Below are 257,109 nucleotides of genomic sequence, written 5' to 3'. Positions count from 1 at the left end.
GATGGCAAGTTACTATTTTCACTAGGTGGCCTATTTGGGCTGCCTGACAGAGTCTGGAGGAGATAGGGGTTAAATCCCTCCCAAGCCATCCTTTGGTGCTGCTAATATGGATCATATTACTATGTATTTAGTAATATGAACCAAATTTTTAGAGCCAAATTTTTTCTTTGGTTCCCTGAAAAAGGGGTATCTGTCCTATTTCACACCTCAACTGTAAAATGTTATACATACAAGTATTATGGATCACATTACTAAGCCATAATTACTTTTGCCCTATTTTTTTTGTTGTTGTTGTTGTTTTTGCTCTGATTCACTGAAAAACATACAAGCTACTGCTTGTGCACAATGCCTAAATAATTGGTTATACGTGCGGGAAAACATTCACATCCACTAGCCACAAAACATCACATGTAGAGACCCACTTTAATTATCTATCTTATTCCACATGGTCACACAGAATTTAGAAAACACAGTTGTTCTGAAGTTGATATTGCACAAAACCGAAAACCTGCTGGAGACTAAGGATATTATTCTGTATATAGGCAAATTTTTGACATACAAAAAGCTATTTTTGGCACTTTACTCCTTCCCCAAGCACTTAACCCGAATCTCGGTTTTACTCTACACTGGGTTCGTTAGTATTATCTCCTATAGGTGTTACCTGAGAAGAGCTGTCATTAACTTAGCAGCAGCCTCATGTCCTCAGGTCTCAGTGGGCTTTGAAACTGCACAGAACTGGAGAACGGTATCTGTACCCTAGATAGGCTGGGAGAATTAAACACAATTCTTTCCCTAGACTAAGGAGCACAGTCCCAGACGTACAACAGGAACTAGATAAATGGTAGCTATTTGGTGCTCTAAGAGTATATGGCGCTGATTGGATAAGGTGTCTAATTCTGCAGAGGGCAGAAGTTTGAGGGAGGCATTTGTGTATTTAGTCTTCCTTTTTTTCCTCCGTGAGTGATAAAGATGTGCTGTATGATTTGTAGTGTGAAAAATGTTAAGTGCCATTCATCTGTGGCGTGAATATATACCCTTGCAGACCCGAAGGCTAAAAAGCCCCAACTCGTTCACACGGTGCCACTAACACGACGTTTAAAAGTGTGAAAATCCAGCTTACGAAAATGTTTACAACGTGAAGACGACAGACTTGCGGTGACTATGTATTGTGGAAAAAGGAAATTACCTAACCAGACCTGGGGTGGAGTCACAGCTCACTTAATTGTGCCATAAGGAAAAAAATCCATTTATTCAACACACACTTGTTGAGCGCCCGCTGCCTGCCAAGCACAAACAAACCCATTCGCAACTACCAACTGGGCTTTCTCGGAGCAGGCAGCCCTCGCCACTAAAAACAGCACTGCCTCGGCTAACACCTTACTCAACATTTTCAGGAATCACGTCATGGAACAAAAGGACGGAGCAAGTTTGGCCCGCCCCCTTCCACAGGCCTCGCGCGCTCACGTAATGGCAAATCGAAAACTCCAACACCAAGCTACGGTGGCTCACGAGGAAACGAAAACGAAGCAGCAACTTCTTCCGCCCACGCAAAAGATGGCGCTTGACGCGTCAACCATCCCTGCTGCCCGGTTGCTTCCTTTCGGGGGCGGGGTCCAGAGAGAGCAGGAGGCGTGTGCTTAGGAGGTGTGCGCTTTTGTTTTCCTCACCGTTTCTCCCCTCCCTTGCTGTCGTAGTATTCATTGAAGGTGATGGGCGAACGACTGGGTAAAATTTACCCAGAAGAAGAGTACCAAGCGTGAAACAACCGAGGCGTGAAGCGGGTTCGGGGTCGGGACGCGCGCTAGGGGCGGGGACCGGGGGCGGGGCGAGTGGGGGCGGGGCGAGGGGTGGGGCGGGGCGGTGGCCGGGCTGCGGTTGCGGTCCCTGCGCCCGCGGCGCCTGAGTGGCAGGCGTTGGCGACTGGGTGAGTGAGAAGCCGGCGGGCAGGCGACTGCTTGGGGTCGGGGTCCAGGGACCGTGCGAGGGCCGCGGCGGTGGCAGCAGCTCTCCCCAGGGCTCGGCTTGTGCTCCCAGACCGAAATCCGGCATCGGGTTTTCCAGCTGGTGACTAGTAGTTGTCTCCATCCGGGCCCCCGGCTTCCCGGCGGCGGCGGCGGCGGCACGGAGCCCGGGGGCTGGGGACTGGGCCTCTGGCCCTCATTCCCGCCGGCGGTCCGCGAGCCGGCCGCTTCCCGGGGACTCGGTGTGAGACCCAGACCGACCCGTCGGACCACCTGCGCCGCGGGTTCGAGGGAAAGCGCCTCGAGCACTGAGAAGCCTGTCTCTGGGGAAGGCCAGAGGGCGGGTGGGGCGCGGTGAACCCCAAGCCCGGGTCTGAGCGGAGATAAAGCCGGGTGGAATGGCACGGGGAGGTGTGGGGGGAGATCCCACATGGCTACACAATTTGAAAGCAGGTTTCTAAAGATTGCCCATTCTCTGTGAATTTGAGGAGCAATTCGAGACGGGTTGTGTTCCCACTGTGCGGGTCCTGACTTGATTGCTTCAGGGCAGTGAGGTTACACATAAAGGAAGTGACCATGATGACTTGAGCATCACCGGACTGATAGGATCTGCTGCAGAAAGAAGTGCACTGATTACACGTCTGACGTGCCCACACGGCATGTGAATCACCCCCTGCCCCGCCAGGCTCCCGTGTTCAGGAGACAGACGGAGGTCGTGCTCTTGCCCGAGAGAGAGGACCCTTTCAGAAACAATGGAGATTGCTAGGCCTTAGAGAAGTAACGGTGCCTGTGGCCAGTGGAGAAGTTCCGATAGACTGTTCCATCCCTCACCTGTATTGAAAAGCAAGGGGACCCAACACGTCTGGCTGTACATTTAATTTGTACTTTTAATTTGAAAAAGACTGTTTGATAACCATCTTTCACAGACTTTAGAAAACTTTTAACATATTGGGAACCTTACAGAAGCGAGAATATATGGAAGATTAATAATACGGAGTCAGAATACTTGAAATATGATGGGGTTATGTGACACAGATACCTTTGGCCAGCACCTCAGCCAAACCCTGCCACTCTGGGAAAGCCCTGAATTAGTTGGAAATCGCCTCCTGATTGACTACTCTTTATACATCTAAAACAAAAATGAGAGAAGTTCTAAACCACATTGCTTATTGTGCCCAAAGCCAGCACTAACCTGCTCCAGGAAAGTTACACCTAGGTGTTAAAAAAAATTTTTTTTCTCTCTTTATGAAGTTGATAAAATAGTCTCTTTATTTGGCTCTGTTAGGAGTCCAAAATTTGCTTTCGGAGAAAAAGCAAAAACAAAAAACAATGAGGACTCCTAGCTTTCAAGCTTGCCCTTGGGCTCTATGTTAATTAAGTAGTTCTAAGGAGTAGTGTATGTTAGCCTGCCTATTATGTGAGAAACTTGGATCAGTGAGAGACTAACACTGATAAAAATTTCATCTGCGAATTTTGATAAAAACTTAGAAAATGTTGCAGTCTGGTGTTAACAGTTCACTGTCATTAAAGTTGGCCTGGGCAGCGTCTGTTTTTGGAAAGTGGGCTGGCTTAGGACCCTGCTGCTTTTAGGGCTTTTAGAAAATAAACAGAAAGCATGGTTACAAGAATTGTGAGCCTTATGATGTCTGAATTCGGATTTACAACAGCAGTGGACCAATCAACTTTCTAAATACCAGTGGGAGAAGAGATGCTAGCTTTAAGCAAAGGTTTAAGAAAAAGCAAAGCTTTGAACCTTATACTCTGCTAACAGTTTTAACAGATAGTAATTAATATAATCTTTAATGTCTGCATATGTTGGATTATTTTCAGAAAGTATATTGGGTACATCCTCATGAACCCTATTCTTTGTTTACAGGAGTAGAAAGCCACCGTGTCACCCAATTTGGATCCTGGCTTCCCTCAAAAGACTCTTATGGCTAATGTTTGATAACCTGGAGTAGCCAACTACTGTAGATATATAGATAAGACTATTGGTTTTGACCTGAATTTTTTCAGTCATATTTATGTATATGGATTTTCCTCACCAAAGATGATGAGTTTAAGTGTTAGTAAAATTATTTTTACAGCTCTCCTTATTATACTTCTCTGTAACATTTCATTTCTCAAAATTATTAATTTTGGAAGAATTTTAACCTAAGCAATTCAACATGATGCTTGTCTTTTGTTTTCTTTCTAATGATAATAGCAATGAATATAAATGTAATTAATGGTCTGTAATAGTTCAATTTTCACAGTTTAAAATTTTCGCATAATCCAACCAGATTTTGCGCTGGGACTCAGTTTGATTTTAGGAAAGGTTTTTATTTCCAACATAATGATGAAATGTTTGAGTTAAAATATTGTTCTTATGATTATTCACCTTTTTTATCCAAAAAGAAAGAACAAAAGGAAAATGTTACAGTATAATTTTGTGGCTGTGTGTTAACTCATCTCCTTGCCCCCAGTTTATTATTAATGATGACAATGGCATCATTACAGTTTGAATTCAAATTACATTCCCGTTTGCTATCTTGTAAACTGTTTACATTTTATTCAAAACAGTGGATAATTAAATAAGCTAGAGAGTTTATGTCCAGGATAGTACTTTTAAGACTATTATGTTGATATAACACATTAAAAAGTAAATATTCCCTAAATGAATTTTTGAACTAAAAGATACATCATTAATTGCCTTTACGTTGTCATTTCAACACATGCATATTATAAAGTGTTTTGCCAAGTTCTGTATACCTATTCTTGACATGCATGATAAAAATGCTCATCTGATACTCTAAAAATAGAAGCCACTGCTTTTGAGCAGTCTCTGAACTCTCTTGACAAGATGTAGATAAAATTCGTTAAGTAAATTAATTGTCGTTATAGAGCAAATGCTGCCTCCCAAAGCAGTCCCATAGGCAAAGTTAGGTATATCATAATTCACCTATAAATTGCTACCCTTTATCATTACAATGAATAGATTCCCCAATTTTAGACTTGCTTTAATGTAATTGTTATGGTTCTTTTCACTTTAGGCCTTTCAATACACGTATTCAATTTTTTAAAACATTTTATTTTTAAGTAATCTCTATACCCAGTGGGGGGCTCAAACCCACAACCCCAGGATCCAGTAACATGCTTCACTGACTGAGTCAGCCAGGCGCCCCTCAATTTTAATATTGGGCCAGAATGATACATTTTACACTAAAATCACAGAGAGTATATAGCTTTCGAGTGTTAAGATTTCAGTGGGTTAAAATTTATAGGAGACCTTGATTCTTACTTGACTCTGTGACCTTGGGCAGTTAGTTTTTCTCTCCGTGTCTATTTTCTTAGCAGAGTGAAAGGCTTTTACTAATATCCATTCAGTCACTTTGTTCTTTACATGTTCTAAATAACTGAAGCTTTTTAGTTTAGCCATTTAGTATAGAACTCTTTGTAATGAACTTAGTACTGCTGCACTGCTTTCTTAAATTTAAGAAGCATATTAAACATATTTATCTTCATCTTGATGTTTCAGTGTTATTTCAGACACCAGTCTTGGGCTTTAGTATCCTGAAACTCAGAGAGCTTGTTGAGAATAACAGTACTGTTACCTCATTTTTTTTTTATTATGGCTCTAGCTTATTGTGTCTTTGAAATTTTTTGTCTTTTTTTCTTCCTTTCTTTCTCTCTTCTTTTTCTTTTTTCTTTTCCTTTACTTTTTCTCTCTCCCACCCCCACCACCTTTTAACAGCTTTAAGGTGTTCCTACTGTCAGGTGTCTTTACTAGTTTCCTAGGACTGCCATAACAAAGGACCACAAACTGAGTGATGTAAAACAACAAAAATTTGTTCTCTCACAGTTTTGAAAACTAGAAGTCCAAAATAAGGTATCTGTAGGGACATGCTTCTCTGAAAGATGTAAGGAAGACTCTTCCTTATCTCTTAACTCACAGTACTTCTCAGCAGTGTTTGGCTTTCCTTGGCTTGTAGTCCTATCACTCTAATTCCTATCTCTGTCTTTACATAGCCCTGTTTCCTCTTCGTCCATGTGTCTCTAAATCTTTCATAAGGACACCAGTCCTTGAACTAGGATCCACCCTTATCCAGTATGACCCCATCTTAATTTGAATATACCTATTTTCAAATAAGGTCACATTGATAAATACAAAGGGTTAGAACTTGAGCATATATTTAGTGGGGGGAGGGGACATAGTTCAACCCACAACAGGTATGGTGGCCTCTAGCTGAGTTCTCCCTTTCCCAATTTGCTCTCTTGGTTGCTGTGGTTTAGGAACCAAATATCCAATCATTATATTGCACATAGACTGGATATTTGGGGGCAGTGAGGGTCTATTCTACGAGCTTTAGTATATGACATTTCGTATTAATGTTCAAAGACCCTTTTTTGGATCATTAATACTTTGGATTTTCAAGTATATTCCCTGAATATAGGTGACAAGTTACTATGTATTATAAGATTATCATTGTATTAACAAGTATTTAGTGTGCACCTGCCATGGTAGTCAAATGTCTATTCTAGTAGGGGATGTGTTTCCAAATCTTTTTTTTTTTTTAAGTTTTTTTTATTTATCTGACACAGAGATCACAAGTAAGCACAGTGCAGGCAGAGAAAATGGGAGGAAGCTGGCTCCCTGCTGAGCAGAGAGCCTGATGGGGGGCTCAATCCCACGACCCTGAGATCATGACCTGGGCCCAAGGCAGAGGCCTAACTCACTGAGCCACCCAGGCATCTCTCCAAATCCTTTTTGACTGAAGAAAAGAACCACATAGGCCCAAGTCTTTTGAATTTCTGATGTATGACTTTACAATTGCTGAACCTAATCATTGGTTTTGTATGTTATTATTTAGATATCCCTGGAGCATTTGGATAATACGGTAAATGGGATGCAGTGATGTCGAATCTCTGTCCACCACCATCTCCAGCTGTTGCCAAGACAGAGATTGCTCTGAGTGGTGAATCACCTTTATTAGCAGCTACTTTTGCTTACTGGGACAATATTCTTGGTCCTAGAGTTAGACATATTTGGGCTCCAAAGACAGAACAGCTACTTCTCAGCGATGGAGAAATAACTTTTCTTGCCAACCACACCTTAAATGGAGAAATCCTCCGAAATGCAGAGAGTGGGGCTATAGATGTGAAGTTTTTTGTCTTGTCTGAAAAAGGAGTAATTATTGTTTCATTAATCTTTGATGGAAACTGGAATGGAGATAGGAGCACATACGGTCTATCAATTATACTTCCACAGACAGAACTCAGCTTCTACCTCCCACTTCACAGAGTGTGTGTTGATAGATTAACACACATTATCAGGAAAGGAAGGATATGGATGCACAAGGTGAGTGGTTTTTGAGCGTATTAATCATGCTAACCTGGCCATTGAAAATATATCTTCTGATGCATTTATATCTAATTTTTAGAAATTACATGCGCTTAACTTCATACAGTAGCTCTTACTTGGATCTGCCCTATTAGATAGTTCTAGTAATCTGATGTCAGTGGTCTTTATAATAACCCTTGAAGGTAGGAGATGATAGTTCTATGGTACAAGTAAAAGCTAAAGCTTAGAGAACTTGAGAATATCGTAGTAAACTTTAGAGTCTAGGTTTGTCTTGGAAACGTTTAACTATAAAACCTTTTCTCTTTTTGCATTGCATGACCCTGTTTTTCACTTGATACTGTGTGTAGGTACAGGCAGTTCAAAACAAGTGTTTCATAAGCAGTTGGCCATGTAGCCTTTGGTCTCTTTAACTTCTTTGCCAAGTTCTGAAAATTGTAAAATGAGGAGGTTACACGAAGTAGTTTCTAGGAGATGTTCCTTTTAATTTTGTAGGTCAAGGGGCGCCTGGGTGGCTCAGTGGTTTAAGCCGCTGCCTTCGGCTCAGGTCATGATCTCAGGGTCCTGGGATCGGGTCCCGCATCGAGCTCTCTGCTCGGCAGAGAGCCTGCTTCCCTCTCTCTCTCTCTGCCTGCCTCTCCATCTACTTGTGATTTCTCTCTGTCAAATAAATAAATAAAATCTTTAAAAAAAAAAAAATCTGTAGGTCAAGCCAGAGGAAATTACTCTCCTCCCCTAAATGCTATAGTTTAATATTTAGTGATATTTATATTTTCATGTACTTTTAGCAGACATGAAGAACAAATTTAACTCTCCTTTCTGCTTTACAGTTTTAGTACCAGTATCACACTAGTACAGTTTTGATACTAGTTAAATAGCTATTAGTTTTGTAAGGCTTTTACTCCTAGTAAGGCGGAGTAGTATCTTTGAGAAGAAGAGTGTTTTACTATGTTTGCATACTGTGTTTTCTTTCTTTCTTTTTTTTTTTAATATTTATTTATTTGACAGACAGAGATCACAAGTAGGCAGAGAGGCAGGTAGGGAGATGGGGCAGAGAGTCCAATGCCCTATGCAGGGCTTGATCCCAGGACCCTGAGATCATGACCTGAGCCAAAGGCAGAGGCTTAACCCACTTAGCCACCCAGGCACCCTGTTTTTTTATTTTAAATGTTTATGAAAATCATTTTAAATCAGGAAATCCCAGATACATATAACTTGATCTTTCTTAATTTGAAAAGTACAAACCATTAGTTTCCTTTGTGAAACCATGCACACATGTTACATTGACTATTTTATAAGTTATCTTTTTTTACCTGCAGAGAAAATGGTGTTTTTATTTTATTTTGTATTGTTTATAAGAAAATGGATTTGTTGGATTAATTTCCTGCTCCCTCCCTTTTTTTTTCTGCCCTAATGTGGAAAATATTTTTCTCATGAACTGAATTACACAATAACATGTCTGCCACTTAACTACATTTTGAAAAATAAACAAATATCACAGTGTTTTGTTAATTTTAATGAATTTTCTCTTGCTCAGGAAAGGCAAGAAAATGTGCAGAAGATAGTCTTAGAAGGCACGGAAAGAATGGAAGATCAGGTAAGGTACAGACTGCGTACTGTCAAACACCACCAAACTCATGTCATGCATCTATAGAAGAGTGAGGGCTAATTTTCTTACTGCCTTGAAGCTGTACCAATCCTATTTTGACAGAGTCAGTATGAAAATGAACAGAACCTTTATGGAAATAAATGGAATAAACTGGATGAAAATTTTCATATCTTAGACTTAGTTAAATAAGTTAATAACAGCAATTTTGCTACCTTTTTTTTTTCTGTTTGCCCAGAGTATGTTTTAAATAACTGGTTCATAGTAAAAATTTTAAGTTTTATATGAGATTTTTTTTTTAAGGCATTGCTTCTTAAACATTTCCGTAGACGTAGTTATAACAGGAGGGAAGTGAGTATACTCCTCTAAGATAGCTGGGGAAACAGACAGTTCTAAGCATGATATTTACTTGAAGTCTCATGCTGGATTTCTAAAACTCATGATTTATATTTTAGTTATTTTTTATCTATTTAATGTTGCAGTTTACCAGTGATATTCCTCACCTTTCTGATCAGCCTTCTGGTTATGTGAAGTCTCTTGGGAAACTTGCTGTGTTTTCCCATGGCTTTGTATCTCCTTAGGGTACAGGCACCAGGGTCTGAGATGCATGATTGCATCAATGTGGTTTCCCTTGTGGAAATTAAATACGAACCATTTCACTGCAGGGCAGAGATGTCCTGAAGGGGAATCTCCAGTGGAGAAAGAGTTCTTTGCCTTAACTCCCATTGCCTCCGGCCACCCTCAGTATTTCTTGTGTTGAACTCTAGTCTAAGGATGACGGGGTTGTCTTTACTCTGGTTCTCCTACAGCATGCCTAAGACAAAATAGTACTTTAAACAGTAACTGTTCTAAAAATTTGTGAATATACAGAACTTAAACCAGGAAAATACAAAACCCTATAAAATGACTTCCTTTACAAAATTGTTATTATATCTGTATTTTTGTAAATAACCTTCCAGGTCAGAGGAGGTAATCCTGGGGAAAGGTCTAACACTTACCAGAAAAGGTTTCCCTTTACCCAGAGATGCCTGGCCTTGTTGGTTGATGAACACTGAGTGCCAAGCATTGGGGGCACTTTTACCAACTATTTATGGAGTAGTTAGTAGAATTACCTAACAATAAAGAAATTTAAGACCCAATAAAATTCTGTTTTTCCTGGGACTTTTTTTTTTTTTTCAAACCAGACCTGTACTTAAAAAATTTACCACTCTTAAGTTTTATTTTAAGGGCTCTTCTAAAATGTTATCCTCTTCTTCTGTATATTTAGACAAACTGGAGGTTTTTAAAGAGGAAACATTGTCCTGCTAAGAAGTTCAAGTTAGAGAAGTCACAGGAGGAAGAGAACCCTGTATTTTCTTTTGAGTTTCTTCTGTGTTCAGGCTTGTAGTCGTTCTTTTGTTAAGCTTTGATGAGGATATGCATTCAGTTACAGTAAATATCTGAGATATAGTTTATGGCACTACATATATGCCTAAACATAGGGGAAGATATTTTCCTACAGTTATCCTTTCTGCAAAGAAGCTGCCTGATAAATTGAATCCTTGCAAATCTTGTATCATGTGCATGATTTTATTTTGGATAATTTAATCCTTACAAATCTCATATCATGTGCATGATTTTATTTTGAATAAGTAAATACTATTTGGGGATGACACATTAGTCTGGAATCAGTCACTGACTTCATTCAGTGCAAGTTTTGGAAGCTTGTAGCTATCATCTGATAAAATCACTTTATAAGGAAATCACTTTATAGCTAGTCATTATTGTTGAATTGCATGTGTTGATTGTAATTGTGAGCAGGCATTTAAAAAATTCTTTTAAAGAGCAGAAACAGTGAGTGGTTGTGTTTGGAGGTTACTACAGGATGAATTTTTTAAAATAATGAAACCTTCTATAGGATGCAAGGAGGCTTATGACTTGGCATAAAATTTCCACAGACAGCATCACATTTAAATTCCCAAGTTTCTGAAAAACTGGGTATAATCACTCAAAAAATGACTCTAGGAATGACTGAGATTTAAAGACACATGTGAAAAGTTTGAACAAAATAGTTTCCTGAGAGATGAGTGAGAAAAAACTATTATTGATTATTCTTAATATGTGATTTTAAAAACATGTTTAGCTAAAAATTAAGATATGTTACAAGAAGTTTGTCATCTCTCTCTCTAAAAGTTTACATATTCAGGATGGTTCAAGAATTGGGGGCGGGGTGATGGTAATGACCAAATAAATGACAGATCACCCATCTTTGAGACACTCTATATCTGTGATGTTCCATATTGAGGTTTCAGTTTCATTCTAGACACTACAAATTTCAAAATTGTATTTTTGATGTATGTTTTATTGATGCTTATGATATATGTGATTTTGATTTGCATCTGGGTACTAACACTTATTGTGAATATATTGACTCAAGCTTTACTAGGGAGTTATTTGCTGAATACTTCTAAGATTTTTTATGGTTGGTTTTCCTTATTTTTAAATATAAAATGCATCAATAAGAATTTTTTATATCTCAAATAATTATCAAAGCAAATCCTTTCTAAATTTGGCATGGTAATTTAATTATTGCTGGATTGCTAAGTGATAAGCCAATGATTCCACTCTAACTAAAGAAAATCATTCCTGGAAGAGTGAAAATTAGTTTTAAATAGTTTGTACATCCTTTAGAAATGTTTTGAAGTAGTAGACTTATTTGGGGCTGTGTTTTAACAAGTTATCGGGTATTTCTATCAAAGGATGTTCTTTGTTTTCAGCTCTTACTCTTTTATTGCCCCATTTATCCTAGACAGGTTTTCCCCCACTATCCAAAAATAGAGAGTTCCTGTAAAAACGTGTTATACACTGAAATGACCATAAAGAAGTGGTTACCATTAATTTATATGGAAAAGTTTTTGAGTGTTCCCAGATCCAAAAAATAACCCCCTTAAGCATCTCTGATACCTTAGAACACATCCTACTAATGGATGCACAAAAAAATCAAGCTAATGCACAGATGCTCACAGACACGGTCCAAAGTCAAGGCAGCTTGATGCTGAGATGCTGAGTAGAGTTCCCAGGGCAGGAGCTCAGCCAGGCCGCCCTTGGACTCAGGCTATGCGCCACCTTCTGTAATGGGTCCTTCAAAACAAATGCTCGACACTGTTTTAGCTTTTCACCTTTTTTTTGGTAAAAGCAGAAATCCTCTTCAGATTTCTCTTGGTTATCGAAAACAGGTACTAATGTAGGTCTTTCATAAAAGCAAAGTGGTGTAACTCAAGCTTTCAGAAAGCCAGGAATACCTTCATTGTGTAGTTTTCTTCACTTCATTTTGCTTTTTTGTACAGGGTCAGAGTATTATTCCAATGCTTACTGGTGAAGTAATTCCTGTAATGGAACTGCTTTCATCTATGAAATCACACAGTGTTCCTGAAGAAATAGATGTAAGTTCTTTCTTATATTATTAAATAGGAATAATGGTACCTCTTATCACTTCTCTTGAGTTATATTACTGTTAGGTATATTAGTAGTATTCTAATTTTAGTAGTATGCATTTTTTGTCATATATACTGTTCATATGAAGTATCAGCCTCTTTAGCAAACACATATAAAACCCTGAGTTTTATAGCCAAACAGAGGCTTTTTTTTGGTCAGTGATAGTTGTGGCAGAATTACATTTATTTAGTTTTATTTCACTACTTTTGTATTTCTTAGAAGTAGGAGAATTCCAGACCTTATAGAAGCAATCAGTATTTAGTGCGATACTTTTTGTAACAAAGCAGTATTCCATTCAGTGGTGGTTAGCACAAGTTTATTGACATTCACTAATCTAGTTTTCTTAATCATTTGTTGGCATTTTGAATCACACACTCTGTGTGTGTAGAGAAATATTTAGGAAAATTATTCTTGTTTCTTTCTGACTTTGTCATTAAGTTTAGTCTCCTGATTCTGACAGCCCACAAGAGGAAGTTATTCTTGTCAAAATTATTGCTTAACCTGCCTGACCAGTTTTCACATTTGTTCTTCTAGTTTATAGAGTGCACAGAGGTTGTTTTATTGGGATTCTTGATGCTTTAGAAATGAGGGCAATGTGTCATATTGAACCCAGACTTCAGAAAACTTGTGTATTTAAGAGTGTTATTTCAATGCTGTAGTATAGCCAGAATAACTTTGTTGTTGTTTTTGTGTGTTTTAGATAGCTGACACAGTGCTCAATGATGATGATATTGGTGACAGCTGTCATGAAGGCTTTCTTCTCAAGTAAGGATTTTGTTTCTTTTTGTAAGAGATGGATAAAGCAGGTAGAAATCTTAGGCTCACCTATGACACAATTTGGAAGGATGAAAACAATGAGACTAGCTACCCAAATTATTCTAGGAACAGTGTTGCATACTTAAACTATTACTTAGCTTTGTGTTATTTTTTCATTTATGACATGTCTGTGATACATTTGATGTTACTCTTTTAATATTTAAGGAAGCTGAGTTTCCACAGTGTCCCAGCAAGAAATCTTGGTCTCTTGTTTGGTTCTGGTTTCTTACTTTACTTCTCATTAAAGCTGAAACTAAAACTGAAGAGAGTTCTTTGACCCACTTTCAGCATCGAGGGGGTTCCCTACAAACAATGTTATAGATACAAAGTCAGTGTCCTGCAATTTAATTCAGTTCTGACACTCTCTGCCTGGAGAGAGTGTCAGATTCCATAGGTTAAGAGTTCAGTCCCACAAGACTGTGTCTCCTCTACCCCCCTGACACCAATCTGATTGACTGGCAACAGATTGAACGTCCCACCCATCCCCTCCTTGGACTTCAGACACCAGGAACAATTCCAGGTTATTACCTGGACTTCTTACCAATTGGCCATAAATCAGGTTCCTACAGCCCCCTCCTTGGGTTCCATTCATTTGCTAGAGCAGCTCACAGGACTCAAACATTTCATTTACTTAATTATTATAAACGATAGAATCTAAGATGCAGATGAGCATCCAGATGGAAGAGATGCCTAGGACAAGGTCTGGGAAAAGAGTGAAGTGCTTCCGTACTCTCTCCAGGCATACCACTCTCCCGAGATCCCCGTGTTCACTAACCCAGAAGCTCTCCAAACTCCTTCCTTTTAGGTTTTCATGGAGGCTTCATTTCATAGGCCTGATTGATTAAATTATTGGCCGTTGGAGATAACCTCCAGCCCCTTTTCCCTCCCCAGAAGTTAAGGGGAGGGACTGAAAGTTTTAACCCTTGTCACATGGTTGGCTCCACCTGCAAATCAGTCCCCATCCTAAGTGCTTTCCCAAAGTTGCCTCATTAACATAACAAAGGTATATCTATCATTTCCTACACTTGGGAAATTCCAAGGGTTTGGGGTACTGTGGGTGAAGGCCATATATAAAATCACAATATCACAGAACCCTTACAAATTAAATTTCGTTTGTATGGAATTAAGTTATTTAGGACTAGAAAAGAAAATTAATTGTATTTTTTCTGATCCTTCTCTCTTTCAGCAGATTTTAGTACTTTAGAGTGTGGGCCCTGAAACCAGACTCCCTGGGTTATTGCTCTGTGAACCTGGGCAAGCTACCTGAAGTCTCTGTGCCCCCATTTCCTCATGTGTAAAATAGGAATAATAATAGTATCTACTTCATATGATTTGTTGTAAGAATTGAATGAGATAAATCATTTTAAGCATAAAAACAGCGCCTGTAACATATAAGTACATAATAGCTGACATTTTGTATTTCTCTTTCTTTGAAGGAAAATGTAGTAACAATAATAACAGCCAAAATTTATCAGGTGCCTGTGAGTCAGTCTCTATACTAAATGCTCTCTCTGCATGTATAATCTCATTTTCTACCTTAGTGTTTCTTTACAATTAAAGAATATTGTGAAATTTTATTTTTTTCAATGAGAAATGAAAGGATAAAGCATTTGCTTCTTATGTCCATAGAGTTTTCCTCAGAGAATCTCAGAGACGTGAGTGTTTTTAATCTAGAAGCTTTACATAGCTTGACTCAGAAGCACTTCAGTGCTGATTCTGCTGCCTGTCAGCCATTCATATAATTACTTTTAATCCCATTTGATTTTAAATAAATCACTTAACCTCTCTACACCTCAGTTTCTTTCACTATAAAATGGTAATATTTTACTAACTGGGTTTTAAGTTCAAATGGGAGAATCTCTGTGAAAGGCCTGAGGAAAATGTAAAGTACTATAGGAAATAAGAGATGGCATTTTTCTTGTAGCTTGGCATTCATCAAGCTAGTCTCAGTTGTTTGAAGTTCACTTGCCCTTTTTTGTTTGTTTGTTTTAGTTTGTGACATTTTTACTGGCAGTGTTTTTTCATCTTTTTCCTTCTCCTTGCAGTGCCATTAGCTCACACTTGCAAACCTGTGGCTGTTCTGTCGTCGTAGGTAGCAGTGCAGAAAAAGTAAATAAGGTAATTTATTTTATAATCTGGCCAATAATCTGACTTCTTTATGCTGCTAACATATCATGGATTATAATTTAAAAGTTAGCTTGCAGTCAAGACAATCTAATAGTATAAGGAGGTAATACAGTTTGGCTAAATTACTGTGTGACACCCTGTGACAAAAATAAGTTCAACTGCTTAAATAGGAAATCATTTATCCATTTCATTTTGATAATTCATAAATATTATACAGTTCTCAGTATTGTATAGTTTTAAGAATTTCTTACAATAAGGTATTTTTAAAAAATATTTGTCTTCTGTTTTCTGACATCTCTTCTAATAAATAGGATAATAACCATGTACCTTTTTTTTTTAAGATCTATTTATTCATTTGGGGGCACCTGAGTAGTTCAGTTGGTTGAACAACTGCCTTGGGCTCAGGTCATGATCCTGGGGTCTCAGGATTGAGTCCTGCTCAGAGGAGAGTCTGCTTCCTCTCGGACCCTCCCCTTCTCATACTCCCTCTCTTATTCTTACTCTCTCAGATAAATAAATAAATAAATTTATTTTTAAAAAGGGGATTTTATTTATTCATTTGAGAGAGAGAGCCATCACAAGCAGGAGGAGGGCCAGAGGGAGAGGGAAACAGAATCTTTCCAAGCATTAGGCAAAAACTAAGGGATTTTGTACTTTTCTTCACTGACTGTTAATTAGAAAGAGGTAAGTTGCACTTATCTATCAATTTAAGCAAACCTGATTTTTCTTTTTTATGTTTTACACAGGAATTATCTTAGGAATAATTATGTCCTTGACAAATTCATTTGTATTTTTTTCTTTTAATAAGCTACCCTGTATGCTTGCCTGATCCTTAATTTACCAAAATTACATTTTTCATACATCCATTTATGAGAGGTTAGTATACCTCTTTATTGGTCTAGCAATTTATTATTATATTTGTTACCCCAAGAAGGTAGGTTTCTATCTGTGTCACCTACAGCCTTTGGATTTCACAGAAGGACTTCCCAGTAGCTTTTTGAAAGAAGGCGGCTCTGTGGTTGGGGCTCTCTGTTTTTATTTTATTTTATTTTATTTTTAACTTTTTTAAGATTTTTTATTTTTTTGAGACTATCTGAGAGAGAGACTGAGCACACAAGGAAGGGCAGAGGGAGAAGCAGACTCCCTGCTGGGCAGGGAGCCCGATGTGGGGCTCTATCGGAGGACCCTGGGATCATGACCTGAGCCGGCGGACACTTAAAAAGGCAGACGTTTAAGAAGGCAGACGCTTAAGAAGGCAGACGCTTAACTGACTGAGCCGCTCAGGCTCCCTGAGGGGCTTTTTGTTTTTAAAACACTTTTTTCATCCCACATCCTCTTCTGGCATAATTGCTTGTTTTTTATTTTTTTAATATGAAACGGTTGCCATCACTCTATAATGAAAAACTATCTGAACATAGTCTGAATTCCAACATACTTAAATGGCTTTTTACTTTTCCTAATAGAGCTATAGATCAAATCCTGTTAGAATTATAGATTTCCAAGCCCCAACCAATGGCTTGCTTACTTTAAATTGAATTTGATAGAATTAATTCTCATTCTATTGGAGGATTTGAAGACTCCTAATATTCATTATAGTGGGATTTCACCATTCAACAGGAGCCATAATTCTGCCTAATTTAACTGCATTTAGTTTTCTTGTCCAGAATTGTTTGTTTGAAAAGTAGTTACTACTCTATGGAGATAAAATCAATAATTAAGTCATTAGTTCTTAGTGAGATAAGGGTTCCGTGGTCAAATATGTTGACTATAGTATGCATATTATATTTGTCATCTGGAAGGTCACAATACATAAACACTAAAGGTTTTGAAATATCATACAGTGCATTTACCAGCATTTCCCGAACTTACTTGACCACAGAATTCCTATTTTAAGCAACAACTGTGATGTCCTATGGACTCCTGAAGGTGACTAAGGAATACTTTCTTCTCAGGATGTATTTTGACAGTAATAGTTGAAGTTTCTATTCACATTTCTTTCATAAGCAAACCAGTGGCCTTTAACTCCCTATTTTAATTCTAAAATATTTTCTTTTACAGATAGTCAGAACATTATGCCTTTTTCTGACTCCAGCAGAGAGAAAATGTTCCAGATTATGTGAAGCAGAATCATCATTTAAGTACGAGTCAGGGCTCTTTGTACAAGGTCTGCTAAAGGTATAACTTCCATTTGTCAAACTGAAAGCAACTTTTTAAAATCATTTTTGACACTCTTTATAAATTTATTTTGAGTGTTAGCATGTAGTACATCTCATGTTTATATGCCAAGGAACTGAGCATTGAGTATATGTCTTACAGATTTATAATTAGTATGAGTAAAACATCTTAGAGTATCTTTTTGTGTGTTTCTCTTTGGTTTCCTATAGCTGCCTGTCGGATCTCAGGATTATTTGTTTTTAATATGTGCTTGAATCAAGTGTACATCAAAAATGGGTACTTTTTTTCTTTTAACTGAAAAGAGTTTGAATTTTCATTAGCATTTTTTGTTTATGTACTGTATCATTTATTGAAAGAAAATTTTAAACTGCTTCCTGTCTTCAAGAACTGTGTATAGAATTTGAACAAATCACAGATATATATTCACATGTGTGTATTTTTTAATTATTTAAAAAAAATTTTTATTTACTTGAGTCTGCTTTTCATTTTCTTTTTTTTTTTTAATGCCAGTATAGGTAACATACAGCATTATATTAATTTCAGGTATACAATATAGTGATCCTACAATTCTATACGTTACTCAGTGCTCATCGTGATTAGTGTACTCTTTAATCACTCGCTGTCTTACACCTCCACACACCTCCCCTCTAGTAACTATCGTTTTATTCTCTGTAGTTAAGAGTCTGTTTTTAGGGGCACCTGGGTGGCTCAGTGGGTTAAGCCTCTGCCTTTGGCTCAGGTCATGATCTCAGGGTTCTGGGATTGAGCCCCGTGTCAGGCTCTCTGCTCAGTGGGGAGCCTGCTTCCCCTTCTCTCTCTGCCTGCCTCTCTGCCTACCTGTGATCTCTGTCTCTCTGTCAAATAATATCTTTAAAAAAAAAAGATTTAAAAGAAGAGTCTGCTTTTAGGTTTGTCTGGATTTGGGAGGGTGTTTATTTTTCTTAAATTCCACATATGGGTGAAATCATATGGTACTTGTCTTTCTCTAACTAATTGAGTCCACTTTTCAGGGAGCAAAGCAGATATGTGTAAGTTAGCAATTATTTTCAGTAATTACAGGGAAGACTCTTTACTGAATCTATCATTGATATTTCAATTATAGTCAAAAGATGTGAGAAAGTAGATTTCCTAATGCTTATGTGATTCATCGTGAATGCTTTCTTGAGAATCTAGGCATAGCAAAGGGAAAAAAATATATTTAAAAAGTGTTGCAAATAAAAATTATAATCAGCTTTTGCATTTTCAGTAGTGTGCATGCTCTGAGCTTAGAATAATGTTTAAATATTTAAATACAGAAACTACTTAAGGAAAACTCATTTCCAATTTGAATTGCACAAATATGAAAATTAGAATTTCTTTTTATCAGACATAATAGGGTACTTAGTACTTTTATTTCCTCAGCACCCTCTTATTTAATTATGTAATTTTATCCGTGAAAATGACCTCTACGAGATGCGTAGAGGAAGACTTGAAGCTATAATTTAATGAAAAAATATTTAGCAGTTTTCTGTACATGTATAAATTGTTAAGCCTTTCAGAAAATACTTTACCATTATATGTCAGGAGCCTTAAAAATGTTCAGACATTTAACCTACTATCTCTACTTCTGGAATTCCATCCTAGGGAAACAATTGTATAAGGGGAAAGACTGACTTATAAAGATGTGTACTACAGCATTAGAAGAGTAAAAAATTTAAACTAGCCTCTCTTGTATTCGTAACCAATACCACCATGCTTCATACACAGTAGATACTTCTTACATGGTATTTAACTGCCTACATGACAATACCTGGAAAGAAGTCCATTTTTTACTTATAAAAATACATATTCATTGAGATTTAAAAAAACATGTGAATAATCAAGAAGAAAATAAAGTTCCCCATAATCTCATAGTCCAATGAATAACCACTATTGGCATGGATTTGGCATATATCTTTCTCATCTTTCTATTCTGTATGTATCTTTGACACAACTCCCTGCCACCTCCACATATATTAACCTCCATTTTCCACAATATGTTATGAAAATCTTTCTATATCAATACATAAACTTCAAATTAATTTTTAGCAAGTAAACAAAAAACATTTTCATTTATTTAAGCACTTTTTTTTTTTTTTTTTTTGCTGCTTAGCTTATTTTCTAGTATTTTACTGTTTATGAGACTGACGCGCTACCTACTGCGCTAACGAGGCACCTAGTATTTTACTGTTTAAACCAATGCTGTAGTGCACATATCACTAAAACTTTTGCACACGATCGTGACTAATTTCCTGAGGTAAACTTCCAGAGATGGACTTGGGAAAGCCAGTTTTTCTAATTAAAAAATAATTCTTCATATCTTTTGGCATAAAAGAGAGTAAATTTTCTTTTCATTATGACAGGATTCAACTGGAAGCTTTGTGCTCCCCTTCCGGCAAGTCATGTATGCTCCCTATCCCACCACACACATAGATGTGGACGTCAATACTGTCAAGCAGATGCCACCATGTCATGAACATATTTATAATCAGCGTAGATACATGAGGTCTGAGCTGACAGCGTTCTGGAGAGCCACTTCAGAAGAAGACATGGCTCAGGATACTATCATCTGTACAGACGAAAGCTTCACTCCAGATCTGTATGTAATGATACTGTTGTTAAACAGTGTTATGAAATTGTACCTTTTATGAGTAAAAACAAAAGCCTGTGTTTGAAAGGAAGGAAATACTACTAAGAGAATTATGCTCGAAGAAATAATTTGGTTAAGCTTGCCTTTTTTTCCTTAGATGTCTATTTTTCTTAATATAATTATGTTTTGCAGAGATAGGTTAGATTAGTCCCTAAAAGTAAATATTCAAGGAGTTACATAACAAATATACATTGAGGCCCTAGGCATGGTAATAGGTGCTGGTAAGGTTGGACTGTCTAATATAGAGACCCAACACTTACATTGCCTACAGTCTAATATGTAAGAGCCATTAAAAGGCTTGTTATCTAAACCAAAGAAATAATTCTGAGTCTTTTTTATCTTGATATGTGAATATAACAGAACTGTGAAAATATGTTTATAGAGCATTCTTTTATTTGCATTTTATGTTGTGTTTTTCATTTTTTTATTCATAAAGTCTGATCAGTAAATTAAATAAAGAACAAGTAATGATAAAATGTTGAAAGAGGGCCCAATTAGAGAGAGGGAAAATGATAAAAAGAATTATAAAACCCAAACCAAATACTTAGGTTCTAAATCAGGAGAAGAAATGCAGTATATCCTGATGGTTCTCTTTAATCAATTTAGAGTGCCCAGCACATATAATGTGCTCAATGAATGTTAACTGTGCTAATTCTTGTTTGAGTGTATAAAGCAGCAATAAAATTGGAGCCAGCAACCCTGTCCTGTATTTGTAAGAAACATTGGAAGCTGAGCCACGGGACATGCAGAGCACCAATAGTCACACAGAAGATGTTGACCGAAAGCATAGAAAAGGAACACCCCATCCGCGGGATCCCCAGCCTCACATGTCTCTAAGTCAAGAAAGAACGCATCGTTAGGACCATCTCTTTCCAGCTCTCCACTGTTTTTGTGGGTTCCGTGGAAAGTGTGAAGGAAATTAGTTTAGGAAATGAATTAGTCAAAACCGGAATTCTGTTTTGTATCTGGGTGACAAGTTTTTCAAGTATTGGTAATTGTGGTACATGTGTAGGAATTCTCAAAACTAATCCATGCTTTCAAGCATTTTCTTCTTTCATGAAGTGTTCAGTATTTTCTCCCCTTTTTGTGGTTACTTCAGAGCTCATTCTTAGGGAATTTAGTTAACTCTAGAATGAATTTACCATCTAGTAATTTTATTTTTATTTTTTTAGAAGAAGTATGTGTATGCTTTTAGCATTTCTTACTCATTTTAACCAGTTGTGTTTGATTGCTTCACTGATTTGACAGACTTCGATTTGCCAGCTAGTCTTCTTTTACTGATGATAAAAAAAAATAAGTCATTAATTTTTAAAACTTATTTACAACTCCAAAGTAAATTTTCTGAACATGAAATTGTCCAAAAATAATATTCTACCATTAGATTGTATATTAAATTTACCTATTACATATCTATTTTACTTTTTAGTTTTCTTTAAGCAATATTAAATATTTTTAAGATCGTTTTAACTTTAACTTCTAAAAATAATCTCACTCACTGCCACTACATGAAAAGTGAGTCACTGGAAATAAACTTTTTTAACGCGTCACTTCATCTGATTCACTGATGACAGAGACAGTGAAAAGGAGTGCTGCCAGCTAGTAATCATGCATTGCTGCATTTTTTTTTCATCAGTTTCCTTCTTCTGTAATTTGGTACACCCATTTCCTAGAGTAGGAAATTTTAGGTACTTTCCTATTTCTCTATGCACATACCCCTCTTTGTTTGCCTTTCTTGTCAGTTCAGTGATAATCCCTACCATTTTCAGTGAAAAATTGCTTACCTTATGGTGTGTTAGAGATACATTATCTCTGGGATGTATTATGTCTTAATTTCTTATTCTGATCATCGTCAAGGTAGATAACACTTTCCTGAGTAGTTATTTCATGTAACTCCCCTGGTGATAGGTTTGTTGATATAACTCAGTGGTCACGATGTTCCTTAATCCCACTTGAATATCTCTTAGCATTTAGCCTTTTATTTTTTTCTTCCTGAACAGTGTATTACAAGTTACTATAACATAAGTTAACCTTTTGTTTTGGGTTTTGCTGGTGATGGTGTTTATTTTTCTTGTTGTTTTATTTTTTTTGAGATGGCAGGAATTAGTAATCATATTTATTCTCTAAGGCTCTCAACATTTTTTTATAAGGCGACGGTTCAAAGATAGATTGATAGCGACTTACTGTGCTGTTCTTGGGACTGTTTATATCTTTTTTTTTTTTTTAAAGATTTTATTTATTTATTTGACAGACAGAGACCATGGGTAGGCAGAGAGACAGGCAGAGAGAGGAGGAGGCAGGCTCCCCGCCAAGCAGAGAGCCGGATGCGGGGCTCAATCCCAGGACCTGGGATTACGACCCTAGCCGAAGGCAGAGGCTTTAACCCACAGAGCCACCCAGGCACCCCATGGGACTGTTTATATCTTTAAGAGAAAAATAATGACATAGTGGCTTGACAAACTCCAGTAAAACACAAGTGTATCCTTGAGTTAAAATTAGTATATATTTATTATTTCCAAATATATTTATATTTATATACATATGTATATACACACACATACAATTTTCATAAATATGTTTATATGTAATATTTCATTTCTAAGAATTTAATTTATTGGCTGGAGTGAGGGATTTTGGAAAGTAGCCATTTCAACATTTGGGCTGTTTTCTTCATAGGAATATTTTTCAAGATGTCTTACACAGAGACACCTTAGTAAAAGCCTTCCTGGATCAGGTAAATGTTAAACCTGAGATTGTCAAAATGAATGATATGATATGTTTTCTAATGTATACTACATTGCATTTCTACATTTCTAATGTATACGACATTTCTAATGTATACCACATTATATATGTAACATAATAGAATTAAGTCATTATTTTTTTAAGCCATTATCTTTTTGTAATGTTTCAGGTCTTTCTAAAGTGTCTACATGCTGCTGCTTTTGAATTGCTAATGGGTGTAGCCTATATATTAACAATGAAATTTGCAATATATCCTAGTCAAATAATGTTTTAATTCCAACCACTAACTTATCACTCTTTTGGGGAAGGGAGAATATTTTTTATATACCTTAATTGAGCCAAAATGTCTTTAAAACAGTATACTCATACTGAAATAATAACATCGCTATTGTCTCATTCTTTTGAAAAATATCTATTTAACACTTGAAGGAAATTATACATTATATGGGCCTTATTTCTTAATATAACAGCTTTGTCATAATATTCTGGGGACCAGGCCAGGAAGCAGTATAATCGAGGTAGCTTTGAAATGATGAGGTCCTTAGATTAACTCATAACTTTAGATCCAGGTCTATGTGGTCTGTGACATATTGCATAATTCAGGGATTATTCATAGTCATGCAATTAATGTCATGCTTCTCAAGCTGAATAAAAGCATTCTACCACTACACATGTACCCTTACCCCCAGTAGTAGAGAGAGAAGAATATCTCAAATCCTTGGTCTATAAGCATGGTTCAACTTTTGGGAGCTTCAGTTTTATTTGGAGATGTGGGCAGAAAAAGTTAAATATGTAATGAAACAAATGAAAGTAAATAACAACATGATTTTTTTTTAAAGATTTCAATTATTTATTTGACAGAGAGACACCACGAGAGAGGGAACACAAGCAGAGATGGGTATGTAGGAGTGGGAGAAGCAGGCTTCCAGCTGAGCAGGGAGCCCGATGCAGGGCTTGATCCCAGGACCCCAGGATCATGACCTAAGCCGAAGGCAGATGCTTTAAGACTGAGCCACCTGGGCGCCCCTACATCATGATTTTTTAAAAATATTTTGTTTATTTATTTGAGAGATACAGAGATCGCACAAGCCAAGGGAGGGGCAGAGGGAGAAGCAGGGGACGCGACATGGGGCTCAATCCCGGGACCCTGGGATCATGACTTGAGTGGAAGGCAGCTTCTTAACCAACTGAGCCACCCAGGTACCCTATGTCATGATTCTTTTTTTTTTTTTTTTTTTAAGATTTTTAAAATTTATTTATTTGATAGAGATCACAAATAGGCAGAGAGGCAGACAGAGAGAGAGAGAGGGAAGCAGGCTTCCCGCCGAGCAGAGAGCCTGATGCGGGGCTCCATCCCAGGACCCTGGGACCATGACCTGGGCCGAAGGCAGAGGCTTTAACTCATTGAGCCACCCAGGCGCCCCCCCATGTCATGATTCTTAATAATAAAGTAAATAGGGATGTGTTCTGAGGTAGGATGCAAAATTTGAGTTCATTTTCAAAGATAAAATAGATGACTTCAGAAAAACGTGATTGCTCTAGATAGAATCTACTTCCTGTTGGGGCATCAGGGCAAATGGTTGTGGAGAACTACTCTAATGTGTGTTATCTGCCAGACGTTGTCAACACTGTGATGAAAACATGCTGTATAAGAAGAATTGGAGCAAATAATTTATTAAAGTGCTTCATTTTCCTGTAGGTTTTTCATTTGAAACCTGGTTTGTCACTCAGGAGTACTTTCCTTGCACAGTTTCTACTCGTCCTTCACAGAAAAGCCTTGACACTAATAAAATATATAGAAGATGATACGTAAGTGAAACCACATGGAATGAAAACCTTTGTGCATTGTGTTTTGTTTTGTTCCTTTGGGACATTTTCTATATTTTTAAATATAAATTTTTTTTCTTCATTATTTATAGGCAGAAGGGGAAAAAGCCCTTTAAATCTCTACGGAATCTGAAGATAGACCTTGATTTAACAGCAGAGGGCGACCTTAACATAATAATGGCTCTAGCTGAGAAAATTAAACCAGGCTTACACTCGTTTATCTTTGGAAGACCTTTCTATACTAGTGTACAAGAACGAGATGTTCTAATGACTTTTTAAATGTGTAACTTGTTAAGTATATTTCGTCACAGTCATGACTGCTGCTGAAGTAACTTGGTGGTGTGGGAAACATCATTCCCTCGGGTCATGTCCTAGAGCCCTGCTCGGCAATGCAGTTAAAGTTAGTTACACTACAGTTGTCACAAGCTTGTAAGAGGATGTCAGGTGTGTTGTTATAATGGATGCATCTTTCCCTAGATGTGCTATCCTGGGATACAGACTTAGGTTTACAGTCATAGTAAATGTTATTGCTATCTTTTAAAGATACGTAATGGAGTATAAACTTGACCACAACTACTGTTGTTTGAAACTTACAATTCATGGTTTACATGTACCACAGTGAAATCTGAGTTAGTTTTCACAGATAAAATACTAGTTGTCTTTTCATCTCTTGGTGTTCCTTGAACATAGGTTAAGTTTTAGGAAGAATATATTGAGCAGGCAGATGTTTAATTCAAATCAATTATTAGATCCTACTTTATAGACTTTAGTAGACCTTAGGGTTCAGTCTGTGTAAAAACGTCATGCTATACATGGATTGTGGTGAACTATAGCCAGCGTGTGTGTTTGTTTGTGTACTTGTTTGTTGAGCTCTGTCAAAGAAAAGAGAGGAAATTGGATTTTATGTTTTAATAGTTATTGCCAACTATTTAAATTTTTATTATTTTTGAGCCAAATTGAAATGTGTACCTCCTGTGCCTTTTTTTTTTCTTGAAAAATATAATGACTTAGAAGAAGTACAGATTACACTAGTCAGTCATTTTTATCTTATTTTCCTCTTGTAGATTCTCACCCTGATTTGGCAGTTGTGACTCCCAAGATTATAGAATGCAATAGAGAATGTACTAACTAGTAAGATCTTTTTTTCAGGAGCAGAGAATAATATCTTGTCCTTTTTCTTCTTCTATTTCTGCCCATATTTTTTAAGTTGGCAGGTTTCTTTGCCTGCATCACGTGAGGAAAGCAGGAAGAACTTTACTGATGTGCTATTTTACTAGGTGCTACTTGGGCAAAAACTAAGTGATCAATTTCTTGTGTTTCCTTAATGTGTTTGGACCATTTTGCTAGCTATAAAATAACTGATTAATATAATTCTGCACTAGAATAGTTTTGACAGAATAGTATATACAAGCATCAAAAATATTTTTATTTAAAACTGTGGAAGCTACACAAAAGGGAAAAATATTTATAAGAAAGGGATAGAAGTGACAAAGCCCCTCTGCTGTTGCTCACCAAATTAAACCAAAACCAACATGTTCTTTTCTGAAAGGTCCTAATTAGCCTTTCACATCACTGATCGGAAAAGTATAGACATCTTGATTTATAGACACAAATGGTACTGGATGACTGGCCCTCTGTGGCTTAGTCATGAAAGAATTTACAGATAACACCTTGTTGTACCCCTTACTCAGTGCTTTCTAGGTGAGATGATACTAAGGAGTACTGATTATTTTCTTTGCTGGTTTATTGTACTGTGATACAGGATGTAAGTTGTACAGTGAAATAAGTTATTAAAGCATGTGTAAACATTGATATATGTCTTTTCTCCTAGATGGAGAGTTTTGAATAAAATATCTTCAAAATTTTGTCTCTAAGCAATTATTTGTTCAGAAAAGCCGTATTAGGATAATGAAAGACTGACAGTCTGTGTTGTAGCTAAACTTTTTTACTTTTCTTTTTTAAAGATGTATTTGAAGGTTCCTTATAATGCCTGGAATCTTTATAATGATCATTGTTTTTATTATATTTTTAACTTAATTAATGCTTAACTCACAGGATTGCAATTTGATTTTTAAATTAAATATTAACATTTCAAATGTAAGCTAATGCTTGGGTAATTTTTTTAAATTTCTGTTATAAAATATTACCATAACCTAAGCTGAAGTTATTTCCTTCAGGTATCCAATACAGGTGTCCAAAATGAAAGTGCAAGGACTCTAAACCTTATAATCTGGTAAACAAATAAGATTGCCATTTTTAATCCAGGAAAAAAAATGTAATTCATCAATATAATAGTTGAGTTGAAAGGTTTCTTTAAGACTGATTCATCACATGCTAAGATTCTTTTTTTTTTTTCCTCTGAAGATTTTATTTATTTATTTGACAGAGATTACAACTAGGCAGAGCAGCAGGTGGGGGTGGGGGGAGGTGGGTGGGGAGCAGGCTCCTGAGCAGAGAGCCTAAGATCATGGCCTGAGCTGAGGACAGAGGTTTAACCCACTGAGCCACCCAGTTGCCCCACATGCTAAGATTCTTTAAAAAAAAAAACTAAAACTAAAACTAAAACTAAAACTTCCTATAATGCTGTAAAGTAAAAGTGAGACAGTAATTCCTGTGGTCTGTTTCCGTAATGTTGCAGGTTAAACAGGAGGAGAATGATTGTTACTCTCATGTAACACTGTTTTGGTTTTGAAGTAGAATTGCACAATTGACATTTCTCCTATGATCTGCAGGGTATAGCCTAAAGTCCCCCAATTACTTCATAGCCCACTGGACTTTCTCAATCCAACACCACAACACTATGAGGCCAGTATTATCATTTCCAATGTTACAAATGCAAAAACTAAAGCTTAAAGAAATATAATGTGCAGCCCATGGTCACTCAGCTAGTTAGGCTGAATTTCATCCCAGAAAGTATAATAGTTGCCATGTAGCACAGCACCTAGTACAGTTGCCCCATGTAGTAGGTACTCCCATTATTGAAATGAAGGGGAAGAGAAGGGAGGAATCCGCCCACTAGTCCTCTGCAGTGCCCAAGTGTGATTTCCCACTGGGTTGCTTGGAGAAGTTGCTTAACCTGAGGCTCATTTTTTAAATACTTGAAATGAGGATATGATGGTACCTCATGATTGTTAAAAGAGGATTTAATGAGACTATCTAAGGGGCTTACATCACTATGTGACCAGAGCTTCATACCTGCTTTTTTATCCAATCTGAAAATAACCACCTTCTAATCAGGGTATTGTAGAACACCTATATTTAATGTGATTATTGATCTGGTTTGGGTTAAATTTATCATCTTGCAAGTTGTTTTCCCTTTATTCTATTTTTTCTTTAGGGTTTGTGTGTGTGTGTGTGTGTGTGTTTCTTTTGTGTTGAGTATTTTTTATGATTCCATTTTATCTCTTGTTGGCTTATTATAACTTATTCAGTCATTGCTTATTCAGTCAGTTTGGTAGATTCTATATATGTACACACCAGATGTATATAAAGATCTATATGATACTATATATACATCTTTACCTTCTCAGTCTACATTCAAGTGATCTACTACTTGACATATAGTTGAAGAACTTTATAATAGTATACTTCCATTTCTCCCTTCTTACCTTTGTGCTACTGTGGCCTCACATTTTACTTCTACATATGCTACAAGCTCCATACTTTGTTGTTATGATTTTTACTTAATTATCTTTTTAAGGGATTTAAGTATAAATATTCCAAATCATAAGGTAGAAAGTGTTCTATTGAATAAAAAAACAAGACCTAACTATGTGGTACCAACAAGACACACCTTAAAAATAAAGGACAGGGCGCCTGGGTGGCTCAGTGGATTAAAACCTCTGCCTTCCGCTCAGGTCATGATCCCAGAGTCCTGGGATCGAGGCCCACATCCGGTTCTCTGCTTCGTGGGGAGCCTGCTTCCTCCTCTCTCTCTCTGCCTGCCTCTCTGCCTACTTGTGATCTCTATCTGTCAAATAAATAAATAAAATCTTTTTTAAAAAAATAAACAACAAACAAATGAAAAGGATGGAAAAATACACACCATACCAACACTAATCAAAGAAGAGCAGGAATGACTATGTTAATAGAAAAACAGATTTCAGCGCAAAAAATACTACCAGGGATAAAGATCATTCTATAATGCAAAGGGGTCAGTTCAGCATGAGGACATAACAACCCTAAGTGCTTGTTTACCTAGTAACAGTTTCAAAATACGCAAAACAGGAACTGTAAGGAGAAGTAGACAAATGTACAATTAGAGTTGGAGATCTGAAGATCCTTCTGTCAGTGCTTCATGGAACAAGAAGACAAATATTAGAGCTACATTGTACAGAGGCTAAATTCTAATGAAGGACTTTAGAAGAAAAAAATCTATCCAGATCAGTAAGGACATAAAAGACTTGAACAAGACTATCAACCTGTTTGGTGTGACATTTATAGAACACAGCAATAGTCCACAATAGATTACACATTCTTTTCAAGAGCACATGGAACACATAAAAAGATAGACCATGTTCTGGGCTATTAACAAGTGTCAATAAATTAAAAGGATTCAAGTCATACAAAATAAGTTCTCTGATCATAATGGAATTACTCCTTGGGAACTAGCACTTATAAAGGATTAGGGGACAAGGGGAAGTGGAATGGAAAGCAGAAAGGGAGGTATCAGTGTTTGTGGAATCATTTTTGTGAATAGTGGAACACAGGAGCTATGTTGGAGAAGATACATACAATACATAGATCTGACATAGATCTTGTATCCTGAATATAAAGAGAATTCCCACTTATTAATAAGACAACCCAATTTTTTTAAATGGGCAAAGATTTTAACATACTTCACACAAATGCATAAATGATCAATAATCACATAAAATCATGCCCAGTGTTATAATCATCAGGGGATGACTATCAGAACTGCACTGGGTATTACTGCACAGCTAAGAATAGGCAGTTAAAGTAAAGGTTGATAAGTATTGGTGAAACTGTGGAGCAACTGGAATTCTCATACATTGCTGATAAGAGTGTAAAGTAGTACAACCACTAAAAATAATTGGGCAGTCTTGTCAATTTCAGTACTGTACTTGCCATATGATGCAGCACTTCCACTCCTAAATACTTCCCCAAGAGAAAGGACAACATGTCAACACACAACTGTTCATAGAAGCTTTATTCCTAAAAGTGCCAAAATGGAAACAGTCCAAATGTCCCATCAATGAAAGAATGGATAAATTATAATATATAAAAATAATTACCCAGGAGTAAAAAGGAATGACCTATTGAGATCCTTGAGTCAGTCAGGTCATGATCCCGGGGTCCTGGGATCAAGCCCTGCATTGGGCTCCCTGGTCAGTGGGAAGCCAGCTTTTCCCTCTTGCCTGACACTTAAACCCTACTTGTGCACTCACTCTCTCACTCTCTCTCAAAAATAAAATCTAAAAAAAACAAAAAACAAAACCCTACTGAAATACATAACAAAATCTCAAAAACAGTACACTGAGCAAAAGAAACATACAAAAGAACATGGTCCAGGGTACATTGTAGGGTCAACACCAGCATGAAACTGAGAGTGAATGTCTGCTCCATTTTGCAACTTAGGGCCTTCCTAGTCCCAGTCTGAAAGTACTTACTGTACCATTCCATTCAAGTGAAACTACAACAGGAAAAACTAATCTATCATGACAGCTTATCAGGGGCTGCCTTGGACCAAGAGTGGATGGTGTTTTAAAGACACTAAAACTCATGGAGCTCACAGCAATGATAAAAATATTAAGTATCTTGAGTGAGGTGATGGTTAGGTAGGTGGAAACATTTATCAAAATTCAATAAACTAAAAAAAAAAAAAAAGTGGAACTCAACCCACCTTGGATGTCTCTTCACATTGATAACAATCCATTACTATAATCATTCTCCACGTTGATAATAGCATGACCCTTGTACAATCTCATGATCACTGTTAACTCTGCATCATTTACAAAATTAAACCCGAAATCTTTGCAACACAGTTCCTGTTCAACTCTAACCTCACTTCTCACTTGCTAGTGCATTCTTCTTTTGTCGGATCTATTACACTATTCCTTTGCTTGTCTGTCTTCATGGCTAGGCTACAGAACGAGATCTTTATCTTTTTGTTTTTGTGTCTTAATGCATAGCATGGTATCAGGCACAGGGCATGCTTCCCAAAAAATGTTAGTTAAATAAATGTAATGAGTGTATGAAATACGATTTTCTTTGTCCTCTCCAAAGGAAATCAGTTCCCGTAAATGGAGGAAATTGCTTTCATTATAAAATCAGAAACATTTTTATCCCAGAAAGTCCTTCATTAAAATTGAGCCTATGCACAATGTAGCTCTAAAACTTCAAAGACCTAAGGCAGTGATTTTCAATCTTTTCAAAGTTGTAATACCCTATCATTTGCTGTTCCTGCATTTCTGCCTCACTATCTTATCTCTTGCTGAAATGTTCTTTTTGAATTAATAGCTTGATAAATGGCTAAGTAGTTTTCATCAGACCAATTAGGACGAGACTGGGTATCCATTTGTGGAGTGTGGACATTCAAGAAATCTGATCCATTATTTAGAAAACCATTCCTGAGCTCAGAGTTGGCTCAAATTGGCACCTTCTGGCATTTGCTTGTGGGTGGGGAATGTGGAATGCTTTGAAAGCTGAATGGATTTGTCAAGTTTTAAAACTCCCTTATGGTTAGAGGAAAACAACATTCATTGTTTAAAAACACCATTGTTTGTTTTTTCTTCTTTTCTGTTCTTTGGAGCCTGAATCTGCAAAAACATTCACGCCCAGCATTTTGCTTCATGTAAGGCCCCTAATGTTTCTGGAGTCATGAGTGATGTGAAAAACTTTTTATTGTGATTGTTTAGAATGTTCAGGACCAATCAAAAAAGTCTATTTTAATGCTCTTACTGTATTTTATGGAGAAAGACCAGATTTCTGTCATTGTAGGAGGAGGGTGGAGTTCATAGGTGTATGGGTCCTGGAGCCAAGACTTCCAAGGTTTCAAATCCCTGTTTTTCCACTTCATGGCTGTGTGACCTTGGACAAGGTATTTAACCCTCTGTCCTGCTTCAGTATCCTCATTTATTCAATAGGCATGGGAATAGATTAGGTTCAGGGTATCCACTGTCACAATAAATTAGTTTTGCTAGAGTTTCACGTGAATGGAATTATATAGGAAGCTATATATAGGACAAGGGAGGTCCTAAGAAGCAAAATGAAACAGATGTTCATTCTCAGATGTTTGAAGAATGAGTGGGTTAATACATGCACAATGCTTGAAAGGGCTTCAGGCACAGAGTAAGTGGTCAATAAAATTGAGTTGTGGGTGTTATCATTGTTACCACCATTATCCTCATCATTAAGCAACTGAATGTAGAGTTCCCATATTTTTAAACCACACCTCACAGCCAAGAGTCCAGGAGATACCACTTTAGTAGCAAGATTGTTTTATTAGCAAGAACCTAGCACTACCTCCTTGCACAGAACACAGAGCATTGCCTGAGGAGATCATTCTAGGGCATGAAAGAGTGCACGTGAGGTACTAGCCAGAAGCCTCATGGTGTTCTTCCACTCTGTCCATTCCATCACCGCTGTCACTACCAGGACCTCTCCTGTCTCATTCACATTAACTCATCATCTTCCTCCCTTCTGGTCTTTTCACGGAGACCCCTCCCTCCCCCTCACCACCCCAGATCAATCCATTTCTCCACAGAAGGCAGAGTGATCTTTCTGATAGAATCTCTTCCTTGATCTTACTTGCTTTTAAAAACCCTCAGTGATGGGGTGCCTGGGTGGCTAGTGGGTTAAAGCCTCTGCCTTCTGCTCAGGTCATGATCCCAGGATCCTAGGATTGAACCCCACATCAGCAGGGAGCCTGCTTCCTCCTCTCTCTCTCTCTCTCTCTCTCTCTGTCTGCCTCTCTGTCTACTTGGGATCTCTGTCAAATAAATAAATCCTTAAAAAATAAATAAATAAATAAATAAATATTAAAAAAATAAAAACCCTCAGTGATAACCTTGGACAGAACATAAGGGCCGTACCCCATGAAGCGCAGGGCCTTTGGGATCCGACCCAGTGGACCTCTCCACTCTTTGCCCTCACTACTGATCCTCTCTTTGTCTTCATCCTCGGCTGGTGCACGTGTTGCTCCCACTGCCTGGCAATGCACCCCTTCCCCTGGATGAACTTTACTTGCCAATCTGGATTCACCTACAGTTGAGGAAGAGACCATGTCTGGGCACTAGCTCATTCCCTCATCCTCATTGCCTGGCACACACTATGTTTATTAAATATTCTGTTGAATTAATTACCTTCTGTTCAGGACTCTTGGAGGTTTCTCTACTTGGGATTCTAGCACGGCACTTAGCTCATTATTATGCATCATTATTATGGATCTGTTTGTCTCCCATTGGGCTGAGCTTCACAAGGCTGGTCCTTGTCTTACACATCTTGCATCCCCAGCTTCCAGAACAGAGCCTGCTGTGAAACAGGAACTTAGTAAGTTCTAAAACAACGAACACAATCCACATACCATTAATCTCAGGTTTAAAGTACACCCAAATTCTGAAGCAAGGGGATATATGGATCCCCTCAGCCGTTCTTGGATGTTATCCCAATGAAACTACCAACATTTTAAGCAAGTTTGCATGCATGTGCATTTTTCTGGGTAGTGGGTCCATAGCCTTCCTTCTTCAGATTAGCAAAGGGGTTTCTAATTCCCTGAAAGGTAGGAATGTATGTCCTTAAGAGTTGTTTATAAGGGTGCCTGGGTGGCTTGGTCAGTTAAGTGTCGGACTTTTGATTTCAGCTCAGGTCGTGATCTCTGGGTGGTGGTGTCGAGCCCCACATCAGGTTTGTTTTTCTTTTAATTTGTTTTAGTTTTGTTTAGTTTTAAGATTTTATTTATTCAACAGAGGGAGACACAGCGAGAGAGGGAACACAAGCAGGGGAAGTGGGAGAGGGAGAAGCAGGCTTCCTGCCAAGCAGGGAGCCCGATGGGGGGGCTCGACCCCAGGACCTTGGGATCATGACATGAGCTGAAGGCAGATGTTTAAGGACTGAGCCACCCTACCCCCCCCCGTCAGGTTTTGCAATCATCATGGAGTCTGCTTGAGAGTCTCTGTCCCTCTCTCTCTACCCCTCTCTCACTCTCTTACTCTCAAATAAGTAAATGTATAACATCTTTATTTTTTAAAAAGGAAGTGTTTTTTTAAAACCAACTGTGAAATAAAAAGTTTGCAAGGTGGTTTGATGAGTCAGTCCATTTGACTTAGATGAGGTCAAGGGTTTGTGCCTCTACAGAATGTCTCCAGCAGTCTTTCTGCTACTGAGTTCCATGGTATTTCCAACAGATTGCAGTGGGTGTTCTCCTGGATGAATATCCATTTGTGGTCTCCCCTCCCACACACACCTGTAGCAGCAGTTTGAGACTCATTTGCATGGCCTAGTTGATTCCAGAAGTATCAAGCATTTCAATCCCTGGGACCAACCCCACAGAGTATTTTAACTCCGCTTTCAGGCTGTAGAAGCTGTTCCGTTCAAGAACCTTCCTCGATCCATTTCGACTAGACATTTAATCAGGTTTCTATCAATAGATAGGCTTTTTTTCTGACCCAGACCCACACAACCAAGAGACTAAAGCTTCTCTAAGAAGCTAAGCAAAAGCACATTTTAAAAATAACTTGAGCAGGCACCTGGGTGGCTCAGTGGATTAAAGCCTCTGCCTTCGGCTCAGGTCATGATCTCAGGGTCCTGGGATCAAGCCCCGCTTCAGGCTCTCTGCTCAGCGGGGAGCCTGCTTCCTCCTGCCTCTCTGCCTACTTGTAATCTCTGTCTGTCAAATAAATAAATAAAAATCTTAAAAAAAAAAAATAACTTGAGCAAATGAATGCATTCTGGCAAAAGCAAACCAGCTCTGTAAAATAAACTTTAAAGAGTTTCTCAAAAGCAGGTCCTGAAAACGTAAACAACCCCAGGGTGCACATGAGCTGAGCCACTAACTGAACAGAAAGCTTGTCGCCCAAATTCTGTCAAAATAAAGAACACCTTATAAAACTAGAAATCCATGACCATCAGGTAAGGACAAGATCCGGGGGGTGGCATGGGGTGACACAGCCCAAGGACAATGAGAAAGTCTCATGACTAGATCCTCAAAATGCTGGCTTTCCAGCCCAAAGCCAAGATGTTGAGGAATAGGGGCTTCAGCTTATGCCGCAGGCCCTTGCTCAGACCCTACCTACCAAGCCCCTGCCTTCCCCAGGGAGAACTAGAGTGTACTCACTCTCATGAAATCAGAGGCAGCCAGTGCGAGTTTCACCAGTGTTCTGTTGAAAAGATAAAGGACCCACTGAAACCGAATAACATGTTTGGCCAAAGGAGCCCAGACCATAAAGTTAGGATAACTTCATGCCCAGTCATTGTCTTTCAAGTATGATAATAATATGTTCCTTCTGATGAGACCCATACTATTCCAATGAGTTTATGCTAAGTTTATCTGTGCAAGAATTATAACTTGCTATAAATAAATACACTGATTCTCATTTTCTATTTGTGTAACTTCCTCAAAACAAAGTATTTGCTCTTTGTGTGGTAGATGAGTGTCCTTTCTATGTGGGGAGCATTGTGCCAGAATCCATATCTTAGAATGGACAGAACTTAGAGAAATTCAGTGAAAAGACACAGGGGTGATTTTTTTTTAAAACAAGAGAATGCAATCTACAGAAAAGCATTAAGAAAAACTTGCTATTATTTAATCATCGAGATGTGATTAAATATCAGGATAAACCTGAACATCATATTTCAGGTGTCCCAAGAATCACGTCCCACTTAGCAATGTGTATTTAGTCATGGCTACGTGCCAGCTGCTTTATGAGCAATTTCGCATTTAATCCTCATAATGACCCCATGAAATGAACATCCCCTCATACGTGTGGAGAACACTGAAGCGTAGGTTAAGTGATCGTCCAAATGTTGATAGACATTTTTCACAAATAGTCTGCTTTTCTCTCTCTCTCTCTTTTCTCACCTGGAAGTTAAGTTGTACCTCCTCTTTCCGTGGAACCCATGCACGAGACCATACTACTCTTTTTAGCCAATGAAGTTTGAACAGGCAACATGTGCTATTTCCAGGCGGAAGGCTGGAGAACCTCTGGAGCTTTGCCTTCTTCTCCTGTGCCACAGAGACTACCAACATTCTGGAAAGTGGCTGCTCCACAGCCTTGGTCCTTCAGTGGGGGATACAAAAGCAGAGCCCCCTCTCCCACCCCCATCAACCCAAGAAGAGTGGTCTGTACGAGTAAGACATTAACCTTTGCAGTTTTGAGCCGCTGAACTTGAGGATTGTGTCTCTAGCAAAACCTGAGTGATAACACTAAGCCAGCTGGTTGGAACTTGACCCGCCTCTGTCACCCACAGCTTGTTTTGGGCTAACATGCTGGTCTGCCTTCCAGGTAGAGAATGATGACTAAGTGTATTATTCTATCCAGTTTGAGGAGCAGGAAAAAAATGGTCATTACCTCCGGTGACAGGAATTGAGATTCCCCAGGGGGCAGTCAGGACATAAATACGAGAACTGAGGTGGATCAGGGGAACTTCCATGGAAGATTTATTCAGAAGAGAAAAAACAGTTTATGTCTTGGTGCATTTCCTTCCAGGCATGTTTAATGGACACTTAACATATATTTCCTCAAACAGTCCTACTTAAAGGAAAATTTTTTAGAGTTCCGGGCTTGGAATAGTGTTCTCTACTCCAGGGTCTCTCTCTGATTTAGTCTGACTTACTTTCCTATAGGACTCATGACAAGAACCTTCCCCTTTATTGGTCAGTACACAAGGTGGACTTCATTTCCAGTCTACCAGGAACCCAAATATGGTTTTGGATTCCCTCCAAATCAGAGCCTGAGATGTGGACTTGAATGCAGTTAGTTTACTTGGGAGGTGAGTCTGGGAAGCAGGAGTCTGGAACAAGAAGGAGGAAAAGCCAATATAAGGATGAATGATCAAGGGCCACTTCAGGCTGGGATCTCTAAGTCACGTAAAGAGTGCCTCCCATCATTGTCCATCTCAAGGATAAGAGGCTGGAACATTTATTCACTGCCTCTCCTTCCCTGTTGGTTGAGCTTAGGGGCTCGACCTAGCCTCCCTACAGCTTAGCCACTGTGCTCATTCCAGGGCTGGGCAAGCTCCCACAGCTGTGCAGAGTCTTGAGGCAGACAGTGGGATAATGCCTGATGTGTGCTTGAGATCTGGGAAACCAGCCACCGTAAGGGCACTGGAACCAGGGATATTTTCTATACCAAACCCCATCCCCAAACACTAATCTTAGTTCTTGCAGAGCTGACGGATACAAGGTGATACCAAGAGAACACCACAGGCAGCCCGTGTGAACCCTGGGACAAGCTGCCTAATGTCTAAAATGGGGGTATTCCAACTACTATCCACGGTCATTGTTAATATTTGGTGAGCAAAGATGTGAAAATGCACAGCACGGGTCCTAGCACATTACATCTTCTCTTGCTTGACAAATATGAGTCTGCTGCCCTCCCTCTCCAGTAAATGCCATAGGACTGTCCTAGCTGCTGAGGCAAAGGTCCTGAGGGTTCTTCCAACCCTTCACTTGTGCCTTCCTTCTGGTTTTTGACGCTGACTACAATTTGAGCAGCAACTTCAAATGGAAACCCAAGTTTAGCCTCTGCTGAGATAAACAGAAAAGAACAAAGGAAAGCAAATAGGCAAGGAAAAGGAGTGAAAGTGTAATGCAATTTCATTGTTCTTCTAGGACACTGGGTAGAAATCTTGATGAGGTACCGACCTGTCCTAAATCCTCTTTGGTACAAAGTTCACGAAAGGGAAGAGAAAGAAAGGAGGAAGGGAAGAGGGAGTGTAAGAAGAAAGAATAAATAAAAGGAAGGAGGGAAGTTATCCACCAGAGACTTTGCTGAGCATTAGGCAATAGGACTTGGGAAAAATTGTAACTGAAACTTTTCTAAAAACCTTTCAGAGAGGTGTTTTTCTTCAGAAAAGCATCATCAGGGCTATTCGATATCCAGGGCAAGTCTTTCATATTACTAGACATGAAACACGATCATATCTGAAACTGGCCAGAGGCCATTTAGAAATTCAATAATTATTCAACCCAAGGGGCTCTCCAAATGGTGAAGCAGCATCTTAGGAGGAAATTAATATTGAACAGTGTATCGAATCTAATTGGAATCTTGAGGAAATGGGGTCCTGAGTAGGTAAAACAACTGAAAGCTAAAGTGGGTCAGGACAAGTGATCCCCTCATTTTTGTGTCTTGTCTTAATTATGACGTGAAAAGAAGGATCTTGTGTATTTTTTATGCCAGGAGGGCAGGGGATGGTTTGGAGATGCTCCTTGTTCATTAACAGCCAGTCAGACAATAGAACAGCTTACTCCTTTGTTTCCACAGATATTCAAGGGGAGCTGAGAAGGCTCGGGAGACTTTTTTTGTTTTGCAAACATGGCAACTGGGAGTTAAGGACTGATGTACTGGCCCTGGTAGTGGACACAGATCACAAAGACAGTAAAGCTATGGGTTTTTTTCCCTCTTCTAGAGAAAGTCCGTGTGAGAGCTTCCTTATTTTCTTATTTGGAGGGGGAGGAGGTGCAGTCAAGTTGCAACCATCCATGACACACCAGCCTCTTCTCTGGTTTCCTGTCCCCTCCTGTATAAATCGCTTTGAGAACAAGACTTCATGACCCCACTGAGCGCACAATGGTCTGATTTCCCATCTTAGACTCACTCTTAAGTTGATTTGGGGGATCTATGCTGTCTTTACATGAGACTACTTTAGAGTCCAATTCTCCTGGCAACTAACTCTCCTTAGATCCTATCTACCGACCTACTTTAGGAGAATTCCTAGAGGACAATTCTCCGTTATTCAGAGTCTGAGGCAGACCACAAGTTGTACTACCCCTGGTGTGTGTCAGGCCAGCACAAAAACACTGGGCTTCTCTCAGGAGAAAAGTCACTTATTAAAGACTCAAATGATTTAAAAAAATAAACAAAACTGGAAAAAAACACAGTCTAGTAGGGAGATCTGAAGGATATTGGGTCACTAGGAAAAATACAAATAGATCCAGAGAGCATGAGGGAAGATCACAATCTCATTGAAATAAAATGAATTTTTAAAAAAATAAGTAAGGAAAGCTCACTTTACTCCTATAGAATGGGAGGCAGGCAATTTTCTAGAATGGTTCCAAAGACCCCATCTTGTTTAGCTGCTCTGGTACAATTTTGAACTGTGTCACAGGTTTTCTTTTTCCCCAGCCGTCAAACCCCATGACCTTTCTGTGCCTCATTTCCACTTCCACGAGATGGGATTGATATAATGTGGATTTCAGAGGACATAATTATAGACATCTAGTGTCATTATAAATGGTAAGAATTATGCCAGCAGGAAATGGGCTTTAACATGTGGATTATTTTCATGGTTTGAAATTGCTTAAAAAGTTTTACATATATACGTACTAGATATGAATAAAAGATTTATATGAATATCTTTGTATATACCATATATATTTACATATTATGCATATCTTTTGTACATGTACACACACACCTCTCTCTTGTTTAAATTGCCATGACTTCAATGCTTATGAGAAGGTATGCCCATTCACTTCCGGGACCCAGAGATGCCCCATACAACAATGAGACAATCTCTCCAGGATTATGAGCAATCAGGGTTTTGAAAGCAAAATCAAAGTAGGTAAGGAGGAAGTGTGCCTTACTGTTCAAGATTTGTTAAGTAGACGGTTGGGTTAACCCTCGTCGCTTGGTATGAGAAAAGGACTCTGAGAATGTCTGTTCTTTGTTAGTAAGCTCCTGTAATCAATATGGTTAGCACACAATGCCAAAGGGTAATTAGACTACCAAAATTAATAGGAATGCCCTCTCACAAATCCAATTTGAGTGAGCTCTGCTCTCCTGAGCAACATGATTTTGAGTCTGTTTGTCAAGGACGACGCAAACATGTTTTCTCCACTTGACTCTATTGCAATGTGTTATGATGTTACTATGGTGACGCTCTTACGCTCTCCCTTTGCTCTTTTGGTGCCCTCTCAGTGGAAGCTGTAATGAGGTGGTTTGGCAACAGAATCTTTCTGGGATTTTTCTCATTCACCACTGAAGACCAGCATGGCTTTCCTCTTACAGGAAATACATAAAGCATGAACTGAAAATGACAGAACGTAATTTGCACTGACTTGGGCAAAAAATGTGAATGTTATTAATTCTGTACCTAACTACCCAGAAATATTCTCTTTTTGTTTCCAATTCTAGGACATGACATCCCAAGAGGCGGTAAGTCTTCTAGATTGAGTGTGGAATGTCACACGGCTCTGGGGGCTAGGGTGTCTTGCCCTCCCGAGGGAGGAGCTATGGGAGGGTGATGTAGAACTATGTGCTGGAAAGAAAAAGAGATGCAGTTTCTGGAGCACATACCATGTGGCAAGCTCTGTGCTAAGCGCATTACATGCATCCCTTGACAGAATCCATATAACCACTTATGTTATTTACCCCATTTTATAAAATGAGGCAATAGACTCTGATGCCCATTCTATTAATTACTATGCCACTTTGTCTCCCTAAAATGCATCTTTCAAATGACCTGTCTGCTCTCATTTCCCTGCAAAAGCGTGGAAGTAAGAACCATGAGTGCCTCCATCCATACTTCTTAGACTTATCCCATCGCTACCTGGAGAGATTTATCTGAGACAGCTTGAAATCTGACAATTTTATCTTGGACAAGCACACTTTTGGGGCCTTCTCCACTGCTGTATCAGGACACACAGCAGTAATGGTCATGAGACCTACAACCAACATCCCAGTCATATTAGTTGTGTAATCTGGGGCGAGTCAATTCTTCCAGACTGTTATTTCACCTATAAAATGGAAATGGTGAAAATTATACTTGTCCAAAGGTCAGGAATAACCCAGTTGCTTTCATTATCTGTTTTTGCTCACTTGAGAACCTTTTGGTTCTAGGATATGGGAGGCTGTGCTCTGGGCCTAGAATGACAGATCCATGATTGCCCTTTTATAATGTGGCAAACAGAGAAGCCTCTCAAAACATTTTATCAGCAAGAAGTTCATTTTTGTATTCTACTAACTGCCTTTTGAGTTATAACTTCAGACATTGCTTTGGCAGCTCTTTCATTAACTTTCTCCATCAATAACTTAGATGAAAATCATTACATTTCCTTTGATCTCTAGCCTAGCATGGGGGTCCCAGCCTTTATCATCTGACTGCACACATAGTCCCCATACCAACTAGATTAATCTTGGTTTCTAGGACACATTTAGCATTTTCCTACCTTCCTGTATCATTACAGGTTTTCTGTACCTGAAACAACTTTTCTAACTCCAACAATGTCCACCTTATTTATTTATTTATAGATTTGATTTGTTTATTTGAGAGAAACACAAAGAGAGTGAGAGAGAGAGAGAAGAGAGAGAACATGAGCAGGGTGAGGGGAAAAGGGAGAAGCAGACGCCCTGCTGAGCAGGGAGCCTGATGCAGGGCTTCATCCCAGGACTCTGGGATCATGACTTGAGCTGACGGCAGATGCTGAGCCACCGATTGAGCCACCCAGGTACCCCAGTGTCCACCATCTTTAGGTCCAGCTCAAATGCCACATCCTCCCTGAAACTCCCCCTAGTCAACTTCATCCAGAATTAATCTTGTGTCTGTGCTCCACAGAAATGTATCGGCCTCTTCTATACGCCCCTTCCCCTCCCCACTTCTTGCTAGTCATATTTCTCTAACTAGGTTGTAAGCATCTTGAGGGCAGGATCTCAGGCAGTCTATTGCTGCATGATAATGGCAGAGGAGTGTGAGGGTTCCACTATGGTTTTAAGTCATGCTGCCAAGTCTAAAACCTACCTACATGATGTACTAGGTGCATGACCTTGGGCAAGTTCCCTCAGATGGGGGAAATTTCTGGTCTCTAATTTCTTCACCTGTATTTACTGCATAGGAACTTTGTGAGAATTAAATGAGACATTCCACGTAAAGTACTTAGCGAGCACCTGACATATGATGGGTGCTTAATAGAAATTAAGTATTGGCAACACCCATAATGAGTTCTCTTCATTTATTAATTCAACACATATTTGAGTGCCATATTAGCATGTTCAGGTGGTATAACAAAATACCATAGACCAGATGGCTTAAATATTAGACATTTATTTCTCTCAGTTTTGGGCACTGGGAAGTCCAAGATCATGATGCTGGCCAGTTTGGTTCCTGCTAAGAGTCTTGTTGGCTTATGGATGACTTCCTTCTCACTGTGTCCTCATGTGGCACAGAGACAACAGTCTCTCTTTTCCTGTTTCTCTTTATAAAGCCACTAATCACCACTAATCTCACCATGAGCGGACTACCCTTATCACTTCATCTAACTGTAATTACCTCTTGATCTTGGGCAAAAGGCCAAGAAGCGGATAACTGCAATACACTCTTAAAGGCTCCAACTCCAAATACCATCACATGGAGGGTTAGGGCTTCAACATATGGATTTGGGGGCGGAGGGAGGTGGGATATAATTCAGTCCTTAGCAAGCACCTATACATTTATTGAGCTAGTCCAAAGATAGAGTAATAAACAAAATAGATAAAAATCCATGTCATGTGGAATTTACATTCTAGTAGAAAGAGTAAGACCGTGTGGTAGACAGAATAATGGACCCCCAAATGTCCACATCTTTATCTCCATAACCTGGGATCGTGTTACATTACACAGCAAGGAGGCACTGGGGTTGCAGACAGAATTAAGGTCACTAATCAGCTGACTTTGACATAGGGAGATAACACTAGATTATTTGGATGGGCTCAGTGTCACCCAAAGGGCCTTTATAAGTGGAAGAGGGAAGCAGAAAGGTCAGGGTGAAGAAAATGAAATCTTGACTGCTGTGGCTGGTTTTGGAGATGGAGAAAGGAAACCCTGGCTGAGGTATGTCAGCAGCCTCTAGAAACCAGTAAAAACAGGGAAAGTGACTGCCTTTCCTCCAGAGACTTCAAAGAGGAATGCAGCCCTGCTGACATCAATGAGACCTGGGCTGAAAGTCTAACCTACAGAATATAATAAATTTGTATTGTTGTATGTTGTTAAGTTTGTGGTTCTTTGTTCCAGCAGCCATAGAAAACTAACACAGACAGAAAATGAATACAGGAATATATATATATATATATATATATATATATATATATATATATTTAGATGGCAATAAATTCTGAGAAATTGGAGCAGGGAATATGGATAAGGGAGTGTTAGAAGGGGAAGGTGATAATAATTTTAAGTAGATTTGGAAGAGGAGCCCAAGGAGGATTTGGAGTAGCAAGTTGACAAAATAGGACACACTTTTACTGGAATCACATTGGCTGGTTTATTGAGAATAGCACATATGGGGGGACAAGGTGGAAAGGGGGACAGAAGGTTATTGTAGTAATACTAGCTACAGGTATTTGTGGCTTGGTCTGAGGTGGTGGAAAGAGGTCTGTCAATAAAGCCAATGAGATGTGTTGATAGATTAGGAGTGGAACAGAAAAGGAGAAAAGTCAAAGATGATCCTCTGGTTTGGGGCTTTAAGCCAATGAAAGGTTGGAGAGGCATTCACTGAGATGGGGAAGACAGCAGGGGAGCACGTTTGAGGGAGAGGATGGTGTAGGTTGGGTGGACTCCTGGTACCTGAATCCTTTCCTTCCCCTAGTCTTTCCCTTCAGATTGCTTTTCCCTACAAGCAAAGAACCATAGACATAAGGAATAATAGCCAGTGGGAAACAGCATCTTGTTCAATTTGTGCCGGAGCCAGTTTGTTATGTAACACCTACGCAGGGTTCTGATAAAAGCCTGACTGGAGAAGGAGGTGTAGCCCGGGACGCTACAGATGGAATGTGTATGCCCTCCCCAAATTCATCTGTTGAATCCTATGGCCCAGTGTGATGGTATTGGGAGATGGAACTTCTGTGTGGTGATCAGTCATGAGGGAGGATGCCTTATGAATGGGATTAGTGTCTTTATAAAAGAGGCCTGAGAAAGCTTCCTGCCCCCTTTTGCGTTGTGAGGACACAGTGAAAAATTGTCTAAGAGGAAAGCAAGCCCTCACCAAACACTGAATCTGATGGCAACTTATCTTAGACTTCTCAGCCTCCAGAATTGTGAGAAACCCCTTTCTGCTCTTGGGAAGCCCCCAGGCTTTGTTGTAGTAGCCTGACCACACAAAGATGCAGGAGGACCAAGGAGGGCTTGAATCTAAATGCTGGCCCTTCCGAGCACACTGTGAAGGTGGACCCCATCCTTCTCCAGCACACCAGGTCATAGGCAGAGAAGCTAGGAGAGAATGGGCAAGAACTGGGGTATTATTCACTACAATGACCCCTCTCACTGATGAAAATTATCCAGGAAATATGGGTGGCTCCCTCCCAGTCACAAGATTTACCATTCCTCCCTGGGGAAATCGCCACTAAGGGGATAAAAGTGGGATGAAAGTTCTCTCCTCCCACAGGCAAAGCTGAAACGCAAGGAGAGAGGCAGAGATGGTTCCATTAATATTTATTGATTAGAACTGAATGCCCTCTTCACCGCGTGCATGTCTTGCTCATCAGTACTCTGGACCGTGAGTCAGCTCTCCAAGGGCAGAGTCGGATCTCAGTGTTTGGCTTTAGTTTCTAAGGCAAAAAACCCCTTATTTTTCCTTTTTGAATGGACAGAAAAGATCATGCCAAGGGTATTGCAAGGCAGGCAAGAGACTTCCCATTTAGGGACTAGTGAGTGAAAGGGAAGGACAATTAAAGGTAAACTGGGGTAATTAAGAGATACTTCCATCCTGATTGTTCTGCACCATGAGAGTGTTCTGATTGCCATGAGGCCAAAAGGACAAAAGCTTTAAAAGCAGTGACTAGGGTTTGAGGCAGTTTGGAAATGAAACTGCATTACTCAATAAGAATCATTGCCTAATTAATGGCCGTATATTTGCATCTGACTATTTTTCACCCTCATATTTGAGTTTCTTATTCACAATCTCCAATATCTTTGCATTGCCCAAGAATTAAGTGGAATCATTTAATCCACTGTTAACATCATTAGACTATAACTATTTGTCATTCAAATATTTCTTATGATATCAGAAATTACTTAATATTGCAGAAAATGTGTGGTTTTAGAGGTTCTCATTTAGTAGTGGTGGAAATTGCTTTTGGGGGAATGATGTTGACCTTGCATGCATCCTCATTTCTACTTACTATTTTTCCATACTTCCCGATATTTGGGTGGCTCATTCCGTTGAGCCTCCAGATCAAGCCCTGATTGGGCTCCCTGCTCAGTGGGGAGTCAGCTTCTCCCTCTCCCTCTGCCCTTCACCTCTGCCCTTGCTTGTGCACGTGCACTCTCAAATAAATAAATAATATATATATATATATATATATATATATAATATATAACATATATTATATATGTATATTTCCATACCTCTTTAAAGTGTGTAGTCAGAATTGTAAAATCCAGTACCTACTCATTTGGTACTCCCCAATCGGCATGTACTAAGGAGCTATAGGGAAATAAAAAGATGTGGAAGGCATTATTTTCCTTAGGAAGGTTTTTTTTAAGTTTTTATTTATTTATTTGACAGAGATCACAAGTAGGCAGAGAGGCAGGCAGAGAGAGAGGAGGAAGCAGGCTCCCCGATGAGCAGAGAGCCTGATGCGGGGCTCCATCCCAGGACCCTGAGATCATGACCTGAGCCGAAGGCAGGGGCTTAACCCACTGAGCCACCCAGGCGCTCCTCCTCAGGAAGTTTTTATCTAGTGATTCCGACTATTAAGAATGCTTTCTGGGGCGCCTGGGTGGCTCAGTGGGTTAAACCCTCTGCCTTCGGCTCAGGTCATGATCTCGGGGTCCTGGGATTCGAGCTCCACATTGGGCTCTCTGCTTAACGGAGACCCTGCCTCCCCCCCCCCCTCTGCCTACTTGTGATCTCTGTCAAGTGAATAAATAAAATCTTTTTTTTTTAAAAATGCTTTCTATGTTAAAAAAAAAAGAAAAAGAAGAAGAAAAAAATAATGCTTTCTATGTTTAGTTTACCCTTAAAACCACCCAGCAAGGTAGATACTGCTCTTCCAATTTACAGAGGAAAATACTGGTTTAGAAGTCACAGACCGAAAATCACACAGTAGAAAGTCGCAGGGTGTGCCCGGCTTCCAAGGCTATTCTCAGTCCACTACTCCCAGGTTGTTCTAGTAAAGCCGCCAGAATCTCAGTATTCTCCAATGATTAAAGCCCCCCCCCGTCAGTATTTTCCAACAGTCTTTTTCAACAAGTGACAAAATCTTGGAGAAGGTGATTTCCCCCTTTCTAGGTGCCTTGGCTGTGTTGGACCCAGAACGCGAACTTTCTGATGCTCTCTCGCTCTCCGCCCTCGTGAGAGGGTCCCGGTCTTTTTGGCAAGCCCTGGAGCCCGCATACACCGCCCATTCCTCACCTCTGCGGGCGGCAAGATGAGCCTCCAGGCGACCTGACTTCACAGAGCTGCCATTCCGCGGGCGGCCGCCAGGGGTCCCCGGTCGGCGCCCCCGCGCGACAGCCGCGCGCTGGGCGCCTGTGGGGGCTACTTCAGAACGGCGGCGGCTGGAGCTCCAACTCCGCGCTCGCTCGCCCGCGCGCTCGTGGAGACCGCGCGCGCTGGCCCCTCGCCGCTCGCTCCGCGCCCGCCGCGTGGATCCGCGAGCGTCGCCCGTCCGGCCCCCGGCTCGTCCTCCTCCTCCGGCGCCGGCTGCGGCTGATCCGGCGCAGGAGCCGACAGGGCCGCGGGCTGAAGGTAAAAGCCCACGGTGAGTGAGAGCCCGCGCGCGGCGAGGCGAGGTGGCGCCGCCAGGCAGCTGCTCGCCCTCCGGGGTGCCGGGGCGGGCCGCGGTGTGGGGCGCCCCTGGGGGAGGACGCGTCGGGGGTGGGGGGGGGCGGGGGTGAGCGGCGGCTCCGGGGCTGCGATCCGCGTCAGACCCCTGCCCGCGCCTCGGCTCAGGCCGGCTCCTCGCGTGCCCTTCTCGGGCGGGAACGAGAGTCCCGTCCCCAGCCCGGGCTCCCGGGCCTTGACTGTGAAAGGTCTAGCAGTAAAATGCATGGCCCGCGGGGTACAAGTGCGTCCCGAAGCGTCCCGAATCGCGGGAGACTGCCGCGTGCGGGTCGGGCTGCGGGCGGCGGGAAGACAAACTTTTTTTTTGCGAAAGTGCGCCTGGGCGGGAGCACGGCGCTCCGGGCGCGTGCGGAGGCTGGGCGCGGGCTGCGCCGGGGAAGCCCGCTCCGCCGGCCCGCTCGCCCCGGGCACTGGGGCTTCGGGGAGGGAGCGCGTGGCTGAAGGACGGGGAAGCTCTGCTGCCCCCTTGGGCCAACAACTGTCAAACATCTGGAATCCAGCCCCTCCCTTCCCCTGCGCCGAGGAAGGTGAAAACCCCTTAACTTTCCTTTGATTGTCCTCCCTGCCTTGGGATCCCTCTCCGAATGGAAAAGGGCCGCCCTCCGGTGCCAGGCAAGTGAGCACCGTTGACTGCAGGCCCCTCAGGCTCCCCCCTTCACCCACCTTCCTGACCGCCTCCCAGACGTCCTCCCCGCAGGGACCACGCCACAGCGCCCGTGGAGATCGTGACGAATGGCCTTTTGTTTCTCCGCGTCTCCCCTATTGTTTGCCTTTGCAACATCTGACGGGGCTCGCGGAGAGCAGGACTCCCCCCGGGTCTTCCCCGCACTCCCCTACCTCCCGCCAGCCACACGGCCCGCTGCCGTCCGGCATCCCGACGGGGAAGGGCGAGGAGCCCGGCCCCCGCGAGGCCGCCGCACCAAGGCCCTGCGGTTAGAGGGCGGAGGGAAAGTTGCTGCTTCCCCGCCTCCTCGGCTGCCTGTGGCCCGGGGCGCGTTTCTCGGATCCGATCCCAGACGCGCCGCGAAGGGCGCAGCCGGAGAGGGGTGCCGCTTTCCCGAGAGTGGGAGAGACCTTCCGCCCGCCGCCAGGGTGTCCTTGGGTGGTTCCAGCGGATTTAAATATCCGCCCGAAGGCGTGTGGCTGGGCCACTTCCAGGGCAGGGGGGACGGGATAAGGGCACTTTGGGTAGGCGGAAAGCCGAGGTCCTGGGGTCTGCGAGTTTTCAGGGACTGGAGAACAGGCGAGAATGGAGAAGGAAGCAACCCAAGAAGCCTCAAGACTTTGCCTAGAAACAGTGGTTAGATGGCTCCCTCCAGACTGAACGTGGAATTTTGACCTAGGGGTAGGGCTCCAAGTTGAAATCCCAGTCCCCCTGTAAGCATTTGGGAAAAAGCAAATCCGGAGGATACCGCGCAGAGGGACGCCGCCAGGGCAGTGTTCACGCCAACAAGTTCTTGCGAACCAGTGGCTTGGAACTGCCTTCGAGTTCCCCAGGGGGTGCGCCTGTTAGGTTATAGGTGGCCCTGCTTCTTTGCCTTCCCTCTCAAGTCAGATGCTTACACATCGTGCCTCTTCTTAGTGTGGATTATTAAAGAGGTAGGGCAACAGCAAAGTAGGCACTCCGAGAAGGCAGAGTTCCCTTACGGTGCCCAGACTGTCGTTTTTGCCGGTGAGGGGAGGCCAAGCCTGTGCACCTGTTAGAAGCTGTGCACGCTCAGCTTTACTGTATCGGTGTTTCCAGCATTTTCTCATGGAGGCCCAGTCGTTCCAATTCCAGGGAAGCTCAGTTACACTCTTTCTACTCTCTACCTTTTGATCCCTTCCCGGAGCCTGGGGAGGGAGGAAGCAAGCTTCCATCAGAACACCTGTGACCTAGGTACCCACTCAAGCGTTTTATGTGGGACCTCTGCACAGTTCTGGGAGTTTTCCCTTTATCTGACTTACCAGAAATTTGACTTTCATTCAATAAACAGAAAAACAAAGGAGACTGCTAACTCAGGAAGCACTTTCTCCAGTGATTTCTGGATATTACCAGTGGCACCAACAAAAGAAAAAAAGTGAAATTTCTGAAGCAATGGAAAGCACTTTACAAAGGTCTCGTTGCCTAAGGAAGGATACCTTTGAAATTTAGCAGCTACTTAGTAGCAGCAGGAGTAGAACAGGGCAGACCTGGGTTGCTTAAGAAGTGCCCAGAGGCATCATTAATCACGTGAAAGGGCAGTGTTTGTCCCAGTCTACCCCCGTAGGGAAAATAGGGTAATTGCAGTGAAAGATGAGCTTGAACAGTTTCTTTAACTTTAGAATTAGCCTCCCCTTCCCCAAATCATTGTAGAAAACATAGACAATAGTGAGAGGTAAAAATGAAGAAAAAAGGAAAGGGGATATTATAAATAAGACTCTAGTAAACAGTGTTACCCAATCATTTCAATCCATTAATTTCTGGAGCTTAGTATAGCTAGGTTGAAAGAGTTAGTGTACTTTTTAGGATACTTGAGATTGCCGTATTGTCTTGTAGGAAAGTTGTGCCACTTTACCTGCTGTCTAACAATATACAAGAGGATTTTTTTTTCCTGTATCCCACACCCCGCTCATACTTTATATTAACACTTTTTCATTTCTGCCAGATGGATGGGAGGTATCCTCTTGTCGTCTTTTGTATTTCTTTAACCACAAATGAGATTAAACATTTTTCCTGTTGTCTGTTAGTATCTCTTCCTTTATGATGATGCCAGTTTATGTCCTTAACCAATTTTTTTCAGTGGGGGATGTTCTCCCTTTTCTGACTAGAGGTGCTCTTAGTGAAAGCATAGTGTTCTGACTTCTGACCCTGCCCTTGTAATCGGACAATCTTTATTGACTTGAAGTGCCAATTCTCTTCCCTCTAGCATAGCAAACATTTGGCAAGACTGCAACCATAAATTACTGAAATGACTGACATGATCTCTGGTAGAGTTATTAGGGAGACTGTGCAAAAAAAAGCATTAGTAGAGAAATTCTTGGAAAATACCAGATACTTTCTGCTTAGTAGCTTGCAACCCCCATCATCTTTACAGTTTATGGTGACTTTTTTTTTCTTCATTTAGAACAACTCTTAATGAGTTGTTTTTACTAATGGATTTAACTAACTCATTTTATTTACATTCCTTCCACTGATAGCCAGGATACCATAATCCACAACTTTTAATTTTTGCCTGAGATTTGCCTCTGTTTTATAAGATTCTCTGTTTGGCTTTACCATTTGAGCCCTGTACTGGAATGAACTTTGAATCTAAATAGGTCGGGTGCTTGCTTTTGAAACAGTATATAGCAGGGGAGGTTTCCCAAGGGTGGAAGCAGGTACATTTGTGCTTTTGCCATTTGTGTAGCCACAGGTCTTTTTGTTAATTCTCGCTTGACGGTGTACAGGATTCTGAAATGGGGAGGAGAGAGAGGAAGAAAAAAATTAATTTCAGCTGGATGATGGATTAACACAGATGAAGGATCACACAAGAAAATTTAAGTAAACAATCTAGGTAACCTGGATACAAAATAATTTCTAAAAAGATAAATGAGATTAAAGTGTCATGTATTATTATAACTAGTCTACTTAACAGTCAGAAAGTGGTCTTCCTATTGGGAAAATCCAGTGTACAACTCAGTGTGAAATATGCAGGTACTTCATCTCAGGCATTTAAAAAAAACACAGAAAAACAGATCATATATATATATATATATATATATATATATATATATATATATATATATATATATATATAATTTGCAGCATTTTCCATGCCCTTGGATGTAGAAATCAAATAGTATGCAGTAGGAATGAGCTGTGTTTTCTACATTACAATCATTGGCTCTCAAAGGATGAGTGAGAACTTAATGGCCATCTAATTCAACTATCTGATATCACTGAGGATCTTCATTCTCTTTTAAAAAAATAAAATGAGGGGCATCTGGGTGGCTCAGTGGGTTAAAGCCTCTGCTTTCGGCTCAGGTCATAATCTCAGGGTCCTGGGATCGAGCCCCGCATCGGGCTCTCTGCTCAGCCAGGAGCCTGCTTCCTCTCCTCTCTCTCTCTCTCTCTCTCTCTCTGCCTGCCTCTCTGCTTACTTGTGATCTCTGTCTGTCAAAAAAAAAAAAAATGAATAAAATCTTTTAAAAAATAAAATAAAATGAAAATGCCATCCTACAAACTATATAATTTCAAACAAACCAAACTGAGAAGCAAATAGGACAGAAATTTCACCTTTTTTTTTTTGAGGGCAGGGGGTAGAAAAGAAGGGTTTTAACTCAATGAAAGCTTGTATAAGCTCCTTTATACATGCTCAGCTATCACAGAATACACAGCCTTGGCAGCATGACAGTTAAATCACTGAGGTGTTACATTTTGCAACATTCTCTCATTCATATCCTCTAACATTGGCATGGTGAAGTTCAAAGGCCATAGAGCAATGCAAGTAAAAAATAGCAAAAGAAAGAGAAAGAAAAGAGTAGAACATGGAAAGGATCTTATTCCTTTATTTAAAACTATCTTCAGGGGAACTTGGGTGGCTCAGTGGGTTAAAGCCTCTGCCTTCGGCTAAGGTCATGACCTCAGGGTCCTGGGATTGAGCCCGGCATCAGGCTCTCTTCTCAGCTGGGAGCCTGCTTCCCCCACTCTCTCTGCCTGCCTCCCCCACTCTCTCTGCCTATTTGCGATCTCTGTCTGTCAAATAAATAAATAAAATCTTAAAAAAAAAAAAAACTATCTTCAGAACTTTTTAAGAAGACTGTTGGTGCCCAGCGGTGGTTGGCACTTCTTAGAAAGGTGGATGTAGCTGATGTCTCAAAGCCAACTTTAGAGACAGCAAACATGACCTAAATCACCGTTACCAGTGGTGGGCTGGCTTATAGGATAGCCCAAAAATTCTTAAAAAGAAGACAAAGGAGAGGGAGATGTTGGAGAGAAAGGGAATTTTAATTCTAAAAAATATACCTTATTTCTTCCTGAGTCGGGCTGCAAATTTCTGAAAGTAGTAGAAACATCTTCTGATTTCCGCTCGGATGATTTCCCAGGCACAGTGACTGTATCTCTTTTCTTTCAGGAAGTTGTCTATCCTATTGAAATACCGCCTCAGTTCTAGGCTGCTCAGCTGGGGGACCAGAGCTCCTGACCAGTTCATCCCATCTTCTGTCACCTCTTTCCAGTCTTCCTTTTCCTGCTCCTCTTCCTCCAGGCATTGTTCCAAGTACTGCAGCTGCTGATCAAGTCCGATTTGGATCTGTTTCAGATAGTCGCTTTCCCAAGTGGATTTGAGGGTGTACTGACTGAAGATATTGAAGGCCTGTATAGACATTTCATAGAAGGCCTCCTTGATGTACCTTTTCACAGGCTGGGTGTGTGACAGGATCTCTTGGGGCAACTCAAACGCTTTGGTTTCGCTCAGGCACTCTGCAGGAAAAGAGCTGCTCGTACTGCTTAGGAGTCTCAGGTTTTGCCAGGTGACTTTTCTCAGGTGGAAGTGCAGCAAGTTACAGTCTAGAGAGAGGATGCCAGTGATGAGGAGACCCACAAGGCATGCAGGCCACAGACACTTTCGAATCACGTCAGGCTTTGTGCTCATTTTTTTTTCCCCTCAAGCTAAAAAAATCCACCAGACTCAGGGTTGACAGTGATGTTTTAGGTCTTAAGTATCCCGACGTGTGCCTTTTATACACCTGAATAATCTTCGGTGGGGAGGAGTTTTCTCATTCCTCATTTTATGTTTCTCAGGGTTTCAGCCCCTTTCCGTTGCCTCTGAGGTTTGTTTTGACTTTGGGTGATGCTGACTTTAGAAATGCTAATCTTTTTCTTTAAAGTGAGCAAAGCATTAGCGTTGCATTACCTTAGTAGTCGGGATGACCCATCCCAGAACTCCAGGATTGTCATAACAAGATTGATGCAGACTGTTTCAGAAAGAACTGAAAGTCCTGACTCTATACACTCATCCATCCAACCCTGTTACATAAGAGGGCGAGCGATCTGTTAAAGAAATTTATTTATTTATTTTTTGGATCTGGCCATGTAGCCAAACGGCCTTTCTCGTTGAGTTAATCAAAAATGTTGGCCAAATGACTTTAATTATTTGATTGCAAGGCCACCAGAATAGAACATAGCCTAGGTTTCCCTACTCTTGTTGAATTAAACTTCTCTATTTGGATATTTTCTCTTTTTTAATTTTCCTGGGTCTCAAAGAAGATGAAAAACAGAGTTGGTCAGTTTGAGCATGGCACTTACTGTAAGCTGGCTTGGTTTTCTGTTGTCATTAGAAAGTGTTGTTACGGGGCACCTGGGTGGCTCAGTGGGTTAAAGCCTCTGCTTTCGGCTCAGGTCATGATCTCAGGGTCCTGGGATCGAGCCCCGCATCGGGCTCTCTGCTCAGCCAGGAGCCTGCTTCCTCCTCCTCTCTCTCTCTCTCTCTCTCTGCCTGCCTCTCTGCTTACTTGTGATCTCTGTCTGTCAAATAAATAAAATCTTTAAAAAAAAAAAAAAAGAAACTGTTGTTACTCTGCAACTAGCCTTTCCTTTAGTTAAACCCAAACTAGCACCTCCCACGGCTGCCTAATGTTTCCCACGCCTCTGATACCCATCATAGAAGTACTTACTACATATATTACTCTATGTGTGCACTCTCTAAATAACGATTTCACATATTCTATGAGGTGACTAACCTGGAAAACATTTTGAAAACGAGCCCTTTAATATTTTATAATCATAACAATATACATTGACGCAACCTTCCTAGAGAGCAAAATGGTGATATGTATCCAACGACTTAAAAATGCACATGGTCTTTGACTCAGCAGTTCTCCCTCTAGGAATTTATCCCCAAGAAATAATGATGGACATCTTTAAAGACTTCGCTGTCAGGAAGTTTATCATACAAAAAGAAAAGAAAGGGAAAACAATTTAAATGTTCAGTAGTAGATAGGTGGTTAAGTATATTTGGTCACTTGGGTAAATTCACTTTGTAGTTTAAAACCAAGCTTACATGGGTAGTATATAGAGGCTGACAGTATGTTTGTGAAATACCTACATGTGCATATATGTGCAGAAAAAAAAATCTTTTTTTTTTAATTTTTAAAAGATTTTTATTTATTTATTTAACAGAGAGAGAGAGAGAGATCACAAGTAGGCAGAGAGAGAGGGGAAGCAGGCTCCCTGCCGAGCAGAGAGCCCAATATGGGACTTGATCCCAGGACACTGAGATCATGACCTGAGCCGAAGGCAGAGGCCCAACCCACTGAGCCACCCAAGTTCCGCTCTAGGATACTTCCAGAGGACATGTGAATTTACCCCAAGACTCAGTTCTCATTCCATAGAATAGCACAGAATATGTGGGAGTTCAGTGCACCATGTTTGCAACCTTTTAATAAAAATATGTATGTTTATATATATATTTATGATTAAACATACACACAGTCTGTAGAGTGCAAAGCATCTCTGTAGGCCATACCTTCTTATATAGCTCATACAACTTCTTACGTCTAAAGCTTGTTACCTTGTCCTAGAAGGAACTGCTTGTCCCTTTTTGGGGCTTTTAAATGTGTTGTCTGCCTCTGTTATGGCTTTTTTTAAGGGCATAATTATGGATTTCCCAACTTTGTGTATTTCTCCCTGCCCTGCCCACTTAGAATGCTTAGACTTCCTTGCACTTGAGACGGTTCTGTCTTACTAAACCAAACTCAGAGTTTGTTCAGTTGAATTACTACGCTCCAAGGTTCTGCTCACAGTCGATGGGGGCGGCTACAGATGTAGCTGTTGTCAACCATCTTGACAGTTCCTCTGTTCTCTGCCATGTACAGTTTTGTCATTTTATCCTGCTCACCCCAAATTTCTTCCCTTTATAGTCATTCCATATCTCATCCTTATTTATTCAAAACTGTATTTTGAGCTAGTACCACATGCCAGTCACTGGGTGGGTCTTGAGGATGAAGAATAAGGTAGAGTGCATGATCTCAAGGAGTCCATGAGTGAAGAAGCAGGCACATTCTGAGCATTTTGGCTGGTGTAATTCATAGGTCTTCCCTACAGCATGGGCCTCATCCCCATGTGCTGTAAATGTTAATTGATGCTGATGGTGACAAGATTCATGACAAAAAAGGAAAGATGATTGGCATGGATATCTTCCCCTCTTCCACTGTTAGCTTTTAAAAAGTTCTTATCTATGTTTAATTTTGCAAATAAAAATACAAAACACCCATGCAGTATTTGGGAATTACCTATGCTAAAAAAAAAAAACAAAAAACCACTCGGCATTTACACCACATTCCAATTTAACTGGGTGTCCCATTATTTTACCCAGTAACCCTGTCCACTGTACAAACTCCCATTGAGCTTTTAGAGTAGAACTCAGACATGAAACCCTTTACAGGAAACTTTGTCTCTGCTGGCTGTTCACCTCTCGGAGAGGTGCATTCAAGTTGTATAACTCCGTGCTGACTTTACTTGTATATATTTCCCTAAAAACTGTGCATAGCACACTCCCAGGGGGCACCTGTCATGCTGAAAATATTACATGTGCACGCACATGTGTTCAAACACACACACACACACACACACACACACACAAATTGCTCTGATCAGAAGTATTATTGGATGATCAGTCATTGGTCTTGTCTCTGTTCTGCAAAAGCCATGCCATGTGAGTATATCTCAGAAGATACTCAGGAAAATGGAAAAGAATGACAGTGTAAGGCAGTGTTTTTATCTGCAAATTTTTGTGTTAACAACTGCTCCATCTGTCATTAGTAATCTGTGTGTTGCCATAGCTAATGGTATTTCCATGATATCTGCTTTTATTTCTTATTTCTGGTCTTATTTCTTATTGAGATCATTTATATGTGGTCAGGGGCTGCCCTCTTGCCGATAGAACCGTGTAAAGCTCATATGGGTTACAGGGTGAACAGTAATGGGCAAGGCACACTTTGACAAAGTGGAGAGATGAGACATTTTAGTCTAGACAGGATCACTGTGATTCAGCCTGGGAGCATTTAGTATTATTCTCTGGTAGGATTTATTGCTGTCCTCAAAAAGGCAAGTTTCATACCAAGGTGAGTGTAACATGTTGATCATCTATGTTACTCAGTACCTGAAAGTAGGTGGTTCTATTTGTGGGGTCAGAAAGTGATTGAGCCCAGTAGAGAGCTCTGAGATGGGGAGCCATGCGTCCCTCTCTGGCAGTGCCCTCCCCAGGCCATGCAGAGAATGGTCACCAGAAAGGGGTGTGCCGCCCTCTAGCTCCAGACCAACCCTGAAGCTCGATCTTGGTGTCTGGCTCATTCTCCCTGCCTCTCGCATTGGGGTCAGCCTCTCTCATGCTCTTCTCGTCCTCTTCTTGGCTGGTCTTTTAATGATCTACCTGATACAAGTAGTACATGGAAATGTCTTTATAGTAAAAATTTGAACACTGTAGATAAAGGGAAAGCTCTGCTTGCCTGCTCAGCCTTACGCCATGCTGCTCTCCCAGAGATAACTGGTTGTTAGTCTGATACATGTCCTTATTCCATACCTGTCTCCCCACTAAACACAAAGTTCTGTGAGCACAGTACAACTGGCTTGCTTGCCGTCCTCTCTTGACTGTGCCGCAAGACCTGCAGTGATGGGGAGGGACCCAGATCACTTCCTTGGATGATATGTGGCCTGGTAGTGGGGAGATTTGTGTGTATTTTTGACAGTTGCTAAACCGACGTTATAAAAGTTCTGATGTGCTTTAAAGTTTAATCCTGTAAGTGCAACTCTGACTGTATATATGATATCATTTGCATATAATCTTAACAATCTACATTATGAACCTTTCATGAGTATGAGGCCCGAGATAAGTGGGTCACCCGGATCAGACGGATCCAGGTGTCTTTCACAGCACCTGGCAGAAGGTAGGTGCTGAGTAATTATTTGCTGGATGACTGAAAGAATGAAACTGTGTCTCAGTGACAGGGAAATTATTGGGTGATTTGGTTCTTTGAGTGTAGGGATCTGGGGAGGACAGAGTTCAGCATTGGGGAAACTGACAAGTTCACAGAAGGCTGGGTAGGAGCTCCGACCTCCACTGCTTTCTCCCCATGGCTGCTGAGGTCATAAGCACAGCCATACCTGTACAGTCGGGATATCACATAGATCTGTGTTGTTTGGGTGACTCACATGCCTAACTGTCCAGACAGTTATTGAATTTTGTATCCATGGCATCTCTTATATCAACATACTAAATATTTGTTGAATAAAAAACTGCCATGTGATTTCTTAGGATCGTCAAGTTTGCTATGCAAGCAAAACCGAGGTTCTGAGAGCATTCCTTCCCCCAGTATTGCCACTTCCCTGTTATAGTAAATGCTCCCAGTAGCTTTGTTTGGTTCTCTGGGTTTTGTTTTGTTTCTCATCATGTCACCCTTAAGGAGGTCTTTGGACAGACTTACCCTGGGTTCTAGTTTATAACCCAGCTTCAGATGATGCACATAGTAACCTGTGTGCGGAATTTTAGCTTTTTGAAAATGATCCCTGGCAAAAAGACATTTACCATGTGAAGTGAATATTTAAGTAAATAAATATCCAACATCAGTAAAACCTACCCTCAGTTTGGGGATTACCAGAATAGCTTCCACCTGGATCCTTTTTTTTTTTCTCTTGGTCGGTTCGAACCCTAATGGGGCTTTCATGGACTCACTGAGTAAACGTGGATTTCTTCCTGGATCACATCCAAGAGTGCCACAGTCTGGGAAGAAACAGCAAGAGTGGAGTGAGTGATGGACAGACATATCCTTTTGCCTTGGAGATACACACACACACACACACACACACACACACATTTATATTTATTTATATGATCTATTTGTTAGAGAGAGAGAGCGTGTGAGCAGAGGGTGGGGGAGAGAAAGACTACTCAAGCTAAATTCCTCTTGAGCATGGAGCCTGAGTGGAGCTCAACTTAGCCTTAGGCTTAGCCCCAGGACCTTGAGATCATGACCTGAGCCGAAATCCAAAATCATGTGATTAACTGACTGAGCCACCCAGGCACTCCTATCTTGGATAAATGTTTAAAAGGTAGCTGCCATTGCAGAGATGAGGACAGGGTCTTCTTTTAATTTCTGTCAGCTTGCATGCAGTCATAGGTTTCCTAACATTTATGAATAACAAAGAAAGGCATTATTGTGGGAAAATTTAAGTGGACTTTTCTTAGACTGACAGAAGACTCACATGCCTCAATTTTTAGAATTTCTTTAGGATCTGAGCAATGCTTGGGTTTGGGAGTAGTGTCCAGGAATAATCTACTGGAGCCAGAGGGAGTGGGGGAAGGGTCTCTTCTTGCCAAGACCCCTGCCTCTTGGTAGCCTATGAAGTACAGAATCTAAATCATAGAATGTAGGGTTGGAAGGACACTTAAGAGAGATAGACTACTGGGGTCAGAGGGGTGAATTGACTTGCCCAAGGTGAGAGTGCTACTTGGGGACAAAATCAGGCTGACATAGGTGTTCTGACCTCAATACCATCAGTGAAAGCCTTTCACCAGCATGCAGCGAACTCTGTTCTCCCTGCCTCCGCTGAGAGGAGCAGCCCACCTACAGTCAAAAGAGAGGGGATCTTGGAGGCCGGGCACTGTCACTGTTTTGAGGCCAGGAAGGGAGGAACTATAGCTCTTTCTAGTACCTCCCAATGGCTTCTCAGGTTTGTGGGGAAGGGGATAGCAAAGGAGGAAACCCTGAGTTAAGTCTGCTACCCCTACTATTGCTCAGAGTTGTAGATAAGGACTGGTTTCCCAGGTTCCCGGGTCAGTTCAGGCCTGGAGAAGTGGCTTGGACTGAGTTTTCTGAGAGATTTCCCCCCATTTCTGAAATTAATGTGTTCACGTATTCGTTTACTTGTATCTTTACTTATGCGGCTTAATCATAATACATGTTCTGTAAATATGTATTGAACAAATAGGTATCTGTTCCACTATTTTACCTTATGACTTTATTTTAATTTAAATTGAATTTCAATCCGTTTAGCGACCTCTTGGTACAACTGTATACCTTTGAGCAAGTCACTTAAACTTCCTGTGCTTTGACAGTAAATAGGGATAATGAGAACCTACCCTAGAGGGTGGTTGTGGAGATACAAATTGCTGAGAACGGTGCCTGGTACATAGTAAGTGGTCATTAAATGATACGCACCATCGTCATTGTCATCGTCATCGTCGTCGTCATCATCATCATCATCATCATCTGTTGCCTGTGGTGTTAGACATGATGACAAATTCCAGGAATACAGGGACAGAAAAGCCAGAGTCGTCCCTGTCCTTGCAGTGATAACCAGAGCTGAATCTTGAAAGGCAAGAACTGATGGAAGTTTGAATTAGGATAGTGATAGTAGGTATGGAAGAGAATTACCTAGGAAGTAAGATTGCCATCAATCTTAATAATTGATTTGGGATGGGAGGGTGAGGAAGTGGAACTAGACCAGGAAGCAGCCCAGTTTTCTAACTACTTACATTGTGTCACCAAGTAAGAGGAAGCATATGAGAGGAAGAGCAGGCTTAGGGGAGCAACTAGTGAGTTTTGTTATGCTTGAGTTGCTTAGAGTTGTCTATGGGATAGCCAAATGGAGATGTTCATCCAGCAGTTAGATATGTGGGACTAAATGAGGACAGGAGGCTGATCTAGATGGGAGAGATAGATTTGAAATTATTAGCAGAAACTATAGGTGATAATTTAAGACCATAAGAATCAGTTGGTTTGTCTAAGGAGAAAGTTTAATGTAGGAAGAGAAGTGTTAATGAGTATCAGACGGGCAGTCAGGATGCCTGGGTGGCTCAGTCTGTTAAGCATCTGCCTCCAGCTCGGATCGTGACTGCAAGGTCCTGGGATCGAGCCCTGCATCTGGCTCTCGGCTCAGCAGGGGAGCCTGCTTCTCCCTCTCCCACTCTCCCTTCTTGTCAAATGAATAAATAAAATCTTTAAAAGAAATTGGAAGCGGAAGACAAGGATGGTCACAGAGGCATGAGGAAAATGAAGATGGAATATTTTGACTCTTTATCTGTCTGTGCCTCTTTGTCCAGATGACTCCTCATAATCCTCAATATAGCATCTCAGGCAGCCATTCCCATTTATTTTTTTTTAAGATTTTATTTATTTATTTGACAGACAGAGATCACAAGTTGGCAGAGAGGCAGGGGGGGCAGGCTCCCCACTAAGCAGAGAGCCCTATGTGGGGCTCGATCCCAGGACCCCAAGATCATGACCTGAGCTGAAGGCAGAGGCTTAACCCACTGAGCCACCAGGTGCCCCATACCATTCCCATTTAAATTACATTTGCTGTCATTGATCTAGACCTAATCCCTTGTTATAGATGAGCTATTTGAAGGTCAGAGAGGGGAATTAATTAATTTAAGCCTAAAGTCAAGGTCCTCGTGCTCTTCTAGCATATGCCTTCCATGAAATGAATCTTGCTGGCTAGGTATGTGTCTGTGAGACCTTGGCACATGTCAGCTGTATTGAAACATGATTTGGCTATTTCACTTCTGCCATTTGGGGCTATAGGAGTTGGGGGCTGTATTGGTTTCCTGTGACTTACATAACAGATTTCTATGGACAGCATGGCTTAAAATAAGTAATTTATACTCTCACAGTTCTGGAGTCTAGAAGTCGAAAATCAAAATGTCATCATGGCCATTTTCCCTCCAAACCCTCTAGGGAAGAATCTCCTTTTGCCTCTTCTAGCTTCAAGTGGTTGCTGGTAGTTCTTGATGTTTCTTAGCTTATTAGGTGTGTCACTCCGGGCTCTGCCTGCATAGTCATGTGATATCCTCCATGTGCTGGTGTCTCTGTGTCTTCCAGACATTGCCTTTAGGTATTTTTTGGTATGTGCTCGCTTCGGCAGCACATATACTAAAAATAGGTATTTTTTGGTAGCAGTCTGCATAGTTGTTATTAACAATAGAAGACACTATTTGTTTTGTGGTTACTAAGTATCAAATGTTCATATAAATTGTCATTATTTCTCATACCCACAGTACAGTGTGAATGTTATTACCCTTAATTTAAAGCAGAGGAAATGGAAATATTAAGGGCCCTGCCTGAGATAGATAACATAGCTAGAAACCTGCAGAATCAGAATTCAGGCGGCACCTGGGTAGCTCATTTGGTTAAGCCACTGTCTTTGGCTCATGTCATGATCCTGGAGTCCTGGGATCGAGTCCTGCATCGGGCTCCCAGCTCCACAGGGAGTCTGCTTCTTCCTCTGACCTTCTTGAGTAAATAAATAAAATCTTCTTGACCTTCTCAAGTAAATAAATAAAATCTTAAAAAAAAAAAAAAGAATCAGGATTCAAGCCCAGGTCTGTCTGAGGCCATCTTATATTTTTGTAGAATCTAGGGTTGTAACAGGTTTGACATAAAATCCACTGTGTGTATCTGTGCATTAATAGCCTGTTTCATTCCCAAAAGGATTTGAAGCAGCTTATAAAATACATACAATACAAGAGAATACAAAGTATTTAAAGAAACCAGAGTTGAGGGAAAACATGTGTAAGAAAACAAGATGAAGTCAGTGGTACAGTTGAAACGTAAGAATGCATGTCATAATGTCCAGTGTCATTACTGAAGAGGATGGCAAATCTGTCCCTGGGCTTTCTAGAAGCAAAGAGGAAATGCAGGCTGTTAAAGTAATCACAATGTCCAAAAGGTGAAACAAACCATCAGCAAAGCTAAATCCTTAGGAGAAACAAAGCTTTTCTTGGTACTGAGTCCTGGGAGGCATTTCTTCTATGGGCATTCAAGAAGAGAGCACAGTGGAATGTCCTGGGTAAAGACGCCAGCAGTCATCTTATAGGACTGACTACCACCACATGCGTTGCAGGGACGATTCGTGTAACCTCCCTCTGTGGGCCGATATCACATTGCTCATGGGCAGTTTCTTGGCAGGCGTTCTACAGGGGCTTACTGACTTTTCTCATGTCGAGTTAGAGAGTGGAGTTCTTTAGTTCAGCTGGATTGGGATAGCATGTCTTCACTGTGGCTTGAAGTGGGGAAAAGTGTGGTCACTTGAGAATGTTGGCTTTCTCAGGGCCATTCAGTTTTGGAGAGACTGCCCTGACATTTCCAGAGCCCGTGCCCAGATCCAATTCTGCATTTCCTATTATATGTACAGAGGAACATCTGGGAAACCTATTTGTAGGCACAACGCTCCTTCAGTTCATCAGAACTGGGAAAACAAGCTATTCTGTCAGATTGACCCAGTGCCATAAAGCAAAGTGAAGTGTGCACTGGATTTCCATATAGTTGTCGGTTCGACTGCTCTCTCCTTTAAGGGTTTAAGTCCAAGATACAGGAACCCAGGAAGTGACTTATAGTTTTACTCTGCATTGAGGTGACTTTTATTTCTCCTGAAAGAGCTTCTTCCGAAGTTGGATAGCTTAAAATTCAAAGCCAGAATAGTCTTGTGTGATGGATAATGAAATATCAGGACATATCCTTTTGGAATGATCAGTTTTGCCAACTTGGGTATTTTTCATTTAACAGTAAGACTCACTGTGTGGAAAGGGCCGAATGGATGGCCCCAGAACTAGAATTTCTTTATGTTCCCAGGAGAGACGCAGTTAAGAGAGCAGAAATTGGGCTGGCTTTATAACGATGCCTGCCAGGACAGGACAGTAACACTTAACTGACATATGTGATGGTACAGTTTCTCATGGATGGTCCATTGGACAAAGAATGCTGAAATGATCTACTGCCTACACTGTCCCTCCACTCATCCACCCATCTCTGAGGGTAAGATGCCTGAAACATTACAAAAGGTAATAAAAAAGAAAAAGAGAAAGAAAAGTTCATGTCCTCATAAGGTGTCTAGGTTTCCAGACAATAGAGAATAAAATTACAGGGTATTACAGGTGCTATGAAGGAAATAAAGAGGGCAAGAAGGGAATTGGGGGAGGTGATAGCTAAGTTGAGACTTGAAGGGTGAAGAAAAGTCAGCCATGTAAAGAGCTGGAGGGAGAGCCTTTCAGGCAGAGAAAACCTGATGGAAAAGAATTGGGGATATTCAAGGAAGACAAAGGAGGTTAGTGGCTTCGGAGTGAAGGGAGTGGGGAGATTGGTAATAGGATAGGCTGGAATGGGGTGGGGCCAGAGAGTGGTGTGATAGAACTTGTGCTTTAGAGAGATTGCTTTGGGCACCCCTTGGAGGAACGAACCATCTGGATAAGGGGCACAAGTGGAAGCAAGGAACCCAGGTTGAAAGTAGATACTTTGTTACACCCGGTAAGAGTTGTGGGGGCCTAGATAAAAGTAGGAGCAGTGGAGATGGAAAGAAGACTGATTGGAGAGGTATTTTCAGTAAGTTATTTGGGATGCGTTTGGGCCAGAGTGAACAGCTGTAATCATCAAAGGCAGTTTTCCAGAAGTGCCATTGATACCATCTACTTACAAGGTCTTGACTGCATTAACAGGACAGGGTTTTTTTGTTTTGTTTTGTTTTGTTTCTGTATCTTTTACTTATTTTTTATATTAACATATAATGTATTATTTGCCCCAGAGGTACAGGTCTGTGAACCATCAGGCTTACACATTTCACAGCATTCACCGTAACACATACCCTCCCCCTTGTCCAGCCACCTTATATCCCCACCCACCGAGCAACCCTCAGTTTGGTTCCTGAGATTAAGAGTCTCTTATGGTTTGTCTCCCTCCCTGGTCCCATCTTGTTTCATTTTTTTCCCTCCCTACCCACCACGATCCCCGCCCTACCTCTCAAATAACAGGACAGGTTTTGAGAACTGGTGGGTAATCTTAATTTGGCATTACACTTTAACTTGATGGCCTTAAACTAGGTTAGGTTCCTTATATTTTGGATAACAAAATAAATAATTTACTTAATTGGACTTTGGTTGCGGTTGAGGCTTAAATTTCTTAGGTTTCGCTTGAGCTTAAATTTCTGAAAGTGTCTCCTGATATATTTCCTACATCTACACAGGACAAATACATATTCCTTACATTTTAACATTCAAATAATGTATTTTTATGATCAGTTTAAACTATGGAATACTATCAGTGGTCAAATATAATCATACAGTTCTGAAGGTAAGAAAGTGACCCTAATATGTCAATTACTACATATAGATAAGAGCCTATAGCTCACAACTCCAATTCTCACCAGCTAGGTTTTTTTAAAAAGCCTCAGAAATGTCTACTTGCATGAATGCTCTGGGACAAACTATCCTCCTTCTATTTTTTTTTTAATTTTATTTATTTATTTGACAGCAATCACACAAGCAGGCAGAGAGGCAGGCAGAGAGAGAGAGAGAGAGAGAGAAAGGAAAGCAGGCTCCCTGCCGAGTAGAGAGCCCAATGTGGGTCTCGATCCCAGGTCCCTGGAACCATGACCCGAGCTGAAGGCAGAGGCTTTAACCCACTGAGCCATCCAGGCGCCCCTATCCTTCTTTTAAACACTGGTGCTTAATAGGCTGGACCAAGATATACTTATCCCTGAAATCAAGCAATAGCAGACTCTTCTTGTGTCACAGAAAAATTAAATCAATTAAAAGAATATTCTGTATTTCAAGGTTCATTCTCTTCTGTATTTCAAATATTCAATAACATTTAAATCTTTGGCACCTTCGATGGTTTATCTAGAGTAGAACCTAGTCTACAGTGATATCTTAGTTCTAGATTATTTGGTTCTTTTATAAGCTAGCGTCTGATCTGACGTATAATGATTAGAGTCACTATTTTATAAATAATGTGTCAGTATTTATATTTTGTAAAAATCTCAGGACATCCTGATGCTAGCTACTTTAGCAAACACATCCAAGACGGTAAAATGGATCAACCATGATAGAAGCATTTCTTACTTATGTAAGGTTAGAGCAGAGGTACTCGGGCTGTGGTTGACTTTTTTCCAAGCAGTGGTCAGGGATACGGAAACCTTCTCTCTTGAGGCTCTGCCATCTTCCCTGTGGCCTTCAAGGTTTCAGGGTCAATCTTTGTCAAGCTCAGGCAGAATGGCAAGAGCTGGAGGGGTGTGTATGGGATATTACATGGGCCAGGCTTAGAGAGGCACACATCCCTTCTAGCCATATCCCATCGGTGGGAACTTAGCTATATAGTCATAGTCACAGCTAAGTGCAAGGGTTCCTAGGAAATACAGTCCAGCTGTGTCCCCAGGACGAAGAGAGAACAGTGTGATAAACAGTCCATCTCTGCCATGCTCTTGATCTAGTAGGAGAAAAAGTCTAGCAATCGAAATGTGTTGGCACTGGTATGAATTGGCTTAGGGGTTGGGCTAGCACAATGGAACACTTTGTAGACACTCAATAAAGATCTAACAGAATCTGTAGGCAGCTTTCTAATGGCATTATTTTCTTTTTTACTGAAAAGCAGCAGCAGAAGTACTGTTGAAATAAAAGATTTTGGTTTTTTTTTCAAAATTATACAAATAAAAGAAAATACTAATTTGGTGGCTTTTTCAAAAGCATGTTTTCCTTACAAGAAATATCTTTGGGTAGAAAGATACTGTCATTAACTTTCTTTAGAAAACAGAGCCCATAGCACTTATTTCCCCATGGGGACCAGTATGGAGCAGAAGGTCCTTCAGGATCATCCGTGGGCATCAGCCATGCATCCAGCAGAGTGTTACTAAGTATTCATACAGTGTTCCCCTTTCTTGCCAAAAGAATCTGCAGGATATCATTTTACATTATTTTTACTACTGAAGGTGGGTAAGCTATTATTTAGGTGAGAATAAATTATTATCTTCTAGATAAATGATTTCTAAGAATCACTTCACGGGTGAAAGTGAACCCGTGAAATGGGTTCCCTAAATGCGGAACCTGTACCACGTGACTTTGTATCTGGTTGTTATGCAAGAGATATTTGTTGAGTGCCTACTGTGTGTCAGACACTTTCCAGAAGCTGGAGCTTACTCTGACTTAGAGATCCTTTCTGCCTTGGCCTCCCCAGGAGATCCGAGGGGACTTGGCCAAACAGCCTTGGTAGCTGCTAAAATAAGCAGTGGGGACAAACCATTCAGTGTCATCCCCTGCACTGAATACCATTGTGTAGCGGCTTCCTGAAACAATGAAGAAATCAACCAAGACCTGGAAACTCTTCATCAGAAAACTGTGTTTGTTTGTTTGTTTGTTTGTTTGTTTTGTTCATTTGTTTTGCTGGTCCTGATAGCTGTAAGCTGACTTACTCTAAACCAGCTTATATTTGTGGAGCCTATGTTATGAGTGGTATGCTAAGGAAAGCAAAATAGATTAAGAGATGCCCAGTGAGGAGAAATTTAGCTCTGTACAGAAAATGACAAGTACCAAGACTGGGATGATGAATAAATGCTCTGTGAATTCACTGATATACAGAGGACCCCTCTGGCTGGAAAGACAACAGGGAGAAGGAGGCAGTGAAGGGTTAATAGAAGACACTCACAGGTTTGGATCCTAGTTCTTCCTCTTACTAGCTCTGTGACTGTGGTGGCATGTCTCATCTTATGGAAGCCTCAAGTTTCTCTATCTGCAAAAGAAGAACCTTAACACCTCCTCATAGACCTGATGATAAAAATGGAAAATGCTTAGCACTTCAGTGTATGGAAAAATGGAAAACACTCAGTAAAACCAGCAAATGCAGTAAAAAAGACTCCGTAGATAGTTTTGTGTTTTGTTTGTCCATAAAGTAATGATATTACCTCATAGGACTGTGGTCAAGATGAAATAAGATGACATAACTAAAAGGGCTGGCATAGTGCCTACCGTGTGGCATACATTCTATAAATATTTACTATTATGGAAGGTATAGGTAGATGAGAGAAGGCGTCTGAGACGTATAGAGGAGGCTCATTGCCTGGTCTGCCAGGACGCTAGTACAAAAGATTTGTTGAGGTGTGTAGGCAGTTGATGGTTGTAAAATGTATGAACATAAATGAAGAGCCTCTTAATTAGGGATGCTTAAGGAAAAGTCCAGGATTCCAGAAGAAAACCTGGACTGAGTGAGTGATCCCAAGTATTCTTCTGAGATTCTGTGCTATCTCCCAAGCTTCCAGTGATTTCTGAGAAAGGCTACAGTGAATCAAACAAGCATGTAGCAGAGTGCCAGGTCACAGCTCAGAATACACCAGCAATAAGGCAGTGAACACACTCTTCTGTTTTGACAATAGCAACCATTTGCTGAAAGAAGAAACTGTTTTAGTTTTCATGTGGCAATCTGCCTAAGTGTTTGATTTGACAAGTAAGGGAGGGAAGCAAAACCCATAAGTCTATTTGGTGACACGCCATTTCCTTGCTCATTTTTTCCCCCTTGAGTTTTGAGAGCTGGAGTCACAGAGAGGGAAAAGAGAAGAATTGGGGTGGGGGGGCCTACCTAGCTGTCCAGGAAATGAGTTTCCAGGGGGAACTGAGACACCTAAACAATATGTTACTTCACATACTTTGTGTGTACGTGTGAGTCCATAAGCAGGTTCTGGGTTTGCCAAAGTGCACCTGATGGCTAGTGTAAGAGAAGGACTGACTACTCCCTCATGGCAGGAAGCATGGCTTCAAGCGTTGGGCTTGTAAGAGGACCTGGAGAGGTGTGCAGACACCAGGCAGAGCTATTTCCATGGCATTGACCAGAGTTGGAGGACAATCTAGTGCATCGCTCCCAAAGTGTTCCACGAAATGTTACGAGAGAAGTCAGTTTCTTTCCAGGAGGGCTCCTCCGGACCTTTCAAATGCCAGTATGGATTGTGAATGTCTAAGGAGGGAAAGTATGAATTCTGTATTCCACAAACTTACTGGAAAGTGATAATTTTTGAGGTAGAATGTACATCTAGAGATTCAAGCAGTCCCTTGGAGAAAGCTGATTCAGGATCAGAAACACCAGCCTAAATCATTTCTTAGTTCCTGCCCTTCCCGGGGGATCCAGATAGAAACACAAATGTTTGCAGACAGCTTTGCCTTTCCTGCAGCCAAATGGGGGAGAGGCCACTGTCCAGGAGAACACAGTCATTTGGAAGAACCTGATGGAGGTATGGTAGGGAAAATAATGACCCTTCAAAGATGTCCACATTCAGATCCCTAAAGCTGTGAATATGTTACCTTACGTGTCAAAAGGGACTTTGCACACGTGGTTAGCTTAAAAATAAGGAGATAGGCCATCATCCTAGAATATCAGGATGAGCCCATTTTATTATTTATTTATTTATTTAATTTATTTATTTGGCAGGGATCACAAGTAGGCAGAGAGGCAGGCAGAGACAGAGAGAGGGGGAAGCAGACTCCCTGCTGAGCAGAGAGGTGGACACGAGACTTGATCCCAGGACCCTGAGTTGAAGGCATAGGCTTTAAACCCACTGAGCCACCCAGGCGCCCCTGGGTGGACCCATTTTAAGCAGAGGGAGGCAGGTGAATGAGGGTCTGAGGAGATGCAAGGACAGAAGCAGAGGTTGGAGGGATATGGGGCTGTAAGTCAGGGAATGTAGGCAGCTTCTAGAAACTAGAAAAAGCAAAGAAATAGATTATCCTCTAGAGCCTCCTGGAGAAACACAGCCCTGCCACCCATTTTAGACTTTTTTTTTTTAAGATTTTTATTTATTTATTTGATAGACAGAGAGAGATCACAAGTAGGCAGAGAGGCAGGCAGAGAGAGGGGGCGGGGGGAAGCAGGCTCCCCGCTGAGCAGAGAGCCCGATGTGGGGCTCTATCCCAGGACCCTGAGATCATGACCCGAGCCAAAGGCAGAGGCTTAAACCACTGAGCCACCCAGGCACCCCTAGACTTTTTTTTTTAAAGATTTTATTTATTTATTTGACAGAGAGAGATCACAAGTAGGCAGAGAGGCAGACAGAGAGAGAGAGGAAGCAGGCTCCCTGCTGAGCAGAGAGCTGGACAAGGGGCTTGATCCCAGGACCCTGCAATCACGACCTGAGCGGAAGGCAGAGGCTTTAACCCACTGAGCCACCCAGGTGCCCCTTAAGATTTTTATTTTATTTATGAGAGAGAGAGCAGACATGAGAGAGAGCACAAGCCGAGGGAGCAGCAGAGGGAGAGGGAGAAGCAGACTCCCCACTGAGCAGGGAGCCCAATGCAGGGGTGGTGGATCCCAGGATCCTGAGATCATGACCTGAGCCCAAGGCAAACCCTTAACTGACTGAGCCACCCAGGTGCCCCCATTTTAGACTTCTGACCTGCAAACTGTCAGTTAATACATTTTTGTTGTTTTAAACTGCTGGGTTTGTGCTTAGGTAATTTATTACAACAGCCACTGGAAACCACTGCATGGATATTGGTCTCACCTTTCCTGTGCTTAAAGGGTGCATGGATAACATACCCCAGTATTGTTTTAAGACGCTGACACTTGAGGGAGAGGCCAGCCACCTGCCACTATCTGGGCAAGGGGAAATTGCTTTCTGGCTGACCTTCCTCCAGCTCCCTACTTCACAGGGGCCAAACCTCACTCCCCCTCTTGCTGCCCTGCTTAGATATGTGGTGACAGTCACAGACAGTCACAGACAAGTTCTGAAAGAAGTGCTGTGACTGGTCCCTGGCCAGTGATGTGTCCCTGTCACTCGTGGACTGAAGAGCTCCCTGCCCAGTTTGTGCTTCGGGTACTTACTAATATAATACCGTGTGGTAACTGGAATCTGAACATGGTTGTTGTTGGGCTGGTGTTCCTTAACCAAACCGTGGTCCCTGAAATGCATGCCTGTTAGAACCATACAAACACGAGGACTGCATGTGTTTAGATGATGCTGTAAGTCCTGCAGTGTAATTGTTATAACTGGACTGGTGGGCAGCCTTGCCTCGTGAATCCACTGGATAGCAAAGTCTGAACTGTGGCTGGTGCAAGGGTTGGGGATGTGAGTGAACTATGAATTTGAAGTTGAGCAAAGGAGGGGGTGGCTGGGTGGCTCAGTCAGCAGCAGTCTTGATTTCGGCTCAGGTCATGATCTCAGGGTCGTGAGATTGAGCCCTATGTGGGGCTCTGCACTGGGCACGGAACATGCTTGGGATTCTGTCTCTCCCTCTCTTTGTCCATCCCCTCCCCCCTCCCCCTTCTTAAAAGAAAGAAAGAAAAGGAAAGAAAATAAATCGAGCAAAGGTTAGTGCAGCACTCTTTGTACCCTGTTTCTGAGGATCACAGCTCAGTTCTCTAGGAAACAAAATCCCGAGTTGCTGAGATGGAGGTGTATGGGGGACTCCTTATGGAACAAATCCTGGCGGCGAAATGAGGGCAGCAGAGCTGGGTAGAGGGAGAGGCTGACTGTGATGCAGGACGGGTGATGGTGGGGGGCTCTGGAACTGGGATGGCACTAAGGCAAGGAGGCTGGGTCTTTGTGTCCATCAGCCAGTCATGGGATGTGGGCTGCCCAAACCGCAGTAGATAAAGTCCCTCCAGAGAGGGGGCTCTCTTTGCATCTAATTCCCGAAGAGGCTCTCAGCAGACAGCTGGCAGGCTCCAGTACTCCTGGCCAGAGATGCTCCAGTTCTAAAGGGATGTGGGCAGCATATTACAGGGTCCACTACACTGATCATTCTATGATTCTGATGCCAAACTTTAGAGGGGCCTGAGCACTGTTTCTAGCAAGCGTCAAGTCAGAATCTGGGGCAAAGTAAACAGAAGAGACATGCACAGGAGAGCTGCCGGACTGCAGGAGGAGGAGGAGGGCAGGGCCACCACCTTCCAGCCAGAACTTCCCCCTTCCAGGCCTTCTGGGCCTGGATTGGCTTCCACTTGCATTTTTACTTCTGATAGCTTGTTAGTTTGAGAGACGTCAAGGTCTTGTGCCTTGGTCTTGTTTTGGCCTTGTAGAGCACGTGGACTTGGAATTGGAACAGAGGAGGAAATAACAAAAACTTGAAATAGAAAGTTGCTAGGTTTGACATTTTATAATCAATTTTTCCTCTAGTAAAATATAGATATAACAAAGAGATGAGGGTGTTTTTGTTTGTTTTTGTTTTTTGTTTTCTCCCTGCCCCTCCTGCCCCATCCTCTTTTTTTCTTTTGGTTCTTAGACCACACACATATATCAGTTCCTCTGCATTGTGGTTACCCAGGCTCCTCCGTCATAAAGAACTAGATGTCTGGAGTCCAGCTCCTACCTCCCTGAACTGGGAAGCAGAGGAGTCAGTACCTCTCATTCGCTGAAGTGACTGATTCACTCACACTTAAGGTTTTGAGGACAAACCCCCCCTCCACACACACACACACAAAGAGGGGTTGGCAGATCCCTGAAGTCAGTAGAGAGATGATCAGGGTAATAATAGATGACTTTGGCACAAAGGGCTGACGGCATATTTTAGAATTGCTGATCTCAATGCTTAGGCTGAATGCCCGATTGAAAAAAAGGGTTAGTGCACACTTCATGTGATATTCTCATCAGAGAGACTGAAGATACCCCTGCTGCAAGAATTTAGTTTTGATGTCTTGGGGACTGGGTGTTGGGAGGCTACCTGACACAGGCTCTGCATCTGGAGAACCAAGTGTGCCATGTTGGGAGTAGCTGCCTGGAGACGCTGAGTTAGGGAAGATGCTGAGGGCAGGAAGAGGCCCTGGCTCACTGGCTGATGGCTGCCTGACTTTGCACCTGTGGAGCGGGGCGAGGCAGGGAACCTGCTGTGTATTTGGCCATCCGGGAACTAAAGTTTCCACCAACAATCCTCAGTTGGCTGAAGGGTGTTTTTGTTTGTTTTTAAATGATACCCAATGCTTACCTTTAACCCAGGGTGGGATATGTTGCAGTTTTTGAGTCATTGAGAGGTAACATATTGAATATAAGATGGTAAGTTAAAGAGGTGGTTGTCCAGTCTCTAGACCTTTTTTTTTTTAAAAGATATTCTATTTATTTATTTTAGAGAAAGAAGAGAGAGAGTGTGCACGTGCAAGCACATATGCAGGTTGGGCAGAGGGGCCGGGGTGGGAGTGGGGGGGTGGAGAAGCAGACTTCCTGCTGAGTACAGAGCCTGACCCAAGAGGGCGAGGGCTCAGTCGCAGCCTCAGGACCCTGGGATCATGACTTGAGCAGAAGGCAGACACTTAACTGTCTGAACCACCCAGGCGCCCTTCTAGTCTCTAGACTGTAGGGGAAAGTGAAGAATAACTAAACCCCCAAATGAGGCTATGGATGTGGAAGAGATAGTGGAATTAGAATGTGTAAATATTCTCTGGTGTTGATATGGTGTAGGAGACACAGATCGCTGATTCTGTCAGTTTAGTTCTAGGTCCTGTGCATCTGGACCAGTTGATACCAAGGTTGTTTTGGTTTCAAATGGAGAATCTCATCTCGTTTGATTTAACAGCAGGCTATGAAGTATGACAATAGAGCTTAGAGCACTGGGCTTAGCGAATGATGTCTGGAGACTGAAGCTCTACCTAATGGGTAGGGAGAGGGATTGCATGTGTTTGGAAAAAATAAGAGAGCTGAACTGGTGGCAGTAGAGTGAAGGACAAACAGGGTTAGGGTCCTTGGTCTTTATGTTGAGGGTGTGCTTTCCCGGAAAGAGCATCAGGGACTGTCTAGAGGTAAAATGTGAACTGCAATTTTAAAATTTCCTTTTGCCCAGCAATGTCTGTTTTTGTTAAGCAAAAAACAAGGCTGCCCCAAAATACCAACTCTCTGACACTTTCCCTTGCTGGGTGGATATTACTTGGGTTAACATGGAGTCCTCATCTCATAAATAGCATTAAAAAAGATTTTTTTTAGATCATATTGCTGTAATTGGAGTTTTAAATGAGGACTCTTTTCATCTGCTCAGAAAGGACACCTGTTTGTGCTTTCTGTAATTTAAATTGTGTAATAAGGCAGCTTTGCAAAGGAACGTTTTGTTTCTCACAAGAACCTTATAGGTAGAAAGTCGTAGTTTCCCCAGTACAGGGAACTTGAGACACAGAACGAAACTAAAGAAAGAGAGAGTTAAAGTGACTTTGGCCCCACAGTTCTGGATTTCTGGTTTGTGGTGTCCTCACTTTAGTGGGGATTTTTTAAATCATTATTTGGAAGTCTTCAGTAGTTCTGAGGTCTAGTCAGGAATGCACAGTATTGAAGAACAAGATGCAATTGTTAGGTGCAGAAGACAGAAATCTAAGTGGAGACTGCCTAAGATTAATAAAGGTTGATTTTTTAGGTGCAAAATTCACAAACATTTAGAGATCTGTATATTATGAGTCAGTTCAAAATGAAACTGAATGGTACAGTTAAAATTCTATCTAATGTAAGATAGGTCTAAAAGTTGTAAACAATATCTTAACAAAAAAAAAAAAGGAAAAGAAAATATGTCCCCAAGTTGAAATCCTTCAGTGTTAGAATACACTGTCAGGATGCTTCGGTGGCTCAGGCATTAAGCGTCTGCCTTCAGCTCACGTCATGATGCCAGGGTCCTGGGATTGAGCCCCACATTGGGCTCCCTGCTCAGAGAGAAGCCTACTTCTCCCTTTCCCACTCCCCGAGCTTGTATTCCCTCTCTTGCTATGTCTCTCTCTGTCAAATAAATAATAAAATCTTAAAAAAAAAAAAAAGAATACACCATTTTCCTGTACCGACAAACACACACATACAAAAAACCGTTCATTTCCTGCTTTAACTGGACCCTTGAAAGGTAGGATAGTGGCATAATATGACTCATTTCCCTCAAAAACCAGATGTTGCCATTCTAATGAGAAATGGCATGGGTGGAAAGCAAATTAGTAAATATTAAAGTGTCTGTCCTAGGAAACTGTTTATGAAGCTGGACAGTGAATGTGGTGGAGTTATTCATCTGAATATGTACATTGGATTATATGTGATTAATATTCCAGTTATTAGATAAAGATGTCTTAACCTGACACATTTCTGTTCCATGCACTTTAAATGAGGATCCTGAGTTCATCTTGCTGGAACTATTAGAATAGTGATTCGTTTACATGACTACTTGCTTCATAAGCCTAACGTATTAATAGGCTTGCTTTCTTAGTCATCCTTTAGAGGAGGTTCTTACGTTGATTGTTGAATCATAAGGAGACGGGGTTCTTGGGTTCCAGCCTCATCCTCTGGCTTAGATGATTTTGCTTTGTTCCTTAGTCTTTTCATACATAAAAGGAATAAATTATTAGCAGTAGCTCTGAGTTATAAAAATGAATGCATTTGCCTATTAAAATCTTTGAGTAAAATCTTTTTTTTTTTTTTTTAGTAAAATCTTTAAGTTGTAAAACTCTAGTACACTACTCATATTTTAATAAAAGGAGGAAAACATACCCCAGATGAATTTAGGAACTTGATTAGGGTAAATTGGTCAGACAGTTTAGAATTTAATCATGATGCTTTCCTAGTCCGTTTTCTGGATGGTAATTGATGCATATACAGATAAACTTAGTAACGTGCACTTTAAAAATCCTATTTAAGATCTTATGCTTTGAATCAGAGGGTTATATCCTGGCAGTCTGTTTTGATCCTCAGAGATATTTTATTTGTTCATAGAAAGCACCGATTTTTCTTTATAGTTGTCAAGCTCTAGAAACACAGAGACTTCATGTAAAAATTAGGATTGCCAGTTACTCTTGAAAAATCAGGGGTGCCCGGGTGGCACAGTCGGATAAGCTGTTGATTCTTGGTTTCTGCTCAGGTTCTGATCTCAGAGTCTTTAGATCAAGCCCCTGAACACCCACCCTGAGGGACTCTGCACTCAGGGCAAGTCTGCTTGAATTTCTGTCTCCTCCCTCTGCCCCTTCTGTTCCTGCATGCTCTCTAAGATACATAAATAAATCTTTAAAAACAAAGAGAGAGAGAGAGAGAGAGAAGAAAAATCAGTAAATCCAGCAATACTAGGTTTTATTTCCACATAAGCAACAGCTCCTAGCACCGAGTAACTGCCCCCTTAAATGGTACGTGTGCCCCAACTATTTGTCTCTTCCTTTGACTAACAGCTCAGCACATTATTGAGTATGATACCCTGATTCTACAAATCACAGTTTTCTCCCTTGGCCTAGATAGGAAAATTCTTGCATTGAGAATAAATAATTTAAGCATGATTAAGTGGTATTCGTATTCAAAGAGATTAGATACCTGTAGGAAGATTTAGGTCACTACTGGCTGGAACTGTTAATTTCCTAAGAAGGGAGTTCTAACTTTTTTCTACTTGTTTGTCCAAAGATGCGTTTGTAAATGGTTTACCAAGACTGTGGCATAACCAGCCCTCCCCTCCCAGTACAGACACATCACATGCTTACTCCAGCAACTCCTCTAATTAATGGTCTCGTACAGCTCATAAGATTCCCAAAGCCAATTAAACAGTGCTCACCCTGTACCTCCCAGTAGATTGGAGAAGTAGCTTGGCAAGCGCTGTGATTGATATGAAAAGTAACAACGTATTCTTAAGCACTTTTAGCACGGTTGTTACTATATGAGGCACAAGCTTTCAACACAGTGGCCTTTTATCCTCTGTGCTTTTGGAGTGTGAGAACACCATGAAGGCTACAAGCTCCACAACGTTCCTCCGGAGGCTGGGAATAAAGGTGGGGGAGGGGAGTAAGGGGCGGGCAGCAGGGGAGTGACAGTTGGGGGAGGGAGCTGGCAGCTGTCATCTGAATAGTGTTTCCCTCCTTCATTATCCTGTTGTCCTAAACCTCCAGCCATTCATATTCATGGTTTCCACCTCTCTGCACACGGCCAAGGCTAACTTCCTTTGCACATTTTATTTCCTTGTCTGTCTGGGATTTTCATTTGGATTTCTAAGAATCATTGAACTGTTTCAGAAAAAGGATCAGCTAGTAGAAACTGGAGATGGTTGGTGGAGAATCTCCTGGGAGGAATTTATTTAAATATAACAAGTTAATGCCAAATCCATATAGTGAGTTAAGGTTATGTTCACTGGTCTTTATTTTCATTTATTTCCTACAATTCTGGTGATTATTTTGTTCCACATGTATGAATGCTATAGTCATGTCATAAGAGACAAAAATGAAGAAAACATTTTATATTCTAATTACCCAAGGAATACATATTTAGTATAGAAAATAAAACTACAAAAATGCAGAAGAATACAAAGAAGAAATTTTAAATTACCCTATCCTACCATATAATTATTGTTAACTTTCAAGTTTATTTCTTTTCAGGCAAACATGTATGTATATTTTTTAGGAAATTTAGATAATTTTAAACATGCTATTTTATCATCTACATGTCTATGTGTAATACAAAGTCATTATATTTCCATATCTTTAGATATTGTATTAAAGCTTTAAAAAATCTCTTTAGAATTACATTCATGGGTAGTCCATGATTGATCTATTTTTATTAAGATAAGTTTTTCATATTTAACCCTTGTGCACATCTATGATTTTTCCTTGGGAAAAATTCCCAGAAGTAATTTGTGGGTCAAAAGGTACAATTGGGTTTTATGGTGACCCCTAGGAAGGTTGAAGGAACGGAATAAACCTCCCAGTGGCATTTTATGAGAGCCTAAATAGGGAACTTTTCTGAGGATGTCTTTTTGGGAAGCTGCTCTCAATATTCTTTGGCTGCTTTTATCTAGATTTTTTTTTTTTAACCCAGATATTTTTACTCTGTGAAAAAGGCGAACCATTTAAGTGTCTTGGTTTATAGGAAAATGTTCGGAAAAAGCCTAGGCCATCTCAACCATCATCCTAATGAACATTTGTTTTATATCATTAATGGAAGACCAACTCTTCTGTAAGAAAACATAAAAGTCAGCTAGGGAACATGTATTTGCTTTGGGAACTCTTGGGACCAAGAAAATAAAATACTTAATAATGACAGCATAATGAGGCCATGGGGTGCTCAAAATGTTAATTAAAGAATGATTTTAAAGTTCTCCAGAAGCCCAGGGAGAGTGTGTTTTGTAGGCCACTGTGTTGAGAAAGATGCAATTCAGAGGAGGTAAATTCCTTTACTGACAGCCACTAGTATGTTGTGACTACCTGGAGTGACTTAAGTGACAAGTAAATTTTCAAGCGAGTCTAATTACAGCCCCTCCTCTCGTAAGCGTAATGCACCATATTTATTGGAATCTTGTTATTCTTTTTTTTAAAATATTTTTTAATAGATTTTATTTATTTATTTGACAGATCACAAGTAGGCAGAGAGGCAGGCAGAAAGGGAAGCAGGCCCCCTGCCGAGCAGAGAGCCCAACCAGGGTGCTCAGGGCTTAATCCCAGGACCTTGAGATCATGGCCTGAGCCGAAGGCAGAGGCTTTAGCAAACTGAGCCACCCCTGGAACCGCGGTATTCTCTTGAGAAGATAAAGCACAGCTAACCACACCTGTATTTTTAAATATTTAGGCTACTGAGCTAAAATTTTAGACATCTCTGGAGAGTTTCAGAAGTAGATACTGTACTGTCTCTATGCATTGTTCTGATGTGCAACGGAAAAGCCATAGGAACACAAACCTTGACCTGACTAGTTAGTCAATTAGTCTAACTGAATTAGAACTTAAGGCTCTGGTCAAAAGAATCACATTGCATAAGTAGATCAGGTATAGACAGGTGCTTCCTGGTGTTGTCTTATGAAACTTAAATTTTCAGTGGACCCTCTGAATTTAGGAGTCTGTAACTCCTTGCAGTAAAAGGGGTTATCTTAGTCAGTTTAGCAAATGTAACCTCCTGTTGTCCATGAAGTAAGACTAACCATGCAAAGATTATACGACTTGATTGTACAACCTGATGCCAGTATGAAATTCCAGTTGGAAAACTCCACTATATTTTGTCATAAAAGCAATGAAGTTTTTTGTTCGTTTTTAGTGATTCCTAATCACCTAGAAAATCTATAAATTGGAGTAATATAGAAGGATAAAGCTGTTACATGCCTTAGAAGAGAATCTATACTCATTATTATAAATTATTGCCAACATGATTGTTTTGTAAGACATGTCCCATTGAGGTCCTGGGAACTGTAGCTACTGGTCTCTTAAGGACAGGAGACCTCCCATGAAAGAGGAAAGGAGTTTTGGATCTTTGTTTTTGTGTTACAGTGAAGGGAACTCTCAAATTTTATATTGTCCAAGTGATTGTCCAGGATTAATCTTTCCTGATGGTTCTTTTGCTTGAATATCAAGCTCAATAAAGTACCTAATACCAATAACACTAATAGTATCTGAAACTGGTCCAGTAATTAAGAAAAGTGAAGTTGAAACCCACTTAGATTTTTAATATATCAACCAATAGCAATTCCCCTGAATTTTATTCGTTCATGCCTTTCATGTATCCGTTCCTTCCTTCATGTATTAACTCATACCTGAATTGAGTGTCTAAATTTAGTGCAGCAGACACCTGGAGCTGTAAGGTTGGGCTGGTTGGACTTGTGGTGAAGGAGATCACAGCCCTGTGGCACAGAGAATTGTAACAGTGTGGTGAGTGCTACCAGCAAAGTGCACAAGGAGGGAGTGGCACCCTGCCTCAGAGCCAGCTCTGTCTCCCTCGGCTTCATTCATTTTATTTGATTTCAGGTTTTTTTTTTTTTTTTTTTTTTTTTTTTTTTTAAGAGCCCGTCTACTGTAATGATGGCACGCTTACCAGCTTCTGTCTCACAGGCAGTTCGAAATGCAGCATCTCAGACCCCACGCAGAACTGTTGAATCCTGATTTGCATTTTAACAAGATCCAAATTTTGTGACATAGTTAGAACTCCTCCTGTGTGAATCAGAGCGGTACCATTACCAACGTAGGCTCTTAAAAGGGTGAGCAGAGAGAGCGGCCTCTTAATCAATGAGCGTTGGAATAACTGAGTAATAACAGCCTCTGTTTGATGCTTCTGTTGCTTGGCAGAGTGGCTACTCTGTGACTCCAATGTATGATCTTACTCATGTCTCTGTATAACTCATTTACTTATACCCATTTCATTCACTGGAAAACAGAAGCTCACAGAGCTGAAGGGACGTGTCCAAGGCCACGCAGTAAGTAATAGCTGAACCAGAATATAAACCTAGGACCACTTGCTTCAGAGCCTGCTCCCATGCCTGCAGTACCTGCAGGGACTCTCCGTGCTGGGACCTATCGCTGAACACTGGCCTTACCCTGCTTCCTTTTGTCTGTCAGTCTCACGGTGGAAATTTAGTCCACCAAGCCCAAACAGCCCTAAAACTGCAGTTAATTATTTTCTGCTCCAAATACAACTAATAATTGCTCTGAACTTGCTAGCCTGAAGCCCTGGGCAGCTGCCAGTTCCCAAAGGCAGTTTTGGTCAGTGGTTGAATTCCATCGGTCTGCTTATTTAGAATTTTCGATACTAGATGATGAATCATTTCTCTGAAAATCTTCAGGTAGACCCCACCTTGGGGATCATTTGGGGAACAATTGGCTGGCAGACAACCTATCAGAAATCTGGGCCTTAAAGAGACTATTTCTTTGCTATGGGATGTATTTTACTCAGGGAATACTTTTTCAATCAGCTTTTAAAATATTTTTTTTTTAAATTCATGAGATCTGTTTTTCTTTTCAAGTTTTTTTCTATTTAATGAAAGGAAAAGTGTAACATTTTGCAATTGTCGTAATAAGTGTGAACATTATGAGGATGTATGAAGACAAGTTAATAATCTCTTTTCTAATTTTCCTTCCCACTTCCTTCCTCCTGCTTCCTTCACAGATTGGCTAGTATTGTCCCATACCTTTCTCTTTCCTCACATTAATTTATGCAGATATGGGCATATGAAGGGTTTTCAGTTTTACAGGAAATATTGTGCTGTTGGATTTTAATGTGTCATGGACATCCCCTCTCTGTGCTGTCAAAGCTCACTTGCAAAATTCATTTTTCTGCACTACAAGGATTCTCCGTTTGAGCAGGGGAAAATGAGACTGTTTCAGTATAGCTCTCCCCCACCAGAGTATAAGGAGCTATGCCTGTAAAGGTAGTGATGCAAAATAAAAGGTGCTTTTAAAATGTGAAAATGCCTATGCTGATCTATAAGAAATTATCTTTCTAATCTAGATCATTGAAAAAGAGTGCTCTATCCTGATATACATCTTTTTCTTTATTCTCCAAAACTAGGTAGTTTGAATGATAGTAGTGCCTCTTTCTGGAAAGAAAATGTGCCTTATTCTGGCAAAATTATTGCAGCATCTGAAATGTTCTAAAAGTATGCTGTAGTCATTTCTATCATCATCATCATTATTATTATTTTTCATCATGATACGTGTACTCCTTAGACCCCATCACCTACTTCGTCCATCCCTCCACCCACCTCCTCTCTGGTAACAATCAGTTTGTTCTCTATAGTTAAGTCTGTTTCTTGATGTGTGTGTGTCTTTTTTTTTTTTTTTTCCTGAGTTCATTTCTTTTATTTCTTAAATTCCATGTGTGAGTGAGATCATCATATGGTATTTGCTTTCTCCCATTGACTTATTTCACTTAGCATCATACTCTCTATCTCTATCCATGTTGTTGCAAATGGCAAGATTTCATTCTTTTTATGGCTGAATAATATTCCAGTAAATATATATATATATCTATATATCACATCTTTATCCATTTATCCATTTATATATATTTATCCGTATATCCATTTATATATATAAATATATTATAATATAAATTATATATATTTGTGTAAATATATTTATATTTTAAATATATTATATATTATTTTATATAATATATAATTAAATTATACAATAATATATAAGTTATATATTTATATAGATATATATTTATATAAATATATTTATATTTTAAATATATATAAAATATATCTGTATATATCTATATCTATATCACATCTTCTTTATCCATTCATCTATTGATGGACATATGGGCTGCTTTCATAGTTTGGCTATTATAAATAATGCTACAGTGAGCATAGGTGTGCTAGTATCCCTTTGAATTAGTGTTTTTCTGTTTTTTGGGTAAATACCCAGTAGTGCTGTTACTGGATCATGGGGTACTTCTACTTTTAATATTCTGAGGAACCTTCATACTGTTTTCCACAGTGGCTGTACCAGTCTGCATTCCCACCAACAGTGCAAGAGGGTTCTTTTTTCTCTCACATTCTCACCAACAATTGTTTCTTGTGTTGTTGATTTTGGCCATTCTGACAGGTGTGAAGTGATATCTTATTGTAGTTTTGATTTGCATTTCCCTGATGGTGAGTGATGTGGAGCATCTTTTCATGTGTCTGTGGCCAGTTATATGTTTGTTTTGGAGAAATGTCTATAGAAATGTCTATATGCCATATACTTGTGGGCTTATTTCTGGTTTTCTATTCTGTTCTATCTTTGTCTCTATTTTTAATTTATGCCAATGCCATACTGTTTTAATTGCTACTGCTTTGTAATATAATTTGAAATCTGGAATTGTGATCCTTCAGTTTTATTCCTTTTTTTTTTTTTTTTAAGATTTTATTTATTTATTTATTTATTTGCGAGATAGAGAACTTAAGTGGGGAAGAGGGTCAGGGAGAGAGGGAAAGCAGACTCTCCACTGAGCAGAGACTGATGTAGGACTTGAGCCCAGGACCCTGAGATCATGACCTGAGCCGAAGGCAGACTCTTAACCAACTGAGCCACCTAGGCACCCTCAGTTTTGTCCTTCTTTTTCAAGATTGCTTTGGCTATTCGAGGTCTTTTATGGTTCCATACAAATTTTAGAATTCTTTGTTCTACTTCTGTGAAAAATGCTCTTGGTTATTTTGATAGGAATTGCTCGAAATCGGAAGATTTCTTTGGTTAGTATAGGCATTTTAACAATATTTGTCCTCCCAATCCATGAGCATGGAATGTCTGTTTCTTTGAATTATTTGAATTTCTTTCAACAGTGTTTTATAGTTTTCAGAGTACATGTCTTTCACTCTTTCGAAAAGTTTCTAGATATTTTATTGTTTTTGGTGCAACTGTAAATGGGGCTGTTTTCTTAATTTCACTTTCTTCGGCTTCATTATTACTGTGTAGGAATGCAACACTTTTCTGTACATTGGTTTTTTTTCTGTACATTGGTTTTGTATCCTTCAGCGTCACTGAATTCATTTAACAGTTCTAGCAGTTTTGGGGGGAATCTTTGGGGTTTTCTATATATAGTATCATGTCATCTGCAAATAGTGAGAGTTTTACTTCTTCCTCACCAATTTGAGTGCCTTTTATTCTTTATGTTATATAATTGCTGTGGCTGGGACTTCAGTACTACATTGAATAAAAGTGGAAAGAGTGGGCATTCTTGTCTTGTTCCTGACCCTAAAGGAAAAGCTCTCAGATTTTTACCTTAAGCATAATGTTGGCTGTGAGTTTTTCATACTTTATTATGTTGAGGTATGTTCCCTCTAGACCTACTTTACAGAGGTTTTTTTTTTTTTTTTTTATCATGAATGTAGTTGAACTTTGTGAACTGCTTTTTCTGCATCTGTTGAAAAGATCATATGGTTTTTATCCTTTCTTTTTTTGATGTGATGTTTCATGTTGATTGTTTTTGTGAATATTGAAAAACACTTGCATCCCTGGAATAAATTCCACTTGATCGCAATATATGTTTTTTTAAATGTATTGTTGGATTTTGTGTGCTGATTGTTGTTGAGGATTTTTGCATCTGAATTCATGAGAAATATTGGCCTGTAGTTCTTTTTTGTGGTGTCTTTTTTTTTTTTTTTAAAGATTTTATTTATTTATTTGACAGAGAGAAATTACAAGTACACTGAGAGGCAGGCAGAGAGAGAGAGAGAGAAGGAAGCAGGCTCTCTGCTGAGCAGAGAGCCCGATGCGGGACTCGATCCCAGGACCCTGAGATCATGACCTGAGCCGAAGGCAGCGGCTTAACCCACTGAGCCACCCAGGCGCCCCATTTGTGGTGTCTTTATAGGATTTGGTATCATAGTGCTACTGGCTTCATAGAATGAATTTGGAAATTTTCCTTCCTCTTCCTTTTTTTTTTTTGAATTGTTTGAGAAGAATAGGTATTAATTCTTTTTTAAATGTTTGGTAGAATTCATATGTGAAGCCATCTGGTCCTGGACTTTTGTTTGTTGGGGTTTTTTTGATTACTGAATCAATTTAACTGCTGGGAATTGATCTATTCAAATTTTTTTATTTCTTCCTGCTTTAATTTTAGTAGATTATGTGTTTCTAGAAATTTTTCCATTGCTTCTAGGTTGTCCAAATTGTTGGCATATAGGTTTTCATAATAATTTGCTATAATTGTTTGTATTTCTGTGTTGTTGGTTGTTATTTCCTCTCTTTCTTGGTGATTTTATTTATTTGGCTCCTCTCTTTCTTTGTCTCTTTTTCCCTCTCTCTCTTATTTTTTTTATGAGTCTGGCTAGAGGTTTATCAATTTTGCTGATCTTTACAAAGAACCAGCTCCTGGTTTCATTGATGTGTTCTGTTTTTTCCCCCTTCAGTTTCTATATCATTGACTTCTGCTCTAATCTTTTATTATTTTCTTCCTTTTGCTGGTTTTAGCTTTTGTTTGTTGTTCTTTTTCTAGTTCTTTTAGGTGTAATGTTATGTTGTTTATTTGATATTTTTCTTGCTTTTTGAGGTAGGCCTGTATTGTTATAAACTTCCCCATTAGGTCGCTTTTGCTACATCCCAAAGGTTTTGGATCATTGTGTTTTTGTTTTCATTGGCTTCCATGTAATTTTTTATTTCTTCCTTGATATCTTGGTTGATCCATTCATTGTTTAGTCACTTTTTTATTTTTTTATTTTATTTTATTTTATTTATTTATTTTTTTTATTTATTTGAGAGAGAGACAGTGAGAGAGAGCATGAGCGAGGAGAAGGTCAGAGAGAGAAGCAGATTCCCCGTGGAGCTGGGAGCCCGATGCGGGACTCGATGCTGGGACTCCAGGATCATGACCTGAGCCGAAGGCAGTCGTCCAACCAACTGAGCCACCCAGGCGTCCCGTTTAGTCACTTTTTTTAACCTCCATGTATTTGTGATCTTTTCAGATTTTCTCTTGTGGTTGACTTTTAGTTCCATAGCATTGTGGTCAGAAAAGATATGTGGTGTGACTGATTTTTTTGTATTTGTTGAGACTTGTTTTGTGGCCTGATATGTTATTTCTTCTGGTGAATGCTTTATATGTGTTGAAAAGAATGTGTTTCTGTATTCTGAATATATATGTCTGCTAAATCCATCTGATCCAGTGTGTCATTCAAAGCCACTGTTTCCTGGTTGATTTTCTGTTTGGATGAACTGTCGATCAATGTAAGGGGGTGTTAAAATCCCTTACTATTAGTATATTACTATCAATTATTTCCCTTTATGTTTGTTATTTTATGTATTTGGGTGCTCCCATATTGGGTACATAAATATTTATGGATTGTCCCCTTTATTATGATAGAGTGCCTTTCTTTGTCTCTTGTTACAGTCTTTGTTTTAAAGTCTATTTTGAATAAAAAGAAAATAGAGTCTGTTTTGTCCGATAATAAGTATTGCTACCCTGGCTTTCTTTTGGCATCTGTCTGCATGATAAATGTTTCTCTGTCCCCTCACTTTCAATCTGCGGTGACTTTGGGTCTGAAATGAGTCTTTTGTAGGCAGCATATAGATAGATCTTGTTTTTTTTTTTTTTTTTTTATTTTATCCACTCTGTCACCTTATGTCTTTTGATTTGAGTGTTTAGTCCATTTACATTAAAAGTAATTATCTACAGATACATATTTATTGTCATTTTGTTACTTGTTTTGTAGTTGTTTCTGTAGATTTTCTCTGATCCTTCATTTTCTTGCTCTCTTTCATGGTTTGTTGGCTTTTCTTACTGATATACCTTTCTCTTTATTCTTTGTATATCCATTTTTGGTTTTTGATTTTTGGTTACCATTAGGTTTGTATGTGACATCTTCTGCACATAGCAGTCTATATTAAGTTGATGGTCACTTAAAAGAACAATAAGAAAAACTAAAAAAATGAAAGTATGCTGCACTCCTTTCTCCATGCCTGTTCCGTGCTCTCTCGCACAGCTTCAAAGCCCCTACCACTTGAAAGGAAAAGATTACCTACCTTAATAAATAGCATAAGTATACTTCTGTTTTCTCTTTTTCTAACCTTCTGGTTAATGTGGAATTGGCGCCAAATCCCTGTTCATGAAGATCCCTGTGCATCTGTTTTGTGTTTTGACTGAATAGTTACAAATAGTATACCTTGGGGTGCCAGGGTGGCACAGTCAGTTAAGCATCTGACTCTGGGTTTTAGCTCAGGTCATGATCTCAGGGTCATGAGATTGAGCACTACATTGGGCTCCATGCTCAGTGTGGAGTCTGCTTGAGATTCTCTCTCCCTCTTCCTCCACCCCTCCTACTTGTGTTCTCTCTTGCTCCCTTAAAAAAGTAAATAAATCTTTAAAAAAAATAATGTGTTTTTGTTCTTTTTAGTCATGGACTACATATTAATTTTTTCTTTCTATGTATCTTATTCTTGTGATGAAATAAAAGATTTTAGAAGTGTAATGTACAAGCAACACTTTTTACAATTATTACTTCTATTTTTATTTTCCTTTGCCCTGGTATACTTGATTTTCTAAATTAAAAAAAATGGCTATATGATGTGCTGTTTGGGGCTTTGATAAGTAATCTTTTGGTTCTGGTTGTTGTTATAGTTATTATAATCCACCTTCCAGATCAGTGATCCAGAAGAACTTACCTAGACAGAGCCCACAAAAGAAAAAATAATTTTTAAAAAGTGAAGATAGTTTAAGGGACCCATGGGACACCATCAAGGGTAATAATATTCACATTATAGGGATCCCAGAGGAGAAGAGAAAGAAAAGGGCAGAAAACTTACTTGAAAAAATAATGGCTAAAAACTTCTGAACCTGAGGAAAGAAACATACATCCAGGTTCAGGAAGCACAGAGAATTCCACATAAGATAAATTCAAAAAGATCCACACCAAGACACACTATAATTAAAAGGTAAAGAGTTAAAGAGAGAATCTTGAAAGCAGCAAGAAAAAAAACAACTTGTTATGTACAAGGGAAACCCCATAAGATTATCTGCTGACTTCTTAGCAGAAACTTTGCAGGCCAGAAGGGAGTAACATGACGTATTCAGAGTTCTGAAAGGAAAAAAATTTCCGATCAAGAATACTCTACCCAGCAAGGTTATCTCTCTGAATTGAAGTAGAGATTGAGTTTTCCAGACAAGCAAAAGCTAACAGAGTTCATCATCACTAACCTGACCTTTCAAGAAATGTTGAAGGGCTTCTTTAAGAAAGAGCATTAATTAGTAACAAGAAAACATCTGAAAGCATAAATCTTACTGGTAAAGGTAAATATATGGGGAATGTAGTGGATTAATCACTTCTAAAGGTAGTATGAAGGTTTAAAGATGAAAGTAGTAAAATAATGATAACTACAATAATCGGTTCAGGGATACACAAAACTTAAAAATGTAAAATGTGGCATCAGAAGCATCATATGGGGAGTAAAAAATAGAGAATTTTAGAATGTATTCAAATTTAAATTGCTATCAACTTTAAAAAGACTGTGAATAGAATATATATATGAATATATATACACACACACACACACACACATACATACATACACACACACACACACACATATATATAGGCAGGTCTTTGTAAACCTCATGGTAACCACAAAGCAAAATCCTATAGTAAATGTACAAGAGGTAGTAGGAAGAGAATCTAACTAAATACAACATTAAAGAAACTCATAGGACCACAAGGAAAGACAGCAAGGGAAGAAAGAAAGGAACAGAGAAAAAGTATAAAACAGCCAGAAAACAATGAACAAAATAGCAATAATTACATACCTATCAATCCACCTACTAATTTGCTTTTCTTTGCTTCCAAGTAGCCTCTCCTTAAGGTTCCCATTGTGTCCCCAGCATCTGATGGCATTTATAAAAAATGATTTTACTTTCACATGGTTACATTTCATTGGAAATAAAGGCATCAAATGCTCATGAAGAGTACTGGAAGGAGAGTAAAAAAAAAAAAAACTAGTTAAGTGGGCCCTGGAGCTATTGTGCTATGGAACCTTTGGGCAAATCATGTAATCTCTTTAGACTTTCTGTCCCACTCCTTACTGTCATCCCCCAAGTTATACTGGCTTGATCAAGCACTTTCCCACTACATGCCTTTGCATACTCTGTTCCTACTACCCTGAATAACCTTTTTTTTTTTTTTTAAGATTTTATTTATTTATTTGACAGAGAGAGAGATCACAAGCAGGCAGAGAGGCAGGCAGAGAGAGGGGGAAACAGGCTCCCTGCTGAGCAGAGAACCTGATACGGGACTCGATCCCAGGACCCTGGGATCATGACCTGAGTCGAAGGCAGTGGCTTAACCCACTGAGCCACCCAGGTGCCCCCTTTCTTGTCTCCCACCAGGCAAACCACTACTCCTATTCAAAGACCAAGTTCACATCTCATCTCCTATGGGAAGCTTTTCTTGACTCCCTCTTTTAAATACTGTTAGTGTTTTTATCCATTATGAGCAAACTCATAATTGTACAAACATTCAAGATAATACTTCCAGTGTGTCATTGTGATTGTGTGTATGTATGTATGTGTATGCGTGTAGGGCTGAACCTCTCTTGTTAAACCATGAGCACCTTCAGGGTAGGGACTATCTCTCATTCATCTTCGTCTCCCCAGGACCTACTGATGGAGAGTAGGTCTTCTTTACCTGCTTGTTCAATGAAGGCATGGGCCTCAGTTTCCTCATCTGCAGTAGGAGGGTTGGACCATTTGGTATTAAAGCAACACTATAGAATTCAGTGTTTAGAAAAAGACCTTAAACAGGGGACCAGGTCTGCAGACACTCAGCTAGGTGATACTTCGTGTATGTCGGTGGAGTGAGATGTTTGGCCATATTGGCATTTCGTAATGGTGAGCAAAGAGGCAAATTACCTTTTGAGCTTTCTCGCTATGCTATCAGTCCTGTCTTATTATACTTCAAAGAATCAGTAATCACTGGGAGCTGATTGTTATAATAAATCCATAAAATGTTACTGTATTCTCTGTCTGAATCTTTACCAGATTTGAATAATCCTTGCTTTGAATAATCCCATGATGGTTTTTAATCTGGCCTGCTAGATTAGATTAATTAACTAAAAAGTGATGATATTAAATCAAAAACTGTTTGAAAACTTTCACTATGTTTTTTATGTTTGTCAGAAAATAAACCGATTTTGGGGCCCCTTGACATTGGACTAGAAGTGACTAGGAGAGTTTATTAGTCCCATTTCTAGATCCATTCATTTACCTACTGACTATCTACTCTCCCACTCGTGAACAAACATTTACTGAAGGTTCTGGGTGCCAGGCAGGTCACCATGTGCTAGGCATCCAGAGGACAGCAAAATACAGTCCTGTTGACAGGGAGCTCCCCCTCTGGTGGGGAAAGAAACAACCAGGAGGTTGGCAAATGTTCAGTTTATCCATTGTGATAAGAGTTATGGTATGGGGGTGGGGTATAGAAAGAGGATCCCTAACTCAGGGACAGGGATGCTCCCCTGGAAAGGGGTCTAATGTTGGATCTGAAGGATGAGTAGAAGGGAGCCAAGTGTAGGGGTCAGGGAGGACCAAAGGAGGACAGAGCTCAAGGCAGACAGGGTGCAACATGCTCAAAGGCCTAGCAGGCAGAGGATGCTGTTCCTGGAGCACCTAAGAGGTATATTCTGAGTTGGGTGTTGAGTTCCAAGGAGTGAGTGTGGTGGCGCTGAGTCCAGATCAGGGTGGATCTGCTAGGCTGTGGTGGAACACTTCCAGTATGTAACGAAGGCAGTGGAGACCCCTTGGGGACTCCGAGCATGGACCTTGATCAGATGTGTGATTTAGAAAGATCACTCTGGGAACTCTGTATGAGGATGGGTGATATCACTCCTAAATAATTTTTGAAGCAGTTGTGTGTCTATTTTTTATTTTGTTCGCTAATACATTTCTCTACTGAACTCACGTTCCAAAACTTAAAGGGGAGAGCATAGCTTGGGGAGTCCCATTGTTTAGTTCCCATGTCTCGTGTTTTGATTATTTATACCACAGACAGAAATACACAGAGAATAATATGTATATACAAAATACACACTACCTAGATCTTGCAGAGGTAAACAGTTTGTGGCACAAGCTTTAGATCTCTTTTTATGTTTTTTATTTATTTACTTGACAGACAGAAATCACAAGCAGGCAGAGAGGCAGGCAGAGAGAGAGAGAGAGAGGAGGAAGCAGGCTCCCCATGGAGCAGAGAGCCCAATGTGGGGCTCGATCCTAGGATCCTAGGACCACAACCCAAGCCGAAGGCAGAGGCTTCAACCCGCTGAGCCCCTAGACCTCTTTTTAATTAAAGAAATAAAACATTACAGATGCAGCTAGAGCTATACCATTCTTTCCTACTCCTTTCATCTCCAGGGGTGACAACTATCTTCCAGTTGGTAAGCATTGATCCCCTACAAATTTTTTCATTTTACTATATATATGATTGAATTCATAAGCAACATAAAACAGATTTTTAGGTCTTTTTAAAACTTGCTGACTGTCTTAGAGATATGTCTGTGTTGTGTTGAGAGTGTAGAGAATTTAGTCTGTGTATTCTTTGATAGGTGGGCATTACTCTTTGTAGGATAACAGCCTTCATGCCTTCCTGGACAAAAAGGAAATAGATTCTTTTTTATTATTATTTTTTTAAATCAGGCATGGCAATTCCCTTTCCAGGAGCCTATTCCCAGCTACTGGAATTTGTGTGTTCACTTGCAGCTCTGGTACCCCACACACCACCTTACCCCCACCCCACCCAGATAGACAGAGTTTGCATTTATCCACTGATTAAGGAAATCTATGCCTCACCACCTCCAGTGTAAACAGGATTCTATATCCCAACATAGTCGTCTTCTCTTCCCATGGCAAGAGAAATGAGCTTAGTGTTTTGGGGAAAGTTTCAAAGCAAAAGTGGCTTGAGTTCAAGGTACATTAACCCCATCACAGTTGTTTTTTACTTAAGTCCATTTTACTGCCTTTAACAGTGAGAACCCAGGATTAACAGCTGCTGGGTGTAGGTCTAAGGTCTGACAGAAGCCTTTGCAGAGCCACCTGCTGCTTTCAGGACTGCCTGGGAGTGAGGGAATCCCCATACAAAAGGCTTCTGTTGGATTTCTGTGCATAGCTGAGAAAGCTTAAATGACAAGGGGAGAAAACCACAAGTGAAAGAGGACAGCTCAGGAGAAGTAAAAGGGAATACTATTGACAAAAGACTGTGCTAAGGCAAAAAGATACGTGTGAGTATGGAATAGCAGAGAAAAGCTGAAAAAAGAGCCTAAAATGGCTGGAAAGAAAACCCGATGGCAACATCCAGATTTCCCATAATAAGGGTGGGAACCGAAGTTACCTAAAATCCCTACCAGACATGATCATTTGAAACATCATGTCTCACCCTTGTAGTCTGTACAAGCTACCCATCCTTCCAGAATAAGTAGGAACAATTTTGAGCCCCTGTCATGGGATGGTGGACCCTCCACTGGAACTCTCAGCCCTGCATGAGATAAGCTGACACCAGCAGCCTTGAAATGTGTGTCCCGTAAGCCGCACTTCCCCCTGCGAGCCAATCGTGATGTTATAGTGTTCTGCTGAGTATGCAAAGGAGCGTCCCCTGTGATTAGGTCAGGGTTACTCAGTGGGTGCATCGTGAACTCTCAACAGATGTGACGCCAGTCTTGATTCTTCGTGTAGGAAATTACCTCTGTAGTGTACCCTGCTATCTGCTGAGGTTAGATTCCTAAATCACCCGACTCTTGCTGCTACTCTAGCAGCTGCTGCACTGTAGAGCTAAATGCAGGAAGATTTTGTCTTTATTCCATCCTGTTGTCTCCCTCTTTGCCTCCCATCCCACAGTAGGCTAGGAAACCAAATGGTAAGGGCGGTTGGGAAAAGCATTTGCAGACTTCCAGCCCCAGGGGCAATACAGAGCAAAGTAGGGGAGAGCCGCTGTGAGGCTGGGAGTCAGCAGGTAGATCATCTGCACCAGCCTCAGAGGAAGCCATTGCACATTCACAGGCCTAGGGACTGACCTGGCTTGGAAATCTCTGTCTAGTTGGAGACAGGTAGGCTCAGCAAGTCATTTCTCTCATTTAGAAGCAGAGATCAGTAGAGAGCAGTAGAAGCTAGAGCCTGCCCAGAAGAGGCCATGAGCAAACCAACTTAAGAAAAAGAAGGCAGAAACCACGATAGAAGGCAGATTACCAGAGGAAAAGAGACATGCCATCACAGTGAGAAGGATACACATGGAGAACCTGTGGAAATAGTTGAGTCATTTTAACAGCAGACACAGGAGTGAGGATCCCCCAACCCTTCCGCCCAAGGTCAAGTGATCATAGAGTGGGAAGGTAATTGATTGATAGACCAGGCCAATGAACCCAAACGCATCTAGATAGTTTATTACTCATGGTACGACAAGCAGCATGAGCCTTATGTTCATGTCAGTTCCCCCCTCCCCTCCATGTCCCACGGGTAGACGTGGACGTGGGCCCAGGTGGCTACCGTGCACTTGGGGTTCTGTTTCACAGGTGAGCAACATGGAGCTTAGGAAGCCCCCAGTTTTGTAGGGGGTTCTGCCTATCCTCCTTTCCAGAAAGAGTGCCATTCTATGTTTTACCCTAGAATGCAAACAGATCTTTGGGTTGGGGATTTTCCCTGCCTTTACTATGCTAATCGAAAAACAAATGTGCCCTGTGATCTGGAGAGGGATACTTTCTCTGGTTTCCTAGGCTGTTTGCTAAGGCGAAGGTCCTAGAAAAGATAGTCTGGTATGAGACTTACAGAAACACCATGGAGAATTATCTCACAACACTAAGGACTCTTGGCTACCTTGGCTCTCAGTTTACACAAGGCCAAATCCTTACTTTATCTCCTGTTTAGAGCCACACAAAGCTCATGTTTTCCTTATTGCCTTTACATTCTTTCTTTTTTTTTTTTTTTTTTAGATTTTATTTATTTTAGAGAAAGAGCTCTGGTGGGGGTAGAGGCAAAGGGAGAAAGGGAATCTGAAGCAGATTCCACACTGAGTGTTGAACCTGAGGCAGGGCTTGATCTCAGGATCCTGAGACCATGACCTGAACCGAAATCAAGAGTTGGGTGCTCAACAGACAGAGCCACGCAGGCTCCCCCACTGCCTTCACATTCTTTTTTTTTTATTTTAAAGATTTTTTTTTTTTAAGATTATTTAAGAGAGAGACAGTGAGAGAGAGATCATGAGCGAGGAGAAGGTCAGAGAGAGAAGCAGACTCCCCGTGAAGCTGGGAGCCTGATGTGGGACTCGATCCCGGGACTCCAGGATCATGACCTGAGCCGAAGGCAGTCGTCCAACCAACTGAGCCACCCAGGCGTCCCAAGATTTTATTTTTTTATTTGACAGACAGAGATCACAAGTAGGCAGAGGGGCAGGCAGAGATAGAGAGGGAAGCAGGCTCCCCACTGAGCAGAGAGCCGGATGTGGGACTTAATCCCAGAACCCTGAGATCATGACCTGAGCCAAGGCAGAGGCTTTGACCCACTGAGCCATCCAGGTGCCCCTGCCTTCACATTCTTAAAAGCAGCACTCCTTCCCCCACACTAGCCTGGGTGGCTTTCTGCTCCCACCTCTAGAAGAGCAAGACTAACATAAAACTGGAAAGTTAGGTTGGAGTCAGAATGCGGGGCCTTGAATGCTGGGCAAAAGTTGTAATCAAATAAGAGGTGCTACGAGACCAGCATCCATTTTACTTGATCCCATCGCGCTTCTGTTCATTTGGGACATGACTGCCCAAGATACCAGAAATTATTTCTATTCATCACCTCCATGATGTTAGTGGGGCTCTGAATCTGAACCAGAGCCCCAGGCCCACCATCCAAACTAGCCCTTGCCCATTGTCTACGCTTTCAACACTTGGCTCTTACTATTCCTAGCACGCAGACCATTTGTGACTCTGTGCTGCGTGTGTGTTTAATGGCTTCTCCCTCACCAGACTCTAAGCTCCATTAAGACAAGAACCATGTATGTTTCGTTCACTAGACCAAACCCAGCCTGACACAGCAGGCGCTCAAGAAATATGGATTGGATAAATTAAATGTGGGTTTTTGTTTTTTTTTTTACCCTCTTGTTGTAAAGAGGCTTGAACATCAGCTCAGCAAGTTTGTACTTATATGGTTAGCAATAGTTAATAGTATAGAGTAAGTGATATATAGGAGTATTTGCTATGACCCTTATTGTTATTAATATTTTATCAGTATTTAGCTTGGATGCCAGTGAGACATCCTGTTGAAACTGTCCATCTGGCAATGGGAAGCACTGGCTTAGACTCAGATGAGAGGTCTGTTTAAAAAAGAGTGGCAAGGCCCATTTTCCAAGGGCCTTGGAAAAGTCAGAGTTTCCATTAACTGAAGTATAATGGTCACTGTCACTGAATGTGTCAGAGACCAAGGCTAGCCTGCCCAAGGTGGGGACCTGGACCTGGCCATGTGGTTGTATTTACTGGCCCGTACCCTGGTGAGCCTGATGCCTGGATGTGAGCCCCTACAGAAGAGTCCAGGAACATGTGGAATCCTGAGAGGGTGTGTGTGTGTGTGTGTGTGTGTGTGTGTGTGTGTGTGTGTAAGAGAGAAAGATGAGAGATGGGCAGGTAGAGTCAGAGGAGTTAATATGTGCAGTCTTTGAATCCATGGGGCAGGGCTTGGAGGTGGGCACACCTGCAGTGTAGTAGGAATAACATCTGGAGCAATGGGAACCATTCTGGGACCACTGCCCTTGGAGACTTCATAGTGACACTTTGATGTGGACGGGTTGGAGGGACTTCCAAACTGGGGGCTAACTTTGTAATAAAAAAGTAAGCTAAAGTAGGTTAAGTACTTTTTTATTTAAAGTAGAAATAAGCAGGGTGCCTGGGTGGCTCAGTCGTTAAGCTAAGGTCTGCCTTCCCCTCAGGTCATGATCCCAGGGTCCTGGGATCAAACCCAACATTGGGCTCCCTGCTCCACGGAAAGCCTGTTCTCCCTCTCCCACTCCTGCTGCTTGTGTTCCCTCTCTCGTTGTCTCTCTCTGTCAAAAAAAGAAATGAAATCTTTTAAAAAAATAAATAAGGTAGAAATAAGCTCAAAATTAACGAACTTTTGTCTGCTCTTTGCTTATGTCTCCCCCTCCCCCATCAGCTTTGTGCAGGGAGAAATGTGCACTTCCTATGGTTTCCTGTCCCACCCAGGTTTCTGTTTTGTTTCTTTTGTTTTAATATTGATGTACTATAATGAGAAGCACAAAGACTACCTACTCACCCCAATCTGGTAGGCAGTGGACTTTCAAGGAAACCCTGGGAGGATCAAGGTCTTTGGGTACTGCTTGATTAGCCTTTCCCCCTGGTCATGTTTATCTCTGAAGGAAGCCCTTATAGAGGACTCTGATCTCTTCTCTTTTCACCCATCCTTAGCCCTGGATAACCTTAACAAGCATCTTTAGAAAAGCTTATGTTGGGGCACCTGGGTGGCTCAGTGGGTTAAGCCGCTGCCTTCAGCTCAGGTCATGATCCCAGAGTTCTGGGATCGAGTCCCACATCGGGCTCTCTGCTCAGCAGGGAGCCTGCTTCCTCCTCTCTCTCTCTGCCTGCCTCTCTGCCTACATGTAATCTCTCTCTGTCAAATAAATAAATAAAATCTTTTAAAAAAAGAAAAGCTTATGTTATGAAATGCAGGTAACATCTTTCACTTGGGACATCCCTGCCCCTCGAAGACTTAGGTAGAACTTAGTCCAAACCCCAGTTCCTGGCACTGCAAGTTCAACATGGCTCCTCTCCCCTGCTCTGGTCACTCTTTTGCTTCTCTGCTCCCCTCATCCTTGCTCTGGCCCATCCATCTTTCGTTTCTCTGTCCCTGCTCCTGAATTGTACAGTCTCCTCGTTTCCACTCAGAAGCCAGCTTGAACTCTAAGTTTTATCCTCTTGCCCTATCTACAAGAAATCCAGTTGTAATCAACATTTTTCTGGGTCTGTTGTTTTAGTAATGATTTCTTCAGAGGTGGGGAGCAAAGGAGGGACCACCTCAGCCATGACCAGCCCTCTGCCGTGTCCTCCTGCTCTACATCAGGTCCACCAGCTGTCCCTGTCTTGAACACAGGTCCCTGTCTTGACAACTTTCTTCTGCCCACACGCATTCCGAACATACCCACATGCATCCACACCCCACATCAAATGTAACTTTTGGTGCAAGACATGAAAAGTATTTTTGTAAGTTACTTTTGAAATTGACCTAAGTTACTCATTCAATTTTGATTGGCTCCAACTTCTCAGGTGTCATTCTGAGAAGTTCTGTCTAAGAACACATGGCACGGTATTCTTAAAAAGGGAGAAAATTTGACCTACTGCTTGTTTTCACATAGAATAAAATATCTTTGAATACTAGATTTAATAGTGAAAGATACAAAGCATTTTATATATATGTTAGTTTTTGTGTTTTTATCTTTGTGTTCCGGAGACAGTAATCTCTTTTAAGCCTTCAGATCATTATGTACACCCCATAAGAAGATTAGACCATGGGCAATGGAATTCTTTGCAATGGATAAGACAGCTTTTGGAGAAGGCCTGTTCACAAGGCAAGACCATCTAAGAAAAAAGAAAAGAGTCCAGTCTCCATCATGGCTGCATCCTTGGCCTGCCAGAGCCCTATCAGGCCAACCCACTTACCCCTTGTGCCTTCTGGAATTATCATGAGCCCAATTTTCTTTGTCTCATGATACACATTTTTGCAGAGCCCGACGAAGTTTAAAAGTAGCCATGTGCTGCATTCGTCCTGTAGGGATTGTGTCTGGAACCTCAAGCAGCCTTCAGAGAATGCTTCCCTTGGGAGTGGATTTGGTGTGAAGTGTGGAGGGGGAGGCGAAGGCATCCTGGCAGGGGTACTGGCCTGGGTAGAGGTGTGAAGGCAGGAGCTCAGACCAGCCTGGTCTGAAAGGCCTTGGAAGCCATGCTGAATGCATGGGACCTCACCTCATAGTTGGTGAGAAAGACTAGCATCCAGGAGCCGGTTCAAGTAACAGACTCAGAGTAACAAAGTGAATATTTCTGGTTCTTCTTTACCTTTCTTGGCTTCCTCTGCTCCCTCCTTTCAGGCATTTTTTAACATCACTGTTTTTATTAACAGCTAGAGAAGCCCAGGTATCCAGGAAACCCCAAAGGAGACTTGGCGTAAGCAGAACCGATGGAACAAGCATCCAGACATTATTTTGAGTTTTGAGTGACCACTGGGCTCCGCATACTTTATGTTTGGATTATTCAGTGTTTTTCCCATCCTGTAATGTTACGTCTGTTCAGCCAAATGATAAGGTTGAACAGGGTGGAAATTACAGGGTGTGGATCACAGTGGTGTTTGAGTATAAGCCATCACTTCCATTCGTGTTCAAGGGTTTGCAAGGATTGTTCTTTCTTTCTTTTGTTTTGTTTCTGTTTTTGCGTTTTATTCACCATGCTTTTTGTCTGTTTTCTTTTTTCTTTCCATCCAGTGGATGGATAACATTTACTTTTCCTTTTGCTTTTCAGTTGCTTTTAAGAGATTAGTAGCCTATGTTTAAAAATTAGATGTGCCACAAAACTGAATTTCCAGCTTTGTTGACCTACATGACCACTGGATTTATATTACACATAGCAACAATCTATGAGAACTGCCTTCTTCAGACAGATACACTCACCAATTTGCCCCACTACACCTTATTGTCTCCCTGACCCTGAGAAGTCATCAGTTACAATTTCATTTGAGCTTTGCTTTCCTATGCCTGCTGTTTGCTCATTTATGTCCTCTAACCTGCCCCAGGAGGCATTTGAACTCATTACCATCTTTTAGCATTTGATGGATTTACATTTGTTACCATTACTGATATATTTTAATTAATGTCTGCCAGTCTTTTGTGTTTTTTATTAGTCCCACAGTTTCTATGTTTCTTCTCACCTTGCTTGTCTTCTTTTGGGTTTATTACATTTGTTGTCTCACTCCACTTTTTTCCTGTACCATTCTGAAAGATATATTGTTGTTTTTTTTACTCTTTTAGTCTTTAAACTAGCCTGTATCTTTACCTTGCCAAATTCTAAAGTGCTCAATATCTTTATCTTCCTCTAAACAAAACCCTTAACATATATGACCCACCAACTCCTATGCTTAAAAAAAAAAAAAAAAAAAAAAAGTCTATGTATTTGTTAAGCCAACAAGGCATTATTTCTTTTCTTTTCTTTTTTTTTTTTTAATAGAGTCAGTGTATTGATTTGCCTTTATATTTACCATTTTCTGTCCTTTTAATTCTTATATCATGGGATCTTCTATCTTATATCATCTTATATCTTCCCAATTTCTTCTTCTGTCTCCACTTATGTGTATTACATCTGTGATCAATTGTCTTTTGCCTGGACTACATTCTTTCAGTTTCCTTTACTGAGGATCAGCTAATGGCACATTCTTTCTGGTTTTATTTGTCTGTAGAGGTCTCCTTTGGGTGTCCTTTTTTCTCTTTGTCTCTCTCCTTTACTACTTTGAAAGTTATACATTCCTTTTCATTTTCCCTCATCCCTATCCTCATTTCCCCTAAAATTATAATATGCATACTTAGCTTTAAATTTTTAAAAAATTGTTCAGAATCACTATCCTCATATCAAACAACACAAGGACTTTAGAATAATTTAATGTAGTTGTCCTTTCATATTATTGTACCTAATATTTTAGATCCAAGTTGTTTATAACTCCTCTACTTCTTAATCTACAAAAAAAAAAAATTAAACAGTAGGGGTATTTATAAATTTACTACCATGTTTATTAGCTTCTTTTCTCATCATTATTTATCTTCTTTTCTCAGTTCACTTTACTTCATATTGAAATATATTGTTATTGTTTAAATCTTTTTAGGGAGCATCTGTGAATTGAATATTCTCTTACTTTTTGGTATAAATTAGGGACGCCTGGGTGGCTCAGTGGGTTAAGCCGCTGCCTTCGGCTCAGGTCATGATCTCAGGGTCCTGGGATCGAGTCCCGCATCGGGCTCTCTGCTCGGCGGGGAGCCTGCTTCCCTCTCTCTCTCTCTCTGCCTGCCTCTCCATCTACTTGTGACTTCTCTCTGTCAAATAAATAAATAAAATCTTTGAAAAAAAAATATGTCTTTATTTCAGCCCCATATTTGAGCAGTAATTGAGTTAGGGATAGATAGTTATTTTCTCTTAACCACTTCGAATGTATTATTCTATTATCTTCTGGCACTTCTGCCACTGATTAAAAGTCTGCTGCTAATCTGATTGCCATTATTAGGTTGGTAACCTATCTTTTTCTCTGTGGTTGCTTTTGCAACTTTCTGCTTTGCTCCAGTATTCTGCATTTTACCAAGTGTGTTTAGGGGAGTGTGTGTGTGTGTGTGTGTGTTTCTTTTGAATCTTGCTTGGAATTATTGAAGCACATTCTTCATTATTCACTCAAATGAAGAGCATAGACATTGCTTTAATTCTGTTACATTTTCAGCTATTACCATTTCAATATTTCTTTTCTCACAATTTCCTGCTCCTTCCTGGAATTCCAATTAAATGTATATTTTTTATTTTTTCAACCTACTTTCTGTCTCCTACAACCTCTCTTTCATATTTTTCTATCTCTGCTACTTTATGATTAATTTCTTCAAACCCATCTTCCTTGATACTAATTCTCTTTTCAGCTGTTTCTAATATGCAACTTAACATTGCATTTTTAATATTTAGAATTCTGTTCTTTTTTTTTTTTCAAAATCTGGCCTTTTTTTTTTACTGATAGTTTTTATTCCTTCTTTTATTTAAAAAATACTTTAAACATCAGATTTTTTCCCATTACCATCAACTCTTAGAGTGTTAATTCTTCTGTTTACTATGCCTGTGGCCTCTCCCTCTGACTGGTTTATTTCTTTGTTTCATTTGTTCCACAGGAATTGTTTAATCTGAGGGAGGCCTGTGAGTCCCGAGTTATGAAAATATTTCTACAGAGCAATTTGAGTTTACTTCTACAAAGATTTCTCTGGTCCTGGTAACATTTTTTTGGTGATTTAGTAGCTCTGGATTCTTGCGCAATATAAACAGTATAAATTTAGGTCACATACTCGTGCATGTCACAGACTTGGTGTCTTGTTTTTTTCATTAGATACTTTTTTTTTTTCTTTTAACCAGGAGACTGGGGCAGAATACAGACTTACTTGCCTATTCCCCAAGCTACTGGGGAGCAGTGGACATTTTTTCTAGCCCTATTTTCAGGTATTTCCTCTACCTTGCATAGGCCCAGGGCCAGAGGATTAAAATCCCAGCTTTAGACCCCTAAGCAGCTGTATCCAGATTCAACTCACCTCTGGGTGGTTGCAGCATTTGCTATCATGCTTACTGCTTTGGCTTATGATTCTGTCCTCACTTCTGGCCTGTCTTTTAAACAAAATCAAAAACAGTTTTATCGTCTAGATCTGTGAAGTACATTCTCAAGAGGTTCACACTAGGTTATTTTGTCTATATGTTTAGAACTGAAGGAGGAGCTGGGTGAGTTCAATAGGACTTTTTTGTTTTTATAAATTAATTTATTCACAAAGTAATTATTGACTACCTATCCTGTACCTGGCTTTGTTATAGGTACTGGGGCACAATAATAAACAAAAGTCTTTGTCCCTTTACATTTATCTTCTCAAGGGGAAGACAAAACAAACAATAAACACAAAGGTACAATAAAATGAGATGGAGCTCTGAAGGAAACTAAAGCAGGATAATGGGAGAGAAAGACTGGGGATGGCATAGGAGGCCTCTCTGAGGAGATGACATCTGACCAGAGGCTTACATGAGTGGTGAAGAGTCATGCTGATATCTGGGGTATCAGCCTGGGTCCCCCAGGAAGCAGAACCAAGTCATGGGTTAGCTGTGCAAGAGATTTATTAAGGAAACCCCTGTGAACCAAACAGTGTTCAAAACAAAATGAAACATGTGTCCCCTTCTTCATAAATAATATATTAAGAATTTCAAGTTAGCTACAACAGAGCCTTCAACAAAGTGCAGGGCTGTTCTGAGTACTCTGTCCCAGCTGCAAGAGAAAATGGGGAGGGAGCTGGTGGGAGCCTGGTAGAGCCCTCAGGTTGTGATTCAAGTCTGATCCCAGGTACAGAAGAGAGGGGAGGAAGGAAGGTTGAGTGGAAGTACTCCAGAGTGTTTGGTAAGGCTGTTGGAGAGTTCATGAGCCAAAGATACCCATCAGGTGAATTTTTCATCTTCTAGAAACAGACTTGCCTTGGCATCCTTGCCATGCTCAGTCACTGACTCAGAGTTGCTTGTGGGAAGCATGACTTTGGCACAAATGTGCAGGTAGATTTCAGAACACAGCAACTGTGACTCCTGGCCAGTCATGCTGCTTATGCAAGGCACATCCTCATGGCAACCACACTGCTAGAGAGCTTTCCAGAAAGAGGGAACAGAGATTGCAAAGGGTCTTGTTATGAGTTCAATCATGTCTTCCAGATTCATCTATGGAAGTCCTAAGCGCTACTATCTCAGAACATGACATAATTTGGAAATAGGGTCATTTCAGTTATAATCACTTAAGATGAGGTCCTATTGGAATAGGATGGACCCCCTAATCTACCAAGACTGGTGTCCTCTTAAAAAGGGGGAAGTTTAGACACACACACACACATACACGTGCACAGCAAGAACACTATGTGAAGATAAAGTCAGAGACACCCCTGCTAACACCTTGCTTTACACTTCTAGCCTCCAAAACCACGAAACAATACATTCTTTGGTACTTTGTTCTGGTAGCCCTAGCAAGCTAATACAGCCCTGAAATGAGAGTGAACTGGGTGTATTATAGGAACATCAAGGAGGCCAGTGTGGCTAGAGCAGGTAACTGAGAGAATTGTAGAGGAAGGAAAAGTATCCAGAGACCAGACCTGTAGATTATGTCTTTGTGAACCACGAAACTTAGTTTTATTCCAACCCTAATGGGAAGACTACAGAATTTAGAGAGGGGAGTGGCCTGATACCATTCTCATTTGGTAACTACTGTTCTGGCTGTTGTCTGGAAACTGACTAAGGAGGAGCAGAAGTGGAGGCAGGGCACCGAATCAAGGCCAATGCTTCTGTCCAAGAAAGAGAGGATGGTGGTGTGGATGGGAGGAGTAACTGGGGGGGTTGGTGAGAACTGTGGGGTGTGGTGGCAATTTGAAGGCAAACTCTGTAATTTACTCATGGATTGGATGAACAGTGAGGGGGAACGAGGAGAATCAGAACAATCTCTCTTCTTTTCCTCACTCTTTGTGTATATTTTGTCTTTTGCTTTTGTTTGTTTGCCTACAGCAATTAGATAACTGCAGTTGCTATTTTCTGAGATGGGAATAGTGGGTAACGAGCTTGCTTAGAGTTCACAGAAGTGAAAATTTGGATATCTGACATGTTTTAGAAGTCTCACATTGCTTTGCATCTTGCTTTTTAATTTTTGTGGACTCTCATCTTTCCATTTCAATGTAGAAATTTTGACCTCATTATATTTTGAGGGCTGCCTAGTGTTTCTTGAATGAATATGCCACTCTTGATTGAACTGGCTCCCTCTGAATGACTTTTGGATCGTTTTCCCCTTCCGAGTGCAATTACATGTACTGATGCTTAAAACTCGCATTATTTACTCTTGCTGCACACCAAAATACCCCAAAGCTTGGTGACTGAAGAACAACACATATTATCTCACAGTTTCTCTGGGTCAGGAATCAGGGCACAGCTTAGATAGGTTCTCTAGTTCAGGATCTCCCACAAGGTTGCAACCAAGGTGTAATCTGGGGCTGTGGTCATTTGAAGGGTGGAATGTGGAAGCTCCTTCTGAGAAGCTCCTTCTGAGCTTCCTCAGTGGTTGTTGGCAAAATTCAGTTCCTGGTGGGCTGTGGGCCTGAGGGCCTTCCTTCTTCCTGACTGTTGACTGGAAGACACTGTCCGTTCATTGCCATATGGAATTCCAAAAGAAGAGCTCACAACATGGCTTCATCAAAGTGAGCTAGCAAGAGAGAGTGAAAGAATATGCAAGCAAGATAGTCTTTTATACCCTAAAGTCAGAAGTGCTCCCCCCCTCTCTTGCTAGATCTTGTTCTCTAGAAGTAAGTCACTATTAGGTTCAGCCCTCACTCAGATGGGAAGGATTATTCAAGGGACATAGATATCAGGAGGCAGAGATCACTAGGAGCCTTCTTAAAAAATCTTGCCAGGGGCACCTGGGTGGCTCAGTCAGTTAAGCTTCTGCCTTCGGCTCAGGTCATGATACCAGGGTACTGGGACTGAGCCCCAAACAGGCTCCTTGCTCAGCAGGGAGTCTGCTTCTCCCTCTGCCCCTACCCCCCAAACCCTCATGCTCTTTCTTTTTCCTTCTGTCTGAAATAGATAAAATCTTTTTTAAAAATCTGCTTGCCATAACAGTCCACTATATTTGTCTTTTGATAGATTGTTATGGTGATTTTCTGAGGGAAACATTATGCATATTTAAAAAATTTAAGTAGAACATGAGATCTATTTTCAAAAGCTTCACTCTAGATTTCAAGGTTCATTTTGATAGGACTGTTTGCTGTTGCCTACAAAAGAGAGATTGTAGATCCTCAAAGAGCCTTTGCCAGCTTTTTCATTAGCATCACTTCCTTTCCTGTCTTCCTTTTCTTGCCCCTCCAAAATTTCCCAGAACAGGAAATAACTGTGTGTCTTGTAACCGAAAAGGATAGGAGAGTTCTAACCAGCGGCCACATGCCATCCCTGTCATCCTGGCAACTAGTCTAGGGTATGCTGACCTGGGTTGTGCCATTAAAAAAAATGTCATTGCCTTCACTTGTTTCCTGGCTTAGGTGAGGTTCTTTTTCAGCCAGCTTGGTGAGAGGGATGAAAAAGTAAAGCAGAGAGAGGTAGGTTGGGCTGATGAGGTCTAGGGAAACTCCGCTTGAATCATTTCTTCTAAATCCTCAATCCTCAGAAGTTTCTGGTAGGCCATGGAGTAATAAGGTGTACATTTGTTTCTTTATTAGTCAGAAAGCACCTTTACTCACCGGGACCCTCTTAAGTATATTAGGATATGGTCAGAGGAAATGCAGATCATCATCAGAATTACTTTGTCTCCCTCCCCACGCAATCTGATGTGGCTTTATATAAAATGAAACACACCCTAAAGCCAGACTATGATAAAAATGAAATGATTGCTGCTCCAGGTGTCTGTGGCTGCAGTCAGGTCAGGTGCCCAGTTGGAAGCTCAGGCTATGTTGGCATCTTCCCAACTGAACGCCAAGATACCTTCCTCTTGTGAACGACATGGAGTTAGGGGAAGAGCTGGAGAAAGGGTAGGAACTCTTACGATGTTGAGGGATCACCTTGAGGGGGGGTCCATCATCTGCTTTCCCAGTTTGTGGCTAGCCCCTTAGGTGGAGAAGGGTCTGGAATCCCCCTGCACTCTGCCCCCACTTTCCACTTCTGGGCCCCCTGTTAACCCCAGAACTCATGGAGTTCCCTCTGGTGTGGATCAGTTTAGGGACCTCACTCTCAGGGCAGCAACTCCACCTCCGTTAGTGATGCCAGCTTGGAAAGCTCTGCTTACTGGAAATCCTGAAGGTCAAGGCCCTGCCTCCTTCCTGTCTGGGTTCTGCTGTGAGCCTAGTGCTGACCAAGCGAGCAAGCAAGCAAGCAAGCGAGGCTTACTGAAGGTGGAGTGACTCTGTGTCCCAGATAACCCCCCCTTTCTTTCCGCCCTCCCCCATGCCTGTGCAGGTTGTGCTCACGTTTCACAAGATTACTCCGCTAGAGAAAAACGTGTATTTTATGCAGGACAGCGAGCCCAGCGGTGTGGACTGCATTCCCTGCAGAAAAGAGAATCCAAGTGCAATGGCCTTTCGAAGCTGAAATAAATCAGGGCTCCTTGGCTGCACTGCCTTGATCTGTCCGGTTTTGTCTTTTTCTAGAAGCCACGCTGGGTTAGGGCAAATTAGGGAAGACCAAATGAGGATCAGCTCCCTCTACAATCACTCACAATCTCTGGAGCGGGGGAGCAACCATCTTGTGATTTGAAATATAAATATTTGCAAATGGTTGTATCTTGATGAGTTACATAAAGATCTGTGTTTGAGATGTGCTAAAGTGACTGTTAGATTTTTTTCATCTTTTTTTAATATGACAGCCTTGTCTTTGTGGAACTCTGTTATTTTTCAGTCTTCAACTATATTAAGCCTTTGAATTTTTTCTTAATTGACCAAAGTTGGTGGAAGAAATGTTTGTGGTTATACTTATTAGAGTTTTTATAGATTCTTACACCACCTTCTTCCAAAAGGAATTTGAGTCATCTGGCACTTACATAAAATCAAACCCTATCTAAACGCAGAGCGCTGCCTTTTCTTTTAAAGAATAAAATACAGTTTAAGGGAAGTAGAATAGGAGATAGTGGCAAGCACCTGTTTTGAAATCTTGCTGGGGGGGTGCTGTTCCTACGCATGATCACTGTGTTTCTGTTTTTGATCACTGTGTTTCTGTTTTTCCATCCTCTTTCTTAGAGCAAAGAGGAAATCGCTAATGGAGTCTTTCTCAACAAGATGTATTGATGAATGTGGAGTCTTAAATGAAAAAGAAGTCAGGGGATGTGGCTTCCTGGACTCTGTGCTTGGACCAGAAATAAAGCAAGTCCTCACCGCAGGGGTTTGGCTTAGCCCAGTGCCTGCGGCTGTGGTTGTTTTCCACCATTTGACTCGAGAGTACACTTCTCCAGGCAAAAGTCCCCCACGCCTTTGGAAGCTTTATAGGCTTCCCCCTCCGCCCCCCCACCCCCAACCCCCGCCTCCCCATAGCTTTTATTGTTTTTAAGAAGTGTGGGTCACCCTCACTTGTCATTAAAGAATACTGTGGGGAAAATAAATAAAACTACTCAAAGAATAAAACAGGAAAAACAAAAGCCACTCCCCTAAATGAAAGAAAAAAAAAATGACCCCCATCCCACTTTTTGTGCGGTAACTGTTTCCATGCAAGGTTGATTTAGAAGCTAGGAGAAGATTTTTCTTTTTGATTTTTGGTTGTTTTCTATTTTTAACATTTTTGGCACGTCTGCACATTGTGGTTACGTAAGAAAATCAGAATTAAGATATTTGATATTTAAAAAGCACCCATTGACTCAGGATGAGTTTTTCTGGCACTGCTGTGAGAGAGTTCAGATTCCCATCATAAAATCAGAGGCATAAATGTCTAATCAACACAAGTTTTCTGGCAGCTTCTGCCCTCTTGCAAGTCTCCTCCGCCTGGTGCCTGGAGGGAGTGAGGGAAAGTTCCTGCTATTCCTGGCTATCAGGGCAAGGCCAAGGTGGGTCAGCCTTTTTCAGTAATCCTGGGCGATTACTGAGTACCCCCAGGACGTCAGACCTCTTTTCACCCACTGTCTTATTCCATCACTGTCACGGTCCTGCCAGATGTCATCTACGAGGAGTGTTTTTCTGAGAAAGGAGAAGCAGAAAGCCCACAGAGTTTCCTGTCCAGGAGGGACACACATCAGTGAGCGCGTTCAAGAAAGCATTGTTAATGACAAGAATTAAAAGCCAGAGCTTATTACAGACTTACCTTGTGCCTGGTGCTCTCTCAGATGCTGTATTTGGATAATGTCATTTAACTCCCTTAGGAAGACCATGTGATAGATCATTTTATCTCCCTTTTGTAGAAGTTTAGTGAGATTGCATAAGCTCAGGAGTCCATAGCTCTGGAAATGATAGGTGTGGGAGTCAAACCCAGATGCATTTACTTAACCTCCAGCCTGTATAATACAGGAGCCTGCAGAGATGGGAGGCAGGGGCTGGTTAGCGGAACCAGGTGTCCCATCAGTGGTGTAGCTGGTGGGCCAGTCAGGGGAAGGGCCACACACTCAGTCCCCAGTGTGATTCAGGTCAACCCTCCTTCTTCCTAAGGACTTTTTTTTTTTGTCATCCTTACTGCTGGACATTTCAGTGTTCCACATTTCTGTCCTGCCTATTCTCCTCGGTAAATGAGTATTGGCCCAGGGACTCCTGGATAGGCTAGGCTTGGTGTGTCACTCCCTGCCTTAGGGGTTCTTAAATGTTGGCTTGCATCAGAGCCAGTACATCTGAAGGTGAGGGGTAGGACCTTGGGGTCTGAGTTTTAAAGATTTTATTTACTTATTTGACAGACAGAGATCACAAGTAGGCAGAGAGGCAGACAGAGGGGGGGGGGGGAGAGCAGGCTCCCCGCTGAGCAGAGAGCCTATTGCAGGGCTGGATCCCAGGACCCTGGGATCATGACCTGAGCCGAAGGCAGATGCTCAACCCATTGAGCCATGCAGGCACCCCAAGGGATTTGCATTTTAAGTAAACACCCAGGTGTTTCTTAGGGTCCCTAGGAGGTCCTGGGGGAACTTGATAGTCAGTGGACAGATGGTGCTGGGTGAGTAGGTGTTGATTTTTTTTCTTCAGCAGCTACTCAACTTCTACCAGAATTCCCAGAGCTCAAGGGGCCGAGGTGGGGGGGATGAAAGAGAAAAAGAACAAATGGCAAGCAGTGCTGGGGGGAGAGTGTCAAGCTCAAGCGGAGTAAGTGAAACACATAAATATTTGTTGAGAAGCAAGGATTCCAGTGAGCTTCATGAGAATGAGTAGAAACCAAGCCAGACTGGGGAAGGGTCCGGAGGGAAGGGGAAGAGGTGGGTTGAACCTTCTGGTTTGGTGTCTGGAAGCACAGGGACTGCCAGATGGGGGGGTGGGCCCTGAATAAAGGGGAGTCGGACAGAGGGGGGAGCGTGAGGCTAATGAATGATTCAGACTCTTGTGGTACAAAAGAAGAGTTTAAAATTCAGAGCATTGTAGCAAGGGGGAGATGGGGTCACTTCCTAATAGTATGGTCAGGAAGGCTGCCTGGAGGTGTTGCCCAGTGGCCAGGCCTTGAAGGCTGGAGGAGAATGGCACATGGGCCAGCCAGGGGAAGGCCAGGGCAGAGTTAGTCACTGATGGTGCAGTGGGCATTAAGGGTCTGGTGTGTTGTCTAATTGATAGAGCCACACCTCAAGGTCCTCAAAGAGGTTTCTGTGTCTATTGGGAGAGGGTAGACTAAGAGTGAGAGTCCTTCCCCCTGTTTTAACCACAGAAGAGAGAATTTTTACCTATTTTTCTATAATTAGGTGCCATGTAAGGCTTTCTTTGGGAGAAATGGACTGTGTTACTTAAAACAAAAGCCTAAAAACAACCAGGGGATTAAAAAATAATAATTTTATATATATATGCATATATATACTTTGTGTTGAAGTATCAGAAGAGATACTTAAGTTGGGGGCCCTTTGAAGGGTACTTAGGTATCAGGTTTGCTTATCCGTTGGAAAGACTTATGGCTTTGTGCAAAGAGCATTGGCACTGGTTGGAGACTTTGCTTTCAGCCTCAGCCTGTCCTCACTGCAGGCTCCCCTCATTTTCCTGGGCATTAGGCATGTCTTTTTCAGGTTTTGTATTTAATACATTAAGAGGTTGAATCGAATTAAGTGATTTTCAAGGGTTCTTCCTGTTGTAAAATCCGATGAGGAACAATCTTGCTCACAGGACTCCCAACACACACACACAGGGTGGGTAGCAGTATCATGCTTGAGGAACAAGAATTTCTTGGTACTGCGCAGGATGATTCAGGGACCCAGGGCCCGGGCCATGATGCCTGTGGCCATGTCCCAGTGTGAAGGGATACGAGGAGTTCAGGGTAGATGCAGCAGAAGCAGAAGGTTGGGGATGGGCACCAAAGTCACACACAGAAGCAGAATTTGCATTTACGAAGGTGATAGGATACATTTCTTCTTATATTAGAAAAAAAAATTCCCCAAGCTGATTGACCTTTTCTGCATTATTTTCCCTTTGAGGTATATATTTTAAACTTTTTTTTTTTAAGGATTTTATTTATTTATTTGACAGACAGAGATCACAAGTAGGCAGAGAGGCAGGCAAAGAGAGAGAGGAGGAAGCAGGCTCCCTGCTGAGCAGAGAGCCCGATGTGGGGCTCGATCCCAGGACACTGAGATCATGACCTGAGCTGAAGGCAGTGGCTTAACCCACTGAGCCACCCAGGTGCCCCTTTAAACTTATTTTTAAAATAAGTTTAGAAAGCACACAGGTAGAGACTTTTGTAGCACCATGCAAAGATCTTGACAAAGATCTGTGAGTTATTATTAACATTCTCTTAAAGCTAGATGTACTTCCCAGGGAGCTTATGTTTTAATGAATGCCAGAAAATGAAAACGCGTGAGTGATTCAGATTGGCCTGGGGAGCCCCATGTCCCGTGGCTGCTGTTGACCTTTGTGTGAAGTTTATCTCTGTTTTCTGAAAAGGTCTCTTTTGTTGATCATATCTCATCATGATTCCAGAAGAATGGCCCTCTCAGCTAGAGAAGGAACTCTTTTTAGTATTTGATTTAATATTTGATTAGCAGTAATTTAGATACATAGTTTAACCTGAAAACTAATGACTTGCTGTTTGTGCTGGATCCTGCCTAGCACTGCAGTCAAGTCTGGGGCGTGATTCGGCCCTCACAACCTGACAGAGGGGCCGCACGCGTGAGCTCAGAAATACAGGGTATTGAGGTCAGAATGTGTCTGTGTGTGTCTGTGTATGTGTGTGTGTGTGTGTGTGTGTGTGATATGTACAAGATACAGATGTCACAACACTTGGATGACTGGCCTCCCTTCCTTCTTTCTCTACCTCTCTTCCCTTAGTTTATACCAAAGGTTAAAGTTAACTCAGAGAGAAGCCTGAGAAAATGTATTTGGCAAAAAAAGAGGCTTTATCTGGGTAGAAGTTTGTAGATTCCCTATGGAGAACACTGGTGATCTGTTCCTGAACAGTAGCCACATGTGACATGGGACTGGGCAGCCCGTGCTCCCTGACTGTTGGGGAATGTTTGGAAACACTTAACAGGTGGGGTGAGGGGGAAGTCTGTTACTCTGTTCTGAACCTTCATGCCTATAGCAGGACAGTCACTGGGACAGATGCTCCCTGTGACGGGGTCCTCTCTTGTCTGAGAAAACTCTCGAGAAAACTATGCATGCCTTATATGCAGGCACAGACTTTATGCAGATAAATTTTAAGTGATGTCCTGTGTGGAACACTCTTGAATTGATGTCACAATGAGTCTCTACCAAAAAGCAGCTAGCTTTGCAAACCAGGCTGCACAGTATAATGTTGGGGTCTCCACAAGGGCCCCCAATGAACAAATAATACCACTCTTCCCTACATGGCGGCAGAAGAATTTAATTGAAACAACAACAAAAACAGTCATCAGCTTTATTGCTTTTGGAAGCCAACTCTGGAAGACGAAGCTCTAGGTCTGTTAACCAAGTGATCTGCTAATGCTAACCCCCCGACCCACCCACCCATGTTGTGCTAGAGAGAGCAGGCTTCCTCCATTCAGAAAAGTGGGGAAGCAGCACATAGCACACTCCTTGAAGCCAGGCAGTTCCCAAGAGGTACGGCTGAGCTGGCTGAGCAAGCCCTATTGAATTTTCTCAAATTTACCAGTTAAGCTAATTACTCCCTTCACTTCCCCTAGGCACCCCCTTATTAAAAAGAGCCCAGTTGTATACTTAGGAAAAATTCTTTCTCACAGAATCCAGAAATGGGGGGGGGGGGTACCTGGGTGGTGCAGTCAGTTAAGCATCCAACTCTTGGTTTCAATTCAGGTCATGACCATAGGGTCATGAGATCAACCCTTGCCTTGAGTTCCAAGCTCAGTGTGGAGTCTGCTTAAGACTCTCTCTCCCTCTGCCTCTCCCCCCACCTCTCTTGTCTCTTTTCTCTCTCAAATAAATAGATAAATCTTAAAAAAACAAAACAAAAAAACCAGAAGGGGCGAAACAGAACTCTCCTCCAAAATGTTCCAAGATTTTATACATTTCAGGGTTAGGTGCGCAGGTGTTAAAAGAAGTTAAAGAAGAGACCAGGTTATGGTTGGGGTTCTATTGCTCATAAAGCCACCTGAAACCTAATAATATGAGAAATCTGGATTCATAAGTATAATACTTGACATTTGCCCAGCTTTTACTACATTATCTCACTTAACCCCAAATACACTATGATATTGGTATTAGTGCTCTCAGTTATCCAAGGAAGAAATTGACGTACAAAGGCATGTTTAACTGAGAAGGATAACTAGTTAAGAGACAGAGTTTGGATTCAGGACCCTATCTTTCTAACTCTAGAGGTAGGGTCTGGCACAGTCCTCCAGGTGGCCATAACCTTCATAGTTACTTGTTTGATTCCATTTTATTTCAAACCTCTTTTTCAGTTGCTGTGGACTGTTCAGAAGTGTAGAGAGGATGGCATCATTAATTATTTGTATCGGTCTTATCTCTGTCTTATCCTGTTCGTCCATCTGTTTTCACCTAGGCAGACTGAAAAGCTCCCAGGTAGATGGTTGTCTTTTCTCTCTTGAGAGTTCCTGGGGATACAGTTGGAATCTTCCAGTAGGATCACTCTAGCAGAGGTCACAGCTGAATTATAACCTAGTGTGTTATATAGTCAATGTAAAGCGTTTTGAAGTTTTAAGTGAGAAACTTCTTTACTCCGTTCTAAAAAGTGTTTGAGGGATTAGTGGGAGGGCATGGGCCATAGAATTTGCCCTGATAGATCCACATTCATGAAGTAATATTGCACTAGATTTTATTATATGCAAAAATTCTGGAACTCTTTTACAATATTAAGCTAAGTGCATTATAAATGTTTGGGAATGCTGACTCATCATCAGATCACTTAGATTACTGTTTCTTTTTGCCTAAGACTTTTAATTAAAACTACAAATTAAGCAGGAAGGAAGCATTTGATTTCTTTGTTTTCTCTTATGCAGGGTTCTCGTTGTCCCCCTTCCCTCACCCTGTTTCTTACTCCTAAACACATATTTGCATTGAATGGAGTCATTTTCTGTTACTCATGTAATTGCTTCATGTTCTGTCCAAAGTTATAGTTCCCTTTGTCACCAGTCCCTGCGTCAATAACGGCATAATGGTTTTCCATGGGTGGAGTGCTTTCATAGGCATTATCTCTTTAATGTTCACAGTAATCTTGAGAGAGAAGCACCATTTGACCTTTAAAGACAAAACTGAGGTTCGTCGGGACGCCTGGGTGGCTCAGTGGGTTAAGCCACTGTCTTCGGCTCAGGTCATGATCTCAGGGTCCTGGGATCAAGCCCCAAATCAGGCTCTCTGCTCAGCAGGGAGCCTGCTTCCTCCTCTCTCTCTGCCTGCCTCTCTGCCTGCTTGTCATCTCTCTCTGTCAAATAAATAAATAAATAAAATCTTTAAAAAAAAAAAAAAACTGAGGTTCGTCAAGGGTGTCTTGTCCAAAGACAAAGCCAGTTAGAATCATTTCCAGCAGCTGGATCCTGATCTTCTCTTAAACCACAAAAGTTCAAGAAATACATGTTTTTGGGAGTAGCTCATGACCAGGTACATTAGGGCTAAGTCTTTGCTTTCTCCCATCCCTTCCCCCAACCTCCTTAGATAGGCCTTAGAAGGTCTTCTGTTTTTGTTTTGTTTCTTTGTTTTTTATTGTGAACTACCCAACGATCTAAAGAGGGAGTCTTAATTAAGGTCAGAGTTTTGGAGTCAGCTTGGCTACTTAACCAGTTCTACAACCTGGGACAAAGTTTTAATCTTGCTATGTCTCAAGTTTCTGTAAGTGCAAAATGTGGGGGAGAATAATAATGCCTAACCCATGGGGTTGTTATAAAAATGAAAATAAATGCAAAGTAAGTAAATGTTAATTATTGTTACTGTTACATAATCCGGTTGAATAGAATTTTAAGCATTCTTAGATTTCAGTGTCTGTTTGGCCTCTCAAGAATCTGACTGTTAAAAAACTTGCATCATAATATGACTCAAAGAATGATAATGATGATAGCAGACCAGATTACTCAGTGCCTATTGTGTTCCAATCATTTTACATATACCCTCTTGAAATATCACAACAACCTTCTCTAAGATGCTGTGCTCTGAGCTCCTGGGTTATATTGTTCTAAATCTTGCCTGTGATTGCTGTCAATTTTACCCATCTCTTCAAGCTTAAAATAGTATTCTTTTGAAAATTAGAACTGTATTTTCCAATTTCCAGTCTTCTAACCCATTTTGTTCTCTCTACCCCCCTTCACAGATCTCTTGCAGTGGTTCCAGATGTCCTACACAAGTTCCCATAGTGCCAGGGATAAAAATTTTCCAGATCCCGAGACTCCAATTCACTTAGAGTGGCTAAGAGTAAATAAGTCTGTTGACAGTTACAGGAACCGACTTCCTGGAATGTGAACATTTTTCCTTTAACACAGGACTTTCCCAAGAAAGAATTGTCATACTCTGTCTCAGAGAGAAAGAAGGAAATGGTAATTGACAATGACCTTTATCCCTGTATCCGATAGAGGTTCTGAGTGACATCACACCAACTGGTGTACACCTGTGCTTTAAAAAGTAAAAATACATTTTTTAACTTGCCTTACTCTTTTTCTTTTTTGGGGTTAAACAACAGAAATTTACTTTTCACAGCTCTGGAGGCTGGAAAAACCTTGCCAGCATGGTTAGGTTCTGGTAAGAGCTGTCTTCTTGACTTGTAGAAGGCTGCCTTTTCCCTTGTCCTCAGGTAGCAGAGAGAGTAAGCTCTGATGTTTCTTCCTCTTCATATAAAGGTGCTGATTCCAAGATCGAGCCCCACTCCCATGATCTCTTCTGAACCCAATTACCTCCCAAAGGCTCCACCTCCTAATACCATCACTGGGGGTTAGAGCTTTGCACATGAATTTTGGGGGCACACATTTGTTCCACAGCAGAAGCATAATACAAATTAGCAATATTTAAATCAACATAGGGTTGTTATTGCAAATCTGACAGACATTAAAAGAATCACAAGGGAATATTATGAAACTGAATGTCAATAAATTCACCAAACATGAAATGGAAAACTTACTTAAAAGGCCTAACTTTCTGAAACTGACATGAAATGAATAAAAAAATCTGAGTAAAAATCTGAAAATCTAGGTTAGTATTACACTAATGTTAAAAATTGTTAATTTTTAAAAATTAAAAAAAATCTGCCTCAGTTTTTAAATTTCAACTATTCTGTTAGCTTTGTCATTCCCTTCTTATCCTCCATGCCCTTGTTTGTACGTGCCTTACGTACTGGGTTCCCAAATCCTATGGCTTTTTTTTTAAACATAAACATATTTTCTAGCTAGTCCAAAGATTTGGAAATAATAGAGCAAGTGGCTACTGACTTGGAGAAGTTCATTTTCCCCTTTAAAAAATTAATGGTGGCAAGATCGGATCCACCCTGCCCAAGTTTGGATCAAAGATTTGCCATCTTCCTTATTACGGAGAATCCAAGCCTCCAGAAAGCCTGTATCTCAGAGAATATTATTCTCTTTAAGAAAACACTTTTTTTTTTTAAAGGCTGCCTTTTCTTCAGCAGAATATGAGTATGTGGTGAATTAAACCCCACCAAATAAATCGCATCTTCTCCTACTATCCTTCTCCTCTTCTCGCTGGTTCTCACCATCACGCATCCTCTTCCAAATGGTGAGAATCCCGCGTCTGTGAAATGGTGGCTCAGTACGGGTGCCTGCTGTGAGCACATGTGCGTGATCCATCACTGCTGTTGCTGTCTCTGCAGTATAACAAGGTGACATGTGATGTTTCCATCTTTGGAATGTTTACTCCCATTTTCAGTACTAGCATGTCTGCGCTGGTGACTGAATAAGTGAGTGAGGGAACGAGTGAGAGTGTTAACTTGTATGGATATTGAACAGCCAGAAAATGATGGGGCGTGAGAGGGAGAAAGAGAGAGAGAGAGAGGCCTCTGTAGGGTTTCACCTGCTTATACTGACTTCACCTGGTTTGGAAATAACACAGGCATTTGGAAGCTTAGAAATCATGCATGTCTTTGAAGATTAAATTGAGGCAGCCATGTTTCACCCAGCTAATCTAAAATGCAGTGATATGGCAGCCCAAAGTTGGGGAGGGAGATTAGTTGGGGGGAGAAAAAAGCTGCCTCTCAGACAGGAATCTCTCTAAGTTGGGGTTGTCTTGTGAGCAAAGATGGCATTTAATGAGTTGGCAGGAGTAAAACAGTACAAAAAGGTTGATGAAATCACATTTTTAGGCATGTCCTTCAGTGGAGCCTGGGAAGGTCACATGATATTCATCTTATGCATGTGTGTGTTCGCCGCGCGCACACATAACACACACACACACAGTCCTCTAAGATAAAAACCTAATCTTTTATTTGGCTTCTGGGGTATCAGCGAAGAGTTCCATGTACTATTCTAGCCATAAAGTAAAAATGATGGGAAGAGAAGATATCAGACTAGTCATTCTTCAGTTCTGAAGAGCTGGAGTTTTAGGTAACACATGGGAAAAGAGCAGCCCATTTGAGCAAGAAGTGGGACAGATACCTTTGTCTTTGAGGACGGGAGCCTTCAGAGTGGCCCAGCAGCTGGTAGGACTCGCCCTCAGTGAGTTGGCAGTGAGCTTGCAGACGCAGGTGGGCGTCCCCAGATAACTAAAGTATAGGAGGTTCAGTTTGTTTTCACTTTTTGGTTTCACTTGAGTGCAAAGGATCCTTCATTTATTGTCCTCTGTTCATCAGCAAACATTCAGTGACGTTGGCTCTGTGCCAGGCACCATCCTAGCTCCTGTGACCCCAGCACTGAAAATGACATGGAACACCCCACGTGTGGGGCACTTCTAGGGCATTTCCTTTAGCTTCTTGGGGTGAATTGCCCTGTTGGCTGATCCTTCCAGAAGGAGTTCTCCATCCCATAGATGAGATACTGAACTTCTTTCCCCCAACTTATATCAACTTTGGTTTTTCTCCTTCTGTCCTGCCCTCTGTACTACCAACTGTAGTACTGTCCCGTACTACCAACATCTCTTTAGAGGTGGTCACAGCTAGAGAAGATGGATCTCTCAAGGGTAAATGAGAAAATTGCTTTATTTCTTCCTCATCTTGGCAATTTGAATTTGAATGTGAATTTTCAACTAATAAGGCAGAAGACATCAATAGGAAAAGAAAAATAAGAGCTTTCCCTGCCAGGGTTGCCTAGTTACCTTGTCAACATTCCCTTGCAGCCCAGCCGAATTCTCTCTGCATATTTTTATAGTGCCCATGTTTTATTGCTATAATTGATCTATTAAGCAGAAAATATGGAGAACACATGGAGCTCCTGTCAATTTTATGCTGTTTATTTGGGTTTCCATTTTTCTCTTTCCACAAGACCTCATTCTTCACTGTCCTTTTCATTCCCAACTGGAGTAATCCTGTGAAGAAATCACATCACTAGCCATGTTGGTGCATTTAACTTTGTGGCTTATAAAGCAAAAGCCAATACACCAGCCTCAAACCAGACAGCAGATTGTGGACTTTTCAAAGGCAGACACCAAGTTTTTGTTAGCTCTGTGTCTGTGGTGCCTAGCCTTGAGTCTGGCACATTCAAGGTCTTCAGTAGATATCCATTGATGGAATGAGCAGTTGGCTTCAGAATTTTATTGAGAACCAGCGTCATACTGGATGCTATTCATAACATAAAAACAAAGCTTAGGACTTGTTCCTTCATTTCGGAGACTGGACAAGGACAGAGAATAACAACTGTGTTGTTGCTAACGTTACATTAACATCAGCCAAAGAAGCTTTCCTGCACGAGGCTGTGGCCCCATTAGCGGCGTCCTGTCTGGCATTTATGGAGAGCATAAATATCTTTCACTGGCTGCCTCCTGGGTTCTGGGCACTGTGCTCTCCAAATCAGTCCAGTTCAATAGACCTGGTCATGGGCACCATCTGTCAAGGCATTTGTATTCAAAACAGTGAGTTTCCCTCTATTCTTCTTAAACACACACACACACACACACACACACACACACACACACACACCTGAAGACGATGTTTATGAAGCAAACTGTTGACAAAACAACAAATGGAAATTTATGTTGTCATCCCTTTGCCCAGCCAGTCAGGCAGCCCTCCAAAACTGTGCTCCTCAAAGTGTATACTTCTGAGATTTTGTTAAAGTACAGACTTAGATCTGCTAGGTCTTAGTCTGGGACAAGGCGTGAGTGCATGCATTTCTAACAAGCTCTCTTAGTGACCTAAAGTGTCCTCCAAGGACAGTAGATTTGACATCACCAGGGAGCTTGTTAGAAGTGCAGATGGGGGCGCCTGGGTGGCTCAGTGGTTAAGCCGCTGCCTTCGGCTCAGGTCATGATCTCAGGGTCCTGGGATCGAGTCCCGCATCGGGCTCTCTGCTCCGCAGGGAGCCTGCTTCCTCCTCTCTCTCTCTCTGCCTGCCTCTCTACCTACTTGTGATTTCTCTCTGTCAAATAAATAAATAAAATCTTTAAAAAAAAAAAAAAAAAAGAAGTGCAGATGGATGCCTGGGTGGCTCAGTGGGTTAAAGCCTCTGCCTTCAGCTCAGGTCATGATCTCAGGGTCCTGGGATCAAGTCCCGCATTGGGGAGCCTGCTTCCTCTTCTGTCTCTCTCTGCCTGCTTGTGATCTCTCTTTGTCAAATAAATACATAAAAAATCTTATTTAAAAAAAAAAAAAAAAAGAAAGAAATGCAAATGCTTAGACCTCACCCCAGACCTACTGGATCTGAACCTGCATTTTAATAAGATCCCAGCTTCACATTGGTGAAGCGCTGCTCTAACCCTTTAATAAGCACAGTGTATAAATTACGGGCAGGGGTCTTGATGGAGCTCTGAGTTGGTCAGTAAGGCCAGGTGGGTTTCCTGTTCCCTTGTTCATTTCAGATCTCCTCTGGGTATCTGCCCTAATAACAGCATTTGACAGTCAAATAAAGACATAGGTGCCTTTTGGTTCAGCTGTTCAGTGGTGTGATGAAATTGTTAATTATCCATTTGTTTGTTATCCAATTATTTGTATCCAATTGTTATTATCCATCTGGATTGCCAATGTCTTTAAACATGGGAGCCCAATCACCAATCTATCCCTTCTCCAGAGAACTTTATTCTAGGTGAAAAACTTTGAGCAGAAGACACATCCTCATGTTTGAGCATGTCAGAATGGTTAATGCGAGCACTAGAGGAGACCCAGAGTTTGTTTCCTTACCCGTAAAATAGAGATAAAAAAACCTGTTCTAGCTTCCTTTCTCGTCTTGTTGAGGAGCTTTGAAAACATAAAAATGTTCATGAGAATTTAAAGCAGTGTTAGTGAGAAAAAAAATCACGTTCATTTCACTGCCAAAGAGTTCTGGGTTCAAAATTTAGCCTCACCTTTTGTGATTTCTGCCAAATTATTTAATCTACTTCAGCCTCAGTTTCTTTCTATGCCAAGTGGTCACAGAAACATCCACCATACAAGACTGCAGTGGGGATTATAATGGTAATAATATACGTAAATGATCTGGTGCATAGTAGAGTTTAATAAATGGTACACAGTAGCGGCACATTAAGGGACATGATTGAGAAATAAAATCTGCAAAGATGATTTTTTTCCCCCGCCAGTAAAGCCTTTTACATTGAGGCAAAAAGGAGGCCTGACTTTCAAGCTGGTTCAAGTCCTGAATAAATGCCGAGCCAGTTCAAGAGACGGATAGCTTCAAGTTGATTATCTAAGTGTGTCTGGAAGCAAAATCTCTAAACTTCATATGAGGTTTTACTATTTACTGAAGTGTTTGTGAGTACCAGCCACTGCCGGGCTCTGTGACAAGGAGTCGCTGTGATTATTCTGTGTCATTCACGCCCTGTCCTCAGAGGTGCTAGCGGGTCTTTCCGGGGTGTGCATAGGAGCCTGCCGGTATATGGAGGAAGGTTTCAGCCTGGTGTCCATGCAGGCAAATCCTCCAGGCCCCAGGAAAACAGCCCAGCAAGTGATAGGGTCATGTAAGGTAATGAAAGAAGATTGTTCTGAGGACCATGGTAACTGATGGCCCCCTCGTTGTCAGAATAACAGAACAGCAAGTCTTACTTGCTGGAGACAAGAAGGGGCGGCTGGTGGGTGGTTGCTGCTTTTCTGTCAGCAGTTAAGCCTTTGTGATACAGAGGGACTATTGTTTTGTTCTTTTTTTTTTTTTTTAAAGATTTTATTTATTTATTTGAGAGAGAGAGAGCGAGAGAGAGCTGGGGAGCCATAGGCAGAGGGAGAAGCAGCTGCGTGGAACATGATCCCAGGACCCCTGAGATCACAGCCTAAGCCGAAGGCAGATGCATAACCGACTGAGCCACCCAGGCATCCTGAAGTTGGGTTTTTAAAAAATTAATTAATTAATTTATTTGAGAGAACAAGAGAGAGGGTGTGTGGGAGGGGCCGAGGAGGAGGGAGAGACAGAATCCTGAGCAGCCTCTGTGCTGAGCGTAGTGCCAAGTCAGGTCCATCTCGCGACCCCTGACTCCATGACCTGAGGCTTCACTGACTGGGCCACCCAGGCACCCCACTGTTGGGTATTTTAAAAGAAAAAGAAAACAAAAAACAAAAAACCCTCACCATCCCTTCTCTATCTTCCCAACCTCTAGCCCATATTTTTTGGAAAAGCACTTTTAGGGCCCTCAGTTTTCTCATCTTTCCAGGCCGACCAAGCCTTTGGGAAGGTATTTCTTTCAGGGAAAGATTGCCTCTTTCTTTTCCGGAGGTTTGCAGAGTTTGCATGGTGATTTCCTTTGTGGTGATAGTTTGAAGCACCCCAGCAGTGTGACTTCACAGACGATCTCAGGCAGAGAGGGCCATGGAGCCTGCTTTTCCACGTGGATCTCTTTGTGGGGGATGTTTGTGCTCAATGCCATGTGAGGAGGAGGAGGAAAACCCCACCTGGTCCCTGTGGCATTTCAGTGGAAAGAAAGCTAATAGAAAGAGAGATAAGAGGGAGGCAGTGAGCAGACAGGGGCTGTGGAGGGAGTGGCCGGAGGAGGCAGGCACCTGAATCATCAGCGGTTCTGAGCATAGAGCAGCCTGTGAGAGGGAATACACGTCTCAGGTGTTTTTGATTTTATGCTTTTACCTGAATAAGATGAATGCGTCGCCAAGCCGTGTTCATGTGTGGAATAGCAGAACCCCATCTGAGTAGAGGCAAATGCAACACAGTGGGATCCGTGCCCCAAGTCCATTGGCGCAGACTCGGTCATGGGCTCTTCTGAATCTGGCCACAGCTGGTGGTCCATTGTGCTAGGACTTGATCCATGGATGGTTCAGTTATCTGCTCTCTGTTTCCAAGCCACAGGACACCATCTTTTTTTTTTTTTTTTTTTTTTTTTAAGATTTTTATTTATTTGTCAGAGAGAGCAAGCACAGGCAGACAGAATGGCAGGCAGAGGCAGAGGGAGAAGCAGGCTCTCTGCCGAGCAAGGAGCCCGATGTGGGACTCGATCCCAGGACACTGGGATCATGACCTGAGCCGAAGGCAGCCGCTTAACCAACTGAGCCACCCAGGTGTCCCCACAGGACACTATCTTTACATCCAACCAGTCAGTACTTGTGGTCTTTAGGGAATTTGTGGATGGAAGGTCTGGGTTAAAGGGGTTTCAGGAACCATCAAGAAAGAAACGTTAAAGGACATCACTTTTTAGAATATAAGGCTGAGTGCAATGAACATTTACTAGGAGTCAAGAAACTTGATTTTGATCCTAACTATGCCCATGATAGCTATGGGACATTGTTAGGCAAGTAACTTTATCTCTTAGAGATCCAGAGATAGTGACAACTACGACAAATCTACTATAAACCACATTAGGATTTTGTAAGGTCAAATGAGGTAGTAAAGAGAGCATGGAAGACCAAAACTACACTTTCCAAAATGGTAGCCATTAGCTGCATGTGGCTATTTGAATTTCAATTTGTTCAAGTTCGATAACATAAGAAATTCATTTCCTCAGCCACACTAGCTACATTTCATGTGCTCGTTAGCCACATACGGCTAGTGGGTACAATATTGGACAGCAAAGATCTAGATCATTTGCATTATCACAGAAAGTTTTGTTGTACACCTATGCCTCAGAACTCTAGGTTATGACAGCAAAGATGAAAAGGATGAAATATTATAGAGGTGATAAATGCTGTCAGAGTTAAGGATTCCTGGAAAGAAAGAAAAACCCTCTGAAGTCAGCTGAAGTAAAACAAGAAATTAATTTTTTTTAAGATTTTATTTTTTTATTTGAGGGAGAGCACTAGAGAGTGAGCATGCACAAGTAGGGGGCAGAGGGAGGGGAAGAAGGAGGCTCCCCACTGAGCAGAGAGCCTGATATGGGGCTCGAGCCCAGGACCCTGGGATGGTGACCTCAGCCAAGGGCGATGGCTTGACCAACTGAACCACCCAGGTGACTGAGCCACCTAAGAATTTATCTAATTCAGAGAAAACCTATGGATCTCAAGGGCTGGAATCCAGCTAGACTACAAAAGTAACTGGAACTAATTCCTAGAAGATTATGAGGAATTCACAAAGCCACTCTCCTCACTGTTTCTCTTTGTCTCTGATCTTTTTCTCCCTGTAGCCACTTGTGCTCTTGTATCCGTTCTTCTGTATGTCAGTGACGTTTTCCTTCTCCTCTCTCCCCTTCCTTCTCTCCCCGCACCTTTATTCTCCTTTCTTCCTGGTTCTTCTCTCCTTCTTCCTCTGTCTGCACAGCAACTTTCTTAACTGCACTGCATGTGGCCCAGATAGGGTTCAACCAGGCCCAGTTTTCATTGTTTCTCAGGAAAAATGCCTGAAAAAGTCTGGGCCCTGATCCCAAATTCCAAAGAGAGAGATTCTTTTTTTAAAATTAACATATAGTGTATTATGTGTTTCAGGGGTACAAATCTGTGATTCATCAATCTTAAACAATTCCCTGCACTCACCACAGCACATCCCCTTCCCAATGTCCATCACCCAGCCCCTCCATCCCTCCCACTCTCCTCCCCTCCAGAACCCTCAGTTTGTTTCCTGAGATTAAGAGTCTCTTAAAGTTTGTCTCCCTCTCTGGTTTCATTTTGTTTCATTTTTCCCTCACTTCCCTATGATCCTCTGTTTTGTTCCTCAAATTCCTTGTAACAGTGAGATCATATAATTGTCTTTCTCTGATTGACTTATTTCGCTTAGCATAATACCCTCTAGTTCCATCCACATCATTGCAAATGGCAAGATTTTGAGGGGCTTTTTGATGGCTGCATAGTATTGCATTGTGTGATATATATATATATATATATATATATATATATATATATATATATATCACATCTTTATCCATTCATCTGTTGATGGACATCTAGGTTTTTTCCATGGTTTGGCTATTGTGGTCATTGCTGCTATAAACATTCAGGTACACGTGGCCCTTCAGATCACTACATTTGTATCTTTAGGGTAAATAGTAGTGTGATTGCTGGGTTGTAGTGCAGCTCTATTTTCAACTTTTTGAGGAACCTCCATACTGTTTTCCAGAGTGGCTAAGCCAGCTTGCATTCCCACCAACAGTATAGAAGGATTTCCCTTTCCCAGGAGAAATATTCTTATTAGCCAGCTTGGTGTGATAGCCACCCCTGCTCCATTCAGTTATGTTTAAGAGCATGGGATGGTGATCCTGTGCTTACTCAATAAAGGCATAGTGGGGAGTGGGGCAGATGCTCTAGAAAGGCACATATGTGAGATGGGGCTGGGGCCTTGACTAAGTGTTCTTGTTAATATCTTGGAGAATCCATTAGCCTATGACCACAGAGGAAGAGTTGCGAGAGATTTGATCAAGGGCATGAAGAAAAAGAGTTATTTGTGTGGTTTGGATCACCATTACACATGTTCTGGGGTCTGGCATGTCCTCAGTATCTTTATACCTGGGTGGAAGTAGGTACTGGCGGAAGCAAGGTGGAAATCAGATCTCAGCATTTGTCATTTCTTACATGCAGTTTGGATACTAATAAGAGCCTTTTCTCTACAGCCTTTAGGAAGAAACATGAGGTTCTCTTGGAGACTGTTCAAAAGGAAGATGGAGGGGGCCGCCTAAAAGAGATTAAAAGCTGCAGACCGCAAGCCTGGGGCCAGAGGGCTGGCAGTGGAAAACCCTGCTGGGTTGTGACCTCTCCCTGAAAAGTTCTAGGTGCCTTTTTGCTTCCTGCAAAAAAAAGGAAGAGAAGGAGAAGACCATGTCCATAGCCTTGAAGCAAGTGTTCAACAAGGACAAGACCTTCCGGCCCAAGAGGAAATTTGAACCTGGCACGCAGAGATTTGAGCTCCACAAACGGGCTCAGGCGTCCCTCAACTCCGGCGTGGATCTGAAGGCAGCTGTGCAGCTGCCCAGTGGGGAGGACCAGAACGACTGGGTGGCGGTGCACGTGGTGGACTTCTTCAATCGAATCAACCTCATCTATGGCACCATCTGCGAGTTCTGCACTGAGCAGACTTGCCCTGTAATGTCGGGGGGCCCCAAATATGAATATCGGTGGCAGGATGACCTCAAGTACAAGAAGCCAACTGCCCTCCCAGCTCCTCAGTACATGAACCTTCTTATGGATTGGATTGAGGTCCAGATCAACAATGAGGACATATTTCCAACCTGTGTGGGTAAGTCTGTGGCCGGCTTCTTGCGTATTTTGGTGCATCCCACCGAAGCTCAGAAAGTTTGCAGAGGCTTCTTCTAGGACTGTCTTTGAATGCTGGGTAACACCATGTCGATGTTTCCTTAAATTCCACCGTAACTGCAGTGTCTTTTTCCATATCTAAGAACCTCCTTGAAATTAAAAAAAAAAAAAAATTAGTGGACTACTTATTTATTTTGTGGACCTCAGGGGTACACATACCACATGCTAGGGAACATTGTCTTGGTGAAATGTTAGATTTGATCTCACTGGTTTTCTTAGGACTAGACTCTAAACCCACCTAGTTATCCTCATAGAATTTTTATATTTTGGCTAGCTAACTAGTTAAAGTTACGTTAACTCTGTGCATTTATTGGTATTCATCTCTCAGGTCGGAGAAGCCCAGTGTGAGAATCTGCGGGCTTGTTTGGGGACTAAGCAAACAGGGGTGTTGGCCTTCCAGGGAAATAGAGGTCCTGGCATTCTGTTCTGCCCACTCTCGATCATTTGTTATTAATTCCAGGCTGTACTGTTAACTGTAGATACTTGTGTAAGCTGCTGGACCCACTAGGACACTTGAGATGCAAATGCTTTCATTTGCTTGGTGCTCTGAGCCATAAAACTCTTCACGGAGGAGGACCAAACCTTCTTTCCCTTTTATATTTCTTTATGCTGCTGATAATTGGATTTGTCTATGCACTGACAGGCTAAATTTAAAATTCAGGTTTGTTTGTTGTTTTTGTTTTTGTTTTTTAGGCCCAAGATTCAGTAGGAATGAGCAATCTCCTACTTCTACTCTTGTGTTTCCAGGGTCTAACACGGTACCCTGGAACCTTTGTAGGCAATCAGGAAATACTTGTGGAATGACTGAGAAAATACTCGTGCTGTTGGACAGTAGTATTAAAAAGCTCTGAGATGGTTTGGGATATAAAAGAGGCATTTGGAACACATTGCTGAAATCCCCTCTAGATGGGATGTATGTCCCCATGTGGCATATGGGAAGTGGAGGTGAGGGGTATGGAAGTAATTAAGCCAATACCAGGGGGAGAGAAGCATATGCATTGATTAGGGCAGTATGGACATCTTGAAATATTCAGCACACAGACCGATTTGCTCAGAATCACTGTGCTGCCTTGACTTGTCCAGCTCCCTCATGTTCCTACTCTGTGCCATTCCTTGCTAAGGAAGGAGGTGGTGTGTGGGGTTGTGCAAACTCCCTTGGCTCACCAGCACAGAAGGAAGAAGGCAGGGTTGCCGAACTCCCCCAACCATATAATAGGCACCTCGGGAATGGAAAGCTCTTAGGTTCCTATCTTTTTATACTTTCATTGACTGTCTGAGGCATCTTTTGTTGCTAGGAGGAATTTCCCCAACTGCCAATGCTCTGTGCTGAACATGTGATAGCAATAAGATAAATAAATGCAGGCAAGGATACGTCCTCTTTGTCTTTCCCCTTCTGTTTCTGCTCCTTGATGCTTTGAACTCTGGGCACTTCGACTGTCTCTGGCAGCTGTGGTTACCACATAGAGTTGGTGACCAGAAATAACATCGCAGAGCCATGATGTGTTACTTGAGAGTAAGGAAGCTTCTGGCAGTCGGCTTGGAAACTAGGACATCATAGATGGCTTTAGACTTTACTAGGAGGAAATCAGCGGATGCCGCCATATCCCCCTGAGTCATTGACATTGCTGTCTTTTTCCAGACATTTCCTTAGCCATTCAATGGGCTTGCAGAACATACTCACCTGGTCAGAATCCTCTGTTTCAGCTCTGCCCAACCTGTGCTCCATAGTACATAGTTCTAAGAGATCTAAAAAGGGGCACCATATTTTTTTTTTTTCCGTGCATGGGAAATAAGTTGGAAAGTGCTGAGTGAAAACAGTTTCTTTACTGCAGGACTTTTAATGTGCTAATGCACGTTATAAATCTCCGAAAAAGGAATATTTTGTTTAGTATGTAGTATTTCCTAATTTGAACCAGTATTTTTTTTTTTTTTTAAATGAAGCACCATTAGCATCTTTGGGGAAGTGTTAATCTATGTAAGTTAGAGTTGTCAAACATTTATTTGTATCAGAATTGCATGGGCCTTCTGTTCAAAATGCAAATTCTTTGTCCCTCCCCCTTAACAACCAAATCAGAATCTCTTAGATGAGACCTAAGAATCTGTACTCCTAATAAGCACCTGCCACTCTTTTGTTTATTTTAACTTTCCAGAATGCTTTTCATTCCCCCAGAAACAGTCTGTTTCTTACCTCTCTGGTTTTATTCATTTTGTTTCTCCTTCTGGAAGCCCCCGTCTTCTCTAGTGAATTTTCCTGCATCCTTTATACCATGTCCTCTGTGAAGGCTTTTGCCCATGAGACTATAAAGCCCCTTAAGGTGATGGAATGTATTTTATTCATTTGAATATTCCAGCCCTAAGTCCAGTCTTGCTGCCTTACAAGTCATTACATGGATGAACAGACAGGTTGATGGATGGAAGGATGGAGGAGAAAATAATCTTTATAAAGTCTCACCATGTCTGTAGTGCTGGTGATCGAGAGTTAAACAGAACCTCTGAATCCCTTCATCACCATCCTCATTCTCTTCTGCACCTTCATAGAGTTTAATTTTCTCTGTTTAATTTTCCAGTGTGGAATGTTAGGGGTCAGTAAAAACCACCACCCTCCACCATTGCCCTAAAGGTCTTCATCAGCATCCTGCTCACCTCTGTCATTTGCCCTTGAATTATATTGTTGCCATCTTTTGAAAAAACTTATCTTTAGGAGCCACTTTCTCTATTAGAATTCATTTCCTCTTTTTCCTCCCCCTGATTCCAACCTACTTTTCTCTCTCTCTCTTTTTTTTTTAATCTTTGTTCTCCCATGAGTCATTATCATGGAAATGATCAAGATGTCTGTCAGGATAAAGTAAAAGAAGAATTCTCTGCAAACAGCAGACTCCCGGTGGATGAGAAATGGGGAGTTCTGCTTAGCATTAGGGCTTTGAATCCCAGGCATATTTCTGTGTTCTTGCCTGGGCATTGAGAGGAGTTCAGACTTCACCTCCTCCCCACTGTGATCCAAGGAAATGGGACCGGAAAATACTGACAGATGTGAAGGTTTCACCCTCAGTTAGGTATGAAAGCATATAAACAGCTGTTGATCTCTGCCATTGAAACACAGGGGGAAAGAAAAGCTTTCATCTGTTCCTGGATCCTAGTTTAACTAAGATGCCCGTACTATTTTGAAGTCCAGCGTTCTCAGTTGGGAGCATACCAAACAGATGTGGCTCCCTTGTGAACCACAGTCTCCTCCACTCCCCCTTGATCCCCTTAAGCTTCCTTTGTGAAAAAGTCAACAGATGTCCCTGTGAAAGCTTCTAAAACCTCCTTCAGTGCAGAAGCAGAGGCCACCTCCTCTTGCATTGTATCTCCTCAACCACTTGTAGAGATAACAGCAGGAAAATAGCTACATCGTTCTTTATTCTATGGCCTATCTAGTTAACAATAAGTTTTATGTTCTAGCCCTCAGCTTCTCTGTTTTTCTGTTATATAATAGGACGTCATATCTTAGTTCTAACACTAAGAAAAAAATGAGTGGAAAACTTAGAGCTCCTCCAACTCATGTTTTTAAAAAGTCTCTGAACAGGAGGAATAAGAACATTTAAAAATTAATTACATGATCTCACCTACCTTTATGGTTTTAGAATAGTTGGGTGTCATGCAAGGAGAGAGCAGGGAAGGAAGGCAAGAAAGGCAGTGGGGGTGGGGGACTCATGTCTGTTGGGCTTGCTGAGTGCCACTGTTAATCTTTCTTAATTCTTGCAACAACTCAGTTAATTAAAATTCCACTTGCCCGTGAGGATGCTGACATTTAAATAAGCTAAGGGGCTTCCCCAAGGTCGTACCCCTAGTGAGTCATTAGAAGTCAGAGTTTGGGTTCAAGAGTAGCAAAAAATCCATGCCCTTATTTCCCACTACGATTCATAGCATGAATCATTATTGGCAAATTTTCCTTCACATGGCTCAAGATTTCTCAATCAATGGTTCTAGGAGGTTGCCTAGGATGGAGAAAATGTTACAAAACCTGACTTTGTTATAACTTTTAAGGAAGTGATTCTTTTTTGGTTTTTGTTTTGTTTTGTTTTTGTTTGCTCCTGTTTAAAAAAAAATCACCTACAAAATGCCTGCAGTGTATGTCCAGGCACTGGAAGTGTTTCCATGTTCCATGGCGAGATCAGGGAAGGGATGACTTAGCCTCTTGAAAACACTTTGTGAGCCCATAATGATCTATTACTATGGTTCATTGATTCTTTCATTTAATAAATGCTTGAAAAGCTCCCGCTCTGAAGCAGGCCCTGTTTTAGGCACTGAGAGAGCAAAGCAGAGTTCATGTCCTTGAGAAGCTTCCATAACGTCCAGAATGTCAAGTTGCTCTCTAGGTTTTTCCAAAATGGGTAGTTTGTTCAGTGATCAAATGCATTGTGGAAATAGTTGCATCCCTTTGACTACCTTTCTCATGAGACTACAGCTGAGTTTCATCCTCTGTCAAAATATTGTGGCAGGAAACAGGAGATTATAAAGCTATCTGTGGGGAGAGCTCTTCAGACATGAGGTGTCAGGGAACTGGGTTTATAATTAGCCTTTAAATTTTTTTTTCACTTTTTTTATTATGTTCAGTTAGCCCCTGTATCGTAAGTACATCACATCATTCGTTTTTTTTTGTTTGTTTTTTAAGATTTTATTTATTTGGCAGAGGGAGAGATCACAGTAGGCAGAGAGGCAGGAGGGAGTAGGAGTGGGAAGCAGGCTCCCCTGCTGAGCAGAGAGGCCCATGTGGGGCTCAGTCCCAGGACCCTGAGATCATGACCTGAGCAGAAGGCAGAGGTTTTAACCCACTGAGCCACCCAGGCACCCCACATCATTAGTTTTTGATGTAGTGTTCAGTGATTCATTAGTTGCATATAACACCCACTACTTATCACATCACGTGCCCTCCTTAATGCCCATCACCTAGTGACCCCATCCCCCCACCCCTCTCCCCTCTAAAACCTTCTGTTTGTTTCCGGGAGTCCATTGTCTATCATGGTTCGTCTCCCTCTCCAGTTTCTCCTCCTTCAGTTTTCTCTCCCTTCCCCTATGGTTCTCTGTGCTATTATTACTTCTCTTCCACGTATGAGTGAAACCATATGATAATGGTGGTTCTCTGCTTGAGTTATTTGACTTAGCACAATCCCCTCAAGTTCCATCCATGTCACTGCAAATGGCAGATATTCATTTTTTCTGATGGCTGAGTAATATTCTTTGTATATATGAAACACGTCTTTTTTAGCCATTCATCTGCTGAAGGGGCTCTTCGCTCCTTCCACAGTTTTAGCCTTTAGATTTAAACTATTTTTTTTTTTATTGTAGGTCTTCCTCATTTTTTGGTTTTGATATAAATCTGTGTAACACCGGTAAGACAGTGTGTACATCAGCAAAATGTATTTACCTGTGGTCAAGCTAAGATTGGCCTTGCAGACGGAGACCTGAATTGATTCAAGGAGCTCTGCCCTCACAGGGTCTTCTGTGATGTTGGTAAAAGCATAACTGAGAATTGTAATTTGATTTTACAGGACTGTTGTAAGGATTAAAGGAGGCCCTGAGAGTAGAAACACCCAGCCCTGAGCCCTGATCATCTCTAAGTGGTGCTGAGAAACAAATGAGCTTATTGCTTTTCTCTCTCTGCATAGTCTTCTGCATAACTATCAATGCAAACTCATGGTGACCACTGGCAATTTCTGAACAGTATCCCTAGAACAATAAAATGCATTGTAAAAGACTCAATAAGATTTTTAAAAGTTAGCAGTCTTCACTGCTGAATTGCTCTGCCTTGGGGTTGTAATCTCTCCATAGGTTGTCATCTCTCAAAGACTTCGGGAAATTTCAATGTTTTTTTAAGGAGCTAGAGCAAATCCTGGTTTGGGGCATGAACACCTAACTATTCAGGGAGAAAGCCATTTGGTGAGGTCTTCTCACTTGGTTTTCAGAAGATTGAGTCCTGAACCTGCCAATGTGCAGTGTTAAAGCAGCCAGCCTCAGTAGAGGGGGGGTACAGATTGGTGGAGAAGAGGGGAGATAGCCTACCAGTCACATCTGGGACAAACTACTCAGTGAAATCAATGGTGGGCAAGGTTATCTCAATTTGATCTCTTAAGAGGATGGGGAAAGTATTCTCAGGCAGCTTAGGGCCAGGAATGGAGCTCCCAAGATAGCCTTGTGAGCTATCAAGATTTCCCAGAGCTTTTGAAAACACGATTTGCCTTTGGGATCTAAAAGACTGTTAGGCTTTCTAAGAATTTACTGGTTGAGAGGGCCTAATAATAAAGCTGCCATCTTTTGGACAGGTACTACCCTAAATACTTTACCTATATTATGTCATGTAAAATGTAAAATGCCCTCTAAGGCACATAGTATGATTTTAGTTTCACAGATGAAAAAGATTAAGGAACTCGGCCAGGTTCACATAGGCAGGACTGGGATTCAGACCCACGGAGGCCCAACTCCACAGCCCTGGTCTCAGCTACTCAGACAACCTGTGTCTGTCTTACCCCAGAATAAATGCCAGCCTCGTTTTACCTCTGCCTGTTTCATCAGATGTTAAATCCTCTCTGGGAAGAGTCCGAAGACAAACCCAACAGTCACAGTGAAGGGTATGAAAATAGACAGGGCCCTGCATCTGATAGGAATTATACTGGGTCCTTAGGATGGGAACTCCCAAGGTTCTGCTTTTTATGTTTTTTTAAAGATTTTATTTATTTATTTGAGAGAGAGAGAATGAGCAGGAGGAAGATCAGAGGGAGAGGAACAAGCAGGCTCTGCGTTGAGCATGAAGCCTGAGGTTAGGCTTGTTCCTAGGACCCTGAGATCACGACCTGAGCTGAAATCAAGAGTTGGACGCTTAACCCTCTGGGCCACCCAAGTGGCATTGGTCCTGCTCTTTTTAAGAACTTGCCTCCTCTGGGGTGCCTGAGGCCCAAGTTTGTTCAGTTGTAAATTCATAGCAAACATGCAGATACAGCTGAATCCACTCCTCCACACCCCCACTGGCTACGGGAGAATTGACGGTCTATTGTGGATGGTCACAATTCCCTGCCTTGTTAACTCAGTACTGCAGTGACTTGGTGGCTCTGTTAATGAGGACAGTGTTGAATAACTACCCCCACTCAGCAGATCCCAAGAGATGCCTCTGAGAAACGGTGAGTGCCTCTTTGTGATAAGAAGCAAGGAAGAAGGGAAGTAGATACAGGGAGCTCAGAAGACCTTGAGACTGCCCTGTAAGGGAAGGCTAATTATCTGCTATCCCAACCTGCACTGAGTTCTCCATTACCTGTGCTATGTAATTTTAATGGGCCAGATCTCGGGTGACAAGTTGTTACATCTCAGCATCAGTTGGGAAGGCAAAAGGGATATGTGATAGTCAGTGGAAAACAGAGATGAAAAACAAAAGCTGTCATGCGGTTGGGGTGGGGCCCCTGCTGCTTTAACTTGGGTAGTGAGCGTGGCGTCCTTCCTTAGCCAGCGAAGGCTGCGCTGTGGCGGTCAGTGCTGCACGGAGACGCGGGCTGGCCCAGAGCCATACTGTAGGGATGTGGACGTACATCTACAAGTACAGCGGGACGGACAACAGTGACTTAACCAGAACTCTTGCCCGGAATAGAGTGTGGAGTTGGAAGGAACAGTGGTACAAGCCACTTGGAGGGAAGGCGAGACCCCTAAGCCTGTACTGGAATTCCCCACTGACCTCTACAGAGAGCAGGTTTGTTTACCTGAGCGGGGCTCATCCGCAGAGCCCTGATTCCACAGGTCTTCCGTCTCTGCCCTACTGGCCAGTGGTATGCCTTCCTGTAGATAGGGTATACAGACTTAAATAATGTCATTTTGAAGGGAGATCCAATTACGGGCCTGCCGTAGAGCTCCATGTGTAGAGAGTGATGCATTTCCTTTAAAATATCTTGTAGCCGTCTGCAGACGGGACCTTTCTGTCATTTTAGCTTTAGTAACTCATGCTAAATGCGTCATCTAAGTGATAATCCTATCCATTTTCTTTCACATAATCTGCTTTTCCATGAAATCTTCTAATAAATGGATGCCCTGGGAAAATGAACCAGTCTGGAGTGGGAAGTTGGGGGACAGCAGTAAAAAGGAACCAAAGCATTAGTGTCTGTCAGATGTGACTTTGAATCCCAGTAATCAACTTCTACTGGCAAATTTTCAGTCTCTCTAAACTTGTTTCTCCATCTGTAAAATGCGCGTAACAGTAGCTACATCATGGGATGGTTGAGGGTATTCAATAAATGCTACGGGTCAACCCCTCAGCTCAGTGCTGGATAAACTTTACATGTTCCCTCGCTCAGCATCACACAGTATCTGGTGAAATAGACGCTCCAGGTGAATTGAGGTGAAAAAGGGAAGAACCTCGGATAAAAATCCACTGATTATACCAAACATTCGGCATTGGGGTTGACCGTTCAGGTTCCCTTCCTCTTTTACTACATCTCATGGAACCAGTGGAAGAAAAGGTAAACTTGCATGGGATGAGATTAACCTCGCGTGACCTTGGCTACCAGGAGCAGGACCAGGTCCACAGCAGGACTACGGAAGATGCTTCAGAGGCACAGCCTGTGTGGCCTGCACCAAGCCCATTCCACCTTCTTGTTTCCGCCCCAGGGTACGGTGTTCAGCAGAACACTCTGCACTGAGTGGAGGGCAAGTGGAGATTGACTGACCGATGCCATGTAGTTCCTATTGCTGATCATAGGTCTTCCTAAAAAAACAGGAAGGAGTGGAATTTTTGGTCACTTGGCTCACATTTTCATTTCTTGGACCAAGTTCAATATTTAAAGGAAGCTTGTCCAAGAAGCCTTTTGTGATGGGAATACCTCTTTGGTGGTGTGTCTCGTTGACTCTCAGGGCATGCCTCTGGAAGGGAAAGTGTGTGTCTTCATGGAGAGATGAAATGAACTGTTAGCATTCTCATAGGGAAAGGAGAACCTGTTCTTCAAAAGAAGCAATAGGTTTTCGGGGTTTCTCAGCCCAGGATCCCGAGAGTGGAGAACCAGGACAGTTTAAGGGAGGAGCTCCAGCCAAAGGAGTATTTGTTTCGTTGCTTACCCCCAGAATCCTGTCATCCGGGAAACTGCCAGCAGTGACAGGCTGAAGTGAGGGAGCCCTGATGCTGGGCATGGCAGCAAAGTAGAGCCTCAGCATCTGGGGACGACCGAGCGTCCCTTGTAGGTGACTTCCTTCAACATCACCTTGGTTGCTGGGCCCAGCCAGGGAGTCCTACCGTGCACCCCATAAGGAGCAGAGGGAAGGAAGTTGTCGAATGCTGGGAATTTACCTGGTATGGCCCCTCATCAAATATAAATCATCCATATTTTGCCATCCCAGAGTAGGGAAGAAAAAGCTATAGCTGAGGACATCTGTCTTCCCATGTGTCTGAAGAGAAATGTGAGCAAATATATGTTACTGACATATACCAAAATCCCTAGGGAACTCTCTGTGGGCAGGAGCTGTGTGTTTTGATGGCTTTATTTCTGTTTTCCAAAAGGACCATAGAACGAATGGCCCATCATCACATCAGTTCAGGTTCAAATCCCTTCCTCGCTTTATGGGCTCTGCCCTGAACTTCTCTGAGCCTATTTCCTCGTCTGGAAAATGGGGGGGTAGTAATGATGATACCTGCTTAGTAAGGTTATGAACTAATATAAGGTTATGAATTAAGTCTCACAGTGCGTATGAAGCTCTTTATGAGTTCCCGGCAGAGAGTTAAGTGCTGAATAAATTTGAGCTTTATTTCCTTCTTGCAGTGATATAAAAAGGGGAGACTTGTGATTTATTGCAGCTCTAATGCCTGATTCTAGAGGAGAATGTCTCTTACAGCATTCTCTGCACACTTCTTTTCCAACTGAACTTAAAAATTAAGAAAAGTTACTGACCCTATCATAATTATAGTAGTGATCTTGGAAAAAAATAATTTCCATATCCATTAGAGTCCTGATTAAGAATCAAAACTTGAACACCAGCTGAAAGCAGTAGATTCCATTTTTTCGGCAGGGTAATCAAGTTCTAAAGTTTAAAATACAGTAGTAGTCAGGACATCTGGGTGGCTCTGTCAGTTAGGTGTCTGTCTTCGGCTTGGGTCATGATCCCAGTGTCTTGGGATCCAGCCCCGCATCAGACTCCCTGCTCAGCACGGAGCCTGCTTCTCCCTCTCCCTCTGCCTGCTGCTCTGCCTGCTTGTGCTTTCTCTTCATCTCTCTGTCAAATAAAAAAAAAAAATAAAATCTTTAAAAAACAAACAAACAAATAAATAATAAATAAAATAAAAATAAAACACAGTAGTAGTCATATTAGCGAACATGTATGACCTATTCTGGGCCAAACACCATGCTTCGTTCTTTCTAGATATTTTTTTCTAATCCTCACAGAAGTTCTGGTTGACCATTGTTATTATCTCTATTTTAAATGAGGAACCTGAGATGACTTTCTCTTCCCAGAGTATGGGCAGAGCTGGAAAGTCAAACTGGGATGGTGTAGAGAGCAGGTAATAACAAAAGGTTTGAGCCACTCTGACCCTAGGGTTGGACAAAAGGAGGGGAAAGGATTTCGGGTGCCTGGGAGCCAGGGTGCTCAGCAGGAGCTGGGTGCACAGAGCAAAGACCTGGTCCAAAGGTCCTAGAGCCAAGAACATGAGTCCAAAGGAGAGAGGGTGAGGAAAAGTGCCTGGGTGTCTGTTACCCTCCTCTTCTCTCCTACCGGTGCTCCCCCTGGTCTTTGGCATAGAAGCCTGGGGGCTCTGTGTCTGGAAGGGTGAGGAATGGATCTGAGAACAAATAGTTCAGCAAGTGACTGGCTTATGGAGAAACCAGATAAATAAAAAATAAATGTATGATATAATTTTAGGCAGTGATAACTTCTGGGAAGACCACTGTAGTTGGAACAGGGATTTGGGATGCTGTAAGATTTGAGATAGATGTAGAGTGGTGGTTCTCAATTTTTGCCTTTTTTTTTGTTTGTTTCAGAACACTTTCATACTTTTAAAAATTATCAAAGATTTCAAAAGCCCCCTTTGTTTACATGGGTTCTATTTATGAATAATAACCATATTAGATATTATAAGTAGGAAAGTTTACAAATATTTATTCATTGAAAAAAACAATAAACATCACATATGATCATATTTAACATTTTTCATGAGAAGTAATGGTTTCCCAAAACAAAAAAATAGAGTAGGAAGAGTGGCATTGTGTTATTTTTTTAAAATCTCTTTAGTATCTCTTTAGAAGACAATTGGACTCTCCTATCTGCTTCCACATTTTGATGTATTGTGATATGTTGTTTCGTTCAAGTCTAGGATCTAGGGTCAAGTCTAGGGTCACAATAAATAGCTGAAATGTGATGACTTTGCGTAACCCAGACAGGATCCCCACGAAAGAACCCCAGAGCTCCATACAATGCTTTGAAAACCACTGGTACACATAAAGCGATGAGGAGCCCTGTCCTTTGCACCTTCTAGGTATTTGACATTTGGGTTGAATGAACACAAATGAAAATTGCACTGAGGATTTGCTGTCCCATGTGACAGTGGTGACATTGGGGACATCTTGATCGTATAAACCAGTTAGGCAACACTGTTAGGGCCCCATTCATCAGTAGGACATAAACTCTGTGATATTTATCCAGCAGTGATGATGGCCTCTGTGTTCATAGTTCTCCCTATGTGTTCTCCCTCTGTGTTCATGGTTAATGTTGGCTCTCGCTCACAGACTTTTGTAGGACCACCAAAAGAAAGATGCTAATTACTCTCTTGAAAAAAAAGAACCCTCTGATTTCTTTAGCACTGTGTTCACACCAACCTAAAGAGCTACTTCAAACTAGACACTTAATTGGTGGTTCTTGATGGGCATCTAGGCAGCATTTTAACACTTGAATGGAATTGCTATGAAATAATTATTGTGCTCTACAATAAAGAGTGGTAGGCCACCACCAGTTACTCACCTTGCAAATGCTATGCAGCAGATAATCAAGTTTAGGGTGGTGTTCTGTCTGAATCAGAGAGGTCACGAATTTCTTCTCACCATATACTGGTATATAGTCTTAATAGAATGGCAGGTTTAGCCGGGACCTAAGTAATACTAAGCTTACAAGCTGTTATGGGAAAGAAATTGGATGAATGATCTAGGAAGTATTTGCTCTTTTGGATTATGTGTTACCTGCTCTCTCCATCGGCACAGATAATTAAATTCGGCATTAACCGAGCCCCATGACAAACGATACCGTGCTGGAGACAACCATTAGTCAGCTTTAGATAGATAAGACCATACTGCTTCCAACCTGCAAGTGGACAGATAGAAGAAGATTCTGTGGGTAGAATAGTTTTTAAGTGGGGTTTTTAAAAATATGCCAGGGGTGCATGGGCGGTATAGTCGGTTAAGCATCTGACTCTTGGTTTCAGCTCAGGTCGTGATCTCAAGGTCATGAGATGGAGCGCCACAGGGGGCTCTACGCTCAGGGCAGAGTCCCCTTGAGATTCTCTTCTCCCTCTTGCTCTGTCCCTCCCGCTGCTCTCATGCGCACGCACTCTCTTGCTCTCTAATATAAATACATAAATCTTCAGAAAAATATCTTATGCCAAATGAAATGTGTTTTATTGCTTTGTCAGAGGCACAGTTCACATCTGGCTTTCTGAGTGGATTATATCATTATCTAGCTTTGGTTTCATGCTGTGGCTCTAATAACGTGTACCATTTACTGAGCACTTACAATAGGTTAGGTGCTTTACAAGGTTCACTTGCTTTGAATAACCTTTTTAGAGAGATATTTTTTGCTTGTTTTCCAAATAAGGAACGCATCTCAGGGAGGCACGTGGCCACACAGCCTGTTAAGGCTTGCAGCAGTTCTTTTGGACTGCTCGGTGTTTTTTCACAGTGATATGCACATTCTAGACATGTGCTTTCATGCCTCGCATAGACTCACAGACATATAGATATTCAAAGACTGAGTGGGAGAGGAAAACAATGAAAGGACAATTCGAAGATGCAAAACGTTCGATTTCTCTGTGACACCAAAGCATGAGGCCCTTGCAGAAGAAATCCTACCTGGATGAAATAAGGTATCTCAAGCCATAGCCTTGAATGCTGGGATTTTGACACAGGGTCACTTGCAACTTGGGACATTGATGTTGGTGGGACAGAGCTTCCATTAATTAATAAGGTGAGACAGGTGGTTCAGGGGTTTTCATTGTGTGGTGAAGGTTGATTGTGTGTGTGTGTGTGTGTGTGTGTGTGTGTGTATGTGTGTAATGATTAAAAGTCCCACTGGTTAGGAAGAGGGGGATAAAAAATAAAAGAATATAAGGGTATGCCAGCTTGCTGCATTCAGTGCCCTGTGGTTTCATGCCAGATCACTGAGCAGACCAACATAGTACAGTCTCCAATTTTCAGGACCATGTGTACAACCCCCGGTCCCTCCCTCTGCCTCCCCTTTTTTGCTCCGCGGTTGGTTAACCCTATTTCCTCTGCTGTAATGCTAGAAGACCTAGGCCATGAGGTTGCTATGAGGTCTTAGGATAACGCACAGGTTTGGCATGTAGAAAACGGGTGATAAGTATCAACTACCCTGGTTCCCAATAATATTGCGGATACTGCATCTCTGCAAAGTCATTGCTGGGTCTCTCTCCCGTAGGAGAAGCTGCACTTCCCAGTTGATGATAGAGGCTCCCAGAAATAAAAACCGTAGAGGCCGCAAGCCCCCCAATAGCCAGGGTCAGAGGCAGGTTGCTGGACCTCCCGCAGAGGTGGACTGTTCAGCCGTGGTTTCTCAGTCACCCCTTAGACAGTGGACCCTTCGGGGCCTGTGAAATTTTTTTAGCCTGAAAACACGTTGACTGTTAGGGCAGCCCTGGAATCTGGCTGCCTTTATCAGTCTGTGATGATTCATGGGGCGGACTGGCTGAGCTGTTCTTCCAGGTGGCCCAGGTGTGCTGCTCACCCTCCCCCACCCCCGCACCAGCTCCCCGGCCTTCCCTCTGACAACGTGAGGTCCATGGAGGCACTCTGTCAGCTCCGGAGAAAGACAACCAAAAGCAGGGCTCACGTGTTTCAGATATAGTAGTGTAGCCTTTTCCAAGACGGTTTGAAAAGGGATGCTGTCAAAGTGAACCTTTTAAAACATCTAATAAATCTATAAGGGTAAGTTTCTGGAAAAAGCTAGGTTTCAGAACTAGGTTCAGAGCTACTAATTCAGCAGCTACTTATTAAGCCCTCCACATTCCAAGTACTGCATTCGTCCGTGGGACACAAAGACTGGTCTACCCAGTCCTTGTGGCTGCCTCTCAGGGGCTCCTCCACACCCCGGAAAGCCCTCTATTCCCATCATTGGAGCATTTAACCCCCCAGAGACTCTGACTTTCTTCCCAGGTTTTAGTGGCAGGCTGGTCTCTCCTAACCTCATTTATTAGGCCAGCTCCTCGTCCCACATTCAAAGACCAGGAAGTGAATTCTTGCTTGGAGCTCTGCCTGGTACCCTAGTCACTTAGGACTGGCATCCCACCTTGTCTGCCCAGTTGTGCCCATATTGGAGTCACTTATGGTATCCAGACTGATAACAGGGTCCGCACTACTGGATGCCAGTTCCTTCCATGCTGACCACTGGCCAGCTCGGTTCCTCTGCCAGCCTCCTGTCCTCTTGAGTTTACCCCAAGCATCTTCCTCATCCTCATTGGTTTGTCTGGGGTTCTAAACCTTCTGCCACTGATGAGGTCCTCCTGCCACCAATTTAGTAGAAGCTCGGGAGCCATTTACAACCTCAGGCTAGGCACTGTGCTTTGAGCAGGGAGCAAGCCCTGAGAGGGCTCCCAGGCTGGGCGGGAATGGGGCTCTGAGTCAAGGTCCTCTGTACTGATCGTGCCCTGACTTGACTGCGCAGGCTTTTTCTAAGGGTAATGTTCTGCTCCTCTGGCCAGACTGAAGTGTGGTCAAAAGCCGAGGGACTAACAGGTGGTACAGCCCCCTTGCTCACAAGAATTCTCAGTGCCCTCAACTATCATGTAGTTACTCCTACTGCTCTCTGTGCTTCCAACAGGTAAAGCGGCTTGCATCACAGTGTCCTAATGGTATTGCAATGAAATAAGAAAAGAAAAAATGCATCTGACACTTTGCATGGGAGGGCCTTATCAAGCTGTTCCATGCATTGGTCCAGCCATCCATCTCCGTAATTTAAGAAATAGCAACATGATTTCTGTTCTCCCATAGCGTCTAGATGTTTTTGTTTTCAGTAGGATTTAGCAAAGTCATTATCCCATGCTTTATGAAGAAGGCTTCAGTCTAAAAATACTTCAGTACATTGTTTTAAGTGACATTAGAAAAAAAAAAAAAAGCTGAAGTCTTTTTTCTTTGGAGAATAAGCAGTTTCAGATCTAAGGCCGATGTTTCCCTAAGGATGATTCTTACTCTATCGCATAGCCCACTGCTCATAAATAATGAGTCTGACAAATGTGGGATGCATCAGTGAATTTCAGAAGGAAGGGCTCTGGTGACAGTGTGATGCAGATTGTAGTAGCTGAAGGGGGATTTTGTTTTTTTTAATCAGAAATGACTCTATTTTTCCCCCATCAAATGGATCATAGTCATCAATGATTCATAGATAAATAGATCTCATATAAATAAGTAAATGAATTTGGTAAGAGAGCCACAGCCCCCTAACTGACTCATGTCCAATAAAATTATTATTTTAAAAAAATTGAATTATTTGACACAGAGAGAAATCACAAGTAGGCAGAGAAGCAGGCAGAGAGAGAGGGGGAAGCAGGCTCTCTGCTCAGCAGAGAGCCTGATGTGGGACTCAATCCCAGGATGCTGCACTGAGCCACCCAGGCACCCTCATGTCCAATAAAATAAGACAGTTTTCCCATGGCCATCAGCAGGGGCTTGAAACTCATCAAAAAGGAGTAAAGTTAACGAATAACTTCCTATATTTTTTCCTATAGTAGTCTTTGGTATTCTAGGAGATCTTACTACCAAGGGGGGCGGCAAAACTCTTTAGCTCATTCGTCACATAGCAGATAGTTGTTTTATTAAAAATCGCAAATCAGATCATGTTCATTCTGTGGTTAAGAAGCTCCAGTATCGAAGGGAAACCCTCCTACAGTGTTGGTGGGAATGCAAGCTGGCTCAGCCACTCTGGAAAACAGCAAGGAGATTCCTCAAAAAGTTGAAAATAGGGCTGCCCTACAACCCAGCAATTGCACTACTGGGTATTTACCCTAAAGATATAAATGTAGTGATCTGAAGGGCCATGTGCACCCAAATGTTTATAATAGCAGTGTCCACAATAGCTAAACTATGGAAAGAACCTAGATGTCCATCAACAGAAGAATGGATAAAGAAGGTGTTTTATACACACACACACACACACGCATATACATACATACAACAGAATACTATGCAGCAATCAAAAATGAAACCTTGCCATTTGCAATAATGTGGATGGAATTAGAGGGTATTATGCTAAGTGAAATAAATCAAACAGAGAAAGACAATTTTCATATGCTCTCGCTGATATGTGGAATTTGAGAAACAAGGCAGAGGATCATCGGGGAAGAGAGGAAGAAATGAAATGAGATGAAACTAGAGATGGGGACAAACCATAAGAGACTCTTAATCTCAGGAAACAAACTGAGGGCTGCTGGAGTGGAAGGGGCTGGAAGGGGTGGGGTGGTTGGGTGATGGACACTGGGGAGGCGGGTATGTGCTAATGTGAGCTCTGTAAATTGTGTAAGACTGATGAATCACTGACAGTACCGCCAAAACAAGCAATACATTTTTACAAATTATATGTTCATTAAAAAAAAAAAAAAAGCCTCAGTATCTTACCACTACAACCAGAAAAAAGTTCTAACTCCTTCCCTTGGCCTGCTCCATCCTTTGTAAACTGGCCCTTCGCTACTCCAACCTCCTCTGGCACCGTTTCCCTCTGCCCACCAGACTCCAGGTGTTGCTGGAGCTTCTCAACCCCATGGTCACCCCTGCTAGTTCTTCCTCCCCCTCCCCATCTCCAAGCCTTTGCACTTGCTGTTTCTCGTGTCCAGGACCCTCCGCCTAGATTTTTGTGTAGCTGACTCCTTGTCATTCAGGTCTCAGCTCAAATTTCCCCTCCTTGGAGAGAATGTCTCTAAATACTCCACATAATATGACCTAGGTCCCTTCTGTTTGTCTCTAGTAGACCGTCCCATCCAATTTTCTTACTACCATTTTCATTCTGAAATTATCTTATTCATTTATATTAATTAACAGGGATAAGAGAACCAGTAGTTCCTTACTAAAAATCAAATAAGAGGTGAAAATCACCATCATAAATCTGAAAAATTACCTTTTTCCATGCACATGATTGCCTGAAAGAAGGTGTCTAATTCAACACGTATTTACTCACTATGTGCCCTGTACAGTAGTAACTTATTTATTTAATAAGACCATTAAATAAATGGTCTTATTTAAGGCCATTCTTCTCTGAGAAGAACCCTTTAGTGATATTGAGAATCTTGGAGGATTTGAGAGCAGGGGGTGCTGGAAGTTTGGGTGAGTTGATTTTGAGGTGCCTGTGAGACTATGAACCAGTCTAGTGGATATCCAGGTCTGGGAATCGGAAACCAGGTGGGCCATGCAAAGGGCGTTGAAGTCATAGGTGTGGCTTCACCTAAGGAGAGAGTTTCAAGTATAGGCGTTGAAGTCATAGGTGTGGCTTCACCTAAGGAGAGAGTTTCAAGTATAAAGAGAAAAGGCCTAGGATAGAGCCCTGAGGGACCCCGTCGTTAGGTGGCGCGGAGTCAGGAGTGTGTTGGTCAAGGCGGTGGAGAAGTCAAGAGTAAGAAAATCAGGAGTGTGTCACTAGAGCCGAGGGAAGGAGGGCTGCAGAGAGTAGCCATGTTGAGAGGTTCAGATGAGCGCGGAAAAGACCGCCCATCACAGATCCGTAGCGGGAGGGGCCGACAGCAGTCCAGGAGAGGCCTGCACATTTCTAAGGCAGCCCTGTTCTCCCGAAGAGATTCTGATTGACATCAGTGCCAAGCAGAGCCTAGCCAGTTCCGCTTCCCGGTTCCAAAGCAGAGAACGTCTGCCCGCAGAGGGAGGAGTGGGGGACAGGAAGCCGCATCTCCAAAAGGGGGTGAATGAACACTGTGGGTCTTGACTTCTCAGTTCCATTTCTCCCCTCTCCCCTCGCAATACTGCGCTGCTCCTTCTGCCCTCGTCCCCTCCCACAAAACTGCCGCATTAGCCATGCTCACTCAAGTGGTTTTCCCTTTTGTTCAACCCAAAGGCCCTGGGGTAATCCAAGAGCTCTGACCGCAGAGAAAAGGCTGATTGCCCCTCCCCCACAGGCTCCATTAGAGGTCACCCTTGGCAGTGACAGTAGCTTAGCAGGATTACTGCCTTAGCCTGCAGTTCCTACACTGTAAATTACGAGTCCCATGCACCTTCCACATGCACGGAAAGGCTTCCTTGTCATCTGTAAATCACAGAGACCCTAAAGACCTTGACGATTCACAGCACAACCTCCCTCCGTTGTTTCGCTTCCAGGACCTTTTTCAGACTTGATAACTGGAAGGGCGGAGATGGGGCTTTGCAGACTCGTTTTGGCTATATGAAAAAGTGAGAGAAACACCTCTCCTTTTAAGGCAGAACACACGAGATTAGCTTATCTCATCGACTTTTTGCAGCTCTGATTTCTGTGACAGTGAGTGAGGTTTGTATCCCCATTTCCACTGAACATCGGACAGCGATGTCACCTCCTCGTGGTTTAATTCATGGGAGCCTCTTAGTTTAAAGTCATCCTCCCGCGCAAGGTGGGCGAAGGTAAGAGCCATGGCATGCGACAGACGTGGGTGAAAATGTGTTTGGAACTAAAAAAGGGGAACTCGGGAGGGGGGCTAAAAAAAAAGGGGGAGCTAGGGACTGATTTAAAATTTGGGGGAGGGTGCCTAGTTGAAAATCAGCAAATCTGATTTAGAAAAAAGAATTTCCTCAGAGGAAAAGGTTGATTTTTCTTAAAGGAAAGAGAATATTCTCTAAGAAGGGAAGAGGATTTCCCTGGACCGATTATTTCAGCATCATTCTCTTGTTCCCGGACGAGTCAAGTATTGAGTATAATTTGGAAGTATTTTTGTGTTTTTAGCAAAGGTTGGAAAACAGCTTTTTCCCTCCTCTTCCTACTTCACCTTACCCTGATACCTTTTATACTCCCTTTCCCTGCCCAAGAAGGCATAGAATCAAGAGGACAGAGAAAGAAAACCCTCCGGAGACACTAACTAGTGAATGCAGAGCTTACAGTAGAACCCACCCTAATTTACTAGGTGGAAACTGTGCATTTTTCCCAACACTGTTTCTGGATAGGAGGGGGTCAAACGAGAAGACTTCCAGGGTCCTCTCCAGTGCCAACATTCTGTTATGGGAAGGGATTTCACTGCGCGGGACAGGGCATGACAAGGGTCAGGAGTCAGCACACCCTTCTGGGATTCAGTTCAAATCAAAAACAAAAAAGAGTCTTAGTGAATGAATATCCACCATGTACCGGGCAAGGGGTAAGGCATTGCAAGGTCCAGAAGAGCAAAATGTGCTTCCTCACCTTGAGCTAACAATCTCAAAGGGAAGAAAGACTAAACCATAAAAGTTAGTATGACAACACAAAATAGAACTTTTCAGTGGGCTGGTTATTCTGATACCTCACATTGGCAATCATTCTGTTGTGGAGTTATTACTATCCTCACTACCCAGGGAAAGAAACTCAGTTTACACAAAGAAAGAAAGAAATCTGACAGCCTAGCAAAAGGAGAGCTCCTGTCTGGCTGGGTGATCAAACTAGGTTTTCTCGAAATGCCTGACCGTTTTTTATAATAGGCTGCCTTCCTCTTTGTAAGTAGTTTCTCTCTTAGCATCACAATTTGCTGTGTTCTTTTTCTGAAAATGATAGCTGCTTGCCTGATGTCTTTTGCTTTTGTGAAGTGTGTTACCTAATGGATGTTAGCCTGTTTTTTTTTTTTTTAAGATTTTATTTATTTATTTGAGAGAGAGACAGTGAGAGAGAGCATGAGCGAGGAGAAGGTCAGAGAGCTAAGCAGAATCCCCATGGAGCTGGGAGCCTGATGTGGGACTCGATCCCAGGACTCCGGGATCATGACCCGAGCCGAAGGCAGTCGTCCAACCAACTGAGCCACCCAGGCGTCCCTGTTAGCCTGTTTCTAATGTTACCTTTTTTTTCCAGGCTGGTGTTCAGTTCATTCCAGCGCTAAAAAGTTTATTTAGCTCTGCCCTAAACTGCCCTGCACCGTGATGTCCAAAAACTCAGCTCGTCTCCTCTGTGTGTGATACATCAGCCTGGTACGCTAGAGAGTTTAGGGGAATTTTTAGCATATTTATTTATCTCCTGGTACATGGAGCTGTGTTTATGCCTTGTGTTGATGGGTTGTGTACAGTTTTTAATGGGAAAAGCACGACTTTACCGACCTCTTCTCAACAAGTAAATTTACTTAAGGCTGCTTGGTGTCATTTGGGGGAAAAAAAAATGTCCTTTTTCTTCTTCCCCTGGGGCTGCCTCAGGAGTTTTTACATTTGAGAATGACCAGATTCCCAGCTCTACACCTCCCCCATGACCCCGACCCCACGCTTTAAAGGCAGATGAGAAAGGGAAGCCAGAGAAGGTGAAGGGAGTGGAGACGCAGGAGTCGTGTGTCAGTCATCTGTGCCGTACTGTTTGCAGGGAAGATTTACATCCACGTTCTCATGTTCTCTCCATAGTAGTTAGTTCCTGTTGCCACTCGAGGTCAAGCTCTCCTTCCCAAGGGAGGTCTTGTCTTTCAAGAAAGCGCTTGAGGCTTTCATCTTGATGAGGTTTGGTGCCCTCTGAATTCTGTGAAGATTGGGGAAGGAACAGCCAAGAAGATTCCCTGTCTCCATGCTCTTTCTTGGATCTCCTTTCAGATGTGGTTATTGCATCCCTGGGCCTGTTGGAAAGCAGATCAGGAATTAGATTTAACAACTAAAGTAAAACCACACATCTCTAGTGAAGTGAGGAAAAGTCTGTTGTTTGTTTAACTTTTGATTCTTTGGTTGTGATTCATAGGATTTGTTTGTTTATTTTTTAATGGTAGGGCCATCTAGCGTCTCCTCCTTTGGGAATACAGAGAATGTCCTCTCAAGGGTGGAAAACCATCTTTAAAAATGGAACTTTCTCTCTTAAAAAAAAAAAAAGAAAGAAAGAAAAAGTTGAACTTTCCCCCAATTGCAGAAGTCAGTTTTTCTAGCTGTGTACAAAATCCCAGTGATTTACAAGTGAAGGAACCTGTTTAAGGAATGGGTAAATTAGCAGTGGCCAAATTCTTGGGGCTTAAGAGTCTCAGGTGAAATCTGATCCTTGACTGGGAAATTTTTTTTCTGTCAGGCAAATGGCAGCTTCACAAAATGTAGAGCAGAATCCATGTGGTTAATATTCTGGAAGGGAGGGTTCAGGAGGCTAACACGGTGGTAAGAAGCAGGCATTGTTGTGCCTACTTTCACAGAAAATACTTAAAAACAACTACCCCAGAAACCCTCACTTAATAACTGGCCCAACGAGCTTTTGTGTTTTATGATGACCTATTTCAGGAATTTCCTGTCCCTTTGAATCCCACCTGGCCACGCTCTGCTTTTATCTTGGCTTCAACTCTCCAGTTGTTTTAACTGTAAAAAAATATGGTATGATGTTTTTGGTACAGACATACCATTTTCCTGGTTTTAAACCTTTCTTTGTATTTTTCAAACAAAGTTATAGAACCTCCAACAAGATGAGTAAAATTGGATCTGCATCAGCTACGGTGGTGGATGAAAGGCTGACAGGTTCCCCCCACCCAAAGGGAAGTACCCACCTCACTCATGAAATGGAACCCTAAAACTTCAAGTAACACAGTCTGCAAACCATTGCTTCATAAGCATTTGTCACAGTTTTCCCTGAGGGTCTGCCTTTCTTCTAGTTGGAAGTCAGAAAGGAGTCACAGACCAAGAGAGCCTGCCTGCTTCAGAAGGAAGAAAGAGTTTGGAGGCTCAGGTGCCAGCCCCTCACGGTCTCAGCAACTTCTCCAACTGTCCCCATTTACCTTGAGAAGGTGGGCCTGGCCAAAGAGGTGGATGGTGAAAGTACCTGGTCAGGGAGTCTAACAGTGTATCCTTATTTATTCAGAACCATTGATCAGGCAGCGTAATTTAAGGAAGTACCCTGGGAAGCTTCTGCAAAGCAGAAGCCATCTGTGGGGCCCATGAGGAACTCTGTTGCATTCACTTCTGGGTTGTAAATACTGATCTTTCTGTCTCAGCCATTATCTTAGACCATTAAGCCTTAGCACATTCTTTTTTGTGTGTTTGTTTTTTAAATAGGCTCTAAACCCATCGTGGTGCCGTGTGGAGCTTGAACTCACAACCCTGAGATTAAGACCTGAGCTGGGATCAAGGGTCAGACACTTAACTGACTGAGCCACGCAGGCACCCCAAGCTTTAACACATTCTTATTCCTCCCTGAAATGAAACCTGCTTTCACAGTAACCATTAGAGATGTTGTGTGGGCCTTTACCAGGTGATCGTGCTTATTCCTTGAATGGTAACTTCCATTCCTTGAATGGAAACTTCAGACTCATGACCTTGAACATCACCTCAAAACTGGGACCCTTCCACCACTGGTAAGCTGGCCCAAGCTTCCCATCCATTCATCAGCCACAGCATCCAACTGCATACTCTTCTACTTGGTTTCTGACTCTCTGGTGCCTGGTCCAGCCTCTTCTTTTTGCTGTTAACAAACTGCCACAGCAAACGGAAAAAATGAACCATGTTCTAGCTCCCAAGAGTATTTCCTTTGCTGATTTTGATGGTTTTAAGATCTGTTTTTTTCTTAACTATTTCCTGGTCTCTGAGAAATAGCTCTGAATGGGATTAGAATATTTTTAGATGAGATTCCCCCCCCCGCCCCCCCACCATTCACCTTTCCTGTGACTCTAGAGATCAGGTCTCAGCTGATGTCTGCTGTGAGATTACTCACTCTGCATATACTATCTTTTTCCAAGGGGGTATTTCCAAAGATCACACACTTTGGATTTGTGGGGCTGTGCGGTTCATTGGTGTGTTGACTACTGTATCAAATTGGGCTTCCCAAGTGGTTCATCTTACAACATTATTCTGAACTCCTAAATTGAACTAAGACCTGTTTTTTGAAGCGAGTATAACAACAGTGTTCCCAGAGCTTTGAGAAGCACTCAAAGTGTTACTTAGGTTCTTTCTCTTGGTACTCTGGCATCCATAGTGTGGCTCTAAAGCCAGAATGTCTTCTTTTGGGTGTCACCACCAGACTAACCCATTTTGAATTCTCTAAACTTCTGTAGTATGAATGACTTAAGAATACAAACCTGAATGTGAATGAAATGTCATGTTTATTTTCCTTAATTTAACTTCTATCTAAGTAGGTTTTTTTCTACCAGGTGGTGGTGAACTCAGCCATAGACATTGCTGAGGCTTTCTCTCCCTCCTTAGAGTTTGGCAAAGCTTCTAGGACTTGACCTCATGTCAAAGACAGCTTAGCCAGTCCTTTATTACCCTGGTTATCACTGAGATGCGCTTGTTCCAGCCCACGTGGTCCACTCAAGTTGCTGCATTTGTGCTGGTCTTGGAGCATGGGAATTTTCAGCAGAGTTGGAAGCCCTGGCACCTGCCATCTAGACATTTTAGATATACCCTACGGCTGTCACCTTGAATGAATTGCCATCTCCCCCACCAATGAGTCATCAATACATGATCTTGAAACACTTCCTTGTGTTTAGGCTTTGGGACTTTGGTGATAGAAATTCAGCATATTTACCTTATTTCAACATATTTACCTTTTGCCTCTGCCACCACTCATTCTTCCACACAGACCAAACCCATCTTTTTCTGGCCAACTCTTACTCATCCTCGATATTGCTGACCAAGTCACAGTTGCTCACGTGAGCATCCCCTCTACCTGCCCATCCACTTTTCTACTACCTTGTACCCCAAGTATGATTTACAGTGGGATTGCACGGGAAATTGTGAAAATGCAGAATCTCAGACCCAACTGAGGATTGGATTGCTGGAATAGAATCTTTGTTTAACAACATCCCCAGGAAGCGCATAGGCACATCAAAGTGCAAGAAACACAGACTTACGAGACGGTGAGCTTCTTGATCACAATCATATTTTTTTTCACCATCATATTCCCTTTCGTAGTGCCTACTCCATGCCAGCCTCTCAGTAAATAGTTAGTGAATGTATGAAGAGCCCGTAGTAATGATATAGACCAAACATTGAGCTTGCAGGGGCTGCTATTAGAAGAGGGATTGTGCCCTGGGAGCTACTATACTGGACCAAGCTGGAGATGGAGGGGGCACGTTGGGACCCCACTCAGTGGAGCCAGAAAGGATGGACTCCGCTCAGATTACGTTAGCCAGGCCCACAGGTGTGACAACCAACTAATAGGCCAGCTGGGGCCCAGTGGGCTGGGTTGGAGAGCCCATAGTAGAGCCTACCCAGGAGGGAGAGGCACAAAGAAGCAGACGAGTGGGTAGGGCAACCTCGTAAGTGTTCCTGAAGGATGCAGTGGGAATTAAGTTTGGTCAGGTAGACTGAACCGGTGGCATTCGTTTGCCATCCTATACTGAGACAGATCCCAGCTAGATCAAAGACAAGCCAAAAAATATGAACAGAATCCTGACTCTTCTGTTCATTCCTTTTATGCATTTGAACTTGAAGGTGGGGGAAGAAGAGTCAACAAGTTGGATTAAATCCACATCTCAAGTTAGGTTAGGAATCTGAGATTTCGGTGGCAGCTTTTACACACCTAGTTACTGTAAAGGCATTACCTCCTGGATTGACATTAAGTCATCGTTAGAGTAACTGGGTCATAGAGGTGGCTAGCTGCGGAAAGGTGTTCCTTGTCTATGCATGCATTTCTCTTCAGACTTGTCTCTCCAAAGGAATGTTCGATGTTGGCCACATGGGAATGGTTTGGCAAGTGAAGTGGTTCATCCTCACTGGTATTTCCTTTTCCCTAGGAGATAACCAGATACTGTTTGGGGATGCTTGCCCATTGGTGCCATATCAGTTACTGAAATTTCTCCTTGTGTAGAACATAATCTATATGGATTATACCAAGGAGGCTTCACTCTGGATCTGGGGTGGGGGAAGAAATGGAAGCATCCATGTCTTAGGGCTGCAGCAGGTCCCGAACTCCGCTGCAGATGGGTAAGAAGTCAGTCAAGCCTTGGAGGCTTTCTGCACTCCTTGCCCTGGAATGTCTGCATCTGCTTTTAGGGGGGGGCATGTGGCACTCACTCTGCCTTTGCTTTTGGCAAACTTGGATGCCCTCTGCCGAATTCGGCACCTGGGATAATCCAGTGTGTGCTTGCACATTCCATCCTGCCTACACAGGCATGGGGTTCGGCAAGGAAAGTGAAGTGTTCCTGCCCATTCTATTCTCTTCCACCTCTGTGCTTACAATGAACCCTGAGAGCTTGCTTTCAAAGCACTCATGGGGGAGGGGAGACAATTCTGATTGAAGCCAGGCCTGCCTGTCTGGGCAGGAGGAGGCTGCAGAAAAGGAAATCGTGCAGGCTGGGAGAAAGTGTCCTGGGGAACCTGGAGCAGCCCATTTTCCCCTTGAATTCTGAGGTGGTAGAGGGTGAGAGTGTCCTATATACTCTGAGATCAGAATTCAGCTGAGCCTGGACTTCTTTTGAAGAAGCTGCTGCTGCTGCCTAGACATGAACTAGAGCTCCGTGAAGGCAATGTCATTGACATACTTAAGTCAGCTTCACAAATCCCCCCAGGAGTGGAATTTGTGCCCAAATGGGAGATTTTGCTTCACAGCCACCTGGGTACCTGCCTGGACCTCTGTGTGCATGAGCTTGGCCAATAGGTATGGTATCTCAACCAGTAAGGGCTTAAAAGCTGTGCTCTCCAAGATTGCTCCCCACCTCTTAACATGAGCACCTTCTTGTCCTGTTCATGCCTAGCAAGAATGGAAAAACAAACAGACAAAACCCACAAAACCTATTGCCCTTCTTTCCTTCCTAAGTGATGCTTATAACTGAGAAAATTGGGTTTGAGTACCACTCAGTGTGGATGACTTTATTTATACCAACTTAAACAGATCGAGAGCGTGTGCTTTGGTATCAATCAACACATTAGAGGTTGGAATCCCACTGTTGCTACTTACTGACAAGTTACTGAACCTTACTAAGTCTCTATGTCCTCATGGATAAGATGGGGTTAATAATAGCACTTACCCCCTAAAATTTACTGAGAGGCTGGAATGAGACCTTATATTTGAAGGCTTGGCACCATCCTTTGCTCTGGAAAGCACTGAGTAAATATTGGGCTTTTGTTTGTTTGTTTGTTTTTGGGGTTTTTTTACTTTTTTTATTAATTATTTTTGTTAACATATAATGTACTGTTTGCCCCAGGGCTACAGGTCTGTGAATCGTCAGGATCACACATTTCACAGCACTCACCATAGGCCATATCCTCTCCAATGTCCATAACCTAATCACCCTCTCCCTACCCCCTCCTTTTTGTTTTTTAAAGATTTTATTTATTTTTGTGTGAGAGGAAGAGAGAGAAGGAACATGAGCTGGGGGATAGGGATGGGTAGAGGGAGAAGCAGATTCCCCACCGAACAGGGAGCTTGATACTGTGCTGATCCTAGAACCCTGGGATCATGACCTGAGCTTAAGGCAGAGGCTTAACTGTAGAGCCACCCAGCAGATTGCCCGTCTTCTTAATGGACAAACCAGTTACAAGTCGGTCTTCCTTCATTAAGTCTGTGCCTTTTCTAGCCCTACATTTCGAATGGTCTGTGATTTGATTGATGAATTTGTGGTAAAATGTATGCTTGAAATACATTGAGTTTGGAAACACCTTGTGGCGGGGGGTGCTAGGAAAAAGAGGAATGAAACGAGGAGAGGAATGATGGAAGGGCCCTCCGGCTTTCTGATGGCTCCCCTGAACTGTCTTCCATCCCGTCCTGAGCACGTCCATCTCTGTAAGGCCCACCGTATTGGACTTTGGGTTATAAATATGGGTCTGTAATCTATTAGTAGCCATCCCAGAGTCCAGAAAAAGTCTAAAAGCTGCAAGTGTTTTCCTCTGGCATGAGACTACTTATATTTTTTATATAACTTAATATGAGCATTCTTACATTTTTGCCACAAAGATATTAATGTGTTTAATTCCAGGGTATTAGCCTTGGCCCTGCTGGGGGTGTTATGTAATAAGCAGTTATCTGTACCAGTATGGTGCTATTCTAAATTCTGAAAAATCATAAATTCTCGTGCTAAATCTGTCTCCATTGACTTTGAATAGGGTTTTTCTTTGACAAAAGCTAATTATAAAAGTGGTTTAAGTAAACAAACAATGAATTGGGAGTGGTGGGCAAAGGGTGTCAAGGGTTATAGGCGTATCTTACAGAAGCCCAGGGGGTAAGTGCAGCTGTCTTGAGAAGGGGGTGGGAGCAGGCCTGGGAGGTCTGGGAAGGTCTGGGAAGGTCTAGAACTCTGGTTCTTAGGGGCATGAGGATGGCTGCCATTGATGGACCCATTATAACCCTAGGGCCCCAGTCTAGGGCAGGTCTTAGGAACCTAATATGTATGTGTCAATTCACAGGTTGGCTTTTCAGTCTGCTGTATTACTCGCCTGATGGCCAACACGTATCGCTCTTTTCTTCTAGCCCATCACCAGAATTTCCTTTTGTAGCGTCTCTTTACAGTGATCTGCTCTGTAAGGCCCTGCTGAGCTCCCAGGCTTCTGAGCCTGTTAACTGAGAAGCCGACAGTCCCTGGAGAGTTTGTGACCATCCTCCAGGTTCCTTCACTGGGTTTGACTGTGACAGGAATTGTTCAGAGTTGATCTTCCCCCACAGTTGTGGGGTTTGATTTATGTAAGAATATATGAGACCTGAAGCAAAATGGGAGAAGGATAACAAAAAGCCATCGTGTTTGAAATGAGGCAAACTACCCCGTCCATCCAGTATTTCTTTGGACTTTTAGTTTGAGCTCCAGCCACATTTGGTCTCTTTCCCGGGCCAGTAGGCCTTGGACCTGGCTTCACTTGGTCATCACCGTTGGGGATGAGCCTCTAAAGCAGCCAAATCATTTTTCTTCTACGTGCATTATCTTTAGTCTTTGTGTCTTAAGAAGCCATAGAAATTCCTGCAAATGTCCTTTTCCATTTTCCTTATGTTACCCAATAGCATCTTACATGAGCACATGGGATGTCAAGAGGCTAAGTCCATTTAGGTAATGATCATCTATCAGGAAGCTGGGGCATTGGACATACCCACAGTACGCAGACATCCGCCCTGCATTAGGGCAGTGATTAAAGGGTACAGGCTCAGGGTGCCTGGGTGGCTCAGTGGGTTAAAGCCTCTGCCTTCAGCTCGGGTCATGATCCCGGGGTCCTGGGATCGAGCCCCACATTGGGCTCTCTGCGCAGTGGGGAGCCTGTTTCCCTTCCTCTCTCTCTGCCTGCCTCTCTGCCTACTTGTAATCTCTGTCAAATAAATAAATAAAATCTTTTTAAAAATAAATAAATAAATAAAGGGTACGGGCTCTGGAGCCAGCCTTCCAGATTCATGTCCTAGTTCTACCACTTACTGGCTGCCTTAACCCTCGGGAAGTTGTTCAACCTCTCTTGGTCCTTGTGTTTTCATGTGTCATGTGAGCATACTGGCACCTACTTACTCCTGTGGTTTGAGGATTGAAGGAGTTAATATATGCAAAATCACTTAGAAAGTACCTGGCACGTAATAAGTTCTGGGTAAATATTTGATACTTTCCTGTTATTAGCATCAAGGCTGAGTTAGACTCCTGTTCATTAAACAAATACTTATTTGGGGGGTATTTTGTGTCTACCATGTGAAGGCACTGTGTTTAAGCAGACAAACGATTCATGTATCTTCTAGTCTTGTGGTAAAGACAGATACTAAACAAGTTTTTACACATGTGATGGTGCAAACATTATGCTTTCTAAAGAGAAGAACAAAAATGAGATAGTAAGTCCAACTTTGTTCTCTTTAAAAATTCCTACTAAATATTTCATTCTTTGTCCAGCGATCAAGGTCTAAGGAGAGGTGAGGATGTCTTAGAACAGTTAGCCATAGTTGCTTGGTTGGGACAAGGAATTATTTAAATCATGGATAATTTTTTTAAACAATAGTTATTACATTTACTATCTTATGTGTGGGGCCAAGAGTGTCTACAGAACAGGTGAAATTTTTGCATTTATTTGGAATAATAATAGTAGCCAGAAGAGTTGTAATGCTTAGTCATTAGTTCTTCATCTTTGATTTTCACAACCGCGATGTAAGTCAGCAGGGAAGGATTTATGCCTGATTTACAGATGAGAAAACTGAATGAAGCCCAGCATAGTAGAATGACCCTGAGTCACCGTCATGGTGAGTGCCTGAAACATCGTCAGCCCCAGTGATATTCCTTGGATGGCATGCAGGGACCCTAAGTCCGCAGGTCACGCTCTTTCTGGTTCTCTATGCAGAACACAAGGAGAACCGCAACTCCAGTATTTTTAGATTACATGCTGATTTCGTGTTGTTAGGATGACTGCAGGTGACAGTTGACAGCGCTTATAGACCTGACATCTATACGTCTCCATCTTTTTTCTGTCTACTCAGGACATAGGCAACTGATTTTCAAGGCATATCTTCCAACATTTTGTAAGTCCATTTAATAATTTTTAAAAATCACAGTACAGTGTGTCCTGACAAATTGTTTCTGTAACTGCAGTTTACAGGCAAAGTAGAATTAGTGGATTACATGCTTCAACCAGTCCTTGAATTATCTTGTCCAGATACGATCTCCTCAGAGCCATTAATATTCATTAGAGGCTGATCTCACAAGGATCGTCATACGAAAAGCTTATGAAGTACATCACTCTCCTGAAATTTTTGGCAGGGCATAAAACTACATATTGCAAAGGCATGAAAACTGAACGATAAAATCTGTCTTCAGCTGTCTTTATTAAATATGACGGCTTGGTTACATTCCACTAATAGCTTTCATTTCTTCAGGAGGCCTGATGTTAACCTAGGTCAGACTACATCAGCAGAATTAAGGAAATGACACCAAGATAGGTGTTAGCACAGTTCACATTCACCAAATGTCTCCTTTGTGAAAGGCTCCTCTGAAAGCAGGTAATAAAGTCGGGCTGAATTTAATTTATGCATGAAATGGCCGGTGCTTGATTTATTTTAATGCACGGAAGCTTAAATGAATGAACTTAAGAAATGTTGGGAAGTGAAAGCTCAAGTGCAGTTTGCTCAGCCAGCCGTCTCTTTGGAAAGCAGATTGATCTCTAGGTTTCTTTTTTGTTTTTCTTTTAAAGATTTATTTATTTTAGAGAGAAACAGAGAGAGAGGGAGAGAAATAGGGAGGGGCAGAGGGAGAGAGAGAGACTCTCATGCGGGGTCTCCGCTGAGCACAGAACTGACAGGGGGCTCTGTCCCAGCACCCTGAGATCAAGACCTGAGCCCAGATCAGGAGCAGGATGCTTAACCCACCGAGCCCCCCAGACGCGCCAGCCCTAGGTTTGTAAGTTGAACTGAATATTTAGTCCTCATTATTTTCCTTTTGGAACTTAATGCCCTGAGGGGAGGCAACATTCCTTCACTTATTCCTGCATTTACTTGTTCACTCGCTCAGCAATTACCGGTTGAGCCCCTATCCAGTTCCAGGCACTGTTTTGACTTTTACGGGGTACACAGCAGAGGATAATGAAGACTCCGTCCTGGGTCTCATTGAGCTTCTATTTGAGTGGGAGAGGGAGGCAGACTCTAATCACAGGTATGAGCTGTCAGGGGCTGATAGGAGAAGAACTGTAACGGGAGGGTGACGGAGTGCTGTTTCGTACCCCAGCACAGAAAAGCCCCTTGGAGAAAGTGATTCTGGAGCAACAACTGGATGATGTGAGGGGTGGAGCCCCTGGACATCTAGGGAAATCACGCTTTGGACACAGAAAAGAGCGAATACCAAGGCCCGGAGGATGTGCCGTGTTTGGAATGTTCGAGGAACAGCAAGGAGGCCAGTGTGGCCACTGTGGGAAAATAGGGACAACTGAAGGAAGTCACATTCTGTAAGCCCAGTCAGGTTTTTGGATTTTATTCTGAGAGAGCTGAGGAGCCAGTGAAGGGTTTTTTTGTTTGTTTGTTTGTTTGTTTGTTTTTCTTTTTTTTAAATTTTTTATTTTTTATAAACATATATTTTTATCCCCCGGGGTACAGGTATGTAAATCACCAGGTTTACACACTTCACAGCACTCACCATAGCACATACCCTCCCCAATGTCCATACCCCCCCCCCTCCCGCAACCCTCAAGTTTGTTTTGTGAGATTAAGAGTCACTTACGGTTTGTCTCCCTCCCAATCCCATCTTCTTTCATTTATTCTTCTACCAACGGAGAAAGACAACTATCATATGATCTCCCTGATATGAGGAAGTGGAGATGCAACATGGGGGGTTAAGGGGATAGCAGTGAAGGGTTTTGAGCAGAGACATGAAGTCATCTACCTCAGTTTCTAAGAAAACCATTCTAGTTGCTGTGCTCAAGAACATGGTGGTTTGAGAGGAGTACTTCGTGTGAGCAAAAGGTTTTGAGCTAAAAAAAAAAAAAAAAAAAGATTGGGGTTGACTTCTGCTACTCTCGGGTAGCTCTCTGACTTCACGCCTCCACCCCTCATCTGTGAAATGGGGGTGAAAGTACCTCTCTTCCCAGTGAACAAGAGTTGGGGGCAAGGGTATCCCACACGTGTGCTAAAGGCTCACATTACAGATAAAATTATTCTTGTTGTCAAGCTCTGGGTCACTGAGGTATACTGCTGCCCTTACTATTTTCTCAATGCAGGGGGCTGTGTACAAGGATCATAAGAGATCCTATATATGAGGTACTTGGCAGGAGCTCAGTAAAGATTGACTCCCGTTGCCTTCCCTTACCATTATAGTCCAAAGTCCTGGCTTCTTTCTTCTCCCCTGGGGATGCTGAGCAAGAGTTTAGAGGCTTAGAGGGTGTTCCTAAAAATCCCAGAAAAGACAACTGTTGATTCCTGGAGCCAGAGGCAGGGGCTATGAGCAGAGGAGCTGCAGTCATGGTGCCCAAGCCCAACTTAATCATTTCACTTCAAGGAGGCATCTCTGTCTCTCTCTCCTTCACCCACCCTCCCTCTCTCCCTTTCTCATTTATTTCAGGCTTTTGTCTTAATCCTGGCACTATAGTTTAAGCCATACTGAGAGTCTCAAGTCTCAGTAAAATCAAGAGTCTTTCACCCTCTAACCTACCACATTTCCAAACTCCAGATGAAACTAAAGATAATAGTTGAGTGGGTGTCTTTCTTTAATTTTTTTCTTGTCTATTCAAACAACTGTAAACACATTTACAGATCTATGGTGGTGACTCTCTTGTTTTGTTTTACAAAAATAAAGAAAAGAAACCTCCAGAGGTTCCATCATACCTTTCAAATTGTACCTAAAGTATTTAATAATGCATTTTCTAGGTAGGATTTCTATAGCGTTATCAGATTGCCAAAGTAGACTAGTACCCCACCCGAACCCCAAATTAAGCACCAGTCATTTTAGACTTCCTAAAACCCCAAAACATAACTAGACCAGATGTTCTCTGAGGTCCCCCTACTATTGCCATTTCACCAAATTTGCTCATGTTCAAATTCAAGAATAATTTTTTTTATATGCTACTTATTGGATTGCTCTTTCCAACGATGTTTGACCATACCTTTAATAAAATCTTGTCTTTCAAGATCATGAAGGGAGAGTTAATGCTTTTTCTCCCACAAGTATAGTTTATTAGGTTCTAATTACTCAGAATTCAATAACACTAATATGTGCTATATAGTAGTTGTACCAGTCAGAATACTATATTAACCAAAATACCTTTTTGTCATAAAGTAAGAAGATAAACACATATTTGCAAGTCCAAATATCAGCAAAGTTTTAATATAGATGACTCAGAGGTGTCAGCATATGAAAAGCATATCTAATCCTATTGTCTGCATGAGTTAGCTAAAGAAATAAGTGCATGAAACCCCGCATTAGAATCTATATGAGCCATAGAATCCACTCATGTTGCAATTTAGAACCAGATGTGATGAAATTGTGTTTTCCTCAGCAAGGCAGCACTTCAAGAAAGTAGATAGACATCTGTTTGGTCTCGTCCCTGGATGACACAGTGGTTTTTAGGTCTAGAGCCAAATCCAGTGAATCAGCCGGGACCTTTTCCATTTGAAAGCGAAGAATGAGGATCTTTCTCACACTGTTAGGTGCTGGCGCTTTCCTAGACTCTTGGCTCAATTACTGCAAAACTTAGACTGATACAGAAGGTTAGTGCCCACCTCATGGAGCGTTTCATAGTCCCATCCAAAACTGATCAGTGGGAGCTAGTGCTTTTGGGGAGAGAAGTCATGGGTGGGGAAACCCAGAGACCATAGAACCCTGTCCTACTTTTTTAAAATTTTTATTTTATAATTTGAAATAATTTTAGACTTAGAGATAAATTGCAGAAATAGTACATGGAGTTTCCCTATACCATTCACCTCACTTCTCCTAATGTTAACGTAACTTGAGGGCAATTTTCAAACCTACGAAATTGACAATGAGTCATAATTTTTAATAACTTTTCTGAACACAGATAGTAAAATTTTGCTTTTAGCTTATATTTGAGAAAAAAATAGTATTTTGTCTTTATTTATTGTGCACACACATAAAGCCATCTTATAAAAATTCCTTCATTCCAGCGGACTCTAAAACTGTACAGTTGGCTAAGCTCTCTTGAAAGATTTCTTCCTCACTTCGGTTAAGATTTTTGAAGATCTGAACAGCAGTTCTTAAAAACAGCTGCTTGGAAGGCCTACATACGTTTGACTTATTGGGGGGAAAGAACTTGTGACCGAGTCATTTCGTGTTTACGTTGCTGATTTCAGTAGTGAGGCAGCACTTTGAAAATTACACCATGTGTAACTGGTTCTTTATCACCAAATCCAGGGCTATAGGGAGTATAACCTCAGTACCAGGAGCCAAGAAAAACGGCCTTTCATTCAAGACTCTGACATTTTAAACCTAATCCCCCTATTAGCTTTGGTGAGGCAGGAGGTGGGTCTTGCCTTATGTGGGGAATGCGCAGGGTCATCCCACTGCCCAGCCCTAGTGGAATGGAGGCCCTGAGTTTCGGAACAGGCTCTCAGCAGCTGCAAACATCTGTAACAATCTGGTGTTAAGATGAATGAGCCCCAAGGGTCTGCAGCTGCTTGCGTCCACTGAGGCTTTGTGGCTTTAGACAGATGTTTCTGCTCTGAACACTGGGAAATGAATGTGCAGTTTTGCTGCCTCTTGCCAGGGACAGTGGTTATTCACATCATGCTCCAAGGTCTTCTGAAGCCATGTAACGGTACCGGTAGAAGTTGGCATCTGTTGACAAGAGTAGGCAAACGTGGGACTTTGGAAAGCAAGACCTTCCCCTGGGAAGCAGCAGTGAGAGAGATCGAATGTGTTTCTCCATCAGAACCCACTCCAGATTTATAGGGCTAGGCATAGCGTGGAGATGTCACGGGATACTTTGTTGCTCCCAAGCTAAATGAAAGCTTGACTCTAGCCAAGGCATATGTCAGTTTTCAAAATACATCTCAGATTCCAGCATTTGCCTTCTGTTCATTGAGATACCTCAAAGAAACCAGAGCCTTTTGGAAGACTGTTTTAAAATAGCCTCAGGAACTTGCTAAGGCTTGGATTTATGACTCTCCCCTCCACCCCAGGCCCCTCTGTGTGCCAAACCTGCTTCTCCCGTAGGGCTCTCTAGCTCATAATTCGGCCATGATCTCCTACTCAGTTGCTCAAGCCAGAAACCGAGAAAAATCCTTGCTTCCTTCTTCCTTACCTACATTTTCTGTCTAGGCTTTAACACTATTGCTTGTACGCTCTAATGTATGCCAGACTTCTCCATTTCTTTGTCATGTCTGTCATCATCTCTCAGCTAGAATATCACAGCACCCCCAATTTAAGTCTCCCCACTTTATTCTTGCCCCTTCTCCAGTCTATTTGCTCCAACATAGCCAAGAGAAAGCTTTTAAAACAAACCCGGCCATGTATACAACTGGTCGATTAGTGGGTATATCTGGTGTTACAACTAGAATGTGACTTCATGCTTTGCCTCCTACTGCCCCTTTAAAAAATGTCTCCAGTGTGGTGGTCCTCCCTTTGTTCCTAGACAAAAATTCTTTCAGGTCACTCTAGTCACTCTTAAGGAGTAACAATTCTACATCACTTTAAGTCACATAAAAGCTCCAATTCAGTAATGAGAATAAATCCCATCCAAGTAATAATAAGGTACCAAAAGGAAGACTCTTTCTCCTGCCTCTGCCCCCCACTGCCTTGTGGTGCTAAGAGTTATCATTGGACAGTTTGCTTCAGGGGAATGGAGCAAGGGAAATATGGCAGGATTCTACTTTTTCCTTACCCCACTGTGACTTCCTTCTTACCCCACTGTGGACTGCTCTTGTAGGCTCTACCAAGGTTGGGTGGTCTTGTGCTCTTCCTACTTGGTCGGATGGCTCTACGCTCTCCTGCCCTACACATGGCTGAAGCTAACTCTTTAAAGGAAGCCCTTCCAAGAGAAGCCATCTGAGTGGATGGTCCAGCTTCATCTGCTCATCGTCCCATCAGTGGTAGCCTATCTCAGTAGGGCTGCCGTGGGATGTATAAGGCAGTGGGATGTGCGTGAGTTGTCAGAATTAAATGGGGACATAGACAGGTATGAGCTGATGACTTAGGGACTGGCTATAATAAGCTAAGCTAACTGGTCTTGAGCTGTAAGCCTCACGTGGGTCCTGTCCTGAGACCATGCTGCATAAGCCCTCAGCACTGATGGTCATCCTCCTCCTCCTGTGATAGAAATAAGAATGTTGGCTTCTTTCTGGTTTACAGCTGTAAATCTAGAAGACTTGCTTTGGTTGGGAAGGTCGAACTCAGTACTTTCATTTTGAAGAAGAGAAGGCAAGAGAGGGAAGGGAAGGAAAAGAAAAAACACCCTAACAACTACAGAAACAAAAAGGAAACAGCCTCCTGGTGTTTAGTGCTGAATGTTTTCTCATGGCGTTGAAGTATAGAAAAGAAATACATGTTAAGAGTGGGTGGTTGTATGATTATAACCCCCCCCCCTTAAAAAAGATTTTATTTATTTATTTGACAGAGAGAGACAGCAAGAGAGGGAACACAAGCAGGGGGAGTGGGAGAGGGAGAAGCAGGCTTCCTGCTGAGCAGGACCCTGGGATCATGACCCAGCTGAAGGCAGACTGTTAAGGACTGAGCCAGCCAGGTGCCCCCATTGCAACCCTTTTGCATCTGAAAGGATGAGGGCTTCATCTTGAAGCCTTACTACTTCCCTTATTACAAGTCATCTAGGAGTTTTTCAGATATTGCTCTGGAAAAGAATCTCCAGGTGAGGAAAGGAACGGCTAAGCAGCCTGTCTCCACCTCTGGAATTTATTTTTATTTTTTTTTTTTAAGATTTTATGTATTTATTTGAGAGAGAGACAGCAAGAGAGAGCACAAGCGGGGAGGAGAGGGAGAAGCAGTTTCCCTGCAGAGTAGGGAGCCCGATGCAGGGCTCCATCCCAGGACCCTGGGATCATGACCTGAGCCAAAAGCCACCCAGGTGCCCCTGAAATTTTTAAAAAAGATTTATTTATTTGTTTATTAGAGAGAGGAGGGGAGAGAGAGAGAGAGAAAGAGACAGAGAAAGAGGAGAGGGAGAGAGAGACTCTGGAGCTTGGAGCCCAATACGGGTTTTGACCTCATGACCCTGAGATCACCACGACCTGAACTGAAACCAAGAGTCGGACACTTAACCCACTGCACCACCCAAGCGCCCTTATGCCCCCCTGGAATTTTGAGTTACCTCTACAGCCACTGCATTGGACATGGATAGGTATGCTGCTATTCTTTGGTTTTATTTTATTTTTTTAATTTTTTTAATCATAAGGGCAGATGTCAAGACTAAGCTGACTTTTTTTTAATAACCTTTGCCCTATATTATTCTGTCACACACTACCTGAATTGTTTCATTTTACCTTGTTAGACTACATAAAAACAACACCAGTAATAAATGATTTAGGGTCAGTAAGCATCCCCCTTTTTTCCCAAATTAATTGACTTTATTTTTTTAGAGCAGTTTTAAGCTTACAGGAAATTAAGCAGATAATGCAGACTTCTCCTATGTCCCTTTTCCCCTCATATTTTCTCCTGAGTACACTTGTTACAGTTCATGGACCAAAATTGATACATTATTATTAACTGAAGTTTATAGTTTATAGTAGGGGGTCACATTGTGTTAAGGTACTGTGGATTTTGACAAATACACAATATCATGAACCCACCATAGCATACAGAATGGTTTCACTGCCCTAAAGCCTTGCCTGCACTTTGCCATTTCATCACTCCCTGTTGTTTCTTTATTTACTTACTCACTTATTTACATTTGTCATGCCTCATGTGTGAATCAAAACCCCTTTTGTTGGTTCATTTAGTAGAATTGGCCTGCTTCAGATTTTCAAGCTCTGCCAAATCCTGAGAAAGATCAACAAGGAAATACACACAGACAATTTAAGTCTGAAAGTAGGCAGAGTGTCCTATTCTCTGGTCGCCTTGCCCATTCAAGGCCTCCCTCTGGCTTCTGATCCCCACACTATAATCCCAAAAGGTTGGTACAAATCTGCAAGCCCTTTGATGGAAAATTAGAGGGTGTTAATTTACCATCTAGATGCTCCTTCCTAGAAATTTTGAACCTTCTTTGGGGCCAGGAGAGAGCTGGATTCCTCCACTGCAGTAGTATCCTTCCTTCCAACCCTAGAACTTTCTTTCCCAGACACAGATTTCATACTGAGAGAGCAATGTGTCTTTTCCCCAGAAGACAAATACCTCCCAGGAAAAAAGCCACTGCTTGTTAGGGAAGACCGTACTTGATAGATTCAAGGCCCTATGTTATTTTGCCTGTGCTTAATTCCAGAAAGATACAAAATATATATTTATCCCAAGAGCAATTGTGTTGCGCTCTTTAATTTCCAGAAATTCAAGGCCCCCCCCCAAAAAAAAAAAATCCTCTTTTGTGAGCAATTTCCTACTCAGGTGCATCTAAAAACTCTTGTATTTGGGTGACTGAAATTTGCCGGTTTCCAGTATCCCCTTGCCATCATCTTCATCAAACTATAGTCAGTACATTTGTACCTACTGATTGTCCGTTGAGGCCATCAGATAAAGGACGAGTGGGGAGAGGCCTTGTGAAAAGTTGACATCTTTTCTCCCCAAATTGTCTCAGGGCAAAAATGTTTGTTCACTTTGAAATCACATGGCAGAATGATTAGGCATGTCCTCCACACCCGGAGAGCCCTCGGTAATTATCTGCTGACTTCTTGTCCTTGGGTTGATTTCTTTTATGATCAGACTTAAAAAAAAAAAAAAAAAATCAAACTATTTCTTGTATTGTGGTAAAAGACACATAACATAAAATCTACCGTTTTCACTATTTTTAAGTGTTAAATTCAGTGAGTTCATTATGTTGTGCCTTCACAGTATTGTTCAACCATCACCACCATCCATCTCCAGAACTTTAGTCACCCCAAACTTTACTACACCCATAAACTGTGTACCCATGAACACCAACTCCACATCCTTCCTTTCCCCCAACCCCTGTAAACTTCTATTTTGTGCCTCAATGAATTTGCCTATCTTAGGTACCACATATAAATAAAATTACACAGTTTCCATTGAATAATTTCACTGGCATAATGTTTTCAAGTTTTATCTATGTTGTAGCCAGTATCAGAACCCCCCCCCTTTTTTAAACACAATTTTTTTTAAAGATTTTATTTATTTATTTGACAGACAGAGATCACAAGTAGGCAGAGAGGCAGGCAGAGAGAGAGGGGGAAGCAGGCTCCCCGGTGAGCAGAGACCCTGATGCAGGGCTCAATCCCAGGACCCTGGGACCACAACCTGAACTGAAGGCAGAGGCTTTAACCCACTGAGCCACCCAGGTGCCCATCAGAATCTTATTCTAAATCATGTTTAGAGCTGAATAATATTTCCTTGTGTGTATAGACTGTATTTAGTTTATCCATTCATCTGCAGATGGGCATTTGGGTTATTTCCAACTTTTGGCTACTGTGAATAACACTGCCATGAACACTCATATACAAATATCTATTCACATCCCTATTTTCAGTTCCTTTGGGTGGACACCTAGAAACGGAATTGCCGGGTCATATGATAATTCCGTGTTTAACTTGTTAAGGAACTTCCAAGCTCCTGTCCACACTATATTGGCCTCATTTTACACTCCCACCATCAGTGTGCAAAGTTTCTGATTTCTTCACAACCTTGCCAACACTAGTTATTTTCTGTGTCTTTGATACAAGCCATCCTAATGAGTGTGAAATGGTAGCTCATTGTGGTTACTATCCAACATTTGAAAGCAAGTCTTTCCCAGAGGTTGTGACTACCTCTGCACTGGTGTCGTATAGTTTGGCTGTTGTTGGACTCCATCGCTGAGGTCAAACAGCTTTGAGTATAAAAACTCCAAAAGGAAATCAGTTCCATGAGGGAAGGAATTGTAGACTCTTTTGTTTACCAACATGGAATCCCCAGTCCCTAAGACAGTGACTGGCACATAATAAGAACCTAATACTGTCTGTTGAATGGAGAAATTGTAGCTCCAGCTCTTACTATCTATGTGGCCTGGCTTAAGTTGATAACTTGTCTCCATTTCCTGGATGTGTCTCCTTTTCCTAATGTGGGGAAAAAAGATAGTGTCCTCTGCCAGATGACTTTCATGCTAAGCCAGAGCTTTGCAACAGGAAGAAAGGGGAAGTGCTGCAAAATCCAGAAAGCTCAGAGCTCCCCAGAGCAAATGCACTCCCTGGCAAGGATGCTGAGGGACCCGAGGCAGAGGCAGGAGAATCAGGAGGCATGCTCTCAACGGCCCCAGCTGTCAGGAACTTAAAAAAACTAGAAGGGGCACAGAGAGATCCCAGCAGGAAGAACAGTCAGTGGAGATTAATGACCAGTGATTGATGGTAGATTTTGCAGTTACATCTACCACAGTCCTTCAAGATACGTAACAATGCGCTGGGAAAATGAAGCTCCAGGTAACCAAATGTTAAGGAAATGCTAATGCTCAGGGTCCAGGAGAAAGTAGACTAAAGGAGGGGAAAGCTGGGGATTTCCTCCCTTGCTCAGGTATTGATAGAAAATGCATCTGGGTGCAGAAATGAAGGTTCTTGGGAATTCAGGCAGCCTGAATACTAAGTCCCAGTTGGGTCTGTTAGGTGTCCAGGGAATGGAGGCTGGCTTGTGTCAAGCAGATTTCTCTTAGGAGGAGGGTAATTTTTACTTTTACTCATAGTGTGGTTTGCCTGTTTTATCAACTTGACAGAGCCTGCTGGGACGTTTCAGAAGTAGTACATGCATTATTCCAGTGGCTAAGTCAGCAATATATTAATCTATACAGCTTTCATGGGGTAAAAGGTCAGCAGGTCCTCTCTATGCATACCACGTTCTTTCAGAGGATCAGACTCCACTGTGCTGTGTAAGTCCTGGCCAGAGATCAGCAAGACACCCTGGGGCCCTGGGGAGCTGTAGGTGCTCCAGGTATAAGACTCGATGTACAGAAAGAGCCTCTAGAAATGGAGAGGCTTGGGAGGACCCTATGAAGGTACCACCTGAGGTAGGCAGGACCAGAGCGTAGGTCTTGAGAGCCAGTGATGCGATGGGTTGTCAAAGAATGTCATTTCAGGGCCAAAAATGAAAGAAGAGACAAAAAGTTGAGTGGAAGCAATATTGGGAGCAAATGGTCATTCCAAGGATCCCACTGTCTTGCCAGAGATAGTCCCTGGAACCTTGTCCCACACTCCCATTGCCTCCATTCATCTGGGCACTTCTGGTTTCATGTTCTGGGGGCGAAAAGAGAATGCCAATTTTTGGAGCAGAAGGAAGTCCACCTGGGCGGGAGCTGACCCGATGGGAGCATAGCACTTTCTTGCCTCCCCACCTCCAGCACATCTCCAAGAACAGGGAAAAGCAGGGTAGTGCATAGGCTCTCCTTCCCACCATGAGCTCAGAGCTCCCCATACCTACCTCAAGGGCTCATGCTTTGGCCTGAATCCATGCAGACCACTGGAATTCCATCCAACAGTGAGTGTGAAAGATTCACTCCACACCTCTGAGTGAGTTGTTTCCTCTTCCTTTGATGGAGGATTCAGACCCTCTTTATAGCTAAACAAAACCTATAATTATAATCCTGTGGTAACGCTTCTGTAAACAGTAGCTTGAGTTGAAAAGACCAGCTCCCAAATCGTCGTGAGAAATGGCAGCAATCCTCAGCCTTGTCTGGGAATGGTTCCCTGATGTTCTGCTCTAAGTACTTTTTCTAAATTCACATGGTGAAATGCAGGGTACTTCCGCCTTTCCCAGACCTGGCAGATAATACAAAGAGGGGGCCATAGGTTTAGCAGTGTGGGAGATCTTTAGGGATAACATCGGTGTGTTTGTTTCTGTGAACCTCAGCCATTCTTTCCTTCTTCTTCTCTCTCTCCATGCTTGCATATTTGTGGTTTCCTGAAGGTTAAATCATTGAAAATGACTGATTTTCTTTTAAATGTAATTTACGTTCTACCTTTCATATTTTGTTTCTCCTTTATTTGTTGTCAAAACCAGAAAGAACATTCCTCTTTTCTAAAAGTGACTTCATTTTAAAATCCAGAGACATAAACTGGCTATTATTAGAGATTTTAAAGATAAATATATGGCTGAGTGAAGTCTTCCTTTTTCTTTTTAAGATTTATCTTGGAGAGAGAGAGAATGAGTGAAAGAATGCATGAGTAGGAGGGGCCTCGGGAATGTTAAGCAATATCCACAATGAGCGCAGAGCCTAATGTGGGGGTTGATCTCAGGACCCTGATGTCACAACCTGAGCTGAAACCAAGAGTTGGAACCTTCGCCTTTTGTACCGTCCAGGTCCCCTGAGTCTTCCCTTTTTGGTGAAGCTCTTTCTTTCTGTCTTCTTGATCATTCCAGCCCTTCTCCTATTATGGTGGTCACCAGGTACCAGAGCCAGACACCAGATCTTCTTCACGCACCCCCACCTGTCCCAGACTAGCCTCCCTTCTAACCTGTTTTCTTTCTTTTTAAAAATTATTTATTTTTAATTTTCTTTTTTATTAGACAGAGATCACAAGTAGTCAGAGAGGCAGGCAGAGAGAGAGGAGGAAGCAGGCTCCCTGCTGAGCAGAGAGCCCAATGCAGGGCTTGATACCAGGACCCTGGAATCGTGACCTGAGCCGAAGGCAGAGGCTTTAACCCACTGAACCACCCAGGCACCCCCCCTAACCTGTTTTCTTTAAGGAAGATTGAGCATTTGATCAGAAGTGCAGTGAATGAATTAAGTAGGGCCTTTGGACAAAAGCTACATTAAGTAGCATGAGCCACACACATGCCTTGAGGAGGTCTTCTTGCATCCAGAGGCTTAATGGTACAATTGCAAGCTGCTGGCTATTTCTGGGCAGACTAAAGCCAGCAGGCTTCTGGAAGCTGCACCCAATAATCCGAACCTTTCCTGGCTTGTCAGTCTGCAGTTCAGCACTTTGCCTTTCTCATTTTCCTGGGAGGCCCATGCGGCCACGTGAATGCTGATAGTGTCCACATAATACCAGAGAGCCTGCTGGAAATGTGAAAATGAAAGCAAGCCCGTAGGTGTTTTTTGATGGCACTGACCAACACCCAGCCGCATAGCAGTTTTTATTGACTTGATAGTCTCTTTGGAATTTGTATGTATATGCCTGAAATGCATTTACTTGTTCACTCATTCCTTCCTTCAATAGACATTATGGTGTCCCTGCTGTGTGCCAGGCAGTGGAATCAAGGACTGTATTGCACCAGTAGGCCATCCAGAAGCAGTAGCTTCATCATCGCCACAATGACCATCATTGTCAACATCCATTCACTCAAAAAATACAGATGAAACACCTACTGTCTGCCAAGTGCTGGTCCAGGCCTTGTGTGGGAAGCAGGATGGAACTCAGAGTTTAATGGGGGAACATATAAATACAAGATAATCATAAGAAGTGATCATTTCTCTGACAAAGGGATAATATAATATTAGTTGACCTACCAAAAGGTCAACTTTGTATGATACAACCTAATGCTGTTTATCGATCGCTCCTTGTATGGCAAGTGTGGGACCATGTGCTTTTTAAGTATTATGATTAACATACACAAGAACCCTGCAAAGTAGCTTTTATTATTTCCGTTTTATAGATGGGAAATGACAGAGAGAGGTTGCATGAAATTCCTCGGTCACAGATATTAAGTGGCAGAAGTCTGTCTGAGTCCAGCTTCTATGCGCTTCTCTATGGTCCAGAAACATCTTCACATTGTGGGCCAGGCTGCTGGACAGGAGCAGGGCAAGTTGGTAGAGTGGAGGGCTCACCTGTTATTTGAAATAATGGATGGAATGACGTTGAGCCTCTGGAGTTGTGGTTGCCGCGTTTCAAAATCTCCTATCAGATAGGAGATAGATTGCGAAACTCACCGTAAGTTTCCAGCTTTTGGCTTACCTGTGTGTTTTTCTTTTGCTTTCCTTGCTTTGATGTTCCTTTAATGGTTTTAACTCCTCATTACTATATTAAGAGGATTTAGCTTTTGGCATCTAGATGTGCCCTGTCCAACGGTATTGATGTTGGCAGCCCAGCAAATTTGCTAGGAACGAAGGGTGAGGCAGAAAAGGGTAGGGCAAGTTTCTTGGCAGGTGTTGGGGGGAAGAGGGATCAGAAGGGGAAGTATACCTTTGGGGGCGACCATAGAGGTGAGAAGGCATCTGTTCATGGGATCCCACCCCTCCTTGGCCGAACCAGGGAGGACACCTTACCTGAGCCAGGCCAACCGGTCAGCTGGCCTGCGCCATGTGACTTGTGTGCCACCTAAAGAGGAGCTGGACCAACTAGAGCTTCTCTCTTATGATCTTTTTACTATTAGACAAAAACTGAGGCGTAGTAAGATTTTTAGGAGTTTATTTGAGTAAAACTCCATTTGGATCAGGCCGCGCCAGACTGAAGTGGTTAGAAGCTCTCGGCTGGCAGGAGCTCGGGGAAAGATTTTAACGGAGAAAAGGTGGAAGCAAAGCAAGGGCCTTATTTGATTGGTTCTAGCTGAAGCATTTGGCGTATTTGGGGAAGCTTACTTGGCTATGAGAGCCACTGGTTGTCCTTAGGTTTTGATTTCTTAACCTTGCAGCATTTCAGGCTTAGGATTTTGTCTGCCCACACAGGCTTCAAAGGGATTAGAGCCACCTCAGCCTAATGGCCTCCTTGTTGAACTGATTGAACAGTCCTGAGGCTCAGAGAGAAATTGTTCATGAGAGCCCTCGAGTTGAAAAGTCACGGGGGCCAGGCTGAGGCAGCCATTTGGGGAATTGTTAAATAAAGAGAGAGTCAAGACTCCCAGGAGTCTCCCGGTGAGACCCCGTGGTCCGTGAGAGAAGACGAGCACCAGTCTCCCCCCTTGGGCTCCCTCACCCAGCTGCATTGCTGTGCTTCTTGCCTGCTCGTGGGGGCCATGGTTTAACCCAGCAGATCCCTCGCTCACTTAAATTGCTTCCTTAGACTTCTGTTCTTTGCAGTGGGTGGATCAAAACACAAGTTCTCAAAGCAGGTGAAGCAGTTTGTGCACACCAAAGGGGGACAGGGGAACCCCTTGATGTCCTGCTTCTGGGTCTCAGGGACTTCTGCCCTTTCCACAGAAGGCTAAGCTAGATTATTTTATTGTCTCCTTAAAGAAAGGCTAAAAGAGAGAAAAGAAACTGCCCAGTGTAAGTAATTCTCTTTGTACATTTAATGTAACACCAGAACCGTTGTTCCGCTCAGGCCGCTGGCTGCCCGTCTCACCCACCGACCCTTGGGCCTTCGCTAGCTCAGGCCCTGTGCTAGATACTGGGTAGATGAGACTGAGTGACACAGTACCTGTTCTGGGGTGTTCCCGGTGTAACATGAAGAGAACAGCAAACAAGGAAAGCACCATAAGATACGGGAGCTTCAGTAGCAGAAATGTGTAAATGGTCCTTGGGAAGGGAATGATCATTTTCCCCTGAGTATATTGGAGAAGATTTCACCCAGGGATTTTTGAGCAGAGACTTGAAGGGTGAGTACCTGTTTGCCTGGCCACTGGGGAGTGAAGGAGGGAGCCCAGTAGTCCAGGCAAAGGGAATAGAATGTGCAAAGGCAGGGAGTTAAAATGGCCTGTGAAGTTCACCAGGAGAAAGTCAGTGCCGTTGAAAAAGTGGGTGTTTTGGGTGAATGGCAGGAATAAGGTTAGGTTGGGGTCAGATTCTGAAGCACCGAATATATAATTAATAATTACAGTAAGTATTATTCGTTATTCTCTACCAGGGCCAAAGTAATCCATTTATACATCTTGTTCTCGTTTAGTTAAATGCCAAGGAAATGCATTGTGGGCAATGTCCAACCAATGGAAAGGTTTCAGGCTAGTTTTTCAGGATGAGGACCGTGTAGGCAATGTGGAGGAGAGACCGTGTGAGGGCAGGCGGCGGGCGGCTGCAAGTCCCCAGGAGAAGCAAGTACCTGATCTAGGCCCTGGCTGCAGGCCCCGTACGAGAGGCTGGGTCTTAGACACACTTCTAAAGCAAAATTATTTAAATACGTGGAAGAAGAATGAAAGCCATGAGCCTGATTTGGGCATATTCAGTTTCAGGTCTAAAAAGATCAGGGTGGAGGCCTGATGGCAATCAGAGGGGAAGCTGAATCTTGGGAAAGGAATTAGGATGAATAGACAGATTGGGGAGGTTTTTTTGTTTGTTTGTTTGTTTGTTTTAAAGATTTTATTTATTTATTCGACAGAGAGAGACACAGTGAGAGAGGGAACATAAGCCGGGTAGTGGAAGAGGGAGAAGCAGGCTTACTGCTGATCAGGGAGCCGGATGTGGGGCTGCATCCCAGGACCTGGTGGATCGTGACCTGAGCTGAAGGCAGATGCCCAATGACTGAGCCACCCAGGTGCCCCAGATCGGGGAGTTTTGATCAGTCTATCTTGTGACCAGTGGAAGGGTTCATAGAGGTGTTCGATGATCATTTCCAAGATTTGTATTAATGGGAGGGTGGCCAGGCCACAGCAGTAGGTACAGTTGGTGTATAATACTCTCTAAAACAGCCATCCAAGGGCGCCTGGGGGGTTCAGGTGGTTGAGCGTCTGCCTTCGCTCAGGTCATGAACCCAGGGTCCTGGGATCCAGCCCCACATTGGGCTCCCGGCCGTGAGGAGCCCTCTTCTCTGCCTTTCCCCACTACTTGTGCTCTCTCTCTTTCTCTCTCAAATGAATAAATAAAACAAATTTTTAAAAATTTTTTAAAAAGTAAAACAACCATCCAGTGGCTTGTCTGTCGCAGCCAAGTCCCTGGAACTCCACCTCCCACTCCCTAGTGCTCTCTGCTCCCTAAGAGGGCAACCAGGTAGGCATGAGCTGGGGTGGGGGGGAGGGAAATGCCCAAATCTATAATATAATAGCCTCAACTGCATTTCTATCTGCCGCTTTGTGATGTGTGGTCCTTGTCCTTGCCCTGTCCCCATGTGGCATATATATGCCCCTCTTTTAGTTAATAATAGCAGTTCCAGGTAAGTTATTCCTTCTCCCTGTGATTATTAATTCAGAGCTCTGCTGGGATTTAGGATCAAGCACCTACCTGCCTCTTTAGCTAGAGTCTTTTGGGAGCACTGTAAATTTACATCTTGAGTTTATGAAAAAAAGATGGGAAAGAATAGAATTATCACACATAATGAGAGCACATCACACGTGGGCTTGGCTTCTTCAGAATTTTCCACCTATAACTTAGAATTTATTTGACCTCTACTTGAGAAACTTTCAGATATTTGAAAGAATCTGCTTTCCCCCAAAGGATAGGTTGACCCCCAAGAAATTGCCATTTTGCAGGTGAAAAATTGTTAAATATCAGCAGTTCCACGTATTTCAGCCTACTAACAGCAGAGCATGTGGATGGTGGGGAGGAAGCAGGAGAAATTTTATGTACTGTGTACACAGTTTGTCACACCAGTCACAGGTGTCTCTTTCAGGCGATTCAGATCATAGACAACTTTAAAAAGGGATCAGGGTATTTAATTATATGTAACTATGTATATATAGAAAGATTTGGCAGTATTACACAGTGAGTATTTCTGCTTCAAAGATGTTTTCTGCCTCTCTGACACATTGAGCTTACCCCTCATCCGGATCATGGTGGAGGTATCTGTGTGCTTGCTTTTTGCACATGGCTCTTCTGGTCTCCATCACGACTTCCAAATTCACTGTGCAGTTGCCCTGGTTTGAGATTCCCATGTAGAGGGACGGAAAGAGCCATAATGCTCATTGTGCACATTGTCTGCATTCTAGACTCTGTGCTAAACACTTTATGTGTATGGTTTTCTTCAGTTCCAGTTAGTAACTTGAGGAAGTGGGAATTATCTTGGTTTTTATGAGTAGGAAAACTGAGGCTCTAAGAGATGCCATAACTTGCCCAGAATTACCTAGGAGATGTTTGCTCTTGGTTAGTTCTTGGCTCTGAGCTCTGAAACTCTCCAGGGTCAAGTTGATCTCCCCAAGGGAAGAAGACAAGAAGTGAGTTGATGATCTCTCCACCCAGGTTGGGAGGGGGATAAGAAGGAGATACGTTTCAGAAGACACACTGTATCCTTCTTGTACTCTGTGGCATTGGATTCTGTTTCCCCGGCACTGGATTCTGTTTCCCCGGCAGTGGATTGAAGGTAATACGTGAGCTCCTCCCAGGGAAGCTATGTGATTAAAGCAAAATTGCTTTAATTTCTACTCAGATAGCTTGAAACGGTGACCTTTTTTTTTTTCTTTAAAGATTTTATTTATTTATTTGACACAGAGAGAGTGATCACAAGTAGGCAGAGAGGCAGGCAGAGAGGTAGGGGAAAACAGGCTCCCCGCCGAGCAGAGAGCCCTGTGTGGGGCTCTATCCCAGGACCCTGAGATCATGACCTGAGCTGAAGGCAGAGGCTTAACCCATGAGCCACCCCTGGCGCCCTGGAATGGTGACCTTTTGAATAGAGAGGAAGTATGCCATAAAATTTATCTTTGCATCATTTATCAGAAGAGGGAAGAGGTCATTAAGCACTGGATGAGTGACCTGAAGTAGATTTCAACTGGGAAGTGATTCTGTACCCCAGGGATTCTAGACATTTGGCAATGTCTACAGACATTTTTTAGTTGTCACATGTGGGAGGGTGCTTTTGGCATCTATCAGGTAGATACTAACTAAATACCCTATACCACACAGGACAGCCTCTCACTACAAGTAACCAGCCCAAATGTGAATGAAATTGACGTAGAGAAACTCTGGTCTAATGAGCATTTGGTGGGAAGATAGTTTACCTGCTCTAAAAGAGCCAGTTAATTTCATGAACTGCCAAGTACTTTTGAAGCACTTACTTGTACATGAAAAATTACTGTAATTATAAATTACAAAATCTCTAATCATAAAAGCACTTCTCAGGAGGGAATTCAGTTGTTATTGTTATTATTATTAATTATTATTTCCTGAATGTTCTATAAACTTTTTTAAAAGAATATTGTAATAAGGAAAGAGATACAGTCAAATTTGACAGACTTACACTCATCAGAGCCAGATGAGGAAGTAATCAGAGTTAGTGATGACTTCAAAATACTGAGGCGTTATGGGTGTATTCCGGTTAATGTATTGCTTTACGTAATAATCAGTGGAGACCCTAATGACTGCATTTATTTTGTTATTTTTTCTAATGTAAGCATTAGCTATAAAAAGGCTATGGTTCGGGGTGCCTGGGTGGCTTAGTGGGTTAAGCCGCTGCCTTCGGCTCAGGTCATGATCTCAGGGCCCTGGGATCGAGCCCCGCATCAGGCTCTCTGCTCAGCAGGGAGCCTGCTTCCTCCTCTCTCTCTGCCTGCCTTTCTGCCTGCTTGTCATCTCTCTAAGTCAAATAAATAAATAAAATCTCTCTTAAAAAAAAAAAAGGCTATGGTTCAATGGAAGAGAAGCCTTGAATTAAATGAGATTGTTAAGACAGTTGACCCTTGAATAATGTGGGGGTTGGGGTGCTTTCCTTACCCCTCCCCACCACACAGAGTAGAAAATCCTCATGTAATTATTGACTCCCCCAAAACTTAACTACTAATGATCTACTATTGACCAGAAGCCTTACTGATAACATAAACAGCCAATTAACACATATTTTATGTGTATTATATACTGTATTCTTAAAATAAAATAAGCATAAGAGAAAATACATTTACAGTACTATACTGTCTTTATCTAAAACAACCTACATGTTAGTGGACCCGTAAAGTTCAAACTTGTGTTTCAAGGATCAACTACATTATCAGTCTTGACCCTTTTTGCAGTGATGGTCTTGGGGGGCACTTCTCTAAGACTCGTAGTCATTGGTCTCATCCTAGGCCTGCGTGTGGGTCTTACTTTTCGTTTGGGGAAGGAATAGGAAATTGAAGAAGTCAGAGCTATGTCTTCAATGGAGGAAAAGAAATCCATTTTTCAAACTGGAAAATGTGAAAAAAATACTACTGTCTCTTGCTTGATGGCATTTTTACTTCAGTTAAAGTGGCAGAGTTGAGTGAGATGTTAAGGAATGTGCTAGAGTGGATTGTTAACGTGTGCAGGGACCCTGAGGACCCTTCTACATATTCTTGAGAGACAGGGAAATTGAGTGACCCATGCATTTTGCACATTTTTAGACCTACTTGTAACCAATAGCTGTTCTTCATTATAGAGTTCCACGTAATTAATGAATTTGCTAACTAGTAGAACCATGGAAGTTCTTGTCATTGGATAAGAGCACGAGTACCAGGATCATTTAATAGAGGAATGGTAAGTGGGTTTCTTTGTGTTTATCTGTTGGTTATGGCTGTTTGTTGTATTGAGTTGAGAAGATCCTGAAACTGGCCTAAGTTGAGAAGAGCACTGAGAGAATCAACCATGTTAGCTTTGGAAACGTGGTGGGGAGCAAGGTGACATGGAAACCGTTTATTTGACCACCCTGCTCTACATGTTTAACACTTAAGTATTGACTCTCAACACCCTCAGTTTAAAAGTTCTCTGAGTTAGAGAATCTTCTAAAAAAAAAAAAAATTGAGAAAACTGTACCGGCCCACGTTTTGTCAATTGCAACTGCCTTACAAAGACATTTAATTATGTGGTTAAAGTCAAGTGTGCAGATCTAATTTCATTCATTTTTTAAAGCTAAAGTAATATGCCAGATGCTATGACAACCAACACCTCTGTCTAGAAAATATCTGCTATAAAGCAGATTTTTAGATCAGAGAAATTTAAAGATACATATCATTGCCATATGCATTTTGGTGTTCATACTTGGGGATCTGATATTTATACAGTGTTATCTAACAAAAAATTTTGGAGAACTCTACATGTATTATGCAATGCATTCCCAAAGCCTGTATATCTCCTTTCCTGTTGCCTTCACCTAATCACTCAGGGGGTTTTAAGAGAGTATGATTTTTTGTTCCTTGGGGATAAAAGAAAATTAAATATTTTTATATGAATTTAAAATAAAGAACTCTTATGGGTTCATTGCTTTGGGTCAGTTATTCAGTGCTTATTTTTTGTGTGGGGGGAACCTTCAAATTTAAACCAGTTCACTGCACATCTGTATGTGCAGTATGTGTTATGCTCAATATGTGTTACATTCCGTATGTGTTGGCTGGCGATGGCCTTGGAATGATTTCGTTTTGGAGGATCCCTGCACCTCCCTCTAGAAGAAGTGGTATCAGGCATTTTTCCTTAACACTCCTCTCCCTTCTTCGTGCATTTCTTTCTTCCCTGACCTCTTTTTAGTTTGAACAGTACTTACATCTCCCATTATGAGACTGTCTTACGACATCTTACGATGTCAAGAGGCTTTTCTACTTCACAAAGTAAATTGCTTGGATTGGATCCAAAATAGTGTTTCCTTTCAAGTTGCCCAGTGGGATGGTTAAAACACCTTACGCAAGTATCAGAGGGCTGCATTCCGATCTTACCTCTGTTTGGCTGTTGGGCCCTGCGCAAGTCATTAAACGGCTCTTCCTTTGTCCACACAGTCCCATGAATTGAGTTAAAGCAGATAATAGCTACTTCTCCTCACACATTATCATTTTAAGTCTGTGACAGCCAGGTCTTAGGGCACTTACGATGCTGACATTAACATTTTGTTCAGCAAAATATCAGGTTGCCTTGAAGGTAACTGAATTTCATGGAAGCCACTATGCTAGTTAAGAGGAAGGCTGACCTGTGAATAGAAGAGAGGCTCATTTTTATTCACAGAAAGGAGTAAATTCTGCCGTGTTCAGTGAGGAAGGAGATTGGTGGCAGATGGTCAAGGAGACATCCAGGAAACCATCGATGCAGTAGGAAGGAAACATGACTAGAAAGGAAGAAAAGAAAAAGAGTAGGTAGGATCAGTTAGGGCCTTTTGGTTGTAAGCAACAGAAATGCACTCTTACTGACCTCTTGGAAAAGGGCTTTATTACAGAGTAAGTCATCTCAAAGTCAAGTGAGGATTCTGGGTTTATGTGAATTGGGGCATTGGGATGGGTAGGTTTGGGGAGGGAGGATAACAGATTGGCAAACTCAGCAGAACGCCAGTCACGGAAGGGAGAGCAGTTCTCTGAGGGAGGAAAGCCACAAAAGAGGAAGGGGAAAGGAAAGCGGACTCTCAAGAATAATACAAGAAAGATAAATATTCCTCAACAAGCGAGAAGAGAATCAGATGGCCTTAACCCTCTGTCGGTGATACATTTGTCCAAAGCAAGAAAAAGTGTGGCTTAATGTTTTGGAGAAGAAAAAAAAAAAAAATAGGGAGAATGTACCAGGAAAGGAAAGTGAAATAAATCAAACCAAATTCATTCATTCTTGAACATATTCTTGAACACCAGGCACCTCTCCTGGGGATCTGAGGATGACCCACATCCTCAAAGAGCTCCCAGGCCAGCAACAGTGTTGTGAATTCCTTACTTACTGAATGCTTGCCAGGTGCCAGGTTTTTTGCCGAGAGCTCTGCAAGCTCTACATTTAATCCTTCCGGTGTTCCCTGGGGCTAGTCCTGTTATCTTCATGGGTGCGGTGCTGCAGCTCCAAAGTCTAGGGCTCTCGTTGCTGCTCTGTGTTGCCCATCTTAGCAAATAGAAGAGGAAAAAGAAAACAAAAAAGCAAAAGGAATTTATTGGACTCAGCTCAACCCTACAGTATCTCCAGTTAGTGGTGGAACCCCCTTCACCCCCTGCCATAGCCTGTTGCAAATTTTAAGGACAGCCAAGTGAAGTTTGCACTAGAGCCAGTCGGCCACTGCTCCAAAGCAGGACAGAACTTGCCTCTCTCGGTCTGGAGCATACCACTGTATCAACGGTCTTTTCCTGCTGAGCTTCTACAAGATGCCATCCTGACTTACTCCGTGGACCACCTTCCGCCCTCTCCCCCCAAGTTCAGATTTCAAGTCTAAAATCTGTATCCTAAACCAGGATAAAAATGTTACTCTGTCTTCTGGACCTGGACCTGTGGATCAGTGGTGAATGGGACTCTCAATGATTATGAATATTTTCAAGCTAGTAGGACCTCTGGCTCCAGCCGTTTGTCATGAAACATCCCACATGATAAAGTATGAATCCTGAAACACAAAACCTGAAACTCTGCTCCCTGCTTTTTTTTTTTTTTTTTTTAGATTTTATCTATTTATTTGAGAGAGAGAGAGAAGGAGAGAGAGCATGAGAGAAGAGAGGTCAGCGGGAGAAGCAGACTCCCGGCTGACAGGGAGCCCGATGTGGGACTTGATCTTGGGACTCCAGGATCATGATCTGAGCTGAAGACAGTCCTTTAACCAACTGAGCCACCCAAGGCGCCCCTGTTCCCCACTTTTAAGGTGACAGGATTACTTCTCCTTTTTTATGTTTTGCTACATTTACTAAAAATTGGGCTTATTTTATAATGGGAAAAAAGTCATATGTTAAGGAAAAATGCCTCCTGTGTTAGAGATCATCGAAAATCAATCCCTCTCTGTCACCTACACCATTGTTTGTAGGTTAAGTGTGACTGTGAGACAACCCCACACCAAACTGAAATCACCAAGAGAAATGCAGTATCCTCACATGAGGGTATGGTAGGTCCTGCTTTCCTTCCTCGCCACCATCACTACTGCCTTTTTGTGGCTTTTGGACCTTTTCTTCAAGACATCCTCCGGACCGGGTTGATTCAATGGCGGGTACAATACAGAGCTGCCGCCCTTCACCGCCCTTGTGGGGCCACTGCTTTTGGTAGTTCTGTCTTTTGAAAAGTTGGGCCTCTGCCTCTGTTTTCTTTTCCTTTAAAAAGTCATTGAAGTCCGGAGTGTCGGCCGTGACCTTTGGAAATGTTTTTACAGCTTACAGAGACTTCCTGACATGTTTTATTAGCTCTTGATGGTAGCTAATAAAGTGAGTCTTAGCAAAGCCGCATAACGTGACCGATTAGAGCCTCTTCCAAAATAACCACTCAGCAGAGCTGCCCTTGGAGGAGGCTTGACGACAGGATATTTGGCTACCGCTTTCGGTCCAGTTCAGCAGGGCATGAGGGATTACGGCTTGAAGAAAGGGAGGTCATCCCTTTAGGAAATACAACAGCAGCTTATTCTGCGAGAGCCTCGAATATGAGAGCCTCCTACCCCCCGGGAAAACAGAAATACCGCTCTAGGAATGGAGGAACAAGTTATTCCGAAGTGCTTTTGTTTTCTGCCTTCACGGAAGTAAAACATAAGCCAGAGCTGGTCACCTGTCTTTTTAAGAGCACTGAAAGATGAGACACCAACCCTCCTTTAAAGTTTATGTGTTAAACAAGATCTCTGTTCTCTGCTTTCTTCTGCTTTAGCCAACAGGTTTTGAGTTTAGGCTGTAGATTCAAATGCTGCTGCGGCCACTGACCGGCTGGGTGATCTTGAGTCAGTGACCACTTAATTCTTAGTTTCCTTGTATAGGAAGTGGCGATGATAATTGTAGGGTTATTGTGGGGGAGAAAATATAATGATGCATATAAGGGGCTTAGCACAGTGCTTGACCTAAGACTCAAAAAGTATTAGCTATGACTTTTTTAAATTAACATATAATGTATTATTAGCCCCAGGGGTACAGGTCTGTGAATCGCCAGATTTACACACTTATCGGCACTCACCATAGCACATACCCTCCCCAGTGTCCATAAGCCAACCACATTCTCCCTACGCCCATTCCCCCAGCAACCTTCAGTTTGTTTTGTGAGATTGAGTTTCTTATGGTTTGTCTCCTTCCTGAATCCATCTTGTTTCATTTTTTCCTTCGCTACCCCCAAACCCCTCATGTTGCCTCTCAAATTCTTCATATCAGGGAGATCATATGATAATTGTCTTTCTCTGATTGACTTATTTTGCTCAGCATAATACACTCTAGTTTCATCCACGCCGTTGCAAAAGGCAAGATTTTGCTTCTTTTGATGGCTGCATAGTGTTCCATTGTATAGATATACCACATCTTTTTTATCCAGTCATCTGTTGATGGACATCTAGGTTCTTTCCATAGTTTGGCTATTGTGGACATTGCCGCTATAAGCATTCGGGTGCACATGCCCCTTCAGATCACTACATTTGTATCTTTAGGGTAAATACCCAGTAGTGCGATTGTTGGGTCATAGGGTGCTCTATTTTCAACTTTTTGAGGAACTTCCATGCTATTTTCCAGATTCGTTGCACTAGCTGGCACTCACCAATAGTAAGGAGGGTTCCCCTTTCCCCTTTCTCCGCATCCTCGCCAACACCTGTCATTTCCTGACTGGTTAATTTTAGCCATTCTGACTGGTGTGAGGTGGTATCCCATTGTGGTTTTGATTTGTGTTTCCCTGATGACGAGTGATGTGGAGCATTTTTTCATGTGTCTGTTGGCCATCTGGATGTCTTCTTTGCAGAAACGTCTGTTCATGTCCCCTGCCCATTTCTTGATTGGATTATTTGTTCTTTGGGTGTTGAGTTTGATGACTTCTTTATAGATTTTTGGATCCTTAGCTATGACATTCTTTTTAAGTTCTTTGGAAGCCCATGCCTAGGCTCTGTTTGTGGAACAGTTTATCTGTGTGCCCCCCTCCACCCAGGTCCATCACCTGGGTGATGACTTTGTATGACTTTGTATGACTTTGTGGGACACAGTTAGCAACGGGACTCCATTCACATAAACAGCCACGTGCATGATATCTTGGAACAGTGCAACACAGCAGCCCCCATCCCTTCCAGTTCTCCCCCTCCCACCCTGCCCCAACAAGCCTTTTCACCTTTTACAAATAATCACCTGGCCTACTCTTTCGGGAAACAAGTTACTCATAAATAGGTATAAAAGAAAAAAGGAAAAGAGGACCTAGACAACATTTTAAACACACATGGCAAGAACTTACTTGTAGTCCTTGTTTTATAACAAACTAGGCAGGGAACTGCTGCTATTCCAGAGAGTTGGTAACAGCCAGATACCATGGATCTGCTTCACGTGAAACCCCATCAGAATCTAGAGAAAGAACAAAGAAGCTTAAAAAATAAAAAAGCTGGGGACCAATAGTTAAGCAGCCCCTTTTCTTCCTTTTTGTTGGAAGCAATTCTTTAGCTCACATCCAACAAGATTCATAGGAGATTAGTAGATTGGGAAGCCTAAGGAGGGAAAACCAGGGAGGGAGGACATCTTTCCAGCCCATTCTGTGTGACAGTTGATCAATCCATGGTAGGCCATCAGTGGTTACCATGACGATTACATTTATTTTATAGATGAGGAAGCCAAGATGACTCAGTTGTGAAAGTGATAGGGAAAGCATACTGCGAGCAAGGGGCAAAGTGTAGAACTGACTTTTGACTTTGGTCTCTCCACTGTGTCAAAGGTTCTTAGGCGTCAGTGGTGGACTCACTGCACCCTGAGACAAAATGAGAAAGTGGAAAATAAAGACTTCAGATCAAATTATTCATATTTATTTTCCAGTGTATTCTGTATAAAAGACTGTTTTGGTTTTGTTTTGTTTTTTTTTTTTTAAGATTTTATTTATTTATTTGAGAGACAGCGATAGCGAGAGAGAGCATGAGTGGCATGGAGAGGAAGAAGCAGGCTCCCCACTGACCAGGGAGCCTGATGTGAGGCTTCCATCCCAGGACCCTGGGGCCATGACCTGAGCTGAAGGCAGATGCTCAACCGACTGAGCCACCCACCTTTACTCCTGTAAAGGATTGTTTTTTATTCTGAGATTCTTCTTTCTTTATTTCTTTTTGGGGGTTAAAAATGTCACTTCTTAAAGAAGAAATGCCATTTCTTTTACGATGTGATGCAACCAGAGAGGCATTTTTATTTGCCCTTGTTGGCAAAGTAAAGGAGACAACTTGTGTTGACCTTTTGCCCAGTTTTTAAAATTGTGCTGAATTCTGAAAACCAGAAGTCTAGTATTACTATATGACACTGTTTTGCTTCCCTCAGAGCACATGCAAATGTCTTAAATGCACCTGTTGGCACTGATACTCCTTGTAACCTGTGGGCCTAGTGTGTAATTATGGTCTAAATTATTCACTAAGCCATAATGATGCTCAAGAATTACCTGCTCCTAGACACATTTCCTTGTTGCTTTGTGCAGATTCTACCCAAAAATGGTTTCAATTAAAAATTCTCTGGGAAACACTGAAACTTCAGATTCCAGAGCCCTGCCCTCAGAGACTGATTCAGTAGTTCTGGGCAGGACCCCAAATCTGGCTTTTTAGGACCCCTTTGAGGTGACGCTGATGCTGCTCATCTGGGAATGATACTTCCAGAAACTCTCATATAAAGGCCTTGGATCTCACAGGAGATGATCTCTTCTCCACACTGAGAATTCTTTGTTCTTTCCGTGGAGGCCTGGCATCATGTCAAGCTCAATTTTGTGAATTATATGAGATTTCTGCATCCATGTCTGGCTAAAATATTAGAAAACAGCCTTCTGAATTGCTTTAAGCACTTCCTTCGAAATTCAATTTAAGTAAAATTGCTCTTAAAAAGTATTTCCTAAGTATCAAGTCAGTTTTGCACTTGATTCAAGACCCAGTACCTCCCAGCCGAATCCTGGCCCCGTCGGGACGGTCTCCATCCTGTGTGTGACATCAGTCGGTTGCCAGGGGAGTGAAGGCTGTGCTGTAATTCCCACCTCCATGCAGAGTTCCTTTAGTGCACATCAACTGAGAAACACTTCTTTTTTTTCCTTTTGGATCACACTCAGAGAGGATATTTAGTATAAACACTTACTTTTATTAAAATACTTTAATGATATATGGTTTCCAAATATTTTCTGCCATCACATTTTTCACACGAACAGTACACTTCCAACAATAACCTACGAGGATTCCTGGCCCAGGAGACGCTGATCAGATCAGCGGGGGCCTGAGTAAAACTTGAAAGGCCTCCCTCTGGAGGTCTTTCCCGCCCTGCCGCTACACTCCAGCCCTCATTTATACCAATAAACTTCACAGAGATCAGCTATGCTGCCCGTATCCAAAAAGAAGATCATCATTGAAGATGTGCCCGAGGTGAGAGCAGCCAGCAGTGCAGTTCCTGAATACAACACCACTCAGCCAGACGTCATTTTACCAAAGCTCCCCTCTTCCCAAATAAGACCTTTCTTAAGAAAGGAGTCGGTGATGGGGCACCTGCATGGCTCAGTTGGGTTAAGCCTCTGCCTTTGGCAGGGGTCATGGTGTCAGGATCCTGGGATGTAGCCCCACATCAGGCTTTCTGTTCAACAGGGATCCTGCTTCCCCCTCTGCCTGCCTCTCTGCCTACTTGTGATCTCCCTCTCTCTCTGTCAAATAAATAAAATCTTTAAATTAAAAAAAGAAAGAAAGAAAGGAGTAGGTGTGAGGCTGCCTGGGTGGCGCTCGGTTAAGCATCCAATCTTGATTTCAGCTCAGGTCATGATCTCAGAGTCATGACATGGAGCCCTGAGTGGGGCCCTGTGCTGGGCGTGGAGCCTGCGTAAGATTCTCTCTCCCTGTCCCACTGCCCTCCTCTTTCTCCGTCTCTAAAAAAATAACAATAATAATATTTAAAAAAAAAAAAAAGTAGGTTGAGTAAAGGGATCACGCCTCTGCTTCCCTGCTTCTTTACTTTTTTGTGCTCTTGACTCACTTATGCCTCCGAGCTCCTCCAGGATTCCCTCTGGCATCTCTGCCTGGGTAAGGTGCTCTGCTCCTGCTTCTCCCTGATGACTTCGTACCCCCTGCTATTCTCACTGTAATGAAAGGGTTTCTCAGCTGTGGCCTGAGCTCACAGCTAGGCCCTCTTGGGTTGAGGTCCCCTCTTGGCCACTCCCTGTGGGAACTTGGGCAGGTGGCATTATGTTGCAACTCAGTGTTTCATCTGTCAGTGGGCATCATTATTGGATATTCTACATAGGGTTTATACCTAAGATAATGCTTATGAAATATTAGCACAATGTCAGTCACATAAATAATATTAGCAATTAAATTGTGGAAATAATATTTAGAAAATCGATGGCCATCTTTCTTCCATGTCTACTGCAAGTAATAACTTTGATTATTTATTTATTTATTTGTTTGTTTGTTTTTGGGTGGGTGCTTAGAGTGAAGTCTCCCTGTGCTTCTCCACAGGGTAATAATGCATTTGAGCTCTCGGAGTGATCATCTGCTGTGTCCCAGGCACTGTAGTATTCATTGCACATATAGGAACAAAGGCATGGCCCTGGCCTCACGAAGGTTACAGACTAGTGGAAGGGCCAGAGAACAACAAGTAAGCCAGAACAGAAAGAGAGGAAACAGCTAGTGATAGGGAGCACTATGAAGAAAACGATCAGAGAATTTAAGGTGGAGGCAGAGATCTATGTGAGAGAGGTCCGAGCAAGCATCTGAGAGGGGCGGTGGGAAGAGAGGTGGGGAATTCCAGGCTGCAGGAGCAGAGTGTGTAGGACCTGAAATAGAAGAGACCTTGGCATGGTCAAGAAATTGCAGAGAGGCCTGTTTGCCTGCAGTGGAGTCAGAGAAGAGGAGAGCCAGATCCCACAAAGCCCTGGTTCTCCAACGGGCGTGCTTCGCCATCACCCAGGTTGACCCGCTGGGCCTCACGCCTGGAGATCCACTAGGTCTGGGGTGGGGTCTGGGAATTCACATACATGGATGCTGTGAGTCTGGGGCCACCCTGGAGACCCCTGATAGAAGACTTCTTCAGGACACAATAAACGGTTTGAATTTAATTTGAAGCCTTGGTTAGAAGCCAACAAGCGATGTCAAGAGCTGTAGCCTTTAATTATTATTTTTTAAATGATGACTCAGAGTATTGTGTGGATAATTCGTTGGAAATTATCAAGATTAACAATGGGGACATCATTTAGGAAATTATGGACGGTCGTCAGGCCAAGGCAGTGGCAGTGGAGAAGAAAGGAAGCATTCAGAGTGTGCTTAGGAAGTGGCAGCAATAGGATCTGCCTGAGGATGGAATGGGACTGTGAGGGGAAGAGAAGGAGGATGTTGCCTGGGTTTGGGGAAGGTGGTGGAGGCATTTACTGAGGTAAGGGAGATGGGCATGTTTGGGAAGAAGAGGAAAGGAATTTGTTGGCATGTTTTAGACACATTACATTTGAAGAATCATCTCCAAGCTCAACACTACCATGAATTGAAAATATTGAACGCAGTAACCTCCTCAGCGCTAAAATGAAAACTCTCTGGGTGCTTGGGGACTGGCTCATTAGTCTTCTCTCTCTGGGAACCAGGCGTGCTCGGTAATAAATTACTACTCCTTCTCTGGGAGCAACATCCCCAAAAGTCATTTTCTTTCTTTCTTTTTTTAAAGATTTTATTTATTTTATTTGTTAGAGAGAGAGAGAGCGCACAAACACGGGGAGCAGCAGGCAGAAGGAGAAGCAGGCTCCCCACTGAGCAGGGATCCTGATGTGGGACTTGATTCCAGGACCCTGCAATCATGAGCTGAGCTGAAGGCAGACGCTTAATTGACTGAGCCACCCAGGCATCCCCAGAAGTCGATTTCAAGTAGGCCAGGCACCTTTGCTCTTGGGTTGTTGGTGGTTAACACTATGTCCATCCTAAAGTGAAGGCTCCTGTGGGGCCAGACTGCTTTTCTTTCCAGGGTCTACCCTAAGATGGGGCTTCTCACCTTTGACACTGCTGACATTTGGTTGGATGATTCTTTGCTTGGGGTGGGCAGGGGCCACTGTCTAGAGCCTTGTGAAATGTTTAACAGCATCTTAACCTACCAGATGCCAGTAGCCCCTTCTCCTCCTGATTTGTAACAACCCAGAATACCTGCAACCATTGCCAAATACCCCCCGCTGGGGAGCAAAATAGCTGAGCATGTTAACCTTGCACAGTACCCTTGTCACGAGACAAACTACTGCTTATGTAATATTCCTGCTTTCTATCCCAGCTTCTCAGAACTCCCTTTCTTTCTTTTTTTTTTTTTTAAGATTTTATTTATTTATTTGACAGAGAGAGAGATCACAAGTAGGCAGAGAGGCAGGCAGAGAGAGAGAGAGGAGGAAGCAGGTTCGCTACCGAGCAGAGGGCCCGATACAGGACTCGATCCCAGGACCCTGAGATCATGACCTGAGCTGAAGGCAGAGGCTTAACCCGCTGAGCCACCCAGGTACCCCCTCAGAACTCCCTTTCAAGGGGACTTTTTAATCAGTCTTAAATGTTAATACAGGCCAGTGGTTAAGGAAATGCTATAATGATTTTCTGGAGAAGACATCTCTGGCCTTAAAATGGTCCTGTTAATGTTGCTGATGGAAGGAACTTTAGGGCAGCCTGTAGGAAGAAGAATGGGAGAATCTGATGATAAGCCTGATAATGATAATGGTAATAATAGCAATAATAATAGCAGCTGCTAATATTTATATAGAAATGTGCCATAGCACAGATTTAAATATTTAAAAGAAATACTAACTCACTTAATCCTTATAGCAACACCATGACTTTGGTAGTTTTATTATCCCCATTTTATGGATGAGGAAACGGAGCTGTAGAGACTTACCAAGGTCACGCAGTTAAGTAACAGCTGCGTTAGGAACCAGGCAATCTGCCCCTCCCCCCACTTCCATCCTCCTGTTCTCAAAAGAGGGTAAAATGATCTGCCTGCTAAGATTATCACCTTTAATCCTCAACCATAATTCTAAATTTACCAAGTCACTTCCGTAGTAAATTCCGATAATTGAAAGTATCTTAGAAATTGTGATTTGCATTGATGAGACATGTATTTTCCGTAAACATTTATTTGTTCATGCGTTTTACCCCCCTTTCATTCGCTTAAAGGAGGCACCTAAGTTTCATTTTCTTAGCAAACGCACATTAAGGCCACAGATTTCATTAAGTCATAGGTATTCGTTTTCATGCATTTGCAACATTATTTTTGGTATCCCAAATTTGCTACTTCTGCCACATTTTGCTATTTCTAGATTGCATGGAGAAGCCAGTACAAACAAATTTCCATTACTGTGGCAAGGGCAGGCAACTGTGAAATTAGAGGTGTGCTGAATTCACGTGATTTAGGAGGGATGAACGCTCACACCTTTCCCACAAATCCCTCCAGCAACCAGGAGATTGCAGTGGGAAATGTGCTTGGATGAGGGATATAACATGAGTCATGAGCTGATTCTTTGATTGCTGTCTTGGCCCCTGGAAAGATAAGCTCATGACATTTTCCTTCAAAACATGTTCTGAAATGCAATTCCTGTAGCTAATAAAATACCACTGGAACTCAGGCTGACTGGGCCTTAAGGGCCATCAAGAATGTGATGACAACCGATACAGGATTACACCTGACCCTGTTTGTGCTACATTTATAAATTTTGAAATTCCTTCGAAAAGAGCTTCCATCTGGTGAATTTCCCTAAGGAGAGAAATTTCTTGCACTTACCCGTTTTGCATCTGAAAAAAAAAAAAAATTCTTCGTGCTATTCTTGAAAAGATAGAGTATTGCTATCAACATAGAAGTTCCTTCAATCTGCTTTAGATTTTTTTGGTTTTGTTTTGTTGTTGTTGTGGGTTTTTGTTGTTTTGTTGTTTGTTTCTTTGTTGTTTTTCTTTTTCTTTTTTTTAAGATTTTATTTATTTATTTGACAGAGAGACACAGCAAGAAAAGGAACACAAGCAGGGGGAGTGGGAGAGGGAGAAGCAGGCTTCCCGCCAATGCGGGGCTCGATCCCAGGATCCTGGGATCATGACATGAGCCGAAGGCAGATGCTTAACAACTGAGCCACCCAGGCGCCCCTGTTTTATGGTTTTGACTAGCCTTCCATCCAGATCCAGACCATCAAGGGAGTTATTGCTGTAACAGGACATTTCCTTGGGCTTTATGGAGTTGTTCCTTTCACATGTGTCAATAATGTTAAAATACTAAAAATGACTGAGATATATAGGGTACATACCTAATATGCTCGCCACTTCAGGTGGCTAATTTAACTCCTCCAGCCTATGAGAAAGGAATCATACTGACCCCAGATTCACAGATGAGAAAATACAAAGAGAGGAGCGACTCGCCTGTGCCAGGTGACAAGGCAGTCGGGGACTGGGACTTGAACTTTGCACATAGTCCAGGGTACTCACCATCTTTTGCAGGCTACCTTCTACCTGTGGACAGCATATGCCTCGTCTTAAAGGAGACACAGTTGCAGGATGGACTACCCCTGGCTTCTTGCACATCTCTGTGCAGCAGTCGAGGTGTCCAGAGCTTACGAGGTTGAAATCTTCCCCGAACATGTCCATGGGGAAAGTGTTTGAGAACCTTCTTCCTTCTGTGCGTGAGGCCCGGAGGCACCCTTCACCGTCATGGTTGGCACCAGAAGAATCCAAACCTCAGGGTGCTCTGGGGCTTACCTCAGCAGCTGCCACCGCCAACTGTCAAAGGGAGCAAGTCAGTGCTTGAGGCCATGCCAGGCCTGGCCAGCGCTGGGGCATGCTCTAAAGCTCTCAGCAAATGATCCGCTTTGAGCGTGTGTTTCCCCTGCCAGAATGCATGAGGGCAATCGATACTGGCCTCTGTCTTGGCATGCTTGGTAAGAGTTCTGCTCCTAGACCAGTCCTGCAGAAATATTCCTGAGGAATTTTCAGATATCCAGACATTAAGTGTCCCAGCAGCTCTTCCTGCAAAGAGATCTAGAGAGCAGGTCATGGGGGAGCGGGTCATGGGGGAGTTGGCGGGGAGAGTGGATGAGAAAGAGGGCAGGAGAGGGCCCCACTCTCTCAGCCTGCCACCACCCCACAGCCTTCTGCAGCCCCTTAGGCACCATTGTAACAGCTGCTCAGTAAAGTTCTAAACCACTGGTTGGTCCTGCTTTTCCTTCTTTACCTTCTTGGCACTCCATTGTCACGGCCTCACGGTGCCTCGCACAGGGTCTGGTGCTCTGGGAGGGCTGAATACATTTCTTTCTGAGTTGATACGAATTGGGAGACACAGTTGCCGTTCCTCTGTATGTCCTGCTTTGCTTTAAAAAGTGTCCTGTGGGGGCGCCTGGGTGGCTCAGTGGGTTAAAGCCTCTGCTTTCGGCTCAGGTCATGATCCCAGGGTCCTGGGATTCAGCCCCACATTGGGCTCTCTGCTCAGCAGGGAGCCTGCTTCCTCCTCTCTCTCTCTCTCTGCCTGCCTCTGTGCCTACTCGTGATCTCTCTCTGTCAAATAAATAAATAAAAATCTTAAAAAAAAAAAAAAAAGTGTCCTGTGAATGTCAGCATTCAGGGGAGTATGTTAAACCCCATGGAGGACGGGACGCCTGGGTGGCTCGGTTGGTTAAGCAGCTGCCTTCGGCTCAGGTCATGATCCCAGCGTCCTGGGATCGAGTCCCACATCGGGCTCCTTGCTCTGCAGGGAGCCTGCTTCTCCCTATGACTCTGCCTTCCACTCTGTCTGCCTGTGCTCGCTCTCGCTCTCTCTCTCTCTCTCTCTCTGACAAATAAATAAATTAAAAAAAAAAAAAAAACCCATGGAGGAAATGAGACTTAAAAAAACGCCTTCAGGGAAACATACCCTATAGACTCTCCTTTTTCTCCCTTCTCCTCCTCCAGTAGTCCTGCTTCCTGCCCTGTGGTGGGCTCTGCCACGAGAATCACGCAGTTTGGTCTTGATGCTGATTTCTAAGACAAGATGCCTATCTTCATGCTTTAATGGTCTCCAGATGCTCATCTCAGTTCCCCTGGACGGGGACTCCCTGAACAACCTTTGTAATTGGTGAGACATGCTCTGGGTTCCTGGCAGACGGGTGCGGGGTGGGTGGGGATGCTGGCTGAGAACCAGGCTCACCTTCCCAGGTCCAGGCTGGTGCCCTGTGGCCCGGATGACTCCCCTCTGTATCAGATGCTACTACTTGACACAAAATAGTGGGTGGGCTGCGCCAGGAGGCACTTGGAAGCCGGGAGGTGGAGGGAGGGGGGATGTTTCCATCCGACACTCAGATATGCCAGAGAACTGTTCGAGGGGATGCTGGTGGAGAGAGCACCCCCGCGTCCGGATCCTGCAGCAGGTCCGCCCCCACTATTGTTTCCTTGGGAAGAAGAGGAGTTGCTGCGGAACAGTCGATTTAATGAGAGAGATTATAATCACCAAGTGGCCAGGCCTTTGTTTTCCTCGGTTCAGGGAGGAGTGTGCCAGCTCGTTGCCAGTGTGAATGGGCAGAGATTGTTTGAGCTTTTGAGCTCTGAAATAACAGCATCTCCTCAGCTGCGTGCCTGTAGCTCACCCTAAATGCCAGGAGAGGTTGGCTGTGGGGCCTGGTCCTAGCTCGGACAGGTGCGCACTCAGACCAGTCATGACAACGTGGTAGCTTGTTTCTCCACTCAGATTTTATTTCTTTCTTTCTTTCTTTATTTATTTATTTTTAAGATTTTATTTATTTATTTGACAGGGATCACAAGTAGCCAGAGAGGCAGGCAGAGAGAGGGGGAAGCAGGGTCCCTGCTGAGCAGAGAGTTTGATGCAAGGCTCCATTCCAGGACCCTGGGATCATGACCTGAGCCAAAGGCAGAGGCTTAACCCAGTAAGCCACCCAGGTGCCCTGTCAGATGTTTTTAAAAGAGAGTGAACTTAGGCTTCATCTTCTCAGGATGTGCACTCCTCAGGAGCTCTGTGATTTTCACCAAGACACTTAATTTACTAACATTTACTTTTATGTATAAATTTTAAAATGAAAAGCAGAAGACACGGTGCCTGTGGAGGTGGTTTCTGTAGCTCCGTGTTTTGGAAACCCCAGCCTTCTTGTTTGGAGGTAGAGACTTGGGTGATGGAGCAGTGGCTCCTCTCCTTACTGGGTGGGTTTCTGTTTTCTTACCTCAGAAATGGGGGTAATTATCCCTTGCTTGCAGGGAGATCAAAACTTAATCAGATCATTTCAGCATTCCCCAAAGTTTATGTTATGTAGAAAAGTGTTCTGTGGCCAAGTAGGCTTAGGAAATACTGCATTAAAAGGAAACAGGTTTCTTTAATTGTAGAATTTTCTCGGAACCTTTCTGATGCTTATATATACCAGGAAATTTCCTGGGATGAGCCACAGTAAACAGAGTTTTATTTAAGTCTGATAGCTTTTCATTTTTTTTTTTTTTTAAAGGTACATCCAACCATAGGAGAGCAAACTTTGAGGAATGCTAGATAATGCAATTTAGCCTCATGCTAACATGGAATAGTCATTAAGGGTGATCACAGCCATTTATTAGAGGCCTGCTAGGTTTTGGGTAGAGTACAGTATAAATAACAAATTAAGAATACAGTCTGCTAACACTTGAGCAGGAAATGTGTGTATGTGCATATCTTCCAGACACTCTTTAAAAGCATCAATGGGGGGTGCCTGGGTGGCTCAGTGGGTTAAGCCTCTGCCTTCTGCTCAGGTCGTGATCTCAGGGTCCTGGGATTGAGCCCCGCATTGGGCTCTCTGCTCAGCAGGGAGCCTGCTTCCCCCTCTCTCTCTGCCTGCCTCTCTGCCTACTTGTGATCTCTGTCTGTCGAATAAATAAAATCTTAAAAAAAAAAAAAGGCATCGGTGGGCTCGCTGGGTTCACAGAGTTGGCTCCGTCCTGATTTAAAAGGAAAATAATATGTCTCCATAGATAGGTGCCCTCCTACACCCACATCCACATGTAAACAGCCTGCTGGCCCCTCTGGACTTGCCTCAGGAGCCACCCCACAACCTAGCCTGTCAGCTCCTTTGACAGGTTATCTGGCCCTCTCTCAGGGCACCTTCATGAATCAGTGTTTACTTACATAATTGACTTGGGATCGTTTGAGGCAGAGTCTGAATTCCCAGACTTCCTGCCCGTGTGACCCACGATAAACTGTGTCCAGGTTTCTTCAGCCATAAAACTTGGACCCTGCCTGCCTCACAAAGATCAGAATGGCTTGGAGAGATTAAATGAGGAACATTAGGAAGAACAGCAGCTTCTGTAGCATTTCCTCTGCCCCAGGCTGTGTGGTGAGGACACCAACCCATACGGATTTGTGTCTTCCTTAAGGAGTGCTGTGAATAAGGCTTTGTGATTACCTTCAAGACCCAGCAGACACACTATATAATTTGTCCCAGCGACTGTGCCACGATGTGAATGGGGGCAGGCTGGGTCCCACACCCGTGCTCTGGCCGCTTCACTTTCCCGCCTTTCTTAGGAAGAGCCTGAGTGGTGCCTGGCCTGTGGTAGGAATATGTTGATGAACACTTTCTTCTCCCTCCACGTCTGTTCTCTCTTCTGAATCAGTTTGTTCTCTCCCCTCCCCAAGCACCTTCTTCCTTATTGAATGGTTTATAGGTTTTACACATAAAGGTCCTGTAAGTCGTGGAGGTTCATGACATTGCTGCGGGGCTTTTAACAGGATGGGAGGAGGGAAGCAGCTAATTTCATTTCCCCGGGAGAAGTGCAGTAGCACCCTGTTTCGGCCAGTTCTGCTCTGTAGGGAGTGACACTGTGAGTGGTGCCTGAGTATCCTTCACTCTCATGGTACACAGGAGAACCACATGTCACTACCAGTCCACACTTACCAGGTTTTTATGATGTCCTGGGAAGGCAAAGTCCACACAATTCTTGGTCTTGTCTGTTCTCAGCCCAGGGAGGAGCTAAGGAGCTGTTTGTGTGAATAGGCATGATTTATTAGGTGGCTTTCTCTGCCCTTAGCCATGAGAGTGGGGGTGGAGGAGTTGGGGGTGTGGGGGAGTTGGGGGACGGTTGGCCTTGATCTTTTGAACAGTGCACATACTTTTCAGCTTCTGGGTGTAAAGAATGAGTCAGAGCATGAGAATAACTAGGAACACTTGAATCTGCTTGCTGTGTTATGGGGAGCCTGGGAATTCAGGCAGAGAAACCCTTGTAGAGGAGAATGGATTTCATATCTAAAGCAGTGGGTATCCACACAGCTGGGTAACTTTGAGCCCCTTCACTTTTTTGGCCCCTTTTATGACTCCTCACATTTTAAGGCAATCCAGGTGTTCACTTAGTGCAAAGTGGCTGCAAGAAAAGATAATTATATTTGCAGCGTCAGGCCCTGTGCCGTGCGATCAACACACACGATATCACTTCATCACCTGTTTGACCTCTGAAGGGGCTGAGGCCCAGAAACGTGAAATAAGCTAGAATGAAGGGAAGTCAGAATTATGAATCCAGTGCTTTTGGACACCAAGGCTCCAGATTGAGAACATCCACTCCCATCAGGTTATGTCTACGCCTTGCCAATTTAATATTACCTTCTCATGGACTTAGAACTCCCAAAGCAACACATAAAAGGAAACTGTCTTTAATTCCATCACAAACCAGGCAGTACCATGAGGGGCCCAGCCTGGGTGTGATGCCTGCCGTGGCCTTTCCTCCCTGACCCCTGCTGTCCGCAGCTGGCTTGGTTTGCATAAGCCTTTGGCAGAATTCCAGGGACACCAAGGGCCCCGTCTGATCTGAGGATGTGCAGAAGATGGAGGCAGCTTCTCAGTCATTTGGCAGAGACAGATTTGTAGTCCTGACTCCAAGGAAGAGGTGTGAACCCTCCAGCAACTTCCGGATCAGCATGGTTGAGGGGGCAGTACCCAGAGGGAGACAACTGTCTGTTTCTGTGGACGATTGCCTCACAGAACCATAGATTGTTAGGTCTGGAAGGAAACTTAGAAAACACCTAGGCCAGGAATTTTCAAACTTTAATTTTGTCAAGTGAAATTCTGCATAGAACGTGAATGTCAAAAGGGATAAGGAGGCCGAAGAGACCTCCCGCCAGCTTGGAAACCCCTCAGGCCGGTGGTGAAGAGTTCCAGATACACCTCCTGTTTGCCGAGGAGCCTGAAACCCTACAGAGCTTGATCAAGTTCCTCCAGAGGTCACCTGGACCCAGATCTTAGTCTGGTGAGAGGTGGTGTGAATTGGTATTTCCCGGATAATTTTGTGTGACATTGGCTATACCTCTTCCCACCCCCACAGCCTCAACTGAACTTTCCCAGGCAGCAGGAAAAAGTCCAGACATCTCTGATTGCTCGATCCTGTTCAGGCTGTTCCAACTCTCTCTTGTGAGTTTCAACCAATCTCACAAGGGGTTAGCAACTTAGAGAGAGAAAGAGAGGATTATTAAATAGCAAGAATCGTTTATAGCAAGAATAGTTTAAGAGCCCTAGGCTGGAAGCAAGAAAAAGGGTGATTTGCCAATGCCGAGGGAAGAGGGAGTGGCAGTTAGAAGAGGAACCAGCTCCTATCTTGCCATCTACACCAGAATCAACTTTAATGAGAGGATTAGTTTAATAGCCTTTTGCCTGGAAAGTCCCCCAGTGAGCTCAGCACTGAGACTGTACAGAACCCCCATCTCTTTCTCCATTCTGTTCTCTTGAGCCTTGAGATTGGCATAAAAGAGGAAAGAAGAACACTATTTGGTTAAGAAAGGCTCTGTACTGAAGGTTCAGTCCTGGTGATGGCCCCTAGATAGGGGGGGAGGGGGGGCGGTGCAAGGATTTGAACACATCCTGCAAGCAGGGGGTGACCCAGCTCTTCCCAGAAAGGCAGGGGCAGGTTCTGTTGAATTACCACACCAGGAGTTTCACTGGGGTTAATGTTTTAACCATTGTGTCAATATATGTATGCCATTGTGTTTGAACATTCCATGACAGAATAAAACCATTTTTAAGGAGCAGGGTTTGTTTTGTTTTGAAGCGAAGAAACGGCTGTAGGAAATGACTTGGATACTCTTTGCACTGTGTTGAAAAGTTTAAATTTTAAAAACCCAATATAGTACATTTAAACTAAAGAAGTGTCTACGGAGCTTTGCAGCTTAGTTCTTACGGTCATTTCCAGGTCTGTGTCTGTTTCACTCCTGATGTTTCTTGTACTGCAGTGTTTGATATTTGGGTAATTAACTGCTGGTAGGTTTCATTCAGAACCCGCCCTGGGCTGAATGGCTTTGGAGAGGGTCACTTTTGGTGCTTTCTCCTACCATTAGAAGTAAAGATCTAGAGCCAGCCCTGCTTGGACTCCTAGCCTGGCTCCTCCAGCTCCTGGTGGTATGACTTTGGACAGAGAAGTTCATCCGTCTCTGCCCCGTTCCTCATCTGTGAAATGGGGATGACGATCGTGTCTGCCCAGTGGGGCGGTGGCGGGGGCTGCGTGACATCAGGCACCGGTCCTGGCCCGAGTAACACTCAGCAGTTCACTAGTATTGTTGTTGCTGTTAACATCTGGCCTCTTACACCAGAATCTCTACAGTCATAGGATCTCGGAGGTGAAGGAGACCCAAACAGTTCCCAAAGGCTGCCTTAGAATCCTTGAAGGTGCTTTGAAAAATTATCTGTTTTCAGGGCAGATTAGAAGCCCGGCTAGTAATCCGCCCTGTTGACAAATGTCACGTGTAGCCAGTGCTGGGAACTACCCTCTCTTGCCTGGGTTCCCTCACCAATAACACTAGCAGTAACCCTCCATTTGAACATCTCCTGCAGGGGAAGCTCCCCATCACCTGAAGCAGTGCGTCCCACTTGCTGACACTTCGGATAAAACACAAGTTTGTCTTTGCATTGACCTAAAGAAGGAAGGGACTGCCTCTGGCCTTAAGGAGGCAGAAGAGAGTAGTGGAAAGAGAACAGACTTGGAAGTCAGAAAGAAATAGGCTTGAACTCTACTCTAGTGCCTGTCAGCTTTATGGCCCTGGGCAAATGACTTGCTGTTTTCTTTTCCCTTTCTGTCTTCCAAATGACAGCCTTTCAGTGTTTGAACAGTATCTGTCCAGTCTTCTCTTGGCCTTCCTGTGTGATAAGACCTCCATTTCTCTTATCACCTCACTCACCTGTTACACTCTATGATGCTATAGTCCCCCAGGTGTGGGGTCAGGGAACAAAGCAGAGCTGGCAGGTGCTGGGTGGTCAGACCAGAAGGCCAAAGAGTGAACCAGAGGCATGAATAGACAGCCACAGAAATCCCCAGCCCTCATCCCCATAGTTATTCAGCTGGGCTGACCTCCAGTTCTAATGCTTCTGGGTCTAAACCCTGACTGTGTCCCGCTGGGGCTGGGGCTGGGGCTGGGACTGGAGATGGTTGTCATCATCCTGGCCACATCCTTGAGGGTAGTTATCAAGGAATTGATGGAGTGAGGCCAACACTCTCTCCTTTATAGTTGGTCCAGACGGTGGGACCAGAGCTTGCTAGAGGGCCGGCTAGGAGGAATAAGACCCATGCCTCTTTTACCTACCCCCAGATGCAGAGTCCATCCCACTAACCCCGCCCCACCCTGGCTCCAACGCAGGGTGACCATATGCCAACAATGCCTTCTGTGTTCTCAGCCATGCACGTGGCTTTCAGTCTACAAGCTGGACTCCTCCACCCACTGTGTGGGTCAGAAAAAGAAAGACAAAGATTTTGAAGTCTGATTTCTGAAGATCCTTGTTCTAGCCATGTGTGTTCAGAACACTTGTTTAACCTCTTTGAGCTTACCTCCTTCATCTCTAAATTGGGATACAAGTAATACCTACATCGTAGGATTGGGGAAGGGATTGATGACATTGTATATACAAACACTTAGTCCTCACTAAGAGATGGGTATGGCTTGGCTTCTTGGATGGAGGAGATTCAACTGGGAAGGATTGGAATCCCACCCCGCCACTGCACCCATCACTCTGCCTCACCAATACCCTGCACCGGACCTGGGGTTCAAATGAAATCGTGACCATCAGACTGTCTGTCAAGTTGGCCAGTCCTGTCCTGAGGCAAATCTGAATAGCACCTCAGAAGGCATTTGAATTTTACAGAGGAAATGCAAATGTCTTAGAAAACATTTTTTCCTTTCTTAAGCTTTTATAGATCACAGTTCAGTGTTGCCTTTCAGTTTCATGAAGTTTCAATTTAGTACAGGAAGTGTGGTTTGACCAGCTGTGTGAACATCATCTGGGAATCTGATAGAAGTGCAAAACCCGCACCCCATCCCAAACATGCAGACACCAGGGTGCAGCCCAACCATCATTTTTATTTATTTTTGTTTTATTTATTTTTTTAAAGATTTTATTTATTTGAGAGAGAGTGAGAGCCTGCAGAAGTGGGAGGTGGGGGGCGGGGCAGAGGGAGAAAGAGAAGCAGACTCCCCACTGAGCAGGGAGCTCAACATGGGGCTCGATCCTGGGATCCTGAGATCATAATCTAAGCCAAAGGCAGATGCTTAACCAACTGAATCAGCCAAGCACCCCCCACAGCAATCTGTGTTTTAATGAGCCCTCCACATGCTTCTGCTGGCCCCCGTTTACAAGCATTGGTCTAGGTAATAGTGGCATCCGGCTCCTTCTCCCCCTCCTCTTACCCCTGGCAGTTCTCACATCCAGATGACCAGGCCTATACCTCGAGCCATACATTTTCAGTACTTCTACAGTTTGAAGACAGCTCCTGGGAGAATGATTTATTGTCTCATCCTGGGAGACTCATCTGTTCATACCAGCGGCAGGTGTAATCTAAATCCAAGCCTGTACTAGAGAAGAGTCCGGGAACAAACATCTGTTTTGGATGTTCCAACCACCAGATCCCTTGGCTTCCTCCACCTCCAAAGCTTTCTTCCTGGCCGCCTGACCACTAGTAATGGTATCTCTGATGGGTAATGGTATTAGCAAGTATTTATCAAGCTCTACCCATTTTGCAAAACACCTTTCATTATTTTTTTCCATTTAATTCTCATAATAACCCAATGAGGCATGTGTATGGTTGATATTATCCCCATGTTCTGCATGGTGAAACTGAGCCTTCGAGGAGCTGATTCACTTACTTGCCCAGGAGCATGTGGCGAGTCAGTGGCAGATAAGAGACTTGAATTCAGGTCTGTCTGACACCAGATACTGTGACTCTTCAGTAAGGTTCCCTGCTGGGGGAAGCAGGCTGTATGCCTAGGCCAGGAATATGTATAAGAAATACTCTTAAAACTTCAACATGGATCATGATTATCTGGAGTGCATCTTCAAATGCACTGATTGCTGGACCCTCGTCCCAGGGAGTCAGTATGGTGCCTGTGGGTTGGGGTCCAGGAATTTGCATTTCTAATAAGGTTTTTTGTTTGGTTGGTTTTGGTTTATTTTTGTCTTGTAGTAACATGCTCCCAGGTAATTCTAATGTGTAGCCAGGGTTGAGAGAGCTATGGCTATACTCAAAGGAAGACTATTAATTGCCGTCTCGGCTTTAGTGCTTCAGTCCTACCTCAGGGTTTCTCCAGCTGAGGTCTTCACATTGGAGGAATTCACTGGTATGCCAGGGAATACCAATATCGCAGATGAATAGAGCCCATTAATTTTATTTCAAGATTTACGGAAAAGCTAATATTCCCTATAAAACAAGTGAATCTGCTCTGGAGTCAAGTGCAAAATGTGTGTGAACTATTCATATAAATTATGGGAGGGGCATCTGGGTGGCTCAGTTGGTTGTGTGTCTGCCTTCAGCTCAAGTCGTGGTCCTGGGGTCCTGGGATGGAGCACCGCTTCTCCCTCTCCCTCTGCTGCTCCTTCTGTCGCTCCCCCTGCTTGTCTTCTCTCTCACTCTGTCTCTCTCAAATAAATGAATAAAATCTTTAAAATATATATATATGTAAACTAAATATATATATGAACTATGGGATTCAACCCATTCCTAAGAATCTAACCAGGGAAAATTGTCAGATACTAATTGCTAAAGATATACTCAAGGAGAGTTACCCAGACGTTATTTTGTCCTCATAATTGTTGAATCTGTGATGATTCATTGTTCAAAGAATGTTTAATATGTATTCATGATATAATGATATGTACTCATGATATAATGTTAAGTGTAAAAAGGATACAATGTATTATGTGATTTGGATCTTATTTTTAAAAAACAATATACTGTGCTCACTTCAGCAGCATATATACTAAAAAGCAGTATACCATATGCATACGTACATGGTTACACACATACACATAAATGTACATATACATATGCAAAGAAAAAAGGCCTGAAGGTAACATGCCAAAATATTATCAGTGGTTATTCTTTGGTGGGATTATGGGTGATGATAATATTTAAACTTGACAGCGTTTTCTAATTTTTAAACATTACTACTTTTATGATTAGACCAAAAGAATTTAGGCAGCAGTCTGCTTTTATAAATATACATTCCCAAATACCTGTCTGATAAATCAAACATAGGTTTATAAGTCAAAAGGTTTTTCACAAAACTAGAAATCATTTAAAATTGCTAATTACCATTCAAAGGGTACTAATATTTCAGCCCACAAGAGTGAGAACTTCATCAGAACTTAGAGGAGAGGTCGTCCTGGGCAAGGGGACATGTGCCTTGCAAGGTGGCCCATCTGGGACTCCTGGGATCCCCTCAAGGTGCATGGGGGCAGTGTGGGCGTAGGACTTTGGTCCTCTCCAGTGAGTAGGCTGGCTAACAGTGCTTCTGTGTAACATCGCCAAAGCATCACCGTGGTTACAATATAGAATAGACCAAATGTGCCAAGAAGGGGGTTTAGCAATGTCTGTGTATACCATGCAAATATGCAGGCAGTGGGAAAATCAAGTCTGTGTAATTTATAGGACCATGGATCTTAATGTTAACAAAGAAAAGACAGGGAGGAAACTCCTGTGTTGCAAAACACCAAGCCCATTGCCTTCATTAACCCAAGAGTCTCTCTCTTGATGCTCCTCCTGGAGTTGCCTTCAGAAAACGAGCATATGATGCCCTCTGCACACATATGTCGAATGGAGCTCTAGAAAGAGGACGGTTCACTACAGAGAGGCTTGGTAAGAAGGAATCTGAAAATACTACCTACTCGGGGACAGTACCACTAGGATAATGATTTCCAGTATAGCTAGCTAGTAGATGTTTTCTATGAAACCAAGCCTCCCCTGGCCATACAAAACAAAACCACCTGCTTCCTCAGCAGCTGGGACTGGTGGCCCAGGTTAGAGGAGCAGGTGGTAGTCCAGTGGGCACCACTCTGGAGCGGCCCCTTGGTGGGAGGAGTCCTTTCTCCCGCAGGGCAGGAGGCCTCTCCCAAAGAAGGGCACACAGCCACAAGTGCCTGCCATGTACTGCAGCCAAATTTGCAACCACGTGCAATGTTTTCTTTGAAGTGTCCAGGCTGGGACAAATGAATGAAATGAATGGGACTGCCCAGGTGAATACAGCATCTCCCAGTTACAGGAAGCAGACAGCACTTAGCTTTGCCTTAAGCAATTTCGGTTCAGTTGTGCCAGGTCTTCTGAGTTTTTCCAAGAGAAACCAGAATTCTTGATCTTTGTATTATAGGTCCTAATTTCTAAATGTTGGCAGCATTTCAAAAATACTGCGTAGTCCAAAGAAAACATGCCTGGTGGCTGGTGTTGGCCTGCAGCATCCCTATCTTACCTCTGCTATAGACTCTCAACTCCCAAAGAGGCAATTGCTTGAGTCCCTTTGTCTTCTTACTGCTCTTCCCACCTGCCTCCACCAAATTCCAAAAGACAAAACTTCCCGAACTCTCAGACTCTTCTCCTCAAAAGTTGTGTTTTTTTAAAGACCTTAAAACTGGCTAATGGCCTCAAAGTCATTTCTTTCAATTGAGGATTTTTAAAACTATTAGGAGGCATTTTCTGGAAGATGAAGTTAATTTAAAAAATAATTTTAAGGGAACTGCCTTGGTTTTCGGCAGGTAGAAAGTGTTTTATTTGAGACATGTGTGCGCTTTGGAGTGGGATGGATCTGGGATGAAACTTCAGGTCTACTACCTATCATTTCTATCTCTTGGGCAAGTGACTCAACCTCTCTTAGCTTCCCATTTTCTTATCTGCAAAGTGGGGGAAACAGCTCATGGGTTTGTCAGTTTGTTTTGAGTCATCAGTGCTATTGACATGTTAATACATGGTGCCTTTAGGTGCTTGGGGGATGTAAGTTTCTCTTAGGAACCAAAGTCATGGAAACATCATTGCAAATATTATAAAATAGTCTCATAATGCCTTTGCATTTTTAGTATTAGAATTTTGAAAATCCACTTCCATCAGAAGTTCCCTTGTAGTCCATAGAATTGCGGTTGACATGGGAGAAAAGGAGAAAATCTACAGGACGAGGGGATGGATCGATCTCAGGGGTGTCTGCCCTGGGGAGCGTCTAGTGTCAGTTCCCAAATGCACTTAGCTATAAGGTGACCTTAAGATTTATCAGCCCAATTTAACTCTTACTCATTGCTGAATCTCCAGTATTTTGCACATCCCCAAACAAATAAATTATGTAAATTGGTTAGTGAACAAATGAAGAGCGTATGTGGGAGTTTTATCTGGCAAGGAGAACTACTAACTGGGCAGCTCTGTTGAGACTATGCTGTGTATCAGAGATGCCTGCTTCCCGGGTGTGGGTCACGTACAGTCACGTGGATCCTGCCCTCAGGAGAGTCTGTGCTTGGTTTAACACTTTGCCATCACCATCTTGAAATTCTTAATAATTTTTGAACAAGGGGCTCTGCAGATTATATAGCCAGTTCTGATCAGAGTTTCATCAGTAAATATAGAAATGTCAATACGTGAACCAAAGGGTAAAAACTCATGGTTCCTGGGCCCAATCAAATATTTTTGGCCCATAGAGTGGTATTTTTTACATAAATAAAATTTTTACTTAGAAGAGTTTTAGATTTAACCAAAAATTGCAAGGATAGTACAGAGTACCCATAAATGCCTCACACAGTTTCTCATGTTAATAACATCTTACATTACGTTTATATTTATGTCTATAATATATGGGTCACAACTAAGGAACTAACATCAGTACCAGCCGTCAGCTAAACTTCACACAGTGTTCAGATGTCATGAGTTTTTCCCTGATGCCCTTTTTCTGTTCCTGGATTCCATCCAGGACACCACATAACATTTAACCATCATTATCTCTTTATGCTTCTCTGGGCTATGATGCTTTTTCAAACTTTTCTTGTTTTTGATGACTTTGACAATTTTGAGCAGTATTTGTCCAGTATTTTGTAGACTCTCTCTCAGTTTGGGTTTGCCTGGTGTTCTTCTCATGATTAGGCAAGGGTTCTGTATTCTTGAGAGGAAGACTGCAGAGGCCAAGTGACATTTTCATCACATCATATCAAAGATATACACCATGCCAGTGACTTATCATTGCTGACATTAACCTTGATCTCCTGGCCAGTGTAGTGCTTGTCAGTTATCTCCATGAAGTTGTTCTCTCTGCTTCCCTTTTCATGTACTCACTGTTTGGAAGAATGTTACCTAGCATACCCCCCCCCCCCCCCCCCGCAGTTAACAGTGGGAAAGCAGGTTCTACCTCCTGTGGGGGAGGTATCTACATAAATTATTTGGAGTTCCACTGCATGAGACATTTGTCTATATTCCATTTATTTATTCAATCATTTATTTATATCAGTCTGAACTTATGGGTATTTATTTTATACTTTGGGTTATAATCCAGTATTCTTCCGTTTATTTTGTTGCTCCTATTCCAGCTTTGGTGGTTCAAGAGCTCTTTTAGGTTGCCTCTAGTGTCCCTTGGACATCCCTCCAAGGTTGTGATTTTATTCAAGACATTCTTTCTTTCTGGCACAACCAGGAATGCCAGGCCATCTTTTATAGTCCTGTCCCAGCCCTAGGATCAGCCCCGATTCCTTTTACTACAGAATGGTGGTGTTAGAAACTATAGTCTGGTGTTGTGTGTACTCACTGGCGACCAGAGCACTTTAAATTTTTTACTGTAAACTTTTTTTTTTTTAAGATTTTATTTATTTATTTGTCAGAGAGAGAGAGCGAGAGTGAACACAGGCAGACAGAATGGCAGGCAGAGTCAGAGGAAGAAGCAGGCTCCCCGTGGAGCAAGGAGCCCGATGTGGGACTTGATCCCAGGACGCTGGGTTCATGACCTGAGCCGAAGGCAGCCGCTTAACCAACTGAGCCACCCAGGCGTCCCTTTACTGTAAACTTTTAAAAATTAAGTTGTCATCTTACAGAAAGTCGACTTTTCTAAGCTGAGATAACTATGTGAAGATAAATTACATTAATAAATAACATGTTGAACATCTTTAATGTTTTTTAATTCACCGTTAACATTTAACTATGAACAGATTTCAAGTTGGACTCTTCTAGACTGCTAGAAGGTCTGGCAGTCCTGGGCCCATAGTCCTGCTCAACAGCAATCAGCCAGGCAGAGGGGCTCTTACCTTCCCTGCAGAAAGCACTCTCCAGGTGTCGGGCTGTCGCCATATGCATCGCTCCCTACTGTGTAACACCAAGCCCACGTTACTTTTGTTTCTTTCTGAACTTGAAGGCATTTGATTTTGTGATTCCTAGTTCAGACTGTATTCAAGTAGGTGATTTATAGATTAACAGCTTAGCCTTTGAATTTAGCTGAACTCTGATCCCAGAGATCAAATATTAGAGCTATGGTTCTGGTTTCATCCCTATCTCACTAGTTTACCTTCACTGGATCTTTTTAAAAAGATTTTATTTATTCATTTATTTATTTGTTTGTTTATCTGAGAGAAGAGAAGGAAAGCACGAGCTGGGGGGAGAGGGAACTGGACAAGCAGAATTCTTGCTGAGTGCAGAGCCCAGTGGGGGACTCCAAGATCATGACCTGAGCTGACGTCAGACACTTAACCCACTGAGCCACCCAGGCGCCTCTACCCCCATGGGGTCTTACATGCAGATACAAGGACTCACCACTTACTGCTCAGTCCCTGCCTTACCCCTTCAGCTGAGGGGTAAAGGGTCGTCTACATCCACCACCTGCCATTTTCCCCTCAGCTTCAGGCTCTGTGGGTCTTTGCATGCAGAGTCTTTCTGAACTTCTTTGGCAAGTTGCCTTTTCTTACACTCTTTCTGCCGGAAGGAAGTTCACCCAACCATTACACCCCCTGCCTCAGATTAATTTTCTCCTGGTCACTGTTCCCTTTTGGCTCCGCAAAGCACCCCTCAAATTGGATTCCGTTCATCCTTTATCTGGATCTGCTGGCCTTTCCAAAAAGGATCCATTACTTTGCTGTCGTCTCCCGCCCTCCTGCCTGCCTCCGTCATGTATCTCAGGAGTATCTGGGAACCAATCCTAGCTTATTTCCATCTTTGCTAAGATCGGAAAACTAACTGACACCTTTCCATTTAGATGAAAGTTGACACTACAGTACAAATATACAGTAAATTTGAGGAGGTGCTGCTTTCTCACTATGAGTGAAAACCTGATAAGAAAATTAATTTCTCTGTGCAATCTGCCAGGTAAGAAGAGATTAAAGTATCAACTTTCTTTTTTTTTTTTTTTAAGATTGTATTTATTTATTTATTTATTTATTTGAGAGAGAGTGAGAGAGCGCGCACAAGCCAGGGAAGAGACAGAGGAAAGGGAGAAACAGACTCCCCACTGAACAAGGAGCCTAATGCAGGGCTCCATCCCAGGACCCTGGAATCATGACCAGAGTCAAAGGCAGAGAGGCTTAGCTGACTGAGCCACCCCGGCGTCCTGAAGTTATCAACTTTCCCCACAGCCTTATAGCTTTGGACAAAACAAGGTTAAATTATTCAATTTAAATTATTATTGCCTGTAGCAATTCCCTGGGGAAACTTTCCACAGAGCAAGAGTTCTCAGGCTGTGACTTGGCCACTGCTTGAAGATGGGAAGCAAAGGCAGCCCGAGCAGGCAGTCTTCACCACCCCCACTTTATATGGGCATGTGTTCCTGTGTTCACTTTACGGGGACTCATTGGGACCATGTTCTGGTATGCATTTGTTGGCAGGGATGACTGACTGTAAACAAGAAAGGTAAAAGGACATTGCCTGATACCACAAAATTTTCATTCTAGTGGGAGACCAAAAAATGGACAGAGTACAATACAATGTAATAAGTATCCTCGTGGGACAGGTATAGGGTATCTTGATGTGCCTGACCTGACCAGGGTGAGGTGGATGAGGAGGATATCCTAGAAGAAGTGACCACATAGTTGAGCCTTGAATAACAAATGGAAGTTAGACTAAAAAGGGAAGCTGAGGAAGAGGGTTTCCAGCTGCCAACTCTTAGTATGTGGCGTCTCCCAGAAGGAGCCCAAGAGGGCTGGAGTATTATATGTAAATTAGAGGGCTCCAGAGGTGATGACGGAGAGATGTACAGAGTTGAAACCACAGCGAGTCTTGCCTGCTGTGTCAAATAGCTCTGTTTTTACTTTCAAGCAATGGCAAGTTGCTTTAGAGTTTAATGCAGAAAGATGGATATGCTGGTTAGCTTTCCATATTAGGAAGGTCATTTGCATATTAGGAAGATCATCTGTCTATCAGGGGGAGACTGGAAAAATCCAAGAGTGGAGCAGGGGAAGCTCCAATACCAGGCAGGAGGTGATGGTGGCTTGAGCTAGGAAGTAGCCATGGGGATGGAGAGAAAATTACAGGCTAGAAACTATTCAGACAAGATTTGGTATTAATTGCCCTTCCCATAGTGGGAGAAAGTTTCTGCCGGTGACTAGAGAAAACTTCTACTTCTGAAGACACTCACAACATACCATCCACGACAAGGAGGCTGAGTCAGTTGCAGACTCTGACTGGGCCTCTGATCCAAGGGCAGGTACCTCTGTCTAAATCTCCAGTGCTAATAAAGTTGATTAATTAACATCGTGTGCTCGGCTCGCTCCCATCTCATTTGGCCCGTGTGCTTTTCATTAAACTCAGCACATCTGAACTAGCTACAGTTTTGTTTGTTTGTTTTACAGTTCTTAATACCAGTCCAGAGTGAATGAGTATCTTTCTGGGGTTTTGCTGGGTCTTTGTCAGTTTCCTCCCTCCTCCGTGCCTTGCCTGCAGAGGGTGAGGGCAGACAGCCTGGCAGCGGACAGACGGACGGACAGCTGAGGAACAGTCTCCACAGCAGGGAGGTGACACTGGGGAGACAGGGAAGTGGGACAGGCAGGCATGTTGTATCTACAGCCGCTCCTCTGGGTGGCTGAAACAGCACTTCCTCTGCCCAGCAAATGGCACGTCTGAAAGAATTAACAAGCTGTTTTGAACGGATAATCACACGCTCGTCCATCTTCCTTCAGTCCCGCCACTGTGACTGCAGGTCAGAGGGCAACACGGGGGGCCGCTGGCGAAGGGCAGAGGGAGGGGGAGAACAGAGTAGTAGCCAGTTTATTTCTAACCATTTGCAGCTGTCAGCTTGTTTGGGGACTTTTTATTTATTTATTTTTTTTTTAGGCAGAGGAACAAAGTCTTGCTACAGGAGATTGTTTTCCTTGGCATGAGGAACAGACACTTTCTTGAGGAACGCTCTGAGATAACACAAAACATCTGCTTAGAGCCGTCAGTCCTCCGCAGCGGACTTTTCACCAGCGAAAGCATGAGGCTTCTTTAGATAAATGTATAGATCTCTGCATTTTGCAGGAGGCAGGAGAATGTGCATGGGATGGGCAGCAGAGGAAGCGAAGAGGAGGAGGATGCGTATATTTGAGAAAGAGAGCTGTTACTCTTTTCTTTCATTGTTTGTTTTCCTTGTGATCCAACTGCATTTTGTTTTGCAAGTGTTTTGGAAATGGTATGTTCTCAGACACGCTGCCAGAGGAGGTCTGTTTTCTTTTCCCACGTGTGTGGGATGTTGTTTTTATTCATGAACTATTGAGAATGAGTGAATTTGAGGACTTGTACGGCGAGTTTCATACGTGCTCTCCTCAGTTACTGGCCTCCAAAGACATAAAAGACAGCACAGACGCCCCCAGACAGGAGCGACTGTTTTAAGGAGAAATGTGGGCATTTCTGGTTGTTACTCCGTGTGCCGTCAGACAGCCCCCAAAAGGACTGGGCACACCGTGAGTTTTTATCTTGTCAGTGGAAACTCTTCAGACAACTCTCAGGATGTTCCCCAAATCCACTTTCCAGGAGAGTCTGCCCTTTTGAAGAAAAGGTCGCTTCCTTTTTCCTGTTTCCTTTGCCCTTCCCCGCACCCTTGGCTTTGACCAGGAAGAGCCCGAACTTCCTAACCACAGTAACGTAGGCTGTTACTTCCCGAGTGCCTCCCGGGTGCCTGGGCTCTGTGCTTGTGTTGATCCAAGTCACCATCTCACAGAGGCCCTGGTATCATTATCCCCGTTCCTGGGATCAGGAAACAAGCCTCTTAGAAGTCAGCAAACTTCCTCAAGAACAAGCAGCATGGACGTTCCACGGCTAGAGTGGGAACCCGCGTAGGAGGACACGAGGGCCAGACGCCTAGGGGCTGTCCTTTACCCCAGATGACACATGTGTTTGGGGGAAGTGAGAGCCAAACCTCCCTTTTCCACCTTCGTCTTTTAACAAGTTTTGCTTCCCCAATTCTGCTAGTTGGATTGAAGAGAGATGGAAGGAGCCATGAGAACAGCCTGTGAGTAATCTAACAACGGTGGAAAGAGCACAGGCTCTGGAATCAGAGACGGGAATGCAGGTCCCTTTTCATCATAAAGGGATGAAATCCCAACATTCAGTCTCCTTGTCTTTTTTTTTTTTTTTAAGATTTTATTTATTTGACAGAGATCATAAGTAGGCGGAGAGAGAGGGGGAAGCAGGCTCCCCGCTGAGCAGAGAGCCCAATACGGAGCTCGATCCCAGGACCCTGGGATCATGACCTGAGCCGAAGGCAGAGGCTTAACCCACTGAGCCACTCAGGCGCCCTCCCCTTGCCTTTTTGAGCTTTTTTTTTTTTTTAAAGATTTTATTTATTTATTTGACAGAGATCATAAGTAGGCAGAGAGGCAGACAGAGAGGAGGAAGCAGCTCCCCGCTCAGCAGAGAGAGCCTGAGCTCTCAATCCCAGGATCCTGACACCATGACCTGAGCCGAAGGCAGAGGCCCAACCCACTGAGCTACCCTGGTGCCTCACCCCCTGCCCTTTTTTTTTTTTTTTTTTAAGATTTTACCTTTCTGAGCTTTTGATTTCAGGGTCAGCATGTGGCCTGAGAGGTCAGGCCTCCATCCAGCACGTGGCAAGCGTTGGTTACATGCCCAGCCTGCTCCAGGCTCCACGCTGGGCACTAAGGATCAGCCAGGAGGACCTCAGGGAGGGTACAGTCTAGAAGAGGGGCTGGCTTTCAGTCAGGGATTTCCACCGAGCAGTGTGGAATTGCCCTCTGGGATCTGTGCTCAGGAAGTTTCTGGAGCAGATAGCAGATGTCAGATAACCTGAGGCTAGAAATGAGGGCGGCCTGTGGACTGAGCTTCTAAGAAAATAGAGGTATTAGCCAGGTCAGTGACGGGCTGGAACGTCTGCCAACTACTTGTGGGACCTGGGATGTTTGAGGGCAGTTGTCGGTGTCGCTGGAGACCATCTCTTAGCCCTTCCTCTCTACACCTCCGTGGTGCAGGTCCAGCCTGGTGTGATTCGTGAACCAGTCTCATCCCCAAGCATTGGGCGTTCTCTTCCAAAGAAAAGAAAGAAGGTGATGAGGACAGGAATGCATTTCAGCGAACACAGAAACTATCCGCAATTCTTATTTGAGTTTGGGACCTTTGTCTCCAGCCTGTGGCCCCATCCTTCCGGTCATTTCTGCATTCTCTGAGGGACTCTTTTGCCTTTGCAGCATCTGTGATAGGATGAAAAAGGAAACGTAAGCCATTTAGACAGCTTCTTTTCTTCCAGGTGTGTCTGCAGAGGAAGGATTGAACGGGGCATCTGCTTGGTGCAAGGGAGGGAAGAGGAGGGAGGAGGAAGAAAGAAAACGGACTGAAGCTCAGAAGTCACTGGGATTTTTTATTCAGTTTTGTTTTGGAGAAAGGAGATTTACTAAGTCAGAGATAAAAGACAAATCCACATGGGGCCCCAGAGAAATTATTATATTCCATGCTCGATTTAGCTGTGGTACTGAATGTGGCTTGGAGATCAGAAAGTTGTGGTGAGGCACATTCATAAACTCTGCAGGGCTCTGTCATAGGCTGGGTCCCTGCCGAGCACCCTGTCTTCCTGAACAGTGGAGGCAGAGCTGGGGACTGCCTGGCAGCCTTCAGGAGAGTCCAAGCCAGACAGGCTCACCTCACCCTCTGCTTTCATCCCCGCTCTCGGGCTCAGCCCCCTTCTTGGCCTGAACGTCCTGCAAACTGCAGCCTTGCTTCGAGTCTGATTTCTGCCGGAACGGCACATGAGTGATGGGGTTGGGATTCTGACCTCTGCCCCGGCATTTTGCCTCAGCTCACTCTGGCATCTGAGCTCAGCCCGGCCCTATTTTGGGTTCACCAACTTCATTTCATTACTGAGCCATTTGCAGAGACCAAGCTCCATCACATGATCTGAGACCATCCAGATCCAGGGAGGGGTGTGTGTGCGTGTGTGCGTGTGCATGCGTCTGCCTGTCTGTCACGTTTTTGTAGAACACTCTTCTGAACACATCTCCTTTTGGAACAACTTCTTAAAGACTAAAATTTTCCAGCTTGAATCTGAGAGTCCTGGGACAGGGCTGGGGGTGGGGCAGAGGTGCGGGAAAACCGGAGAGACCGGGTCCGTGACTGCAAATCACTTAAAGACTCTCTGATCAAAGGTTGTTTTCTGTATCAATCAGTACCTATCTGGGTCTGGGATTATAGTCACATGGTAAGTCTCCATCGCAATAAGTAGTCAAAGTTTAACTGCAAGCACTTCAGACGCACACCCTACTTCAGTTAGGAATACTGGTTAATATTGTCTGCCATTAACTTTCTAATTGAGTAAAGTAACTGAAAATTAACAATCACCACCTGAAAAAATACATTGAAAGGCAAGGAAGGGAGGTTTTAATGATAAGAAAAGAGGAGTTTCAGGTTTGTTTGTTTTTTTCTTCCCACCCCCGAGGTAAGATCAAAATGTTCTTATCACAGAGCTCGCCTTCCTTTTCACCAAAAGCAGCATGGAGCCTCCCTTGCTAGGAACGTATCAAGATCCTGGCAAAAGGCTATCATTTCTGCTGTCGGCTTTTTCCCTCCCCCAAAGAGGAGATGATAGACTCCCATCTTGACTAAATAAGATCCCTGCTCTTTTATGATTCGATTTTGATGGATGACTGTTCCCCATGTAGCCCCGTGCCAGGTACTTTTAAAGGCGGACTCAAAGTAAAAAACAATCCCTTTGTTCAGGGAACTTAACAATTATACAAGACGTTAAGTATGAGAAACTTGTAGAAAATAATGTAAGGCAGAACATAGCCCCTCTGAGTTCTTTGTAAATTCAGAATTGATGTGTTAATACCTGAAGTGCCCTCCTGAAAAGTAAATATGCAGGAGGAATTTAATCCCAAAGTATTTTCTGAAGAACACTGGGTCCATGGGATACTCAAAGTAACGGTTCCTAAGAGAGTCTGCAAGGCATTTGTGTCCGCAAGGCATTAGGCAAAGCCTTTTATACGTGTATTTAATCCTCATAACCACCTCACGAGCTACAGATGACATTAACCTCCTTTCTTTCTACATGGGGAAACTGAGGCTTAGAGGAACCAGCCATTTGCATATGACTGCATTGTGAGTAGAAGAAGTAGAATGAGATAGAAACAAATGCCAGGCTTTTGTTACAGGCTCTGTGTTTTAAACCAATAGCTATAATGAGGGAAAAGAGGGGTTCAGAGTAAAATAGGACTTTTTGCTGCAGGAGTTCTCAGGTCCTTTCCTATGCAGAGATACACTATAAACCTCTGTGAAAGCAGCATTTTTGCAAATACATTTGATCTCATGTCCCTCTCTTTTTTTAGCCAAGGCTCTCCCAAATTAGTTTAAAAACATGCCTTGGGAAATACTAAAGTGGAGGATCCGTAATATCTCCTACACGCAGGAGAGGCAGAGCGACCGGAGGTTGGATGTAGTCCTGAGCGGGGTCATTGGGGCCACGTGTCCACGTAGACCGCCCTCTGCCCAGACCCGACCAGAGCACGACTCCCTAAGGTGCGGGCCGTCATTGTAACGAGCCCAGCATCTATTTGTGGTGATTCATTAGCCTGTCATTCTTCCCGCTGCTGGACTCTAGCCATTTAAAGCAAGCAAACACACATTTTTCAAGCTCCTTCTATAAGCCAGGTCCTGGGCTAAGTGCAGGTCCTGAAATGCTGCTCTGTTCCCTACCATCTTGGAGCCCATAGTGACAGGATGTAGAAGAGAAAAACCCGAGTTTTAGAGCCAAACCATTACCACCCTTTAGCTGTGGGGCCAGGAGCAAATACTTTGAGCTAAGCCTCAGGTACTTGAAAAAAACAAAACAAACAAAACAAACCTGCCGGGCACCTGGGTAGCTTAGTTTACTAGTGTCCGACTCTTGAGTTCAGTTCAGGTAAGGATCTCGGTCCTAGAATGGAGGCCCACGTCAGGCTCCACTCCCCAGCGGGGAGTCTGCTGGAGGGTTTCTCTCTCTCTGCGCCCCCCCAATCTCTCTCTAAATAAATAAATCTTATAACAAAAAATAAAACTGTGCCAATAATACCCAGAGTGTTGTTGGGACACACTGCAAATCAGGCATCACCCAGAGCTCCCTTTCCTGTGGCTATTTAATAAAAATTGGATATTTCTTAGCAGCATAACAGAGACAAAAACCCTCAGACTGATCTGATTTCCTGAGCTGGTCCCTCTGGGACCTGTCAAGGAAGGGAGTGGATCAGCAGGATCAAGTCTTGCCTTATCTCGCTGCCACGGAGCGTGTTACACAGGGTGAGATAGTTCCAGAGTCCACCAAAGGGGTGGACAGCGGTTCTTTACCTCCAAAGGAGTGATGTCTTCCACTCCTCACCTTCTGAAGGTTTATTTAAAACACACACACAGACATGCATGCTACACAGATATAGGCATACATGTCTGTACACACACATAAACACACATTCACACACATACAACACACAGGTATATACACATGCATATATACATACACACACGCACACTTGTATATACATTCATACATAGGGACACACACACACAAATCTGAACACCTGGAAGGCAGAAGAGAAGGGGAAAAAAGAGCTAAATACTCTACCAACTATAGAAAAGGCCCCTGAACCATAGATAATAATTGAAAAAATTTCCCAACTGCCATTTAGCTTTCTTATTTTTTTTTTAAGATTTTATTTATTTGTTTGAGAAGGAGAAAGAGCACAAGCAGGTGGAGCTGCAGACAGAGAGAGAGAGGGAGGGAGAAGCAGCTTCCCCACTGAGCAGGAAGCTGGACATGGGGCCCCATCCCAGGACCTGAGATCGTGACCTGAGCCCATGGCAGGCACTCAACCGACTGAGCCGCCCAGGTGCCCCAAGCATTCTTCTTCTTCACCCCATTTTCTGTGAACTGGGATTTTCTGTCTGGTTCAGCAGAGAGCCCTAGGGTTCCTGGGCTCCCTAGAGCTCCCACCCCAGGACTTCTCAGCTTCCAGAGTTGGCTTGAGGTGACCGGTGCTCCCTGAGCACATCCTGACTTGAACCGTTTGCAATGTTCACTTTTGAAGAATGAATTACATGAAAGGGAGGGAATAGTGGAAGAGTCTGAGCCAACCTTGTAGCCAGAGTCAGTCAAGAGATGCTACACCTGGGGTTTTATCAACCAGGGGAGTTCAGGGAAAAAATGACAAAAGTACAATTTAGTCTGACAGTTCCCCCCTAAGTACCTGTTACAGTAAGACACTAGTTTAAGGACACTACAAAACAAATGTTTTTTCTCAATTTTACAAGGCAGAAGAGTGATGAGGTAATCTGCCTGTATGGCAAGTAAACTGTAGGACTAGGACTTTAATCTTCCAGAATCTCAAAGCAACTCCTCTCTGCTACTCTAGTGACCATTTCTAGCCATAGCGCAAAAGGGAGACCCAAGAGGCAAACCAAGTTGGAGGACAAAGGCAAAGCCAGACACCAGGTATGGGATGGAAGGCAGAGCCAAGAGTGCAGGGATGGGGCAAAGATACAAACTGGGGACCATCTAGAGGGACCTCACAGTCGTCATGAACATGCTCAGTGCATCCGAGACCACCTTACCCGCGGTCAGTGTGTGGGGGTGGGGCTGATCCAGCCGGTGAAGTGGCCCAGCTGAGACTCCCCGTGTTGCCTGGCGGCCGGTGAGCCTCTGCTGGACTGTGGCAGGGGGAGTGAAAGGTAAACTTGCCACAGGAGGGTCGGGCCACCCAGAAAGGAAGGGCCACAGAGCTGGAGGTGCGCGCCGAGCCCCTGGGCAACATCTCGGGTTTTCAAGGTGGTTCTGGGCTTTGGGGTTGGACAGACCTCGCTCCAGACCCCTCCTCTACTACTTGCCAGCTGGGTGACCTTGGGCAGCTACTTAATTTTCCCAAGTCTGTTTTCCCGTCTTTGAGATGGAAACAGTCATAGTACCTGTCTTTAAGCCTTGTTCTCAGAGTTCAGTCAGCTAATCCACATAAAGCTTTTGGCTCAGTCCCTGGAACACAGTAAGTGCTCAGTAAATGTTGGCTTTTTCTATTAGTCTCAGGTCCTAAGGCATGGACAGAGGAAACATATCTCTCCTTGAAGGCAGCAGAGTGTTTTAGCTGATCTCCTATCACCTTGAATCTGTGACTGTTGCGGATATAAACTTTTTTCAAACTTCGCTCACTTCCCACCACTTTTTGTGTTTTAAATCCTATTTCTGTACTACTAAGAGTAACTTTTGGATGCCTCGTTACACTTAGCCATCAAGCTATGTCTCTGTCCTTGGCAGAGAAAGAGTGACATACTCCAAACATAACCAGATCTTATGGTGTTTAGAACCAGGCTGACTTGGTCCAATTCCCAGCCCTGCCACTTTTTAGCTAAATAGCCTGAAGCAAGTTAATCTGTGCTTTAGAGTTTCAGTGTTAGTCATCTGTGACATAGGAGTAGTAAAGCCTCCTTTGCAGATAGGTTGTAAAGGAATCAGATGTCAACCCTTGGTGTTGTCACTGTGTGGGTTACAGGGGTTCCCTTCTGATGGGAACACACGGGGGATTCCTTCACCTCTGGGACTTGAGCTGCTCTGAAGACTCCAGACCCTTCCCCAGCCTGGCAGCTTTTTGCTGGCCCCTCCTCAGCATAGAAAACCACCCATGCTCTCTGCAAGGGGCTGCCCACTCCCCAGCTTTACCTCACCTCCATCCCTAAGTCCCAGCATCTGTTGCCCAGACAGCTGCCAAGCTGTGCCCAAGTCTCTCCCTGGGTTTCATTTGATAGGTCCCACTTTGTATTTGAAGAAAAGCGGGTATTGGTGCCGGGCCCCAGGGAGGCAGACTTTGCCTCTGCCAGCTGCCAGTCATGTTCTCTCTCTCGCATCGTGCCGCCGTGGGGTCCCAGGTGATCCCATTACAGAGTATCTCACCAGACAGCTGCCACTGGGACCCTGTGGAGGGATGGACGGTGACCAGAGCCTACCCTGAGCACACTCTGCAGTTCTGTGGAAAGGCTGGTAGCCATGTCTGCCTTTTCTTGGTAACAGTGATGTATTCCTTATAACAACAGCTGAATGCTCCAGACCTTACTGTGGGGAGAGAAAGGGCGTCCTTTCCATTTAGTCAGTTCTTCCTCCTTTCTAGGCACTATTGATTTTACTCACGTGAACACCCTCCTACTCATGCAAGGAAGGCCTTATTATGATCCTTCTTTTATAGAAGAGAAACCAGAGTTGCATGGGCACCACGTCTAATCCTCACAACCACTGTATCTAATCCTCACAACTGCTGGAATTTTTATTTACATGTGGAAGAGCTGAAGCTCCGAGAGGTTAACTCTCTGGCCCGTGGTCATACAGCTGGAAAAATTGCAGAGCAGGAATTCAAAGTCTGTTTAACTTACAACATGTCACCACTTAAGGACAGTGTAAATAACAAGAGTTTCAACAGTGTTTGAGACGGAGAAAGGAAGTGGGCTTGTGCATTCTGCTGTGTCGTTCTGACCAGCAGGCAGTGGTGGTCACCAGAGAGGAAATCAGGGTGCCTCCTCCTGTCCATAACCCACTCTGACCTTCCTCAAGGAGACGTGCGAAGTGGTGACAAGTGCAATGTCCGCTATCTAGGGAGATTGTTGCATTTGCCCACCTCAGCAACAGTGAATCTCGGGAAGAATTTGGATCAGAATTTGCACACGGGTAGCCTGGAGGCCACATTAAGCCAGAAAGATGTCTTGTTTTGACCACTGGTATTTTTTTTTTTTAAACTTGAGATTTATTGCTCATGTTTTTAAAAATGTAGCAAGTTCTCATAGTGCTCCAAATTCCTGAATTATCTTGGAAAATCAGAAGTTCTAAGAGCCCTGGGCCTCTGTCCCCATTAGGCCACCATTGGCTGGAGTTTTGCCACGGCTGCTCCCTTTGAGAGGAAGGTGCTTCCCAATTTGCTGTAGTCCCGGTGGCCCTCTATTACTCTGTGTCCCTCTAGCATTGCTCGCCTCCTACCTGCTGTCTTATATTAGATGTAAGAGGAAAATGAAGCTTCTTGTGCTCTATAAAGTTGGGGGGGGGGGAAGAAGGGAGAATATACATTTCTATGTAAAAATAAAAATTTAATATTTACATATAAATAAAATCCAATATTTGTATGTAAATAAAAGCATAGATCTAGATACAGATATAGATTATCCCAAAGAAACAAACCAGGCCCTCTTCGTTCATTGCTTGGGTCTCTTCCGGGTCACTGCTGGTATTTAAACGTAAGGGGTCATTAGCCACTGTCTGAGGCAGCGTTGGCTGCCGCTGCCCACGTGGAGCCCAGCCTCTGCGAGCTGGCCTGGAGGCTCCCACGCAGGACGTTCTCCAGCCTCGTGCCCGCGCTCCCGGGTTTCCGGAGCTTTCCCGTCACGGCTTTGTTCTCTCTCTTTTGACTTCTTTAGGTGTTCCCTTCCCCAAGAACTTCCTTCAGATCTGCAAGAAGATCCTGTGCCGCCTTTTCCGCGTCTTCGTCCACGTCTACATCCACCACTTCGACCGCGTCATCGTGATGGGTGCGGAGGCCCACGTCAACACCTGCTACAAACACTTCTACTACTTCGTCACGGAGATGAACCTCATCGACCGCAAGGAGCTGGAGCCGTTGGTGAGTGTCCCCGTGCAGGGCTGAGCCGTGGGTCACAGCGCACTGCCACAGCCAGGCGAAGGGCTGGGCCGTGAGCCGGCAGGTGGAGTTCGGTGTAAGGGTTGGAAGATGCCAGAATGTCCCCTAACCTCACCAAGTACCTACGTTTCTCTCTGAGTGGGGGCAGAAGGGAGTGGATCCACTGATTTACATAACCCCTTAAGTGAGGATCTTTGATATCTTACCTCAACTGTTTAAAGATAATGAGGGGGCACCTGGGCGGCTCAGTCCTTAAGCATCTGCCTTCTGCTCAGGTCAGGATCCCAGAATAGTGGATCAGCCCCGCATCAGCATCCGGCTGCCTGCTCACCGGGAGGCCTGCTTCTCTCTCTCCCACTCCCCCTGCTTTGTGTTTCCTTTCTCGCTGTGTCTCTCTGTGTCAGATACATAAAATCTTTTTTAAAAAAAAGATAATGAGAAACGTTCTTTGGATCGGTAAATATGTATTTAGCAGCTTTTGTGTGTCTGCTGCTAGGCATGCCAAGTCAAGACAAACTGTAGCTTTGACTCCAGAGATGGAGACAGAACGAAGGCGCAGGTAAGAGTCCAGTGCCTCCAGGATTTTGCTTTTCATACTGAATCTCCCCGGATGCAGTTTTCATGGTATATATTAAAATCCAGAACATTTAAGAAAACTTTACCATAGTTGTTTAGGTGAATGGGGTGGGTTCCTTGTATTTGCTTCGTAAGGTATGTTTACAGTTGGACCCCATCTGTGCTCTAGAAGCCCAGAAACCTTAAAAATCCCAGCACCTTTTAACACTTAATGTTGGATGCCATCATCACAGCTGTTTCTCGCCGGCTCTACTGAAACTTTCCAGTACAATGCAGGGCTTTATACTAAAATCATGCTTTTTTCTGGGAACATTAAAAGTGACAGTTTTGCTAAATAGAACTGACAGGGCAACTAACTTTCATCCAAGTCTATTTGAATAATGAGCAAAGCAGAGGCCAGGCTCTGGTCTTTCGCTAGTTTTTTAAATCTAGGTTTTATTGTTACTTATGTATGGTGAAGACCAAGGATCAGGGAAACAATTGCCATTGAAAAGATAGATTATTACACTCATACATCTGAAGAGAAGGGGGCACAACATGTCATGGGGAGTGTGGCGGGGGTGTGGGGGCATCCAGGGAGCCACCAGGGCTGGTGGGCTGGTCAGAGGCAGAGGGAGCAGGGAATATGCGGCCAAAGGCTTTTATTGTGGCTTCTCTGGGAAGGAACAATGTGAGTCAAACTAAGCAGGATTGGAATTGAATGGACTAATTTGAATCATTTCAGGAGGCGCTGGGGAATAGGGGCTGGCTTAATTGTGTGGTACCTGGACCTGGGGTGATTAGGGGAGGGCAGCCGCAGCCCCAAGGGTGAGATGCCTAAAGGAGGTGGTTGGGGCTGTGGGCCCCAGGTTGATTAGTTTGTATTGACTGGAGAGTAAACAGCTGGAGGTTGAGTTGTTTACTACAGGTAGGAATTGGCTAGCCCTGGGAGGGGCAGTCCCTCCGGGGTGGGCAAGGTCAGGATGTTAAAGAATCAAAATAGAGGGACACCTGGGTGGCTCAGTCAGTTAAGCACCGCCTTTAGCTCAGGTCATGATTCCCTTAGAGCCTCACATCGGGCTCCTGCTCAGTGGAGACCCTGCTCTCTCTGCCTGTTGCTTTCCCTGCTTGTGCTCTCTCTCTGTCTCTCTCTTTCTCTCTCTCTCTCTGTCTCTTTGACAAATAAATAAATAAAATCTTTTTTTTTTTAAGATGGAAATTCTGTTAAAAGATCTAAGTGCTTGACTACAAATGCTTAAAAAAAAATTACAAACAAGGAAAAAGACATGTTTATTATGATACAATACCTATATCTGGCAAAGAAATTTATATATCACCTTTAGAGTTTCTCAATTTGAAATCTATTATTGGGCTGTCAAAGTACATGGCAAAAAATATTTTTGTTTGCATCATTAGGAGTTCCAGAACGGAGCAAGACTTTCTGGGCCCAAATAAGATCTATCACTGGTGAAGGAAAAGCTCGTTTTCTCCATTTTCTTTCACAACAGCATTCTAGAAAGTTACTGGGGGCAGGAACCAGGTTGTCTCTGAATTTAGTAGAACAAACAGTGTGGATAGAAGCTTCCCGGTTGAATTCTCCTACTTTGTCCTGTTTAAAGGCCGGCCTGGGTAAACAGTCCCTACAAGGCGAAAAGGTTGTGCAAACAGCTCAAGGGAGTTAAAATACTGGAAAGAGTTGATAAAGCTAATTTTAGAAAATGTCAAGTACAAAGGAAAGAGGGACTAGGGGCCCTGGAAATGAAGAGGGTGGAGAAACCGTGAGGGGAATTACAGTCCGTGTGAAGGAGGCTCTCCCTCTCGGCTCTACGGAGGGAAAGGAGCAGAAACATCAGATGGGTAGAGCCCAGAGTCAATTTCTTCTCTACATCCAGAAGCATAAAGGCTATTGTAAGACAAAGCTGAGCACAAGCCAGTAGAGAAGGCCATTCTTTGCCATTAAAAAACTCTCAGTTCTATCTTCTATAACTGAAGAAGAGCCTCATGGATTCTAACACCTGGCAGTGCCAGGAGCTGGCTGGAAGTCTAGAGTCACAGAAAGGCCCCAAGCAGCCCGCTGTTCCAGATGAAAGCCTCTTTGGGGGCATGGGGTAAAACTGACTGGATTAACCAAGAATTATTAACTGTGGAAGTGAGCAGGAAGGGTATCGGTGGTTCCCCCTAGCACCTTTTCTTTCTTTCTTTCAAACAGTATCCTTCCTACCTTTCTGTTTTCCTAATTGTAATTGCAGGGTGATTAATTTTAATGCTTTTACATAGTAACTAGTGTTTTCCATGCCGAAGTGCCTGAAATTCTGTTCATTTTACACAAACTATGAAGTAACAGAAGAAGAGATTAAAGATGTTTCTGAGGACAATAATTCTATAACGTCAGGCTCTGGATACTTAGCATAGTCCAGTGTCCACTAAGAATACTGGATTTGTGGATTGTTCTTACTGAAAAGAACGCTTTCAGTCATTGATAATACTAGAATACCTAACTTTTTTAAAAAATTAATTTATTTTAGAGAGACAGCGCAAATGTAGTGGGGAGGAGCAGAGGAAGAGGGAGAAGGAAACTCAAGCAGACTCCATGCTGAGCACAGAGCCCAACATGGGGCTCTATGCCACGACCCTGAGATCATGACCTGAGCCAAAACCAAAAGTCAGGCACTTAACCCACTGAACCATCCAGGCCCCCAGAAAACCTAACTTCTAAGTTGGCTGTAGCAATGAACATATTAAAGTCAGCCATTGTATGTCAAATCAACATATTTTTGTTTGATTTGCATATATCAAGTACCCTGTGTATTCAGCACAAGTTGTTCAGATGTTCCAGGGCATAAGAAAGATGCTTTCAAGAATTTACAGATGCAGGGGTGCCTGGGTGGCTCAGTCGGTTAAGCGTCTGCCTTCGGCTCAGGTCATGATCCCAGGGTCCTGGGAGCAAGCCCTGTATCAGGCTCCCTGCTCAGTGGGAAGCCTGCTTCTCCTTCTCCTCCCCCCTCTTGCTATCTCTGTCGCTATCTCTGTCTCTCTCAAACAAAAATTTTTTTTTAAAAAAGGAATTTACATGCAGTCTAAAAACTGTACAACAATGACACGCTCATCTTCTGCTCTGGAGGGATGATGAAGAGGTCAAGCATTTGGCTTCACATTCTCCCATACATTCTTCAGAAGCGAAGGCGGCAAGGGACCAGAAGGGCGGCGTCTGTGGAGCCAGTTTCCTTTGGAACGTCAGCATTCCCAGAGTTCCCACACCTCCAGTGGGACATTCCTGACTGCATGCCTTGGGACTGCACAGTGTGGGACTCAGAGACGCCACCTCCTGCTTCTCTCTGCCAGGCTCCCGGCACGCGCGGCCACCCTCCCCGGCTCCCAGTGCCTTGCCTGTAGCTTTGTCTGCTGTTGACGGAGTGTCCAGCACCCTGGTTGTGTGAAGACCCCAGGACACCAACAGGGTAGGAGATCCAGGCTCGGTGCTTAAAAATAAGACCCAGACTCTCTGGGTTCAAACTCTTCAATTACTAACTTGCCATCTTGAGCAAGGTAGTTGGTTTTGCAAAGCCTCTTTTCCTCATTCATAGAATGGGTATAATACTTGAATTGTTATAAAAATTAATTGGATCTGTCACATGGTGAATGCTTAAGAAATGTTGGCTGTTAAGTGAGATAATGAATATTAAGTAACTGGCATACAGTAAGCAGGGGTACCCCAGTTCTCCCTTCCCAGCTCCCGTGGCCTTTTGCCATCTTAGGTAGCCTTGAAACAGGTATAGGTGATTGTATTGGTATCTCTGATGGGATGGTCAGCTCTCAGAAGGCTGGGAGTTTACAGGCGATAAGTCCACATGCCCATGTTGCCAAGTACCTGCTAAATGCTTACGTATTTTGAATTAAGAAGAGTACTTTGGGGAGGATGTACCTCCATTTGGAGCGATTACATGCCGGTCATTCCTCCCTTGGAGCCACCTTCATCTCAGACCATGCCAGCAGACTTCCACTTAACACTGTTGGAAATAAAGCTTCATCCTGTTGGATTAGCAGTAGAGATTAAAATGCAAAATTAGGCACAGAGCAGAGAAGGGATGCGTCATCCGTCTTAGGCCTGACAGAGAAAAATGGGACCTCAGCTTCCAGGCAGTTCTCTGTTTTAGATGCCAACTAGATCACCTGGGGGGGTGTTGAATGCTCTCGTACTGCTGTGTCCAGGTGACTGACCCTCCCCGATTTGGCACTGAAAGTCTCATGTCCTGGGAAAATTCTCCACCCCTGGCAAACTGGGACAATTGGTCACCCTCTCAGGCCCCAGAGTGGGAATACAATTTGGAATCCAGAAGCTGGGAAGAGGTCACTCTGGCCAACCCAGTGAGGAAGGCCAGGGCGTCTGTCCCCACAAAGGGCTCGACTCATGGCTCCTACTGGGACCTGCTGGTCAGTAGCAGCCTGGGAACCCATTTCATCTGTTCTCCAGCAGTTCGGGGGGAGACTGGCGCACAGACACAGACGCGCAGACACAGACGTGACAGATGAGCCATTTCTCATGTAAATGCAACAGCTGAAGATGAGTTGAACTCAAGCAAATTCACAGTTGGGGGAAACGAGCCCAAATGATGCCAGTAATTAGAAAATGGGCCAGGCCCTGATTGAATAAGCAGGCTGCTGTGGGCCCCTGGCAGCCTGGGAGTCAGCTGACAGAATTGAGCTAATCAGAATTATCATTAGCAAGCACAAATAACCAGCAGCATTTTGTTGGCCTTTCACTATGCACAAAAGCAGACTCAGAGGGGAATGTTAGCAGTGCCGTTGCTGGTGAATAAAGAGCTGATGAGGGAGGAGGGGAGAGGCTGGGGAGGTGGGGAGGAAAGGCAGGAGGGAGCTTGCTCGCCCTCATGCACCTGCTGACCCCTGGGTGACCTTGGTCCAGGGCTTTCTCCTGTCTCCAGGACATCATTTCCTTATTTCTTACGATGAAGGTGATTGTTAAGGACCTGCCTTGCAGAAATGCCTCTGGGAAACTAAATGTTACTACAGTGCTGCCCTTTTACCTTATAAGCAGGTCCCTTGAGCTGTAGAAGCTCTTCGATCAAATCAACATTTCTTAATAGGGGTCCGCACACTAGCTGCATCAGAATCTTCTGGAGGTGATATTTTAAAATGTGCATCCCTGGGCCTCCTCACAGACACGCCAAATCAGAATTACTGAGGTTACTGCCTACTACCAAGCGCCCTCCATCTTCATCCAGAATTTAATGTGCCTATGAGTCACCCGGGCATGTTGCCAAACTGTAGGTTCCAATTCAGTACACCTGGAATGGGACTGTGCGTGCAGGTTTGCTCCCAGGTGATGTCAGTGCCCCTGGTTCCCAGACCGCACTCCGAGGGGCAAGAGGCTACATGACAATTACTCTCAGATGTGAGAATTAACTATTTTTAGCACTTCATCTCTTCTCCTCCTCTAGGATTGGAGGCTGGCTCAATGAGGTGGGAACATAAAGCAAAGAAGAATAATCTTGAGGATCAGTAGTGGCGAAGCGTATTTCTCCAAATGTCAGTCCTGGAATGATTAAGTCCTGCGTATAAAAGGCACAGCATAGGGAATATAGTCAGTGATTTTATAATAGCGCTGTATGGCGTAGATGGCCAGTGAGCATAGCATAACATATACACTTGACAATCACTATGTTGTACACCTGAGACCAATGTGAGATTGTGGGTCAACTATACTTAAAAAAAAAAGTTTGTCCTGAGTAATGCTTGGTGAAAACAGACTTCTTTCCCTTGGTCAACTAAGTTTACAAAATGCTATATCATCATCCCTGAAGACCCACAGGGTGTAATCGTAGATTAAAGGCTTTGAGAAGTCAAGAAATTGGTTCGGTTTTGTGGTGCCCACCTGGTTTAACCACGTTTGGTCCCCTGAAATCTTTTTTCTTTGGTTGTCACTCAATGACCAGCTTGTCAAGATCATGATCCGTGGAGCAAACTTTGGGCAACGCTCCATCCTTGTGATAGGTCTCTAGATTTTGAGTTTCCCCTTCCTGTCTCCAGCTGGGCCCCCGCCACACACACCATGGCTGATTGGGGGGTGGAAGAGAGAAGACGGGAAGAGGGAGATGAGATGAAACTCCTCACAGGGGAGGGCTTCATGGAAAGAAAAGAAACCCTGTTGGTTCTCACTCCTCGGTCCTCCCGCATCGTTGTATGATACCCGTCGCTGAATTCTTAGCATGGTTAAACATACTGCCTTTACCTTTACTTCAGACAAGGGTGGTTGGCAGTTTCTCTTCATCTAAACCACATTCCTCTCCATCGCTCTCTGCCATTACTGCCGTTCTGTCACACCAGAGGTCCTACTCCTCCTTGGCTAATGATTGAGGTTCATGCACCTAATGATTTCAGACTTTAGCTCCAAAACCACCCTTCTAACAGTGGGTACCTTAGGACCAGGATACTTTGGAGACCAAAGAGTTGGAAAGCCTTGTTCCATAAAGTTCTTAGCACAACCCATCTGGGCCCACGCATATGCTGACCTTCTATTCCCCTAAGAGGTTATTGGGTCATGCCTATACTCCCCTTAGAGTGGCTCGGGTGAGTGCAGTAGCCAAGGTTGGCCTGTAAAGGCAGTATGAGATCAGAGCTGTGAAAAGCAGCAGAGCCTCTCCCAGGAGTCAGAGCCACTCCCCAAAAGAGCCACTGGGGGCTTTTGAAAGGCCTTTTTCTTGTAAATATAATCTGTGCAAAGTCTTCTGGGATACCTCTTGTCAGGCAGTTTCCTTGACTTGCAGCCCAGTGGCTTGGACATGGGCACAAGCATTGAAGAAGAGAAGGGCTTCAGCCTGTGCGTCTGGCAGTTCCCACTGTTACGTCACCGCAGTGGTCAGCCAGCCCTGGGCAAGGCATGTAATGTCTGTGGGCCTGTTTTCCCATATGTCAAAGAGCCCATATCAGCCATACCCCCAGCTTGAGTGCTGAGATTATGATTTCTGATGTGGGATGTCCCCACCTTTGGCCCATATCAGCCATACCCCCATCTTGAGTGCTGAGATTATGATTTCTGATGTGGGATGTCCCCAGCCTTGTCAACCGTTGGCCCAAGGTGGCCTCTTCTTGCTTAATGAGGCCTCCGTGAGTGAAAGCCCACCATGCCAGCAAACGGGTACAGCTGGCAAGACCCCAGCTGGAGTCTGCTTTCCTGGGACTTTGTCAGTTTAGACGACATGGGGGGTGTGTGTGTGTTGTGTGTGTGTGTGTGTGTCCAGTGTGGCGTCAGCTAGAACTGGTTGTTCGGGGCAACCCAGATGCCCACAGCTGAGTGGGAATACCGACCAGAGGCCATTTTAAGAACCTTGGCAGACATGCTCTAAAGTGTCCATTTGAAAACTAGCAAAGAAATGTGGGGTTATTTTCAATGAACTGCCTTGTGCTGAGTTACTGGGAATGCGGCAACATCAGCCACATGTCTTCGTCAGCTCTGTTTTTCATCCTTACCCGATGTCCAGAGAGCTTTTGCTTCCGGTTTGTGGGATGAGGACTGGTTTTCTTTTGTTTTCGTTTTGGGTTTCGGTTTTGGTTGGGTCCGGGATCAGATGTGGTCTGGTTTATTTCAGGGCCTAAAATGTGGGAGATGATGCGCATGTGAAAATTGTCAGCACATAATATTGAGTAATAAAAACAAGATTCAGAAATGTATTGGAAAATCACTCTAACCATATGTCTATCTGTTAGTATGTCCTTGAGAAAGGAAGTATGGCAGAAAGTGTCAAGAGCTGTTCTCTCTCGGTGGAATTATGGATAACGCTTCTTTTTTTGCATATACGTACTTATTTGGGTTTTCAGCTTTTCTGTCACAAACCTGTATCACTTTTATAATAATCAGGAAAATCAAATCTTACGCTTTCAAAGGCCTTACTAACAAAGGCCGGTGGCCTGTGTGCCCAGGACCAATGGCTCTGAGCGTGGTGTCTGCTCTTTGTGGCTGTGCCCTCTGCTCCCCTCTCCTCAGAGCAGCTGTGACAGAAATGCTCGAAGGAGCAAGCTGGTGGCGCTGCCTGTGGTGGTGCGGATCTCTCTGTGTCTGTAGTTGAAGGTGGAGTACATTACCCATGGACTATACGATTAGGCTGTCCTTGAATATGGAGTGGTCCCTCCTGAAGTAAGGAGTTAAGCACCTTTGTAGACATTGACATGCTGTTATCTTTACTATATATATGCATTTTTTATTTTGAAGATTCTGTTCAAAGGGGGTAGATCTCAGAGATTCCAAAGCACATGATGAAGTCTGTGGATTCTATCCATGTAACATATCTAGCCCTGTGGGGACAGGCACCTCACTGCAAAGCGTTCCATGACCTTGATGAAAGGTTTTGGTTGCAGTTTTTTCCTGTCCAGATTCCTTTACTGAATTAGATCTAAAAAGATTTTTGAGTTTTAAAAGAGAACCAAAAGGGGACGCCTGGGTGGCCCAGTGGGTTAAGCCCCTGCCTTCAGCTCAGGTCATGATCTCAGGGTTCTGGGATTGAGCCCCACATCAGGCTCTCTGCTCAGCAGGGAGCCTGCTTCCCCCTCTCTCTGCCTGCCTCTCTGCCTACTTGTGATCTTTCTCTCTGTCAAATAAATAAATAAAATCTTAAAAAAAAAAATAAAAGAGAACCAAAGGGATTCATTGAAAAGGGATTATTCTTGACCATGGAATGGTGTATACACACTTTATTAAACTAAAGCACTACAAATAATTTTCAGCTGAAATTATCATGGGGATCTAGAGTTAATTCCAATCCCTTCTTGCTAAAGTATTGACAAAGCCCCAAACCAGAGGTAACTAAGGAAGTACCTAAGTAACAAACACAGTCTTTTTTTTTTTTTTTTTTTAAGATTTATTTATTTGACAGAGAGAAATCACAAGTAGACAGAGAGGCAGCCAGAGAGAGAGAGAGAGAGGGAAGCAAGCTTCCTGCTGAGCAGAGAGCTCGATGCGGGACCCGATCCCAGGACCCTGAGATCATGACCTGAGCCGAAGGCAGCGGCTTAATCCACTGAGCCACCCAGGCGCCCCAACAAACACAGTCTTGATCTCAGTCAGATTCTGGTATTATCTTTTTTCTTTTTTTTCCCCTCAGGACCATTCTCTCTCCTTTCTCCAGGAACCCATGCCCCGCTCTGTTTTATAGCACCCTATATCTCTTTTTTATGATTGATAATTGATTCCTTTGTATGAAGGTTGATACTCTAATTGCAAAGGACTCCCAGTTGTGGTTTAACCTTTAAAGTGCACAGTCTTCAAACACTGTTAGTATATTTCCAAGGGCTCCTGGGGGGCTCAGTAGAGCATGTGACTCTTGATCTTGGGGAGCCCCGTGTTCTACGTAGAGATTACAAAATACACATATATGTATATTTGTGTATGTTTCATAACTCATGGTTTCTGTTCTAGTTTGCCATTACATACTTCTGGGTAATGCTTACATGTCAGATGATTGTCCACTTCTGCAGGTATGCCCTGCATAGCAGCCTAAGAATGTCTGCCTCGGCTTACAAGTCACACTCTGCCTTCTCTCTTCACCTAGGCTGAGTGGGAGTGGTTTCCGACTGCCTCTGATTTTTAGCAGAAGAGAGTCATTTCTAGACCATTCAGTACACATTTATTACATGCTAAACATGTGCTGAAAATCAGGGTCCCTGCTTTCAAGGAATTCATTGGAAGTTTCCTGCCTACCCTGTCATTACTGCAACATCTCCTAAAGCCTTTTCCTCAGAATCTGCTAGATCTACGGGATGTCAGAGGGTGTTGCATGAAAGGGGAGTTATGTGCTCAAATAATTAGGGGAACTAGTGAGTCAGTAAAGCTATTCTGGTGTCTTTAATACCTTAACGTGCATCCTAACCTCCAAGGAATTCATGCAATGTGCAGATTTATTTGATCGTGGAATCCTTTCTCTGCAGAGCATTTTGTGTATCTAAAGCTTTGAAATACCCTTTGGGAAATACAAACTATGCAGTCTTATATAATCTGTCTTCTGTCTTACGAGCTCAGTTCTCTTCTGGCTGCCTCGCATCTGTCAATAAACATTTTTTAAAAACCTGTATCACAGACACTGCGCTGAGAACTGGAGTGACGGTCACCTAAGATACACTTCCGTCCTTCAGGAAAGTCATGATTTTCAGGAATCATACCCTTCAATCCATTACTTAGAGCGACGACACCCAGTATAGTAGCCCCTAACTACTTGTGGCTGCTTCAAGTTAGACTAATTGAAATTAAATTAAAAGAAAAACTGGTCTCTTAATCTTCCTAGCCATAGTCGAAGTGCTCAAAAGTCACATGTGTCTACTGGCTGGGCTCTCCTCTCCTGGTTTACAGATGAAAAACAGATAAGACTCAAAATTATACGTTCATTGTTTTTCCCTAGGTCCGATGTCAGACTCTCCATATTAGAGAGTAGCTCAGTACCTCAGGGGTGCTGTTGGTCTCTGGGGCACCAAGTCATAATTACACTCTACTGTGTCTGCTGAAATGGAAACTGCTGCAGAATGTTAGTCACAGTAGGATTCCATTCATCTCTGTGAGCATTTAAAGGAAAATAGGAATAATCAGTATGGCTTGATGCCCATAGATAAGACTGCCAAATTTTGGCTGCTATGTGTGGTCTAGACTCGTTCAAATTTCCCGACCTGGTGAGACTAGATTTTTTTTTTTTAGAAGATTTTATTCATTTATTTATTTATTTGACAGAGAGAGCACAAGTAGGCAGAGAGAAAGGGGGAAGCAGGCTCCCTGCTGAGCAGACACCCTGATGCAGGGCTCAGTCCCAGGACCCTGAGATCATGACCTGAGCCAAAGGCAGAGGCTTAACCCACTGACCCACCCAGGTGCCCCAAGACTAGGTTCTTCGGCTCCAAAAGACAGCAAATGAGTATTGGGATTTGGATGCAGGAAGGCTTGATTTACTAAAATCTAACAGTATATCTTCTCTAGCCATCCACCTGTTCTACCACATTAAAGCATGGGCTGTCCCTATTATAGGGACTTGTGTGGTCTTAGGAAGAGCTCTTCCTGAGAAGTAATTTTATGCATAAAGTTCTGAGATATCCGCTACCAGCAAAGCCATTTAGGCTATAGTGTAGTAGTAGAACATCGTATGAACCAGTATTAGTCCCACACTGTTAGTGCTAACAGATTCCTATTACATTGTGACTCTGAGTGTGCCTGGACCAAGAAATCAAAATAAAGGTATACAGGTATGTCTGGATGAAGAAAGAGAAATGCAGACTACAACAAAGAGAACTTCCTAGAGTTCCTTGAATGGGTCATATCCTCTTATGCCAGGCCGGAGATCCCTCGGCCTCCGTGTCCTCCCGAGTCCTACTCAGCCTACAAGTTGGCAGCTTCGTTGTCCCTCCCTCAGAGACCTCCCCCACTCATCACCACATTGGGTCCCTGCTAACTGCTCCCTGAACCCAAAGAGAGCAACCAGGATGGAAGCCCCCATATTGTCAAGGTCCAGTATCAGAAGCAATAGCCACCCCTTCCACCATTTTCTGTTCCTTAGAAGTGAGTCACTCAGTCCTGCCCATACTTAGGAGAAGGAATTAATCTCTATTTCCCAAAGAGAGAAATACCAAAGACTTTCCTAGTATATTTTTAAATCAATGCAGAGACCAAATTTTTTAATGGATGATGTTTGCCTTTGGTCTGCCCATTTCCCTTTCGTCTTTCATTTCCCACATCCGGTAGCTCAGGTCTGCTGCCTCCCCCAGAGCGCTCATTGCTCCAGAAATCACCTGCCTCGGTGAACACTTCCATGACCACCCTCAGAGTGGTCAGCCCTGCCTCCTGTTTAGCCAGGCTCCTCGAGGAAGACCAGTTGTCTCTGCGATCCGCCCTCCGTCACTCCAGAAACTCGCCCTTTCTCCTGCAGTACTGACCCGCAGCCCTGTGTGTTACCTTTGAAACAGAGAAGAAATAACATGTGATCTAATTCATGGTGGTGAGAAACCTTAAAAACATTGTGCTCAGCAAAAGAAACCAGACATAAAAAGTCCATACTGTTTGATCCCATTTATATCAAATTCTAGAGCAGTCTAAGCTCATCAACAGTGTCAGAGCAGATGGGGTGGTTGCTGGGGTGGAGGGGGTGGTTGATTGATTGACTGAGGGTCAGGAGGGAATCTCCGAGGCAATGGAAATGTTCCGTATCTTCACGTGGTGGTTATCTGGGAGCGTGTCCCTATTGAAGTTCATCGAATTCTACATTTAATTAGAAGCATTTTATAGGACCAAATATACCTCAATAAACTTTATTTTTAAAGGATGCTTGGTAAAGGATTCAGTATATTTTTAAAACAACCTTAGTATTCGCAAGAACAAGGATTTGATAGTGATCGGTCTTTGCTGAAAACTTGTCTCCCTGCTGCCTGGGTGGTTAACAAGACAAACTGAAAGGGAAAGTAGGGACTTATCCCTGAGGGCCAATTAGAATATCTGCATTTTCATTGGTTATAGTAACAGGAATAATTCATGTCATAGAGATGGGTAGCTCTCCCTTCCCTCTGGCAATCAGTTATGAATGGTTCTGCCGCATAGCACATGGGGAGACTTCAGAGAGCATCTCAGCCCTCAGCCCCCCATCCCAGGCCTATTAAATCAGGATCTCCAAGGGTAGAGTCCATGCAAAGTCCAGCTCTCTCAAAGTCCAAAGTCAGTTGGCTCTCATGAGACACCATTGGTGAGCCCCAGTGAGGTACGATGCTTCTTGACTCATCCCACCCAGGAACATCTGGAGAGCATAGGGAGGGTGAATGCATGAGTTCTACCACTGGAATTTTTGGTTCAGTAGTTCTGGGATAGGACTTGTGAATCTGCATTTTTAATAAGCTCCCAGGTAACGTTGATACAAGCGGTCCAGGCATCACACTTTTGGAACTAATACCATCCATTCCCCAATTTCTGGGCAGAATTGGAGTCCAGCAGGATGCCTAGACTGAAGAATGGCCCCTCTCATCTTGGTCTTGTAGATGGAATCTAGCCCCACTACTTCGGTTTGCTTACAGTCAGGCTTAGCTCCCTCCACCCCGCGCCTTTCCCCAGGGTCAGCCCTACATCCCGTTCCCAGTCTAAACCATAATGGAGTTACTTTGCTGGCAGCAGTCAGCACCACCCCCGAGAGGCCCATTCCCCCCAGACCTCACCCCTTCAGCATGGCCCTTCTCGTGTTATCAGAGCCCCCATCACACATACCTCAGTGCTGCCAGGACCCTGTGTTTCAGGCGCATGGCTGGGCTCCAGGGATACTGCGACTAGTCCATCTGGGTCTTAGCATGAGCCCTTTTCTCTGTGTAGAGATGCCAAGTCTTCGTTTTCCCACTGGTAGAATGAGGGAGAGTAGCCCAAATCAGGGTCCTGTGAGCATGCAGGGGTGAAGCCGGGGCCAACGGCTGGGCCCTCACCTCCTCTTCAACCAGATCTGCTGTAGTTTTTCATTCGTGGCCTTTGTATCAGATTACATTAGAAGATATAGTTTCTGCTACTAAAATAAGTTGTAAATCCACTGGATTAAGGAAAGTTTTGATTTCCTTCCAGTTCTGGCACATTGTAGATCCAGAATGACATAGATTGTCCTCTGCCTTTTTTTTTTTCATTTATTTATAATAGTAAATTATTTTGGAAAAGATTTATAGTAGAGATTTATGTCTGTGTCTTATTAAAGTTTTTCAGCCTAGGAAGAACTTTAAATGGCCTGTAATAACTAGACACTTTTAAAATTTGATATGTTGAGCTTCTGAGAATATAGTAATCTGAGGAGAGGGAAATTTTTTTTTTTTTTTGAGATTGAAATTTTTTAAAATAAAGCTGTGAACCAGGTGCTGTGGGAAATGGGTTTATGTATTACCTCATTTATTCTGCACACAGTTCTATGAGATAAATACTGTTTTTATCCCCAATTTAGAGAAGAGGAAAATCAGACAAGGCGGTGAAGTAATTTGTCCCATATCACACAGCCCTGTGGAATCAGGATTCGAACACAGGAAGTCTGACCCCAAAACCCAGACCCAGCCTCTGCTCAGGCAGATTTTTGCTTAGGTGCACACTAATTCAAATGATTTCTGATGATCGGTAGCAGTTAGGAAGTTTCCTGAAGCTCTGTCCCTTTGGTAGAATACCATCTGGCTGCGAGGCCACAGTCAAGTCACGTCTGCTCTCTGAGCACATGTGGCATACTGTGTTCAGTGACTCAAACATGATAGTGTGCAAGGAGCTCATGTGTGAGGACCTGGTGCTAAGTGCTAGGACGACTAAAACGGCATGACACCTGTCTCAAGAAGTGTCACGTCTGTAGATAGATGACCCAAGGGGCACCTGGGTGACTCAGTGGGTTAAAGCCTCTGCCTTCGGCTCAGGTCATGATCTCAGGGTCCTGGGATTGAGCCCCTCATCGGGCTCTCTGCTCGGCAGGGAGCCTGCTTCCCTTCCTCTCTCTCTGCCTGCCTCTCTGCCTAGTTGTGATCTCTGTCTGTCAAATAAATAAATAAAAGTCTTAAAAAAAAAAAAAGATAGATGACCCAAACACAGAGCCTGCAGAGGCCAGGCAGGTGGCAGGCATGAATTAGCAAGCAGGTAACAAGAAATAGGAAGCTCTGGGAGCCACCTCCACAAGACTCCAGCTCGTGGTTTCAGTGGGGAAGCTGGGACCCAGAGTCTCCAAATCAAAAGAAATTGGCACTCCATCATTTTAGGTGAATGCTTCAGAATTTTAAATGGTGACAACTGATGAGAGTAGTTCTTGCACTTTATTTCATTTCATTTTTTAAACCTTCAGGCCCAAGCCGTTCCTTCTAGGAGTGCAGTTTGCCTAAGAGCCATCATTTTGCACTCCTGCCTTGTATAGAGCCCGTGGTAGGCAGGTCAGGGTCTGGCCCGTTACAGTCTGGCAATACTTCACAGTGCCTGCACCTTAGGTGTTATTTTTAGAGTTCTCCCTGATCTTGAAAGCCCAGAACTTCTAAGCGTATGAAATGAAGCATTGGGGTGTGTTTCGTGCGTGTGTGTGTGTGCGTGCGTGCGTGTGTGCGTTGAGGGGGGGTGTACCCAGTTCAGATGAAGCAGATGAGACAGTGGTCGTTGGGTTGAGTTGGCGTCCGCTTCAAACCAAGGCTGCCCCGTGCCCCCTCGCCATCACTGGTCTGCAGCGACTGTAGTGCTCCCGGAACCAAGGGACACAGAGCGCATCTGTTCCTTTGTCGCTGGCTTCACCCAACACAGCCAGTGTCATCGCCAGTTGGATTGTGGACCCCGTCAGTGCCAGGCCCGGGAACGGAAAGCAGCTGTTGTTATCATATACGTTCACTCTAAACAGTGGAGCCTTCAGAAAGCCCGCCGCGCACCAGCCCTGGTCTGGGGAATTGGCAGAAGGTACCGAGCGCTCACAGCGCACACTCAAGGGATTTTATCTTACTAATCTTTGAAAAACACTGGCAAATGGACAGGAGTTAAATAAGGTATTTGACCGCATCCCACATAGGTTGGTTTTAGTTTGATGGCCTCAGGATTAAAGAGGCAGACGTCCCATGAAAGTTGGCACTCCCGTGCCTACCTAAATTCAATTTTTTAATATAAGGTTTCTGATGTGGTTTTTGCTTTATTTGGAACTCAGCCTTTCTTTTGACGGTGACAGCAGCCTTTGTGCATATACTACAGAGAAATCAATAGGTACTCACGGGTGTAGTTTTCTCCTCTGGTGTCACTGCTATAAGATGTTAGAGTCGTAAAAGGGTCTCAGACAGTTAACTCTTTTAGTTTCTGTTGCTGGTTCAAGGCTGCTTGGCATTTTGTGTGAATAGATTATTCCAGATGGAAGAATTCTTTGAAACATTTTTTGTTTCCAATATTGACAGCAACAACAGAGGGGATTTAATGAGTTGGACAGGAGTATGTTCTTGAAAGCACACACACGTGCATACGTGTACACACACGTACACAAGCACACACAAAAACACACACGTACACAAGCACACACAAAAACTACACACTAATCGTCATTTTTTTTCCCCAATAAAACTTAAAATCTTTCAAAGCCCCTTCTCGGTGGATTTTTTTTTCCATTTTGCTAATGGAATTATGTATAAACATCTTCTTCCTTGAAGCTTTTGAAATGCTTTTTTCCAAAATTGATAGCTATGGGATTTTTGTTGTTTGGGTTTGTTTCATTTTAAATCGTGGTACAATACCCATAAAAAATCAAATTTGCTGTCTTAACTATTTTAAGTGTCCAGTTTAGTGGCACGAAGTAAACTCTTGTTGTTGTGCAACCCACACCACCATCCATTTCCAGAACTGTTTGCATTTTGGCAGACATGGTTTTTCTTCCCTCCACTTCCCTTCTCTTCTCTTCTCTTTTCTCTTCACATGCGAGCCAGGTCTTTAGGGTGTGCAGCTGAGGCCAGGAAAGGGAACAAAAAATATGCCAAGAAAAAGGGTATCTGCTCTTACTTCTCTTTAACTGAGGCAGAACTGCTTCCCACCTTCAATACGTTAGACAGTTTCCCTCTTCTCTTGAGAGCGAAACACAGGGTGCCGACAGTAGCACATAATCACCTCTCTTGCTAAAAAGTCTAAAATTGCAGCTTCCTACGAAAGTATCAGCAGAGCAAGGGAGGAAGGAGCCCTCGCATGTAACCATCGCCTTAGCTCTCTAAAGCACATTCCCTTTATGTAAAATCAATGTTGTATTCATGGTTGGTTAACTGGGAGTCGGAGACTACGGGAAGAAAGGGGTTTGTCTCCTCCCCCACTCTGAAACCCATGCTGGTTCAGATCTCAGAGGCTGTAGGCCTGTGCAGAGTCCGTTCCTGGTTTATGACGTGTGTTTTCTTCCCAGTGTAGCATCACTGCTCGCCCACAACAGGAGAAACATTGGGACTGTTGATGGCCAGGTCAACTTTACAAGCTTGGTAGCTTGGGAACCCATTTATAATCCCATGGGCCTTAATGCTGTAGAGTCACACTGGTCAGGGTGTCCTCGGGGTGCATGCAGATCAGGGCACAGCAAACTGTTTCTGGAAAGGTCCAGATGCCAAACATTTTAGCTTGTGGGCCTTAAACGGTTCCTCTTACTACTGCTCACCTCTGCCTTTGAAGCGGAAAAATAGCCAGAGACAATGCAGACCTGAATGGGCGTGACTGTGTCCCCGTACAACTTTATGGATAGACATTGAAATTCGAGCTTCCTAGGATGTTCCTGTGTCATGGAATGTTCTTCTTCTTTTGTTTTTTCCCCCAACTATTTAAAAATGTAAAAACTATCCTTAGTTTATGGTCCATACAAAATAGGTGTGGACTTGATCTGGCCTGTGCTCTGTGGTTTCCCGTTCCCTGATGTAAAGGAAAAATGGGATTCTGAGGCCCACTGATGAGATCCCAATGACAGATCTCAGGGCAGATTCTCATTCTGCTGGGTGTTAACCATGGGCAGGCCACCAGCCTCCGCAAGCTGCAGTTTCTCTGGGGGGTGGGGGGAAGCATAGTGACCACCCAGTAGAGATAAGTGTCAGTGACCAAGTGGGGCAGTGGTCAGGACGCCATGGTCAGCCCTTAAAGCTCTCAGGAGCTTGAGCGTGTGTCTCAACGAGCAGGAGTCTAACCCCTAGCAAGCAATCTTATTTTGCTAAAATGAAGATTCAGTTTGTTCCATGTCCATTTTTTTCACTGACCTAATATTTTGTTCCTTCCGAAGGAATGGGACTGCTAAGAAGCTAGACACTTCCTAAATTACAGACTCTCTGAGGAAGAAAATCTCCCTGTGTTTTCATCAGACGCACAATAGAGGTCTTATTAAGTGATGGCAAGCACTGTCCTGTGGTGAAGTCAGCTCGGCTGAATGACTTCTATGAATTCTTTGTTTTCCTGGGGGAGGTAAATTCTTCCTCCAGGGACCCGTGCCCTGAAAGTTCAGGGCACACCCAACATGACAAATCGTGTTCCTTCAGGGTTTCTTGAATGTCATTAAGAGCTGTCTTCTCTCTTCAAACTTCTCTCAGAACAAGTAAGTCTATGCCTGTAGCAGCCTAATCTAGACTGGAAGGGCCTCAGCAGCCAGTGAGCCCTCCCTCCTGCCCCCACGCCATGAAAAGGCCAAGTGGCAGAAGCAAACAGGAGAATGCCTTACCCTGTCCTCTGCCCACATCCAGTCTTCCAAGGGCAGCAACCTGTTGGCTGGCCACTAGGCCATGTTGAAATCTGTCGCAACCCTCTGAGGGAGTGGGTGCCTTCGGCCTCCCTGCTCATCCCAAAACCAGGGGCACAAGGAGCATCTGCCAGAAATCAGTCCAGCTGTGCTGGCACATGCAGGGTGTGGGAGGGAAGGAGTCAGCCCCGTTACAGCAGTGTGGACCTCAAGCCAGGCTGTTGGGGGACGTGAACTGGCAGAGATGGGAAGGAGGAGGGCCTGAGAGGCCAGCACTGGGCCTCACTGGGTTACAGGGAGCATCGCTTTGACCAGGAAACAGGTTGGACGCACGCACTGTCAGGGTCAGGAGCTAATAGTGGGCCAGCAAGAAGGATGGCCTAGGGAACATGGTAGCTCCCTTCCCGGAATAAGTCAGGATGTCCAAATGCACAGTGTGGCAGAAGGGGCCCTGCAGGGCTTTGGCGAAGAGATCTGGAGAAATGCAGTGACAGTGAAGCATTTTGTTTCATGTGCTTGCTTTCCTGATGCCTGCTAAGGCGGCCTGTCTCTGCATATGGCGTGTGTCCATAACCCATCTCCTGTGGTTAAAGGAGAGCGTTTCAAAAATGTGCAGCTCTGCCTTTATGAGAATCAGTATAAATCAAGAGACGGAGTATGTTTACATAAAGTGACTTATTTTTAATGCTTGCAGGATTTGGGAAAAGAAGAGCAGTTTGATTCTTGTATCATATGAATAAATATTCTCTGTGGGTGGCAGGTCTGTGTGTTTATCTATCCATATGTATGTGTACATGTACGTGGAGGCGTGTGCACACTTTTACACACACACACACACACACACCCTCCGTTGGGGAACGCCCTCCATATCAGTAATGTGGGCTGCTCTTTAGGAACAGAATTAATCAAATAAATATTGTTCTTTCCTGTTTAGGGAGGTTTGGCCTGCCATGTTCCTATTTTTATTTCTTTTGGCTTATTTACCACCCACATTCCTGAAAGAAAGCAGAAAGAACATTTTTAATTCCTGTGTGCTGGTTGGAGCCCATATATACTTTGAACTGGGAGAATTCTTTTTTTAAAATTCTGTAGTCTGGCTGCCCCGTCTGCCTTACAAGAATTCAGACTTTGGGATGCTAGCAGGGCCCTGACTGTCGACCTCCCGTGAGTGGTTCCACCGGCCACGTCCCCGTTCCGTGGTCAGCACTGGCTCTGTACGCACCCCTGACTCAAGCAGACTCAGCTCAAAGTACTTACAGGCATAAAGGGAGATCTTTTCAGCCAAAGCCTTGCAATACAGTGTAACTGGTTAGGAAGACGGGTTTTCAGGTTTCCACCTTGGCTATCCTCATGACTAGCAATGTGACTAAGATACTTAATCTCAGTTCCTTCATCTATAAAATGAGGATAATACCACTAAGACTGCTCTAAGGACTGAATGAAATAAAGAACACCCAGACAGCATCGAGCACAGCATCGGGCCTAGAAAAAGCGCAGGACACGGTAGATACTGCTGTTAGGAACACAATACGTTTGACTCACTGAGGCTTTTAACACTATTGCCCCATCTTGTTCCCTCCATCTTTTGTGGCCTGACATTCATTCATTCATTCATTCATTCATTCAAGTTAGTTATTACATATGAAGCCTTGTTCCAAAAAGAATTTAAGGGGTCTGGTGTTAGTCTCCCCCTGGAGTTCTTTCTCCCAGTTCCCATTAAAGAGACATAACTACGTTAAGAAAAATAGTTTTAAGAAAATGTTTAGGCCCAGTACTTGATGCTTGCGCAACGTACCTGCTCTTGATTCCCTGGTCATAAGCTGCCCTTCTGAACACAAGCTCCCTCCTACAGGACACTGGAGAGAAGCTGCATCCTCCTGCTGCAAAGGCCTTGAGGGTGAAACAAGTGCTTGGAGTAGGAGATCCTGGTCAGGGAGAGGCTGCCACGGAGATTCTCCAAGGTGGGCTCAAGGACTGTGGTCCTGAGACGTGGCAGCCTTCCTGTGCCCTGAGGGCTGCAGGAGCTCTGCCCCTCCCCCTCTGTGGTTTCCACTGTCAACAGTCCAGCTTTCCCACAGGGGAATGAGCAGCCGAGTAGCCGGGGTATTTTGCATTTGCTTGTTTGTTTTTCTTCTCTGTTGGTCCGGGGATTTCCCTTCGCAAGCAGCCGGCTGTTTTTCCTGGGCTCCCCTTTGACACTGCCCTTCAGAGCAGAAACGTACTACACCCCTGTCTGAGGGAGAGCCAGCTGCCAGAGCACACTCTCAGCAACCAGCTTTAGAGACACTGAGATCCTTTCTCACTTTCCCTTCCCTGTGCCCTGGTCCCTTTCTCTGAATCACTCTGTCTCCCACTGAGGCAGTGTGTAACCTTCACAGACCCATGAGCAGAGCACGAAAGACTCAACGGGAGTGTTCTGGGCAGGAGAAGGGCATGGAGCTCTCCCCGCAGAAGAAACAAGTGCGCAAAGATACAGAAAGAGCCAGAAGCAAGGTGTGTGCAGGGCAAGAGAGAAGAAGGAGATAGATCTGAGATACATGGAGTCTCTTTAACTTGCTGGGACTTTATCTGGTGGTTGATGGGGAGGAGTGGACGGATGTTTTATGCCCCTGAGTATTTTCCACAGCACCTTTCCAGCCATCGCGGTTGATGATACCGGCAGGGAGTAGTGTGTTCGGCACACTGGAATCATACGGCAGTGTGATATCGCAGCAGTTCTGAGCCCTGCAAACTGGATGGTTCCGGGACAGCGGCCGAGGTTGACGCTTACAATCTGACGCCTTAGTACAATACCACTTCCTCTTCTGAATTCGCAGCCTTCAGGGCCACACCTGCCCATTCCTGGAATTCTTCTTCAGGGCCTCAGGGTTTGGGGACTTACTCTCCTGGTTCCTCCAGGAACAAGTCCCAAAGGGACTTGCCTTTGCTACCAGTGGGTTAGAGCTGGAGATAAGGAATTAACAAATTATCTGCTTGACCTGGTAGCTGCATGACCTGAGGGAAATGGGTGTTGGCAGGAGTTGGGGACCCTAGAGGGGCAGGGGAATTACCGTGGTTCTGGGGCAATCCTGGCGCAGACACCACCAACACAGTTGTTTGGAACGGAGGAGGGAAAGGGACAAGACTCTCAGAGAAATAGAATTTTCGAGACGGTGAACATTTTCAAACCACCCACTTTTTAGGGGAAGATAAATAGCCAATAACAAAAGAAACAAATGGATAATATGGGTACAACTTGGAGGTTTTCAAGTCTCTAAAAAAATGGCATTTGCAGGATGAAAGCCATGGCAGAAAGCTTTCTTTCTGACCCGGCCAACACCCACCGAAGGCCCAGCCTCCCTGTTGGAAAGGAAGTTCTTCCCGATCTGTTCCCCATACCCTCACCCTCTAGCCCAGCCAGAGATGCTGTCCCCATACTTCATGCTGCTTCTAACCAGGTTCCCAAGTCTCTCTTGGAGGAGATGGGGGCTGATGAGAGGCCTGGAGTGTCCAGCTCCAACCCAGGGCGTGTCACTGGGCGGGGAGGGGGGCTTGCTGCTGGGCGTGGCAGGGGAGTGGGCGGGGAGCACCACCACGCCTGCAGGCGTCAGCCCGGTGGGCTCACCGTTCCTTGGTGTTCTTTCAGCAACCCACACCTTAACATACTGTCTTTTAAAGGTGTGAACGAAGCTCCGGTACTGGAAAAGGCAAGTGCGCCCTTGTGTGTGCTCGTATGTGCACAAGTTGTGTGTGTGCGTGGTATATGCGCACACGTGCTGCAGCGCTTTTAGCTGGGAGGCAGTTTACTGTCCTCTTAGGGCCAACTCTAACACTAAGTTGTGTATTTCAACTACCCCGTTTGAAGTCATTGGGTTTTTAGTGGTGGCCGGGGCGGGGGGCGGTGGGGGGCGCTGTTTCCATAAAGATCGTTTCCAGAAAGTTTTTTTTTTAAGATTTTATTTATTTATTTGACACACAGAGAGCACAAGCAGGCAAAGAGGCAGGCAGGGGGTGGGGGTGGGGGGGGAAGCAGACTCCCCGCTGAGCAGAGAGCACGATGCCGGCTCGATCTCAGGACCCTGGGATCATGACACGAGCCGAAGGCAGAGGCTTTAATGCACTGAGCCACCGAGGCAACCCTCTAGGAAGTTTTTAGCCCAGTGTTCTCTCCTGACCACACTCTGGAGCTTCAACACCCACCTTCCTTTCATCTCTCTGTGCTCCCCTTCTTCCTCAGTTTTGTTTCCAATATTTCTTCCTCCTCCTCCTTGTTTCTCAGAATTAGCAGAGTTGGGGAATTTAAAACAATAGACTTCAGGAGACTGTGGTTCTACACCTCTCCTCCTAATACATGTTAAAAAGATAGAAAAACAAAAGGCCTCACTGCTTTTCTTTCTCACCCCAGTGGAGTGATGGGAACAGTATGTTTTTAGTTTGTTGGCTTATTTTTGTTCTTGAGTCCACCCGGGTGCAAATCCTGATTCTCCCGCTTGTGAACATGGGCAAGTGTGTCAGTTCTCCTTTTCCTCATCCATGTAGTAGAAAAGCAGTGCCTACTTCACAGAGTTTTGAAAAGAAGTCCACAAACTAAACGTAAGTGCCTCTGCCATAGTAAGTATCCAAGGCGTTTTTCCCTCCACCACTCATTGTATTGGGTCTGTAGACCTAATCATTGTTTTTTCTTTATTGGATTTTAGTTTAATTAAATATTTTTCCAGCACCTGGTATGTGTCTGGGCTAGTGCACCAGGGTCCAAACAGACCCGAGATGGGGATCATCTCTTCAGTGGCAGCCCTGTGCTGGAGCCCGGAAGAAATAAACCGTTGGAGAACAATGGTGAAGGGTAGGACGGCCACTCTGGGAAACCGGAAGTACAACACCAAAGACCTCCCTGGGGTCAGGGTGAGGAGGGATGTAGGGGAAGGTGTCCCTCAAGAGGACCACACTGCCCAAGAGCCATGAAGGATGTTGGAGTTGGGAGAAAGGTGTTCTGGGGAAAGAGGAACGAATAAAGCACATACACGAGAGATCCCTGGATGCCATGGATTCAACAGGAGAGAAGGAGAGCTGGGGAGTGACAAGGCAGCAGAGAGATTGAGGGTCCAGGTCAAGAGGAGCATTGATCGCTAGAATTGGGACTTAGTTTGAAAACTTTGCAGAGCTGCTGAAGGAGTATCGTTGAGCCAGTAGCGCAGGATGGGTTTTACCCCATGTGCATCACACTGAGCCAACTCCCAGACACCTTTGCTTACACAAATGCCTTTCTCAGATCAATGTCAAGTGTCCAGAGCCCACAGGCCAGGGGGGCGAGCTCTGCCACTAATTATTTTACCCCCTCAGGTGGCTAAGCACCACTCTCGTGATCTGGGTTTTGAGTCTCTGAAGTAAAGGTCTTAGACTAGACAATACCCAAGTGTCCTCCTGGCGGCAGCCGTGGTCGGTGATTCTATGATCATGCCACCATCTTTTTGGAGCTTGTTTTCTGGTTTCTAATGTTAAGTTAGTAAAATTGCTGTGCAGCATGATGACTGACACCTAGTGTTCATCAATGTTTTCCCTTTATTTTATGTGCAAAGTAGATCACTAAAATGTATGATGGGTTGTGCAGTAAGCTAAGAGTCAGTTGGACTCCGGTAGCCATGGCTGGGTTAGAAATTACTTGTGGGACCTAAAGTAAGTCATTTTACTTCTCTTTGTGACCACCTTCTCCCTGCCCTCCACTACCAGTTCTAACAATGGGTAAACTGACAGATAAGACTAAGTTTAGACTTTCAGAGTACATTAGGTTTGTCCTACAGATATCAAACACTTAATGCAATGGCTAAGAAATATCTGTATTTCAGTTTGAAAGTGTTTAGAACAGAAGAGCTTGAATATCTTATGTAGACATGCCGATTTCATCCACCACCCCCTTTCCACACAAAAGTAGCCGAAAGTCATTTTAACTTTATTTTTAAAACTAAGATTTCAATTTGGAGGTTTGGTCTACTTCTATTTTTTTTTTTAATTACTGGAGCTTATTTTCTTAGGAAAAAAAAATTACATATGTATTAAAAATATCTCAAAATCCGGGCGCCTGGGTGGCTCAGTGGGTTAAAGCCTCTGCCTTCGGCTCAGGTCATGATCCCAGGGTCCTGGGATGGAGCCCCACATTGGGCTCTCTGCTTGGCAGGGAGCCTGCTTCCTCCTCTCTCTCTCTCTCTGCCTGCCTCTCTGCCTACTTGTGATCTCTGACTGTCAAATAAATAAATAAAATCTTTAAAAAACAAAAAACAAATGAGGGACATCCACTCACTAAAAAAAAAGAAAAATCTCAAAATCCAAGAGGATTTGCTAAAGGCAGGTGTCAGGAAGAGAACACATACATCATTTCATTCACCCAGAGATAAACTCATCACAGTGGACTCATATTTTGTTTCTATTTTTTCCCAAAATAATTATATCAAACTGTATATACTGTTCAATGACTTGACCAAAATATTTCCATCACATCCTAATATACAACAACGTTGTAAGGGTCTTCTCGGATTCAGGCAAAAACTTAATGATGAATTCCAGTGCTGGTAGAAAGTGATACGGTGTGTGTGCGCAATGGGAAAAACTGAGCAGCTTGCTAATGAATCCTTTCTGGGAGCTGACAGTTGGATCTTGAAGGATGTCAGTATTTGCCAGGCACAGAAGAGCAGAAAGCATTTCCCAGATAGAAGGAACAGCTAGAAAAACTATTAGAAACCTTAAGAGACTGTGTCCTGTGGAAAACAGGGGAGCAGTCCAGTTTGCAGCGGGGGGGTGGGTAGTTTGCGAGTGGGTGGGGTTCAACAGGAGGTGAGCAGAGGGCACCAGTCTCTGTTGTGAATAGCTTTGTTTGCCAGGCCCTGGAGTAAGGAATTTGTTCTGTTGACAGTGGGGAACCGGGGACTTTACAAAATCAATTACTTCCTTACTTTAAAGCAAATAATACTGGGTGAGCCAAACAAAACCCAGCTTTTCCTTCTTACTCCTTTCCTTATTAAGGACGGATTTTTTTTTTTTTTTTAAATGCAGGTGCTTAAAAACATCTTCCTAGACAAGCTAAATACAGTCCCTATGAACCTGTCTCAGAAAATTCTCATCATCTCTGGAGAAGCTTTTTGAGCACTTCTGGCATTCTTCAGTGGTCTGCCTTAATACACGTTACACTTCGATCACTCCAACAACGGCAAACTCATTCTTTAAGAACAGCCTGGGTAGATGTTGTTTAGGCCACTCTCCGGGATAAGAAGGAATGTGTTTTGTTCTGCTAGGTGCCTTCGGGAGGGCTTTGATGATGACGAAAGCTTTGGAAGACAATATTGGCCAGCTTTTTGGTTTGGAGTTTTTCCCACAAGCGCCAGTTATTTCTTACCCAGCTCATTTGCACCACCCAGTGGGAACGTGCTAGAATACAGCTTTGAAGAGTGGGTCTAGCTGTCCTCACATGGAAGGATCTGGGAATTCCTGGTCTGCTCTTCCAGCCATTCTTTCCATGTAAGAATGTTAGGAGACATTCCAGTAGACAGTTTTTCTCCTTCATTTGGAGGCGAGAAAGCATTTGCAGTGAGGAAAGCACCAGTCCTGGCTTCTCACAGACTTAAGTCAGTGGCTTTCATTAAGTCCCATGTCCTCTATCAAAGTGCTCCCTTGTGTATGTGTGTCTGTGTGTGTGTGTCTGTGTCTGCTTAACTCTTCCATATTTCTAGTGGCATAACTGTTTCAGTATTTACTCAGTGCACCCATAATTCCAAGTGGCATCCATCTGGGTAATGAAAACATATCTTCATCATTTTGAAAATCCGGGAATAACTGCAACCATTTATAATGAATATATGTCAATTAATGTACATCAGTACCATCTGAGTGTATGTTCTTAAGAATGTCTCAGAGGCTTTCAACCACAGATCACTTGGTGTAAGTGGAAAGAGCTGGCCTTTGTCTTTGGTTAGACCTGAGTTTAAGTCCCACCCCCGCCCCTCTCTGTGTGACTTTGAGAAGATACTCTCTGTCTCCGAGCCTGTTTCAATGAGCACAACCAGTCTTGTTTCACAGTGTTCGTCTAAGAGTTATGGGAATGGGACCTCTGCAGAGCTCTGAGGGACACTGGGACCAAGGGAGAGCTGTGCTTTGTTGGATGGAAGTGAATGTCACTGGTCAGGCTCTGCAGCTTCCCTGTTTGACTCGAGCAGGTCCCTTCAGCTCTGAAGCCTGGATGCCTCTGCTGTCCAACGGAGTCATAGTTCCTTCTCTGAGAGTTTTACAGAGGTGATGACGTAACACCTCCCCCTGCCCCCACCAAGCGCCTGGCACCTCAGAGGTGCCTCATAGATGCTAGTTCCTTTCTTTCCCAGAGTAGTAACCCATTACAAATCAGGACAGAATTAGTTATGAAGCCAAATCGTGTTCAGCCCGTGATCTCTCCATGGCCACCGGTCTCTCTCGCGGACTCAAATACTCACGCACATGTGTACATGTGCGCTCCCACTTTATTTGCCCCATCTTTGTCGTCAAAGCTTAACCAAAAGCAGGAGGACTTTTGGAAGCTTATCAAAGGGACAGCAAATTCATTTTAAGATTGTCCACGTTCCTTTCCAGTCCTCACACCAGGAGCATGGGTCTGTGTTTGGGCATGTGTGTTTACCTGTCTCTCCAACGCACACCTCGCTCCTGGCCTGGCTCCTCTGCTCCAGCCACAGCAACACCAGACCACGGAGGGCTCTGCCTTGGCCACTCTCCCCCCAGCCCCTCCCGGGTATCTAGTCCTTTTCTCCCCACCTCACATCATCTGACTCCTTCTTTAAATTTTGGGGTCCATCTAAATGGATATATCATCAGGGAGGTCTTCGGAAGCCCCTTCTTGCCGTGGCATGAAGTGATTGTTGCCGTGTATGTGTTTCTGAGGGGAAAGAATGAATGTGCATCAAGTCTGGACGTATCTTAATACTTTTAACCTTCCCGGTCACCTTCTTGGGTAGTTTCACTGTTCCATTTCACAGATGAGGAGACTGAGGGCCCATTCATTGCTTCATTAAACAAACATCTATTAAATATCAGTTGCCAAATACTGGGAATAGAACAGACACGCCCCTTCCTTTGTGGGTCATACAGGATCTAAAATGGAATGACCGGGAAGCAGTAATGAAAGAAATAATGGGCTATTCCAGGTGTGAAGAATGGTGCTATGAAAGGCAAGAAAGAGGGAGATGCCCTATCTCAGAGCCTAGGGAGGGGATCCCTAAAGAAAAGGCAAGTCTGCTAAGACCCGAAGATTCGGGGCAGTCATATGGGTAGGTAAAGACGGCAGAAGTGGGTTCTAACAGTGGCTGGAACTTGGAGCTACCATGCATCGTGGTCTCCCTTCCTCCAGATACTTGCATTTGTGTCTTGTCTTTTAGTGTGCCTTCTAGTGATCCACATTTCTTTCTCTGACGGACTGTAGCTCCTTGCAGACAGCAACCTCATCTCCCAGGCACCTGGCACATAGTACAAGTCATGAGAAGGAAATGGTCATTTCGTGTTCCAGTATATGTATTTGTATGTGATTGCCCGTGTTTAATAATATTACAAGGATGGAAAAGTGCCTAGAATATGCCATGTATATTCTGTCATTGCTTTAACCCACACATTGGTATGGTTTTCTGATAGAGTCTCTAAGCACCTGGGTACTCCTGTTCTCCAACTCCTTGTGCTCCGATGTTTTCTCTTCCATGGGCTGGGGTGATCCAGGGTGAGCATGCGAGAGAGGGGGCAGCTGCCATCGGCTCTGCGGGAGGTGGCACTTGCAAGCAGCTCATTCATCTACATAAAATTATGTTAAGCGTGTCCCCCCGGGCGCTGCCTGGCACAGGGCTCCTTCCCAGCCTGCCCTCCAACTGTTCTTGGAGCTGAAAGCAGAGTGGCCGTCCTGTGCCGGGCACTGTTTTGGGGCAGGGGAGACAAGATGAGTGCACATGTGGTGAGCCCATGAGGATTCCTTTTCTTGACACACGGTAACTCACTGTCTAGTAGGGCCCGCAGACATGCCCACGGTCCATGCGCGCGCGTGTGCGCGCGCGCGCACACACACACACACACACACACACACACACATAAACCAGCTCACTGTAAGCAAGACTCCAGGCTGGCCCGGGTGGAAGAAGCGGTGAACTCCACAGTGTGGGGGGCAGGAACAGCGGAGGGCCTTCCAGGCATCCTGAAAGTCCTCTTGCCTGAGCTGGGGAAATGAATGGCAGTCACACAAGTTCAGGAGGGCAGAGAGGGGAGGAGCATGCCACAGGCAAGAGTCTCACCTCTGCAGCGGTCCAGAGAAAGAGAAAAGATGGCACATCTGTGGTCTGTAGATCCTCACAGGAGCCAAGCAGGTGATGGAGATGAGGGAAAGGCCAGGTGGGAGCGGGTCGGCCGCGTTGGTGTATTCATGCGCATTCAGAAAAGTCCTCCCTCCCATTTCCCTTGTCTTATACCCACTTATGCTATCCTTTATGTTTTTTTTAAAGATTTTATTTATGTATTTGACAGAGAGATCACAAGTAGGCAGAGAGGCAGGCAGAGAGAGAGAGAGGAGGAAGCAGACTCCCTAGCAAGCAGAAAGCTGATACGGGGCTCCATCCCAGGACCCAGGAACTACGACCTGAGCCGAAGGCAGAGGCTTAACCCACTGAGCCACCCAGGCGCCCCTCTATCCTTCATTTTTCCATGGTTGTTTGAAATGTAGATAAAGAGAAACTATTCTCTTCTGTAAGAAAAACAGCAGTCTAAATCCAATGATCGCATCCATCAATAAGTGATACTTGGCTCCTGTTGGGGAGACAGCTGGGAGTCGTGGGGACTGGGACCAACTGGAGAGCACGTCTCTATCTGAAGAGGACAGCCGTTCTTCAACTCCAGCTGTCCAGTGGCTCCAAATCTTGGGATTTGGGGGGGAGGGGGAGTGAATAACCTGGAGTTTCGGCAAGTTAGCCAAATGTTTGGGTTTGTTGTTATTTTTAACATTGCTTGATCAGGACAAAAACCCCAAACCCAAACTTGCAGACCAAATGGAACTCATGTCCATGCTGAGCCTTCTCCATGGGCCGTGCTGGCAAGTCCTTGTTCAAAGGCTCCTGAGGTTGTGAGGGTATTTTTAGAATCCTTCAGCAAGGCCTTGCTTATTGTTACTCCTAACCATACCTCTCTCACTGCTTTCCAGAAAGAGATGACGAGCAGAATGTGTCACTAACGCCCCGGCCTTGCCTTCGGAAGACAGAGGAAAGCTCTTTCCTCCGGGAGTCCCAAGCAGGGAGCCGTCCCTGGCTGAAATGGCACGCCTACTTCCAGGAGCCCGAGAGGTGAAGACGAGCCATGATTCCTGAGAGACGATCCCCACTCACCCCGTGTGCTCTTAACCCTCTGAGTGCTGCTAGCCACGACCGGTGGACCTGTCCAACCACAGCGTGCAAGAAGGACTGTCCCTTGCCCCTTCTGGCTCTGAGCTGCCCCCAGAAAGCCTCTGCACTTAACAGGCACGTCGCAGCTCTGCTGAGACCTGCCGCCCAAGCTTTACTGGAATTCAGGTTTTGAGACTGAGACACTTACTTGTACTTTCCCACTGTCTTGTCAGCTGGCCGACTTTTCTGTAACGTGGTTTCTAAGTACCGGGGGGATTTTGGAACTCTGGATGAGCAGCGAATTTTTCTATAACAAACCTTCCTTTCCAAAGCTCCTGCCCTGATCTGATTCAGTGGTTTACCTTTGCACAGGACCCGGAGCCAGGAGCGATCTGAGACCCACCCCACAGCCTCAACACAGTTTCCCACTCCATGACCCCAATCAAACCTTAACGACAGGGGGGAGACCGGTCGCTAGCAGAAAGCTGACGCATTACCAGTTAACTCTGAACAGAATGTGCTTTTTACAACCACACCATTCCTTGTCTTTTCTAGTCAAGGTATTTCCTTCCTGTTTCCCAGAAGAGAGGAAGAAAAGGAAGTTGTAAATGACCAGGAACGATCCGCAGAAGCCCTGAGCCAGACAGATTCGTGCAGCGTTTGTTCTTGACCAAAGGGGAGGGAGTTGTGGGTGTCTCCACAAAATATGAAAATTTGAATGAAAAAAAAAAAACAAAACTGAAGTGCAATTGCTTATTTGGTGCGCTTAACTCAGACAGCTGGTTCATTGGCTCGTAGCCTCCCCAGCTGGCCCTCTGAGCGCCTACATCCAGGTCCAGCCTGTGTTTTCTTTCCTTTCCGCTACACGTCCCCCACTCTCCCTCGGCTGGATTGTGTTGGGTCACAAAATTAATTTCTGCCTGTAGGATTGTGCCACCGTTGCCAAGGGAACAGTGGCCCTGGAGCTAACTTCCTTCTTCCATTCCTTCCCAGTTTTCCCATTCCAGTCAACAGAAGAGCACAGTCTGTGCCACATCCTGCCTTTTGAAACCCAAGTGAGTCTTCGCTGAAGAAACGTGGCCTTCTCTGCTTCATTCGCAAACCTGGTGGAGGTCCCGAGAGCCTGTCGCGAGGGGGTCATGATACTCCCAGGGATCCTTCGAATTTGACAAAACAGCAGTTGGTGGAGGGAAGTAGATAAGAATGTATTCGTGTACTTTAATGTAATACCGATTAAAACATCCCTAAACAACTCTGATTTCGCTTCATTATATGTCACGTGTTAAAGCCATTCGTGGCCGCCACAGGAGCCTAGAAAGTGTGAAATCTTTCCTTGTCCAAAGAAAGGGCTGACTGTCGGGGCACCGTGGCACCCTGCCCTGACCCAGCAAAGCGACCTTTGCTTCCTGCCTTGTCCAAGTCGTCTCACGGAATCCAAGTGCTGCTACCTCTTTCCATCTTGTTGTGCTCTGGTCAACATCCAACATATCCTCTCCCCTTTTTTGGCTTCCTAAGTAACTCTGAGAGAATAAGATAAACTAGGATTCTTCTCAGCCTCATTTTTGGCTGAAAAAACGCCTGACCGTCCTAAGGATCCAGAGAACAAAGAAATAAGACGCCCTCTTCCCAGCCTATGCAACACGCAGTCAGTACTGCGTGGGGAAGTCGAACGGAGGGACAGAGAGATGACAGGGTGGAGCCCATGCCCTAGGAGGAACTCCGAAGTTCTGCCGCCATGGAAAACCACAGGATTTTTGCATTAAAAAGTTGACCATGTTCCTGCGTTTCAGTGATGTCTGATCAAGCAGGTTGCTGGACTCTGAAGACATTTGTTATTAATTCATTTTAAGGTTCTTTTCTATTGACTGTTTGTGCATATGAAATTGCCATTCAATTTAAAAGACCAAATATTTTTAAGCTTCTTGGCACCATTTCCTCCTGGTTATATTTCTAATTGCATTCATCAGCTCTTCTAGGATGAGTTCTGGCAAACCACTCTTATTTTTTAATTAGAGTATTCCTAGTCCTGCAGAACTTTGTTTGGCAAATTCTAAAGAGAATCATTACAGGTAATTTTCATCTCTTTGACCTGAGGACATCCTAAGTACATCTCATTGCAAAGGGGGAAGCTGAGCCCCTGGCAGTGGCCTGGTCCCCTTCGGCTTTCTGGGTCTGAGCCTGACCTGCTTCCTCCTCCTCACCTGAGGAGCTCTCCCTCATTTCCCACTACTTTTTTTTTTTTTTTTTTTAGCTGGGTAACACATGGATTCACTTCTTTTTTAAAAAAAAGACATTTCAAAGTGGAAATTTCAAAAAGATTACAATGAACATCCATGTCCCCTTCACGTCCATGCATCAATTGTTAACATTTTTAAAATTCTTGACTTTTTCCATATATTTTCTCTTTTTCTCTGTAACTATACATTCTGATTGCTGAACCATTTCAAAGTATGTTGCAGACATCATAAAACTTTAAAATACTTTGTCATTTGCCCCCAAAATGTTTATAGCTTTTTATTGTTGTTGTTTATCCAGGATCCAGTTAGGAATCACACGTGGCATTTGTTGTCATTCTTTTTAGTTAATGGGTTAGAGTTCTTCTGTTAGGTATGTATGGGTGTGGTGTGGTGGTGCTGGGTGGTGATGCTGTGCGTGTGTGCGTGTGTGCGTGCGTGCGTGCGTGTGTGTGTATGATACTGGCATTATTAAGGATTTCAGGCTGGTTTTCTGTAGAATGTTCCACAATCTGGATTTTTTTTTCATGGTGGTTTCCTCTTTATTAGACTCAGTTAAACATATTTTTTTAAGGAAAAATACTACATGAGTGATATGTTCTTCCTACTGCATTTGTCGGGAAGTATATAATGTCTGTCATCTCTTTTCATGATATGAAGCTTGGCCACTGAGTTCAGTGGCCTGACCCATTCATCATAAAGGTAAAATATTCATTAGGAAGCTCTTAAATTCAGCACGCACGCATTTTATAGAGGTTGAGGCTATGCAAATGTGCATTCTTTTCTTAATATTCTCAAAGAGGCCCAGGTTCTCCAAAAGATCATAATCATTGCAGTTAAATGATACAGCAATGATAGAGGATTCATAACTTCCCACTTAACAGAGGAAAGGAGAAGGAAGAAGCACTGGCTAAGGAGAATTTGTATGGGCCCTGTAGCCAGAGTTGAATATAATTTTTTTTTCTCCCATTCTCAGTGATTTCCAGTTCAGACCCATGGTTTATTTTAGAGAGTGTGTATTCTCATTGAAGGTGATTGCTCAAGGGTACAAAAATTGGTTTTTTTTTTTTGCGGGGGGTGGGGGTTTGACGCAGGGAGGCATCTTAGATAAAACAGGGGGGTGTGGCCCTTCAAAGGGCCGTAGTAGGTATAAAGTGTCTATGTGTATTAAAATTTCATGAGGATGATTAAGAATTAAATTGCCTAAAAGGTTCCTTAGGAGGATGATAATGAAAAACAAAACCAGGTACGTTTGAGAAATACTCATTTAGAGTCAGATTCCGCTGCTTCGGCGTTAATTCTCTCTTCCTGGGGTGTTTCCTCATTTCTGACGTCTAGGATGAGTGGAGGCAACTTCTGGAGATTTCTTAATCCGTTCCTTCTACCCTCCCAATCTGTATCAGTAACATTCCTGGTGAAAACCTCCCTCTCCTCTCCTCGGCCTCAGGCATAGACATCCCACAACACCCTTCGGTGTATCCCACAGAACACTTCACAGCACCTGTAATCCTTCCATTTAACCTGAGCCAGATCTTTGGGTTTCAGCACACCTTTCCTAGGGTCTCACATTAAGAAAGATCCAAGGATTACCTAGGATATGAAGCATAATAAATAAGAGCCTTATTTGCATATCCATTACGCATCTGAAGTCTGTTAGCAAATGGCCTTCAGCCTCCTTTCCTTTCTGCTCTCCAAGGGCAGAATTTGGAAGCCTTGTTGCCCAGTGGCTAACATCTCCACCTCCATTTGAACTAGACTTTCCATGTCCCTGTGGATTATGGATGCAACCAACAGTGGTTGTACCACATGCCTTCTCCAAACTGTCATGTCTTTGCTAAGTCCCAACTTGTTTTTAAGACTTTTATAAATTTTCTTTTCTATTAGTCCACATTAAATCTATGTCTCTATTATATTCAACCATTTTGGTTTATCTTCCTGAGTTGCCTTCATATCTACCATTAACAGGCCTCATCAGACTGCGCTCTTTTGTTTTAATCCCTTCTTGGCAAAGCGTTGAGAGACTTGGATGGAGAGTGCCTCTCATCTTTTCATGGTGATGTAGGTCGAGTCGTTATCTGGTCCTTAATGGAAGCACATCATTCCCTGTGGTCACCGACTCTCCATCACTTCCACACCCCGTGGGTATCACACTGTGAGTCTAAGAAATACCATGGGACGAGTAGAGCCATGTCTTCCAGAAATGTGTACAAAGGCAAAATCACAAGGGCTCAGATGTGTTACTTAGGTAATACCATCATCATTTGTGTTTGGATCATTTTGGTCCTTGAAAAAAATAGGTGATTCTCCTAGAATTAGCCAAACAAAGTGTTTTGGAAATAGACAGTTTCTTTCCTGCTTTAGAAAGTATGTCAACAACCAAAAACTTAGAACAGGTTGTTTCCCTCTGGGCAGTTATCAATTCTGGGTAGGAAATTTTTGATGAATAAATAAGGATTTTTGTAACTTTTAGAGGGGAGAGTCCATTTCTAATCTGACATTTAAGCTGTGTTACTAGCTGTTAGTGTTCTAATTTCAAGGTTTTCCTGTATCTTTTCTAATTGCATCAGAAAAAAGAATGTTTAGTATATTTTAGTTCCATTTGTGATTAAATTAAGGGTTTCACTCTAAGAACAAACTAACACAATTACGTCAATTAGAAAAGCAAGAGGAAATGAAAGGATATTTATGAAATCGATTCATGTGAGCTTGAGAATCCCAATGTCACAAATAAAAGACACATAACCATCACCTGTTCTTTTTTGTGTGTTCCTCAGTTAATTTCTGTCACAGGTGCGTTTTTCGTCTTGCAGTGGTCTCGGAACAGGTAAATGATAAGAAAATGGTTACTTCTACAAAAAGTAATTCAAAATGTGTTTGAGAACACACATGCGCATAGTTGTGGTCTAATAGAAGTTCCTTTATACTTTTCAGATTTTCCCAGGAGGAAACATTTTGCATATAGTTTAACTGTCCACAGAGGACTGTTGTGCCTCTTTTTTCTTGCAGTAGGATTCAGTATTAAATTTGACGGCAACCTCACATGTAAATACAGTACATCCTGACTAGAGAAATCGTTCTTCAATCAGGTAAATAAACCTGAGTGTTAACCTCCGGTTTGCCACCGCCTTCCTTGCAAGACTCTGAGTATTCTATTTAATTGTTCTGTGCCTAGGATTTCTCAACTGCAACTGCTTCTAGATTTGTTCCTGTATGGCTTATAATTATTTTTGCAAAACATAAAAATATTAATATATCTGGAAGACAAATACATACATTCTATTTATATGTTATTAGTACATTTATTTATTTATTTATTTAAAATTTATTTATTTGTCAAAGAGAGAGAGCGAGAGCGAGCACAGGCAGACAGAGTGGAAGGCAGAGTCAGGGAGAAGCAGGCTCCCTGCGGAGCAAGGAGCCCGATGTGGGACTCGATCCCAGGACGCTGGGATCATGACCTGAGCCGAAGGCAGCTGCTTAACCAACTGAGCCACCCAGGCGTCCCGTGTTATTAGTACATTTATAGCCACTTTAGAGTAATTGTGATTCCAGTTATAGCCACTGTTGCTAATAGCAACAATCGAATACAGATAGAGTATTCTCTAAAAGCTATTTGTGATGAGGTGATTTCTAGACAGAGGGTGAGGAATGAGGCTTCTGGAACCCCAGCACAAATATAAAGTGTTCGCCTTCTCGGTTCCACTGTCTGAAATGTACACGGAGATGTGGCAGAGAGGCAGGCTACGGACCAAATGTGGCCTGCAGGCACGTTTGGTTAGACTAACACAGTTTGTTTTTCTTTTTTTAACTAGCTGCCAACATTTAAAAATTGAGAAATTTGAGGCCTAAAAGTCAGAATTTCTGGCTCCTCTTACCAAATCGGAAGATCTGGCAACACCAGGCTTTTGTTCTCGTGGGGCAGGAATTAGCTAGACGTGGCTGACCCATGTAGATGGGGCATGGTCTCTCCAATTTACCGATGTCTTCCCCAGTCCCTGCGGTGTCCCAGACCCGTGACTGTCAGTGACCATTGTCCTCTCGGGCGGGTAGGTTTCCCAGGCTCCCATTCCGGTTGATCCTTACATATACTGACTACCTGCTATATTACTGTGTTCTTTCTAGTAACCTACATTGTATTCCTGATAATAAATATTCAACTGTTTTAGAGGGTAATAATTCAGATCAGATACCTCCAATCCCTCCGCCCAATAACAGCAAAAATTGATATTTTGTGGACAATAAGCAGATCATTACATCTATTTAATCTTTCAATTATTTTAAATTCTTTAACTTCAACTCTGCTTCCAGGCAAGTTTCGTTGCTTCGTTGACCAGAATTATAAAAATGTCACTGAAAAGCAGTGGTAGTGTCATTTATAACGATCATATCTTTTATCCAATTTTTCTATTTTTTCATTGTGACGTAGATTTCAGCAGAACACAGTGTGTTAATGGAAACTTCTCATTGTTTTTATGCAGCATTCCTCATCTGAGTTTTCATGAACAAAAAAACCAAGCACAAATTACGAGTACTTAATTGATTAAAAATGAAATGAGGAAATATAAATAAATGAACTTTGAGTTTATAATTATAATACTGCACACTAGATTAAGTCGAATATCTGCTACAGGGGAAATCATATAGTACAGTTGAGACATGACATCACATAGTATCAAATCAGCAAAGAGTAAGAGTCTAGGCATTTTCAAGAACTATGCAGAACACAACCCGGGAAAGGTATCAACAGAATAGTTGTTTATTAACTCCGAAACAATGTTACAAATAAGGTTTCTACAGTGATGTACACATCTTGATATTGCTAAAAACTGCAGGAGGACTGATAACCAAAAGAGGCAGCAGCATTTAGAAAATTCATGAACTATGACTTACGTACTTACCAAAAGGTTAATTATTTTCCTTAGGGTTTGTCTTATCAGAAGTATAATCATGTGAAGTACAACAGAGATTCTTGGCCCATAGGAGTCTGTGGTAATCTTGGTAAAGTTGTGGAGGCCTTTAAAAACGATCAAGTCAGGCGCCTGGGTGGCTCAGTAGGTTAAGCCGCTGCCTTCGGCTCAGGTCATGATCTTGGGGTCCTGGGATCGAGTCCCTCATCGGGTTCTCTGCTCAACAGGGAGCCTGCTTCCCTCTCTCTCTCTGCCTGCCTCTCTGCCTCCTTGTAATCTCTGCCTGTCAAATAAGTAAAATCTTTTTTAAAAAATAAAATTAAAAGGATCAAGTCTAGTAGGAGAAGTTCCCACTGGCTGGAAGTGAGGAACGGGGCTGCCTACCCTGCCCAGTCTGTCTATGAGAACCTAGCCCCATCTCCGCTGAAAACCCTACAATACTCCCCTTTGCACTGCGGTTAAAAGCTTCAGCTCCCCGTTTCTCCTCCCACTCCTGCACCCCAGGCCTCGCTGCTGGGCTAGCACATGCTGGGCATACTCACTCTCATGGCCTCTGTCCTGAGTGTTCCCCTGCCTGGATGCTCTTCCCCCATGTAGACTCACGGCCACTTCCTTCTCCCCTTCAAGTTCTAGCTGGACCATCACCTTCTCATTGAGGCGGCTGCTGATCGCACCTGCCCCCCCGGCTCCCCAGGACTCATGAGTTCCCTTTCTCTGCTCAAATTTCCTTCCCCTATAGCATTTATATACATTATACATATACAACTTATAAATATATATACATCATATAATTTATATTATATTTATTTATTAGGTTTTTTTATTGTTTCCTATTCATCCCCCACCCCACTAGAATATAAATTTCATATCCGGGATCTCTATCCCTGTCACCTAGAAGAGAGTGTCTAGCACACAGTAGTTGCTTAATAAACCTTTGATGAATGAATGAATAGATTTACATGGCAGATAAGGTCTGCTATCAAAGAGAAATAAATAAAAAGCAATATGTAATAATATTAATTTGATGATATGCTAGGAAGTATACATTTATTAATGTATACTTTAGATTACATATACTCTAAGCATTTTATATGGATAATCTCATTTAATGCCCATGACAGCCCTGTGAGGTTGGCTTTCCATGTTTATCCCTACAGTCAAGGCTATCCAAGTAATTTGCCCAAAGTTATAAGCAAGGTGATGGAGCTAGGACTTAATGCCCCTCAGGTGTGCTTCAGGGCCCTCACTCAGCCACAGGAGACACCTGCACCCTCTAAGCATTGAGCTCTTCAGAATATTTCCTTCTCTATGGACACAGGCTCTGTGTGGTAGAGCAATTCAGCTTTCAGTCTCTTTTTGGGCATTTGTCAGTGTGATTGCATTAGTGCTTCTATGACCAGTCCCACTGAGATCGTAAAGTATTCCTATTCACAAGATGTGCAGCATTCACAGATACAGAGTAGACCCTGAGTCTGACGTGATCCAGGACAACAAATCTAACAGGAGGACACCAAGAAGGTCAGAAAGGCTAGTCCACAAAATGTTGAGTGGTGTGAGGCTAAGACCAGAGGCCAGAATGGGGTCTGTGAGTGGGCAGGAGGCAGGAAGACCATCTAGGAATCACTTATAGTGGGAGCAAGGTGTTCCTGTGATCAATTAAAATGGTACCTAAGAAATTGCTAGGTCTGGCTCCCTGCTCTGAAGTGTGTGTGGGGGGGGGGAAGCATGATTTCACTCATCCTTAGGGGAAAACAAGCAGACTTTTAAGAATTAATGAGCACCCAAAGCATAGCTTTGACCATAAGAAGTTTGCAGATCTGAAAAAAAATTTTAATTAAATATTCTTAAAATTAAATTTAAAAAATAGAAAGGACGTTTGCAGAACTATCACAGTTAATTTTTGCTGATTTTCTTTCTCGACTGAAGAAATTAACTGGCATTAATTCTTCAGCTCTAATGTAAAATATATGGTTATGTGAATAATTAGAAGTACGTAACTAAGAGGGTAGAGAGCACTATGTGGCTGTGAGATCTCTGAATGCATATATTCCATGTACTAATTTAGGAATGAGTAGGAATCACAATACATTTGAAAAGCAGCATCCATTCCATTCCACCTGACTCCTTTGAGGTCACCAGGAATTACACGACCATCTCTAGTTCCTGGTTCCTGGGAGATCTTTAACATGTCAAGATGTAGCTCCATCCTGTGTTTTAAGGCTGAATGAAATAAATATGCTGTGAGGAAATGAATGACTTGTACCTTCCCATTCCTGAAACTTCATGGACATTGTCCATACAATGATTCAACTACAAAATATACAAGGGGGCAGCATGTCAGGAGAGGGGCAGGTGGTTTTTTTTTTTTTATTTATTTATTTCGTTTTTGTTTAAGTGGTAAATCATTAGATTCACCAACTATTGAACCATGGAAGTTAAAGAAAAGTAATTCAACGATGAGCCCTGTTTCACACTTCTGGCCTTAGAACGAGATACCTGAGGTTGTGCAGGTAACCTAAGGTAGAGTTTTGTTTTTACCAATTGGCAGGGCATTCTCTGGGCTGTGAATTTGCCAGAACCCTGTGAGCCTACGGGTTTGAAATAAATACAAAGTGGCAAGTCCACAAAGTCCCTGAGTCATAAACCAGTTATTGCCATGTGGTCTCTTTGCATTCAGAAAAAAAGATTGTGCTGCCCTGGGCTCATGAGATTTGATTGGAGTTGGCATTATCCCTCCTAAGGGACTGCAAAGAGACTCTGTGCTACTTGGATAGAGAAATGTGAGAGGAAAATTCTAAAGCCCCTCCCCCATGGCCAAGACGAAGGGGAAAGAAATGTGATGGTTTTTACGTGAACCTCTTCTGGTCCTCATAGATGCCCGAGGTGCTGTGTTTGGAAAGAACTGGGAGCTGAGGAGATGGGTGTGCTGAGAGCTTTCAGGGGAATTAGGAAGGCATTTTGGGGGAAGAAGGACTGGGATTTAATCTACTTTGTGCCACGCACAGTTCTTGGACTTGATGTACAGCCTCCAACCCATTCTCACAACCGTTCCTCAAGGGAACCATTGGTGACAACTGTTCCAGATGTGAGATGGAGGACGGCTGCGTGCAGGGCAGCAGGGATGAGCTCACACAGTCCTCACTCTCACTCAGTGTGAGGCATCGTGCCAACCGCTTGAGTTGGAATATCTGAATTAATACTCACTGTGAAATGGATACCATCATTGTTATTCTTATTTTATAGATGAGGAAACTGAGGTTGAGGAGTAAGCCTCTTATTCAAGGTCATGCAGTTGGCTGGTGGTGGAGCTGGGATTGGAACCCAGGCAGTTGGTCTCCAGAGCCCCTGCTGTTCATCTCTATGTTCATCTCTATGTATGAGGCCCCTCTAGTCCTCCTTTTAGATGGCTTATTTACTATCCTGGTGACAAAGCTGCTTTCGCCTCAAGGATCACACAATAATCAGACCTTGAAAAGCCCAGAGGACCCTTGGGAAACTGTGATGAGGAAGTGACACCAGGTGAGATGAATGTTTCTTTCACAGTGTGGAAAGTGTGAGTCTGGGGGCACGTGGGTGGCGTAGTTGGTGAAATGTCCGCCTTTGGCTCAGGTCATGATTCCCAGGTTCCAGAATTAAGCCCAACATCCATCTGGGGAAGAAGGGCTAACTGGCGGAGCTCAGTCTCCTGCAGCTGGACAAGATCAGTCAAGGGTACAGGAGAGCTCTTGCCTCTTTGATGCAAAGTTCACACCTGCCAATTGTCCCACAAGACAGTTTTGTTCCTGACCAGACTTCATCTCCCAGGGAAAACTCAGTATATACTAAGAAGAGGGAAGTAAAGATTGTCTCCTCAAATTTGGCAATAGGAATACCCTAGAAAACATGGGGGGGGGTGAGTTCTGATTCAGTAGACATTTGCATCCCTACTATGGCCGAGCGCTCTTAGTAGGACCTCACCCAGCGTTGCAATCTACGCACAGATGCTGTCGTCAGATGGATTTCACAGGAGCAGGAGTGCGAAAGCCTCAGCTCCCTTGCTTTGGCTACGTGCATCTGTCTGGGTTTCCTCAACTCTTGGTTTAGGAGCCCTTTGAGAAGTATAATTTTTCCCCTTCTGTACGAACCATCGCCATTCATTCTTATACCCGTCACGTCAGGTAGCTCCTAAGATGTATTTGCATGAGGGCCGGGTGGGAGACTCTGAGGGTTCAAAGAAGACACCTGATAATTATTAGAGTTCAGATACAACTGACACGTGAATACAGAATGGAGAAAGCAGCGATTACCAATGGAAGTCTTGCCAAAATAGTCTAGCTAACAGGAGAAAATTTTTTCAGAAAAAAAAACTGGACCCTTTTTCCTACCATTCTTAAAAAGATTGTCCTAAAGGGAAGACTCTTTATTTTAATGAAATTATGGAGAAAAACAAAATAGCAAATAAACTCCAGAAGTTTAGAGGAAAGCTGTGCTCAGACTCTTCTTAGAAGGTGAGCCTCAAAGCTCGAAATGTCCCTCTTGCTGCATGTCTGTTCTCTTTGACCCTTCATTTCTTCAGGCTCTCCTTGCTTGTGCCCATCACTCTACGGAAGTGAGGGGAGGCCTTTCCCTGTGTCTAGGATCTTCTCTCACCATTCACTTTTCACAAGCTGGAGCTGGAGTGCCCGTTCTAAATCCCAGACCCTATCATGCCCCCTTCCTCTGCTCCCCCACAAGAATCCTTGAGAGGCAGTCCACTCCCAGCAGAACGGACTTCTGTCTTTGGCAAAGCCCAGGGCAGGCTTCTCACAGGTTAGAAAGATGGCCAATTGGGGCGCCGCTCAGTGGGTTAAAGCCTCTGCCTTCGACTCGGGTCATGATCCCAGAGTCCTGGGATTGAGCCCCGTATCAGGCTCTGCTCTGCAGGGAGCCTGCTTCCTCCTCTCTCTCTGCCTGCCTCTCTGCCTACTTGTGATCTCTGTCTGTCAAATAAGTAAATAAATAAATAAATATGGCCAATAATCCTCTCACACCTTAGATTTCCTTTTTTTTTTTTTTTTTGGTGGGCCAAAAAAAAAGTAATGAGCATATTTATGCTGTGATTTAGCAATGATACCATATATCATGACCCTTATTTCATAGAAGAAAAGACATTTCAACACAGAAAGAATAGAGAAAATAGATCTAAGAATAAACACCAGGCTGCTACATTTCCCTAAAGCATCTCAAGTTGGCCTTCAGAAGAGCACTAACGCGCTGTTGGAAATAGCTCTGTGTTTTGTTCATTTGGTGGTGGTGCTGATGGTTTTCCCTGCGGAGTCCTGAAGGACTAGAGACCCCTGATGCCCAGCCCTTCCATACCAGGTCACGCTCCATGTGCTCCGGCTTGCACCTGGAAGAGGACGTCCCTTGGAGGGCAGGCAGACTCTCTAGGACTCTGCTGTGACTTGAAGACAAAACGCCTGTGACCAACCCTGCAGATGAGAGCTAGCATCGGTATGTGTGTGCATACGTGTCCGCATACTGTAGGCATAGACACTCGGGCACTTGATAGAGTCTCTGTGTTTGTGCACAGAGATGGCCTGAGGACGGTGACATGGCAGTGCAATGAATACATTGAGTGCCCAGATCTTGAGATGTGAATACTAGTCTCTACTTAAAGGAACCAGGAGTTCTTGGAAAAATGGTTGGTTTCCGGGCGGGAGCAGAGAAAATCCAAGGTGAGTATGGAACCAAGAGCATCAAGAGCTGGGGAAATGTTCATAGGCTTTAAGGTAGAAAGTCCCCTTTTAGGAAATTATCTAAATGAAATATTCATAAATCCGGGGAGAAAATTGAGTCATAAATATGTTCATTACTTCATGGTTTACAATAAGGAAAATTGGAAGCAACCCAAATAACAAACAGTAAGGCAAATGACCAAAACCAGTTATGAATATTCCCTAAACTGATGCCCTAGGGATGGTAAGTTCACGAGGATGCTTATGTTATAATGTTCAGTTACAAATGCAACATCTAGATCCAGTAAGAGTACAAGTCCTAAGTGACATCTGGATCTTCACTGCAGCCTTCTAGAAGAGAAGCCCTTCGGATCTAGCTCATGTATCAAGGTTTACACCATTTAGCCCTACATTTACCAGCCCCCCCCCACATCATCATCTTTAGTCGGCCTCCATACCTGCCCTAATTTACTGAAGGCTTTGGCACCCCTTTCCCCTGTGCCTCTCGTTCCTCTCATACAGATCTTCTCTGTCCACGCAGATAATGCATCCAACAGCTTGGGTGCTTGGTTTACTTGATGTCCCAATGCCAATGCTCTTCCCCTCTAATCTAATTTAGCAATCTAAAACCATGTCCTTGGACCTCATTACCATACTGTCCTGTTCCAGCTTTGAAATGTTAAACACGGGTACCCTGGTGGCTCAGTCACTTAAGCGTCTGAATCTTGATTTCAGCTCAGGTCATGATCGCGGGGTGTTGAGATTGAGCCCCGAGTTGGGCTCTGTGCTGAACATGGAGCCTCTCTTCATCTCCCCACCATCCCTGATCGCTCGCTTTCTCACTCACTGTCTCTCTCAAAAAAAAGTTTAACTTCCAGACCCCACTGTAAATCTGTTCTTCCACTTTTTTTCTTAGCAACCTCAACATTCAATGTTCTGGTGGTTCTATTCTAATGCATCCAATCTGTTTTCCCAGATGATTGGACAGCCATTAATTAGCAATCTCCTTATGACTTAGGTTAAGTGGAAGTTTTAAAACAGAGGAGGGGAGCTTAGTCATCAACATAGAAGGAGACCCCTTGGCTCATCTTGTCCCTAGAACACAGTTAGATAACAATCAAATCATTCCGAAAACCTAAGAAATCGACCTGAAGATTGACAGATCAAATTCCACAACTTGAGGGAGAGAAGAGGTCACATCACAGAAAGCAGGAGGTGCAGAGATGTGGTTTGGGGGAAAAACAGATGGTGGGTGCTGTGGAGGGAAGGAAGCCCTTGTCCCAGAGAAAGGTGAGAGAGAGAGTGGAACACACAGGGGATCACACAAAGAAAATACTTCCGGGAGGCCAGGTGCTGGGAAAACAAGAGGGACTGATTTTCCTGAGTTTTTGCAATCAGCAGGGCTTGAAGCCTGGGGCTAGAAAGGTCCGTGGGCTCGGCTGAGATAGAGCCCTGAGGCTGCTGCCCATCCTGGAGTGAAGGTAGCCAAGCACCCCTGGGGCAGAAATAGCATGATCTGGGGATCACCTAAGGTGCATGGGGGAGACAGTTTGATCTTTTGGAGCACATCTG

General features: G+C 43.2%; 3 protein-coding genes and 1 long non-coding RNA gene across 12 annotated transcripts; 2 read left to right on the top strand and 2 right to left on the bottom strand.

Moving 5' to 3' along the window:
- Window positions 1–1,280: 1,280 nt before the first annotated feature.
- Window positions 1,281–26,596, top strand: C9orf72 (C9orf72-SMCR8 complex subunit). 7 transcript variants are annotated; one of them, XM_082694538.1, is made up of 12 exons: window positions 1,281–1,644; window positions 3,838–4,026; window positions 6,812–7,299; window positions 8,837–8,896; window positions 12,232–12,327; window positions 13,080–13,144; window positions 15,241–15,313; window positions 17,381–17,497; window positions 19,879–20,114; window positions 22,839–22,896; window positions 24,607–24,716; window positions 24,827–26,596. In XM_082694538.1, exons 3-12 carry the CDS (start codon window positions 6,856–6,858, stop codon window positions 25,011–25,013), a joined length of 1,446 nt encoding a protein of 481 aa, XP_082550664.1. In that variant the 5' UTR covers window positions 1,281–1,644; window positions 3,838–4,026; window positions 6,812–6,855; the 3' UTR covers window positions 25,014–26,596. The 7 variants fall into 7 exon arrangements, with proteins under 7 accessions (XP_082550664.1, XP_082550666.1, XP_082550662.1 ...); XM_082694536.1 differs by having other exon boundaries at window positions 1,636–1,781; XM_082694535.1 differs by lacking the exon at window positions 1,281–1,644 and adding an exon at window positions 1,684–1,788.
- A 17,709-nt stretch (window positions 26,597–44,305) lies between these two features.
- On the bottom strand, window positions 44,306–53,071 carry IFNK (interferon kappa). Its single transcript, XM_082694543.1, has 5 exons — window positions 51,641–53,071; window positions 47,338–50,086; window positions 46,243–46,572; window positions 45,234–45,312; window positions 44,306–44,434 (listed from the first exon to the last, which is right to left on the bottom strand). The coding sequence occupies exon 1, from the start codon at window positions 52,266–52,268 to the stop codon at window positions 51,642–51,644; it is 627 nt and encodes a 208-aa protein (XP_082550669.1). The 5' UTR covers window positions 52,269–53,071; the 3' UTR covers window positions 44,306–44,434; window positions 45,234–45,312; window positions 46,243–46,572; window positions 47,338–50,086; window position 51,641.
- Window positions 46,330–247,682, top strand: MOB3B (MOB kinase activator 3B). 2 transcript variants are annotated; one of them, XM_082694542.1, is made up of 4 exons: window positions 46,330–46,591; window positions 121,383–122,005; window positions 212,392–212,594; window positions 242,523–247,682. In XM_082694542.1, exons 2-4 carry the CDS (start codon window positions 121,588–121,590, stop codon window positions 242,550–242,552), a joined length of 651 nt encoding a protein of 216 aa, XP_082550668.1. In that variant the 5' UTR covers window positions 46,330–46,591; window positions 121,383–121,587; the 3' UTR covers window positions 242,553–247,682. The 2 variants fall into 2 exon arrangements, with proteins under 2 accessions (XP_082550668.1, XP_082550667.1); XM_082694541.1 differs by lacking the exon at window positions 242,523–247,682 and adding an exon at window positions 216,510–216,594 and having other exon boundaries at window positions 46,453–46,591.
- LOC309846002 lies at window positions 218,006–233,661 on the bottom strand. 2 transcript variants are annotated; one of them, XR_014301669.1, is made up of 3 exons: window positions 233,139–233,661; window positions 220,656–220,777; window positions 218,006–218,737 (listed from the first exon to the last, which is right to left on the bottom strand). It is a non-coding gene; the product is annotated as an uncharacterized lncRNA (long non-coding RNA). The 2 variants fall into 2 exon arrangements; XR_014301670.1 differs by lacking the exon at window positions 233,139–233,661 and adding an exon at window positions 224,946–225,098.
- Window positions 247,683–257,109: the final 9,427 nt, after the last annotated feature.

The sequence above is a fragment of the Mustela nivalis genome (genome assembly GCF_964662115.1).
Source record: "Mustela nivalis genome assembly, chromosome: 13".
Classification (NCBI taxonomy): Eukaryota; Metazoa; Chordata; class Mammalia; order Carnivora; family Mustelidae; genus Mustela; species Mustela nivalis.
The sequence above is the reverse complement of the archived record's forward strand: the minus strand, read 5'-3'. Positions and strand labels throughout refer to the sequence as shown.

Coding starts and splice junctions, on each gene's coding strand:
- MOB3B (XM_082694541.1), top strand. CDS start 121,588: ATGTCCATAGCCTTGAAGCAAGTGTTCAACAAGGACAAGACCTTCCGG. Junction 122,006..212,391: donor CATATTTCCAACCTGTGTGG/GTAAGTCTGTGG, acceptor TGACTTCTTTAG/GTGTTCCCTTCCCCAAGAAC. Junction 212,595..216,509: donor GCAAGGAGCTGGAGCCGTTG/GTGAGTGTCCCC, acceptor TCTCTCTGCCAG/GCTCCCGGCACGCGCGGCCA.
- IFNK (XM_082694543.1), bottom strand. CDS start 52,268: ATGAGCACAAAGCCTGACGTGATTCGAAAGTGTCTGTGGCCTGCATGC.
- C9orf72 (XM_082694538.1), top strand. CDS start 6,856: ATGTCGAATCTCTGTCCACCACCATCTCCAGCTGTTGCCAAGACAGAG. Junction 15,314..17,380: donor GTGCAGAAAAAGTAAATAAG/GTAATTTATTTT, acceptor TTTCTTTTACAG/ATAGTCAGAACATTATGCCT. Junction 20,115..22,838: donor GAAAGCTTCACTCCAGATCT/GTATGTAATGAT, acceptor TTTTCTTCATAG/GAATATTTTTCAAGATGTCT.